The sequence below is a fragment of the Hypanus sabinus genome, chromosome 16, assembly GCF_030144855.1.
Source record: "Hypanus sabinus isolate sHypSab1 chromosome 16, sHypSab1.hap1, whole genome shotgun sequence".
Lineage (NCBI taxonomy): Eukaryota > Metazoa > Chordata > Chondrichthyes > Myliobatiformes > Dasyatidae > Hypanus > Hypanus sabinus.
The window spans coordinates 38,890,413-39,178,770 of NC_082721.1; the positions used below are offsets into that span (position 1 = coordinate 38,890,413).

At 40.6% G+C, this 288,358-nt stretch overlaps 1 long non-coding RNA gene across 5 annotated transcripts; it reads right to left on the reverse strand.

The window, feature by feature from the left end:
- Window positions 1-46,571: 46,571 nt before the first annotated feature.
- LOC132406242 (uncharacterized) lies at window positions 46,572-177,968 on the reverse strand. Of its 5 annotated transcripts, none has more exons than XR_009516101.1 (5): window positions 177,751-177,968; window positions 177,318-177,514; window positions 177,107-177,225; window positions 133,527-133,713; window positions 46,572-47,242 (listed from the first exon to the last, which is right to left on the reverse strand). It is a non-coding gene; the product is annotated as an uncharacterized LOC132406242 (long non-coding RNA). The 5 variants fall into 5 exon arrangements; XR_009516103.1 differs by lacking the exon at window positions 46,572-47,242 and adding exons at window positions 85,434-87,588; window positions 128,056-128,162 and having other exon boundaries at window positions 177,107-177,514; XR_009516104.1 differs by lacking the exon at window positions 177,107-177,225.
- Window positions 177,969-288,358: the final 110,390 nt, after the last annotated feature.

The following is a 288,358-nucleotide window of genomic DNA, read 5'->3' on the forward strand; positions in this document are numbered from 1 at the left end:
CCATCCCAGTAGGAAGGATGGAAAAAAGGGGAAATTATTATATCTGAATCCACAGATGAATACGTTAAACCCTTGCTTGTTGCAATGTGAAAACTGACTTCTATTTTGCTGTACTTCTTATGTCTACTGGTCTTTACAATGTACTTTCCCACTGATGAATCACGCTTGAAAGAAAAGGATCACTGTGGTGTTGTAGTGAAACACATTTGCTAGATTTCAGAATTATATACATTTTAATTCATCTTCTTGGAAATTAATGAGATTATTCTGCCGAGAAATGATTAACCCTTTGCCTGTGTAGAGCTTGAATGACAACCAGCTGGACAACGTAGTGCTCAGCTGAAGGGTCCCTCCACAGTATTATGGCTTGAAGTTGCAAACTTTTGATGGAGAAACAATGGCATCATAGAGTCATGTTGTAAACACAGTTAGGATTTTTTTTTACCTAGCTATACATTGAATGGAAGATGTGTCAATAAAAGTTCTTAATATCAGTATGCTTGGTAATTGTGATTGAACCACTTTAAGCCATGGAAGCATATTGAATTCATATAATGGTTGTCTCTTGGGCAAGTGACCTCAGTTCATTGATATTTTGGTGCATTTTAAATTATTTCTCATAACTTAGGCTCTGATGCACCATCAATAACTCTCGGAGACGTGAGTTAAGGTAGGCTTTTATTGGCTGGAAGAAAGCACAAGCGACCACCACACAACATCCTGGAGACTGAGGAAGGAGCTGTGCCTCCAATCGCCTTTATACCGGGGTCTGTGGGAGGAGCCATGGTCTGTGGGAGGAGACCAAAGTACACTGCCAGAGCAACTATTTTGGCTTTAAATGAAGAAAATGGCCCAGTCAGAGTCCTGACCTTAACCCAATCAAACATCTCTGCTAAGACCTCAAGATTCCTCTCTACTGCCACTTCTCAATTTGCCTGACACAGCTTGACCAATTTTGCAAGGAGGAATGGAACGAATAGAGCTGTCATAGCTGTGAGAGGTGTTTCAACTAAGTACTGAGCAAAGGGGCATGAATACCTCTGAACTGCTTTTCATGCTTTTTCCTTGCTTTTGGGCTGTACTGTGAAAAATGGGGCATGTGTTTCATAAATAAAAATTCTCATTTAAATTGATCAAAATCCCTGGTTGTAATAGTCATTTATGTAAACAAAGGGTTGGGGGCTGAATACTTTTACAAGGTACCATATTCTGAATTCAAGATTATAAATATCTCTTTAGTGGGTCACATCCACTCTCCAGGACTGAACTGGCTCACAGCCAGGCCCATCTATTTATAATTTCACCTAATATTAACATATCAGAAACTAATTTACATTTAATTTATGTTTCATGCACGATTAATCACACATACACAATGTAAAATTCAGATGGAAAGACTCAAAAATGATTAAAATATACTAGGTTGTAAACGTGCATTTGCATTGAGAATTATTGTGATGGGGGAATTGGGGTGGAGATGACATTTTAAAGGAGGTGTAGTTCCATTGAGACTGAGGCTAGGACAGACAATGGAGAACTATGCTTTGTTATCCATGTTATCTCTGACCAGAGAATGGATACTGAGAATGCGTTGACTGAGATAAAAAAATGTCCAAATCCCCAGCAATAATATCCCTCATTTTGATGGTTTCAAATTATCACTCCTTAAAATGATTGGGACAACACTATTACAGTGAATTTATTATCTGGTTGGACTGAAAATTAAATGACAAATGTTCCATTGAATACTGCAGTCTGTCTGCTGGATCATCCAAGATTTAATGAACCATTTCAATTACTCTACAAAGCTCAATAATTAGCAGTGCCAGTTTTCAAAGAAGAGATAGCTTCTTAGAATCAGAATACCGCAGCATTGAAACAGCCTTCATTGCCCTTCAGGTCTGTCCATTTGTCCACAAGAACTATATTCCTTCCAACTTAATGTTTTTCTATCAGAAGAAAAAGGAAAACAGGGACTTAATTTTTGTAACATTGTACTGTTAAAATTGGTGTACTGATCCTGGAGATGCTTCCCCCAATAAACCAAGCCAAAGGTTTGAAAACGATATGTCCTCGTGTTTTTTTTGGTCTGGCGCGCACACAGGAACTCATCTGTGTTGAATTAGTTTTTCAAAGTTAGTAGCAGATCCAAGTTGCTAAAATGTAGTAAATGTACCTCTGGGAATCTCTAAGTTGCCACTTGGTTTTAGACACAAGAATTTGACTACTGGTGGGGGACACACGAAGGGCTATGGAGGCTGTTTCAATGCTGCAGCGTTTTGTTGGAGGAACTCAGCAGGCCAGGCAGCATCTGTGGAAAATACTACAGTCGATGTTTCAGGCCGAAACCCTTCGGCAGGATCAAAGTATCGACCGTACTCTTTTCCCTAGAGTTTCTCCAGCATTTTGCGTGCGTTGCTCAGATTTTCAGCACCTGCAGATTTTCTCTTGTTTGTGACTACTGGTGGGTTACATTGGCTTACAAGTCTTACATTTTGTGTAGATCTATAAATCCAAATTTTGAAAAAAGATTTTCAGGGATATATTGTAAAGTTACTGAAGAAACAACTTTGTGAACATAATTGGTCAGCTTACTTTGGGATAAGATAATTGACTTACAGATCAGTCAGCGGGCTCGCTCAACAATGTTCAAGTTGGAGGTTAAATCTGACCAAAGTTTAAATGAGAATCTAGTTCCTCGTAGATTTGTGAAATTCCATGAGGGTCCCCAACTCTGTGTTGTTCACAAATTTAAAGAAAACATAAGGGAAAGTATAATTGATCTCACACCAGCTTGATTAGGAAATGAAGAATAATATGTCAGCCGTTGGGGGGAAAGAAAACAATACACTTTTCCCAGAGAGCTGGGATATTTTCAGCAGCGTTAAATAAAAAAAAAGGGGTTAAAGTGTGAAATGTATTGTTGAGGAGGTACATCTGATGTATTTGGAACTGGGTCTAGTAATAAAGGCAAACAGGGTATCTGTTTGCGAGATATTTCCAGAGACTAGTGGGCCTAGGAAAACAAAACCATGAATGAGGTCTGTGACTACTCTGTACACCTATAAATTTGAAATAAATTTTGGTCAGAAAAAAGTGCTTTAAAAAGATCAAAAGAGAATAACTATGCAATCTGTATGATTGCCAAATCTAGTACTAAACCATTTGAGAGTGGTAGATATATTTGCTGGTATGAAGCAACTTTTATGGGGTTGAATGAGGTGCCAATCAATCTGACTGCTTTGTACTGAGCGAGACTGGCTTTCTGAGCTGAACTTATCCAAGCAAACATTGCCACCTTCTTCAGAAAACTTGCAGATACTGGATGCGCTTTTAGTTCTTTGGAGTTGAGACAATCAGTACCGTAATTCCAAAAGCTGATCCACTCTTCTAAACATGGAGTTTACGTGAAAACTGCAATTAAATTTCTTGACATTGTTGACTAGCTCAAGTACTAAACTGCAGCTGTGATTTCAAGGACAGTCACTCACACCTCACCTGAGATTCACAATCCGTATCATCATCATCCTCCTCCCCCTGTCCTTGTTTGAGCTGTTTGCCTGGCTTGCCTGTTTCAACCCTGGCTTGGAGTCCCCACTGTTAATCATCTAGTTCTGTAAGTCTGTTCTTGTAGTCACCCTGGACTGAGCTCCCTTCTGATCCCTTGCCTCCATCAGGTAAGCAGACTAGACTGCTGTCACTTGGTGGGAGACTCTGACCCTTTCTTACCCCTCTCTTCTGATGGGTTGGGCCCTGCAACCTGCCCACGTGCTCCGTGTCTTGCCCAGGCCCCCGTGTTCCTGCCTGTGAGGTGGCCCTGCCCAGGAGCTATGCGGACTGCACTGAGGATGCCGACCCTTTACTATCCCTCGCCTCTGATGGGTTGTGCCGCGCGACCTGCCCAGGCCCCTGTGTTCCTGCCTGGGAGGCTGGACCCTGCCCAGAAGTAATGCGGCCTGCTCAGGGGGCTGTCCTCCCAGCATTCCTTGTCCCATAGATCCCGCCTTCGCCATGAACTCCAGGGTCCTGCCCTCGCCATGAATTCTCTGAACCCCGGATCACCGTTGCATGCCACAGTCTCCCCATCTCGTTCTATCCTTTAGTTGTTCCTGTCCTGCCCCTAGTACTTCAGTGCCTGCGTCCTGCATTTGGGTCCAGTCTCCATGTCCCCATGTGACAGAACGACACCCCCCAGTCATGGACCCAGCACGCAGGCACTGGGGTCCCCTCTTGTCTGAACATTCCCCCCCCCCCCCACCCACCCACATCTTCAGCTCTAGAGACCCTCCTTGGTCACCTGGAGGCTCCCTTTGATGGGGGGGGCGGGGGCGGTACTGTTATGGTCCGGTCCGGAGCCCGCTTTCTGGGTCTTGATCCGGTCCGCGGACTCCGGACTCCAGGTCTTGTAGCCGTCCCTCCTTTCACCCTTAAGCCCAAATAGGATCATCTTGGCTTAAGGAGGTGCACCTGAGACCTATTGGCTGGCAGGTGTTTATAAGGGGTTCTGGGACTTGTGGTGGTGGTCTGTCTGTTTCAACCCTGGCTTGGAGGTACCACTGTTAATCATCTAGTTCTGTAAGTCTGTTCTTGTAGTCACCCTGGACTGAGCTTCCTTCCAATCCCTTGCCTCTGTTGGGTAAGCAGGCTGGACTGCTGTTGCCTGGTGGGGGACTCTGACCCTCTCCTACTCCTCTCTTCTGATGGGTTGGGTCCTGCTCTCCATACAGGGTTTCAATTCAAAATGTCCTATCCTCCCATAAATCATGCTTTGCGCATTGAGCTCATCCAACAGACTGTGGTCTAGTGAAGCATCTATCCTTGTCATCACTATGCCTTGATATTGTCTGTAGAGTGGTCACTCTGGCCAATACAATTAGGGGTAGTTGAGTCTGCAACACATACTATATATTAGTGAGGTAGTTTATCACCTATATTGTTTCTCTAACTACTTGCTGCACACCCAGCTGAGCAGTCCTCTTTTGAGATAATGGTAGTAAGTCATTTCCTTGATTTACAGTTGGTAAAGGATTGTGAAATGCTTGGAGTACACTCTGTACCTTTCTGTTTTCAGTAGAAGTGCCATTTAACATGGGGAGGCACTGATTCATATCTGCTAAACAATGGTGGCAGGACATTTAAAGCTTAATTGCACTGCTGTGCTCCTAAAATTACAAAGGCAAAACAAGGCACTGACATCATTCCCTTCTGCAAAGGATAACAGTTAAGTTTTTCAGCAACCTTGAAGCCTCATTGCTGGTATTGGCATGTTATTTTAAATTTCCCAGGGAGCTGGAGTCGGGAATGGGGATGGATGTGCAGATAGGGTCAGGAGTTGGGCTAGGAATGTGAGCTAGAAACCAGAGCATAGCCAGAAGGGTAAGTCAAGGACTGAAAACTCAGAGCGGGATATTCTCTCTGCATGTTGCCTTGCTCTATGCCAGCTCCACATGTAATTAGCTCAAAATCTGGATCTATGATGCAGTTTCTGGAAGAGTGTGTTAAGGAATTGGAGCTGCACCTTGATGACTTATGACTCATACGAGTGAATAAGAGAGTGATAGGAGCTACAGGGAGGTAGTCACTCCTAAGTTGTGGGAAACATATAACTGGATGACTGTCAGGAGAAGGGATATTCCCAGCCAGTGCAGAGTACGATTGTGGTCATTCCCCTCAGTAATAACCTCACAACCTTCGATACTGGTGGGGAGCCACAGTGACTGGTCTGTGGCACTGAGTCTGGTGCGGAGGCTCAGAAGTGCAGAGAGGTGAAGAGGCCTACAGTGTTGATAGGAGATTCCATAGTCAGAAGAACAGAGGTGAGATTCTGTGGGTACGATAGACCCCCAGATGGTATGTTGCCTCTTAGGTGCCAGGGTCAGGGATGTCTCATATCGGGTCCATGGAATTCTAAAGAGCGTGGGTGAGCAGCCAGAAGTCTTCATGCATATTGGCACCAATGATATAGGTAGACAAGGTGAGGAGGTCCTGAAGAGAGTTTTGAGGAGATAGGTAGAAAGCTGAAAAGCAGGATCTCTGGATTGCTACCTGTGCCACGTGCCAGTCAGGGTAAGAATAGGATGATTTGGCAGGATGAATGCATGGCTGAGAAACTGGTGCAGGGGCCAGGGGTTCAGATTTATTGACCTTTGGGATTTCTTCTGGGGAAGGTATAACCTGTTTTTTTTTAAAAAAAAAGGGATGTGTTACACCTAAAGCTGAAGGGGTCCAATACTCCTGTGGGCAGGTTTGCTGAAGTTGTTTGGGATGGTTTAAACTAATTCAGCAGCGGTATGGGAACCAGAGTGATAGTGCTGAGGTTGTTGGCTTACAAACAAAGGTAGCAAAGGTATTGAGATTCCTAGTAAGCAGAGGCTGATGACAGGGCAAAATTGCAGTCAAAAGGATGTGTTGCAATGTAAGAGGAGGACAAAATCAAAAAGGGTGAATATAGGACTGAAGGTGTTATATTTGAGTGCATGTAGTATATGGAATAAGATAGATTAACTTGTAGCACAGTTACAAATTGGCATGTATGATGTTGTAGACAACACTGCATCATGGCTGAAAGAAGATTATACCTGGGAGTTTTGTGTCCAAGGATACATATTGTATCGAAAAGACAGACAGATAAGCAGAGGAGATGGCTTGATTCTTGATTAAAAAAATGAAATCAAATCATTAGAAAGAGGTGACATAGGGTTGGAAGGAGTTAAATCTTTGTGAGTAGAGCCAAATAGAGTTATATACAGACCCCCAAACAGTCGTAAGGATATTGTCTACAAATTACAATGGGAGATAGAAAATGCATGCCAAACGGACAACGTTATAATAGTCATGGGGGATTTCAATATGCAGTTAGATGGGGAAAATGAGTTTGATTCCAGATTCCAGGAGGGGAATTTCTAGAATGCCTACAAGATAGCTTTTCAGAGCTGCTTGTGGTTGAGCCTACTAGGGGATTGGCTATTATGGATAAGGTGTTGTGCAATAAACCAGAATTGATTGGAGAGCTTAAGGTAAAGAAACAGTTTGGGGATCAGTACTCATAATATAAGACCATAAGATATAAGAGTAGAAGTAGGCCATTCAACCCACCGAGTCTGCTTCACCATTCAATCATGGGCTGATCCAATTCTTCCACTCATCCCTACTCCCCTGCCTTCACCCCATACCCTTTGATGCCCTGGCTAATCAGGAACCTGTCAATCTCTGCTGTAAATGCACCCAATGACTTGGCCTCTCATGGCAACAAATTCCAAAGATTTACCACCCTTTCACTATAGTAATTTATCTGCATCTCTGTACTATGATTAAATTCATCCTGAAATTGGAGGAGAAGCTAAAGTCAGATATATCATTATTACAGTGGAGTAAAGGGTATTACAGAGGAATGAGAGGAGTTGGACAAAATTGTTTGGAAAAGAACACTAGCAGAGATGATAGCAGAGAAACAATGGCTGGTATTTCTGGAAGCAATGCAGAGGGCATAGTATATATACATCCCACAAAGACAGAAGTATTCTAAAGGCAAGATGAGACAATCACAGCTAACAAGAGGTCAAAGCCAAAGATGGGGCATATACTAGAGCAAAAATCAGTGAAGTGAGAGGATTGGGAAGCTTTTAAAAACTGACAGAAGGCAATTTTACAAATGTTAAAGAAAAGATGAAATATGAAGGTAAGTTAGCCAATTATATCAAAGAGGATACCAGAAACTACTTAGGATACATAAAATGTAAATGAGAGTTGAGAGTGAAGTGGATATTGGACCACTGGAAAATGATGCTGGAGAGGTAGTAATGGAATTAGCAGGTGATCTGAATAAGTATTCTGCATCAGTCTTTACTGTACTGGTAATTACTGGTGGAAATTCCAGGAGTCAGGGGTCAGAAGTATGTGAAATTGCTATTACTAGGGAGAAAGTTCTTGGGAAGCTGAAAGGGCTGAAGGTAGATAAATCACCTCAAACAGATGGTGTACACCCCAGAGTTCTGAAGAGCTGTCTAAAGAGATTGTGGGGCATTGTGAATCACTAGATTCTGGAATGGTTCTGGAAGATTAGAATATTGTAAAAGTCACTCCAATCTTCAAGAAGGGAAGGAGACAGAAGAAAGAAAATTATAAGCCAGTGGTTGAGAAGATATCAGAATTAATTGTTAAAAGTGTGGTTTTGGGGTACCTGGAGGCACATGATAAAATGAGCCATAGTCAGCATGGTTTCCTCAAGGAAAAATTTTGCCTCACAAATATGTTGGAATTTTTTGAAGAAATAACAAGCAGGATAGACAAAGGAAAATCGGTTGATGTTGTATACTTGGATTTTCAGAAGGCATTTGACAAGCCTGCCACTCATGAAGTGGCTTAACAAATTAAAAGCCCAAGATATCACAGGAAGGTACTAGCATAGATAAAGCAGTACTAATTGGCAGGAGGCAAAGAGTAGGATTAAATGTTTTTTTTTCTGGTTGGCTGCCTGTGACCTGGTATTCTACAGGGGTCTGTGCTGGTACCACTTCTTTTTATGTTATATGTGGATGACTTGGGTGATGGCATTGATGGCTTTGTTGTAAAGTTTGCAGATGATATGAAGATAGGTAGAGGAGCAGGTAGTATTGAGGAAGTAGAGAGGCCACAGAAGTACTTAGACAGAATGAGCAAAGAATTGGCAGATGGAATACGGTGTCGGGAAGTGTATAGCCATTCACGTTGGTTTAAGAAACAGAAGGGTAGACTATTTTCTAAATAGAGAGAAAATTCAAAAACCTGAGCTGTAAATGTACTTGGAAGTCCTTATGCAGGATTCCATAAAGGTTAGTTAATTTGCAGGTTGAGTCTGTGGTGATGAAGGTAAATGTGATGTTAGCATTCATTTCAAGAGGACTAGAATATAGGATGTAACGTTGAGGCTTTATAAAGCATTGATGAGACCTTACTTGGAGGATTGAGAGCAGTTTTGGTCCCTTAACTTAGAAAGGATGTGCTGACACTGGAGAGGGTTCAAAGGAAGTTCATGAAATGATTCCAGGATTGAACAGCTTGTCATATGAAGAGCATTTGATGGCTCTGAACCTGTATTCACTAAAATTCAGAAGAATGAGGGGTGACCAAATTGAAACCTGTTGAATGGTGAAAGGCCTTGATAGAGTGGATGTTTCCTGTGGTGGAAGATTCTAAGACCAGAGGACACAGCCTCGGAATAGAGGGGCATCCTTTTAGAACAGAGGTGAGAAGGAAATTCTTTAGCCAGGGAGTGGTGAATCTGTGAAATTCATTGCCACTGGCAGCTGTGGAGGCCAATATTTAAGGCAGAGATTGATAGGTCCTTCATTGGTCAAGGCATTGAGGGTAATGGGGGAAGGTAGAAGATTATAGCTGAGAGAAGTAAAAGGATCAGCCATGATGAAATTGTGGAGCAGACTTGACGGGCCAAATGCTTAATTCTACTCCTATATTTTATGGTCTTACGATGTCCATATGTTAATCGGCAGACAATAGTAATCCCATATTAAAAGAAACCATGTGCAGGTACCATTCACCTCTATGTAAGTCATTGGTGATCTGCAATGTTGGGACGCTCATGGACAATATTAAGAGTGACAGGTCTGAAAGCTGCTCTGCTATCACAGCTTGGGAACTTAAAAGCTTTAACACTGAGATCACTGCACTGAGTGAGATGTAACAGGCAGATAATAGACAGTTTAAGTAACAAGGCAAGCCAGATCAAGTTGAAATCAGTAGGCATCTCAGCAACCCACTACCTCTGAGGATTCACTCTACTACAGAACTGACACCCTGGAATGAACAGTGCACAAACTTGGAAGATGATGCCAAGGAGGAACTCTACTTCAAGCATGGAAGTATCTGACCAGCATCCCAAAGGGAGACAAGCTGATCCTTCTGAATGACTTTGATGCCAATGGCAAAATGTGATCAGCATAGAAGGAATAGGAAAATTTATCTCCAGTCAATTCCTTCACCTGAAAAAAAATGCCTGGAAAACAGTCATATCATAACAAATAACACACACAAAATAAGACTACTTTCAAATCTCTTACTATCTTTTCTTTCAGTTAGTCCTGACGAAGGGTCTCGGCCCGAAACATTGAATGTACTTCCTTCTATAGATGCTGCCTGGCCTGTTGCGTTCCATCAGCATTTTGTGTGTGCTGCTTGAATTCCCAGCATCTGCAGATTTTGTCATGTTTGCGTTTTTAAATATTATAACAAATGCCTTGCTTCATCCAAGGGGCAACAAAAGACCTCGTGACATTACCCTGAGCACAAGCACACTGGTACCCATTAGACTATATTATCATCAAGAGAGGAACTTCAAAGATGTCTGCATCATCCATCTTATGAAAGGCATCAACGACTGCTGAAGATGCAAGAGAATACAGATGCTGGAATTAGGGAAACAGCCCCCCATATTCTGCCTGGGCAATCTCCAATCTGGCAGTACGAACACTGAATTTTCCTATTTCCAGTAACTGCTCTCCACTGTGTCCTCTCTCTTTTCGCTCTCCACCTGATCCATCTGGCCTTCATCACACATCTCTCTCACTTCCCCTGCCCTCTCCATCCGCCTATCATTCCTTCTACTGGTCCCCTCCCCACCTTCCTTCCTTTTTTCCAATCTCCACCTTCTTCCCTATCAGTTTCCATCATCTTGAGCTATTTGTCACTTCTATCTATCACCTCACACACTTTGAAGCCATTCCCACTCTTCCTCCTCCTCGATCTGCCTACCAACCCTCTTAGCTGGATCCTCCTATTGCCTGCCAATTCTTACTCCTCTACTTCTGTCCACTTTTCCAAACTAGCTACCTCCCCTCTTCCTTCAGTCCCTCCACCATTCTACACTGGTGACTTCCCCACTTCTTTTCACACCAGATGAAGGGTCTCAACCCAAATTGTCAACTGCCGATTTCTCTCCATGGATGCTGCCTGACCTGTTGAGTTCCACCAGTGTTTCGTGTTTTGCTCCAATGGCTTCTGGCCTGATCAGCCTATGATTCACAATATTACATTTTTCAACAGAATCAGAATCAGGTTTATTATCACCGGCATGTGACGTGAAATTTGTTAACTTAGCAGCAGCAATTCAATGAAATACATAATCTAGCAGAGAGAGAGGGAAAAAAAATAAATTATAATAATAAACAAGTAAATCAATTACATATATTGAATTGGTTATTAAAAAATGTGCAAAAACAGCAATACTGTATATTAAAAAAAAAAGTGAGGTAGTGTCCAAAGCTTCAAAGTCCATTTAGGAATCAGATGTCAGAGGAGAAGAAGCTGTTCCTGCAAAATGGCAGTGTTAATATAAATAGTGCTGAAAGGCGATCAGTGTTGACTCCCTTTATAAGATCATGAAGGAAAAGGCTCAGAGACAACTATCAACTTCCTACAAACAAGATATGCAGTCTATCCATGGGCTATGAACTGCTCTGAATTTGACCATAATTCACAAATGGCTTCTCTATCAAGAAGAACCAGGATTGAAACCCACTGGAAGAATAAGCAAACTAATGTCAGTATCCTCCGCCTGACCAATCTCCTGTTGTCAGACCCCTCATTAGACCGTAAGACGATATGCTCAACATTAGACTCCTGAAATGGGTACTTTTTCTCAAGTTCTGTCACAGGAAGGCATTATTGGGTGGACAGAGATTCAAGGATTTGGCAAAGTCTCCTTGAAAAATTACAGCGTCCCAAACTGAGAATGCCTACTTCATGACTGCTCCAAGCAGAGAAGAAGCATCCAGGATGCTAATGAGAATCTTAAGTTCATGCACTGGGAGAAGTGGAAAGAAAGCACGCTCCACCTCATAAACTACCTACTAGTCATTCTATCAGCCTCCTACTGCAGCAGTAGATGAATCCATGGTTCCCACAGCCTCATCAGCCACTTCACCTAGAGAAACAGAGAGGACATGCATCCTCCTTGTTCCGGAGGGTCAGCCTAATTTATTGAACGCAAATTCCCAAGCTACTGCAGATGAATTTGAAACTGTATCTTTTGATTTTGGTCCAAAATTGCTGGTCAAGGATCATAACTATTAATCTACCTTACACTCTGAGAGACCAGATTATGAAATAAACAAGACAGAGAACAGCTCAGCTGAATACCCTGGGACATGTTAAAACCACTAGGTAACTAATTTTAGTTATAATTACGTAGTTTTGGGTGCTTATTGACATTGTAATGTTAGAAAAGTTAGGCTGAATCAGGCACTTTCAAGGACAAGCTATTAATATGAACTGAAGGGAAAAATATGACAACAAAATACATCAGAATTCATAAGCGCTTAATTGCACCTTGCTGCTTTGCATTTCCAATCTAATATGCTGATGTTCATTAGATATACAGTAAGAGGATGCTGGCAACTTTGACCTTGCAACTGGACGCTGTACAAGGAAAAACTAAAATGGCAATATTCTGGTCTTCTGTGCAGATTAATTGAGGTTAATAGGTCTTCAGCCCTTATTCACTGTGAGCTGAATCTCTTCTGAAAATGTTAATCCAGTGTTTTCACCAATTCTCACACAACCACCAATGCCCTTTTGATCCTCATTTATAATCATTACAGCCTTACCATCTTTCCAACCCTACAGTTCTTGTAATGTTTCACCCGACTCACATGAAAATCTTCAGCTAGACCTTCAATGTCAGAAACCAGGCCTACAATGCTTTTAACCTTCCTCCAGCCCTATAATACCAGCAATCTTACTCCATTCCTACAGTTCTCTACAAACCTTCTACTCTGTTTAGCCTCTACTATTTCAGCTCTCCTGAGTTTGATACCTAGGTCTCAGCAAGTTCGATCTACCATCTGATACTTCTTCCTCTGGCTTTCCATTCTTTCCCTCCTCCTGCTGACCCATTGGGATCATGTCTGGTAATGGGCAGGGTGTGGGGAAGCAGGTATACAAAACCTCCGATAATTATTCACATTAAATTCACACATAAGTGTGCATTTATTTCTAATACATACCTTTTTAAATTACTGCATCAAACAAATGATCAAACTAAATTCTAGACAATACACTTGTCCCCATCCTAACTTCTCCTTCTTTCATCTGAGGCCTTTTTATTTTCTTTAAAAAATTTAAGATATTTGACCGCAACAATTGCTTTGTGTTGTCAATGGTTCAAACCTTGACAACTGACTCTTGGTATGTAAGAATGACAGTTGTGGTGTTCAGTGAGCTTAGCTATTCCCTTGCAGATGTTTTATCACCAGTAAAGGTGACATCTTCAGTGCACAGTTGTTGCCGTTTGCCTCTGGGAGTGTTTATGCTTGTCGGCCCCTGTTCATTTGCCTTGGTCCTGATTGGCTACTCCTTCAGTTGACCTTTGAATTCTATTGGCTCGTATTTCTTTGGCTCTTAGGGGTTGATAGTAAGCCCTAGTTGGATCTACTATCTGATAGTTGAAATAGTGTCTATTTCGAGTAACAGCTTCTTTAATGATACTATACAGAACATTTCAAATGCTAGGTTTTTTTTGGTTCTATAACATTGATTCTCATGACATAGTAAAATGGTAAATTGTTTTATTATATTCACATGTACTGACGTATAATAAAAAACTTCATTTTGAAAGCCATCCACACAACTCATTTCATCACATCAGTATATTGAGTAATATAAGGGAAAAGTAATAACAGAATACAGAATAAGATTTTACAGTTATGGGTAGACAATAAGGTGCAAGGACATGATGGATTAGATTGTGACGTCAAGAATCCATCTTATTGTTCAAGGGAACCATTCAATAGTCTTGTAATAACAGGATAGAAGCTATCCTTGAGCTTCATGTAATTTCAGGCTGTTGTGTCTTGAGTTCAATAGAAAGAGAAAAAGGAGGGAAAGACCAGAATGGATGTGTTCTTAAATGATGTTGGCTGCTTTACCAAGGCAGTAAGAAATATAGACAAAGTCTAAGGAAGGGAGGCTGGTTTCTGTGATATGCTGTTTTGTATCCACAGCACTACAATTTCTTATGGTCTTTTGCAAAGCAGTTGCCATATCAAGCCGTGCTGCATCTTGATAGGATGCTCTCTATGGTACATCAATAAAAAATAGTGAGAGTCAACAGGGACATACCAAAGTTTTTTTTTAGCCTCCTTGGACATAGACATAGAAAGTCATTTGTACCATGTGATATGCTAAGTATGGCCATCTTGTGATAAACGGATAACTGTTCCATGGCTAATCCAGCTTCTGGTGCTACAACATTTTGCAGCCTTATAAACTCAAGAGGAATAAGAGATTGTGATCAGATGGGTGGTAATTGTGGGACAAGGATGGGGGAAAGTGTCAAGGATTGTCATTTAGTGAGGTGAGTAGAGGTCGGTGAAGGGACCCAATAAACCCTATCCTTCCCCCAAGCCATTGATACATAACAGTGATAAAATTATGAGAAGCGTAGATAAAGTGAATAGCGATCTATTTTTTTCCCAGTTAGAGAAGTCCAAAACTAGAGAACCTACATTAAGCTGAGAAAAGAAAGACTACAAGGGACCTGTGGGACAACTTCTTCCACATGAAGTGCGCTGGATATATGGAGCAACTTGCCAGAGGTAATGGTAGAGGTGAGTACATTCACATTTGGACAGTTACACATAGAAGAAGGGTTTAGAGCAAAGGTTCCCAACCTGTTTTTCTGCCATGAACCTCCTACCATTAACTAAGAGGTCTATGGACACCACAGTAAGTGCTCAAGTGTTTCCCTACTGATATCCATGCTCTTGGGGTGTTAAGGGAGCTCTCCCTACCTACATAGGTTCTGGAGATGCTGAATATGAGTGTCCTGCTGTCTGAAATGGTTCTGACAAGGGATCTGGAGGGTCATTGCATAAGACACATCCATTTGGAGGGCCAGAGTGATGAGACTCTTGAGGTTGGTGGCTCATCTTTCAGGTACTCCAAGAGACCATAATGGTAATGGGCCAAAGGCGCTTCTGCATTCCAGCTGTACTCCATGTAGCTCCTGAATTCCATGGTTAAATCCAGCACCAAGTCTGAGCTTTGACATAGAGAAGTTTCTGGATTGCTATCACCCTTCCACTTCCCAGATTGCAGAAAACCCAGCATGATTCAGCAGTGAATTCTTCATATTAATCGCAAATAGTGGCTTTATTGTCCAATTAGTGGCATCATGAGTCAGAGCTCAGCCAGTCAGGGGAGAGGTCACGAGACAATCTTAGCTTTGTCTGAATACAAAGCTGGCTGGAGCTCCAAGTGTAAGACTCACTGGGACAGGAATTTGTAGCATGGGGTTGGGGATCTGTCAACGCATTTGGGGACTAGAATTCAGGGCTCCAAGGGAGGAGGTTGACTGGCGTGGATTGCTGTATCAATACAGTGAGTTGATCGAGAATGGCAAGCAGATGGTCAATGTTTTCCTGCTGTTTTCAGGATTGTGTGGCCCTGCTGGGTCAAGCAGTGGTTCACCATCCTGTCAAGAAATGTAGAGGAGGCCTGACTCAAAAACAGAGCAGCAGAGACAATTTAGCAGTAAATGATATTTTACTAAAAACTTCAAAATAACAAACCTTGAGGAGCCATAAAACAAGAGAGAACAGATACTAATCATGACAAGAAACGAAGGTTGGTTCAATGGGTGATAAAGGATTGTAGTTGAGAGCTGGGTTTAAATAGGCTGCAGGTGACGAGTTGGAAATGAGTGGCAGGTGACTCCTGTTGGCTGGGTGGAGACTGGGAGGTGACAGTTTATGCAGCTCTTAATAGAACCAGATTTTGGACTGTTGTTCGACTAAGGCTTCCTTCTACTGGGGGAGCCCTGATGCTCTCACCAAGTGTCCACCTCTGCCACCACAAACTTCAATCCAGCATTAAGGAACCATCAATCCAGCATTTCTCACGATGTGTTAATCCACATCTCACTTCTGCTTGCAGCAGCAGTTCCATTCTTAGTGTCTTCTGCCTAAGCAGTCAGCTATGATGTGACATTGTATAGGTTCCAGGAGGACTTCCAGATTTTGCACTGTTAATGGATGAAAGATTACAGTCTATGTTACAGTATACATGAAAATTATTCCCTAGGAGCCTTGTGCTTAATGGATTTGTGTACCTCAGGTAATACCACTTCAGCTAGTGTTGCCAATTGATGTTAGAGAAAGAGACAGTGACCTAGAAATTCAGACAAGTAGTGCTATTTATATCAGGGTTATGTGAATGAAAATTGGTTACTTATGTAGAGGAATACAGTTGTGATTATTTGTGGTTGGATTACTTAAACCTCGATAGTCACTGCTCACCACAAATCATCTTTGCACAGATGAAAAGATCTCTGTTCCAGATGCGTATAAAAAAAATTGTCATTCACAACATAGAGCACTTCTAATTTAACTAAATCTGATTCATTATTGTATAGGATCTGGATCATTAATTTCTTATACAATGTACACTTCAACAAAAGGGCAGGTGAAGTGTGCCTATTTAAGTAGTTCCCATACATTCATAGCCCATGTTGCTTGTAGTTACAATTTGGCAACATCACAGTTTATTCATCACAATTATAATCCTTTTTTCAATTTTATTTTCCTTTCTAACTGTGCAGTTTATCTTAATTAATTGCAATAAACTTCTGCAATTTGTGACATGTTTGATTAGTTATATTATTACAATGTGCTAACGCAATTGTTGAATACAGAATACAAGCCGTAACTGATGATTTGAAGAACAGCTCATTCTGTGTCCACATGAATGGTTATTAGCTTGTCATTCAAGTTTAATATTAATCAGAGATTTATTTCTTTTGCCCCAGATAGAAAATGGGGAAAGTGTAGTCTTACCTGTCTGATACATCAAATGAAAGGTGATTTAAACTCTGAGTTGATGCAAATACGGTCCGTTAGCTTCTGAGATTCCAAACATCATTCAAACTGCAGCACTGAAATGATTTTTGGTCCTTTGACCTTATTGTGCACAATTAGTTTGAAAGTTCAAAGTAAATTTATTATCAAAGTACATATACGTCACCATATGTATCACTGAGATTCATTTTCCTGTGGGCATACTCAATAAATCTATAGAATAATAACCGTAACAGAATTATTTAAAGACCACCCAACTTGGGCTTTCAACCAATGTGTAAAAGACAACAAACTGCGCAAATACTAAAATAAATGAATAATGATAATCAATAAAATAAACAATACATTTTGAGAACATGAGATGAAGAGTCCTTCAAAGTGAGTCCACTGGTTGTGGGAACATTTCAGTGATAGGACAAGTGAACTTATACTTTTGTTTCAAGAGTCTGATGTTTGAGGAGTAGTAATTTTTCCTGGTGGTGTTAGTCCTGAGATTCCTGTACCTTCTTCCTGATGGCGGCAGCAAGAAGAGAGCAGATCCTGGGTGATTGGGAATCCCTGATGATGAATGCTGCTTTCCTGAAAAAGGGTTTCATGAAGATGTGCTCAATTGTGGGTACTGAAGACTTGTGCTGATCTGCTGGCTGGAGGGTCCTCCTTCTTCAAGCAAGCTTCAATTATACAGCTGCCCAAGAAGAGTGTGGTGACCTGTCTCAATGACTATCACCCAGTAGCACTTGCATCCACAGTAATGAAGTGCTTTGAGAGGTCGGTGATGAAGCATATCAACATGTACTAAAGAAGGAACTTAGATCCACTCCAATTTGCCTACTGGCTCAACAGGTCAGCAGATGCTATCTCATTGGCTTTTCACTCAACCCTGGAACATCTGGACAGCAAATATTAATGTATCAGAATACTCTTTATCAACTACAGTTTGGCATTCAATATTATTATCTCCTCAATTTCCTCACTTGCAGATCTCAGTCAGTTAAGATTGGAAACCAATATCTTCTCTACAAAGTCCATCAGTACTGCTGACCACAAGGCTGTGTGCTCAGCTCTCTGCTCCACAGAGATCGAATATCTGGCTTTGTAGTGCCATAACAACAACCTCTTACTCAATGTTAGCAAGAGCAAGGAGGTGATTATTGACTTTAGGAGAAAGTGACCAAAGGTTTATGAGCCAGTCCTCATTGGAGGATCAGAGGTGAAGAGGGTCAGCAACCATAAATTCTTTGTTGTTTTTTTTTGAATTTCTGAGGACCTGTCCTGGGCACAGCATGCAAGCAATAATACAAAGAAGGAATGGAAGTGCCTCTACTTCCTTGGAAGTTTCTGGAGATTTGGAATGACATCTAAAAATCTGACAAACTTCCACAGCTGTGCAGTGGAGAGTATATTGACTGGGTACATCACAGCCTGGTATGGAAACACCAATGTCCTTGAATGTAAAATCCTACAAAGAATTCTGTCACATGAATCAGGGACTCTGCTTCTTTGCAGAACAGAGCTGCAATCAGTTCTCTTCCACCAACACTTCCATTCATTTGGCTAGATCAGGGGTGGCCAACCATTACATTCCATGCGTCAATTTTTCATGCATGAGTTCAGATGCACCATACAACTCTTGTACCCCCATTCAATTCTTGTAAAACTATGTTAATATAGACATATTTGCATTTACATGATACTGTATATTGATTTAATGTAAAAACAAGATAAACATTACTTACCTTATTGAGACTTTTAACAAATATATTTTGTCTTCTTTTGCTGTCTTCCTTTTTCTTAATCACGTATTCTTTCTGTAACTCTGACCCAAGCACCAGCTTCAGCTTTCCTTCTATTTCAGTCTGATGTTGTGTCTATTAAAATCATGTCTTCTATTATGTGAGAAAGTGTTTTCACAAACAATGCACAATGGTTTTCCTGACGGATCCGCTATAAATAAGGACTCATTTTCCCACTGTTCATTGAATTCATGTTTACTATCACTTTCTGTTTTTCTTTTGCTCATTTTCTTTTGCACTGTGATGGGTAACTGAATGTAAAAACAAGGCTTAATTGCTGAAAAAGTACAAAACTGCAAATGTTTATGAAGGATGAAGAAAGCACAACCCTGCAGCGCATGAGTGTCAATTGTAAACTGACTGGCAAAAATCTGCGACACACCGCTGGTGCAAATGCCTGGCACCTCGGGATCAAACAAGTATCAAACGGGTATTGAACAGTTATGGAAATACTGCAGAACAAAAGTGCTTTTTTCTTAGTTTGACTCATTAAACATCTTTTAAAATTGAAAACAGATTAATGTGAAAAAAGATAACATTTGCCAAAAGATGTGCGTAAAATAATAAAATTGCTAAAAATAATTACTAAGTTTTAGATTTATTCTCAGTAAAACCCATTTCCAGCTCTAAGCTACTTGAGTTCCTGTTATAGTTTTTTTTTCCACAAGTCGGTTTTTGGTTAATACTTTTTGCATGAGTAGACTTACTTTTTTAATATTATCACTGGGGTGCAATGTGCCACTTCTAATCATCCAATGTGCCACTTTTGGCACATGCGCCATAGGTTGGCCATCCCTGGGTGAGATGTATTCTCACAGACAGTAGAGCTTCTGCCTCACAATCCAGTGACTTGCGTTCATTCTGTTTTCCACATATAGGTATTGGTTTGCTATTGTCACCTGTGCTGAGATACAATGAAAAGCTTTTATTTATGTGCTATGCAGACACAAATACACAGGTGTAGTAAAAAAGATAACATCTTGCAGAATTTAATGTCACAGTTGCGGAGGAAGTGCTGCGCAGGTGGACACATAAAAGTACAAAGGCAACAGCAAGGTTGATTGAGAGATCAAGAGTTCATCTGAAGTGAAAAAGAGGTCTGTTCAGGAATATTCAAAGATTCAAAGAACATTTATTATCAAAGAATGTATAAATTATACAACCTTCAGATTTGTTTGCTTACAGGCAGCCACAAAGTTAGAAACCCAAAGAATCCAATTTTAAAAAAAAGGAAGACCATAACCACTGTGCAGGGAAAGAGAAAAAATAACAGATAACAAATAACAAATAAATAACGAATAACGAATAACAGCATTCCGGACTGGATGGAATTCTTAGATCCGCTCCCCAGACTAGCCGGAATAGGTCCAAGCCTCGCCCTCAGGTCATCATACTGTGCAAAAACGCCATGAAACTCTGCAGAGACAATGGCTGCCAGAAAGAGGAATGAACACAGTGGGAGAGTGAGAGAAATCATCCCCGGTCCTGACATTCAGGCTTTCCAGTCTATTTAGCTGGCATTTAAATTATCCAAGCCTCGCTCCGGGACCCGGACCCTGCACAGTGACACACCTGAGATATTTTCCCCCCTCCTTTGTTATGCCATAGTCCAGCTGAGTGGAAAGGTAGTCCCTGAACCATACAAACTGTTCAGGTTGGAGATTTGATTGTTGGCCTGTGCTGAAGTAGGAGAGATCAGCAACACTGAGATTGTGGCTGCTGCACTTAGCTGTAAAAGTACTGAGATGAGTCCCACTGCTAATGATTTGCCAAAAAAAACACCACTGGAAGAGCATGGCCATCAGATGAAGATTATATCAAACTGTGTTCTGCTCCATAAAGAGCTTTCACTTCTATGGCATCCTGTTGTGTCCCAGAGACAATCCTAAAACACTTTTGCAAATAACCACTTACTTTTTAAGTGAAGTATTATATTATGTTGGCAGAAAATTTGACTGCACCGTCTATCAATTCTCCTTGCATTAAGACAATGCTCACTGCCTGTGATTCCACTTGAAGAGTTTGCATTTGTATTTTAAGGCTTATTGATGCTGGGAAAAGCACAAGATCCATGGTTTCCGAAAATTAGAGAACACTGAACAAATACAAATGAAATAAGTGCAGATCTAATCAATGTTTGCCAAAGTCCACTAAAAATATGAAATCAGTACATCAAATGCAACATACACAATGTGTCCTATGTAATCATTTTAATACATATTTATAACACAATGCAGATTTTTGCCAGGCTGGAAATATATATAAAGAAAATAGCTGATAAAAGTAATACTACTGTTATCTTAAGAATTGAATTTGAACTTGGGCATAAATTTTCATCTGTAACTGAGTTGCGACAAGATGGGTACAATTCCGAACCGCAATAAAAAGAGCTGGTTTACGTTTGAAAAAGTCTTTGAAAGCTTACGGCAAACTAAGAAGAATTAATCTAATCAGATTCTTAGTTTCTTAAACATAGGCATTGAGTATAAAAGTGAGGAAGTTGTTATAAAGTTTTGTAAACCTAATTTAAATACAATTGGAGCATCATGTCCATTTTTTTTGTCCCTGCGTTTTAAGGAGGATATAGAAGGATTTAACAGAATACAGGAAATTAGGAAATTTTTAGAAGTGAACAGAAAGCTTGGAAAGGATGACTTTTTTTCTTCTTAAGAGTAGAGAGGGTTCATAAAATATGTGACAGAAATATAGCAAGGGTTTCAGACCGAGCAAAAACAGAAAAAGAGAACTGTTCTTGCAGTATATCTCCATTTCTGGTCCATGACTGTCTCCCTCCAACAACACCTCCACCTGCCCCTTTCCCTCTCACTCAGAGGTCCTTGTCCCCTACATGGTGGCGTAAAACCTAAACCTACATTCACAGCTCCATACTGGGCTATTATAGGAAGAAACAGCCTTCCCCTGTGTAAGACTAAGTTGGTAATTTTTCAGCACCATATCTCAGGTACATTCAGTATATAAAAACAACTAATCATGTCCTTCTATTTTGAGCACCTGCTGCACAACCAATATCTTAAGAATGCCATTATTGTTCTCAAGTTCTGTAGGGCTCGCTGCCAGATCACAGGCTGTTATGAGGAACTTCATCAAATACCTTTTGAAAGGTTCTGTATTGTAACAATCCAGAGACATTTCTGTGTCTAGAATTGTGTTGAGTAATTCAAAAATACTACTCTGGTTCATTCATGGGGCACACACATTCTTGCTTGATCAGCTAAAAGGTTTTAAGAGGTTCAGTCACTCTAATTAATTACCTTAGCCATGGCAATTTTCCAAGAGAAAAGTTTAACTAATTTATTGGACTCATTCTCTTATCTTTTTACATTGGTAAGGTTAAGTACAATTTTCCAATGAAAAGTTTTAGGTTTTGATTTGAATACTCTGGATTGTTATTAGAACTTTTACAAAGTTCTCACTGATTTCCATTAACTCCTTGGTGTGGAAACTATCTGACCCTGGGGACTTGTCACTCTTTGGTTTTAATTTATTGCTGTTATTTATGATAATTGTGGTGAGTCCTGTGTCATTCAAAGTTAATTTCCTTTGGAAATACAGAATCCTCTTTTGCCTTAAATACTGATACCAAGCAGGAAACTAGTCAAATGACTGGCTTAAGGCCAGCTCTTCTGTTATATTTTGGGAAGCCCAATTTTCTGCAACTAGGCATCAGTCCTTCATTCTGTGGAAACCTTTCATTTTTCAAGCGGAAAAACACGTGCAGTGTAATTAATTATTATTTGCCATTTCTTCAATTTGCTACCTCACCACTATTAATTTCTATGAGTTCACATTTATTTGTTTTAAAATACAAAAGAAAATGACACAGTTGACATGGTGATTAAGAGAAAGATCTCCGCATCACTGACCTGCTTATTCAGCTCCCTTACAGCTTTCTGGAGGGTAGATAGTATTGTTGTTGGAATACAGAGCATTCTACATAAGCACATGCTGATGCATAATTGGGAGGTATTTTGTTACACGCAGTGTGTTATTCCAATTGTTGTTTACTAAACATATGGTTAAAAGCAGAATTGTGGATGACACCAAGATTAGAGGCGTAGTGGACAGTGAGGAAGGCTAGCAAAGCTTGCTGCTGCAGAATCTGGACCAGCTGGGAAAATGGGCTGAAAATGGCATTTGATTTTTAACGCAGACAAGTGTGAGGTGTTGCATGTTGGGAGGGTAAACCAGGGTAAGGTTTACACAGTGAATGGCAGGCTGCAGAGGAGCACGGTAGAGTAGAGGGATCTGGGAGTACAGATTCATAATTCCTTGAAAGTGGTGTCACAGGTAGATAACGTCTTAAAGAAAGCTTTTGGCACTTTGGCCTTTATAAATCAGAGTACTGAGTATAGGAGATGGAATGTAATGTTGAATTTGTATAAGACTTTAGTGACACCAAATATGCTTGCAGTTTTGGTCACCTACCTACAGGAAAGGTATCAGTAAGTTTGAAAGAGTACTGAGAAAATTTACAAGGATGTTGCTGGGACTAGAAGACTTGAGTTTTTGGGAAAGGTTGAATAGGTTATGATTTTTTCTGTCCCTGATGTGTAGGAGAACAAGGGAGATTTGATAGGGGTATACAAAATTACAAGAGGCATAGACAGTGTTAATGAAAGCAGACTTTTCCCAATGACATTGTGTGAAACTCGAACTAGAGGTCTTAGGTTAAGGATGAAAGGTGAAGTATTTAAGGGGAATCTGAAGGGGAAGTCTTCTTTACTCAAGAGGATGGTGCAAGTGTGGATCGACCTGCCAGCTGAAGTGATGGATTTGGGTTTGATTGTAACATTTAAGAGAAGTTTGGGCGTACATGGATGACAGGAATATGGAAAGCTATGGAGCAGTTTTGGGTGGATGGGACTAGGCAGGATTAGACTGGATTGGCCAAAGGACCTGTTTCTCTGCTGTAGTGCTCCATAACTCTAGAATTGAGCCATTTAGTCCCATATACTTGTACCAGTGTTTGATAGGATCAAGATTAATCTTTTACCACTGAGCAGCTTCCCTGGCTTAACCCCCTGTCCATTAATTCCCTTAATATTAAAAAAGAATCTGTTAGTCTTAATTATATTCAGAGTCTGAATCTCAACAGTCCTCTTAGGGAGTGAATTCAGAAGATTCCCTAATGTTTGGTGAAGATATCTCTGTCGTAAATGACCAACCCCCCCCCCCCTTCTTTTGGCATCGCAATCTATGATTCTAGTCAGGAGAAATATTAGTTTTACATCTGGCCTGTTAAGCCCTGAAGAACTTTGTGCATTTCAAAAATCAAATTTCATTCATCCAAACTCAAGAGAGTATAGATGCGACTAAGCTTCATCTTTTCCTTATGCTCACTATTGTCCGAACTGAACCACTTTTAAAGATTTTCACAGAACCACCCACACATGCTATCAGTAATTGTCCTTTCTCAGTTTATATTGTTCATGTGACAGATAAGGACATGATTCTGCTGGTTAACAATAATCACCCTCATAATTATAACAATGACATTTACAATGCAGTCTATCGCAATCCAATTACCTCACTCAACTGTGCTGGGCATACTAATTAAAATGATTCACGCTTGGTTGCAAAAGAGACTAATACTTTTTAAATACTTAGGGACATTTTTACAGGCCCAGAGTATAATTAGGGTGAAGTTGTTGATTAATGGCAGAATGCCCAAATTGCTTTGATTCTTGAATGTACAGAGAGCAAATACAAGTACCAATAAATTCTAAATGAAATACTATGAAAAATGTGTGGTTTATTTTCCTATTAGTCAAGTCGTTATAACTATAAATTTATCATTTGAAGCAACAGCATGTGAGTGTTCATTCTCATGCAAATTAATTATAGCCAAGATGGAGCATAGCACATTTTTGACCACTGAACTTGTAGCTTCAGTATAATAGCACATATTTAGTCTCTTCTTAGCTAGTTTAATACATCAATTCATTCGCATTAGCTAGTGTTGCTTTCACTTTCTTAGCTTGCATCTTCTGAAGATTTGAACTTTGGGAATGGACACTTTTTCATTCTAGGGTTAACTTATCTTTCAAATGGTTCTTTCCAAAGAGAATCATTTGACTAGGGAATATTCTCTGAAGTCTCAGGGCAGCACATTGACCCAGCAATCAGTGCTGCAACCTCACAACTTCAGTGATCCAGGTTTGATCCTAACCATGAGTGCAGCCTATGTGGAGTTTGTACCTTTTTACTGTGAAAGGCCTCCAGTTTCCTCCTGTATCCCAATGGTTGTGGGTAGCTTAAATAGCCATGTGAGTTACCGCATAGTGTAGGTAACTGGCAAAATGAATCAATAAGGACACCTAATGGATATGACAGAATACAGTGCCTGAAAAACATATTCAGGCTGCTTAGAAGTTCTCATGTTTTATTGTTTTACAACATTGAATCACAGTGGATTTAATTTGACTTTTTTGACACTGATCAACAGAAAAAGACTGTCATGTCAAACTGAAAACAGATCTCTATAAAGTGATCTAAATTAATTATAAATATAAAACACAAAGTTATTGATTGGATAGGTATTCACTTCCTTTAATATGAATCACCAAATCATCACTGGTGCAGCCAATTGGTTTTAGAAGTCACATAATTAGTTAAATGGAGATCACTAGTGTACAGTCAATGTGTTTCAATTGATTGTAGTAAAAGTATTCCCGCTCACCAGTTGCTAGTGAGTCAATATCATAAGACCATAAGATATAGGAGCAGAAGTAGGCCATTCAGCCCATCAAGTCTGCTCTGCCATTCAATTATGTGCTGATTAATTCAATTCTTCCAGTCATCCCCACTCCCCTGCCTTCTCCTCATATCCTTTAATGCTCTGGCTAATCAAGAACCTATCTATCTCTGCCTTAAATACACCCAATGACTTGGCCTCCACAACCGGTTGTGGTAACAAATTTCACAGATTTACCACCCTCTGACTAAAGTAATTTCTCCACATCTCTGTTCTAAAAGGACGTCCTTCAATCCTGAAGTCATGCCCTCTTGTCCCATATCTAATCTGTTTGGAAGTTTCTATGAGATCTCCCCCCCATTCTCCTGAACTCCAGGGAATACAGCCCAAGAGCTGCCAGATATTTCTCATATGATAACCCTTTCATTCCTGGAATCATTCTTGTGAATCTTCTCTGAACCCTCTCCAATATCAGTATATCCTTTCTAAAATAAAGAGCCCAAAACTGCACACAGAATTCCAAGTGTGGTCTCACGAGTGCCTTATAGAGCCTCAACATCACAGCCCTGCTCTTATATTCTATACCTCTAGAAATGAATGCCAACATTGCATTCACCTTCTTCACAACTGACTCAACCTGGAGGTTAACCTTCAGGGTATCTTGCACAAGGACTCCCAAGTCCCTTTGCATCTCTGCATTTTGAATTCTCTCCTCATCAAAATAATAGTCTATCCGTTTATTTCTTCCACCAAAGTGCATGACTATACACTTTCCAACATTGTAATTTATTTGCCACTTCTTTGCCCATTCCCCTAAATTATCTAAGTCTCTCTGCAGGCTTTCTGTTTTCTTAACAGTATCCACTCCTCCACCTATCTTTGCATCATTGGCAAATTTCACCACAAATCCATAAATATCGTAGCCCAAATCATTGACATACATCGTAAAAAGCAGCGGTCCCAACATCAACCCCTATGGAATGCCACTGGTAACCAGCAGTCAGCCAGAATAAGATCCCTCCATTCCCACTCTCTGTTTTCTGCCAACCAGCCAATGCTCCACCCATGCTAATAACTTCCCTGTAATTCCATGGGCTTTTATCTTGCTAAGCAGCCTCATGAGCGGCACCTTGTCAAAGGACTTCTGAAAATCCAAGTACACCACGTCAACTACATCTCCTTTGTCTACCCTGCTTGTAATTTCCTCAAAAAAATGCAGTAGGTTTGTCAGGCAGGATTTTACTTTCAGGAAACCATGCTGGCTTTGGTCTATCTTGTCATGTGCCTCCAGGCATTCCATAATCTCATCCCTAACAATCGATTCCAACAACTTCCCAACCAGTGATGTCAGGCTAACAGGTCTGTAGTTTCCTTTCTGCTGCCTCCCACCCTTCTTAAATAGTGGAGTAACACTTGCAATTTTCCAGTCATCCGATACAATACCAGAGTTTATTGATTCTTGACAGATCATTGTCAATGCCTTTGCAATCTCTCCAGCTACTTCCTTCAGAACCCAAGGGTGCATTCCAACAGGTCCATGGATTTACCCACCCTCAGGCCATCAAGTTTCCTGAGCACCTTCTCAGTCATAATTTTCACTGCACAAACTTCACTTTCCTGACACGTCTGGTATACTGTAGACGTCTTCCACTGTGAAGACTGATGCAAAATACGCATTCAGTTCCTCTGCCATCTCTGCATCTCTCATTACAATATCTCCAGCATAATTTTGTATTGGTCAATCTGCAAGAGAACTACGACTTGGGAGAAAATTTGTTTTCCAGCAAGACAAAGACCCTAAACATGAAGGCAAAGCTACACAGGAATAACTGAAAACAACAAAGTTAATGTCCTGGAGTGGCCAAGTCAGCATCCAGACCTCAATCCAACTGAGAATTTGTAGCTGAACTTGAAAGGAATAATTCACTCACAATCCCCTTGCAATCTGACAGAACTTGAGTCATTTTGTAAAGAAGAATGGGGAAAATTGCAATGCAAAGCTGATAGAAACCTATCCACACAGACACAAGGATGAAATTGCTGCCAAATATGCATCTACTAAATGCTGACTTGAAGAGGGTGAGTAATTAAGCAATCAATTATTTTTGTTTAATAATTGTAATAAATTTAGACCAATTTGTCAAAATTGGTTTTCACTTTGACAGGTAAGAGTCTTTTCCGTTGATCAGTGTCAAAAAGGCCAAATTAAAGCCACTGTAATTCAATGTTGTAAAACAATAAAACGTGAAAACTTACAAGGGAACTGAACAGTTTTTATAGGCACTGTAACTTGAAGGATACAGAGAAAAAGGGTCAGGCAGTCAGTCATAGAAAAGTACAGCTCCAAAACAGGCCCTTCAGCCCATTTAGTCTGTGCTGAACCATTTAAACTGCCTACTCCCATTGACTTGCATCAGGACCATAGCCCTCCATACGCATCCCCTCCATATACGTATCCAAATTTCACTTAAATGTTGAAATGGAACTCACTATTGGTAGGGTCTGAAAGAGATATAACAGTCTGGGCAGTATATTCATTTTAGTAGACTCAATCCTTGAACTGAGACTGAAAAAAGGAATCAGGCTCCATCTTGCCACATCTTTCTTAATTTTTTATATAAAGGCTGATAATTACATTCTGATAATGTTGTCAAATCTTTTGGCATAATGATGCCCAAATATTTGAAAGACTCTGTGTGCCATGCCCAGGGGTATCGACTTTCAATTTCTCTTGGTGGGCTATTGTAATATGAAAGTAATTGCGTTTTATCCATGTTGATCTTGTATCCTGATAATTGACCATATTGTTCAAAGGATTGCATCAATTTAGGTAAAGAGTATGTTGGTTGCCCTAGATAGATCAAGATGTCATCCGCATAACAAGCCAATTTATGCTCTGTCCCTTTAATAGTAATTCCCCTGATATCTTCATTTTGTCTGATGTATTGAGCTAACGGTTTCAGATATAACGCGAAGAGTAGTGGTGACCATGCACAACCCTGTCTCATGCCCCTTTCTAGGGTAAGACTATTTGATAAATATCCATTGATTTTAATCCTAGCAGTAAGATTGTCATATGGTGTCTGTATAGTTTTAATAATTGTGTCTTGGAAACCAAATCTATGTAAAACTCTTGTAAAGAAAATTCCAATTAACCAAATAAAATGCTTTTTCAGCATCCATGCTTATCACTATTGCTTCGATTTTATTTTTTTGTATATGATCCATAATGTGAAGTGTCCTTCGTATATTGTCTTGTGTCTGGCGTTGTCGTATAAAACCTGTCTGATTGTTACGTATCAGTATGAGTAGAAACTCCTCTAATTGTTTGGCCATGATGGAGGTAAATAACCTATAATCTGCATTAAGAACGGATATTGGGCTAAATGACCCGCATTCCATTTTATCCTTGCCTTCTTTTGGTATAGCTGAGATTATCGCTTCCTTCCAACTGGGTGGCATTTGTGCCTTTTTTAGAGCCCAGGTCAGCGTGGGGAGTAAAACAGGAATTAACTCATTTTTAAATTCTTTGTACCACTCTGCCGTATACCCATCCGATCCTGGTGACTTGCTTAATTTAGGCCTACTAATTGCAGCTTTTAATTCAACTTCAGCTATGTCAGCAGTCATCGTTCTATTTTGTTCTTCACTTAAAGTGGGTAACTCTAGAGAATTCAAGAAGGTATCAATTTGGGTTATGCTTCCCCCTGGATCTTTGGAATATAGAGTTTTGTAAAACACTTCAAAAGCTTCTTGAGTTTCACTTAGCTTTTTTTTTATCATTTTTGTTCTTGGGTCCCTAATTCTATGAATTGTATTTTCTGCTATCTTTTTTTTCAGTTTCCACGCCAGTATTTGCATAGATTTTGATCTACTTTCATAATGTCTCTGTTTCAGAAACATGAAGTTTTTCCTGATTTCTTGCGTAGCCAGATAATTTATTTCATTCCTAATTCTTTTAATTTCCCCTAATGTATCCTGTGCCAAATTCAATTTGTGTTTTCCTTCAACCTATTTTGTAATTCCTCTAATGTTTTATTCCTTATTTTTTTCTTATATGAAGATATCACTATAATTTTCCCTCTTAAGACCGCCTTCAGAGTATCCCATAAAACAGGTGGTGAAACCTCTCCGTTATCATTAAATTCTAAGTAGAGACGAATTTTCTTTTAAATTTATTCCTTAAAGTACGGATCATTGAGTAGACTTGAATTTAGTTTCCAAATAGTATTCTTTGGTTGTAGGTCAAAATCAACAGATAAATATATAGATGCATGGTCACTTACATCTATTGTCCCAATTCCACAGGTGTTTATTTTGTCTTTGTCTTTTCCAAATGTTATGGAGATTAATCAAAATCAATTCAATGAATGGAACAAGATGCTATCAAGGTATATTTGGCAAGGTAAAAGGCCTAGAGTTTGTCTCAAAACTTTGCAATTAGCAAAGGAAAAGGGGGCCTACCTTCTCTTAGAGATTATTATTTTACAGCACAGTTGAGAGCTAAGATATGTTGGTGTAACCCATCATATGACGCTCAATGGAAAAACATTGAGGAGCGGGTACTTCCCATCCCCATACAAGCAATATTGGCTGATAACAACCTGCAAAGGTACATAAATACTATTGATAACCCATGGGTGAAATTGACTCTTAAAATATGGAAAACTACCATAAAAGAATATACTCTAGAGGGAGACATTGCAATTCTTAAATGGTGTTCATATGACTCGGATTTTGCACCAAATAAATTGAATGCTAGATTTAAGGACTGGACAGCTAAAGGAATAACAGTTCTTTGCAACATAATGAACGAAGGAACACTGTTCAATTTTGAAATGCTTAAAGAGAAACACTTATTAGAAAAACAGGATTTTTATTGGTACTTACAGATGCAACAATATGTTAATAAGATGCTTAAAAATGTAACCAAGGCAAATACATGTTTGATAGAGCTCTTTAGAAAAGCATATAATTCAGATAATGGTAGTAGAATCATTTCAAGCATGTACATGGGGTTGTCAAATCTTAAAACACATTCGACTTCATACATTAAAACAAAATAGGAGAAGGAAGGAGGGATAATTATATCTGAGGAAGAATGGACAACAATATGGAGATATCAATGAAAGTGCACCAGTTCCAGAAATGGAGGGAGTTTGGATGGAAAAACATGATAAGATATTTTATTACACCCTCTCAGAAATCCCATTATGTTAGTAACCTCCCTGTTTGCTAGAGAAATTGTGGAAATCAAAATGCAAATCATTATCATATTTTTTGGGACTGCCCTGTTATCAAAGACAAAGGGGATACACATTGCCCTACAAGACATCTTTAAATGTGAAATACCCTTGGAGAGAAAAACCATATATTTTGGATATATACCTCAAGGGTGGTTGAAAAGAGATAAATATTTAATGAATATACTGTTGGTGGCTGGTAAAAAGACTCTTACTAGGAAATGGTTATCACAGGAGAGCCCAACTTTAAATACACGGATGGAAATTACAATAGACATTTACAAAATGGAGAAGATAACAGCATCTGTTAACCATAAGCTGGAACAATTTGATTCATACTGGGAAAAATGATTTAACTACATAATGCCTCGTAGGCCTGATTTTATTCTCATAAATCAATGAATCTGTTGTAAAAAAAAAAGATCTCTCCCTACTTGTACATAGTTCTTTCCTTTTGCTTGTTTTTTCTTTCCACTCTTTTCTATAAGTGTATACCTCAGATAAATACTTTGTGGAGGTTTGTGATATATATGATTGTATGATATATATGTACAATGTCTGAAATACATCTTATGAAAATGCTTGTTTGATGATGAACTTCAATAAAAAATAAATTACAAAAGAAATGGAACTCATATGCACCATTTGTGCTGGTAGTTCATTCCATACTCTCATGACCTGCTGAGTGGAGAAGTTTCCCCTCATGTTCTCCTTTAACTTTTCACCTTTCACCCTTAACCGGTGACCACTAGTTGTAGTTCCACTCAACCTCAGTGAAAAAAGCTTGCTTTCATTTATCCTTTCTATACCCCTCAAAATTCTGTATACCTCTATCAAATCTGCCTGCAATCTTTTACATTTCAAGAAATAAAGTCCAAAGCTTATTCAATCTTTCCATAAATTTTCTCTGCTTTCAACCTTGTTTACTTCTTTCCCATAGATAGGTGACCAAAACTGCACACAATACTTCAAACTAGGTCTCACCAATGTCTTATAGAAATTCAATGTAACATCCCCACTCCTGTACGGGTTTCGGCTCAAAATGTCGAGTGTACTTTTTTCCATAGATGCTGGCTAGCCTCCTGAGTTTCTCCAGTATTTTGTGTGTGTGGCTCATGTAAGCAATTCTTATATTCATGAATGCCAATGTGCAAAAAGTTTTTTATATGACTCCATCTACCTGAGATACCACTATCAATGAATTATGGACTTGCATTCCCAGATCTCTTTGTTCTAAAGGACTCCTCAGTGTCCTACCATTGACTGTGTAAAACCTACCGTAGTTGGTCCTACCAAAGTGCAACACCTTGCAGTTGTCTACATTAACTTCCATCCGCCATTTTTTTGCCCTTTTTCCCACCTAGTCCTGATCCTGCTGCATCATGATACCCTTCCTTGCTGTCCACTACACCTGCAATCTTGGCATCATCCGCAAGTTTGCTGATCCAGTTAACCACATTATAATCCAGATCATTGGTACAGATGACAAATAGCAATGGACCCAGCACTGATCCCTGTGGCGCTCCACTAGTCACAGGCCTCCAGTTAGAGAGGCAACCATCTACTACCACCTTCTGGCTTCTCCCATAAAGCCAATGTCTAATCCAATTTGCTACCTCCTCTCGAATGCCAAGCGACTAAACCTTCTGGACCTACCTCCCATGCAGAATCTTGTCAAATGCCTTGTTAAAGTACATGTAGATGGCATCCATTGCCTTGCCTTCATCATCTTTCTTGGTAACCTGCTTAAAAAGCTCTCTAAGATTAGTTAGCCATGACCAACCACACACAAAGCCACCCTGCCTATCCTTAATCAGTGATGTCTATACAAATATACTCATATATCCAGTTCCTTTGAATAATTTTCCCACTACTAATGTCAGGCTCATCTGCCTATAAATTCCTGTTTTTTTTAGAGCCTTTCTTAAATAGTGGAACAACTTTGGTTATCCTCCAATCCACTGGTACTTCACTTTGCTGAGACAAATTGTGTTGCTGCACTGGGAGATATCATGGACCCATTTGGTTAAATGACCTCCTTCTATGACCTTTTTAAAATAAACCAGTCTATGTAATGGTGTTGGGTCGCTTGTCCATGAAGTTCTGAATTGAAACGGAGATCTTAAACCCTATCTGATGTAGATAGCTATGAGTATCCTCACTAAAGGGAGATTATACTGTAACCACTTACTCTTCAAAGACTAGATAACTTTACTGTTCATCCTCCACAGTGAGTTTAGCAGCCAATGTTCACTATTTAAGTTGTGGATCCTTCTCCTGACCAAGGAGGAGATACCTGCAGCTATCAAAGTAGTTCAAACACAGTTCATATATTTTTAGTGATACAAGTTTAAATTTGCATTAAGTTCTTAAAACATATTTAAAGCTCACAGAAGATTTTGATCTTATAAAAGATTTCCAAATTACAAACAATTTCAAAAACACAAAGCATTTCTAAAGCACAAGTACAATTCCTATAAATTAAAAAAGACATGCTAATGAGTTGTAGACAAAAGAGTGGTCCTTTACAGAAAGCGAAGGCAAAGGAATGAGTTCTAGTCACCCTGTCTTTCTGTCATTCTTCTTGCTGTTCCTTGACCATTCCTGACAAACCTGACTGTTCTCTTAACATCTGTGCTGTTTTTTTTTTCTGCCACTTGTGCTTGTTGAGAGTATCACTCTGGTCTGCAAACTTCCTTAAACTAAATAACTTAGTCAATATTCTTTGATTTTATGCAGGCCAAATTAAAAGATTGAATAGGTTGAGTCTTTTTTATTCCCTGGAGTGTAGGAGAATGAAAGAGGTAAGCAAAATTATGAGGGGTATTGATAAGGTTCATGCAAACAGGCTTTTTCCATTGACTTTGGGTGAGACTACAAGAGGTCATAGGTTAAATGTGAAAGGTGAAATATTTAAGGGGAATCTGAGATGGGACTTCTTTAATCAGGAGGTGGTGCGAATGTAGATTGACCTGTGAGTGGAACTGGTGGATGTGGGTTTGATTGCAACATTTAACAGAAGTTTGGATAAGTACTTGGAGGGGAGGGGTTTGTAAGGCTACTGAGCAGATCCGGATTGATGGAACTATGATTAATTAGACTAGACTGGTCAAAGGACCTGTTCCTCTGTAGTAGTGCTCCATGATTCTAGAGTTGGACCATTCAGCCCCATGTACCTGTACCACCATTTAGAACACAGAACATAGAACAAAGAAATTTACAGCACATTACAGGCCCTTCAGCCCACAATGTTGTGCTGACCATGTAACCTACTCTAGAAATTGCCTGGAATTTCCCTAGCACATAGCCCTCTTTTTTTTTAAACTCCATGTACCTATCTAAGAGGCTCTTAAATGGCCCTATTGTTTCCACTTCCACCACTGCCACTGGCAGTGCATTCCACACACCCACCACTCTCTGTGTGACAAACGTACCACTGACATCCCCTCGGTACCTATTTCCAAGCACCTTAAAACTGTGCCCCCTTGTGTTAGCCATTTCAGCTTTGGGAAACAGACTCTGATGATCCATATGATCTCATCATCTTATACTTCTCTATCAGATTACTTCTCATCCTCCATCACTCCAAGGAAAAAAGGCCAAATACACTCATCCTATTTTCAGAAGGTACTCCCTTCAATCCAGGCAACATCCTTGTAAATCTCTTCTGTACTGTCTGTAGAGAATCCACGCCCTTCCTGTAGTGAGGAGACCAGAAGTGAACAGAGTACTCCGTGGAGTCTGACCAAGGTCTTATTGTAGCGGTGTGCTACACGCAGCGCTAAAATTACAACACGGAGTCGGTAACTGCAGTCGAAGGACAAAACTTTATTCGAAATCTTCAGCCTCACTTTTAAGCCTCCCTCAACCTGCCCCCCATGGCGCAGAGGCTCCAAAGCTCTGTGCTCGCAAACCCCCGTAGGCTATCTAATTGTGAGTTGGTTCGGATGCGCCAGGAAATGGGTCTCCACATTATAACATTATCACACGGCTCTTGAACTCAGTCCCGTGGTTGATGAATGCCAACACACCTTCTTAACAACACTGTCAACCTGCGCAGCAGCTTTGTGTGTCCTATTGACACAGACCCCAAGCTCTCTCAGATCCTCCACACTGCCAAGAATCTTAATATTTATATTATATTCTGTCTTCAAATTTGACCTAGCAAAATGAACCGCTTTACATTTATCTGGGTGGAAGTCCATCTGCCACTTCTCAGCCCAGTTCTGCATCCTATCGATGTCCCTGGAACCTCTGACAACCCTTCAGACTATCCACAACACCCTCAACCTTTGTGTCATTAACAAACTTACTAACTTCCCCTTCTACTTCTTCATCCAGGTCACAAAGAGGAAAGATCTCAGAACAGAACCCATTGGAACAGCACTTTTCACCGACCTCCATCCAGAATACAAACCATCTACCACCCTCAATTCTGTTACAGTTATGATTCTACTATCAATATATTGAGTATTCCCACAAAGGAACAAAGTTATAAAGGGTGATACTCTCAGGATGGGTCACGAAGCAACTCGTTTCACTTGTTTCACATCTTTTTTTAAATTTCAGATTTGGTTCCGCTACTGTTGGAGGCTGTTATTTACTTCTGAGTCTTGGCCTGAAACATGCACTGTTTATTCCCCTCCATAGATATTGGCTGACCTGCTGAATTCCTCCAGCATTTTGGTGTTTTACTCTAGAGTTAGGACTTTGATTGGGTTCCTTTTATTTTGATCCACGTCCATCCATACCTTATTGAATTTACAGCACAAAAGAAGCTACTTCCACCATTGCTCATTTTGAAAGAACTATTCAATTTTTTGAAAGAACAATTCAACTTCCCAAGTTCCTAAAAATGTTTCCACAAATACTTCAGTTCAATTTTGAAAGTTGTTTTTGCTTATATTTTTATGTGCATTCCAGTTTACAACTTCTTGGAAAGAAATGACTTGCATTAATATAACATCTTTCACAGCCTTGGGACATCACAAAGCACTTTTTATCCAAGAGTAAAGTTTATAACTGTATTCACGATGATTTTAAATAGGATCATGGTCAATATTCCATTTCTCATCTACTTCCCTGGCTTAAACCACTATCCATTAATTCCCTTAATAGTGAAAAAATCTGTCAGTCTTGATTATGCTCAGAGACTGAATCTCCACAGTTTGCTTGGGGAGTGAATTTGAAGATTCCCTAAGATTTGGGTGAAGACATCTCTGTCTTAAATGGTCAACCCTTTTCTTTTGGGATCACAATCTCTGATTCTAGTCAGGAGACATACTAGTTTTACATCTGTCCTATCAAGCCCTGAAGAATTTAGCCCTCAAAATTACCTTTCATTCATCCAAACTCAAGAGAGTATAGATTGATTCTGTTTAATCTTCAGTTTGTGCTCATTATTGTCTCAACTGAACCAGTTTTAAAGATTTTCACAGAATCATCTGCACATGCTATCAATAAGTGGAATTTCCTGGTGGCCAATCATTTCAATCACTATTCCATTTGCAACATGTTGGTCCATGGCCTCCTCATCTGCTATGATGAGGCCACCTCAGGTTGGAGGAGCAACATTTCTGTTAACTCTTAATCGGAACTGTGGGAACACACAATTCCATAATGCCTTTTCCAACTGATCACTCATTCTTTGTGGTTGTGCTCCGAAAGTGAGAGTTAATAACATCAACTATAAGTAAGTTCTTGCAAGGATATTTAAAATATCCGGAAATTACAGCTCCCTAGTGGTCAGAAACAGGCATCCTGGAGTTCTTTGATACTGGAATAAAGTATCAACACCAAATAATCTTCTATAATCAACTATATCTTTCCCCCTGCTAAATGAGAAGTTCAATTTAACATAATTCAATTGTTTTATATGTATCACTTGAGGAGGCAACCCTGTGCCATGGACACAGCCTATGCTCATTAGACAATGCTGTTTGTTTGAAAAACTGTCCTTTTAACTCCAGAAACACAAGAGATCCTGCAGATGCTGGAAATCCAAAGTAACACACACAAGGTGTTGGAGGAACTCAGCAGGTCAGGCTGCAACTATGGAAATGAATCAACAGTAGACATTTCCATAAATGCTGCCTGACCTGCTGAGTTTCTCTAGCATTTTTTGTGTGTTGCCCCACATTCATCTCTGCATTCCTCTGTCCTTCCTATCAGAGCTTTCCCAACTCTCCTTTCCTCACAGTAGTTTGTTCATTCCATTCTAAATCACATCTCCTTTTCCTCTCTATGCATTGTATAGAACATGTGACTTACTATTTTCTTCAGAATTGCTTTTGACTCTTTTCCCCTTTACCTCCACAACTCATGACACAGCTCTTTGGCATTGTGCTCTGATTTTCACCTTTTGCTGGAATGAAGTTACACAAAATTCCTTCAGCACAATATCCATACCTCCCTGTGGATTATCACAAAGTCTGAAGGCTCTAATATAATCTTACTAATCCAACAATATTTCTTAAATTAATCAATAGCTGGTCTGAAGGAAATTGATCATCATTAAAATATTATACTTGGGGAATTCTACTGTTAAACCTTGGTTTTAATATCAAAGTTTCACAGTCTTACTGTGATTGCATTTATTTTTTCTCTCTCTGAGTGCTATAGTATTTTCCCATATACCAAAGACATGTAGTTTTGAAGGCTGGCCACGGTGAATTGTCCATAGGGTAAAGGTGGGAAACTATGACAAGACTGTAGGAAGAATAAAGAATCAGATTAATGTGGAATTGAACACCTCATATTCTGTTTAGGCAGTTTCCAACCTGATGGCATGAATGTCAATTTCTCCAGATTCTGGTAATATTTTCCCCTTCCCTTACCTCTTCTTCAATTCCCCACTCTGGCTGCTTTCCTCTTCTCCTCACCTGTCTGTCAACCATTCCCACCCTCTAGTGTCCCTTCTGCTTTCCTTTCTTTCATAATCCACTTTCCTCTTCTATCAGATTCCTTGTCCAGTCCTTTGCATTTTCCACTTATCCCCTCCCAGCTTCTTATTTCATCCCCTCTGCTCCACTCACCTGGCTTTACCTATCACCTTCTAGCTTGTCTTCTTCCCTCTCCACCGCCCCCCAACCTTCTTATTCTGGCATTTTCCTACTTCCTTTCCAATCCTGATGAAGAGTCTTGGTCTGAAATGTAGACTATTCACTTCCATAGATGCTGCCTGACCTGCTGAGTTCTCCAGCATTTTGTGTGTTTTTCTTTTAACTTCAGACTGATTATTGCTTACAATTTAATTCTTAATTGAAGACTGATCCTTGCTTATGACAGGAAGCTGAGCAAGGAATATTGGGTGGGAAGTTAAATTAACTCAAAAACAACTCTTTGCTCCCTGGAAGTATCATCTGCTGTGTTAGAAAGCTTGGCTAGAAAGACCCCTGGCCCTGGACAGTGAATGTCAATCACAACTAAAGGGATTGCATGGTTTATAGTGACTGCAAAGAAGTTCAATTCAACTAACTAGTTCACATGGAGGTAAGAAAATTATTGAGCTGAATGGTCTACTCTTACGCTGGAACATTTTGAGACTCTGTCACCTTGGCAGGTAACCTTACCCTTAGTTGCTATTGTATATCAATATTAGCCTTTAGGCTAATTGTTGACATGGACTCACAACTAAATCTTATCAAAATATCACCCGATTTCACCAAAATAGAGTTGAAGAGGGAGACATTAGCAGCAATAAGGAACTCCCTAATAAGAAGATGGTTTTCAAAGGGAGGCTTAGACCATAAAATAATAAGCTGCAGGAACTGAATTACGCCCTTTGGTCCATTGATTTGTTGTTACATTTCCCAATCCAGACAAGTTATACCATCAGCATTTCCATAATTCATCAGCCTGGAGAACCTAGGTAATTCATAGGCACTTCTATCCTCCATGAATGAAATCCTGATCCAGTTACTGGAATGGATGACGACACTCAAGCTCTCCCTGACTTCTCTTGCAACCACATGAGATTAATTTCTGCTTTGAATGGGAATTCTCACATGCAGAAGAAACAGCTGGTGTCACTTCCTGCCAGGGCCTGCCGTAGGAGGCGTTAATACTGTTATGTACCCCTAGAATTCATGTTTTCTGTGGCCAATCACTTTAAAATGTTTGGATAATGAGAGTGGCTTTTGGACACTGTTTGAACTGTTACAAAGAGAGAAGGGTGAGAGAGAGAGAGAGAGAGAGAGAGAGAGAGAGAGAGAGAGAGAGATGTTATGATTTCTCTACAAGTTGTTTACCTTTCCACAAGGACACCTGCCTGCTTGCAAAGGTCTTGCAGAGAGAGGAGGACGGAACAGGTTGATGGACAGCTGGTGTCCAACATGTGGAGATAAAAACCGGGTCTACTGAGACACAGACAGACACACAGTTTTGGACACTAGACGAGCTTTGCTGTACCCACAGGAAGGTGGGATTTTTGGAGGATCGATTCAGGGAAATTGATCAGTGGCTCTCGCAGTGTGAAAAGGTGTGACCGGTGGGGAATTATTTGTGTGTCCACCCTCACCTGGGTGATAATTTCATCACTGAAGAACGATCGCATGTGTTATGGTCATGGTCAGTGACTACAACAGGATTTCGGAAGATAATGGGAGGATTGATGACATCAGCTCACCTCTCACCTCTCTCTCTCTCTCTCTCTCTCTCTCTCTCTCTCTCTCTCCAATGTTACTCAATTAAATACCTCGAAATGAACTGAACTCTCTTCATCATCGTAAGACTATATCCATCCACCCTTAGGTTTGAAAGAGCCTAGTTTTGTTCCTATTTCCACAGTTATGTACATATATATCATTGCTAGCTTGTTTGATATATCTGCATTTATAGTACTGTATTGCTTAGTTACTAATAAACACTATTAGTTATTAGCAATACCAGACTCCAATGTGTTTTCCATTTTTGCTGGTTCTTTAACCCGTCCCTGGTCCCTGACAAAATGTTCCTTGGACCCATGGTGCCAGAGCCACCTTTCTGGCACTTACCTTGCTGTTCGGAGTGTCAGGTCTTTTACTGCACATCTTTCTTCCATAAGTCTCTCTCTTCTCCATGGTAGCCAAGGCGTGTGTTAATGCTTAGTGGAGTTCACATTTAAGGAATGATTGATGCACAGCAGATTGTCAAGAATCAGTTCTGCTGCACCTAAACCATACGTCACCAATAGTTCTCCAGCTAAGGAAGCAATAAGATGCATAATCTACTACCCTCCTATGCAGGACCACCTAGAGTGATCAAATAAGCCCAATTTATACTCTAAACTCTGTGAGTGCACATTGTATGTAGAAAGCTCTACTACATTAGGCCCTTACTGATGTGAGAAATCAATAATGATCATGGAGAGTGGTGGCTGTATACATAAGTTATGTAAATGTGCTTCAAATGTACTGCACTTTTGATTGATGCATGACTACTCTAAATTGTGACCACTCCCTCCCAAGCATAAGGTCTTATCCAAGATCCCTCAACACCTCAGTAATATCTGGTTTACCACCTAGCTGTAGTTAGTTGGATTTATTCAAGGGCTTGAAGATTTGGGTCTGTTCCATTATTCCCCATGGCTATCCACCTCAATGCCCATTCCCAAGTTCTCCCATATCCCTTGATCCTTGACCTCTCAGTAAAATTTCTACCTCCTTGATCTCATTACTTCAGAGATATAAATCCAAATGTCAGTATTGTCACCCCAGGAATAAACCAAGTAAACCTTTATTTTATTCCTTCCAAGGCAAGAACATTCTTCCTCTGATAAGGCATCCTAAATTGCTGGTGGGTTGGGAACTCACCAAAGTGCTGTACAGTTGCAGCAAGACATTGCTGCAATAAAAATCTTGCCATAAATCTTCAAACCATTTGCCTTCCTAACTGCTTGCTACACTTAAATACATTTTTTCAGTAACTCGTGTACAATTACATCCGGGTCAGTTTCATCTTCTCTTTCTCCAATCATCATTCAGGTAATAATCTGTTATTCTAATTTCAGAATCAATTTGGATAACTTCACATTTGTCTACATTAATATGCCTCTACCCAGCAGTTTTCCACTCAATCAGTTTGTTTAAATCACATTGGAACCTTTGCATCCTTCTCACAAATGAAAGTCCAATCATCTTCTTCCTCTCTCAGAGTTTTATGACATCTGTAAACATAGAAGTGTTATATTTAGATCCTCATCCAAATTATTGATATGAATATGTGGGAATCAAACATTGATCTCTGCAACATCCCATGAATCTTTGTCATGAAAAAAATTATTATCTGCTGTTTGTTAGAAGGTTCTCAATAAATGCCATTATATTAAACCCAATTCCATCTATTTTAATTTGGCACTGTAGCCTCTTAAATGGGACTTTATCAAAACCTCCTGAAAGCCCGAACACGTCGTTTTGTTCCTGCCTACTTGTTATCTGTTCTACTAGTTACTTTCTCAAAAATAGACTCCAGCAGACTGGTTAAGGTGACTTGATTCCTTAATGGATTCCAGCATGTTATACACTATTCATGTTAGGCACACTGGTCTGTTTTATCTTTTTCTCTTTATTAAATCATGGAGTGATATTGCCCAGTCTCTAGTAATTGCTCTCAGGCTCAAGTAGTTAGGAAGGTGACCAGCAATGCATTCATTATTTATAAACCACATTTCTTGCAATGTCAGCCATCACCTGCATCAATTTCCCTTATATTGTTTCCTTCCTAACACTGATATTTTCAGCTTCTCTCTCTTGATTTCATGACTGATCTTGGAGGTTATTTGTATCCTCCTGGTGAAGACCAAATCAAGTATATACTTCTTTGTTCCCAATTATAATTCCTTCTGTTTCTCACTGTGGACAACCCACATCTGCCTTCAAAAACCTTTTTCTCTTCACCTATTTATAGAAGCTTTTACAAACAATTTTGTGTTCCATGCAAGCCTACTCTCATGCCCTAATGTTTTAGTGCTGCTTTTCAAGTTCCTGACTCCAGTTTAAACATTCCCAAACAGTGCTAGCAAACCGCCCTGAGGATGTTGGCTCTCGTCCTGGTCAGATGTATCAAATCATCTTGTACCCACCTCCCCAAGACTACACCTTCTCTACTAGCAAGTGTTCACCCACTACATCATCTTCCTTTTCTCACTAGCACAAGCATTGGAAGTAATCTTTGATGTCCTACTTTTTAATTGACCCCTTAACTCACCGTATTTAGCATATAGGATTTAATCTTTTTTTTTAACCTACGCAATTGGTATTGATACCAGGACAACTGGCTCTTCACTCTCCTCCGCAGCCCTCTGTTGGTCGAAGTTGACCATCGATGTTGTTTTCTAGCTGTCTATGTGATACATCTCCCCCTCCGAAAACCACAACAAGATATCCTGACTCAGTTGATCCTTGATCATATGGATTTTTTTTTATAAAATAAAGGGTATTAACTCAATAATCCTTTGATAAAATCATTCAAAATATGTCTTTGTTGGTTCCTCTCACAGTCATTCATTTCTGATTCTGAGCTCCTAATCTTAACATCTGATAATGGAAATGAATCCTGAAATTGGATCTCTCAGCAACTGCTTATCTTGTTCACTACATAAATAAAACTAGCTTTATTCAGGACGGATTATGTGAACAATCATTGTAGGTGAACTCACACCGATTGTGAATTTGTCCTGGATATGTCCATGCATTAAACCAGCTAGCAGAGGAAAGGGGGATGAATGGGATGGTATGAAAAAATAAAGGGAAGAGTGTTTTGGTTGATTGAAGGGGAGAAAGAAACAATATATACAAAGGAATTGCCGTTTCCAGAGGCAGTAAAGACAGAGTAAGATTTAATTGTGATTGAGTTGAAGCAAGTGTGGAACATTACAGTGACAGAAATAGGCAGTTTTGATGAGTGCTGTTATATATCAGTTAGATATGTAGTCAAATCTAATAATCAACTATCCAATAATCATTCAGCTTCAGAGACAATAGACAATAGACAATAGGTGCAGAAGTAGACCATTCGGCCCCTAGAGTCTGCACCGCCATTCTGAGATCATGGCTGATCATTCACTATCAATACCCAGTCCCTGCCTTGTGCCCATATCCCTTGATTCCCCTATCCATCAGATATCTAGCTCCTTCTTGAAAGCATCCAGAGAATTGGCCTCCACCGTCTTCCGAGGCAGTGCATTCCACACCTCCACAACTCTCTGGGAGAAGAAGCTCTTCCTCAACTCTGTTTTAAATAACTGACCTCTTATTCTCAATCCATGCCCTCTGGTACTGGACTCTCCCAACATCTGGAACATATTTCCTGCCTCAATCCTATCAAATCCTTTAATTATCTTAAACGTTTCAATCAGATCCCCTCTCAATCTCCTCAACTCCAGCATGTACAAGCCCAATCTCTCTGTGTAAGACAGCCCTGCCATCCCAGGAATCAACCTAGTGAATCTACGCTGCACTTCCTCAATTGCCAGAATGTCCTTCCTTAAACCTGGAGACCAAAACTGTACACAATATTCCAGGTGTGGTCTCACCAGGGCCCTGTACAAATGCAAAAGGACATCCTTGCTCTTGTACTTAATTCCCCTTGTAATAAAGGCCAACATTCCATTTGCCCTCTTCACTGCCTGTTGCACTTGCTCACCCACCTTCATTGACTGATGAACTAGGACTCCTAGGTCTCTTTGCATTTCTCCCTTACCTAACTCTACACCATTCAGACAATACTCTGCCCTCTTGTTCCTGCTTCCAAAGTGGATAACTTCACATTTATTCACATTGAATGACATCTGCCAAGTATCTGCCCACTCACCCAGCCTATCCAAGTCTCCCTGTATTCTCCTAACGTCCTCTTCGCATGTCACACTGCCACCCAGTTTAGTATCGTCAGCAAGCTTGCTGATATAGTTTTCAATGCCCTCATCTAAATCGTTGACATAAATCGTAAAGAGCTGTGGTCCCAATACAGAGCCCTGTGGTACCCCACTAGTCACCTCCAGCCAGTCCGAGAAACACCCATTCACTGCTACCCTTTGCTTTCTATCTGCCAACCAGTTTTCTATCCATGTTGAAACCCTGCCCCCAATGCCATGAGCTCTGATTTTACTCACCAATCTCCTATGTGGCACCTTATCGAATGCCTTCTGAAAATCTAGGTACACAACATCCACTGGCTTACCCTCGTCTAACATCCTTATTACACCCTTAAAAAACTCCAACAGATTAGTCAAGCATGATTTGCCCTTGGTAAATCCATGCTGGCTCGGCCTAATCCTATTACTGCCATCAAGATGTGCCATTATTTCATCCTTAATAATGGACTCTAGCATCTTCCCCACGACTGACGTTAGGCTAACAGGGCAATAGTTCTCCGTTTTCTCCTTCCCTCCCTTCTTGAAAAGTGGGATAACATTAGCCACTCTCCAATCTTCAGGAACTGATCCTGAATCTAAGGAACATTGGAAAATGATTACCATTGCATCCACAATTTCCTGAGCCACCTCTTTTAGAACCCTCGGATGCAGACCATCTGGACCCGGGGATTTATTAGCCTTCAGTCCTACCAGTCTACTCATCACAGTTTCTTTCCTAATGTCAATCTGTCTCAATTCCTCTGATATCTTATGACCCTGGCCCATCCATACATCTGGGAGATTGCTTGTGTCCTCCCTGGTGAAGACAGATGTAAAGTACGCATTAAATTCTGTTGCCATTTCCCTGTTTCCCATAACAATTTCTCCCAAATCATTCTTCAAGGGGCCAACATTGTTCTTAACTATCTTCTTTCTCTTCACATAGCTAAAAAAGCTTTTGCTATCCTCTTTTATATTCCTGGCTAGATTGAGCTCATACCTGATTTTTTCTCTCTGTATTGCTTTTTAAGTTAAGATCTGCTGTTTCTTAAAACTTTCCCAATCATCTGTATTCCCACTCATCTTAGCCCTGTCATACTTCTTTTTCTTTAATGCTATACAATCTCTGACTTCCTTTGTCAACCACTGTGGCCCCTTCCCCCTCTTTGAATCCTTCCTTCTCATTGGAATGAACTGCTTTTGCATCTTTTGTATTATCCCCAAGAATATCTGCCACTGCTGATCCACCGTCTTTCCTGCCAGGGCATCCGCCCATTTAACTTTGGCCAGCTCTTCCCTCATGGCTCCGTAGTCTCCTTTATTTAATCGCAACACTGACACCTCTGATCTGCCCTTATCCCTCTCAAATTGTAGATAAAAACTTATCATGTTATGATCACTACTTCCTAATGGCTCCTTTACTTCAAGATCAATAATCAATTCCTTTTCATTACACATCACCAAGTCCAAAATAGCCTCGTTCCTGGTTGGCTCAAGCACAAGCTGTTCCAAAAATACATCCCTTAGACACTCCACAAACTCCCTATCCTAACCCCCTCACTCACCTTACCTACATCATTGGTCCCTACATGGACTACTACACCTGGGTTCATGCCCTCATTCTCAAGAATAGCCTGCACCCGATCTGAGATGTCCCGGACCCTGGCACCAGGGAGGCAACATAACATCTGAGACTCCCGATCTGCCCCACAAAATCTCCTATCTGCCCCCCTGACTATAGAATCCCCTAAAACTATCGCTCTCTTCTCTTCCCTCCTCCCCTTTCTAGTTGAGGGTTCAACCTCTGTGCCAGAGGCAGGACCACTACAACTTATTCCTGGTAGGTCATCCCCATCAACAGTATCCAGTACGGTATACTTATTGTTAATGGGAATGGCCGCAGGGGTGCTCTGCTCTCTCTGCCTGCTCCCCCTGCCTCTCTGGACCGTCACCCATCTGCCAACTTCTTGGTTTTTTGGTGTGACTACCTCCTGATAACTCCTATCTATCTCTGCCTCTGCCTCCCGAATGATCCGTAGTTCATCCAGCTCCCGCTCCAACTCCCTAACTCGGGCTGATAGGAGCTGCAGGTGTGGTCATCAGGGACAACTGTGTTGACCCTGACTTCCCACATACTGCATACGGAGCACACCACTGCTCTGACTGTTTCTCCCATACCTGAACTGGATTAATAGAATAAGTCTAAAAAGCACCTAGCGACCTTACCTTCTTCCCCTCAGCGAGCAATCACACAGGCTTACCGAAGTCCCCTTACGCCAAAGCCCACTTAGCCAAAGCCCAGGACTCCGCTGCCCGCTCGACGCTGCCCGCTCTGAAAAGAAGTCCTGCCTTTTAAAGTGCGCGCTCGAAGCTGACGTCACTCGTGCCTGCGCAGTTCCCCCTCCTCCACAGGTATTGACCAGGTAGGCTTAAATCCTACCTACAACGGTTGAATTCTCTGAGCTCCCAGCTGAATCACAAGCTATAACTTGCTCCCGATTCAAATGACACTCAGTATTCTTCAAGTTGGTGTTTACTGAACAGTTTGCTCTGGCCACCAGGGAAATGGAATTTATAAGCAAAGAGTCTTATGGTTTGTATGTAGCTGCGGAGCTGGAATTTTATGGCAAACTCTCAGTCGGGGGTGTTGAAAGTACGGTGTTTCTTGCAGTTTGATGCCAGGTGCAGGGAGCTCACTGCTAACTGCGGATTTGAGAATGCTACATGCCCAACATTTATTGGGGAGCCCCCTTCTTGCCATCCTTTCTATTCAGAAATCCTACGGAATTATGGGTGAGCTGAACTTTGTAATGAAAAATTAGGTAATATAGTTTTTGAGCAGTATGTACAATGGAAGATGAGGAGACAGTGGGGTCTTTTCACAGAGGACAGAAATAATCAGGGTAGCTTCACTCATCGGTAAACATTCTGGGATTTTGTAGTGAAAAAGGTCAGCAAAGAAATGATGTGTGTGTTTCTGTGACTTATTGACCCTAAAACAGATTGTTGTAATCTCCCTGATCAACAGATTGAGATTTTTCACATGTAATTAAAAAAGGCAGCAGTGGATTCTTTTTCTTATCTGAAAGTTTATAATCAGCACTTAAATACAACAGCAAAGGACTCTTTGTGACTGTAGCTGATTGCAAGTCACGAACCATAAGGCAACACCTCCAGTGAAGTAATATAATTATAGAGTTGTTCCACTAGAGGAGGTGGAAATAATGATAACTATCTTAATATATGAATTTTTAATTTGAAGGAAGTTGCACTTCATTTCAATGGGCATCGATTTTCTTCATCGTTTCCCTCAACAGCCTCATTAACAATCAGGACTGCTGTGACCCTTTACACAACTCTTCTGTGCTTAGCAAAGGTCTTGATGATCAACCTGCACAGAAACAGTGATCAGAAAGCTGTAGAGTTGTCATTACAAGGAATAGTAAGGTAGAACTTATGGGTTCATGCTTTGTTCAGAAAACTGATAGCAGATGCGAAGAAGCTATTCCTAAAATGTTGAATGTGCATCTTCAGACCCCTGAATGTACCTCCTCTTTGATGAGAAGGCATATTTCAGATGTTGAAGGTCCTTAATGATGGATGCTAACTTCTTGAAGCGCTGTCTTTTGAAAAAAGTCCTTAAAAGCAGTGAGATTGTACCTGTCACGCAGCTAGCTCAATCTACAAGCCTCTACAGCCATCTTCAAAACTATGGATTGGTGCCTTTATAGCAGCCGGTGGTGCAACCAGTCAGAATGTTCTCCATGGTATGTCTATCGAAATTTGCTAGAAACACTCTACAGGTCAGGCAGGATCTGTGGGGAGAGAAAAGCAGTTAATGTTTTTATCTGGTGACTTGTCTTTATTCCCATATGGCTGAATCTTAACATCTTCTGGACTGGCCCAGCAGATTACTCCCTCAGTTTTACAAAGATGGCTACCACCACCCTGTCAAGGATGGCTGGTCAGGAAGTTAATGCCAACAACAGCTACAACATTAGAAGATTGATTACAACGTCACAACATTGATGTGAGTAGACTCAGTGGCTTGGATGCCCTAGAGATTAGATGTAGACATAATCTCAAATGTATTAGAATAGGAACATCTCCCAGGAAAATTATACCTCTTTCAAAATTCATCTGTTCACACTTATGAATATTAGTGGTATTCACGGATTGATTTTTTTTTCAGTTAAAATTTTTTTTAGGAAAATCTTCAGCAATCTATGATTATTACAACAATGAAGAGTGAGAATAATCCTGTGGTTGTGAAATGAACACTTGGACAGTTTACTATTTGATGGATTACCCATTCAGGCAGAAGTCAGGGTTTATGAGTTGTCATATACTTGCAATTGGAAACAATGTGGAACTCTGATCCTATAAAGGCTTCTCATCAAAAACCTTTCTTTCAATTTTTCAAATAAGATTCAGTAATTCCTCATATTTCGCAGAGTACAAACCATGCACGATTGTCCAAGGTGGATTATTGGTCTGATTTGTGAAATTCAATCCGTTCTGATCTTGACACCATAACCTATCGGTTGCTTTCCTCAAATTACACAATTGCTTTATGACTGAGAAGCTTTATGGAACATAGAAATGAAACAGAATGGTGCTGGGACTCATTTTTTCCAATATATGTTTGACAGGGTTGGAAATGGCTCCCAAAGTAACAAGCAAACGAGAAGCAGCCAGTCTTCAGGAGGCATTGTTACCAGTGAGTGAAATCATATACATGCCAACTGATTGCAATGAATACTTCCTGACAGCTAATTGCATACAGTTTAATCACAGCAAGTAAGACTTAATCACCTGTGTAATATGATTGTGGATGTCAGAACCATTTGGTTATACTTCTGCTTTATCTGATAAACCTATTAAACCCGGTTAATTTATATGAGGAAGGTTTCTTTTACCTCTGCTAACAGTAGATCAGGACACTTAAGCTGACTGTGGGATGAACTACAAAAGGTAGGTTTATTCCATACAAAACATTCTTCCGCCTCTCAACACTATATATCAAACTTGACTCAGTTCCCAGTTGCAAGTTTATATCAATCTTTCCCATAATTTCAGAACTTTACCAAATTCTTTTTCCCATTTTCCCCTCCCACCTGCAATCTCAAACCTTGAACTACCTTTATGTAATAATCAGGTGATAGTGTGGCATTTCCAATTACTGTGTTAGAGGCATCATGGAGCAAAGCTTACTGTGTTAACTTTTCCACCTTTTATATATTTCAAAGCAAACAAAGTATATTTCATATCCCAAAAATGTTTATTACAATATCTTTGAAGCATTACCAACTGGTGCAAATGGAACTTTATGGATGGAGAGTATATTACTATCTTTATATAGTTTAAGATGACTTTGTTGGTGATTCTAACCCTGTTTAGGAAAGCCATAGGGTAAGAAGTTTTATTGTGAGATCACAGAATCATTGGATTTCCCTGTGTGATATTGCACTGAAGATATTGTTTACATCACTATGACATTTGCTATTTAAGTGTTGTAAATTCTTGCATATGTCATAACTTAGCCCATCTGGAGCAGACTTTACAGCTGTCTTGTAAAGGGAGAAAGCAAAGTACTAGAAACACTCTTCTAGGTACAGGGAAGAATTGCTACTGAAATTTTGGATGCTGTATTTCAATTTATTCTTTTACTTAAAGACACAGTGCAGAACAAGCCCTGCCAGCCCTTCAAGTTGCACTGCCAGCAACCCCTGATTTAATCCTAGCCTAATCAAAGTTAAAAATTCAAAGTCAATTTATTGTCAAAATACATATTGGTCACTATACAGTACACATCCCTGAGAGTCATTTTCTTGCAGACATACATTCTATGGGGAGGTTCTACATACTCCTCACATAGGACGCCATCTAAAACATCATAACACCTATAATATTAGCGAGAAGAAAGATGTCTTGACCAATGAGCTTGGGAAAAAAAAGACATTCAGGGGAGTACTGAACAAATGGAAATGAGAGAGACAAGCAAAATTGCAATGCTGGCAGAAGCAGAGATTGGAGTGGAATGTTGAGACAGAATAATATTGGAAAACATTTGTTACCAGATAGGAGTTAGTTCACAGAAAGAGTGTAGAGTGATATTGTGTATTTCCTGCACTCAATATGTTCCAAAACACATTCACACTCAATGAATTATTGCTGAAATGAAACCACTGTTATTATTGCAACCAAATGGTCCAATTAATTCTCACCTATCATGGGTCCATTAACTGTATTGAGGTAATTGACAGGTTTAGTTGTCATGGTTAAATTAAAAAAAACACTTGGCAGAAAATGTTTCTGTTGGTAAAATTCTATCTTCCATAGAATGTACTGGTGTATTATAAAGGGAATTACAGAGGCATGAGAGAGGAGCTTGTGCTGGTGGATTGACAGCAGAGCAGAGATAGATCAAGTTATGTCCCACAGAGAAAGAAGTTCTCAAATGGCAGGGGTAGGCAACTGTGGCTACAAAGGAAGTTAAGGATGGCATAAAAACCAAGGGGAGGGCAAAAAAGGTAGTAAAAGTGAGTTGAAAGTTAAATGATTGGGAAGCTTTTAAAATCCAACAAAAGGCAACTAAAAAAGCTATCAGAATGGAAAAGATGCAATATGGGGGCAAACTAGCCAATAATATAAAGCAGCATACCAGAAGTTTTTTTTCAGTTATATAAGAGTGAAAGGGAGGTGAGAGTTGATATTGGACAACTGGAAAATGATGCTGGTGAGGTAGTAATGGGGGACAAAGAAATGGCAGATGAACCTAATGGGTACTTTACATTTGTCTTCATTGTGGAAGACACTAGCAGTGTGCCAGAGGTCCGTGAGTGTCAGGGAGCAGGAGTGAGTGCCATTGCTATTACAAAGGAAAAAGCGTTAGGTAAACTCAAAGGTCTTAAGGTGAATAAGTTACCTGGCCCAGGTCGACTACATTCTAGAGTCCTGAGAGAGGTTGCTGAAGAGATAATGGATGCATTGGCCATGATCTTACAAGAATCATTTGATTCTGGCATGGTCTCAGAGGACTGGAAGATTGCAAATGCCACTCCACTCTTGAAGAAGGGAATAAGGCAAAAAAAGGGAAATTGTAGGCCAGTTAGCCTAACCTCAGATGCTGGGAAAGTGTTGGGGTCTATTATTAAGGATGAGGTTTTGAGTTACTTGGAGACTAATGGTAAAATAAGTCAATTCAGCTTGGTTTCTGAAAAAGGGAAACATTGCCTGACAAATCTGTGAGAGTTCTGCAAGGAAATAACAAGCAGGTTGGACAAGTGGGAGGCAGTGGATGTCATTTACTTGGATATTCAGAAGACTTTTGATAAGGCACCACATATGAGGTTGCTTAACAAGATAAGATAAGTTCCTATAGCTCTAGGATGTTACATGCCCAGGAAAGATGCCAGGAAAGAATATGGATAGAGGAATGGCTGACGGACAGGAGGCAGCAAGTGGGTGTAAAAGGGGCCTTTTTGGACTGGCTGCCAGTGACTAGTGGTATTCCTCAGGGGTCAGTATTGGGACCACTACTTTTCACATTGTTTGTCAATGATTTAGATAATGGGATTGATAGCTTTGTCACATTTGTGGACAGTATGAAGATAAGTGCAGGGGTAGGTAGTGCTGAGGAAGCAATGTGATTGCAGCAGGATTTGGACAAATTGGAAGAATGGTCAAAAAAAGTGGCCAACAGCACAATACAGGCCCTTCTGCCCACAAAGTTGTGCCGAACATGTCCCTACCTTAGAAATTACTAGGCTTACCCATAGCCCTCTATTTTCCTAAGCTCCATGTACCAATCCAAAAGTCTCTTAAAAGACCCTATCATATCTGCCTCCACCACTGTTGCCAGCAGCCCATTCCATGCATTCAACACTCTCTGAGTAAAAAAAACTTACCCCTGACAACTCCTCTGAACCTACTCCCCAGCACCATAAACGTGTATCCTCTTGTGGCAACCATTTCAGCCCTGGGAAAAAGCCTCTGACTATCACATGATCAATGCCTCTCATCATCTTATACACCTCTGTCAGGTCACCCTTCATCCTCCGTTGCTCCAAGGAGAAAAGGCTGAGTTCACTCAACCTATTCTCATTAGACATGCTCCCCAATCCAGGCAAAATCCTTGTAAATCTCCTCTGCACCCTTTCTATGTCTTCCACATTCTTCCTGTAGTCAGGCGACCAGATCTGAGCACAGTACTCCAAGTGGTGTCTCACCAGGGTCCTATGCAGCTGCAACATTACCTCTCAGCTCCTAAATTCAGTTTCATAATTGACAAAGGCCAATACACTATATGCCTTCTTAACCACAGAGTAAACCTGTGCAGCTGCTTTGAGCATCCTATGGACTCAGACCCCAAGATCCCTCTGATCCTCCACACTGCCCAGAGTCTTATCATTAATACTATGTTCTGCCATTATATTTGACCTACCAAAATGAACCACTTCACACTTATCTGGGTTGAACTCCATCTGCCACTTCTCAGCCCAGTTTTGCATTCTATCAATGTCCCTCTGTAACCTCTGACATCCCTCCACACTATTGCAACACCTCCAACCTTTGTGTCATCAGCAAACTTACTAACCCATCCCTCAACTTCCTTATCCAGGTCATTTATAAAAATCACAAAGAGTAAGCGTCCGAGAACAGATCCCTGAAGCACTCCACTGGTGACCGACCTCCATGCAGAATATGACCCATCTACACCTTCTGTGGGCAAGCCAGTTCTGGATTCACAAAGCAATGTCCCCTTGGATCCCATGCCTCCTTACTTTCTCAATAAGCCTTGCATGGTTTACCTTATCAAATACCTTGCTGAAATCCATATAAACTACATCTACTGCTCTTCCTTCATCAAGGTGTTTAGTCACATCCTCAAAAAATTCAATCAGGCTCATAAGGCACGACTTGCCCTTGACAAAGCCATGCTGATTACTCCTAATCATATTATACCTCTCCAAATGTCCATGAATGCTGCCTCTCAGTATCTTCTCCATCAACTCTACAAATCTCTGGTAAGACCGCACTTAGAGTATTGTGTTCAATTCTGGTCACCTCATTATAGGAAGAATGTGGAACCTATGGACAGGGTACAGAGGAGATTTACCATGATGTTGCCTGGTTTGGAGAACAAGTCATATGAAGCAAGTTTAATAGAGCTGGAACTTTTCTCTTCGGAGTATAGAAGATTGAGAGGGGACTTGATAGAGGTCTACAAGATTATGAGAGGCATAGATAGGGTGGATAGTCAGTACCTGTTTCCCAGGGCACCAATAGCAAACACTGGAGGGCATATATACAAAATTAAGGGAGGGAAGTTCAGGGGAGACATCAGGGGTAAGTTTTTTATACAGAGGGTTGTGAGTGCCTGGAATGACTTGCCAGGGATGGTGGTGGAGGCTAAAACATTAGGGGTATTTAAGAGCCTCTTGGACAGGTACATGGTTGAAAGAAAAATGGAGGGTTATGGGGTAGTGTGGGTTTAGTACATTTTTTAAGGATTATATGGTCGGCACAACATGGAGGGCTGAAGGGCCTGTACTGTGCTGTAGTGTTCTATGGTTCTATGGTTCTATTAATTTACCGACCACTGAGGAAAGACTCACTGATCTATAATTTCCTGGGCTATCTCTACTTCCTTTCCTGAATAAAGGAACAACATTTACAATGCTCCAATCCTCTGGAACCTCCCCCGTCCCCATTGTTGATGCAAAGGTTATCGCCAGAGGCTCAGCAATCTCCTCCCTCATCTCCCACAGTAGCCTGGGGTACATCTCATCTGGTCCCGGCGACTTATCCAATATTTGTAGAATGTCTTGGGGTTTCCCTTGGGGTAATCCTGCCCACCAAGGCCTTCTCATGGCCCCTTCTGGCTCTCCTAATTTCCTTCTTAAGATCCTTCCTGTTAGCCTTATAATCTTCTATATCTCTAATATTACCTAGCTCTCTGAACCTTTTGTAATCTTTTCTTCTTGACTAGATTTATTACAGCCTTTGTACACCACAGTTCCTGTACCCTACCATAACTTTGCTGTCTCATTGGAACATACCTATGCAGAACTCCACACAAATAGCCCCTGAACATTTGCCACATTTCTTCCGTATTTTCCCTGAGAACATCTGTTTCCAATTTAAGCTTCCAGTTACCTGCCTGATAGCCTCATAATTCCGCTTACTCCAATTAAACACTTTTCTAACTTTTCTGTTCCTAACTCTCTCCAATGCTATTGTAAAGGAGATAGAATTATGATCACAATCTCCAAAATGCTCTCCCACTGAGAGATCTGACACCTGACCAGGTTCATTTCCCAATACCAGATCAAGTACAGCCTCTCCTCTTGTAGGCTTATCTACATATTGTGTCAAGGAACCTTCCTGAACACACCTAACAAACTCCACCCCATCTGAACCCCTTGCTCTAGGGAGATGCCAATCGATACTTAGGAAATTAAAATCTCCCATCACAACAACTCTGTTATTATTACACCTTTCCAAGATCTGTTTCCCTATCTGCTCCTTGATATCCCTGTTACTATTGGGCAGCCTATAAAAACACCTAGTAAAGTTATTGACCCCTTCCTGTTCCTAACCTCCACCAACCAAGACTCCGTAGACAATCCCTCCATGGTGTCCACCTTTTCTGCAGCTATCTCTGATCAACAGTGCCATGCCCCCACCTCTCTTGCCTCCCTCCCTGTCCTTTCTGAAACATCTAAAACCCGGCACTTGAAGTAGCCATTCCTGTCCCTGAGCCATCCAAGTCCCGTAATGGCCACCACATCATATCTCCAAGTACTGATCCATGCTCTAAGCTCATCCGCTTTGTTCACAACATTACTTGCATTAAAATAGACACATCTCAAACCTTCAGTTGAGCGCGTCCCTTCTCTATTACCTGCCTATCCTCCCTCACACACTGTCTCCTACCTTTCTCTGTTTGTGAGCCAGCCACCTCTTCCCCAGTCTCTTCAGTTGAGTTCCCACCTCCCAACAATTGTAGTTTAAACTTTCCCCCTGGGATTCAAGTGCAACCTGTCCATTTCACCAAAAGAGGTCTCAATTATCCAGAGATCTGAATTCCTGCCTCCTGCTCCAATCCCTCAGGCACGCATTTATCCTCCACCTCACTCTATTCCTTTAGTCACTGTCACTTGGCACAGGAAGTAATCTGGAGATTACTACCTTTGATGTCCTGCTTCTCAACTTCCTTCCTAACTCCCTGTAGTCTTTTTTTCAGGACCTGTTCCCTTTTCCTACCTATGTCATTGATACCAATATGTACCATGACCTCTGGCTGTTCTCCCTGCCACTCTGAAATATCTTGGACATGATCTGAAACATCCTGGACCCTGGCACCTGGGAGGTAAACTACCATCCAAGTTTCTTTCTTGTGTCCACAGAATCACCTGTCTGACCTCCAAGCTATAGAGTCCCCATCACTACTGCCTTCCTCTTCCTTTCTCTGCCCTTTTGAGCCATAGGGCCAGACTCTGTGCCAGAGGCATAGTCACTGTCGCTTCCCCCACGTAGGCTGTCCCCACCCAACAGTACTCAAACAGGAGTACTTATTGTCAAGGGGTACAGCCACAGGGGTACTCTCTAGTAACTGATTCTTCCCATTTCCTCTCCTGACTGTGACCCACTTGTTTGTCTCCTGTGGCCCCGGTGTGACCACCTGCCTACAACTCCTCTCTATTACCTTCTTGCTCTCTGTGACCAGGCAAAGGTCATCCAGCTGCAGCTCTAGTTCTCTAACTTGGTTCCTTAGGAGCTGCAGCTTGACACACTGGGTGCATATATGGCCATCTGGGAGGCTGGGAAACTCCAGGACCTCCCACATTTTATACTGAGCACAGAAAACTGGCCTTGCACACATACTTCCTCCTTTCCGTATTTAACACCAGTAAACCTACTTTGTATTGTCCTGTTACCTCCTAGGCCCATTGTGCCACCTCTCACTCTGCTGCCCACTCTGCCTCTGCCGCTGGATATGGCAGTCTTCTTTTTAAACCTTTCGCGCTCTACTGGCTGACGTCACATGCCTGCACAGTCTTGCCTCTCTTTTACCCCATGTAGTAAAAAACTGGCTTCGTTCTCGAAATCAGCCATTCACTTACAGCCTTCTTGCTCTTAGTAAAAGGAACAATAGTGCAGACTATTAGCTAAATGCGGAGAAGGTTCAAACAGCACAGGTACATAGGGACTTAGAAGTCCTTGTGCAAGACTTCCAGAAGGTTAACTTACACATTGCGTCTGTGGTAAAGAAGACAAATGCAATGTTGGCATTTATTTCAAGGGGAATAGAATATAAAAGCAAGGAGATAATGCTGAGGCTTTATTAGACACTAGTCAGGCTGCACTTGGAGTATTGTCAACAGAAAGGATGTATTGTCATAGGAGCATGTCCAGAGGAATTTCACGAGGATGCTTCTGGGAGTGAAGAGATTAACGTATGAGGAGCCTTTGGCAACTTTGGGCCTGTACTCACTGGAATTTAGAAGAATGCAGTGGATCTCATTGAAACATACTGAATTTTGAAAGGACTAGATAGGGTGGATGTGAAGAGGATGTTTCCTATGATGGGCTGTATCCGGAATTGGAAGGCACAGCCTTGAAATTGAGGGGAAACCCTTTAGAACAGAGGTAAGGAGGATCTTTTTTAAGCCAGAGAGTAGTAAATCTGTGGAATGCTCTGCCACAGACTGCTGTGGAGACCAAGTCCATGCGTATATTAAGGCGGAAGTTGATAGCTTCCTGATTGGTCAGTGCCTTAAAGGATTTGGTGTGAAGGCAGGTGTGTAGTGCTGAATGGGATCTGGGATCAGCCATGATTGAATGGCGGAGTAGACTCGATGGGCTGAATGGCCTAATTCTGCTCCTATGTCTTATGGTCTTATACTGTTATTCTGCATTGCCATCCCCTGCCATTACTGCAGCACTCTCTACGTGCCCAGGATAAAGAAACAGGCAGGAAAAATTATTGTGGACAGTACCCACCCTGCAAGCTGCCTTTTCCGAAAACTCCCTTCTAGAAAAGTGTTATAGGGTTATTAAAACAAAATGTCAGCACTATCTTGAAATTTTCTTCCCTCAGGCAGTTAAACTGATCAAATATTCTAGGTATCCCTCACCTATTTATTACTCCCTCATTGCACTCTAGACATTTTAAACCACTTTTTGTAATGCTGTTTATATTGTAATTACCTGTTGGCATTTATGTGTTTATCTACATTTTATTCCATATCCATCCATTAACCACTAACTTTAGTTTCTATCTATATATTTATTTATTCTTTATATTTGTTGAATGGTGTTGTTTTCTGTTGTGTGTTGTACCCTATTGCAGCAAATTCCTAATATAAGTAACTGTATATGGTGAATAAAGTTGATCCTTGAAACAGTGAGCAGAACCAAACATAAAACAGAGATAACACAACACTTGTTAACGCCTGAATGGAATCTTTCCTGTCTTTTAGAACTAGCCAAAGGACTTTGTTTAAAGACACACCTATAATTTCCATTATGTGGTAGTCCTTCAAAAGAATATATTTATTCAACTTACCCATAAGATCAGAACACCATAATACATAGGGGCAGAATTAGGCCATTCAGCCCATCGTCTGCTCCACTGTCCTATCATGGCTAATTTATATTCTCCCTCAATGTCATTCACCTGCTTTCTTCCTGTAACCTTTGACACTCTTACTAACAAAGAACTTATCAAACTCAGTTTTAAAGATACCCAATGACTTGGCCTCCATAGCAATCTGTGGCAATAAATGCCACAGGTTCACCATCTCTGGCTAAATAAATTCCTCCTAATCTCTGTCCTAGCAATCTGTAAACTAGGTGCAGGATAGGATTTTCCCCTGAGACTGGCAAAAGTTCTAACAATACTACCTTAACTAGAAAATGGAGTCTGTCTAAGGAAGAATAACGTATGAAGTTGGAAAGAAGGTGTGGCATCTTCTCTCAATTCAAGCAGAATGTTTCTAGCAAAAATACAAAGAATAGAAGATAGTTATGCACAGATTTTTGCCTCAATTTAGCCTTATCATTGCAATGCAAATCATCAGTTTCAATGACAAAGGAGTTGTGGAAATTCTTGCATCTCTTTGCTTCCCTTTTTAAGTATTTCAGGGTGTGTAATGCACAACTAGTTGCCTATATCCCCTTTTGCACATCATCATCAATATTGAACTTCTCTCCCAATAATTATGGAATGTAAATTTATGAAAAACAGTTATGGCAATTTCATAAGTTATGTGTAAGGAATAAAAGGAAGTATTGAGCAGTCCTAAACTACTTGGGTAGAATAGTCAATCTTTCATGATGAGGAACAGAAAAGTACCAGGATGACTTGATCCGACAATTACCTGATTCAGGAGGGAAAATGCAACCATTTAACCAAGCTGTACATGTAAGAATGAGGAGCCCTGTGGAAGTGGAGTCAACAAAGTGTTAAATATGATTGCAGTCTAATATGGCCACAGTGAAGGCATATATGCATTAAAGAGTAAACTAGTGTTTGCTTTATTCAGTTGTGCATGGGGAATTTAATTCTCTTCATCTTTCAAATTACATGGAATGTCAGGATAACACTGTGCAAATATATTAAAATGATCTTTGATTGCATGCACTTTTTATCTTCCATTTGCCAGTGAAATTTCATTTAAGATGTATCAAAATTAATGAAAGTAATTGAAATATGAATATTGGATTGAACTGTAGCATTTCTTCTAAAGATTAAAGATTAATTTGTTTCCCATTAGTGGGCTCTGCTGTAAACTAGACTATTTTTCAGTATGAGGCAGGCGAATAATTTTTTTCTCCTTTCTCTTGCCATTCCTTTTAAATCTTGCTGAATATTTTGAGGCATGGTTCCAGGAATGCTGCTGACTTTCAAGGACTTACTTCAAGGTTGCAATTCACTGTATGGAGATAGTCTGATTCGAGGAGGGATGGACTGGGCTTAATTTAAGCAAATGTAGCTGGGCAAGTGGATGGAGTGTCAGAAGGAAAAAGTGACCATAACTTTCTATGATTTAAGGCAGCAATGGTAAAGGATAAGAATGGATCAGAGTTGGAGATAGGCTGATTTCAATATCAAAAAATAGTATCTAGCAAAAGGGGATTAGAACCACTTCTTGCTGGTAAACTTGAATCCAACAAGTGAGAGACATTCAAAAGTGAAATAGCAAGGTTTCAGTGTTAATGTATTTCTTTAGCATGAGGGCAGCAAGTCCGAGGAGCAATGGATGACAAAAGATATCCAGGACTGGGTAAAGAAGAGAAAGAAGTGCATGACAGGTATAAAGAATTGAAGGTGGGAAAGAAATAAATGAGGTGTGGGAGGTTGGGGACTTTAAAAGTACTAGGACACAGTAGAAGCATCAACTATCACTGTTAGATACTATTGAGGAAAGCCCTGAAGAATTTTACAAGTATACTGAGTGCAAGAGAGAAACCAGGTAAAGATAATATGGGGCTGAGTGATAGGTTGTGGCCTAAGGTAGAAGGAGTCAATTTTAGAAAACCTAGCACATTTATTTTTCAACATAGTCTCCTCCTACATTTACACACTTAGTCCAGCGGTCGTGGAGCATACAGACCTTGGACCTCTAGAAAGAGTCCACAGATGGGTGGTTGTTAAGTTTGTAGCCTAAGGTAGAAGGAGATGAGATATATAGCTCTGGTTAGATGCACATTCAGGTCAACACTTTGAGTGATTATGCAGAAAGTTTGAAGTTAATAACTCATCTCCTTCTACCTTAGACCACAAACTTATTAATCACCCCTGATGAGTTATTATCTGATGAGTTACAAACTTCAAACTTTCTGCATAATCACTCAAAGAGTTGAACTGCATGCACATGTAAAGAGAGCTGTATAACTTATCTCCTTCTACTTTACACCTGTGGACACTTTGGTGGTCCAAGGTCCGTTGCTCCACGACTGCTGGACTAAGTGTGTAAATGTAGGAGGGGACTATGTTGAAAAATAAATGTGCTAGGTTTTCTAAAATTGGCTCTTTCTACCTGAGGCCACAAACTTATGAGTCACCCCTCGTAATTTAATAGAAACCAATATAGCAATTGCATTTGAATTTGGAGGATACAGGAGAGGTCTTAAATGAATATTTCCCAATAGTATTCACTGAGGAGATGGGAACTTTAGTTGGAGAATTAAAGGGGATGATGAAATGCTAGAACAAGTTACTGTTAAAAAGGAATAGTGGTTAGACTTCTTAACAGCAGATAAATCAGCAGGACCACATGAGATGGATCTTAAACTGATAAGGGAGGTAAGAGAGGAATTCTTGACAAAATATTTTATATCTTCACTGGCCATAGGTAAAATGTCCCTATGATTGGATGTCTGGAGGACAGCAAATGTGGTATCTTTGTTCATGAAGAGAAGCAGGAATAAACCAGGTAATTTCAGGATTGTCAGTGGGAAGTTAATAGAAAAGAAAACAAAAGGACAGGATTAATCTGCACTTGGAAAGGTTGGGATTAATCAAAGATATGAATGTTTTATTAGAAGCCTAAGGATGCTAAAGGTGGAACACAGGTAAATGAGGTGGTGAAGGAGGTGTTATGTTTTGTAACTCCAAAATTAATCTACAGAAGAACAAAGGGAGCCCAGGTATAAATGTGAGTCTACACTCATGCCAAACTTCCACAGTCACCTGAGGTGGAAGAGATGCTGTTCTGCTTTTTTTTGCCATACTGCCAGTGTGTGCAGACCAGGTGAGACCTTCAGTGATGTGCATACTGAGGAACTGAAACACACAAATATGTATATATCTGTAACACTCACGAAATGCTGGTGGAACACAGCAGGCCAGGCAGCATCTATAGGGAGAAATACAGACGACGTTTCGGGCCGAGACCCTTCACCCTGATTTCCTCATGTTTGCATATATATATCTGTAGTCCCTCACAAGGACTAATGCTCGAGGAATTGAACCTCCTTGTTTGAGGAGCCCTCAGTTTATCTCAAACGTTTGTCCTGCATGCTCCTTCTGAGATTGGGTTTGAGGAGATCCAAGTGTGAGAGCAGGTTACCATCCAGGAAAAGCATAGCTGGTGAGTTTTTGGTTGTGGAGTGCACTGCATTGCAATATGCCAGGAGGAAATTAGTACGCTCAGTCTCTGTGAAATGTGTTTTGCTGACATCACTTGCAGTGTTTTTTTTCTATTCTGGGCAAACCTTTCTGCCAAGCCATTTGTGGTTGGGTGGTACTGTGCAGGTGTGATCTGTCTTATTCCATTCATTTTCAGCAATGACTGAAACTGTTCTGCAACAAACTGTGGTCCATTGTCACTGACTTAATGTTCTGGATCACCAGTTGTTAAGAAATTTCTCAACATATCAACTGCGTATGAAGCTGCAATGGAGGTCAATTGGGAAGAATTCTGGCCCCTTTGTTGCTACATTCACTACTACTAAGAAATTTGTGCTTAAGAATAATCTGTGAAAATCCATATGAATTTTCTGTCAGGGCAATATACACCATTGTCAGGGATGGAGAGGCACTGACCTGGGCATGTTCGCATCCTGAACAGTGTGGAAAGTTGCTTGGTCTGCTGATCTATCCCAGGCCACCCGACAAAGCTTCGAGCTAACGCTTTTAACCATGCCTAGATGATTGGCATGTAGCTCCTCCAACATTTTAGCTCTCAGCTTGGATAGTACTACAACCCTCAATCCTCTCTGTCAAGGGCAAGTTCATCCTGGCAAAGGTAAAAATGAGGAACTAGAGTTTCTGCTACACATTCCAGCCACTTTGGGTTACCATTTCAACATGAGACAGTGTGGGGTCTTGTTTCCCTTTGAATCACCCCTGCTGTAAAAGCAAGACCTCCAGTTGCATTGGAGCGAATAAGTTAAGTGGAGTGTCCTGTTTTGTAAATTCTTTGGTATTTCCTTTTCCAAGGATAAACCACCTATAGCATTAGACAAGGCATCGCGGGTAAGCTTCTCTGGACAATGTGGATCATAATGTGTGAGGGCAGTAACTGATGTCACCATCTCCTTTGCCTTTTGGAAAGCCACCTCACACTGCTTTGTCTATTGTCATTTCTTTCTGATCTTCAGTAATGAGTTCAAGGGGTGGAGCACAGTAACCAGGTTTGGCAGGTACCTGTTATAGTAATTGACAAATCCTAAGAAGGACTGCAACTGTGACACATTCTTTAGCTTTGAGGCATCCACTACTGCTTGAACTTTCTCAGTACACTTGTGTAATCATTGTGCATCAGTGGTGTGACCACAGTAAGTAATGTTGGTTTGAAGAATTCACACTTGTTGCATTATGATCTGAGCCCATAGTTTTCTAACTTCTTTAGCACAGTCTTGAAATTGGAGATATTCCTTGTCATCTTCACCAGTAACAATGACTTCATCAAGATAACACTGCATTCCTGGTCAGCTTTACAGCACCTATCCATAGATCACTGCCAGAGCGCAGGTGCAAATGCTACTCCAAAAATAATCCTATTATGGCGATAAAGTCTATGTGAGTGTTTATGGTGAGAAATGCTTTGGACTCTGCTTCCATCTCCATCTGTAGTTGGCTTCAGCTAAATCTACTTTGCTGAAGTGTTTCACTTTAAAAAGGTTTGCAAAGATATCCTCTATCCTGTGCAGAGGATGTTGATTTACTTTCAGTACGGCATTGATAGCCACCTTAAAATCAGCACAGTTCCTGACAGATTCATTCTTCTTGGCTACTTGACTATTCTTCTGACCATTGGCATGGCTCATGGGCTTCACTCAACTTAGAAACTCCACTCATCCTGCAAGACAGTATGGGTGAACCACAGTGCTTAAATACTTCTAAATATACCTCTTTTGACTTACTTTCACTGCAATCTGCAGCATGTAGTTTCCCTTTAAGCAATATTCCGTTAAAGAGACATGATGAATTATAGATTTCACTATCTTTTAAAGGACTTGGCAGAACTAAATCTCTAGCAAGCAGATACGGCACCTTTATGCGAACAAAGGTTCATCAGCATGGCCAAAAGCATGGTAGCCGGGGGGCAGAGATCTCCAATGAAGTTGAGACACAGAGGAATGAGACCCCCTCTACCCAGTGTCTTGCTTGCAAATGTGCAATCACTGGAGACCAAAGGGCAAGATTGTTCTATCAAAGGGAAATGAGAAATTTTTGTGTTCTGTGTTTTATCAAGATGTGGCTTACTCAGAGTATGCCAAATATGGCGATCAGACCCAAAGGCTTCTCAATACATAGGATGGACTGAATCATGGATTCAGAAAAGGCTGAAAGTGGAGGTATGTGTTTCCTGACGAGCTCTACGTGGTGCTCCGATGTGGTGGTTTTGTCGAACACGTGTTCCCTTGACCTTGAGCAGCTCACAATCAAATGTCATCCAAGGGAGTTTCTCATCTGTGATCCTGACCACAGTCTATGTACAGCCAACGGCCGACTATAATCAAACTCTTGAGATACTGCATGATGTCATCATCAAACAAGAAACAGTACATCCCAAATCATTTCATATCATAGTTGGGGATTCCAGCCAGGCTTGTTTAAAGAAAACCCTGACAATTTACCATCAGCGTATAACCTGTAGCACTTGATGTCCTAGCACAGTAGAGCACACTTATCCTAAGATAAGGAATGCCCACTGTTCTATGCCCAGACCACATTTTGGGAAATCTGATCACTTAGCTGTTCTTTCCCTATCTGCATACAGGCAGAGGCTAAAGAGCAAAGCTCCAGAGATGATGACAACAAAGGAGTGGTCGCGAGAGGCAGAGGAGTGAATATAGGATTGCAACAAGGCAGTGGACTGGCCTGTGATCAAAGATTCATCTGTGGATCTGAATAAATACACCATAGTTGTCATGGACATAATAAAGACAGTATAGATGAGTGTGTTCCAACGAAATCATTCAGAGTCTTCCCCACCTATTAATCCTGGATGAACTATGAGATCCACAATCTGCTGAGAGCCAGATCAAATCTAGCACCCAAGAAGATTACAAGAGGCCCAGGTACGATCTCTGGAAAGACATCTCATGAGCAAAAACACAATTTCAGACTAAATTTGAATCAATGAAGGATGCTCGAAGGCTGTGGCAGGGTTTGAATACTATCACCTCCTTATAAAGTAGAATCGACCACCATAAGCAACAACAGGACTTCATTTCCAGATGAGCTAGATCACATGGAGGCTAAAGGAATTCTTTTAAAGTTCAAAGGAAATTTGTTATCAACGTACATATGTATCACCATATACAAACCTGAAAATCATTTTCTTGCGGGCATACTCAATAAATACAATAACTATAATAGGATCAATGAAAGACCGCTCCATTAGGCGTACAAAAGAAAACAAGCTGTACAAATACAAAAATAAAGGAGAAGTAATAATAATTCACCTCTCCACGCAAGCATATGCAATTCTGATAGGTGTACACAGTAAACTCAAATGAAAGCCCAACCCAGAAAAATGAATATATTATCAAAATTGAAGTAAAAGTGAACCAACTGAAGAATCTGACCTTCCATGGAAGACTCCCTATGGTCTGAGCAAACTCAATGTTGACAAGGAATTGTTGAATGCCTTGCTCAGAGTTGGAGTCCTCTTCCTGGAAACAGGATGGTTCCTTGTGGCTCACTGGTTGCTTTATCAGAGATCATATAATGATATCAGATGGGCTTTGTAAAACTTTAGTATGGTATTCTCATCATTCAACACTATTTTACCCTTGATGTGTTTGAGTTTTCTAATGCCGTCCTTGAGAACTACTGTGACATCATCCTGTACCTTTCTTAATTCACTTTCAGTTGAGTCTGTTGCAGCAGCTGTGGTATGCGAATGATGGATGGATTTCCAATCAAGTTGTAGTTGTCTCAGCCAAGCATAACAACAATGGCCCTCCTGTTTTTACCAGATTCAAGCCTAATGTAGCTTGTTGGTTGTTATATTTCACTGTTATGAATGCCATTCACAGATCATAATCTTCTTCTCCAGTATAAATTCTTAGTTGGATATCTGCAGGCTTCATTGCACTACCTTTGAAATTATGTTCTAATTTATTTTGTGGAATGACTGAAACAGTCGTGTCAGTCTCCAATTCCATTTTAATTAATTTGTTGTTGACTTCTGTTGTAAGTCATAATGCTTGTCTCTGGTTAGTTTTCACATTATACATCTCAAGGCTATGCAGCCATGTGTCACTCTCATTATTATCAGGGTTTTCCTCAACAGTATGCAGATTAGTGCTCTTTTTGTAACTGCAACTTTTCTTTTTATCTTTTTTCTTCCCTGTGCAGTCCATTTATTTTTGTCCAACTGATATTCTCTTTGTATATGTCCTACATAGTCATATTTTCCGCAAGTTTCCCATTTAAACCTGCATTGATTTGGGGTATGTGAGCCCTTGCCACAAAGATAACACAATTATTTCAGTCAGGCAGGTTTCTGTTTAGATGTTGCAACTTTGTTCATGCTCATGGGTTCCAGCATGCAACCCATTTGCATCTCTGGCTGCTGTTTCCATTGATACAGCTATTTCAACTGCTCTTTTAAATGAGAGATTTGCATCAATTAGGAGCTATTTTTCAATGCTTTCTTGTAAGAATCCACAAACTGATCTCTCAGTGTATCATTAAGCCCATCACTGAGCTGACAATGCTCAGACAGTCTCTTCAATTCAGCCAAATAAGCTGAAATGGATTCCCTTTCCTTGTGATTCTGTTTATGAAACCTGGAGCATTCTGCAATCAACAATGGTTTTAGTTCTAAATGTTCCTGCATTACTTTCATGATATCAGCAAAGCTCATTTTGACTGGTTTGTTTGGAGCAGTCAAACTTTTAAGTTAACGGTATGCCTTTCCATCCAATGCACTCAGCAAAACTTGAACTTGCTATTCACTGACTATTTCATTTGCTTCAAAATACTGTTTAATTTGCTAAGTATACATAATCTAGTTATCTCTCATGCAATCAAACAAGTTTATCTTTCTGATTTAGCTAGCTGTTTCTGATTCACTTATTAGTTATCAGTCTTATCATTTGGTACTACTAGTTTATGAACGCATGAATTTCTACCATTCTTTTACTTGTTTCAACAGGTAGGTAATCGTCTCGGGTTCATTCTAAAACCATCACTGTCATATTTTGTAACTTCAAAACTAATCAAAAGAAAAACACGGAAAGGCCGGGCATAAATAGTTGTCTACTTAATTTTTCCTTTCGTGAGATGTGTACTTATGATGTAGTGATGTAGTGACATAAGGCATTCACAATCTTCGTACATATAAACCATAATGAGATTTGTAAACAGCAAAGAATGCTTAATCAAACAATATATTTAAAATATTACTGAAAATTTGAATGCACAACAGAAGGCACATGCAATTCTTGCTTTAATTAGTCAGGGAATAGAATATAAGAGCAAGGAGCTAAGGTACAACTGGTATGGCGTTTGCTCTAATGAGGAGGAACTGGATAGTTTGGACTTCTATTCCTTGGAGAGGAGGAGATTGAGGAGGAATCTTGAAGAAGTACACACAGTTATGAAAGTCATACACAAGATAGTGAGAAATGTTTTTCTAAAGCAGACTAGCCCATTGCAGAAGGCATGGATTTTAAAATAGAATTAGTAAGTTTAGACTAGATCTGAGGAAGAATTTCTTTTCTCTCAAAAAGTTTGTAAGCTGAAATACAATGCCTGAGAAGATAGAGGAGATAGAGAAGATAGAGACTCCTGCAACATTTAAGAAATATCTAGGTGTGCACTTGATCACCAAGGGACCAAGACATTTGAAGACCCTTGATCAAATGCTGGTAATGGAATTGGTATAGATGAGCACTTGATGGCTAGCATGGACCTTATGGGCTGAAGGCCCTATTTTTTTTAATTTCTGTGACAGTAGTTCTATAATGGAGAAAAATAAGTTTTGTATAGATTCTTGGACAACATATTGTTGATTTCTCAGAGATTTTCTTTTTTCATGTATTCTCCTTATGAAGCCAGTAATGAGCCATTTTAGACCATAAGGTCATAAGATATAGGAGCAGAATTAGGCCATTAGGCCCATTGAACCTGCTCCACCAATTCGACATGGCTGATTCAGTTATCCTCTCAGTCCTAATCTCCTGCCTTATGCCCATATCCCTTCATGCCCTGACTAATCTATCAAACTCTGCCTTAAGTATAAATAGAGGCTTGGCTTCCACAGCTGCCTGTGGCAAAGAATTCCACAGATTTACACTCTCTGGCTAAAGAAATTCCTCCTCGTCTCCATTCTAAAAGGATGTCCCTCTCTTCTGAGATTCAGCTCTCTGCTCTTAGACTCTCCCATCACAGAGACATCCAATCTATCAAGGCCTTTCACCATTTCATAGGTTTCAGTGATAGGTTTCAATGAGGTCACCCTTCATTCTTCTGAATTCCAGTGAATACAAGCTCAGAACCGTAAAACACTCTTTTAAAACTCAAACATAAAACTCAAGCTTTTCAATCCTTGAATCATTTTTGTGAACCTCCTTTGAACCCTCTCCAGTTTCAGCATATCTTTTCTAAGGTAAGGGGTCCAAAATACTCACAATACTCCAAGTGAGTCCTTGCCAGTACTTTATAAAGTCTCAACATTACATCCTTGTTTTTATATTCTAGTCCTCTTGACGTGAATGCTAACATTGCATTTGCCTTCCTCGACAAAGACTTAGGCTGCAAATTAACCTTTAGGGAATCATGTACAAGGACTCACAAGTCCCTTTGGACCTCAGTTTTTACGTATTTTCTGTCCATTTAAAAAGTGGTCAAACCTTTTACTTCTTCTACTAATGGGCATAATCATACACTTCCCAAGACTGTATTCCATCTGCCATTTCTTTGTCCATTCTCCAAATCTGTCTAAGTCTTTCTGTAGTCTTTCTGCTTCCTCAAAACTACCTGTCCCACCACTTACCTTCATATTGTCTCCAAACATTGCAATAAAGCCATCAATTCCATCATCCAAATCAAGAATCAGTCCCTAACACGGACCCCTATGGAAGTCCACTAGTCACCAGCAGCCAACTAGGAAAAGCTCCCTTTATTTCCACTCTTTGCCTCCTGCCAATCAGCCATTGTTTTATCCATGCTAGAATCTTTAATACCTAGTCTTGGAGATTGTTAAGTAGCCTCATGTCTGGTACCTTGTCAAAGGCCTTCTGAAAATCCAAGCACAGAACATCAAGTAGTTTTCCTTTGTTTTTCCTGATTGTTATTTCTTCACAGAATTCCTACAGATTTATGAGGCAAGATTTTCCCTTGAGGAAACCATGTTGACTATGGTCTATTTTCTCACATGCCTCCAACTTCCCTGAGACCTCATCCTTAATAATTGACTCCAACAACTTCCCAACCACTGAGATTGGACTAACTGTCCTATAATTTCCTTTCTTTTGCCTCTCTATCTTCTTGAAAAGTGGTGTGATGTTGCAATAGTCCATCCCTCCACAACCACGCCAGAATAAAATGATTCTTAAAAGACTCTTACTAGTTCCTCGGCAATCTCTTCAGCCACCTCTTTCATAAATCTGGTGTGTATGCCATCTGGTTAAAGTGAGTTAACTACATCCAGACTTTTTAGTTTCCCAAGAACAATCACTTCTAACCCCTGACACTCTGGAACTTCCACCTAGTGTCATCCACAGTGAAGACTGGTGCAAAATACTTATTCGTTCATCCGCTATTTCCTTTTCCCCCATTACTACCACTCCGGCATTATTTTCCAGCAGTCCGATATTTACTCTTGCTTCTCTTATACTTCATAACCTGAAGAAATTTTTGGTATCTCTTTAATAGTGCTGGCTAGCTTACTTTCATATTCCATCTTTACTTTCTTAATGACTTCTTTTAGTTACCTCTGTTGGTTTTTGCAAGCTTCCCAAACCTCTAACTTCCCATTAATTTTTGCTCAATTATATGCCCTCTCTTTGGTTTTTATGGTGGCTTTGACTTCTCTTGTTAGTCACGGTTGTGTCATTGTGTCATTTTGCTTTTAGAATACTTCTTCCTCTTTGGGATGTATATATCCTGTGCCTTCTGAATTGCTTCCTTCCCAGAGTTCTTTTCCAATCATTCTGGCTAACTCCTCTCTCATGTCTCTGTAATTCCCTTTACTGTAATACTGCAACACTGCTATATCAGACTTTAGCTTCTCCTTCTCAAATTTCAGTGTGAATTCGATCAGGTTCTATTGCCCCAAAGGTTCTTTTACCATAAGATCTAATCAATTCCAGTTCATTGCACAACACCCATTTCAAAATAGCTGATCCCCTAGTGGGCTCAACCATGAGCTGTTCTAAAAAGCCATCTCATAGACACTTTAGAAACTCCCCCTCCTGGAATCCAACACCAACTTGATCTTCCCAATTTACCTGTATATTGAAATCCCACATGACTAATGTAACATTGCCCTTTAGGCATTTTCATGATGTCGAGCTATTGTTATGCTGAAGGTTCACCCACAGGATATGGAATTTGAGGAAACAACACTGTCACAATGGAGGTTTCCAACTGTGATTGAATGAGTTGCTTGGAGGTACTGTATTATAACAAAATAATACTTCTACTCTCCCATTGTTCATCTCTCTGATGCACTGACATCTTCTTCTCCTGCTAATTGGAAAATAACTTACCTTCTTGATTGATTATTTTTTGATTGTCAGTCAGGTTGTTTTTTTATAATCACTATTTCCAATATTTTTATGACTAAATATATAAAATCTATAACTCTTGGAGCCTCTGGAATGACTCTGAAGAGCTCGCCAATCATAAATCACCAGTAGTATTTCTGCCAAAGGCTCTCTGACCATTGCAATTTCACAAAAAGATTGTCTGCTTTTTGGCAATCCTACCACAAAGTTGTGAGAGAATGTTGGGGATGTTTCCTCTGTAAATTGCTGGTGAACCTTCTCATAAATCTAGATCTCAGGCAGTGGCCATTAAGATATTGCAGCAACTGATTGCACCAGTCATGTGACTAATTCCAGATACATGAAATTCAAACAAGAAGCTAAAAGGCTTTGAGTCGATTAGTGTGCATAATAATTTCCACTGATCAGCAAATCAGTATCATGAGGCTATTAAGAAAAGACTACCATTTTCCAACAGAGGGGAAAGGTAGAATAGATTTTTATTACTCATTATCATTAAAGCATGAAATGCTTTACCATAAATGGCTACTCAACATGAGATATAGAATTGTTTCTCCTTGAGATAGATGCTTGAAAAGAAGAATATAAGGAAAGGTCGCAGTCTTGAGACTAGGTAATTAATTTCAATTATTTGCCTAATTTTATTCTTTTAAGCAATTTTACATGTTCCTATTCAAATTTCTCACCTGCACTGACACATGACAAATATCATGAATAACCTTCTTCAACTGTTGTAATTTTAAAGATGCTCAAGATTAAGAAATATTAACACAAGTACAGTGGAGTTGGTTGGGCTTTATAGATAATAGTTACTTGATCTATATAATGAACAAAGCCCAACTTCAGGGGATCACAGCTGGCGCTGATCTTTATCCAATCTCGGGTAATCCACTGGAGATTTGAGCCCCAAACAGAGGCTTATATAAAATAATTATGTGTTTAAGGTTTTACTATGGAAAATATTAAATATTTAACAAACTCTCTCAGAAGGGAATAAGTTATCCCAAGTTGATATTCAAAATTGGAAAGAGGTGGGGGAGGGGGTTTACCCTTTTTAAAAACAGAAAATGCTAGAAATACTCAATGGGTTAACAACCACTTGTGGAAAGAGAAACAGTGAATTTTTAGGTTAGCAATTCATTTTTTTCTGTTTATAAATTGGACTTCCAGTGTCTTCAGCTGTTTTAATTGTCAGGGGAATTCTTGTTATTACCCAGGCCATATTTTCCCTTGGTTGTTAACACATAGATAGATTTTCTAAGCATTATCTGTTTGCTGGCACAGGGACTTAAATGCTATGCCTGTTGTCTTTAAATATCATATGTAAAATTTTGTCTATGGGCAAAAATTATCCTTTTAATGCTGTTTTTTCTCTTTAAGTATTCATTCATCTGGTCAACTACAAGAATTTGGTGAATAAAGTTCAAGGAAAAGGCTGTTGTATTGAAAGCAACTGTAACCATGCTAAGATTCAGTTGTTCAGGTATGAAGTAACTGTGATTAATTATAACTTTCCAATACCTTAAATAGTAAATAAGGTGAATACTGAGACATTTCCTACATTGCAACAATAATCACATGTTCAAAGAACGTAGTTGACTCTAAGTGACTTAGGGATGTTCCATGGTCATTAACTACTGTGCTGGATAAACATTATTCCATTCAATCTTCTATTGATTGCATGTTTAGCTATTTCATATAAAACACCAATTAACAGTATGTATGCAATGCTGGAAGAACTCAGCAGGTCAGGCAGCATCCGTGAGAAGAGAGTAGCCAATGTTTCGGGCCGAGACCCTTCGTCAGGGTCTCACGGATGCTGCCTGACCTGCTGAGTTCTTCCAGCGTTGTAAACGTATTCTTTGATCCACAGCATTTGCAGTTGTATTTTTGTGTTTTGACCAATTAACAGTAGTTGGGAACCTTTACTGTCCTCTTGTTTTCTCGCTCCAAGTCAGTAGCCCTGATCTCACAGAGATAATATTAACTGAAATAAAAACAAAAAGATACTGGTGTTTGTTTATTATTGTCAGAAGTAAAATCTTTTCCCCTTTCAGTCAGAATGTGCCAAACAGATCAGACAGCTTCTGGAAATAGCAACAATTAATATTTCAGATCTGCTATCTATTGTCAGAACTGTGAAAGTAAGTTGGTTTTTAGTAGGAGGAAGGTGGGGGAGAAGGATGGTAAAAAGGAATATCAATGATAGTATACAGTAAGTCAAAATGCATTCATGAGTATGAAGATGTGATATTCCACACATGTGCCTCTGAAATCTCCAAATCTCATGTACATCCCAAATCTTTGCTCTCACTCATTCTCCTTCTGACAGGGCAATGTCAGAAAGATTCATGAAGTACCTTAGATTATGTCTGACGGAATATTTGAAACTTTCACATCATATCAAGAATTACTTATGCTACTTTATAATGTTATTATGATCTAAATCCCCAGCAGATCAAGTGATACCTATGAGTAAAAATCCACCGATTTATCATTGCAGAGAGCTAATCTCCCAATTAAACATTTCAACCTGAATCAATAATAATTCCATATATATTTCTTTTCCTGCAACTGGTCCATAACATTCATTATTTCAGTTTCACGTTTCTAGAATCTAAGGTATATTGTTCTTCATTTCATTTTAGTTAAAATGACCTTCTACTCTAGGTTTGTTGTTGAGTTGGCTGATTTCATTTGAGATATTAAAAAAAAAGTCAAAAAACTGCATACTGGAAACCTGAAAAAAGAATAGAAAATATTGGATGCAAAAAATATCAGAAAGGCAATTCAGAATCTATGGAAATAAAAAGACTTAATGTTTCAGGTTGAAGACTTTTCACCAAAACTCAAGATGATTGGAATCTGTAAATGAGAATATATGACTCTGTGCAATATCATCATTTAAAGAGCTGAGAACCACCACCCACTCACCCCCATTAAGCTTGAAAAGTTCAACAATCACTTCCACCTCAGATGTTACAGTGGCACAGCTGGTAGAGTTGGTGCCTCATAACAATAGAGAATCATGGTCAATTCTGTCCTCCTGTGCTGTCTGTGTCAAGTTCGCACGTTCTCTTGTTGACTTTGTAGTCTTCCCCAGGGTGATATGGTTCCCTCCCAAAACTCAGCTGGCTGTTGGTCACTACTGTGGAGTTGAGTGGTAGAACCTGAGAAGAATTGACAAGGATGTGGGAACATACTCAGTGGGCTGAAGGGGCTCTTTCTGTGCTGTAGCTTTCTATGACTCTTTTATCCCCAACAAAAGAGCCAGAAGGCAAAGGGAAGTAGATAACCCATGTGAAGATTCAGACAGATTTGAGTTTGTCTGTGAGATTTGAGTTATCATGCAAAATAGGTAAGGCAAAAGAATGACTTTATTCTAAATTAAGTAAAAAAAATCACAAGAGAGTAAAATATTTATGTTCTCATGTAAAATTAATGAATTAAACAACATTTCCTGCCAGATTTTCTCCCAATGTAGGTTACTGCTGAAGAATGTTTTTCCTTGCTGCCAGAGATATTCAGTATCTCATTGTTCAGGTCAGCATTGGTAGGGATTGTTTGACTCAGACTGTGCAGAAGGTACACCAGCCAGATCTGGAACTGAAAAGAAGTATCTATCCATGTTTCATGGAATTCAGGCTAAAATGCCATATCTTGTCTTTACACGGAAGGGAAACCTTATTAGAGGTCATACTGAGAAGACCTTAAATTGCGTCACTCCTTGTGCTGTGAGGATTACGGACTGTACCCCTCAGAAGACTGTGCAGATCTACAGACTGTAATAATCGTGAGAGTCCTTTGACTACAACAGTGCCTGCGGTGTGAGGAATCACTGAATGGAAGGACATGTATCTGTTTGGAGGATCCTACAATAGTAAGGGACCTCAGACTGTTAGAATACACACAACAATAATCACCTAGAGACTGTGAAGGTCTGAATGCTGAACATTGTCATGTTATGGGCTTTGCTAGACCAAACAGAGACAGTGAAGATCACCAGATTTTGAGGATCCACAGACTGTGTGCATTACTAGATGATGAGGAATCTGCAGGCATTAACAATCCACAGAGAATGAAAGTAAGCAGATGCCAGAAGCCTAGAATTAAAGCAGAAAATCACTAACATATTCAGGATCTGAGGAAACAGGGATGGAGTTCACCTGTCAGTTCAGACAACTTTCCTCAGATATCATGTGCAGATCAGAAGCTGTTGAGGATACACAGAATGTGCCCACATACTTGTAAGTTTGTTAGGCAGGTAAGGAAGGCTGGTGGCTGGAGGTTATGGCTGTGAGTGGTTAGCACACAGAGATGTTGTGTTAAGTTTGCCAAATAGGCTTGCCTCAGTTGTTCTTGATCCCACAATCTAAGAGCAGGTTATCAGGTTCCTTTGGATAAGCTGCAATAACATCATGAAGTCAAGGATAAAAATTCCTGCATGAATGACTCGCAGCGATGTGTTGCTTCTTATTGGCTGTAACTACATCTGGCCAGGTTCTTTCTGCTGTACCGCTTTGGGCACAGAGTGAAAGTTATAGAATCTGTGCGATTTGCGTAGAACTCCTGATTTTTTTTATTAGCAATAGTTTGTCACTGAAATTGAATCATATCATTTTGGGGACGTGTCAGAAAAATTATTCAAGAGAATCTGTCTGACATTTTGCTCGTCATTACAATGTGGGGCCATCCACATGTAACAAACCTTCAGAACTGTATCTTTTTGTTAGCATCTTTACGCTAAACTCTTGTTCTGGTTCCTGGTTACATTTGTCTTATTGTGCTATGCCTGAATTTATAGTCAGTACTAGAGTGAGCATCACTTTCTTAATGAAAGCTACACGCCCATTTATGCTGAAACCTAAGTGAGTTGATCCACTAATCATTCCTCTCTTCTCTTATATCTGCATTTACAAGCTGAATTTTCATTATTTCAAGAAAGCATTGCCTTTCTCACCTGCTCTTGCCTCAGGCTTAGGAATTCATATCTACAGCTGAAGTGATTCAATCTCTGCATGGGGTGTATTCTGAATTTTTCAAAGATCTCATCAGGACTTTCGCTTTCATCTCACTTATTTCCCAGCTGTTCAAATGGTCCAAATCCTTTCCCTCTTGTCCACAAAGGTAGATATGGCTAGTCTTCTCTACATTACTTGCGACTTCCAGGAAACTGTTGAATAAATTTTTTCATTTTTATTTAAAAATTCATGACTTCTCTTATTTTGTAGGCTTCAGACAGCTATGGGCTAAGACTGCAGTGATCCTAGTCAACTAACAGAAGCAGAAGTAGTTGCCACAGACTGGTTAATTTATATTTTCGTTTCAGCACTTACAACTTCAAACAATATACAGGTAGCCTTTATTCCTTCATGCACTGAACCACAGCTATGATATTACACCTTGTGTTTCCAGAGTTTGATGATTACTCAAAATTCCAGATTAAAGTTAATGATTGTCAGTGTGTTTATTTTTCTAGCTTCATGACACGTGCTCATTGGGTGAGCATTTATTCTTTCTTACAAAGAATGATGCATTATTCAAGAGCATCCCAGTACACAGAGAGCCTGGATTCATTTCTTGTACTGTGGAAGCAGGCTTGCAGGTCTGGTGAGTGAGACAGAAAACACTGATCACAAATAAGTATATTAATCATTTATTTACAAACAGTAAAAAACCGACCAAATATTTCAGTTACCCAAGATACACAAACTACAAAACCAATATTCAATCTATAGACACTTAGTTAAAAGTGTGATTCTGGAACTGTTGGATTCTGTGATTTCTGTTTGGAGATCATTTGGGTGTTCCAGTGCCCAGCAGTCTCCAAGAGGATTCTGGGAGGTAGAGGCAATTTGCGTGATCTTCACGGTGGGCAGGCTGAGAGCTGGTTTGACTCCATTTTGCTGATTAAAGCTTCTATTGTTCGCTGATTAAAGTGATGAGAGAGATTGAAACATCCAGGTGAACGCGGAAACTTGGAGATTATTTGGGTGCTTCAGTGCTCTGTGGTCTCCAAGAGGATTCTGGGAGACAGAGGCTGTGTGCACGACCTTTGTAACGAGTATGCTGCAGGACAGGGTTCAAGCTGTTGTTTGACTCCATTTTGCCAATTAAAGCGACGAGGGAGATTGAAGCATCAAGGTGAGTGTGGAGGGTGAGCACCGGCTGCTTGTCTTTTGGTTGATCTGCTATGAAGAGGGGAGAGCCAGTCACTGGGCCCAAAAAGTTTTCACCAGGTTTTCTGTGTTTGGTGAACTATAGACATTTTTCAGTCTTTTTTTTATATTCTACATTTTTTACCCAATCTTTTTTTGTTTCCTTTGTGGAGAGGGGAAATTGGAGGTCAATGTGCCTGTTTCATTTTGTTCGTTATTTTGTGTGGGAAGAGAGATTTGAGGGTTAAGGTGCCTGTTCCATATTGTTCATTTTTTGTGTGGGGAGGAGGGATTTGGGGTTTGATTACCGTGTTGCCTTTCATTTTCTTTCTTGGTTTCATGGCTACCTGGAGAAGAAGAACTTTAGATAATAATGAACCTTTGAACCTTTTGAATCCTTGAACTAATGCTTCCCCACCTCTCCCTCTGTTACAATGGTGACCGCATTGGTATGGAACTCATCAAATTTATCTCCTTTGCTTCTAATTTCCATTTGAACCATTTCCAACACTTCTCTCTCTTTTCTGGATCTCTTTGTCTCCATCTCAGAAGACAGACTATCCACAGACCCACTGACCCCACTGCTATTTTGACTACAGCTCCTTTCACCCTATCTCCTGTAAGGACAATATCCCTCTCTCTCCCACTTTCCCTGTTTCTGTTGCATTGTTCTCAAGCTATGGCTTTTTGTTCAACAATATCTGAAATGTCTTGCTTTTACAGCAATTGGGACTTCCCCTCCACCATACATTCCCTTTTACCTCACTACTATTTCCTCCATTTCCAGGATGTCTGCTCTCACAGCTTCCACTACTCCCAACCCACCTGGACAGAACAGAGTGAGAGTTCTCTTTATCCACCTCCACCAGCCTCCGCACCCAGCATATCACCCTTCAGCATTTCTACAAGCTGCAACTAGACACCCTCCCCCGCCAGCAGCCATACCTCATCCTTTCAGCCCTCTGTTTTGTTTTCCATAGGAACAGCTCTCAACGTTCATCCTTCTCCACCCCACCATATTGATCCCGGCATGTGTAGAAGGTTCCACACTTGTCCCTAAACCTCCTCCCTCACCACCATCCAGGGAATAAAACAGATCTTTCAGTTGAGGCAGAGATTCACATGCATTCAGTCTTACCTTGTCTACTGCCACCAATGCAGGCAATTTGCCCCCTTCTGTCTCAAGAGGAGGAGTATCAAAATGATTTTGTGAGCACTTGCACTCTGTCCACAATGGTCAGCTTCACCTTCTAACTGCATATAATTTAAATCCCCTCCCCATTCAAGCCTTCACCACTGCAAAATGCAAATTAGAAGAACAGTGCCACATAATTGACATGGGTAACCTACACTAAGTAGCAACTTTAGTAGATACCTCCTGTACCTAATCAAGTGGCCATGGAGTGTATGTCCATGATCTTCTGGTACTGTAGCCCATCATTTCAGGGTTTGGTGTGTTGTGCATTCAGCACTGTTGTAACATGTAGTTACTTGAACTATTGTCGCCTTCCTGTCAGTTTGAACTCATCTGGAAATTCCTTCTGCCCTCTAATAAGGCATTTTCACCCATAGAACCTCTGCTCACTGGACGTTTTTTTTTAATTTTCACACCATTCTCTGTAAACTCTAAAGATTGTACTTGAAAGTCCCAGGAAATCAGCAGATACGTAAGCCAACCCATCTAGCAGCAACTATCATTCCATAGTCAAAGTCTCTTAGATCAGGTATGTTTCCCATTCTGATGTTTGATCTGCACAATAAATGAATCTTTTGACCATGTCTACTTGCTTTTATGCATTGAGGTCCTGCCACATGATTGGCTGATTAGAAAGTTGCATTAATGAGAAGGTGTACTTAACAAAGTGGACAGTGAGTGCATATCCCAATGGTATGAACATTGCATTTTTCAGTTTCTGGTAATCTACATTTCCTGTGTTCTTTTGCCTCTTGTACCAGCCCAACTTGGTTCTCACTCTCTTTTTTGTTCTATTTCTCCCCTCATTACCTAAATTTGTTCTGTCCTTCCCCCCCCCCACCAGATTTCTTCTGCCCATCTTACACACATCTATCGACATAGCATTCTTCTCCCTTGTCTTATTCTTCTCCCTCCCTTCACCCCACCAGCCTCTCACTGCCCATCATCTCCTACCCAGTTCCACTACTACCAACTAGCCCCTCATACGCCTTTCTCTCACTTGTTTACAGGGGCTATCTTCCACCTACACTCAGTCCTGAAGCAGGGTCTTGACCCACAATATCACCCATTTGCCTTAACAGATACTGTTTGACCTATTGAGGTCCTCTAGCATTTTTTGTTTTTGCTCCATATTCCATCATCGTAGACTTGTGCCTACAAAGACTGACCCTTGTTGATTCTAAACATTGTCTCAGACAGCCATCAAAAGTTACTAAAGAAATTCACTGAATTGTCAGCTTTCAGTCTTTATGAATATTAAAATCTCCCCTTTTGTAACCATGTATTATATTGTGATGCTCTGGGGGGGCATGGTCGACAGCCGGACCCTGCATTTCTAATGACCAGTGCGTTTATTGTTCTTGATTTAAAATGCTTTTGTGGGATTACAGAGGGAAGTTCTGGTTCATTTATTGTTACATTTTAGCTTGAGTTATATGGTTATTCATATATGTATATTTCTGGATCACCCAAACTGTAACTGGGTTGTGTGGAGGTCACCTCCCCTGTCTGTATGAGACAGGGGTGAGGGAGAGTTCACTCTGTGGGTCATAGCACCTGTTCTGTTTTATGCTTATCACAATAAAACAGTTGTCGAGTTATGAGTTCCCTCGTCTGTCATTATGGACCAAATGCTCGCCACATTAGTGTCAGGCGTGGGATGCCAGATCAACGATGGGATTGAAGAGCTATGACGGCGCACAGAGTGCCTGAAGACCCAGGGGATAAGATGAGGGACAGAGCAATATGCCTCTTCCACACCCACGGGCAGGGCTTATGAAGCCGAGACCCATAAGGAGGACCCAGCAACCGAGCATTGTGCCTTCCCAGGGAGCACCAACAGAGCAAGCATACCCAGGCTCTCCAACCTGGGGAACAGAGCGGAGCACATCACCTGCCTCTGCCGGGACCCACACTGGAAAACCCGAGGGAGGATGGGCATCATGGCAGACGCTGCTGGAGCAAGAGGAAGATCAAAGGGCCTCGACGATTTGCGCCTCAAGGTCTACCCTGAAACTCTCCAGATACGATGGTACCGGCTACCTGGAGTCTTACCTGGTGTGAGTCAAACTTACTGCCTAGCACAATGGGTGGAGCTCCACCGAGACGACGGTGCACCGTGCCCCAGCACTGGAGAGAGAGGCCCTGCGGGCCCTCCTTGACATAACGCTGGTGGAGCTGTATGACTACAGGGCCCTCGTACTGGCGCTGGAGCGGCGTTCCAAGAGGCCGTTGGTGGAAGCAACGAGGAAAGAACTGTGCAGCAGACAGCGCCGTATGGGAGAAAACTCGGAGGCATTAGCAGCTGATCTTCACCACTATGCTTGGCATGGCTACGCCCATTTCCCTCCTGCAGCCTAGGAAAAGCTTTCCCTCCACGCATTTGCAAAGGCTCTGTCACTGGAATGCCTTTGGCAGCATGATTGCCTGACGTCACCATCATCTGCTGGACGAGGCACTGGCCAAGGCAGAGAGGGCAGAAGCAATTTTAGCTCCTCAAGGTGTTCCAGCATTGCCCTGCACGCAGCAAGCCCAGGCTTGTGTCACAGAGGAAGACGAGGAGGAGCCCGTGCGGTGGGGTTGGCACGGCTCTGGTCACCTGTGCTCACCTGTTTGCTGCACAGCTGCTGGTCCATGGCGGGGATGTCGTCACTGGCTGTCACTGTCGCTTGCTCCTGGTTCGGCTGTGTTGCGCTGGGCTGCTATGGGGTGTGTTGCACTGCCACAGGCCACTGTGAAACCGGTGGTGGTTTCTGCCCCCACTGTTTCCTGGAGAGCCACGGCTCCAGCACTGAGGTAGAGTGCTGCCCCCGACACATCTACATGGGCCGCCCTGCGGGACAGCAGCTCCAGGCCAGTGATGCAGGACTCTCAGATGTCAGTGAGCCACACCTCGTGCTCCACTGCGTTTTCTCCCCACTGCGATGCGTAACCTCCTCTTCCCTCGCATCACCGCACAGTTGCTGGTGACCGTAGCCACCTCGACCGCTGTCGTTGTCCACCCAGCTGGGGATGGCTGGTCCGTGTTGGGAAGAACACCGGGATAGATTATAGTGTTGGTTGACCCCATGTCCACCAACGTTCAGCATCTTCTGCCCTCCACCATGCAGTCTACGTATAAGCCTTGCTCTTCACCCAAACGGCCCACCCAGGAATTGGGGAATTTGGGTGGCTGCCTGCTCAGCATTTCCCAATGGCTGCACTAGACTGTGGCGTGGTGCAGTGCAAGGCAGTCCTGGGCCAAATGGCCCTCCTCACCGCACGGGTAGCAGAGATCATTTCGTCGCCTGTGGCGGGGTCGGCTGACCCCTTGGGTGGGGGCAGTGTGATGCTTTTGGGGGGCTGTCGACAGCCTGCCCTGCATTTCTAATGACCAGTACTGTTTATTGTTCTTGTGTTAAAGTGCTTTTGTGGAATTATGGTGGGAATTCCAGTTCAATTATTATTACATTTCAGCTTGAGTTATACAGTTATTCACTTGTATATTTCTGGGTCACCCTAACTGTAACCAGGGTGTGTGATGGTCACCTCCCTCATCTGTATGAGACTGGTTGGGTTCACTCTCCGGGTCATGGTGCCTGTTTTGTTTTGTGTTTATCACAATAAAACATTTGTGAATTAATGAACTTCCTCGACTGTCATTATGGTCCAAACGCTCACCACAATATGTTTTGCTGATCCATAGCTCTACACATATGTTTTTATTGTTTGCTTATCTTTGATGGAACTTCTTCTCTCTGCCTTTTTCTAACACTGCTACTTTTGTCTTGTCCTCCCAAGAATGCAGAAACCCAGAATATTTTCTTTGCAATCATGTACTCCTGCTGCTTGATCATCGTAATGGTAATAGAGAAAACATTTAGGAAGATTAAAGTAAGAAAGAGCCAAGAATTTATGCTGCTTAAATTTTGAAGACAAGTAAGTTATGTACATTAGATTAAAAATATTAAATAATAAAATTTACACGGAAGAACAAAAAATCTATTAAGATAGAGTCTGAATCAAAATTATTATCATTGACTTAAATGTTTTGTTTTGTGGCAGCAGTTTTGTATTAAGACATAAGATTACTATAAATTACAGAAACAAATGAATAGTGCAAACCAAACGGAAAATGAGATAATGGCCATGGATTCTTGGACTATTCAGAAATCTGATAAAAGAGGGGAAGAAGCTGTTTCAGAATCATTGAATGTGAGTCCTGAGGCTCCTATACCTGATAATATGGTAGTAAAGAGAAGAGGGCATATTCTAGATGGTGAGGGGCCTGAATGATGGATGCAGACCTACTGAAACATCACTTCTTGAAGATGTCCTCATTGAAGATGTGATGGAGATGGCTGAGTGTACAACACTGCAGTTTCTTATGATCCTATGTTTTGGAGCCTCTATCCCAGGCTGTGATGCAACCAGGAGAATACACTCTATTGTACTTCTACAGGTACTTGTAAAAATGTTTTGGTAACAAACCAAACCGCCTCTCACTGTTAATGAGGTAGAGTTGGTGTCACGTTTTCTTCCTGATGGTACTTCAGTTTTTGAAGTTCAAACCTATTGTCATTCAACGATACACATTTATGGAGCTAAATGAAACATTGTTCCTATGGGGCCAAGGTGCAAACCATAATATATATATAGTCACACACAACACATATAGTTGCAATCTAGCATACACAGTCACAAAACAAAATTAGCACAAGTCCCGGAATGGCATGGCCTGAAAATTGACAGGTTGATATAATGTGCAAGGGGTATGTTTATGTAAGGCGGTATAATGTTACTGGCACTACTCCAATAAAACAAGCAGTCATATAAATATGTAAAACAGCAGCAATAAAAGATGAAAAGTGATTAATGGAGGACAGGAGTGTGTCTGTGAGTTGGGGAATGGGGTGGGGGGGGGCAGTGGCCGGGCATTCAGACAGGGTGTACATGGGTGCTGGGTGACACCAGGATGTTAAGAAGCCCAGGAACCTGGGGGAAGAAGCTGTAACCGAGCCTGACAGTTTTGTTTCTTATACTGTGGTACCTTCTGCCTGATGGCATGAGGTCAAAGAGTTTGTGGAAAGGGTGGGAGGGGTCTTTGATAATGCTGGAAGTTAAGGTCTGTTTTGTAGGCAGAAGGTGTCTTCTGAAGTTGAAGGCATTCATTTTCACTTATTGGAAGACTGTTTAAAACAGAAATATAACAAATTACAAACCTCATGGATTTGGGCTAGCATCAGCCTATCATAATTATGTGTGTGCATTTCAGAAAGGAGAATAATTGTTCGTAGTGTGCAGCATGCCAACATTAATCTTTTAGTCACATTAGTGATTTTAAAGAAAGATTAGAAATGAAAATATGGGCAGAAGGAGCAGCTGAGACGAGTCTGAGTTTGTTTCAAATTTTTTATGATATTTCTGGACTTAAATCAACAACCTAAGCTGGCATTTAATGCCTCAAATCAAGCAAGTTCAGCCTTAGAGATCTGGATCTCTGTGCTTCTCAGTGAGGTAGGGGAAGTTTATTACTCCTTCCCTCTTTGCAAACCCTCTGCTGGAGATTAGACGAGTGAACTCCAGGGAGGGCAGGATTTCTCCTAGCTGTGATATTACCTGCAGAAAGGGTATAGGAAAGTATTTAGCTTCAGAGCAACCATATCTACCCAAAACCATAAAAGTAAGAGTATTAAATTATATATATGTATTTTGATCCTACTGGTTGAGATGTACAGAGAAAAGAAAGTAATGAAAGTCTGATGTGTAGTGATCTAATATTTTATCAAAACTACAATGCTCCCATTAAAACTTAAAATTTGATATCTCCTTCTAATGATTGACAGCTTGTATTCACTGTACACAAATAGGAGATAAATCTGGGAGACCAGCCTTTTAAGATTCAATCTAATTCATGTGATAATGGAATTCAGTAAAGCAGAACACGCATCCTGCAGAAGAAGCAAAAAAAAGGTTCATCTGTCATCCCTCCAATGTACTTGAATCTGCTGCTGTCTGACCCAGTGAGCATCCTTTATATTTAAGTGAGGCTGCACCCATCATTTCTGCATTAGTCACTGCACAAATGTGAATGATTAGTTGTTCTGTAGATAGATGAGAAAGGCAGGTTGCAGATTTAATGATATTAGCATTCACAATCGTTCATCATATTGTTATGATATTTCATATTACACTTAACATTTGTGGATGTCCTGATAGGTGTTTGTAATTTAAAATGTTGTTTTGTTTAAAGGGAAAATTCCCCAAGGCTATTGTATTGCAGGATTTTACAATCTATCACCCATTTTTCGCTGAGATGATAGAAGTGAATAAAAGACCTTCTGAAACAGGCAGAAGCCTGATTGCAACCTCAGTCATGGAGATTTGACCAGTTAACTGGATGGTGGAGCTGGAATTGTTTTTCGCATTGTCTATGCAGCCTGTAATTTCCTGAAACAGAGAGGGTGAGCTTGAACAATGTCAGTAGTGAAGTGTCCAATCTAAACACTCGCTTGGAGGAGTGGGATGTGGGAACATATGTAATTGGGCCTCCACATCAGTAATGAGGTCTTGCACAATCATCTTAAATGTTTATGGCAAGATTATTAGCCCTATCTCTGATGGGGTGCCAGACTGGTTCCAAAATGGCATCCAATGTCATGAGATGACATGAGATGCAATGGTATCACGCTGATGAGGACTTTAATGGACAGCTAAAACCAAATCATGAAATCAATGTGCAAACTGATTTGAACTCAATGTTGCTATTGTGGAACTCAAACATGGCTATTTTCTGTGCCTGTGAGTAAGACTTGCTGGAAATAGTACCAGCAACAGATAAAAATGATGAGGTTCCAGCCTAATTTTGCTGTTTACATTCTAAAAGGCAAAAACAGCATTCAATAGTGGAGCTAAATAACCTCACAAATAACAGATTAAATCAAAGTTCTGCTGTCCTACTACATTCAGTTATGAAAAGTGGTGGAGAATTATTCTTCACATATGTTTCCATCTTTGTTCCTGCCAAGGCCCAGCACATGAGTGCAGATGACAAGGCTAAATCAGCAGTCTTGGTCAGCTCAGAAATGCTAAATGGATGATCTAACTTTGCTTCCTCTTCAGATTTCCAATCTCACAATTCAACCAAAATGATTTACTCCACTGTAATGTCAAGAAATGGCTGACAGCACAGGACCCAGCAATGGCTATAAGATCAAGCAACATCCCAGTTGTTGTACTGAAGATCTGCACTCTAGCTATATTGATCCAGTATAACTTATGGTGCTGGCATCCTCCCTCATCTTCTCGTGTGTCCTATTTACAAATGCAGGATAAATCTAATCCAAGAAATTACTTCTGTGTCAGGCTTCTTTCAGCAAAATGGTGAAAGATGTTGTCCATGTTGCTATCCACTGGCATTTACTCAACAATAATCTGCTTACCTGATGCCCACCCTGATATTGTCAAGACCCTACTACTGATACAGACCTCATCACCGATGGGCCAGAGAAATGAAATCCAGAAATGATTATCCTCAACATCAGTTCAGGCTGTGACTGAACATGACATCAAGGTGTCCTGGTAAAACTGAATAGGAATTAATGAGGAAAAAAGTCCAGCAGTTAAAGTAATTTCTCACAAAAAGAAAATGGTTAAATTGTCAGGGATCAATCATCCCTGTGCCAGGGCATCTCTCTCAGGTCATCTGGGGCAGATTTGCTTACTGACCCCAGGGTCAAAACCAAACATGGTGAAGCAGTTGTTAGTCACTATGCTCCACATATCTGGAATAACCTTCCAGAGGTTCTGAAGTCTGCCCCAGCTTTAAGCTCTTTTAAATCAAGCCTTAAAACTTTTCTTGTCACTGTAGTTTTTAGTCAGAATCTCCTGCGCTGTAGCTATTATTTATCATATCTATTTTTGTGTGATTTTATTCTCTTATGTATTGACTGAAATTTGATGTTTGATTTTTATATCTTGTTATATGTAAAGCACTTTGAAACCGCCTTATGTTTGAAGAGTGCTATACAAATAAACTTGCTTACTTGCAAGAGTTCCTTAAGGCAGTGTCCTAGGCTCAAACATTTTCAGCTTCTTTTATAACTCCTTGGAAAATGAAGATACCCATGTCTGCATGCAGCCACTCTGAATATTTAAGCTTGGTCTATTAAGTGACAGGCACCATCCTTATTCTAGAGTTCTAAATAAACAAATTGTCCCCAGATATAATGAGGAATTATTCACATTAGAACAAAACATGTCTACGAGAAAAAGCAGAGTAATGCACAATTTTAACAGTGTGGGGATGATGATAATAAGGGAGAGAATGAGGAGGGAGTGGAGCATAACTCTCAATAAAGGTATTCAGGGTGCAACTCCAAAATGAATTTCAATTTTAATCTAGTAATAAACTCCTGGACATTGAGTTCTATCAGGACAAATCTGAGATGTTTACAGTGGTTTGTAGTCCGCTGTTTGGTCTTTCATTACACACAGATATTGCTTCAAATCTACTCTCTCCAATATGTAAAGTGTCACAATTTGACTACTGTGAGTGTACATGTCAGATGGATGATGGCATGTCTTCATCCTTGCTCTCCATAACTTTATGGAAAAAAGGATTCTGAACCAAGAATTGGATTGTGGAAACTGAAAGCTGGTTTGTGGGGAAGGTAGAATAATTTAAAGTAGTGATTCTTTACACTATCTGCAGATTATTAATGAGAACCAAACAGGATGTGAAAGAACAGATTAGATATGAGGGTATCATCATGTTTTATTGCTTCTTATCTGTTGATAGAGCCTCAGCAGCAGGCATTCTAAGGATGGTGTACACTGCTGGATTACACAGTCAAATATTCATCCCACTACCTCTGTTACTAGGGGGCGTTGGGATTGGATCCAAGTGCAGGACACAGACACAGAGGTAGTATAAACAGAACAATGTTTATTGATAGTTACCAGGAAGGCCAGGGAGCAAGGACAAAATGTCAACATGAACATAAATATTGCACAACAAACTGGTAAAACCTGGACTTAGACTTGGACTTGGACTCAGACCCTGGACCTCAGCTTGGGACTCAACTTGGACTCTGAACTTGGATCTTGACTCAGACTCGGAACCTGGACCTTGACATGGACTCAGAACTTGACTGAGGCTAAGTCCACACTACACCAGATAAATCCATAACTGAAACTTTTTCTCTTCGTTTTTACCCTCCATCCACATTAAAACGGCATTTTCATCCCCCGAAAATGGAGATTTTCAGAAATGCTTTCCAGAGTGTGTAATTTTGAAAACGCCGGATTGGTTGGAGCAGTGTGGACGGGGAAACTGGAGAAATCTAGAAATTGCTGTCATGACATGCCGCAACAGATGGTGATGGAAGCACGCTATTTATTGTTTTCTTGAACGCAACCTAACAATTTCAGAACATATGACAACGAGACTGAAGCCAGAAGTTAGAAATATACTCACCAAATACTTTGACCCATAACTTACTGAATAAACAAGTGTACTCACTTTGCCATTTTCTGTCCTTGCTGGTATGAAGGTGGTTTACCTATTTATGCAAGTACTTCTCTGACAATAGATGTGTAACAGCCTAATGTAACATTATATAGAAATACAAGATAATACTGATGCAGACATGTTTTATACATTTAACAGGGGGCTTTATTAATGCAACAAGAGTTTGTCAGTTTTTGAATGTTCATTGTCAGCAGGGTCATACTGTCCATGAACTCCCTGTCGGTTGCCTCCATGCGCTCCAGTATTTTTTACTTTTAAGTCCTCCTGCGCGAGAGCCAACAGCTGTCAGTCATTTAAGTTTTTCTAGTCTGTAACTGAACAAATGCACACCAAGCCTTTCACGGCAAGATTCGACACCAAACATGTCGCTTGTTTTCGGTAGATGTGTCCTGCGCATGCGCAGTAGGAGGAGATTCGCCGAAATATCCGTTTTACTGTGGACAGAGATATTTTTAAAAATGCTCAGTGTGGATGCCTATCGTTTTTACGTGAAACCAGCATTTTCAAATTTATCCAGTCTAGTGTGGACGTAGCCCGAGACTCAGCCTAGAATTGGAACATGAAGCCTGGAACTGGAACACGGCTTGGAGCCTGGACTTGGACACAGCCCACGACCCTGGACTTGAAGGACTTGGACAATGAGGAGACAGACTACCCAACTTGGAGTAGCAGCAAACGGCTGGACCTACTCAGCTGGAAGGACTAGGACAACGAAGAGACAGAATATCCAACTTGGAGTAGAGGCCAACGGTCGGACCAACTCAGCTAAAAGGACTAGGACAGCAAGCTCTCGACTCGACCTAGGAACAGCGGATGACAGGCTCTCAACTTGACCCAGGAACTGCACATGGCAGGCTCCAGACTCGACCCAGAAACTCTGAATGGCAGGTTCTCGACTTGACCCAGGAACTGCGCATGACAGGCTCCCAACTCAACGTAGTCTCAGCTGGCCATGAAAATGACAGAATTTGTATCTTACTTGGAGTAGCGGCAAAATGGCTGGCAACTCAACTGGCCACAAAAACGACTAAATTCACTAAGCAACCATGGCACTGAAGCAACTAGAGTCCACGATTCTTGGCTGCCCTGAGACAAGGATAGCTGCAGTGGCTACAGTGAGGTGACTGGTTTCTGGTGACTGGTTACTGGTGACGAACTTCTGATGATGATCCAGCAATAACCGCTGTAACCCAGAGCCTTTTCTGTTGCTGGTACAAAATGAAGTTCAGGTGCCTTAATCAAAGTGCCCAATGGAACACAGGGAGAAGGAAATAACTGGAATGAGGAATCCACAGACCAGACCATGACAACCTCTGATTATGCATCAACTTAACTTGCAACAGCGAAGGAATCATTTGGAAATGGAATTGTCTTGGAGAGTCAGGCTGAATGGTTCCTTGTCGAGGTGAAGAAAAGTATGCCAGGCTGTTCTCTGATGAGTAACAATGTATTTCAAGAGATATCTTGACCCCATAGTAATATCTTGGGCACCAACTCCAACTTTGTAGATGAAGCAAAACTTGAAAATGGGGTAAACAATGAGAAGTAGAGTGATGAAAATATGTATGTATAGAGGAAAAACATTGTCTGCTGGAGAGGGAAGAGAATTGAAATTTAATACATATAACCAAAACACATCATAGTTTGGTCAGAAGAATGAGCAAATCTAATATAATTCAATAAGGATATAATTCTGTAGCAGGATAGAGAGACCGTAGGTACATACACATATCCTCAAAGTGGCAGGATATTTGAGAAGGTGATTTTAATTATTAGCATGCATCATCCCGGGGATTAAATATACAAGAATAGTTATGTTGAATGTCTTAAAACACAGGATTACAGTTAGAAATGGCCAGGCAATTCTCGTTGAAAATGTACTGTTTGAAATTCACCCTTTTGCTGGGTCCACGGTGGCTGGTGGCTACAGTGCCAATAAAGTTTGAGCAGTGGTAGGGGTGGGACAAAAACGCTGACAATGGGTTAGTTTGGTCATGGATATAGAGCGGGGTTTGGCAAATGGACACTTTGAGCGGTGATAGTAAGGTGGGATCGGGACAGTGAAAGGGGACTTGAAATCTGATTGGTCAGCAGCATGAAGAGTGGGGGAGGGTGATTCAGACACTTAGAGTTTGATGCAAAGTTGGGAAAAATAAGAAACCAGTAAATTGAATGGCGTTGACTGAGGTGTGGAAGGGAAGAGAGGCAATGCTTGGGCAGTGGGTATGAAAAATCAGTCCTAGGTCTCGGCAAGTCAAAAGTTTCAGGGGGATCAAAAAGATTGGGGATCATCATACACTCTAGAGCTGTACAGCACCTAAATGGGCCCTTGACCCATCATATCCACACTGACCTTTTTACCTATCTACACTGATTCTATTTGCCTGCATTAGGACCATGTATTTCTATGTCTTGCCAATATAAGAGTTTAAGTGCCCCTTAAATGTACTAATTTTTGTAACTAGCTCTATCATATCCTCTTGCAAAAGGTTCCAGATATCAACCACTCTCTTTGTTAAGCTTTCAGGTGATTGTAGGAATGGTGGTGACTTAAGGATAAAAGGTAAGTATTTGACTTACTCAACAGATTCCATGGTCCAGCAGACCAGTGGAACACCAGACCTGTTCAACAATGGTTGCTCTTGAGGCAGCTCCCCCCGCCCCCCAATACTTCAAACACAATATTACACAGGGAATCAGTAGTGCAATGGTAACTTATCCAAGAGTGTCAGACTGAATTTCTAGAATGATACAATGACTTGGATATTTGTTAATGTCTTTTATTCCATCTGAAAACTGACTTTCAATTGCTTAACACCAAAAATAAGTATCGCATGCATCTCTTCTATCCTGCACCAATGGCCAGCAGTGCAAAATTAGCCATGTCTCTGAACATTTCATATTATTTTGACAACCATCATGGTGTCTCTAGACTTCCAAAAAATCATACTGCTGTTTTCATCCACAATATTGAACCCTTTCGGAGGCTTTCTCTAAGTAACATGGGCTGCATGCAATATTTATCTGAGCAAGCACTCAACATAAAAATTGAAGATACTATTTGGTTTGGACACAAAAGTAGTAGATAAATCACATATAATGATCTTTGGTCCATTTTCAGAATCTCTCAAAGTTACTCTGTTGTCTCTTTCAAATCAGTTCATGGATTTCCTGGTTAAAGTGGAGAAGGCTGTTTATCAGGTTCTCTAAAATGCTTTTCCTTAAAAATCTCAGATCTGAAGAGGGTCTCAGCCTGAAACATTGACTATATATTCATGTCCGTAGAGGCTGCCTCACCTTCCTGAGTTCCTCCAACGTTTTTTGTATGTTGCGTTGGATTTCCAGCATCTGCTGACTTTTTCATGTCTTGGCATGGAGAGGGGAGTTTGCCTTTTTATCACTGGTGAGATCACTCTGCTATGGAAAGGAAGAATGTTGCCCAGGCTTTCTGCTTTTTGGACATGGACTTTTTTTCAGTCTTACTTTTTTTGTATTCTGTGTTTTTCGCTTGATCTCTCTTGTTTTTTTGTGTTTGGAGGAGGGGGAATTGGGGGTCGACATAGGCCTGTTCCATTTCTGTTAGGGTTTTTTGTGCAGGGAGGAGGGATTTTGGGGCTGATGATCATGTTGCCTTTTTTTATTTCTTAGTTTCATGGCTATCTGAAGAAGACAAATTTCAGAGTTATATACTTGGATAATAAATGAACCTTAGAATCTTTTAAAATGTTCCCTGGTTCTCATATTGGTACTAAATTCCTCTCAGTGAATAGGTTAATGTCCTTTTGCAGGAGCATCATGAGGAATTTGAATGAACATGTAAAGTGCCCAGAAGCTATTACTCACAGTATAAACTCAGAATGAGAAGTTCATTATTCTTTTATGTTTTGTGTCAGGGTTATGATGTAGGTATATTTATCATTTGTGGTTGCATTCACCTCCTGGGTACACTAGGCTTCCTTTGCATGAGTGAGGGGTTGCATTTGTAAATAAGCTTACATTATGTTAATAAGGAAAGAAATAGCTATCAAGTATGTTAGTTGAACTGTTGCTTTTCATTAGCAGAAGCGTCAACCTCTAAACTTGTACCATGAAGAGATCTCCTTCCGATTTAGGACTGACTCAGAATTCATAATGTTAAATGCATGATGAGCAGTGTTTCTACTGTTTGTAATTGTAACGGGTGTTTGCCAAGCTGGGGTTGAACTGGGGTTGTTGTGGTGGAATTCCATATCTTTAACCAGTTGATTCCCAGGAGAGACTTTGACTAGGTGGACCCAGCTGCAGAGGAGACCAGAGAAGAAGATGGAATTGAACAAAGACTCTTTACTTGTGGGATTGTTTAGTCGAGAACACAGGCTAGGACTCAAGAATCACTGCACTTAGAGTATGTAAACTCAAGACTGAGCAAAGAGGAATAAAACAGTGAACAAAAAGGCACAGGTGCATTGCCAACTAGAACAAGACACAGATGAAAATAAGTAACTAATAGTAGGGGACATTGAGCATCAGAGCCTAGAGGACTCTAACACCCCCAGCTGATCACACTGTGGCATGACAGGACCAACACCGTCCCATCTCCTCTCCTACAGCCGGCACCTGATGGCCTAGTACGATATGACTGGCAACCGTGGAAGTCTCTGTCCAGGGACAGAGAACCCATAGCCTTTCTTCTGGGCTGTCACCCTCCCAATCCACCAAGTATGAGAGCCAGCTATGAAGCAGACAGGAGTCCAGAAGCCAATGGACAGTGTATACCGATAGGGTGTCGGTGATGTGAGGAGATGGAGGCAATCTTGGGACTGGCACCAGCGGACTGTACAGTCTTTACCGAAGGTGAATTTAATACGTATGGCATGTGTCAACTGAATCAGAATCAGGTTTATTATCACTGGCATGTGAAGTGAAATTTTTTAACTTAGCAGCAGCAGTTCAATGCAATACATAATTCAGCAGAAAACAATTAATAATAAATAAAGTAAAAATAATAATAAATAAACAAGTAAATCAATTACAGTATACATATGTTGAATAGATTTTTAAAAATGTGCAAAAACAGAATTACTGTATATATTTTTTTAAAAAGTGAGTTAGTGTCCAAAGGTTCAATGTCCATTTAGGAATTGGATGACAGAGGGGACGAAGCTGTTCCTAAATTGCTGAGTGTGTGTCTTCAGGCTTCTGTACCCCGTACCTGATGGTAACAGTGAGAAAAGGGCATGCCCTGGGTGCTGGAGTTCCTTAATAATGGACGCTGTCTTTCTGAGACACCGCTCCCTAAAGATACCCTGGGTACTTTGAAGGCTAGTGCCCAAGATGGAGCTGACTAGATTTATAACCTTCTGCAGCTTCTTTCGGTCCTGTGCAGTAGCCTATCCATATCAGACAGTGATGCAGCCTGTCAGAATGCTCTTCATGGTACAACTACAGAAGTTTTTGAGTGTATTTGCTGACATGCCAAAACTCTTCAAACTCCTAATAAACTATAGCCGCTGTCTTGCCTTCTTTATAATTACATCAATATGTTGGGACTAGGTTAGATCCTCAGAGATCTTGACACCCAAGAACTTGAAACTGCTCACTCTCTCCACTTCTGATCCCTCAGTGAGGATTGGTATGTGTTCCTTTGTCTTACCATTCCTGAAATCCACAATCAGCTCTTTCATCTTACCAACATTGAGTACCAAGTTGCTGCTGTGGCACCACTCCACTAGATGGCATATCTCACTCCTGTACGTGCTCTCATCACCAGCTGAGATTCTACCAATAATGGTAATATCATCAGCAAATTTATAGATGGTATTTGAGCTGGCAATGTTAAGTAACTGAGCTGATGCAACAGAGAACATTGAATGGTTTGATGTAGGAAGTTCTGAGATTCAACCTGCAGAGAAAGGTCTTTGGTGAAGAGCCAAGCACTTTGACCAGGCTGGATTGAAGGCCCTAGATACTTGGTGTGATGAACCCCTAGGTTTATCTTGCCGTGGACTGTCATTTTTAAGAGAGAGTGCCTGAGTAACATCAGCCGCCAGCTTTCTCGGCTCCTGTTTGATTCTTACTAAGAGAGAGAGAGAGAGGATGGAACTATATGACTCTGCAGCTTGTTTTGATTTAAGGAAGGACACTCACTCACGCACAGTCAGTCGCAGTTGGAGTTGGACAATGACAGAGGCCAGGTGGAAAATATAGCAGTTAATTGGCACCTTCCATATCCTTTTCACGATGTCCAACTAATGAAGTTATTTTTGATGTATGCTCCTTGGCAAGGAATGTGGCAGTCAATCAGTGCTCATCAAATATTGTGATATTGACCGGATAAGCTGTCTAGTTGTGCTGGGTGTTCCAATAGAGCTGTTAAGTCATGCTTGGGAAAAGTATTGCTCAGGGCATCAAGGATGATTGAACTGCTCAACCCTAGGTTGGGATTTTTTTTCAAGATTCTGCTACTGCTTCAGTCCTCAGCAAATACAGACCAAAGTGCAGAAGTGATTGTCCACAACATTAAGGCAAGCTGTGACTGACTGTGACATTAAGGTATGCTGGTCAAATTGAATCATATAGAAAGTAATGAGGAAAAACTCCAGGGGGTTGGAGTCATTTCTCACAAAAGGAAAGTGATAGTTGCAGTTGTCAGAGAGCAATCATCCCAGTCCCAGGACATGATCTAATGATTACTCTTCAACTAGACTTTAAGTCTTGCTGCTGCAATTGCATTGCTTCCTCAGCACTACCTAACCCTCCACCCGTTTTCATATAATCTGCAAACTTCGCCACAAAACCATCAATTCCATTAGTCAAATTATTGAAAATTAGTGAAAATTAATGTTCCCAGTACTGATCCCCGAGGAGCACTACTAGCCGCTGGCAGCCAACCTGAAAAGGCCCCTTTTATTCACACTCGCTGCCTCCTGACAATCAGCCATTCCTCTATCCAAGCAAGTATCTTTCCTGCAACGCCATAGGAATTTATTTTGTTAAGCATCCTCTTGCATGGCATCTTATCAAATGTCTTCTGGATATCCAAATAAATGACATGCGCTGCCTCTCCTTTGTCCACCCTGCTTGTTATTTCCTTGAAGAACTATAACAGAACTATCAGGCAAGATTTTCCTTTCCAGAAACCCTGCTGACTTTGACTTAATTTATCAGTAGTCTCTAAGTACACCAAAACCTCATCCTTAATAATCAACTCTTTCCCAACCACTGAGATTAGGCTAACTGGCCTATAATTTCCTCTGACTTTCTCTGTTTTTAAAGACTGGAGGGACATTTGCAAACTTCCAGTCCTCCAGGACCATGCCAGAATCAAGTGATTCTTGAAAGATCATGACAGATGCATTTGTTATCTCTTCAGCAACCACTCTCTGGGCTCTGGAATGTAGCCCATCTGGTTCATGTGACTTATGCACTGTAAGACCTTTCAGTCTTCCTAGCAATTTTTCCTTTGCAACAGTAATGGCATTCACTCCAGCTCCCTGATGGACCTCTGGTATACAGCCAGTGTCTTCCAAAGTGAAGACAGATGCAAAGTACTCATTAAGTTCATCTGCCTTTTCTTTGTCCTCCATTACTGCTCACCAGCATTATTTTCCAGTGGCCTAATATCAACTCGCAACTCCCTTTTATTCTTTATGTAACTGAAAAAAACTTATAGTATCCCACTTTATATTATTGGCTAGTTTGCCCTCATATTTCATTTTTTCCCTTCTTACAGCTTTTTTAGTTGCCTTTTGTTGGATTTTAAAAGCTGCCCAATCATCCAACTTCCCACTAACTTTTGCTACCTTATATGCCCTTTCCTTGGCTTTTATACAGTTCCTAACTTCCCTTGTCAGCTACGTTTGCCTACTCCTGCCATTTGAGAACTTCTTCTGTGGAACTTTTCTATCCTGTACTTTGTGAACTATTCCCAGAGACTTCAGCCATCTCTACTCTTCCATCACCCCTGCCAGTATGCTCCTCCAATCCACCTGGGCAAGCTCCTCTCTCATGCCTCTATAATTCCCTTTATTCCGTTATGATACTGATACATCTGACCTATGCCTCTCCCTCTAAAATTGAAGTATGAATTCAATCATATCATGATCACTGTCTCCTAAGGGTTCCTTTATATTAAGCTCCCTAATAAGATCTGGATTATTATACAACACCCAATCTAAGATTGTCTTTTCCCAAGTAGGCTCAAGCACAAGTTTCTCTAAAAAGCCATCTCATCAGCATTCGACAAATTCCCTCTCTTGTGATCTGATATCAACCTGATTTTCCCAAGCCACTTGCATATTGAAGTCCCTGATTACAGTTATATCATTACCCTTATTACATGCTCTTTCCAGCTCCCTTTGCAATCTCAACACCACATCTTGTCTACTATTTGGAGACCTATATATGATTCCCATAAAGGTATGTCTACCCTTGCAGTTTTTTAAGTCCACCCACCAAGATGTAATTTCACCTCTTAACAACAGAGCCACGCCAATGCCTATGCCTACCTACCTGTCTTTTCAATACAAGGTACACCCTTTGATATTAAGTTCCCAACTATGGCCTTCTTTCAGCCATGACTCAGTGATGCCCACAACATCATACCAACCAATGCTTAATTGCGCCAACACGAGGAAATCTGCAGATGCTGGAAATTCAAACAACACACACAAAATGCTGGTGGAACACAGCAAGCCAGGCAGTATCTATAGGGAGAAGCGCTGTCGACATTTCGGGCTGAAACTCTTCGTCAGGGCTAACTGAAAGAACTGTGCATCTATGAAGGCTAATAAACAGAAAAGCATCTATGAAAGCTAATAAGCAGAAAAAAAACTTTCAGTTAGTCGTGACAAAGGGTCTCGGCCCAAAACGTCGACAGCGCTTCTCCTTATAGATGCTGTCTGACCTGCTGTGTTCCACCAGCATTTTGTGTGTGTTGTTTTAATTACGCCACAAGTTTGTCCACCTTATTCAAAAAATACAGCACCTTCCATCCTACATTCTTCGCCTTTCTGAAAGTTGCCTCTGTGGTACAATTTAACTCTTTGCTTTGTCTGCATTTGAACCCAATAATTGACTTCCTTCCTTACATTCATGTTACATCCATTATCTACTGGTAAACCTGCTGGCTCATCCTCGGCTCTGTCATACTGGATCCCATTCCCCTGCCTTATTAGTTTAAACCATTCCCAACAGGTGTAGAAAACTTTTCTTTTTCAGTATTTTTATTAAATTTTGAATTAATGTAGTAAACTTGCCCGCAAGAATAGTGGTCGCCCTTGGATTCAAATGCAATCCATCCTTTTTTTTCCACAGGTCACACCTGCCCCAGAAGAGGTCCCAATTATCCATAAATCTGTATCCTTGACCCCTGCTCCAATTCTTCAGCCACACATTTATCTGCTAACTCATTCTATTCCTATCCTCACTGTCTGCTGGGAACTTTAAAGCAATCCTGGGGGTCTGATAAATTCTCAACAACTTATCCAAAACTTTGCCTCCTCCTTTGTTACAGGTTGCTCTTAAGCTTTTCTGTAAGTGCCTGTAGTCCTATGCTGGACTATTAACTTAATTTTTGTGTCAGGTATCCAGGTGAGACTTGAAACCAAAACCTTTTTGCATAAAGGCTGGAAAGCAACCATTTGTGTGGCAAGGGATAATGATAAAATGCAAAGGAAATAGGGAATAAAGGGAGAGGAAGATTGGTGGGACAGGAAAGTAGATGCTAGAGAAGTAAAACATTTCAGTTACTTTAAAACTTAGAGAGGAGCTTATTACTTGTTTAAGATACTTCTTTGCCATTATATCTACTAGTTATAGAGACAAAGCAGCAGTTGAAAATATGCTGCAGACAACAAGTAATAATTTAAGTTGCCGCACTTCAGTGGCAATGAATGATGACTGAACATGGACCATGACATGAGAAGGATAACCCGCTCTGTTCCAAATACAGTATGGGATATCAAAGGATTGTCCAGGTTCACAACAAGGATGGAAGTTCAGTGGGCAGTGGTTTTAACATTTATTCCAAACTACTTCACCTACATCAATGCAGTAATCCTTTCACTCTGATTCACTCCAGTTGTCAGCCCTTCAGGATTGTTTAGAAGTGTCCAGGAACTGAAGATTAATTGTTAGAACCGCAGCAAGCAGCCAGTGAGCAAAATCAATGGGCTTTAAAATAACTGTTTTGTCTTTCAATGAACAGATTGATTTGTTAGTTAAACATATATTGGTGAAAAGTAAAAACTGCTGTTTGACTGGCAGTCAAAAATTATCCAAGCATATAAAGTCTGGTTATTTCCCAATTGGTGAGGTATTACATGTCTTTGTGAACAGAAGTGGAAAGCCACACTGGAGTTAGCGGCACTGCAGCACGGATAGTAGAGCCTAGTTTCAATCCGGACCATCAGTGCTGCTTGTATGGATTTTGCATGAGCTTCATTTTATTTATTTATTTAGAGATACAGTGCAGAACAGGCCCTTGTGGCCCAACGAAATGCACAGCCCAGCAACCCACCTTTCTAACCCTAGCCTAATCGCAAGGCAATTTACAATGACCAATTAACCCTCTAAGCGGCATGTCCTTGGACTGGGGGAGGAAACTGGAGCACCCAGAGGAAACCTACATGGTTCATGGTGAGTATGTGCATACTTCTTACAGACAGCACAGAAATTGATCTCTGAACTCTGGAGCGCCCTGAGCTGTAATAGATTCGCTTTTATTGCTATGTTACCATGGCAACCTATGTTCTCCCTGTGGGTTTCCTCTGGTTTTGTCCTACATCTCAAAGATGTTCAGGCGGTAATTTGCCCCTAACTTGTAGGTAGGTAGTAGATTCTGGAGGACCTGGAGAGAATGTGGGAAGAATAAATGATGGAATTCATGTTGGATTAGTGCCACTGGGTGGTTGATGGTCGGTATGGGCTGGATGGGCCAAAGGGCAAATTTCCCTGGTGTATATCTCTATCACACTTTGATTCAATGAAAGGAGGAAACTGCAAGTGGCACATTTTACGCTTTTAGACTTATGTTTGTTACTGAGGAAATACTAGAATCTATTGTCAATCAGTTTAATTGTAGGAAATTTAGAAAATTGTTAGCAAATCAAGCAGTTTAAATTTGTTTTGTGAAATAAAACCAAACTGCAGAAAATACTCTGCAGCTCAGACAGCCGTCTATGGGAAGAGAAATAAGGTTAGTCAATGTTTCAAGTCACAAATTCTTTTCCAGAAACTGAAACCATTAACCCTGTTTCTCTTTCCACAGGTGCTGTGCTTATTCCTCTCCATAGATGCTGTCTGACCTGTTGATTTCCTGTCGAATTTTGTGCCTGTTGCTTTATCAGACTAATGTATTGAAGAGCAAATGAAGGGACAGACTTTTAACATCTGGTAATGCAGTATGAGAAAGCTTTATTGATGATCTACTACTTTATGGAACCATAAGGTGATAGGCAAGTAAGGAGAAGAGGTAAGAGGCCACAGTGGGGAATAGAAGAAGAAGAAGAAGAAGAGAGGGAAAGAGGAAAAGCAAACAAAAAGAAAAAAATTACTGGAAGGAGAAATTGATGTTCATTCCATCAGTTTGGAGGCTACCGAGATGAAATATGAGGTGTTGCTCCTCCTCCCTGTGAGTGGTCACATCATGGCAGAAGAGGAGACCATGGACCAGCATGTCGGAATGGCAATGGGATAGGAATTAAAATAGATAGCCATGGGGAAATTCCACTTTTCACAGTGGAGCAGAAGTGCAAGGCAAAGCGATCCCCAGATTTAAGTTGGGGCTCACCAATGTAGAGCAGGCCGCATCAGTAGCACTGAATACAATAGACAACCACGGCAGATTTGCAGGTGAAGTATTGCCTCACTTTGAAGAACAGTTCAGGGCTCTGAATGGAGGTGACAGAGGAGGAGAATGGGAAGATATAGCATTTTCTCATTTATAGGGAAGTGGCAGGAGGGAGGTTACTGGAGAGGGATGAATGGATAAGGGAATCATGAAAGGAGTGATCCTTCTTGAAAATGCAGAGTGAGGAGCATGTAAAGATGTGTTTGGTGGTAGGATCCCCTTCAGGATGGTGGAGTTAGTGGAGAATAATGTGCTGGATGTGAAGGTTCATGGTTTGCTAGGTGAGGACAAGAGCAACTCTGCCTGTTAAGGCGGAATGAACAAGGGTTGAGTGTGCATGTCCGGGAAATGGAGGAGATGCGGGTAAAGGCAGCATCAATGGTGGAGGAAGGGAAACCCTTTTCTTTGAAGAAGGGGACATCTCTGATGTCTTGGAAGGAAAGGCTCCTCCTGAGAACAAGTGTGGTGGAGACAAAGGAACCAAAAAAAGAGAATAGCATTTTTACAGGAGACATGGTAGGAAGAGGTACAGTGTAGTCAAGATAGTGGTGGGAATTGGTCGGCTTATAAAAATATGTCAGATTATTTTTATTAATTTTTTCTCAGTTCAAGTTGATAAAACCTGAGTTATGGGCACAACAATCACACTGATTTCTGAAATGCTAAGAACTTTTGGACTATTCTAGTGATGTTTAGTATTGTGGTTTTCTGGAGATTTAGATAAATATTGCTATGCAGGCCTAATTGTAGATATTACTATACATTGTTTATGTCCCATAGTCTTTCAAGTTTCTCTTTTAATTCAGCATATTTTTGGTGTTTTTCATTTGTTGATTTCTTTATGTTATATGTGTTTGGAATGACTACATCTATTAAGTAAGTTGTTCTTACTTGTTTATCCTATAATGTTATATCCAGACTGTTATTATAGATTGTCCTGTCTGTAATAATGGATCGGTCAGAATATAGTTTGAAGGAGTCTGATGCTAAATCTGGATCAGGCTTGTATTTACAGTAAGGTATGGTGTTATTATTATTCTTATTGTTATTTATTTTAGACCACAAGACCATAAGATATAGGAACACAATTAGGTTTTTTGGCCCATTGAGTCTGCTCCACTGTTTCATTATAGCTGATTCACTTTTCCTCTCAGCCCCAATCTCCTACCTTCTCCCCGCATCTCTTCATCCCCTGACCAGTCAAGACTCTGTCAAAGGTCAGAATTAACATAAAATTTATTATCAGAATACCTACATGTCACCACATACAACCTTGAGATTTTTTTTTCTGTGGACTTACTTAGTAAATCTATAGGACAGTAACTGTAAACAGGATCAATGGATAACAAACTGTGCAAGTGCAGATATAAATAAATAGCAATAAATAATGAGCATGAAATAACAATACAACAAAGTCCTTAAATGAGTGTAGTTATCTCCTTTTGTTCAAGAACTTGATGACTAAGGGGCAGTAACTGTTCTTGAACCTAGTGGTATGAGTCCTGAGGCACCTGCACTTCTATTTGATGGCAGCAGTGAGAAAAGAGCATGGCTTGGGTGGTGAGGATCTTTGATGATGGATGATGCTTTTCTATGGCAATATTTCATGTTGATGTGCTCAAAGGTTGAGAAGCTTTTACCTGTGATGTATTGGGCCAAATCCACTACCTTTTGTAGGATTTTCTACTCAAAGGCATTGGTATTCCCATATCAGGCCATAATGCAGCCAGTCAGCACGACTATAGAAGTTTTCCAAGGTCTTAGGTGACATGCTGAATCTCTGCAGGCTCCTGAGGAAGTAGAAGTGCTGTTGTACTTTCTTCACCATTACAGTTACAGTATATGATATGCCCAGGACAGGTCTTACTCTGCCTTTAATATTTGTAGAGACTGTCCTCTACAGTCAAGTATGACAATGAATTCCACAGATTCACCACTCTCTGGCTAAAGATTTTCCTCTTCATCTCCATTCCAAAAGGATGGCCCTCTATTCTGAGGGTGTGTCCTTGGCTTCTGGACTTGCCTACCAGAGGAAGCATCCTCTCTACATCCACTCTATCAAGGTCTTTCAACATTTGATAGCTTTCAATTAGGTTACGCTCATTGTTCTGAATTCTGGTGAATACAGGGCCAGAGTCATCAAATACTCTTCATATGATAAGCTATTCAGTCCTGGAAGCATTTTCGTTAGCCCCCTTTGAAACACTCTTCAGTGTCATCACATCCTTTCTAAGATAAGGGGCTCAAAACTGCTCAAAGTACTCCAAGTGAGGCCCCACCAGTGCTTCATAAAGCCTCAACATTATATCCTTGCTTTCATATTCGAGTCCACTTGAAATGAATGCTAACATTGCATTTGCCTTCATCACCACAGACTCAAACTGCAAACTAACCTTTAGGGAATCCTGCAACAGAACTCCCAAGTTCCTTTGCACCTCAGATTTTGAATTTTCTCTCCACTTAAAAAATAGTCTACCCTTTTATTCTTACAATAGTGCATGACCATACACTTCCTGTAATGTATGGGTCTACTTCTTGTAGAAGAATGACCCCACTCCCCTCTTAGCACTACATATTGATCTGGTGTCTGTGCATACTCATTGTTCTCTCTGCAACATGAAAACGCCAGTTAAATCCAACTCTCACATGCATGATTTTATTTAATCAATATGTATTTGTGCTCAGACACAACAAATTGGCAATGACTGCGACCTGAACATCAAAGGATATTACCAACTTGCCCAACAGTTACGGAATGAAACAGCGAGAAAGCACAGACGCTAACAAACGCATGAGTACAGTTCATAGTAACAGTGAAAGACCTGCTGAATTTAAAGTGTCAATAATGTGGTGATAGCTTCAGTCGGGAAAGTTGATGAATTTGATAGCACTAATGAAGGCTGGGAGTGATATGTTGAGAGAACCATAGAACCATAGAAAGAGGGTGGAATTGTACTGCAATGCAAACAATGTGGAGGAGCAAAAGGAAGCTCCTATGCTTCTTAGCTTAATAGGCCCAAGAATGTACAGTCTCTTGCACAGCTCAGTAACCCCTGAAAAGCCAACAAGCAAGATATTCAACAAAATTGTTACAATTTTACAAACTCATTTGAGCCCTAAACTGCTGGCAATAGCTGAGAGATTTAGATTTTAGAAAAGGAACCAGTCAAAAGATGAAAGCATTTCTGAATACATAGCAGAAATGTGAACATCTGCAAAAACAGAGGGCAGAGCTGAGGATGATGGCACCTAACGGTGATTCCTTTGCTTGGATCTTTGGAAACAGATCTATTTCTATCTTTCATATCTCTTTCTTTCCTTTTCAGGGTTCTTTTGAAGACCCTGACCTGGAGTTACACACTGACTTTGGCTCTTTGAGGGAATGGGACCCACTCTCAAGGTCTCACGACCGGTCATTTTTTGATACGCCAAGGATGGGGGCTACAAGTCCAGTGTGCCTTTAGGGCGCCGGATTTTCATGACTCTGGAGATGGACAGATTCGAGGTCAGTGCCGCCGCAGGGAACTGGTGTGCTGTGTGAGTACACGGAAGATCGAAAATAATGAGCTGGCTGTGTGCCCAGAGACCAGAGATTTTTGGGCACAGAGCTTTGAAAAAGCGATGCAATGAACTTTTAACACCATAAATCTTAGAGTAGTTTTGTTATGTCTCCCCCTCACTATGAAATGGCGACACCTCTTTTACTCTTATTAGGGAGAGAGAGAGTCTGTGATATGTTGAATTACTCGGTAAATGAGTAGTTTTTGGGGTACTGCAAGTCTGTGTCTTTGTTGATACTTTGTTGCACGCTTGAGTGCTCGGTGGGGGATGCCGATGCTTTTTTGCTGTTGGGGGAGGGTGGTCATTGCTTTGCTGCTGGTTGAGTGTTGGGGGGAGCAGGGAAGGGTTGCTTTGGGGTTCTAACATTTAATTGTTGTTCTTTCTTTGGGGGCACTTCTCTATTCTTGTGGATGTTTGTGAAGAAGAAGAATTTCAGAATATATATTGTATACATTTCTCTGACATTAAATTGAACCTCTTGAACTTTCCCAGTACTATAACTTTAGAGATGGACTTTCTGATGCATTAAGGGATAGGCTTCTATCTGGCATGCAAAGTCAAAACACTCAAACAAGACTACTAACAGAAAGAAACCTAACCTTAGAATGAGCATTGATCATTGTAATATTGTCAGAAACTGCAGTAAAGGATGCAGCAAAACTACAAAATAGTCCATTAGAATGTGAAATGCACAGACTGTCCCTTAATGATACAAACAGCCAAAGATGTTATCGATGTGGCAAATACTCCCATGATGCAAATGACTGATGGTTCAAAGAAAAAATCAACAGGAAATGTCAGACAAGGTCACATAAGAACGTTCAAGGCAGACAAAAAGAAAAACCAAGTAAGATGTCTCAAACACAGAACTAAGAAAATGCACAAAGTTACCAAATGTAAAACAGAATCAGACAACATAGAGTCCAACAAAGGTGAACTGTCATGCCTGGAATTGCATAGTATAACTGAAGCAGATCACAAAATCATCTGGATCACAATAGATGTGTCTGGTGTAAAACTAAAAATGGAGCTGGGTACAGAGTCAGCTTTGTCAATAATTCCAGAGGTTGACTAAAACAGGTTGTCTTCTAAGATAACACTAGAGAAGACTTCAGTGATGCTGAAGACTTACACAGGGGTAAAAGTCTCTCCCAAAGGCAAACTGAAAGTAAATGTAATGTATGGAAGCCAAATACAACAGTTAGAGCTCTATGTAATGAAAAGTGGAGGGCCAGCACTTTTCGGATGTGAATGGTTGAAAAAAATCCAACTGGCTTGGCAGTCAATCAAAGCTCTCAGTGTGGTTTCAACAGATAACTGCAGCCCAAATGATGGCACTAACCAGGGGCTGTCGCTGCTGCTTAGTGTTAATCAGAAGGTGTTGGAGAAGGGAATAGATAAACAGATTGAAAACTTGGCTGAAAGTTGTTTGGGATGCCAAAGTTCAAAATGTGCCCCCACCGTTACCATGGCAAAGAGAACATATTGTCTTTGCTGGGCCATTCACGGACTCCATGAAGTGGCTGGAGGTTATACCAATGAAGTCAACCATGTCAGCAAAGACTGTTTCCGTTCTGAGGACTACCTTTGTCAGATCTGACTTGCTAGAACAAATTGTGAGTGACAACAGACCATGATACACATCAGAAGAATTCCAATAGTTCATGAAGAAAAATGGCATCAGATATTTCAAGTCATCGCCTCATTACCTAGCAACGAATGGTTTATCTAAACGTTCAAGAAGTCCATTCAAGTGATGGACAAGGAGGACATTGCTCTACAGCACAAGGTGGGCAATTTTCTTTTTGTGTATCAGAACTCCGTTCATGAGCAGCAAACAGATCTCGTATCGACTTCCTGAAACTAGTCCTCTGGAGAGAAGTGCAGAATAAACAGTTCAAGCAGTTGCCAAGTGAAGCAGCAAGGGACTTTGAGATTGGACAGGAAGTCCTAGCATGTGATTACTAAGAAGACAAGTGGATACCCAGTAGGATAGCTGTAAGAACAGAAACATTGATGTACACTGTGGATGTTGAAGATCTGACATGGAAGCATCATGTGGACTAGCTACTGAATGCTCAAAATTACACTCGAGTTGATTGCTTCCAGTATTGTCACCAGACTTACCTATCAGTGATGGTCATGTCACTGACAGTAACGTGACGCGAGAAACCGAAAACATTGTTTTAGACAAGACACCTACCAAACCTGCTGCTACTGCACAGGTCCAGAGGTGAGATGAGCACTATGTATTGTTCTCTCTCTTGCTCTCACTGTTATGTGACTACACCAGTTAAAGCCGTCTCCAGTATGCATGTTTTTTATTTAAGCGATATGTAGTTGTGCATGGACAAAATAGTTACTGACACTGTACTCCATCTCCCACTTCTTTGCCCATTCTCCTAATCTATTGAAGTCTTTCTGTAGCCTCCCAACTTCCTCAAAACTACCTGCCCCCCACCTATCTTTGTATCATCTGCAAACCTTGCGACAAAGCCATCAATTCTGTCATCCAAGTCATTGACGTATTAAGTAAAAAGAAGTGGTCCCAACACAAACCTCTGTGGAACACGACTATTCATTGCAGCCAATCAATTAAGGCCCCCTTAATTCCTGCTCTTAGCCTCCTGTCAATCAGCCACTTCTTTATCCATGCTAGTATCTTTCCTGTAATAACATGGGCTATTAACTTGGGAAACAGCTTCTTGTGTAGCTCCTTGTCAAAGGCCTTCTGAAAACTTTGATTGGTTTGTTTTCCCTCATCTTGTCTTACCCTTTCTGAAGACCACAGTCAGATCTTTGGTCTTCTAACACTGACTGCAAAGTTGTTGCTAGGACACCACTCAGCTAGCAGATATATCTCACTCCTGTATGTCCTTTCATCATCATTTGGGATTCTGCCAATGATGGTCATATCATCAGCAAATTTATAGATGGCATTTGAGCTATTCCTAGCCACAGTCATAGGTGAAGAGACAGTAGAGCAGTGAGCTAAGCACACATCCCTGAGGTGTGCCAGTATTCATTGTCAGTGAGTTGGAGATGTTATTTTCAATTTGTACAAATTGTGGCGTTCTGGTTAGGAAGTCAAGGATTAAGTTGCAGAGTGATGTACAGAAGTCCAGATTTCTGAGCTCTTCAATCAGAACAGTAGGAATGATTGTGTTAAATGTTGAGCTGTAGTCTAATAAACTGCATCCTGGCATAGCTGCTTGTATTGTCTAGGTGATCTTTGGCTGCTTGAAGAGCCAACGAGATTGCATCAGCCGTAGACCTATTGTGGTGATAGGTAAGTTGCAGTGGGTCCAGGACCTTGCTTAGGCAGGAGTTAATTCTGGCCATAACCAACCTCTCAAAGCACTTCATCACCATAGACGTGAGTGCTGCTGGATGATAGTCATTCAGCCCTGCTCTTGGGCTCAGGTATAAACGTTGCCCTTTTGAAACAGGTGGGAACTTTTGATTGTAGCAATGAGATTGAAAATATCTTGGAACACACCTGTCAGTTGGTTGGCACAGGTTTTCAAAGCTTTATCTGGTACTCCATCATAGCGTGTCAGCTTGTGAAGGCTCACTCTCATGAAAGACAGTCAGATGTCTATTTTCTCTTTAAAAGTGAGGATAAAAGGTATTAAGCTCATAATGTTTCTTTATTGAAGAAAGACAGCAAATATAAGTCAGGCATTTACAGGTTGGTGAACCTCGTTCAGCGGTAGGGAAATTACTGGAGAAAATGCTTAAGAATAACATTGCAGTACATTTGAAAATATAGCGGATAATTAGAAATAGTCATAATAGCTTTATGGGAAATCCTACCTCACTAATTTAATTGAGTCCTTTGAGAAGGTAATTAAGAAGACTGGTGACACTGGTGTACATATTACCATATCTGGTATTCTGACAAGGTCCCACATTGTAAACAGGTCCAGAGATTAAACCACTTGGGATACAAAGCAAACTGACTAATTGGATACAAAACTGGATTGATGATAGGAGGCAGAGGGCAAAGGTGGAAAGATGCATTACTGATTGGATGTCTGGTGCCAGAGGTGTATTGCAGGGATCAGTGCTAGTACCATTATTGTTTGTGATATATAATAATGACTTGAAAATGAATGCAGAACATGTGATTAACAAGGACAACGTGAAAATTAGTGGTGGTGTGAATGGTGAGTGCGTTTGTCTAAGGCTGCAGCAGGATATAGATTAGACGGACAATTGGGACAAGCATAAACAGATGGAATTTCATCTCAACAAATATAGGGTGATCTGCATTGGGAAGTCAATTAGAAGTAGGGTATACTTTGTATGACATAGTAAATCGCTAAGGATTGTTGATGAATAGAGACACCTTCGTGTTCGATTCTATAGTTCCTTGAAAGTGGCAAGGAAGGGACATGAGATGCATGCCTTCATCTATGGCATGGGTTAGTATTCTATAGCATTGTGTGCAGCCCTGGTTGCCACACTAGAGGAAAAAACATGCTTTACTAAATTACATGCAGAAAATGCTACTGCCCTGCCTTATTAAATTTATTATCTAAGTACACATATGTTGCCATAGAGATTCATTTTCTTGTAGGTATACACAGTAAATCCAAGAAACTGTGTGTGTGTGTGTGTGTGTGTGTGTGTGTGTGTGTGTGTGTGTGTGTACGCATGTGTGCCCATGCCCGTAACTCCTGGTGGAGTCGTCGGGGTGCCGTCATGACAAGCTTTTTGTACTGAACTTTTTGGTGATTGGGTGATTGCTCATCGTACGGCATGTTTTGGGCATCTGAAACCTGGCACAGCCCATCCCTCTCTATGAGGGATGACCTCTACGAGGTCAAGTTGCTAGCTCAACACTCAACCCAGGCAGGGATGGAGAGCGTGCAAGGGAGCCAGCCGGATTCGAACTTGGGAATTCTCGCCCCGAAGTCCAGCGCTGATGCCACTATGCCACCAGCCGGCATAAGAAACCTAATAGAATCAATGAAAGACCACACCCAACAGGACAGACAAACAACCAATGTGCAAAATGACACCAACCTGTGCATGTACAAAAGAAAAAAACCCAAATCATAATAGTAAATAAATAAGCAATGAATGTCAAGAACATGCGATAAAGAGTCCTTGAAAGTGAATCCATAGTTTGTGGAGCAGTTCAGTAATGGGGTAAGTGAAGTTGAGTGGAGCTATCCCTGCTAGTTCAAGGGGGCTGGTGGTTGCGGGTTAATAACTGTTCCTGAACCTGGTGGTGTGGGTCCTGAGGCTCCTGTACCTTCTTCCTGATGGTAGCAGTAAGAGGTGAGCATGGCCTGGATGGTGGGGGTACTTGATGATGAATGTTGCTTTCCTATGACAGTGCTCCATGTGCTCATTGGTGGGGAGGGTTGTATCCACCAGTTTTTGTAAGATTTTTCATTCTAGGGCATTGGGGTTTCTCTACCAGGCCATTATGCAACCAGTCAATATACACACCACCACACATCTATAGAAGTTTCTCTAAGTTTTAATTGTCATGTCAAATCTTTGCAATCTTCTAAGGAAGTTGAGGCCTTGTTGTACTTTTTTCATAGTTGCACTTACATGTAGGACTCAGGACAGATCCTCTGGAATGATAACACCAAGAAATTAAAAGTTGCTGACCCTCTCCACCTCTGATCCCCCGATGAAGAGTGGCTCATTGACCTCCTGTTTCCTCATCATGAAATCAATAATCTGCTCCTTGGTCTTGACATTGAGTAAGAGGTTGTTGCTGTGTCACCACTCAGCCAGATTTTCAATTTCCCTCCTATATGCTGATTGATCAACACCTTTGATTTGGCCAACAACAATGGAGTCATCAGCAAACTTTAAAATGGCATACAAGCTGTGCTTACCTTCACAGTCATAAGTATAATGCGAATAGAGCAGAGGGCTTAGCATGCAGCCTTGTGATGCACCAGTGCTGATGGAGATTGTGTACCGATCTGAACAAACTGGGGTCTGCAAGTGAGGAAATCAAGGATCCAATTGCGCAAGAAGGTATTGAGGCCAACGTCTTGAAACTTAATGATTAGTTTTGAGATAGTAATAGTATTCAATACCAAGCTGTAGTTAATAAAGAACATCCTGATGTATGCATTCAGTGTTGAGTGAAGTGTTATTGAGTTGGCATCTGCTGTGGACCTGTTGTGCGAGTAGGCAAATTGGAAGTGATCTAAGTCACTTCTCAGGCTGGAGTTGATATGTTTCATCACCAAACTCTCACTGTGCTTCATCACAGTGGATGTAGTGTAGGTGCTACCGCACATTAATCATTGAGGCAGATTGCCATTTTCTTTTTAGGCACCAGTATAACTGAAGCCTGCCTGAAGCAGATGGGTACCTCAGGCTGTCAAAACAAGAGGCAAAGATTTTGGTGAACACTCCAGCCAGTTGATCAGAACAGGCATTTTGTGCTCAGCCAGGATCTATTAATCTTCCCAGTTGCCTCAAACTTATGAATCTCTACCTCCACCTATATTCCCCTGTGTTACAATTGCAATTTAATGCTGATTTTTAATTCAATGTGGGATTAAACGGTGAGGTTTGAAATGGAATGTGCAGGCTGGAGGCCTTGAAGCCTGGAGATGGGGTGCGAGCCCATGATTGATTCAATTTTTCTCTCTGATTGAGGTGTTGAGGGCGCGAGCCTATGAATGACTCCATTGCTTTTCTCTGATTGAAGGGTTGAGCGAGGTTGAAGTTGTTGAGGATGAGAGTGGAAGACGGATGTGTGTTCGGAGCCTGTGTTTGACTGCTCTTCCTTTCCCTCTTGTTACTTGTCAGTGGTCTTGGGATCCATGTTGCAAGGATTGATTGGAGAGGCTGTAGACTTGTTTTGGAGGACCTTGGGGTTCGTGTTGCATGTGTTCCTGGATACTAGCTACTCTTTTTTTGTTATTTTTGAGCAATTTGATCAGGGCAATTGATGCAGTCTGTCTGGGGTGCTTCTTCGAAGAATGCTTTGTTCTGCAGCCAGCAATGGGCGAGTGGTGTGACGCTGAAATGAACTAAAATGAATACTGTTGGCTTTCTGGTTTGACGTTTGATAGTCTATATATTGTCTGCTTGCTTTTTACCCTTTGTGCAATTTGTTCTTTATTTGCACGTTGGGAGCTTGATGTTTTGTTGACTGGGTCTCATGGTGTTGCTTTGTTTCATGGCTGCCAGTGGGAGGAGAGATCTCAGAGCTGTATTCTGTACACATGCTTAGATAATAAATGTAGTTTATCTTGGAACCTTTGAAAAGAATCTACCTCCTGCAAATTTCCAGCAACCACTGAGAATGGTTGAAATTAATTAGATGAGTCTCAGTCACTGAACTCATTCAGCCAAGATCTTTTTAAATGGTCAAGAAGGGCTGAATAGCCTTTTCCTGCTTATATATATTTCTTAACTTCTTATGTTTTGTGGGTTTTTGCCTATATACTTAACGCTAAAATGTTTTCCCACCTATCAAGGCTAATGTATAATTTCTATTTGCTCAGTAATAAACAGAAGTTCTCCCATCAGGAACAGATCTATGCTGTGTTGTGGGTAATAATAAAGTGTTGGTAAGAACACATCAGAAGCCCTGTGGGAGCTGTGGATCAGCCAGGTCCCACCACTATATGTGATAAATTGTCTCATTCTCCTTGTGTGACAATGTGAAGTTGGGGTCAACCAGCTCAGTCTGCAATGGCAACATCAAAAAGCTTAACCTAACGTGGGAAGGTAAGAGCTATAGCCTTATCCGAAGTAGCAAAATGATAGTGTGCCTAAACAATGATCATTATTGAATTATCTTGATCCTGAATGTGGCAACTTTCTGGCTCATAACTCAGATGATGTGAGCTCCGTGTAGTCAACTGTACATTGACATAACAGCTGAAGAACCTGAAGAACAGCTGAAGATGGCTATCAGAGCAGCAGATCAGTACAATATCTGGAAACAATTAGCTTCTCAAACTTTAGCTCTGTCAAGAGATGGGATTGATCAGGGTCATGAGAAGCTGGGCAGAGTAGAAAGAGATATAAACGAGACTTGGCAGACCTCTATTTAATGAAGAGGAAGGGATTAGAGAGATTTGAGTAGTCTTCTCTCACACATATCCCTTGACTTTGACTTGAAAATTTTCAGCTGGGTAGCAGGACAGCAAGACAATTTTACAATTTAATTAAATCTCAATATAGGATACAGATAAGTATAGAAACAATAGATAACATTACAGTTGATATTATATGAGTCTCCTTAAGATAGTATTTGGTGAAGTATAGCAAACTATTTGTTGGGTCGCTGAAGCAGGGACCCAATCGCAGACCACATACTGTGCGCCCTGTGGTATTTACTGAGTAGCAAATCCAAGGAGGCAACAAAGTCGGCATCAAAGGTCAGGCAGAGATCAAAACATGCAGAAAAATCCAAAAACCATAATCAGGAAACAGGCAGAGTCAATACTCAGATGGCCAGAGTACAGATACACATGCTAGCCAGGCTCAGGAAAATTCACTGGCACAAACAGGTGAACACACAGGACTGAAATACACTGAGCAATAAACAGAGAGGCAGATGATAGGTGGAGCACAATGAGACACAGGTGGCAGCAATACAGATAATGATGAGAAACAGATGAGAGATGGAGGACTCAGTAATTCAGGAGCAGGGACAAGAGCACGTGGCAATACAAAACCACAGACTGACAGCTAGGGGGAAACACACAAAAAGACAGTTTAGCTGGAGGTACTAAGACTACTGTACATTAATATGACTTCAATTACCTAGAGAATATTATATGACATTCTGTGACACTTTACAGGCATGAACTATATTTGCAATTAGTTCCCTTATAAGCTGTTCCTAAGCATCTAACTCCATTCACAGCTATCTACAGGATGGGATGGTAGTTCAGCAATTAGCACAGCTCGCTAACAGCTTCAGGGGCCTAGGTTTGATTCTGATCTTGGATGATGTGTAAGTTTTACATGGTTCTCTTGTGTCCATTTCTATTTAGTGTTTAGTAGATTAATTGGTCATTATAGATTGTAATATTGGTAGGTGGCAAGTGAAAAAGAAAAGGTTACAGGCTAGAGGAAAATAAGGAGAGGGATAACACTATGGGATTTCTGTTGTGAGCCAGCATAAACCCAATGGGAAATCTCTTTGTTATTTCTTTATTGGTACCTTGGTGTTCAGCCTGCTTTGATGTCACAGAGATGTCCATTCACACAACATTGAATCAAACCCTTCAGCCCGACTGGTCCATGCTGATTGAGATTCCCGTCCATTCACCTGCTTTTGGCCCATGTCTTTCTAAGCCTTTCTGTAATCCACGTTAGATAAACCCAAAGTTGTAATGTTAGAAAGTTCTACCTGTGGAGGGATGAAAACGAGGTCTGTTGATTTTTTTTAAACAAGGAGAATTTTTTAAAAACACTATATGAGGGAGGGGTGGGGCTGGACACAGGACAGACAATGAGAGAAACGCAGCAACGATTAGAAGCTGAAGACATGAACTGTTAATAGTGGAATTACTGTAGTAGTGAGTATCTTCACTCTACTAATGTGAAACCCCTATTGGAGAGACAATAGTGATAAAAGATGTATTGAGGCTACGGCTATAACACACAGCAGCTTTAATGAGACCATATCAGCAAAGACAAGTGTCCAAAATCCCTACCGTATAGTAGGGAATTAGTTTTGCAAAATCATACCAAGGGATTGATATCCCTTTCTTAATCTTTCTGTCTCCATCTCTGGAGATAGCTTATCTACTGATATCTGCTATAAGCCTAGAGACTCTCACAGCTACCTGGACTATTCCTCTTCCCATCCTGTCTCTTGCAAAAATGCTATCCCTTTCTCACAATTCCTCCGTCACCACCATATCTGCTCTCAGGATGAGGCTTTTCATTCCAGGACAAAGGAGATGTCTTCCTTTTTTAAACAAAGGGGCTTCCCTTCTTCCACCGTCAACCTTGTCCACTCGTTCCCGCCCCCCCCCCCCCCATCCCTTCCCACTGATCTCCCTCCTGGCATTTATCCTTGTAAACATAATAAGTGCTACACCAGCCCTTACACTTCCTCCCTCACCACCATTCAGGACCCCAGACAGTCCTTCCAGGTGAGGCGAGACTTCACCTGTGAGTCAGCTGGTGTGGTATACTGTGTCTGGTGCTCCTAGTGTGGCCTTTTATATATTGGTGAGACCCGACGCAGACTGGGAGACCATTTCGCTGAACACCTACACTCTGTCTGCCAGAGAAAGCAGGATCTCCCAGTGGCCACACATTTTAATCCCACGTCCCATTCCCATTCTGATATGTCTATCCATGGCCTCCTCTACTGTCAAGATGAAGCCACACTCAGGTTGGAGGAACAACACTTTATATACCAGCTGGGTAGCCTCCAACCTGATGGCATGAACATTGACTTCTCTAACTTCCGTTAATGCCCCTCCTCCCCTTCTTACCCCATCCCTGACATATTTAGTTGTTTGTTTTTTTCTCTCTCTCTGCCCATCACTCTGCCTGTGCTCCATCTCCCTCTGGTGCTCCCCTCCCCCTTTCTTTCTCCCTAGGCCTCCTGTCCCATGATCCTTTCCCTTCTCCAGCTCTGTATCGCTTTTGCCAATCACCTTTCCAGCTCTTAGCTTCATCCAACCCCCTCCGGTCTCCTCCTATCATTTTGCATTTTCCCCTCCCCCTCCTACTTTCAAATCTCTTAGTATCTTTCCTTTCAGTTAGTCCTGAAAAAGGGTCTTGGCCCAAAATGTCGACAGTGCTTCTCCCTATAGATGCTGCCTGGCCTGCTGTGTTCCACCAGCATTTTGTGTGTGTTGTTTGAATTTCCCGCATCTGCAGATTTCCTCATGTTTGCCAAGGGATTTGGTCAAGTTTTGTACAAGTTTGTGAATATACTTTCTGTGGATGATAAAATATTTCATTCCAACGATCTAAGAAACAAGTTGGTGAGCCACCCAAGATGAAGAACTAGTGCGGGAGCGAAATGTGTAATGATGCAGAGGATTTAATACGGTAGGATGTATAAATTTATTTCCATTTGAAGAATCTAAATTTGATTTTCTGCAAGAACTGATTATCTTTGCAAAGACTTTGATAAGTTACTGAATGAGATTTACTTTGTTTAAGTGTTGTGATATTGGAGAATTGTCATGTAACCATATAACAATTACAGCACAGAAACAAGCCATCTCAGCCCTTCTAGTCTGTGCCAAATGCTTACTCTCACCTAGTCCCATTGACCTGCACTCAGCCCATAACCCTCCATTCCTTTCCTGTCCATATACCTATCCAAAGGCATGGGTCATGACAGGGGTGTAGAATTTGAATTTAAACTTGTAGATATACTACCTGGAGCTGAAACTGAAGTTAACTATAATACTTGAGAACAGGAATTATATGCGGTTTTCCAGCTAACTAGGGATAAGTAAAAAGGGAAGTTTAGTCTGTAATCTTTTAAATAGGTAATAACACTCGATTTAATTAGTTAGAGAAATTGGAGCAACAAAGGTTACTCTAATGAATATCACTGGTTCTAGTTAAAAAGGGATTTGCTGTGGTTTGATATTTAAGATATGGAACCTAAACAGAATGTTTGAATTTTGAATTGCTCTTGTTCATGTAAATATTTTGTACAAGTTTTTTTTCTTATAAACAAAAACTTATTTCCAGAAGTGTGTGGTTTCTATTCACTGCCTCCTTCTGAAACCTAGAACCATCTGATGGCCTATTAGCACCTAGTGTAATTTTATTTTCTCAAAAGAGTGCGACGACTAGTTACACGTGATAAGAACGGTGCTATATTTCCCATCCATGTACCTGTCTGTTTCTTTCAGATATAGTTCAAGTACCTGCCTCATCTACTTCCTCTGGCATCTCATTCCTTATTCTGACCATCCTCTGAGAGGAAAAGAGGTTCCCATTAAAGTTCTCTGCTTTCACCTTAAACTTATTTTCTTTAGTTTTTGATTTCTCAGCTCTTGGTAAAAGACTGTGTACATTTACCCTATCTATACCCATGTGACTTCATACAGTAGAGCACAAACGTGTCCTATATCTCCTGGCTAATTTGCTTGCTATGGTAGTTTTCTGGTTGTGTTTTCTGGTAGTTTTGCAAATAAAATGATAGTGAACTCAAACCCCAGCCACAGGTGTGAATTATTCAGCTGCCACACCTGCTGCTTTAGCTTCCAAACGACATCCAACACAGTGTGTGTTGCATCTCAAGTTACACTGGACATTGTGCTCCTGAGGACATTGTTGTTTCTTACCAAACACTGACAAACAAGAACTGGAGGACATAGGTTTAGGTTGAATGGAATGAGTTGTCAGAGGAGGTGACTGAGGCGGGTACATTAACAACATCTGAACGAAACAGACAGTACAAGGATAGGAAGGGTTAGAGCGAAATGGGGCCAATGGAGGCAGATGGCATTATCTGAGCTGGGGATCTTGGTTGGCATGGACCAGTTAAGCTGAAGGGTCCAATTCCATGCTCTGTGACTGTATATCACTGTGACTTAAAGCAGGTTGAATTCCTAGGGACCAATAAAGATACAATTAACATATTTCTTTATTTACTGTGTATCAACATATAAAAGAGGTCATTTGGCCCATTGGCTATTTGCTGGCTCACAATAGAAATCACACTAATACTATCATCTCCTTTCTGTATTTTGCTATAGCTTGTAATCTATTCTTTTTCACACTCCTCTCCCATATAGTAGGAAAATGTGAAGTCAATTAGTCTGTAAGGTTGACTTGATGCCAGGTTCAGCTAATGCCTTCTCTTAATCCTGCACAGATGAACATGTGTTCAGCAGCAGGAAGGAACACCCACCAGAGCTTCTGAGGGAGAGCCATCAATTACTTTCAGATGAAGTGACACCAGTGATGCTGCACTGAATGAGACTGAGCAGATCATTAGGGAACTGAGATCATGCTCCTGATGTGCTGGTGGAGCAGGTGGCTGGATTAAAGGAGGCCTGATTGACTTTTTCAGAATTTCACCAGAATGCAATGTGAAGCCCAGAGCCACAGGCAACAGGAAATGGATGAAAGACTATAGAGAAGTAGGAGAAGGGGAGGAGGTATTGCAGGCATACCTTTCCTTGTAAAGGAGCGACTCAACTGAATGCAATGCCAAATACTATTTCCCTCTCATGAAAAGACTGCAAATTACTTCCATTTGTTATGTTCCATCACATTTCCATTAGTCAGAATGCATAAGTAAAAGCTGATGCAAAATAATCTGCCCAACTCTACGATGCCTGCATAATTTGCTGATTTATTATCCACAAAATCCACAAACAGGTTGCCTTGAAGGGTAACTTCAATCTTATTTTTGGAACACCAGTAAAATGGAATGCATGCCTTTACAGAGGATGTCAGTCAGAGTTTGGGCTGGAGGCGGGATATAGCCGTGGGTAGAGACAGGGAGCCCAGACTGCTTGTACGGGTCAGCTTGTTTTGATAATTGAAGACTTAGGTAAAATGTGTAGGATGAAGCATATTGCCTAGAACGTCAATCTTAATTCCTGCCTGTCCATAAGATGCCAGTATAGCGTAGCGATTTGTACAGTGCATTATAGCTCAGGGTGTCAGAGTTTGGAGTTTAATCTCAATGCTGTCCGTAAAAAGTTTGTACGGCTTTCCTGTGAGTATGTGCATTTCCTCCAGGTGTCTGGTTTCCTCCCACATTTCAAAGACGTACCGGTTAGTAGGTCAATTAGCCTGTAATCAGGCTAGGATTAAATAGGTGAGTTGCTGGGCAGTGGAGCTCATTGAACCAGAGGTGCCCTGCTGTATCACTAAATAAATAAATAAAATTAGCCTATCCTGGTGATTCTAAATGGACCTGCTTGTTTTGGTTACTCATATTATCTCTACCCCTTGCCCCGGCTCTCAGCCACTCATCTCGTTGGACACCTGGTACCTCTGAGGCAACATCGTGTGTAGTGACAGTATCTGAGCAAAAGCAAGTGAGGATGTTTTTTTGTTTCTGGTGTTCTTTGCCACGCTATGGGCTGTTTGAGTTCTGGAGTATCGAAAAGGAAGAAGTTTATGTTTCATGCTTCCCTGTAACATAACGACTTGATAAGTCGTCTGCCCTGTCCAAGCCCGCAAGAAATTGCAGAAAGTTGTGAACACAGCCCAGTCCATCATGCAAACCCACCTCCTCTCCATTGACTCTGTCTACACTCTCTGCTGCTTCAAAGTGCAAAGTTCAAACTAAATTCATTATCAAGGTACATGTATGTCACCATATACAACCCTGAGATTCATTTACTTGTGGGCAGTCACAGTAAATCCAAGAAACACATTAGAATCAATGGAAGGCCACACCTAACAGGACAGGCAAACAATCCATGTGCAAAGGGCAGCAAACTGTGCAAATATGAAAGAGAAAAAGGTAATAATAATAAATAAATAAGCAATAAATATAGAGAACATGAGATGAAATTCCTTAAAAGTGAGTCCATAGGTTGTGGGGACAGTTCAGTAATGTGGTGAGTGAAGTTATCCCCTCTGGTTCCAGAGCCTGATAGTTAAGGAGGAATAATTGTTTCTGAACCTGGTGGTATGGTCCTGTGGCTCCTATCTCTTCTTCCTGGTGGCAGCAGTGAGAAGAGAGCATGGCCTGGGTGGTCCGGGTCTTTGATGATGGAGGCTACTTTCCTGCAACAGCACTTTCTGTAGATCTGTTCGATGGCGAGAAGGGTTTTACTCATAACAGACTGGGCCACATCTACTAATTTTTGTAGGATTTTCCATTCAAAGGCTTTTGTGTTTCCATACCAGGCTGTGACACACCCAGTCTCCACTACACATCTATAGAAGTTTGTCAAAGTTTTAGATGTCATGACAAATCTTCACAGTCTTCTAAGGAAGTAGAAACATTGCCACACTTTGAAGAGATACTCTGAAATGATAACATAGAGAAAGCTAAAATTGCTGACTCTCTGCACATCTGATCCCTGATGAGGACTGGCTCATGGACCTCTGGTTTTATCTTTCTGAAATTAATAATCAGCTTAACAATGGCTTGTTAAAATTTAGCAAAAAGCTGTTGTTGTGACACCACTCAGCAAAGTTTTCAGTCTCATTTCTATATGCCAGTTTGTTACCACCTATGATTTGCTTAGCTTCACAGTCATAAGTATAAAATGAGTAGAGCACACAGCCTTGTGGTGCACCTGTACTGATGGAGATTGTGGAGGAGATGTTATAGTCAATCTAAACTGACTGGGGTCTATAATTGAGGAAACTGAAGATCCAATTGCACAAGGAGGCATTGAGGCCAAGATCTCGAAGCTCATTGATTAATTTTGAGGAGATAATAGTATTGAATGCTGAGCTGTGGTCAATAAAGAGCATCCTGACGTATGCATCTTTGATATACAAATGTTATAAGGTTGAATGAAGAGTCAATGAAATGACATTTGGTTTGAACCTGTTATGCCGGTAGGGAGATTGGAGTGGATCTCATTTGCTTCTCAGGCAGGAGTTGATACATTTCATCACCAACCTCTCAAAGCACTTTGTCACTGTGAATGTAACTGCTATTGGGCGACAGTCATTGAAGCAGGTTACCATATCCTTCTAATGCACCAATATTATTGAGGCCTGCTTCAAGTACGTGGGTATCTTATACTGCTGAAGTGGGAGATTAAAGATATTGGTGAACACTCCAGCCAGTTGATCAGCACAGGTTTAGTACTTGGCCAGTACCCAATCTGGGCCAGATACTTTCTGTGGGTTCACACTCCTGAAGGATGCTCTCACATCAGCTTCAGAGACTTAAATCACAGGGTCTTTGTGGGCTGTGATGGTTCTTCCATGATTTGATGGTCAAAGCAAGCAAAGAAAGGAATGAAGCATTGTTTCCTGTTTTCCTTGGTTTCACTTTGTAAGAGGTATTAACAGTCAAGATATGCCACAGTTGTCGAGCATCCCCCAATGACTTAAGTTTGGTCTGGAATTACCACTTTGTATGTGAGATACCTCCTGTATCTAGCTTGGTCCTCAGAGCTGAATGCCACTGATCTGGCCTTCAGAAGATTTTGGATCTCATGGTTCATCCAGGGCTTCTGGTTGGGGAAGACCTTGAAAGATTTTATGAGGACACACTCATCTACATTTGTTTTAAGAAAGTCCATGATATTATATTCATTCAGATCCTCTGATGAGTCTTTGAACACAGCCCAGTCCACCATCTTGAGGAAATCCCGTGGCTACTCCCCTGCCTCCCACGACCACTTCTTTGTTGTCATTACCTCCAGAGCCTTGCTCTTTAGCCTCTGCCTATATGCAGGTAGGATAAGGACAGCCAAGTGATCAGATTTTCTGAAATGTCTTCTGGACATGGAATGGTAGGCATTCCTAACTGTAATATAGCAGTAGTTTTGTGTGTTGGGACTCCTGTGCTGCAAGTTATATGCTAATGATAAGTGGGCAGACAAACAAGCCTGATTGAAGAGTCTCTGATTTGAGAGCCTGGTTGACGCCTTAGGAAAGGAGCCAACATATTCAAAAACTTGTCCCAGCCTGGCCATTCGTTTTTTTCTCTCCCCTTATTGGGCAAAAGATATAAAAGCTTGAGGACACACGCTACCAGGCTTAAAGATGGTTTCTATCGCATTGATAACAGACTCTTGAATAGGACTCTATTATGATACACTTGAGCTCTTAATGTCTTTGTCTATGTACTCATGGCCCTTGCACTTTATTTGTCTACCTTCACTACACTGTAGCTGGAACACTGTATATTCAGTTCTGCGTTTTACTGTTCCTTTTGTGCTAGCTTGATGTACTTATGTAGTGAATGATCTGTCTGGATGGCATGCGACCAAAAGTTTTTCATTGTATCTTCATATATGTGGCCATAATAAACTAATTACCAATTAAAATATTTTCCCTTTTGAAATCAGACTAGATTGTAAGATCTGAGAAATAAACTTTGAGGACGTCATGATTCTTTAGAGTTTTAATCCCTTTAATATCCCCCACATGAGCAATCGGGATGCCAGTAATGTCCAGCAGGTTCCTTTGAAAGAATGTAAAGCTGAACCTGTCACTTTCCGTTAACTATGGATTACATCAGTTCTATGCCACCCTATCCTGTAAGAGAAAGGGAAGTGTCTCAGTGAGCATTGCATAAGAATATGAGTGACATCTGTCAGATAGTTGGTCATGTAAAAAAAATTCTGAGATTCGGTGTAAGGTTTGTGTCGGCAAGCTGCAAGGATGAAGCAAACCTACAGGTATTCTGTCCGAGGACTGATTTTGGAGCTTGCTGATGGGTGAGTAATGACGATAATGACCTCACGGTTTTGTAAATCTGGCATGGTCTTTGAAGATGCTTTTAATGACTGACCACATACCAGGGCCTGTAAGATATGTGACACTTCATCCAGTTCCTTGGAACTTGGCTCAAAGCTGTGATTAATGTGGTACTACTGCCTTCTGCGACATTGTCTTGAGGATCTTGTCTGGGCTCTTGTGGATAGAATGCACTTCTCCTAAAATCTGCTTCAACTATCTAGGCATCCAGAGTGTTCTGGAAAAATGTTGTGGCCTTCTTGCTTCCATATTCCACAATTTTTACAACAATTTCAAAAAGCAGAATGAACTCTGAAAGGATTTTCACAACTGCCTGCAATCACAGTGCAGGAGATGGAGGCTTCGAATAGAAAGTGGAAGCTGGAAATGAAGGAGCAGTAAAAGGGGCATCCCCTGAGCAGTTCTACTTTACAAACAAGTAATCCTGTCTCCACTGACACACCTCTTTTTAAGAGAACTAATATTGGGAGATCTAAGAGTATTTAAAGATCCTTTATCATGATTTTAGGAAGAACAAAAGCCCTTCCTGTGTCACAGACAACGTGGTTCCCTCAAAGAATACCTCAGATCCTGGAATGTGACAAATGTATGCTGTCTGTGCCCTGCATAATAAGTGTGTGAGAGAGTAATTTCTATTATACAAAATGCTTCTAGTTTTGGTTTGATTTATTTAAGAGCCTATTTTTTTTCCCATGCTGGTTTACATTATGGTCTCTGACAGATGGGTTTGTGAAGAGCAATTGGAGCTCAATCATAAAGGTCACATGGACCATTGTAACATGCCTCTCCTGAGAAACAAAAAAAATGCATCATTGTTTCTCCGCTCTCGTTGTTGGTAACAAAAGCTGGTATTTATTGAATAAAATAAAATAGTCTGCTGTTATTCTGGTTGCCCTTTATGGCAGGTTAATGAAGGTTGTCTAATTCCTGGTGTCACTCAATATGCTTCAGAATCTGTTTAGATATTGATTGTCAGTCTTAGTGAAGGACTAATGCCTATAGTGTGAAGCACCAGTAAGGTTGGAGAAAAGATGAGGCAAATTAAGATATATTGATTAGTAATTAACTTGGAGTCTAGGAGTCCAGTAGGAAGATGTGTTCTTTCCTGTAAGTTTTTAGTGAGGAACCTTGGTAAAAGGTCAAGACCCAACATGCTGGATGTAACATGTCTGTACAGGCCACAAAATGAAAGCAAAATGTTGCAGAGGTTAGACAACTGAAAGAAACCCCAGACTTTTAGAAGTAGTCAGTCAACTTTGAAACAATTATGAAGTATGAAACAATTTACCACTTTTGCCGATAATGCTTTTCAAGGTGGTATAATAAGTGCTAACAAGATGTCTGTTTAGGAGTGAAAGGGCTGCAAACCAAGTTAATGGGGGAGGTGTGGAGTAAGGAAATTTACTTTGAGGTCCCCAATAAGAAACGATTTAGAGTAGGAAGCAATAAAAGAGGCCTACATTTCAAAACAATGGAGCTGAGAGCAGGGTGTGAGAATGGAAGAATGGATTTGCATGTTCTCTCCCTCTGAATTCCTGGTGGCTAGATATATACACCTGCTTTGATAGTTTCGGGGTGACATTGATTTTCTCCCTCTGATAGTCCAGTGCAGCAACACCCAAACTATAATCTTTGCTTGTTGTAGCTCATGCTAATGAAAGGGTGAATCCAAGGTGTTGTGTGTAGTAAAACGAATTATGGAGGGAACAACTGAGGAGAGTGTTAAATGAGTGAGAGGGAGAGGGCCAAGCAATTGTTGAGGCTGAGCAAGTGAATCAAAGGCCAAGCAGATAATAGGAAGAACTAGGAAGTTGTTAGGGTTTTGGACTGTGAATGCAAGGAATCAGTGAGTTGTCAATGAGGTAGATATCTGGGACATTCAGAACAATTAGAAGTGGCACCTACTTGGAGGAAGGTGCATATTTCAGAATCTCTAATTTCTTATTTAATGAATCAATGGTAGGTAAATAGAGTTGAAGTACAGATTTAAGAAAAAGGAGGAATAAACACTTCTGCTCCTGCATTTCTCAAAAAGGTGGCATCCATCATTAAGGACACCCATCACCCAAGACATGTCCTGTTCTCTTTGCCACCATTAGGAAGGAGGTACAGGAGCCCAAAGACACACAGTCAATGATTCAGGAACATTTTATTTCCCCCGTTATCTGATTTCTGAATGGACATTGAATCCATGAACACTACTTCACTACTTTTTTTAAATTCATATTTTTGCACTACTTATTTAATTTAACTATTTAATATACATTATATACTTACTGTAATTCATGATTTTTCTAATATTATGTATTACATTATACTGCTGCTGCAAAGACAAAAATAATCATGACATATGTCGGTGATATTAAACCTGATTCAGATGGTACAGTATTAACTTGAACCAAGATTTCAGTTCATCCTACACTATTGCTGAAGTTATACTGAACTAAATCCGGTGGCCTATTGGGATTAACCTATGCTCCCAAAGCAAGCAGGATACCAACATCACTCTGTCTCATTGGAATGACTGCAGTTCACAGCCAGCACTGACTGCCTGATGAATGAATGCATGAGTTGTCTGCCTGGGACATGTCATTTAACCTGCAGAGGAATTTGGAGTTGGAGAGGAAAGATCATAGTCCATATATGTACCGACAACATAGGAAGAAAATGAAAGAAGATCTACTGATGGAATTAGAGCAGCTGGGCACTAAATTAAAATGCAAAACCAAAAAGGTGATAATCTCTGGATTGGTAGCTGAGCCACATACAATTCAGCACTGGGTTACTAGGATCAGATAGTTAAATACATGTTGCAAGGATTAGTGTGGGAGAAATGGATTTGAATTCATTGGACATAGAAACTAGTATTTGGGAAGGGGGGAGCTGTTCTGAAGAGGCAAGCTCCACTAACAGTATGCTGGGACTAGTACTGCAAAATGCATATCTAGGATTGTGGATAAGGCTTTAAAGTAAACAGTATGGGGTGGGTTTAACAGCTTGGAAAAATCATGGATTAAGTAAAAAGGGAAGGAGAGTGCAGGAGAGATTACTGAGTCTTTAGAATATAGAAGACATAAACGTCAGAAAGAGAAAAGAGTTTAACATCAGGAACCATAGAAACAAAATTGAAAAGAATGTTGGTGAATACAGGACTGAAAGTGTTACACTTAAATACACACACGATATGAAATAGTTAGAAACTGGCAGCTATGATGTTGTGGGCATCACAATGTCATAGTTGATAGAAAATGGAAGCTTAACATCTAAGAATACACACTGTATTGAAAGGACAGGCAGGTGGGCAGAGGGAGTTGGGTAGTTTTGTTGGTAAAATCTGAAATCATATCCTTAGAAAGAAGTGACATAGGATCAAATGATGTAGAATCCTTGTGGGCAGAGTTAAGAAATTGCAAGAGTAAAAAGACCCTGATGGGAGTTATATAAAGGACTCCCAACAATCAAAAAGATGTAGGCTACAAATTATAACAGGACTTAGAAAATGCCTGTAAAAAGGGTAAAGGTCATGGGGGATTTCAACATGTAGGTAGATTGGGAAAATTAGGCTGGTGCTGAATCCCAAGAGAAGGAATTTGTAAAATGTCTGAGCTAATTTGATTAGTGAGTTAAAGGTAAAGGAACACTTAGGAGTCATCTTCTTCTTCTTCTAGTTTTACAACGGTTGGCACCCAGCTTAATGGTGCATTACCGCCACCTTCAGGGTGTGGATCAGACGATAGACTTACTTTCTAAATCCCTACACCCATTCACATGCACACACTAATCTAATCTACACTTTATCCTTCCTTCCTTGGCTATCCTAGTACTCTATTCCTGCTTATCCTTCATATCCTATAAAAAAAAACCCTGTATCCATTAAGAAAGCTAAAAGTACCCTGACCTGCTCTCTCACCCATGCCCGGTAACCCTGTTAATATGAATTCCTTAGGAGTCAGTGATCATAATAAGATAGAATGCACCCTTCTGTTTGAGAGTGAGAAGCAAAAAGCAGATATATCTATATTATCACTAAATAAAAATAACTACAGAGACATGAGAGAGGAATTGGCCGAAGCTGATGAGAGGGATCTGTAGAAGGGATGAAGGCAAAGCAGCAATAGCTGTAGTATCTGGGAGTAACTCAGAAATTACAGGATCAGTTCATCCCAAAGAAGTATTGTAAAGGCAGGATGATGCAATCATGGTTGACAAGGGAGGTTAAGGACAGCACAAAGTAAAAGAGAGGGCATACAGTAAACCAAAAAAAACTAGTGTTAAGCTCCGTCTATCTTTGTATCATTCACAAACTAGGCTGCAAAGCCAATCCATCATCCAGATCATTAACTTATAACAAGTAGCAGACCCAACACAGTCCCTGTGGAACATCACCAGCAGCCAACCAGAAGAGGCCTTCATTATTCCCACTTTCTGCCTCCTGCCAGTAAGCCATTCTCCTGCCCATATGAGTATACTTCCTGTAATAGCAATAGCTCTTATCTTGTTTAGCAGTCTCTGATGTGGCACCTTGCCAAATGTTTCAAAGGTTCAAAGGTCAAATTTAATGACGGAGAAATGTATACAATATATATCCTGAAATGCTTTGTCTTCGCAAAAATAGCGAAGTGCCCCAAAGAATGAATAATAGTTAACCGTGAGAACCTTAAAGCTCCCCCCCCGTGCGTAAACGGCAGCAAGCAACAATCCCCCCTCCCCCCACCAGCAAAACAAAAAGCACACCCACTACCAAGCACAAGCGTGAGCTAAGTGATGGCAAAGACACAGACCAAAGTTATGCCAGAGGCTTCGTATTTTATCCAACCTTTGACAAACCACAGGTTCTCTTTCTCCCTGGCAAGGGAGAGGGAGCTATCCCTCATTTTCACAGCGAGAGGGAGACATAACAACAACCCACTGGTTTGTGATGTTAGAAGCCCATTTTGTCACTTTTTCCGAGCTCAGTGTCCTAAGATTAACAAAGACCTCAGGTCTTCGGGCCCACAGTGAAAGATTTTCTGGCCTCCCCGATGACACACAGATCTCCTGCCGTGACACTGACCCTTGATCCACCCATTTCCAGAGCCCTGAGATCTTAGGCTTCTGAACACAATCAAGACTCTTAGGCCAAACCCTTGGCATGTCGAATAATGGCCAGGCTTGGAACCCTGAGAATGGGTCCCATTCCTGCAAAGAACAGAAGCCTGCATTTAACTCCAAGTCAGGGTCTTCAAAAGAACCCTGAAAGGGAAAAATAAAGATATTAAAGTGAAATTAGAGTTGTTTCCGAAGATGCAAGCAAAGGAGTCGTCGTTAGACACTATTATCCTGAAAGCATCCTGAAGATTCAGGTACAACATCTACACAACATCCTCTGCAATTTCTGCCATCTCCAAAGGGCTCCTGAATCCTACTATCAAACATATGTTTCCCCTCCACTATTTTCAGCAGGGTTTGCTCCCTCCATGATTCCCTTGTTCATTTGTCCCTCCCCACTAATCTCCGTCCTGGAACTTATCCCTGCAAACAGCCCAAGGGATACATTTGTCTATTCACCTCTTCCCTCACCATCATTCAGGGCTCTAAACAGTCCTTTCAGGTGAGGCAATGCTTGACCTGTGAATCTGCTGGGGTTGTCTATTGTGTCTGGTGTTCCTGATGTGGCCTCTTCTATATTGGTGAGACCCGTCGTAAAATAGGGGACCACTTTGTTGAGCACCTCCCCCTTCCTTTCCAGTCCTGAGAAAGGGTCTCAGCCCAAAACATCGGCTGGTTATTTATTTCCATAGATGATGTTGATTCCCTCCAGCATTTTGTGTGTTTTGCTTTGGATTTCCAGCATCTGTAGAATTTCTTGTGTTTTTAACATCTACTAACTCTCCTATGTCAATCCTGCCTATTATTTCTTCAAATAATTCCTCTTAAGGAAACCATGCTGACTTTGGCTTATGTTATTGTGTTCTTCCAAGTACACTAAAACCTCATCCTTAATAATCTAACATCTTGGCAACCACTGAATTCAAGCTAACTGACCTCTGTTATCCTGTCTTTTGCATCCCTCCCTTCTTTTAGAGTGGAGAAACATTTATGATTTTGCTGTCTTCCAGAACTATTCCAGAATCTAGTAATTCCTGAAAAATCATTACTAAAGCCTCCACAATCTCTTTAGCTACCTCTTTCAGAACCCTGGAGTGAAGTCCATCTGGTCCAGGTGACTTATCCACCTTCAGACCTTTCATCTTCTCAAGCACCTTTTCATTTGTAAAAGTAACTAAGCTCATTTCTGGCTCCTTTCCCCAATACTCTTGAATTTCTGACATGCTAGTGTCTTCCACAGGGGAGACTGATGAAAAATATTTATTCCATTTATACACCAATTCTTCATCCTTCATTATTACCTCTCCAGCATCATTTTTCAGCAGTTTGATTTCCACAAAGCCTTTCTGGTTGGCTTCTGGTGACTAGTGGCATTCCATAGGGGTTGGTGTTGGGACTGTTTCTTTTTATGTTTATGTCAATGATTGGGATCTAAGAATCAATGGCTTTGTGGCCAAGTTTGTGGATCATACAAAGATAAGTGGCAGGGCAGGTAGTGCTGAGAAAGCAGGTAGTCTGCTCAAGGGTGAATTTACAAGCAAATTAAAGAGTTAATATATGAGGAACATTTGATGTCTCTAGGCCTGCACTAGCTGGAATTTTGAAAACTGGAGGGAGCAATCTTATTGAAATGGCATACCAGATTCAATGGGATGGATTGGCCTAATTATGCTCCTTCTGTATGTCACCTGGTCTTATTCTCAGGCCACAGAAGTAGAGTAACATTAGGAATGACAGACTACTTCTAAAATCAACTTCAGCTGAAGCCCCACCCACACTGCATTTAAGACTCACATCAGGATCCTTGTGATGTCTTATCACCAAGAGAGTGGAGTTCCCTGTTTGTTGCTGCACATGCTTTTTTCTCAATAGTCCAATGGGTCAATACTTCTTTCGAAAGTCATCTGGGTAGGTATGTGAACTGACTTTGTTAACCTAATGGGGTGATTTGTGTGCTCCTCTTTTGGTTAAAAGGTAGATGTCTGTGTTCATTCAGATGGCCTGATGAGGTATTTGTCTAAGTTTGTCCCTTCAGAGAATGATATAAGATAGGGTCTAATCTTCACTCTCTTTGATTGCCCATTCTTAATTAAGGAATGCTTGTGACAATTCAGAGAAAATGTTCTCTTGATCATAATACACTGTACTATAAAACATTTGTTATTGAATCCGACTTCATTGCTGTTTCACTGCTAACATTGCCATCCTAACTTTAATGAGCATAAAGCTACCTGTCTTTCACTGTGATAATAATTTTCACTTGTTTGTGTGTTTTTGTCAATTATGAATGAGGAAACAGGATTCTTATCATTACGTAAACTCTTCTTGATCTTATAATGTGGTTGAAAGCTATATAATTGCATTGTCTTCTCATTACCTCGCACAGTTGCAAGCTCCCACTCTCTGGTATGACAGTTCTCACTAAAGGATGATAGATTTTCTTTTTGTTGGTTCTTTCACCCATTTTGTGCTTATTCACTTAACATAAGAAAGCATTTGTTCTGTGTTAACAAATTCTGCTCTCTTTGCTTCATCCAGCTGGCAAGACTCATTAGGGATCTGAATATTGTCAATCACACACCATTAATCTACCAGTTGTGTTGTTTAATTGCTTGTAGGATGTATTCTGTTTCATTGCAGGTTTTGCTAAGTTTAGACATTAAGAGAAATACCACAGATCTGGATTTATGAAGCAGAACAGAAAGCTTTCCTGTGGAGAATATGAGCATGGATGTGCCTTTGAAACTGAGTGCACCACGTGATATGGCCTCACCATATTGTTGTACTGGACATAGTTAATTATATTGAGAAAGATTGCTTTCAATATTGTATGTTCTCTTGTTAGCTCTGTCTAATCTGTGTGATTGAGTGATCATAGCTTTTAGCAACACCAAGACAACAGACTGATAATCTTTCTGGACATGATAGGTAACGTAGCTCTTTACAATAGTATCATAGAAACATAGAAACATAGAAAATAGGTGCAGGAGTAGGCCATTCGGCCCTTCGAGCCTGCACCACCATTCAGTATGATCATGGCTGATCATCCAACTCAGAAGCCTGTACCTGCTTTCTCTCCATACCCCTTGATCCCTTTAGCCACAAGGGCCATATCTAATTTCCTCTTAAATATAGCCAATGAACCGGCCTCAACTGTTTCCTGTGGCAGAGAATTCCACAGATTCACCACTCTCTGTATGAAGATGTTTTTCCTCATCTCGGTCCTAAAAGGCTTCCCCTTTATCCTTAAACTGTGACCCCTCGTTCTGGACTTCCCCAACATCAGAAACAATCTTCCTGCATCTAGTCTGTCCAATCCCTTTAGAATTTTATACGTTTCAATAAGATCCCCCCTCAATCTAAATTCCAGAGAGTATAAGCCTAGTCGATCCAGTCTTTCTTCATATGAAAGTCCTGCCGTCCCAGGAATGAATCTGATGAACCTTCTCTGTACTCCCTTATCAAGAATAAGATTCCCACCGCTGTCTCTAAGGAGTTTGTATGTTCTCCCTGGGACCACATGGGATTCCTCCAGGTGCTCTGGTTTCCTTCCACAGTCCAAAGATGCGCCAATTGGTAGGTTAATTGTAAGCTGTCCTATTATTAGGCTAGAGTTAAATCAGAGATTGCTGGACCACATGGCTCGAGGGGCCAGAAAGCCTATTCCATGCTGTGTCCCAATAAATAAGTAAGTATTGTTGTTGGGGAGAAATAGGTCATTTATAGCCAGAGAGTGGTGAATCTGTGGAATTTATTGCCACAGGTGGCTATGGATGCCAACATATTAGGTTTAGTTAAGGCAAAAGTTGATAGATTCTTGATTAATCAGGGCATGAAAGGATACAGGGAGAAGGCAGGTGATTGGGGCTGAGAGGGATAATGGATCAGCCATGTTGAAAGTGCAGAGCAGCCTCAGTAGGCCAAATGGCCTAATTCTTATGGTCTTGTATTGCCTGACTAGTCCATGGTAGCTCTATTTGAATCTCCTACCTTCTTTCCTCACCTTATTAAGAATCCTCATATAAAAATTTTTACTCCTCATGTATGTGAAGGATGTAAAAAATAAGGTCAATTCAAATTCAATGCAATTCAATTCAAGTATTAATTCAGCCCTCCATTCACTCGCCATCATATGCATGTTCCACCTCCATTAGGTACATCTAAATCATTCACTTCTGTCACCAGCACAGATTCTGGATCAGGAATTACGACAAGGAGTTGTACTGTACCTCGAGCACAAAACAGACAGCTTGGCTTTCAGTAAAAATGCTTAAGACCAGGCTCTGGAATGCTTCTAGGTGTGGCTGAGTGTTATAATGAGCAGTTCTTTTTTGATCTGTAGGATACAGCATCAATTATTTCAGAAAGGAGAACCATCACCAATTTATAAGACCATAAGACATAGGAGCAGAATTAGGCCATTTGGCCCATTGAGTCTAATCCGTCATTCAACCGTAGCTGATCCCTTTTTCCCCTCCTCAACCCATCCTCAACCCTCTGGCCTTCTCCCCGTAACCTTTGATATCATGTCTAAGCAAGAACCTATCAATCTCTGCCTTAAATACACCCAATGACCTGGCCTTCACAGCTGCATGTGGTAACAAATTCCACAAACCCACCACGTTCTGGCTAAAGAAATTTCTCTGAATCTGTTTTAAATGGATGTCCCTTTATCCTGACACTGAGCCTTCTTGTACCAGACTCCCCCAGCATGGGAAACATCCTTTCCACACCTACTTAAACCAGGCTTTTCAAAATTCGAAAGGTTTCAATGAGAATCCCCCTCATCCTTCTATATTCCAGCGAGTACAGACCCAGTGCCAGCAAATGTTCCTCGTATGATATCCCTTTCATTCCTGGAATCATCCTTGTGAACTGCCTCTGGACCCTCTCCAATGCCAGAACATCTTTTATGAGATGAGAAGCCCAAAACTGTTCACAATACTCAAGGTAAGGCCTCATAAAGCTTCAGCATCACATATCTGCTTTTGTATTCAAGAACTCTTGAAATGAATGACAATATTACATTTGCCCCTCCTTACCACTGACTCAACCTGCAAGTTAACCTTTAGGGTGTTCTGCACAAGAACTCCCAAGTCCCTTTGCATCTCAGATTTTTGGATTTCTCCCTATTTAGAATATAGTCTGCACATTTATTTCTACTACCAAAATGCATGAACATGCATTTCCCAACATTGTATTTCATTTATCACTTTCTTGCCCATTCTCCTAATCTGTCTATGTCCTTCTGCAGCATATCTGTTTCCTCAACACTACCTGCCCCTTTACCAATCTTTGTATCATCTGCAAATGTGGCAACAGTCAGCTATTCCATTATCTAAATCATTTATATAAAGCATAAAAAGAAGTGGACCCGACACCGACCCCTGCGGAACACCACTAGACACTGGGAGCCAACCAGAAAAGGATCCGTTTATACCCACTTGCAGCCTCGTACCAATCAGCCAATGCTCTAATCATGTTAGTAACTTTCCTGTAATACCAAGAACTCTTAACTTGGTAATCAGCCTCATGCTTGGCACCTTGTCAAAGGCCTTTTAAAAGTCCAAATGTACAACATTCACTGCATCCCCTTTATCTATCCTACTTGTTTTCTCCTCAAAGAATTCCAACAGGTCCATCAGGCAAAACTTTCCCTTAAGGAAACCATGCTGACTTTGTCCTAACTCGCCCTGTGTCACCATGACCTCATCCTTTACAATTGACTCCAACATCTTCCCAACCACTGAGGTCAGGCTAACTGGTCTATAATATTTTTTCTGCTGCCTTCCTCCTTTCTTAAAGAGTGGAGTGATATTTGAAATTTTGCAGTCCCTGGTATCATGCCAGAGTTCAATGATTTTTTAAAGATCATTGCTAATGTCTGCATAATCTCTGATGCTACCTCTTTCAGAAACTTAGGGTGCAGTTCACCTGGTCCAGATGACTTATGTATCATTAGGTCTTTCAGCTTTATGAGCACTATGTCCCTTGTAATAGTAACTACACTCACTTCTCTTCTTTCACACATTACAATACCTGACACACTGTTAGTGTCTTCCACAGTGAAAACTGATGCAAAATACTCATTTAATTTATCTGCCATATCCTTGTCCACTGTTATTATTGCTTTGGCCTCATCCTCTTGTAGTCCTATATCCACTCTCATCTCTCTTTTATTTTTTGTATACTTGAAAAAACTTTTACCATCCACTTTGATATTGTTTGCTGGTTTGTTTTCATATTTCATCTTTTCCTTTCTAATTATTCTTTTAGTTGCTCTCTGTAGGTTTTTAATAGCATCCTAATCTTCTATTTTCCCACTAACTTTTGTGTTGTTGTATGCTCTCTCTTTTGTTTTGTTATTAGCTTTGACCTCCCTTGTCAGCCACAGTTGTATTATCTTGCCAGGTGAGTATTTCTTTGTGTTTGGAATATATCTGTCCTGCACTTTCTTCATTTTTCCTAGAAACTCATGCCATTGCTGCTCTGCTGTCATCCCTGCCAGAGGCTTCTTCCAGTTTACTTTGGCCAGCTCTTCTCTCATGCCACTGTCATTTCCTTTCCTCCACTGAAATACTGTTATGTCAGACTTTACTTCCCCCTTTCAAATTTCAAGTTGATCTCAATCATATTGTGATCATATTATGATCGTATTTCACTCAGATATCTGGATTGATGATGTATTAAACTAGTTAATGACATCACTTCTAATAGTGCACAGTGCGCAGTGTACAATTCAACACTAGCTTTTGCCTAAAGCAATTAGTAATGCCAACTTGGGCAGTAATACCCACACCTCATGTTTTAAAAACAGAAAGAAAGCAAATACTTCTCATTTCCTCATGCTTTTCTATCTTATCAGCATCAGCTTGGTAAATGGTAAATATAAGCCCAAATCAAATCAACATTTCAAGCTGCAAGCAAGAGAAAATCTGCAGATGCTGGAAATCGGAGCAATACACACAAAATGCTGGAGGAACTGAGCATGCCAGGCAGCATCTATCGAAAAGAGTCAACAGCTGAAACCCTTCATCAAGACCCATTCCAGGTTCAATGTCCCAAGCCATATGGGTAACTCCGCAGCACAGCACCAGATAATGCTTTACAGTGCCAACCATAGGGGTTTGATTTCCACTGCTTTCTGTATAGAGCCTGTAACTTCTCCCAGTGACCACAGGGGTTTCCTCTGGGTTCTCAGGTGTCTATCCACATTCCCAGGATGTATAGGTTAGTAAAGGGTTATATGTTTATCCAACAAATATGGGAAACCATGGCCAAATAAGGGAGAGCCATTGCTTTGTATGGGGTAAGTTGAAACTTCCTAATTTGTTTGAGTTTTTTGATGAGGTGATATAGGTAATTGATGACGGTAGAGCTGTGGATGTTGTCAACATGAATTTTAGTATGTCATCTGCAAGATTAAGATGCACAGGATAGAGTATCTCTTGTCCTCACCTACCGCCCCACCAGCCTCAGCACATAATTCTCCATAACTTCCGTCATCTCCAACAGGATCCTACGACCAAGCACATCTTTCCCTACCCCCCATTTTCTGCCTTCTGCATGGAATGCTCCCTATGTGAATCCCTTGTCTATTTGTCTGTCCCCAATGATCTCCCTCCTGGCACTTACCCTTGCAAGCGGAAAAAGTGCTACACCTGCCCCTTCACCTCCTCCCTCACTATCATTCATGGCCCTAAAAAGACCTTCCAGGTGAGGTGACACTTCACCTGTGAGTCTGTTGGAGTCACATACTGTGTCTGGTGCTCCCAGTGTTTTCTCCTGTATATCGGTGAGACCCGACCTAGATTGGGAGACAGCTTTGCCATGCATCTACGCTCCATCCACCAGAAGAAGCACGTTCTTCCAGTAGCCACCCATTTTAATTCCACTTCCCATTCCCATTCTGCTATGTCAATCCAAGGTCTCCTCTACTGTCGCATGAGGCCACACTCAGGTTGGAGGAACAACACCTTATATTCTGTTTGAGTAACCTCCAATCTGATGGCATGAACATCACTTTCTTGAGTTTCCAGTAATGTCCCTCCTTCAACATTCCCCATCCTCTTTTCCCTCTCTCATCCTACCTCCTTGCTTGCCCATTGCCTCCCTCTGGTGCTTCTCCAAACTTCTTTTTCTGCCCTTCTCCTTCAGTCCTCTCCTATTAGATCCCCCCTTCTCCAGCCTTGTATCTCTTTCACCAATCAACTTCCCAGCTCTTTACTTTACCCCGCTCCCCCTCCCAGTTTCACCCATCACCTTGTGTTTCTGCTTCTCCTCCCCCACCACCCCCACTTTTTAAAACATTTTCTTTCTCTAGTTCTGATGAAGGGTGTTGGCCTGAAACATGAACTATACTCTTTTCCATAGATGCTGCCTGGCCTGCTGAGTTCCTCCAGCAGTTTGTGGCTCAGATTTCCAGCATTTCTCTGAATGGTAAATTAGCTGTTTGGATTCAGAACTGGTTTGCCCATAGAGTGTACTGGTTGAAGGGTCTTATTCTAACTGGAAGTTGGTGATTAGTAGCGTTCTGCAGGGATTTGTGCTGGGACCTCTGCAGTTTGTGATGTATATAAATGACCTGCATGAAAGTATAGATGGTTGGATTAGTATGTTTTCAGATAGGTTGATGGTGCTGTGGATAATGTAGATGACTAGCAAAGAATTTAGTGAGATTGTCTGTAGATCAGTTACAGACATTGACAGAGGAATGGCAGATGGAGTAGAACCTAGCCAAATGTGATTTTTTTGTACCTTGGTTGGTCCAATGTCCACTGACAGTACACTGTAAAGGGCAAGATCATTAACTGTGTTGATGAGTGGTGGGACCTTGGAGTTCAGGTTCAAAGCTCCCTGTTAGTTGATGGGGTGATGAAGAAGCCATATGGCATACTTGCCATTATTAGTCAAGACACTGGGTTCAAAAATCAGGAAGTTATGTTTCGGCTTGTTAAAATTCTATTCAAGTTGCATTTAGAGTAATGGATACAGATCTGGTTGCCCCATTACAGGTTTTGGGGAGGGCACAGAAGAGATTTCCCTGAATTCAAGGGCATGTGCTATTCCGAGCAGTTGGACTGGAGTGGTTGTTTTGTCTGGAGCAGTGGAGGCTGAGGGGAGAACTGATAGAGGATTCTGAGAGGCATAGACAGAGTGGACAGGCGATATCTTTTTTCCCAGGGTCAAAATGTTTAATTCCAGAGGAAATACATTTAAGGCGAGAAGGAGTCACTTCAAAGGAGATGTGAGGGGTAAGTTCTTTATACAGAGAATCATGGGGTCCTGGGGTGGTGGTAGAGGCAGATACATTAGGGACATTTAAGAGATGTTTAGACAGCCACATGAATGTGAGGAAAATTAAGGGATCTGGATGAACATTGTATAGGCATAAGGGATTAATTTAGTTGGCCATTTGATTATTAATTTATTTGATTTGGCACAACTACCTGTTCCTGTGCTGCACTATTCTATGTTTTATAACTTTTGCTTGTTGGGATTGTGCATTGTTCAGCAATTTATGTTATAAGCTGAGATGTTGGAGAGTGTTGATGTTCAAAGAGACCGAGATCTCTCACCATTTCACAAACACTTGATTTTTTTTTCTCTCACTCTCTGTTAAAGAAGACAAACTAGATAATCTTGCTTTTTTTTCCCCCACACTACATTCGATCTGCCATGTTCTCACCAATTCACTCACCTGGTCTCTTTGAAGCTTGGTGATCTGTTGAGGATGGATTGTTGGAGTGCAGTGACACATTTGACATCATGAGGCGAGCAGTGTGGCATTGCTTGAAGTAAAGCTAGAACTCTCTCTACAGCACTCAGACACCGAGTGGCTTTTTCTACATTGTCCGTTTATTCAGCCCACTTTCAGCAGGGAACTCCTGATTTATGGAAAGAAGAAAGGCATTAGGGTGATGAGAGGTGACGAACGGGAGAACATAAAAGGTGTACACTTTCTTCATTTGCAGCAGCATATTAGAAGAGATTCAGGTAGAACAGAAATTGGAGGAGCAATAGGTTTTGGCTTGCTGTCATCTTCAATAATTTGCCTGTCCCAGATAGACAGGGACATGAAGGCAACCATTCTGATTATTTCTAGCAGTGATTCATTCAGAAAAAGATCGAATGAACATGGGCTTATCTGTAACCAGACTGCTGGGGTGGTCAATGCCATGTGCAGATACATATCTGGATGATTTGATTCCTGTGGTTTGGAGGCCAGTAGTGTGTTGTAGACTTGGATATGAGGTTTAGAGTGATCGGAAATGTGAAAGTGTTTGAAGAAGCATATGAATATTAGGTATGAACATGAATGGCAGTGAATGATTACATTTAGGTGTTGGATGAAAGTTTAATAGCATGGAGTAATATCCTAGACAGGTGGTGTCGCTGCTGAGAGTTCAAAGTGTGAAGTAAAGTTATTGTCAAAATTTGTATATGTATCACATACTACACTGAGATTCATTTTCTTACAGGCATTAACAGTAAGAAAGAAATCCAATTTTTAAATAACTTTGCATAAATTGACAAAGACTGACAAACAATGTGTACAAGATGACAAATCATGCAAATAAAAATACTGAGAATATGAGTTATGAAGAGCCTTTGATTGTCAATACGTAGGTCATAGAATCAGTTCAGACTGGTGATGAATGTAGTTATCCACACCAGTTGAAGAGCCTGGTGGTTCCTGTTCCTGATCCTGCTGATGTGGGGCCAAAGGCTTCTGTACCTCCTGCCCAATAGTAATATAGCGAGACGAGGACATGGTCTGGCTGGTGAGTACTTTGATGATGGATACTGCTTTCTGACTGCAGTAGTCAAAATAAATACACTTCATGGTGGGGAGGTCTTTATCTATGATGGACTGAGCTGTATCTACCAATTTCTATAGCCTTTTCATTTCTAGGCATTGGTGTTTCCATATCAGACAATGATGCAACCAGTCTACTGAGCAGTTATAGAAATTTGTGAAAGTTTTTGGTAACACGCCAAATCCATGCAAACTTCTAAGGACGGTAATTAGAGGTATGGTTTGCCCTTTATGATGACTCATAAGTGCGGATACCAGGATAGATCCCATGATATATTACACCAAGGAATTTAAAAATATTGGCCCTCTCCACACAAAGTGCTGGAGGAGCTCGGCAGATCATCCAGCTTGTATAGGAAGGAACATAGAGTTCATGTTTAGTGTTGAAACCCTTTATCAGGACTCATGATTCATTTAAGTTCTCTTTATTCCTTTCCATAGGTGCCTCCTGACCTGCTAAGTTCTTCCAGCACTTTGTGTTTGTTACTCTAGATTTCCAGTATCTGCAGAATCTCTTGTGTTTATGACTCTCTTCACTGCCTTCATTCCCCTATGTCAATAATCAGCTCTTGATGATGAGTTCAATGACCTTGAATGCACTGATGCCCTTAGAATTCCACTCTTGGCATTGACACTCAGTAGGAACTCTTGCCATTGTCTCTTGATTTCAGACCTGAATGCTTGTTGGGAGGATAGAATACCATGCCTGAGTGGATGATGATCCAAGCTGGATTTGCTACTGTTGCAAGTTGGAAAGGGATATTAATTGGTACTTGATGGTCAGCATAGATATGAGTGATGAAGGGCCTGTTACTGTTTGACTCACTGACTCATGCAGATAGAAGATCTCTCTCATTTCTTTCGTCTTATCCACCAAATATCTGAGCTACATATTAGGGTGCCTGCTTTATTTTGTCATTTGTTCCATACTTCAGAAGATTATGAAATGATTTTGATTCACGCTTGTCGTACAACCACACCCCCCCCAATAAACAATTTCATGCTTCACACGAATGCCATAAATATACTTTATTGTAATAAAATAACACAGCGAATATTTTCCGAATCAAGAAATCATGGGGAGTTTTGTGTGCATCCAGCATTATGGTTAGTTAATTGTGCGCCAGTATGGTTTCCATAATGTCTAATCCAGCTCCCACTAATAAACAGAGGCACATTTGAATTGAACTATTTAAAGAAATTTGACTTTCATGAAAAATGTGAGTTGGCTCTATTGTACTATGAAGTGAAAGAGTGAATCAGGTTTTGAAAGCCAAAAATTGAACTGTGGGGTAAACTGCTTACAGTGGATAATTTTTTCCATTATGTAAAAAATAAGTTGCTGACAGAATTCTTGTGTTATTGTGTTCTGTTGTGCTCACAGACTGAACAACTCTCAGAGCATCATCTGTTGCACTGTACAGAGTGGATTTTTCCCCCTAGAATACCACTTGTTAATTAATTTGAGAATCTGACGAATTGTTCTTTCAAATTAGGATGCTGTGTGAAAAGAGCCTGTGAAAATCTTGCAGGAAATCACCAACTCTTGGAGCTAGCAGCCGATGTGTTCTGCAAATTCATCTAAAAGCTCCAATTAAATCCCTGTTTTGACATTTTGGAATTAGTTCATGACCTACTATTCCAAACCAGGCTATTTGCTTCAAGTAAAGAACACTCTTCGCAGTATTAAGAAGCAAGTCCCTCAGCAGCACATTTCAGTGATGTGGAATAGGAGACGTAAAATGGAGCATTTGCTTCTGCAGCATGCTAATTGGAAATGTTCTTCTTTATTAAGATTTTTAAGCATTCCAAGATCCAAGCTCTGAACAGTTTCTTCATGAAGAGTGGATTTCCTGTGGATACCTTTTGGTGAAGTTTACTTACGCAGAAAATATTATTTTTAATTGTGTGCAGAAATTGTTTGCTGTCTGGTCTTTCCTTGAAGATTCTCCCTGGCAAAATATATGAAGTAAAATTGAGAAACAGGGATCAATTAACTATGTCAGTCCTTTTCAATGTAAAAGGTTTTTGTGATATAAACTGGGCTTGAATCTACGTAACCTCCAAGAGCACCATAATCTTGTCAAGGTTAGGGGCCTTGCATGCCTCAATAACCCAGAGAGCTATGTTGGCTGGAGTCAGGGCCTTATGCTTTGGCCCTATGTAGAGTCACCCATGCCAAACAGGTCAAAGGGCAGAAGACAGACTAAAAGTGGTTCATCGGTCTTCCAGGTTTAGGGGTTCACCTCAGGGCTAACAACTGTGACTGGTCAAACAAAAGTGTTAGGATACAGCAGTGATATATCTGTATCTTCTATATCTGTGTGGCCAAAGACAGACAGAAATGGAGGATGTTTGTTGCTGCCCTAGATGCCAGTGATGTAATGGGCAGCAAGTAAGTAAGAATCCAAATAAATACAAAAGAGCGCAAGTCTGCCATTGGGTGTTTGAATAACCAGACCAGTGTTCAGTACGGACACTATTTGACAAGTGGTGCTAAATGATACATTTTTAAGCTTACTCCTAAAGAGACTTCCAATAGCTTTGTGTTTTGCTAATGATACCCTCTAAAATTTGCGAGCATAAGGTACAGAATGCAACAAACCAGTATTTGTGATCTGTACTCCAAAACTTAAGGTATCATACTGTCGGGAGAAACTCAAGCTGAATTTCACATCCTTTGTGTTACATCTTGCTCTACTGCCTTGCCACTTCTGACCTCTAGACTATCTCTAATCCCATGCTGCTTGTTCCTCAGACTCTGGCCTCTTTTCTTTTACTTTACCATTGCTGGAAATGACTTTAATCATGATCCCCTGAATCCTTAAACCCTCTACTTTGTGCACACCTTTGACTAAGTGTTGCATCACCTCTCCCTTTGCCTGCAGGTGATATCCAAATCTATTTCTCCGTGAGGTGTCATGGATCACTTAATTAACCAAAGGTGTTTAGTAACATCAAAAGGTACTAGCTAAAGACATCTTTTCTTTAATGAAAGAATTATCATTTTGCATTTCGGAGGTTTCTTCAAATGCAATGTCTTCAGAATAAAATAGCTCATACTAAAAGATGTCCACTGGGAATCTACAGCTTCATGTAGAAACTTAACCCGCTTGGATCTCAGAATGAACAAAAAACAACTAATGAGGGAGAATTATAGTGAGCTAGCAGAGGGTTGAGTTTTTTACCAGAAAATTTAGCCGCAGGAGCATACAACTCTATAAAAATTGCAGATACGTACAAACGTTGTACAATTGCAAAAGTTGCTGTTTTCATTTATCATTGACACTTCAAAAAATAGTACAAGATCAGGTGTAATTGTGAGTATTCCTCACCATAGTGTTAAATTAAAATGGCTACTGTATTGAAAGGTCTAACAATAGAGAATTGTTAGAGGCGTTCACTGGAATAACAGTTAGTGGAAGTATCAACAAACACCTTGGTTGGAATTAAAGGCCTTGTGAAACAATGTTTGTAAAAGAGAACTTGAAACAAGTTTCTGAAGAACATCAACAGTTTTCTTATATTTCTCCCTGAATGTTTAGGCAGGTGTGTATGGTTAATATGCCATGGCATAGTCGTAGATGGCTACGCAGCCATGATCCAGACAGGAAGTGTATAGTTTGAGGAAATTTTGCTTTTCTGCCCTTCCATAGCATATGTAGATAAACTTCTGAAACCAATTTGCTGAGCCTGTTGCAACAGAAGTGTAACTTAGAAAGGGAAGGATTTCCACTGAGATCCACATTCATGGCCTTCCAGCAGGGAGCTCTTGGGTACTTAAGCACACAGAAACAAACACAAATAAAAACTATTAAATTATGTGGTCATGCATCTGGAGGCACTTATTCAGCACAGAAGAGAAATAGTTCTTCGGATTCTTCTGATTTGTAGGCACAGGATCATACTAGGTGATTGATTCCCATCTATAGTTCACCCAACCTCTTCCCGTCCCTGCCACCATGCTCCTCAATATCTAAAACAAGGGAGCCATTGAAATATATTTCCATCCCTGCCACCATTCTCATCGATATCTGAAACAAGGGAGCCACTGGAGTATATTTTCTACCTTGCTTTTGCAATTGAAAATCAGAAGCAAAATACAATCAGAAATATTATAGGGGTCTCTTCCCCAGCAAGGAGCATTGCAAGACCTGTTGGATAAAAGTCACACAGCAACACTGATTCCATGACTCAATATCAAACCATACAAAGGTTTGTGTTGAGGGAAGTAATCTGAAAGAAGGCAGATGAAAAACATAAGATCAGAAGTCACATTTTTGAGAATATAGTTTTAAATTTGGAATTACAACTTTCCTGACCAATACAGAATTTCCTCAGATTCAGGGTCTAATTCAGCCTTCTTCCATTTCGCTTTATTTACATCTCCTTCAGACAGGTCGGGTGTGACTAATAAACTTTCACCACTGGCACAACAATCTCTCATCATTTATTCTGTTTTGGTCTCCAATTGTCAATAGACATTTTCTTTCATCTCTCCACCCCTTGCTCTTCTCTGCAAATTAAAGTACATTTGATCTCTAACTTTGCTGGATTCTAACGATGAACAGCCTGAACTATAAACTATTTCTCTCCACAGATGCGGCAAATTGATTATTTTCATTGTTTGCTCGTTTACTTTTCTTATTTTACACATATTTCTTAAGTGTAGGACAGGAAATATGTCTCCAATAAATTTACAGATATTGTTTTACTTAGATTAAGATCATCAGTGGAAAGTGAGTTGAAAGTGGGACCAGATCATGCCACATTAGGTTAGGTTATCTTGGCACTTCATTAATCATTTGAAGCCTTCAGCTCATCTTAAAATTTTAAAAGTAATTTTTAATAGAATGAAAATCTGTTCATTTTCCATAGAGATGACTAGAAAGAGGAAATTGATCTGAAGCTTCGGAAATACCTTAGTATTATGCATTCAGAATTGACTCTCTTGGTATTGTTTGTCAGAGAAAGGATTAGCTGATGCATTGGCCACTGGATGTTTGCATTACTCTGGGAATTCCATGCTTGCTGTTTAGAAACCTCATGCCTGCAATCTTCTTAGATACGTGCGCCAACATTTCTGACTCTTACATAACTCTTGTTTACCGCTGTCTCGACTCTAAGCTCTGAAAATCCCTTTGCATATCCCTACACTTCTTTCAAATGCTTCTGAAAACCAGCCCTATTGACCAATATTTGGTTATTCTATCTTATCTCCATCTTTGCAGACTATATTCTCATGATATACGTTTAATTTCCTTCCAACTTCCTTTCTGTGCTGGTTCGCTTAAGGCTAAATTCAACAGACTATTCACGGCCCAGCCATTGTCTTGCACCAGTACTGCCTGATTTTGTAGGGACATAGGACACTGCAGATGATGGAATCTGATAATAGAGGAAGGAGAAGGGTAGAAGCATATAAGAGATGGATGGATGGTGCACAGGAAGGGATAGTGGGGTAGGGGATAGGTATAGTGAGAGGAGTGTATGGGTGATAGGTAGATAGAGTCGGTAGGGAAAAATGAAGGACATTAAGTGTAAGACTGTGCAGTTTTGGAAATAAAAGTGCATGTGAGAGCACCTGGGTAGATCTGAAGGAGGAAGGAAGGGTCAGGAGAGGGGTAGGTTAACTGAAAGTGAAGAATACACTGTTCATGCCATTGAGTTATAGATTGGCGGATATATCTCCCTACTGTGACAGAATGGAGAAGCTTCATTAGTTCATATGTTTTGGACTTGTCTGTATCTTGAAAAATATTGGAAGGAAGTTTTTCAAACTTTTTCATTACTTTTTAAAGTCAATTTTAAGCCGAACCTTCTGATGGCCCTATTTGGTATTGTTGCAAGACAAGATATTAAGCTGAAGGCATCTGATTTACATATTTTGGCCTCTACTCTCTTATAGCTAGGAGGATGCTTCTGTTTAAATGGAAAGATGCTTTTCCTCCTACTCCTGCTCAATGGTTATGTAACATTATGTCATGTTTAGATTTAGAGAAGATTCATTGTTCAATTTCTGAATCTCATCAAGACTTTCAAACATTGTGGGGACCTTTTCTGAATTATTTTCAAAACCCTCAATTCATTGTTTAAACTCAGATGTTGGCTATTTTTAATTTTTATTATATGAGAAGGTACTTTACCTTTTCTCCTTAATAAACAGCTCAGTCTTGGTAGCGATTAGATTTTTTTTTGCAATGAATTAGTATATTTCAATATAACTATTGATTAACTTACATGAATATGGGGTAATGAGATTGTTATTATGAACAGATATAATGTAATTGGTAGTTGTTTAAAATCTTTTTTGACCTTTTATATACACTTTCTTGCCTGTATTCTACTATGTAGAAACTAATTAAAATATTGGAAAAGAGTTATAGATTGTCATGTTTAATTTTGTATTTAATGGTCTTTTGCCAGTCACTGTAATTTTCTCCACTGTGGATGTAGCTGCTTTTTGAACTACAACGGTGCAATGGGCTACATGCTGCACTAATGGATATGTTTTATATCAGATTAATAGTTAAACCGAAGCATTAACTGACTTCTCAGTGTAAACGTTTCCGTGCCATAATATCTATAGTGACATTAGGTGCTGCAGAATGCAGAGAAGGCTTACGTATTGTGCATATTCAAAGGCCAAGTTTTAATAAAGGTTCATTCAGCTTTTCCCACATCTCAGCTCTTGGCAAAGGTAGACAATGATGAATGAAATTCACCTCCACTTTTAATGTGCTAGCACAGTCTTTTATTGATTGAGGAAAAGGGTATTGGAAAGTCAAGAACTTAGAGCTTGCACAAAGTTTATGATCTGTCTGGAAGAAGTGATTCCTACTCTTGTCTATTATGCACCTCAAAACTCTGGAAAAAGACATTGCTGATGCTGTCTCCACAAAATCAACTGAATTCCCTGGAAATGTATATGAACTAGCATCATCGTTGTCTTTCAAACCAACATGCACAGTATCAAGAACCTAGTCATTCTCAATTGGTTGTGTTGAGCAGGCTAAATCATTTGTTTGACACCAGACTCTGAAACAAGCACTCTATTCCAAGCTCTGTCATAGGAAAAGAATAGCAGATGCAGACAGTGATATGTTCAAGAATATGTCCAAAGCCTCCTTGAAGAGGTGAAACATTCTCACTGACTCTTGCAAGACCCTGGCCTATAATGGATCAAATTGGAGAAAGAGTATTGGGAATGATATTGCGATATTCAAGTCAATGCGGTGGAATAAGAGTGAACCCCTGTGCAAACAGTATACCAACTCACAAACTACCCACCCATCTGTCCTGTCAGGTCCCATCTGCCATATTTGTGGAGGAGTCTAAGTTTCCCACTTTGGCTTCATTAGCAACCTCAGGACCCTCAAAACCAGAGTGAAGATATGTCATTCTTGAACCTGAGGGACTGTCTCAGAAGAGGAGTATGTGATGTTGATTGAATATACCAAACAAAACATCATCCTGGCATTCTTGTATTCAGGGTGAAAATTGATAGCTATCTTTCTTAGGTCATAGCAGTGACTGCACGTCAATCATATTCATTGGCTGTGAAACAGTCTGGGCATTGTGAAATCTGTTATAGAAATGCGAGTCCTTTTTTTTAAACTAAATAATTCTCTGGCATAACCTTTGTGTTAGCCCTCCATCTCGAGAGAAACGGGCTTTCAGAGGAAGACCTGCTTCACTGTTGCCAAGCAATTTAACTTCTCAAGTGCTTTAACTGGCATTCACTTACCTCTGTTATTAACAAACTCTCCCCTGAAGGATTGAATTAAACATTAGTATTCTGCCTCTGGACCCTGCCTTTAAGTCTAAACCAGATTCTTGGATGGAAATCACTTCACTCTGCTGACTGTGAAAGTCTTTTATAAAATGAATTTTGACAATGTCAATCTAGCTCTTTCATAATGATGTAAAACTGCCCTCAATTTGACATTAAATTAATAAGTTCATATTGAGAGGTTATAGATTGGGCGCACTTGGTAAAGAGCAATGGAAATAAATCATACTAATGCAATAGGGGTGTTCTACTGCATTTGGGACTGACATACATTCTCAAATAGCTGGAAATATTTGGTACAGTCACAAAGCTCCTGAAATGTGAAATACTTCTGCTACTTCCATTACTCACCACTCAGTGGGTGAACTATACTTACCTACTAAAAAAAACCTGACACAGGGCTCAGAGTACTCCATAGTATTCCATTGTGCTTACAGCACAGACATAGGACATTCACCTCAACTGACCCACATCAAAGTTTATCCACTATACAAGCTTGCTTCACCCTGCTATGTCAGCATATTTCTGTGGAATTCAACAAATAATCAGGACTGAAGAGGCAAGATGGCCAGTGATCAGTGGAGGGGTGAGATGGCCAGTATAAAGGAGAGATACGAAGCAGTGAAAAAAGAAACTAAGTTGATTAGTGAACTAAGGACATATGTAAGAAAACAGACAAGTCTTGCCAAGTGAGGGTGGGAAGTGGGTGAAGTTTGAAGATAGTGGTAGGTAAATGGTACGGACAAACGAAGAAAGAGAAGGGAGAATAAAAACAGATTGAGAAAAGTGGGTGGAAGTGGGGGAGAGGGGAGTATAAAGATGGAAGACAGCTTCTGGAGGGAGATGAGCAGGAAAAGCAGGGGCTACCAGTGCTAGATTTTGATAAATAAAGAGGTGAGAGTGAGAATCATTAGGGAAGAGGTGTACAGCACGTTGGAATTAGAACCAAATAGGGGAGGGGTGGAAATGGGTGAACTGTTTGTGTATAGTGGGTGGTTGGAACCTATAAGGACAGGTGGATAAAAATGGGTGAGGGGAGCTGGATAGCCTATTATGTAAAGGGGCAAAAACAAGAGGACTGTAGCAAGTTTGGAAGGAGGGCTAACATTGTCATAGGTTTATCTGTATTCCTCTTGAATAGATAGAAAACATAGAAAACCTACAGCACAATACAAGCCCTTTGGCCCATAATGCTGTGCCGAACATGTACTTACTTTAGAAATTACCTGAGGCTACCCATAACCTATTTTTCTAAGCTCCATGTACCTATCCAAGAATCTCTTAAAAAAACCCATTGTATCTGCCTCCACCACTGTCACCGGCAGCCCATTCCAGGCACTCACCACTCTCTGCATAAAAAAACGTACTCCTGACATCTCCTTTGTAGCTACCTCCAAGCATTTTAAAACTGTGCCCTCTCATTAGTCATTTCAGCCCTGGGAAAAAGCCTCTGTCTATCCACATGATCAATGCCTCACATCATCTTATACACCTCTATCAGGTCACCTTTCATCCTCCAAGGAGAAAAGGCCAAGTTCACTCAACCTATTCTTAAAAGGCATGCTCCCCAATCCAGGCACCATCCTTGTAAATCTCCTCTGCATCCTTTCTATAGTTTCCACATCCTTCCTGTAGATCCTCCCATTTGTATCAACTACTCCTTATAGTTCAAGGCTCTTACTCTCTTGGGATAAAAAAGGTTCCTCTCAAACTGTTTAGGGCTGTCTTGTACTTACAGTCGGTAGTTTTTGCCTTGGATAACATTGACTATGGGTGATATGAAGATAAAGAGGAGGCATTAGGGACCTATATTAGGGTAAATGTAGAACAGCAGACAATTGCAGGGGTTAAAATGACTCATTGGTCACCATTTATTCTTAGGTTGAGCATTCAGCATATTGTTGCACTGCAGCCCCTACAGAAGGCATCAGAAGCACCTTGTGCCATGGGACACAGAACTTACATAGAAAGGCACATCGCAGCGTAGACCCTCTGGCCCACGATGTTATGCCGACATTTTAACCAACTCCAAGATTAATCAACTGCTTCCCTCCTACATTATCCTCTATTTATATTTCATTTGTGTTCCTACCTAAGGGTCACCTAAATGTCCCTAATATATCTGCCTCTACTTCCATCCCTGACAGTCTGTTCCACACACCCTTAACTCTGTGTAAAATAAAACCTACCTCTGAAATCCTCCCTATCATTTCCCCTAATTAATTTTAAACTGTGCCCATCTCTCCCTTAAAGAATTTATCAGGTTCATGAGGCATGACCTGCAACTCACTGAACCATGCTGACGATCCCTGATCTGACAATGCTTCTCCAAATGCTTGTAAATCCCATCTCAAAGAACCCTCTATAATAGTTTGCCTATCACATAATTTCCAGGATTATCCTAATTACCTTTCTTGAATAAAGGAATAACATTTGTCATGCTCCAATCTTCTGGTACTACTCCTGTGGCAAGTGAGGATGCAAAGATCATTGTCACAGGTGCAGCAATCCCTTCTCTCACTTCCCATAGTAATCTGGGTATATCCTGTCCAGCAATAGGAACTTATCTATCTTAAAGTTTTACAAAATTTACAACACATCCTCTTTCTTAACATTGACATGTTACAGCATATTAGTTTCATACTGATCTCACAGTCGCCAAGGTTCCTCTTGCTACTGATCAATACTGAAGCAAAGTATTCACTGATGTCCTCCACTACCTCCTCTGATTCCAGGCACATGTTTTCTCTTTTATCCCTTATCTATTATATAGATATCCTCACTCCAGTCATCCTCTCGTTTTTTTTTGTGTATGTGCAGAACACCTTAAGGTTTTTGATAATCCTCTCCAAGGCCATCTCATGTGCCCTTCCAGCTCTCCTGTCCCTTCTTAAACTCCTTCCTGGCTACTTATGTTCTCAAGAGCTGCATCTAATCCCAAGTATACTTCTTTCTTAGACCATGAGACAGAGGAGTAGAATTAGGCCATTCTGCCCATCAAGTGTGCTCAGCCATCTGTCATTGCTGATCCCACTCAACTCCATACACCTGCCTTCTCACCATATGCTTTGATGCCTTGACCTATCAAGAAACGATCAATTTCTGCCTTAAGTATACCCATGGACTTGGGCTCCACCGCAATATGTGGCAGAGCATTTCATAGATTCACTGCTCTGGCTAATAAAAAATTCTCTTTGCCTCTGTTCTAAAAGGTTGCCCCTTAATTTTGAGGCTGTGCCCTCCAGTTCTAGATACCCCCACCAGAGGAAATAACCTCTCTACATTCACCCTGTCTAGTCCTTTCAACATTTGGTAGGTTTCAATGAGATCTCCCTGCATTCTTCTAAATTCCAGGGAACACAGCCCCAAAGCTGCCAGGCTCCACATATGTTAACCCCTTCATTTCTGGAATCATTCTTGTGAATGTCCTCAAGACAATACATCCTCTCTGAAATGCTAACAATACTCCAAGTGTGGCCTGACTAGTGTCTTATAAAGACACTTTATCTCCTTGCTTTAAATACTATTCCCCTTAAAATAAATGCCAACATTGCATTTGCCTTCTTTACCACAGTCTCAACCTGTAAATTCACTAAATTAACCTTCTGGGAGTCTTGCATGAGGACTCCTAAGTCCCTCTGCACCTCTGATGTTTGAACCTTCTCCCCATTTAGATAACAGTCCAGTCCGCATTAATGTTCCATTCACCAAAATGTGTTATCATTCATTTCCCAACACTATATTCTAACTGCCACTTTTTTGCCAATTCTTCCAATTTGTCTAAGAAAAGATTCCAATCATCCACAAATCTGAAACCCTGCCCCTGCAGCATTTCTCAGCCACACATTCATCTGCCACATCATCCTATTCTTACTGTAGCTTACTATGTTTACTCTTCAGGATCTCATCCTTTTGTCCTACCTGTGTCTTTGGTACCAATGCGTACTACAGCTTCTGGCTGCTGATCTTCCCTCTTAAGGATCCTGTGGACCCAATCTGAGATATCTCTTAACCCTGGTACCTGGGAGGCAGCATAGCATCTGTGTGTCTTTTTCATGTCCACAGAATCGCCTGTCTTTTCTCTGACCTATTGATACCCCTATCATTTACTCCCCTCCTCTTCTTCCTCCTTCCCTTCAGCACCACAGAGCCAGATTGAATGCCAGAGACTTGGTTGCTCTGGCTTTCCCCTAGTAGGTCATCCTCCCCACTAACGGTATCCAAAATGTACATTTGTTATTGAGGGGATCAGCCGCATGGTTTCTTTGTACTGGCTGTCTATTCCCACCCCTCTCCTGACAGTCATCCAGCTACCTGCCTCCTGCATCTTAGGCATGACTCCTCCCTGTGGCTTCTATCTATCAACTCTTCACTCATCATTTTTCTGAATGACACGTAGGTCATCTAACTCCAGCTATAGTTCCCTAATATGATCTGTCAGGAGCTGCACCTAGATGCATTTCAAACAGATGTAGCAATCAGGGACGCTGGCGCTCTCCTTGATCTCCCACATCTTGCAAGAAGCATACACTATTGCCATGGGATCTATTCTTGATGATTAAGCTAGGCACTAATACAGAAAGAAATAGAAACATGGCAGAAGCTTAATCTTACCACACTTTGGATCAGTTTTCCATCAGTGCATAATCTGATCTTAACTGGGACTCCGACTGTTACATTCAGTCAGATGGCCTCACTGGGCAAAGATATTCCCTTTGTTTGTACCCTAACTAATTTAATTTCTCTCCTTCCCAGTCCCGATCAAGGGTCAAATTCCTGAAGCATAAGATATTTTTTCTTTCCACAGCTGTTGCTTGACCTGCTGGCAATTCAAAATGCTTTCTGTTTTTATTCTAACAGTTCTGCTGGTTTGAAGTCCAAGGAGAGCTTTGAACAAAGGGAACCAACAGCTCTGGGTACACAGCGACAATGAGAATGACCTTTTGATCTGACCTTTCCAGAATATTCAGCTTTATCTTTACCACTTTGCAATTTTCATCAGTTTGTTTGAACAAATGCTGTGTCTTTTTCTGGACCACTAGCTGCGCCAAAATATCACAGCTCTCCGTTAACCAAAGATGATCCTTGTCAGTGTTCATCTTTTGTATTCTGGTCCAGCTCAATATTCTGCATCACGGTATTTACCTTACACTGGTGATTAAATCTATCCATTCAATATTGATCATGATGATGCTGCCTTCCCTATTGTCATTCCTAAATAATCTTTAAGATAGTGCTACCGAAGATGTGCAATAGGTTACTGATAGTTTGGAAGGCAAGAGATTCAACTAAAAACATTACTTACAACACCTTTTCTGAAGCAAGTTGTAGTGAACTGTTGCCACAGAGAGTGATTCAGGGAATGAGCCATGCTGGGTCATTGCAACGTGCAACAAGTTCGAGCTGGTGTCGCAGATGGAGTTGGTATCACTGCTGGAGATGGAGTGAGCAATTTGGAGAGGAGTCGATGCAGAAGGGTTTCGATGCCCATCCACCAATTTGGTGTGATCGAGACAGGCTTTGGGCTGGGTGGCCACGCGTATTATGGTGCCATGGTCTGGATCCTAGAGCAAGGCACTACCTGGTGTTTGGACAGTTTATACGTGACACAGATAGACTGGAAGCCCAAGTGTTGGGAATGGAGAATGAGCATCATGCTGATATCACTCGCTCTCTCATGAATACTCATGAGGCTGTGAACTGATTCAGCTACTGTGCATTTTTGCCCCGCTGGTGTTTTGCATTGGGACCAAGGCTTGGACGTACTCTGGCTGCTCCAGTAGCAGATCTCTTTGAAAGCTTGTTTCTATTGTTTGCATGATTTCTGTTTTTAAATTGGGTTATTTGGCTTTCTTGCTTTGTAAGCAGACAAATCTCAGGGTGTATAATTTATTCATTTTTTGATAATAAACGTACTTTGAATCTTAAAAAGGACACAGACTGCAGATGCTGGAACCTGGAGCAACAGACAAAATGCAGGATGAACTCGACTGTTCAGGCGGCATCTGAGGATAAAACTGGACAGCAAATGTTTCAGATTGAGAATCTCAGCCTGGACTGTTAATTTCCCTGTATAGATGCTGACTGACTCCTTTGGTTCCTCCAGCATTTTATTAATTGAATCTTAAATAAAAGAAACACACATGAAGATGTTTAAAGGTCAAGATAACAAAATAATATGGTGGCAAGGTAGCAACATTTCATTATTTATTTGTCATGGCTCAATAAAGGGACAGGCTATTGACACTCAACATCAATGAAGAGACTCAATAGGATTATTGCACTGAAGTTCAGAGAATGAACTGATTCAGTCCGTCTTTCTCTCTTTCAAAATACAGGAGAATACCAATTCAAATCAACAATAAGAGCATTTTATTAAACAAGAAGAAAGTTTAAAATGTCAAGGCAACATTTCTTATGGTAGATTTCTCCATGGAAACAAACTCTGGGCTTTGCACAAAAAGAAACATAATGCAGAAACACAGTGCGTAGTTAGTCATATAAGAATATTAGAAGTAGGAGCAAGAGAAGTCATTTGAGTCTGCTGCATCCTTCGTCAAGTCTATCTTCCATCTCAGTGCCACTTTTCTGCACAACCCTTGATTCCTTTAAATACCAGAAATCTATCGATCTTTGTTCAAAAAGAATTGAATCTCCACAGTTTAATGCGATAAAAAAGATTCAGTACTTCTTGACTGAAAAAATCTCTACTCATGTCAGTCCTAAACGGCCTAACCCTTAATCTTAGATTGTATCATCTGGTTGTAGCTCTTTAGCCAGGAGCTCATCCTCCTTGAAACCAACCAGTCAAGCCATGTAAGAAGTTTTTAAGTTTCAATGAAATCTCCTTCCATTATTTAGTAGGTCAGTCTGTCAATACACTCTTGAAAACTCTTTATATCTTCCTTCTAACATATAGTATAATCCTGCATGGTTCAGTATCATCTGCAAATTTAGAAATGTAATATTGTATCCCCTCGTTCAAATGTAAGTTGTACAGCTTACAAACCTGTGCAAGATCCACTTATTCCCATTCTTTGCTGATTGAGTGGTAACCATGATACAACTCTTATGTGGTGTCTTAAAATGGGATTTATTTTTCACAACCACAAAAAATTATGCATATGTTACATGGATCTTCAGAGAGCAATTACTAAAATTCTTCTTAATTGACGGTTAGCAAATTTGCAAATTTTTGCAATCAAAAGAGCAAAATCTGCAAGAATGCATAACCGGATAAGGGAGAGAAAGTAATGTTGGGTGGTTATTTTTGTACTGAATGGAAATATGCAGTGGCATCCCCAGGACTGGTGAAGGGACTAGTGTGCTGTGCATTGATGAGTTGGACAGGGTGTAAAGTTGAAAAATGAAACAATATTCAAAAATAAGGTAAAAAGAGAAAGCAGAATAATAAAATGCAGGAGATCAACTGGTGAAATGTAAGGTGATGGATTTTTCTGTGAAAAATAGAGAGCACATTGACTCAGAACACTCAGACTGAGTTCTGGGTCAGTTTTAGCTCTGGAACCCATCTTACTCTGCTGCACAGGGATCACTCAGGTAAAAGGAAGCTCGAGAATCTTACTGACATTCAGAATCAGGTTTATTATCACAAACATATGTGTGTTGTGAAATTTGATGTTTTGTGGCACTGGTACAATGCAGTACATAAAATATTAATTATAATAACAAATATAAAAAGATGAATAAATAGCACAAAAAGAGAACAAAAATAGGTAGTATTCATGGCCTCATCGTTCATTTAGAAATCTGATGCCAGAAGGGAAGAAGCTGTTCCAAAAACACAATGTGTGTGTGCATTGCATTTTGAAGATGTCCTTGATGGTGGGGAGGCTGGCTGACTTTATAGCTTTTTATAATTCTGTGCAGTGGCCCCTAAATACCAGAATGCTTTCCACGGTACATCTGCAGAAATTCGATAGAGTCTTTGATGACATACCAAATCCCTTCAAACTCCGAATGAAATTTAGCAACCCCTCCCCACCCCGCCGTGCATTCTTTGTAACTGCATCAATATTTTGTGCCGACGATAGGTCTTCAGAAACATTGACATGCAGGAACTCGAAATTGCTCATCATTTCCACTGCTAACCTCTTGATAAGCAGTGGTGTGTTTTCCCTCAGCTTCTCCTTCCTGAAGTCCACAATCAATTGCTTGGCCTTATTGTCATTGAGTGCAAGGTTATTGCTGCAATGACATCCAATTAGCTGATCTATCTCCCCATCACCATTTGAGATCCTGCTGACAACTTGTGTGTCATTGGTCAATTTATAGTTGGTGTTGGTGCTGTGCCTTATCTATTATTACTGAGGGGACTGATGGCATTGAATGGACTGTAATCAAGAAACAACTGCCTTATGTATGATTGCATCCACTGTAGAACTGATTGCGTCAAGTCGTGTATTGTCAACTCATGTCAACTCGATGGATAGTGTATTTGTCCATAGGGTTTTTTTGGCAAGATATGGAATTAGATTGCCAGACCTTTCTTCTGTGCAGATGCTACTGCTGCCCAGGTGTGAACCTGGCCAGATTTGAACTTGGGACCTTCTGCCTCGAAGTCCTGATGCCACTATATCACCTGCTGACCCAAAAGCCTATTGTAGCAGCAGACAAATTGCAGTAGATTCAAGTCCTTACTTATGCCAGAGTTATAGCCATGATCAACTGCTCAAAGAATTTTATCACAGTAGATGTGGGTACAGCTGGACTATAGCTGTTGAAACAGCTGACCCTGCTACTCTTGGGTGGCAGTATATTTGATGTACTTTTAAAGCAGGTGGGAACCACCAGTTATAGCAAGGAGAGATTGAAGATGTCCTTGAACACTCCAAACTGGTTTGCAAATGTTTCAGTGACCTACCAGGTATTCCATCATGATGCCTTGTAACAGTTCACCATCTTGAAAGATGTTCTGACGTTAGCCTCCCTGATGTATATCATGGGATTGTCAGATGATGCAGAGATTTGAAAAGCATGCATAAAAGGCATTGAGCTCATTTGGGAGAGGAGCATCACTGCCATTTCTGATATTAGGTTTTGCCTTGTTGGAAGTGATGGCCTGCAAATCCAGCCAGAGTCAACATGCATCTGATTCTGTCTATAAATTCATCTTGAATTGTGTTTTTTTACCCTTAAGATAGCCTTCTGTAAGTTATAACTGAAATTTTTGTAGAGTTCTAGATCACCAGTTTGAATGCTACCAGATCTAGCTCTCAGAAGACTGCAAACTTTACAGTTCTCCCATGGCTTTGGTGAAATATTCATCCAGAATATTTTCAAAGGCACACACTCATCCATGCAGGTCTTGATGAAGTTGGTAACAGCTGTTTCATATTCATTCAGATATGAAGATGAGTACCTGAATGTTGTCCCATCAACCAATTCAAAGTAATCCTGTAGGTGCACATGTACTTCCCTTGACCATATCTTCTTGGTCCTCACCATGTTGCTGCAGTCCTCAATCTCTACCTGTAGTAAGGGAATAGAAGCATAACCAGGTGATTGGATTTGCCAACATGTGGGCATAGGCTGGCACCAGAAGCACTCTTGATGATAGTGGAACAGTAATCAAGTGTATTGGCTCCTCTGTTTTCACAGGTGAAGTGTCAGCGATATTTGGTCAGATAATTCCACAAGTTAGCCTGTTTGAAGTCCTCTGCAATAAGCAGTAAGGCATCTGGTGCATTGTCTCATGACTGCTGATCACAGTGCTCAGCTCCTCAAGTGCCTGCCTGATGTTGGCTAGGGGTGCAATGTACACTGAAACCAGGATGATGATGGAAAACCCTCTCAGCAGATAAATTGGATGATGCTTGAGACTGCAGGACTGTGACAGAAACACCATGTCTGTACACTACAGTGTATTAATCATGAAGTAACTGCTGAAGCCTCTGCCTTTATCTAGTGCTACTGTCTGGCCCATGCAATGGAAGATTAATCCCTCAAACTGCATCTGGAGAACTGAGGGTGAGCCATATCTCTGAGAAGCAAAGTACACAGAAATCCCTGATGTCCACTCAGAGACTACACATTAGCAGCAAGATGGTAGGGAGCGAGGGCCCGAGGGCCCTGCATTTTAGTTTTACTTGTAGCCCAGCTCAGCATCCATATTTCCTTTTCTTGAAAGGGAAACTGCACTCATCACCTGGGCTGCAGTCTGGAATCCACCAATTTTGAGAATCGATTCATTTTTTTAAACATCTTTAAAATGTTGCTAATTGAAGTACCCCTGGCCACGGATATAGTTTTCAGCTGTAGTACTGTAGTCTTAAATAGGATTATGTGATGACTCCCTTCAAAGCTGCACACAAAGGATCACTACTTTCTGGCACCATCAAGATCATGAATTGTGGAACAATCATTTCAGTTCCCAACTTTGACCAAGATGGAGGGTGGTGTGATTCAATAGGCAGAAATAATTCTGCTGCCAACATCTTACAATCCCTCTGCTCCCATCATTTGCTTCTTCCATTACAATGTACTTTTGTCTTTGTTCATCATTTCATTTGTCATTTATTCTTCCATTCAATCACAAGATTTTACTTTCGTTTTCTTGTCCTTTTATTTAAACTCTACCCTGGCACTTCCTTCTAAACTGTTAACACTTTGCATTCTTCCAGTTCTGATGAAAAGTCTTTGATCTGAATCCATATAAAATGGGATTGGGAATTGCACAAGAACTTGAATTTGAACTTAAACTTGATACCTCAAGCCCCGTATAGGTTTGGAGTTAATTTTTAAGTAATATCTGCGGAGTTAATTTTTACATAATCTCTGCAACCTGCTAGAGCTACCTGCTCAGTTCCTTGGCTGCACGCATCAGCAAAGCCCAAATTCCATAGGTGTCTGGTGCTAATAAAAGGCAGCCTGTATTCTCAAAGGAGAAGTGCAGTGTGCCAACCATGAATAGTGGGAACCTTCAAAACTAAATCAATGCTCTGACACTTGAACAAGATTGAACTTTGAAGACTGAATTTTCTACAAATTATGGCCATTACTCTAAAATTCCCAGTTGACGAGACGGAAAAGAACAGAAGGACAGCAACATGTAACACATCTCAAGAAGCTGTGGGAATAAGTCGTGGTGAAGATCAATGCCCCTGAAATATAAATACAATCCAGGAAGATGTTTGACAAAGTCACTGAGGCAATCGAGGTGAAGGATTTCACCTTCAGGGTTCTTATATCCAACCAAATGCAGCACTTACTTTGTTCACTGCTTCATTCTCTGCTCTCTCATCAGTTAACCTGCCAACAGGCACTATCAAGCAAAGATTCAAAGCACATTTAATATCAAAGGACATATAAATTATAGGCCTTGAAATTTCTCTGCTCACAGGCAGCCACAAAGCAAGAAATCCGAATAACCCTATATTTTTAAAAAAAGCAAAAACTACTGTGCAGAGAAAGAGAAAGAAAGAAAAACATCCAACTGCAGAGGGAGGTACCGAGGCCCAGGTTCAGCAACTTCTCAATCACGATTGTGGGAATGATGGTATTAAGTGCTGAGCTAAAGTTGATGAACAGCATCCTGACGTAAGTGCTTGTGTTGTCCAGGTGACCTAAAGCCACGTGAAGAGCTATTGAGATTGCATCTGCTGTTGACCTATTGTAGCAATGGGCATATTGCATGAGGCAGGAGTTCATTCTAGTCATGTCCAACCTCTCAAAGCATTTCATCACTGTAGATATGAGTGGTCCCAGGTGATAGTTGCTAAGGCAGCCTACATTATTCTTCTTTGGCACTGGTATAATTGTTGCCTTTTTGAAGCAAGTGGGAACTTCTGCCATTAGCAGTGAAAGGTTGAAAATGTCTTTGAATACACCCGCTAGTTGGTTGGCACAGTTTTTCAGAGCCTTACCAGGTACTCCATTGGGACCTTCCACCTTGCGAGGGTTCACTCTCTTTAAAGACAACCTAACATCTGCCTCTGAGACAGAGATCACAGGGTCATCAGGTGCAGCAGGGATCTTCACAGCTGTAGTTGTGTTCTCCCTTTCAAAGTGTGCATAGAAAGTATTGAGTTCATCTGGTTGTGAAGCATAACTGCCATTCATACTTCTGGGTTTTGCTTTGTAGGAAATAATGTCTTGCAGACCCTGCCAGAGTTGTCGTGCATCCGATATCACCTCCAACCTCCTTTGAAATGCTCTCCTCCCTTGAAAAATCCTTCCGCAAATCATACCTGGTTTTCTGGTACAGGCCTGTGTAGCCAGACTTGAATGCCACAAATCTAGCCTTCAGCGAGGACGAGGTACCTCCTGGTTCATCCATAGTTTTTTGTTTGCGAATGTACAGTAAGTCTTTGTAGGCACACACTCATCCACACAGGTTTTAATGAAGTCGGTAACAACTGCAGCATACTCATCCAGGTTCGAAGATGAATCCCTGAATACAGTCCAGTCCATCAATTCAAAGCAGTTCTGTAGGTGCTCCTGTGCTTCCCTTGTCCATACCACCTTGGTCCTCACTGCTGGTGCTGCAGTCTTCAGTTTCTGCCTATACTCAGGGAGTAGAAGTACAGCCAGGTGATCAGACTTCCCAAAGTGAGGGCATGGAATAGCACAATAGGCATTCCTGATGGTGGTATAGCGATGGTCCAGTGTGTTGTTTCCTCTGATATTGCACGTGTGTTCTGGTGATGGTCTTGCCTAGTGATTTTTTTCAGACTGGCCTGTTAAAATCTCCCTAAATGATGGTGAAGGCGTTAGTGTGTGCTGTTTCATGCATGTTGATCTCATTACTCAGATCATCTAAAGCCTGTTTGACATTGGTCTGAGGTGGAATGTAAACTGTTACCAAAATGACTCCAGAGAGCTCCCGTGGTAGGTAAAAAGGATGGCACTTTACTACTAGAGGTCTGGTGAGCAGAATTGGGACTGGAATTGTTATCCCAGGAGTGATCAATAATGATCACTCCCAGAACACCTATTTTTCACACTGGATCTTTGCAAACTTTTATCCTCAGAGGGCAGCTGACATTGAATAAGCTCAGATGTATAGACAGTCACTGGTTGAAATACTAAAGAGATGTGTAATGACCTGGATGTTGTGTTGCAGTTCCTTCTGCCCAAAGTTCAAATGCAATTAAGTACTATGTGATTGAACTCCTAGACTGCATTCTTTTGATTGTCAAGCTTGTTTAGCTTGAAGGTTTTCTACTGCAACAAGATGGTGTGCTGTCTCAGTGGTTCTAGTACATGTGACCTAGCAAGCTCCCACTCTGTCTACAGGGCGATTATTAGACATTATTCAAATTCCAGTGGTGCATGAACCACTCCTGCCTCACAATTCCAAGTGGGGAGAATAATATCGCTCTTTAAGCAGAACTGGAAAGCCAGAGATACAGCTGTTATTCTGGAATAGGAGGCACTGTGATACAGCTAGCACAGCCACTGACTCACGGTGTCAGGTAACTACGTTCAGCCTTGAGCTTGAGTGCTGTCTGTCTGGAATTTCCGTGTTTTCCCTGTGAGTGGAAGGGTTTTCTCCAGATGGCCTGATTTACTTCCATGTGCCAAAGATGGTTATTAGGTTATTTGACCATGGTAAATTTCCCTGGTATGAGTGGGTAGCAGAAGATTAGGGGTGGAATGAAGAGGTTGATTATGTCAAACAACTGGATGGATGTTTGATAGTTGATACAGATTTGGTGGGCTGAAGGGCTATTATCAATGCTCTGTGACACTAAGCCTTCTACTAAAACGTTGAGTCTGTGGCAGTAATAATCTTTTAAAGTTATCCCCTCAGCCTTGCTTGCTAAAAACTGGAGTGACAAAGAAAGTCTGTACTGTCTTTGTTTCTTTGCTGGATACTTCTCTGCAGTGTTGTTGACAGGTCCTGTAGATGGCACTGTGGTGTCAGTCATCAGCTGCCAAGTGGGAGACATGTCCTGCACTGTAATTGCATTTTGTAAGTCAAGGGAAAACATGTCTCAGCTGTCTCTCCGGCAGCCTTAGACAAAGTCTCATAAACTGGAGAGAAAAACAAATAGACAGAGCATCCAATAATTCAACACATTTTAACTTTTTTATTTATGATTCAAATCTCTGAATGCGACATTGGTGAGGAAGTTAAATCTCCCTTTGGTGTACTGAGGTCAAAGGTTAGAAAAGGAAAGGCAGAATTGTTTGCTTCAAATGGACTGATTTCTTTATTGTATAATGTCTGTTTTTTAAAATGGCTTAATTACTGTTCCAGCTATTTTATTGTAACAGATTTTAAAAACATTTCAGTGTCTTAATCTTGGGATATCATGCCACTGGCAAGTATCATTATATTTTTTGCACACTCCTAATTGCCTTTGGCATGCCTTTTCAAAGTGTTTAAAAATAATAGGTGGAAAATTGCATTATATCGAAGTAGGAGGGACTTAACACAAAGTTCCCGTCATTCAATAAAAAATAATTCACAGTGTGAGTTAAACAGCTGATTGAGTGGAGAGGAAAACTAGCATTAAAAGGTTCCAGTTTGTAAAGGTTAAAACAATATATCAACATGTTATTTTAATGTATTATATTCTAGCTTTAAAATGGCTAGCATTGAGTTAGTTTGTCTGCTTCCATTGTTTGGTATTCGCCATGCACAGATTGTGCACAGTTGTACTGTGCCTGATGCTATGCAGAGACTGCGATTCACATTAAACCCACTGAACAAAAGAAAGACTTGTATTTATTTTACACCTTTCATTGTTTCAGAGAATACCAAAACGCTTCGAGGTGTATTCAGCTTCATACTGCTGAAAGCTCAGCAGGCAAGCAGCACATAGTGAAACCTCACACAACAATAAAATAATCTCTCAGTTAAAAGACACGGATGGAATGGGACCGCAGTGAGAATTTCTCTCCCTTTATTGAAATACTGCGATTATTAAAATTTACATAAGTATACAAGAAATTCTGCTGATGCTGGAAATTCAAAGCAATGGACACAAAGTGCTGGAGGAACTCAGCGGGCCAGGCAGCATCTATGGAAATGAATAAGTGGTCGATGTTTTGGGATGAGACCCATCTTCAAGTTTACATAAGTACATAACCAGGACCTTCTTTTAAAGTCCTACGGTCAGAAATGTAGAGATTTAGGAATCGGTATGATTTGTACAAGACTATGGATTGGGAGAGACATTCTTTTTATCTAAATCACTGTTGGCAAACAAAAGGGCCTGAGACATGAGCTACCACTGTCCTCCAACAACTCCACAGCTTGGGAATGAGGACCAATTGAGAGGCAGAGCAACTGTGGACATTACTTCTACATTTGAACTAATTTGACAGAATACATTTGTCAGGAATTCTATTAAATTTACACTGCTCTCACTCCTTCATTCTCTGCTTCTGCTTCTATTTTAGCCTTACCCTGCTACAGTTTTAAATAATTTCTTTCCTTCTACGGCAAACTTCAATACTATGATTCTAAACTTTTGCATTATGGTTTGTAACAGAACAATCAATGTTGAGAAAAGAAGGTGATAGAATAAAATGCATTATTTGCATTGCAACTTCATAGGTGTTATTTTAACTCCTGAGAATTAAGAGGCATTGTCACACTTGTCTCTGCCTCAGCCAACTGGTTTTGGTGACATAACCTGCTGTAGATGCTATTTTAACCCTGGCTTATGTGGATGGAAGTCAGTCACGGGAGAAGAAATACCAAGATGGATTCTGGGGATAGACAGCATTGATAGATATTTTAAGCCTCAACCATGCCTGAAAGCAGGTTTCTTCCAAAGCTCCCTACCAATTAATCTTTGTTCAACAACCCATGAAAACCTGCCTTAATGACATATCTAGGCATACTGTCCATTGCCTGATTTACTTTGCACTACATTGACAGTGATCACAATAGCTCAGCTGAGCAAAGGAAGTGGCTCCGATGTGCAGGTGGGTCACTGGTTTTGCTGTTCTCAAAACTCGCAACTCAAGCCCCAGTTAGGGTTTCAGTGTTCCCCCGGAGGAGAAACTCAATGATTCGGGAATGCTGAATACTCCAATCTTCGAAATGCATGTATTGGATGTTTAGAGAAGGTGACTGGCAAAGGATTGCACAACACAGAAGGTGGAAGCTCTGATTGGACGACTGCAGGAAATTAGTGAGTATTTCTTCATGCAGCATTGTTAACATCCAAACTGATTGACAGACTGTAACATCATCTGGAAGGAAAATGGATTTTGAAAATGAATGAAGAGCTACTCGCAACAAGAGCAGATAAACAGGATTAGAGAAAATTATTTTTTTTTAGCAATGCAATGCAGAGTAGGCCTTTCCGTCCCTTTGAGCCAAGCCACCCAGCAACCCCAATGCCCCCATTAACCCTAAACCAATCATGGGACAAACTACAATGACCAATTACCCTACCCTGTTCATCTTTGGACTGTGAGTGGAAACCAGAGCACCCAGGGAAAGCCCACTCATTTTACCTGGAGGACATACAGAGGCTTCTTACAGATCAACGCCAAAACTGAACTTCAAATTGCGGAATAACCTGAGCTGTAATCGTGTTGCACGAACTGCTATGCTACCATGCTGTAAATGATGAAATAAAGGACTGCCTTTAATGGCGTTATATCCTTTAAAATGCAGTATCCTTCAAAATACCTGGGTTACAGTTTACACAGTTTCTATTTTGTCATCATAGTGAAAACAGGGCTTAGCTGCTGAGTTTCTAATATGGGGCTTTCTACTTCTTTCCTTCCTCCTATGTATGCAGGCTTTTAAAACCTGCCACTCATCTGTGATTTCATTTACTCTGCTTTGCCTGCTACAATTTTTAACCTTGACACTGTCCTACAATTAGGGCCCAGGGACTTCTTTTAGTTCCTGAATTAAATAAAGATGATGTTAATATTGAATCCATTGCAGATTGCTTAAGGGTCACAGCAGGTCACATTAAAATAATATCAACCTAACAGTTACAGCAGATATTGAGATAGTGAGACAACCAAATAATGTCTCTGTTTTATTTATTTCTGGGTAGAAATCTATGCCTGTCTTTCCAAGTCTTTTTTTGCTGTAGATATTAATTACTGTAACATGGTGGCTTATTAATCCATGTCGCCAGCCTTTTGGATTAAACTAAAGTCAAAGAGTATTTCCAGAATTATCTGGGACCAAACATTTCTTTGTGCTTTTTTGTACCTAACCAACATAATGCAGTAATTCTGAGAAAAACCTCTAAGATTTTCATCGATATTTCAGGAATTAAAGATGTATCTTCAAGACACTGTTGCTAGCAACCCAGAACTTGCTGGGCTGAAGGGTCTTCTTCCAAGTTGTTTGATTATGTATGCTTCCATGACACTTTGATCGGCTGAAGGCAACTTCAGGCCAAGTATGGTCATAAAAGAGAAGAAGGCTGATGAGCTTAGTGATCTGAATAGAATCAGAATGAAGGCAGTTGGGTGGGACAGGTATAATCAAGTGAGGGGAAGAAAATGCTCAAGGGACCAAAAAAGAGAATCAGTTGATAAGATAACTGAGTGAAATCTAATCAGCATTCTGGTTATTTAGGGGCAAAAACTTAGCTGCTATCTACAGAAGGGAATAATATTCAGCCCCATAAATAAAATATATATGCAGCAGGAGAATTTTTTTTTAATTGAGATTCAATGCAGAACAGGCCCTTCCGGCCTTCTGAGCTGCACCACCCTGCATCTTCTAATTTAATCCTAGCCTAATCATGAGACAATTTACAATGAACAATTAACCTCCAACTGGAACATTTTTGATCTGTGGGAGGAAACCAGAGCACCCAGAGGAAACCCAAGCAGTCACAGGGAAAATGTTCAAACTCCTTACAGGCAGCGGCGGGAATTGAACCCCGTTCGCTGGTACTGTAAAGCAGTGTGCAAACCATTACATTACCACGCCGTCTTTTCAGGAATGTGGGATGATAATGTTTACTTGCACTGACGATTGCCTAACATCCAGCAACAATGTGTCTGTAGTTGCAAAGCATGCTTCAAAAAGTTCTGGGGCTTCTTAGCCACAGAAATGATCCTTTCCCTTGATAGGGACTGCTGGACATAGGACGTCCTTCAGCAATTACAGTGTGTAGAAATCAGGTATTAATAATAATGAGAACTGGTCTTTAAAAAAAACATGTTCAAATGTAAACTCGAACCAGTAGTCAGTTTTAAAGTACTAGTCTACTAGGTCATCAAGAGTTATAGTTTGTAAACTGACGTAGCTTTGAGACATTCTTGTATGTATCAGCCAAACATGAATAAATGGGGTTATGTTCATTGGCCTACATCAAACCAGACATCAGACTCCTTTATCTAAATCATTTTGCATAATTTTTATCTTTTAAAAATGTATTTATTGAGATACGGTACAGAATAGGCCCTTTGAGCCACAGTGTCCAGCAATCCCCAATTTAATCCTAGCCTATTTATGGGACAATTTACAATGACCAATTGATGTCTTCGAACCTTGTGAGGGAACCTAAGCTCCCAGAGGAAGTCCAGGTGGTCACGGGGAGAATAAATAAACTCCTTACAGGTAGCAGCGAGAAATAAACCCTGGTCGCTGGTACTGTAAAGCGTTGTGCTGACCACTACTCTGCTGTGCCAGCCCAATTTTAATTGAAATCAACGAAGACGACAGAACTGGCTGATTATTTTGTTGTATGTTCACAGGCAAATTTGTTCTATTTGTCAATAAATCAACCCTCTCAGCACTAATTTTGAGCACCTGGCTTCTCTGTCTCAGAATCTTTTAGACCATCCATGTTAGGCTCACTGGCCTATAATTACCCGGCTTAGCCCAATTTTCCTTCTTGAGAAAATGCATAATATTTGATGCTTTCCAGTCCTCTGGAACCTCACCTGTTGCTGCTAAGGACACAAAGACTTTTGTCAAAGCTTCAGCTCACCTCCTTCTCTAAATAACCTGAGTTATGTATATGCCATTAAGCCATGGGCAATTATCCACCTTAATGCTTTTCAGAAGACCCAGCTGATACCTCCTTAACCACAAAATCATGTACATTAACATTCTCCACTCTGTCTCCACTCTCCTCCAAATTCTTCTCCTTAGTAAATACCTCCACAAAATACCCACTTAATACCTTAGATCAGGGGTGGGCAAACTTTTTGACTTGAGGGCCACAAAGGGTTCTAAAATTTGACAGGGGGGCCGGACCAGGAGCAGATGGACGGAATGTTTTGGTAATACACTTCATAAGAGAAAATAAAATATCATGGGATATGTAGAAAACATGTGCTTTAATTTCAATTGAAAATGAACAAATGCATTACAACAAAATATCTGTCTTTGAAGTCCCATGGTATTTAGCTACTTATTGAAATGACTTTTAAAACACTGAAAATTAAATGAATAAAATACAGCTTTTTTTAATAGTAACAGTTATTATTTTAAAGCACTGAAAATTATGTTATCCTTCAAGATATTATCATCATCACTCTCCTCCTGACTGTCTTTATTTCAAAAACAGTAGGAGATGCAGGTCTACTTGTCCTGCTCCTTCTTATTCAATTGTCCCCTGTGCCAAAACTCAACAATGACCCGCAGAATGACAAAGCAGGGAGAGCGCGCCGGTATGCGGAGCTCTGTGCTCGCAAATCCCCGCAGGCTATCTCTCTTAGCCGGAACGCTGGCTAATTGTGAGCCGGTTTGGATGTGCCAGGAAATGGGTCGCCACAAGGTCACAAAGTAAAGCGCAAATGTGGAGTAATACGCTGCACCTCAACAAAGGTCAATGTATATAGAGTGCGTCATCTATTGGGAAAACGCCAGAATTGCGGGGAAAAAATGTTAACAAGGTTTATTAACATAATTTCATCAAGTACTGCGGGCCGGATTAAAAAGCTTAACGGGCCGCATATGGCCCGCGGGCCGTAGTTTGCCCATGCCTGCCTTAGATGCTTACTTGACTCCATAACACTGATTCCCTCCTTTATCCATGATTGGCTTGCCCTCTCCTTAGTTATCCTCTTTTCTTACTAAATGTATAAAATGCCTTGTGATTCTCTTTGATCCTGCTCACTAAAATCACTTGATTGCCACCATTGTCCTTCCTAATAACTTGCTTCAGCATTTTCTTCCAACCTTTATATTCCACAAGGGCCCAGACTGATCTTAGCTTTCTAAATATATGTATGCTTTTCTCTTCACGCTAAATTTAGGACCCCCTTGGTTCATTCAAGCTTCCCTTACCTGACCATCCTTGTCCTTACTCATTATGAGAATATGCCAATTTTGATCTCTGATCTGTAAGCAACTCCCACATGTCAGATGTGGAATTGTCCAACAGCAACTTTCTCCAATCAGCTCCCCTTGGCTCCTGTCTTATCCTGTCATAATTAGGCTTCCCCCAATTTACAGCCTTCTCACAAGAGCTGATTTTAATCTTACTCATAACTAACTTGTTCAATTGGCTGACATTCTGGAGGAGATGAGAAACCTTCACACACCGCTCAGAAGCAATTTCACATCCAGATTAAATACAACATTTTTCTAGTTGAGGGAAATATGGGGAACATGGGTGCCTAGTGTTATAAAGAGAATGTAGGGGTTTACATTGGTACATACAGTATATACATTGAGGGGCTATGGAAATTCACATTAGTATGGAGGAGGAAACAAAGATGAACAGGGAAACCCAGGATTACACGGGGGAAATAGGTCTGAAAAGCAATAGAAAGGGACTCCAGGAATGCAGATACTGTATACTCCGCAGGGATATACAGAAATAAAGTATAGCTGAAAAATGGACTTTATTTACATGCTACCCCATAAGTTTAGATTTAAATTGTTCAGATATAAGTTGGTATTTATTCATCCAATGATATGAAGACAGATGGATCTGGCCCATGAAGAGAGAAGCCGAAGTGGTGTCTCTTGTCTCCCTGGGTTGTTACTCCAGGAGTGGAGTTCCAGTAAATTAACTTGTTCGTCAACTCTTGAATTTCAGAATGGACAGCTCAGACATGGAGTGCTGGAGAAGATCAGAGGGTAAGAGGTTTGGCCTAATGTTTAGTCAAGGAATGAATAATCCTGAAAAGCCTGCTTAATCTGAGAAAGAAGTAAGATTTAACATGAGAAATCTAATTACAGGGCCACCAACGTCCAGGGGAAGTGCAGATCTGATCAGCTGATTCACTATGCTAATGGTTTTAATGCTGTATGGTGCTTTACTTTCTGTGTAGCAAGAGGACTACCAAGGTAGTAGTTGTAACTATTTGTAATAATTATTAATAATAAAAATGAAAAGTACTAGAATCAGTCCATGACTCAGGCAGCATTTATGGAAAGAGAAACAGAGTTTCAGATTGTTCTTCAACCTAAAACACTAGTTCTGTTCTCTTTTCTCAAACACCTTCTGAACTGCTGAGTATTTCCGACATTTTTTCTTTCTAATTTCGGAGTTACAGTGCCAGTAGTTTTCTTTACGATTTTCATTAACCACAATCATTGCTGTGCTGTGCTTTTCACATATTATATTGAAAATCAGATAGTTTCTTGATCTATTTTTGTTATCACTCATTGAAATTGTGAATCCGTGCAGCACAGAAACAGGACATTCAGCCCATCGTACCCATGCTAACCAATGCAGCCATTTCCCTCTATAGACTTCTATGCCTTGGCAATTCATGAGCTTGACTAAATATTGTGAGTTTATCTGCCTTCATTACTTCTTCAGACAGTACATTCCAGATTCCAATCAGAGTCCATGTGAAAAAAATTCCCCTTCAGATCCCCTCTAAATCTCCTACCTCCCATATTAAACCTTTGCCTTTTTCAAATGTACCACCATAATAGAAAAGATTACCACCATCTGCCCTGTCATAAGTTTGCATATTTCAGTCAAGCTACCCCTAAGCTTCCTGCACTCTAAGGAAATAAACTCTAACCATCCGATCTCTCCTTCTAACTGAAATGCTTCAGTACAGTAACCATCTGCTCATACTGGGGGAAAACACCTGGTGGAAGATGTGAAGTTAATGCATTTGGACACTCAGGTAATGCTGCAATATGGTTGATGTTTGCCATCATGATATAATCCTGATCCTAGGGAACTTTGGGCTCAGTAATGGAAGAAAATGATGACATTTAGTTCATGACCATTTAGTTCAGACCTCCAGCTTAAAAAAACTTTCATACTACATTACAAAGCAGTATAGATAAGATTATCTTTCATCTAAACTTGGTATACTTGGCATGGAGATGTCTGATGGCATCACCAAAGGGTGCAAAACATTTTATCATCTTGAAAATTTATATGTACTCAAATTACAGTCAATAAAATTACCCAATAATTCTCAGCAATTATTCCCCAAGAGCTGTAGTACTATCAGGTTTGTTCTACATTATCAGTGCAGTGAACATCTGCAATGCCTTTAAACCAGACTCAAAACTCTAAACCATATATTTTTAACATTACTGCATGCTTTGTATTATGGAAAAATTAACAGAAACCCTGGAGTGATTTAATGGCTGCACAATCACATCATGGGTCAGGGGACACTTATAAACCACTTGAACTCTCTGATCTCAATCACAAGGTTACCTGAACTATTTTATGAGTTGACTGCTTTGTAATCACCCCCTAGGTATTCCATTATTCTCTTCATAATTTATTTACGAATATCATAACCTCTTCAGAATGAGAATTCAATTTTCCCTGGGATTCAATGGCAGATAAAAATGAGAGCACTTGCAGGATCTGTTGTGAGGACGACAACCCAGCTATCTATAACTATGGATCCTAAATGATAATCCCAGCCAAGAGAATTGGTTCTCATGGTCAGTGGTTTCCTGGATCTGATGTAGGTTTCAGATCAAGTAAAATATTGGAAAAAAGGAAAATATCTCATTAGTAATTTTGAAAAACCTTATGGTGTACCAAAATGTAATGCAACCAATTACATATTTTTAAAATGAAGCCTTATTGTGCAGTTGAAAATGAAGTAGTAAAATTCATAATCAAATGTTAATGCAGATAATTAACAGGGGTAATTTTGCTGATAGTAAACATGGCCAATTACAATTTGGCAACCCTAATTGGTATCCTCTTCTGCTGTATTGAGTGGGAATGAAGAATTGGATATACTATATAACGGATGGCTAATTAGATATCACCCATTTAACTGCATCACCTAAAAGTTAAGATTGCACCCATTACGTTTGATTGATTTTTTTCTTCTTTTGGTATGTTAACAAAGTCATTATCTGATTCATTTGAAAACTCTACTAAAATCCTAGAAGAAGCCACCATCAGAATTGGAAGGTTCTCTTTACTAATAATACAGAGTCATTTCAACGTCAAAGAATAGTCAGATTATATCTCTCTGGAGAAAAAATAACTTGCATTTTATAGCTTTCATAACCTTGGGATGTCACAGAGCAGTTCGTTATCAATGAAATACACTTTAACTCACTGGACACCGCTCCAGGCAGTTCCTCGGGGCGCTATCCTATGCCTCATCCATTACTTTCATCAGAAGGCCACAAATGGGAATATGACTGTTAAGAATTCAGTTCCAATTGCTGCTCTTCAGTTAATGATGCCCTCGATGTCCACTTGCAGTGAAATCTGGATGGCTTTAATGTTTGGGATGATAAGTGACATCAAGTCACACAGGCGGTAGCTGACATCCATCTCAAATGAGCTGAATTCAGACTAACATCCTTCAGCTTTCGAAATTATTATTATCATCAGATGCCTGACCATCAAAAAATCTAGAGTTAACATGAAGGCAAAGCAAATCTGCACCACCCAGTTCAATACTGAAGCTATTAGAGAAAGTCAAAAGGTTATCCAGCAGCAAAAATCTTAACTTTCAACTTTGAAGACTTCCTTTCCATCATCTAAAGGCACCGGTAAGGAATGCGATGGAATGCTACCAGCTAAGATCAATGCAGATTTAATGGCATGCAAGTTCTTTTTTTCTATGTCATGAAGGACAAAGCAGACTGTTTTTACTGGCATCTCAGCCTAAATAATCAATGACTTCCCCACTAATGCTACTTGGCTGCAATCTGTGCTATCTGCAAAATGCACTTCAGAAACTCGCCAGGGTTTATTTGATTGCACCTTCCAAACCCATAATTTCAATTAATCAGTCCAAGATTAATAGACACATAGAATACAGACTCTTGCAATTCCCTTCCAAGTCACACTATCCCGACTTGGAAGTATGATACTGTGTCTCTATTGCTGGGACTAATTACTGGAAGTTTCTTGACTCAACAACATTGTGAAAATACTATCAGCATGTGAACTGATGCAATTCAAGACGTTGGCTTACTTTCAATTCAGTAATTGTACTTTGTATATGGACATCAGGAAATTATAAATTTGTTTTGATGGTGATTCTCTTCACGCCATCTTCTTGGGATTAAGGATAATGTGCATCCGCACCAATACTGTGGGACCATAGGTGGCTGATAAGGCCAATATAGACCTGTAGATATTACCATAGGAAGTAATATTTGATAGGGTAGGAAGCTGGGTAACTTGGCTGCTGGTCTTCTTCTCTTGCCACTTAAGCCAAATCCCTGATTACTCCTGATATATGACTCAATGGCATACCAAATGATTTTTCTTCCTTTTTATGTGGTCATGGGCCAAGGGATATCAGAAGCCTATACATTAGTTAAGGGGGCTTTGAGAACACCATTGAATCCTTTCCTTGAGTGATCTGGTAATCTGTTGCCATAATGGAACATGGAACAAAGAGTTTGCTCTGAGAATCTGTTGTTGGGTATATGAACAATGTGGCCAGTCTGACATGGCCAGCTAAGAGTAACTGGAGCCAGGGGGAGACTCTGGCATTGGCTTGTGTATTCTTGCAGTGAATTTGAAGGGATTATATAGAGGTCACTTAAGTAAAATGTCTACAGTGCCTGGAGATTCCCATGGTAGACAGTCCATGTCTCAGAATGAATTAACACTACTGAGTAAAGACTGGAATTAGTGATGGGTTACAGGCCTTGTTTTTCAGATGGCCAAAAGCTGTGAAGGTCAAAGTCAAGTAACTCAAAGTAAATTTATTATCGAAGTACATAGATGTCACCACATACAACTCTGAGATTCTTTTTCTGTGGGCATACTTAGCAACTCTATTGAAAAGTAACTGTAAACAGGATCAATAGACAATAACCTGTGCAAATACAGATATAAATAAACAGCAATTAATAACAAGCATGAAATAATAAGATAAAAGAGTCCTTAAATGAGTATAGTTATCCCGTATTGTTCAAGAGCCTGACTAAGGGGTAGTAACTGTTCTTGAACCTGGTAATGTGAGTCCTGAGGCACTTGTATCTCATAGCTGATGACAGCAGTGAAAAAAGAGCATGGCTTGGGTGATGAGGATGTTTGATAATGGATGCTACTTTTCTACGGCAACATCATGTAGATGTGCTCAATGGTTGGAAGGGTTTTACTCATGATGTACTGGGCCAAATCCACTACCTTTTGTAGAATTTTCTTTTCAAAGGCACTGGTGTTCCATACCAGGCCATAATCCAGCCAGTCAGTACACTTTGCACCGCACATCTATAGAAGTTTGCAAAGGTTTTTGATGACATACCAAACCTCCGCAGACTCCTGAGGATGTGGAGGCAATATTGTCTACAATCAATTCCTTGGTCTTATTGACATTGAGTGAGAGGTTGGTGTTATTGCACCTCTCAGCCAAATTCTCAATCTCCCTCCTTAATGCTGATTCATCACCACCTTTGATACAGCCCATAACAGTGGTGTCATCAGCAAACTTGTATATGGTGTTGGAACTGGAATTAGCCACCCAAGCATAGGTGTAAAGTGAGTGGAGCAGGGGCTAAGTGAACATTCATCTGGTGCTCCTGTGTTGATGGAGATTGTGGAGGAGATGCTTTTGGCAGACTGAACTGACTGGGATCAACAAGTGAGGAAATCCAGGATCCAATTGCACAAGGGAGTATTGAGATCCAGTTCTTAGAGTTTGCTGATCAATTTTGAGGGCATGATGATGTTAAGTGCTGACCTATAATTGATAAAGAGAATCCTAATGTCTACATCGTTGCAGTCCAGATGTTCCAGGATTGTGTGAAGAGCCAACCAGATAGCATCTACTGCAGACCTGGAGCAGATCCAAGTTGCCACTCAGACAGGAGTTGATATGCTTCAACACCAATCTCTCAAAACAATTCATCGCCGAAGATGTAAATGCTACTGGGCGATAGACATTCAGACGTTACAGGTGAATTGAAGCTGATGGTTAATTTCTTCTTTGATGTCCAGACATTCCGTCACTGCCAATCCGGACATTGGAAATTTTGTGAGGAGGGGACTGCCCGAGAACAAAAGGCAGTAGTGGGTCGCTACAGCAAAAAAGAACTTTGACCAATGGCAATCAGCATTTGGGATTAATTAGCAAGAGCAAAATTAACAGAAGGCAAAGACAAGTGTGGTGGCCATTGTCGCAGTAGCATTCTTCTGGGTGGACAGAGTCAGAGCGGGGATCAATAGGCTTTAGTTCGTCGAGGATTCACTCAGAGAAAGCAAAAAAAGAAAAGCTCTAGGTTAAGTTTTTTTTCTCCTTCCATTCTTCATATCTACTTTTGACAGCTAGGACAGTAGAGATGCCATGCAGATTAATTGAAGCTCCTCTTGTGGGATGTGGGAAGGTAGGGAGACCTTCCGTGTCCCTGACGACTAAAACTGCAAGAAATGCATACAGCTGCAGCTTCTAACAAACCATATTAAGGAATTGGAACTGGAACTGGCTGAACTCCAGATCATTTGGGAGAGCTGAAGGGGTGATAGATAGGACATGTTGAAAGAAGTTACACACAAAGTGCAGGACATAGGAAACTGGTGACAGGAAAGAAGGAGAAAGGGGATAAGGAGCCAGTGCAGAATATTCATGTGACCATCCCCCTCAACAACTTTGGATTTGATACTGTCGGGGGTGGGGGGCATGACATAACAAAGGAAATTCACGGTAGTTGGGTGTCTGGCACTGAGTCTGCCTCTATGACTCCAAAGGGAAGCGGGGAGAAGAAGCACACTGTGGTGTTAGAGGATTTGTTAGAGGATTTGTTAGGGGAATGGACAGGGGGTTTCTGTGGGCAAGAACGAGATTCCCAGATAGTATGTTGCCACACAGCTGCCAGGGAGTGGGATATCTCAGAGTGAGTCATCAGTATTCTTAAGTGGGAGAGCGAACAACCAGAAGTCATGGTCCATGAAGGTACCTATGACATGGGTAGGATGAGTGATGAGGTTCTGCAAAGGGAGTTCAGGGAGTTAGATGCAAAGTTAAAGGGCAGGAACTCCAGGGTGGTGATCTCAAGATTGCTAGTGAGTCCAGAAGTAAGAAGATTATACAGTTGAATATGTGGCTAAAGAGTTGGTGTAGGATGTAGGGTATAAGATTTTTAGATTATTGCGCTCTCTTCCAGGGAAGGTGGGACCTGTACGAAAAGGACAATTTGCATCTGAACTGGAGGGGTACTAATATCCTAGCAGAAAGGTTTGTTAATGCTGCATGGTGGGATTTAAACTAGAGTTGCAGTGGGATGGGAGTCAGAGTGCCAGAACAGTTAGTGGAAAGGTTATGGAGGCAGATGATCGTAAGACCTCAGACAAAGTTAGGAATCAGAAGGTTGAGCATGGTGCAGCTAGCATCCTGAGCTGTATATATTTCAATGCAAGATGTATCGCAGGAAAAGGCAGATATTACTGCTGCAGATGAGGTAGCCGGTTTACAAACAGAGGCAATGTGTAGTGAGGAGTGGCTGTTGATAGGGCAAAATTGCAGTGAACAGGTTGAATTGCAATGTAAAAGGCGGACAAAGTCATAAAGGGTGAATACAGGACTGAAGTGTTATATTTGAATGGGCACAGTGTATGGAATAAGGTGGATGAACTTGCAGCACAGTTACAGATTGGCAGGTGTGATGATATAGGCATCACTGAATAATGGCTGAAAGAAGATTATAAGTGGGAGCTTAATATCCAAAGATGCACATTGTATTGAAAGGACAGGCAGGAAGGCAGAAGGGGTGGCATTGCTCTGTTGGTAAAAAATGAAATCAAATCATTAGAAAGGGGTAACATAGGGTCAGAAGGTGTTGAATCATTGCAAGCATTAAAAGACCTTAATGGCAGACCCCCAAACAGTGATAAGAATATGGTCTACAAAAAAACAATGGGAGCTAGAAAATGCATGCCAAAAGGGCAAAGTTACAATAGTTAAGGGTGGATTCCATATGCTGGTAGATTGGGAAAATCAGGTTGGTGCTGGATTCCGGGAGGATGTATTTCTAGACTGCCTATGAGATGGCTTTTTAGAACAGCTCATGGTTCAGCTCTCTACGGGATCACTCTTCTGGACTGGGTGTTGTGCAAATGAACTAGAATGGACTAGAGAGCTGAAGGTAAAAGAATGCTTAGGAAAAGGTGATCATAATATGATCAAATTCAGCCTGAAATTTGAGAAGGAGTTAAATGCAGAAGTATCAGTATTATAGTGGGGTAAAGGGAATTACAGAGGCATGAAAGAGGAATTGGGCAGAATTGATTGGAAAAGAACACAAGCGGGGATGAAGGCAGAGCAGCAATGCTCTGATCAACAGAGCAGAATTTCTGGAAGCAATTCGAAAGGCACAAGATATATATATATACATCCACATAAAATATAAACGAGAGGTGAGAGTGGATATCGGACTGCTGGAAAATGAAGCTGTAGATGCAGTAAAAGGGAACAATAAAATGGCAGATGATCTGAATAAGTCTTCTCTGTGGAAGACACTAACAGTGTGGTGGAAGTTCCAGGTGTCAGTGGTCATAAAGTGTCTGAAGTCACCATAACTAGAGAAACTGAAAGGTCTGAGGTAGCTAAAATGCCTGGACCAGATGGTGTACACCCCAGGGCACTGAGATTGTGGGGGCATTAGTAATGATCTTTCAAGAATCACGAGATTCTGGAATGGCTCTGGAAAAATGGAAAATTGAAAATGTCACTCCATTATTCAAGAAGGGAAAGAGTCAGAAGAAAGGAAGCTATAGACCAATTAGTCTGATCTCAGTGGTTGGGAAGATGTTGGAGTCGATTATTAAGGATGCGGTCTCAGGATACTTGAAGGCACATGATAAAATAGACCATAGCCAGTATGATTTCCTCAAGGGAAAATCTTGCATGATAAATCTATTGGAATTGGTTAAACAAATAACAAGCAGGATAGACAGAGGAGAATCGAATGATGTGTACTTAGGTTTTCATTGTCCAGCATGGTCTTGTGATTGTATAAAAGACAAAATCACCTTTGACTGGCCTCCAAGAGGCCATCTGAACGTGCCATCAGCTTACCAACAACACAGCAATAATAAAGGCTATTCTTTCTGTGCCAGTATTGTTTCTTTGCTTAGGCGAAGTCATTGGATAACCTGAAATTGGGTGTTTTGGAGCAGAAGAACAGTGCAAGACATAAGATGACTATAAAATTTGGTAATAAATATACTTTGAACTTCAAACTTTAAACTATGAAAATAAATAAATAGTAATAAAAAGAATAATGAGGTCATGGACCAATCAGAAGTCTGAGGGAGACCTGAGGAGAAGAAGGCATATCTGAATCATTGAGTGTGGGTTTTCTCCTCGATGGTAGTAACGAGAAGAAGGAATGTCCTAGTTGGCAAGGGTTCTTAGTGATAGATGTTACTCTCTTGAGACATCACCTCTTGAAGGTATCCTCGATGTGCCGTGATAGAACGGGCGAGTCTACAACTTCCTGCAGCCTCTTGTGATCCCATGCTTTGGACCCTCCATAGCAGGCTGTGATGCAACCAATCAGATTGCTCTCCATTATGCATCTATAACAATTTTTAAGAATCATTTCTGTAAGTGAAGATTTATAAGAAAAAGAGTTAAGATGGGCTTCAGTTAATATATCATTGTGAAGATTGCCCTACACCCTTAGTGCTGGACAGATGTATGTGCTTATCCAAAGATATTCTGCCCCACTATTGACTCCTCTGATCATCTCTCATTCCTTACAAAACCCTTTTATAACATTGCTCTTCAATTATAGTTCCTCCTTTAATCTGTCAGTTTTTCAATCGAAGTATGCTTGACTTCTGATTGTGTAGCAAAGGAATATTCTGAGAGACATTAAATGCAGTAATTTTATCTATTACATTATTGGTTAACATTATTAATTGTTACTAGTTTAGTGAAAGAGAAACAAAACCAGCTTGTAAGTGTAGTTAAGTACTTTAACCCTGAAGATTTCTATTATGTGCCACTCCATTGTTGAAAGCACAAAAAAAAATCACAAATGCAGACCAGACAAATACAACAGCGGCAGAGTGCATCTCTTGATGACAAGTTAATTTAAATCCTTTTTCCCTCTCCAGTGAATTTAGAAGATCCTTTGGCTTTATGTTGATGAAGGCTCTCCTGGTATTTTATCCAAAATGTATCCCTGAAAATAATTAGACTGTTTATTTTTGCCACTGCTTGTTTGAGCACGTTGTGTACAATTGACTGTAGTACTTCCTATTTGCAATGGAGACTATAGTTCAAGTGACTAGGTAAGCTTAAAGTTAATTTTGGATTAAAGGAGGTTGAGGGGAGACATGATCAAAATCTAAGGAATTATAAGAGGTGGAGATTGAGTAAGAATGAAGTATCTCCTTCCCTTAGTAGAGAGGTAATAAAGGAATTTGAAGGTTCTATATAATACAGTTCCTTCCTTCTTTTCCTGTCTTTCTTTCATTAACGGTAAAGATTTTCTCTTGTCAATGTAAGAAGCTTTCAATGCAAATATCTAGAGCTGTGTAGTACTGTTTGCTGTCTGTGTTGCAGCTTAATAGAAAATCTTATTAAGCTGCTATTGCTATGAATCTATCTTCTGTTGGTTTATCAAAATTATAATGGTTGATTAACTAAACAGAGAACTTGTAAGAAGATAAAACAATGTGAAATTTCATCCTTGCTTATTATGGTAATCATGCAAAGCTATACTGTTTGAAAAATTACAATCCATGTTATTCATTTTTGCCTAGATTAAAGAGACCATGATTGCACAAGATTGAAAAAGATATTCTGTAAAGTGTCTATCAACACTTGAATTATCTTCAGCCCCTTTCTGAGTTGACAAATCCATTACCAATTCATCTTTAGAATGGTCATTCAATAGATGAGGTGCAGATTGTCCATAGGATACAGTCTGTGCTTGCTGCAAGCATCAGTAGGCTATTTGATTGGAGTGGAAGGGATTTTTCATTTGAAGTTACAGTACTTGGTCTCTTGAGACACTGATAGTGTATGTACATTTCGTTGTGGGCATGAAGAGAGGTAAAAAAGCAAGATTAATTTATTTAGCATTGTTTACAATCTCATGATTTCTTTGAATCACTTCTCAATGAAGTACTTCTGAAGTGTAATGACTATTTTAATGCATACAAGCCTCTGCAAAGTATAATGTGATGATGACCAGATAATCTGTTCTCAATTATGTCAGTGGAGGAATAAAGATTATGCAGGATTTTGTTCTTGGAAGAATGGTGAAGAGGAGAACCCCTGATAACTTACTTCCTAGCCCATAACTCTCAGAACCTCATAGCCCAGGTAAAGTGTTTCTTTACACTTATAGTGTATTTACATAATAAGCCATTTGGGGGAGTCAAGTGTTATTTTGTTTTCATGAGAGTTTTGCAAATGGATTTTAAAGTTAACTTTATTACATTATCAATATGACATGACTTTTCCAGAATCACATTAGATGGTCATCTGTGATACCTTCCACAACAGTGAATGATTTATCAATATTCAGACAAGTCAATCCTTCCTAGTTTTCCAAATTTTTCTTATTCTTTTCAATGTTGTTTACACTGGACAATATATGATTTCATTTTTGGTTGAGATTCCTCAATTGTAATGAGTTTGTATCGCTATGAGGTCAAAAATTTTCATCAGTGCTTAAATTACATTCTCATGGGATCTCAGTATATTATCTAATTATCATCTTCCTGATTATCTCTGAGGAACACTTGTATATAAGCCTTGCCCAAATCTACAGTCTCCTGTCTCTGTCTCTGTCTTATATTGTACACACAGCTCTCATGCCTCTAGTATTACATAATCTGTAAATATGGAAGTTGTCGCCTGTTCATGATCACTCTGGACATCAAAACAAAGTGTATTAAGAATAACAATGGTGCTAGGACCAGTCCCAGGAGAGCTCCAGCTTACACTTTCCACCTGTTCAAAAGAAAACATTGCACTCCCATTCTCAATTTTCTGTTGCTTTCTATCCATGATTTTATAACCGCTTTTCTTCTATGTGCTCCAATCCTGATGACAAGACAGTTTGTTGCACCTTATCATACACCTCCTGGTGATTCATACACAGTTCATCAACAGGATTTCCCTTATCACCCATTCAGTTATTGTTATAATTCTTTGAGAAGTTCACTTAATTCTCCTGAATTGCTGACAGTCCCCTCTTTCTAGGAATCCACGTTGTGAACCTTTGAAAATCAAGGAAGGTATATCCATTCTGAAATAAGGTGATCAAAACTGTAGACAATTGTAACAAGGCTTTCTTAGTCTTTTATCCAATACCTCTGCAATGAATGTGTGGTTTGTCTTGCAAACAACATGATGTACCTACATTCTAACTTCTAGACTCATGCATAAAGCAAATTACTACATTTCGTTGAACACCAAAAGATAGTAATTATTTGCAATTTTAAAACTTCACATTTATCAACATGATACTCCATTTGCCATTTACTTACCCACTTATTTAAGCTTTCTCTATCCTTCTCAACTCCTTTGCACTGTCTTTGCAGTATTTTTCTCACCCAGATTTCTAACATTAGTAAACCTGGACAGATTAGAGTGTAACCATTAGACTAAGTCACTAAGTCATTAGTCACTTATTTTTGAGGCATTCCATTCATTAATGCCTGCTCGCTCAAGGTTTCATTTATTTCTACTCTGTCTTCTGTACTTTATAGAATGCTCTATCCTTGTTAATATATTATGGTCTATTCTGTGAATCATTATCTTGCATAACCATCTACCCTGACCAATGTCCTTTGAAAATCTAAATCAATCCCTGAAAGGCCCAGTTCCAAAAATTGCTAACAAGTAGATCAAACACGGTTTCCTTTCCTATAGGAATGTTGATTCTCCTATTTTGTCCTGACTTGTGGTGCTTAAAGGGATCACTGTACACCACACTCAAATACCTAACATTTCCTGGGACAGGCATGGAACATATTCCTGTACTTACTTAAAGTTCTCTTTTAACTTAAAGTTTGAAGCACATAGAAGGGAGATGGGAACTCTGATTGACTGGTGCCACTGCAACCTCATACCCAATGGCAGCCAAGCAAGGAGCTGATTATTGACTTCAGAAAGAGGAAACTGAAGGTCCATGAGCCGGTCCTCATCCAGGGATTAAAGTTGGAGAGGGTCAGCAACTTTAAATTCCTCGGTGTATTCATTTCAGAGGACCTGTCCTGTGCCCAGCACAAATGCAATTGTGAAGAAAGCACAGCAACACCTCTACTTCCTTAGAAGTTTGCAAAAATTTGGCATGATATCTATAACTTTGACAAACTTCTATAGATGTGTCGTGGAGAGTATATATTGATTGGCTGCATCACCGCCTGGCATGGAAACACCAAGGCGCTTGAACAGAAAGTCCTGCATAATGTAGTGGATACAGCCCAGTCCTTTGGGGTAAAGCCCTTCTAACTATTGAGCACATCTACATGAAACGTTGTCGAAAGAAAAAAGCATCCATCATCAGGTACCCCCACTACGCAGGTCATGCTTTCTTCTCGCTGCTGCCTTCAGGAAGAAAACACAGGAGCCTCAGGTCTCATGCCACGAGGTTCTGGAACAGTTATTACCCCTCAAACATTAGACTCCGAAATCAGAGGAGATAACTTCACTCAGCTTCACCTGCCTTATCAGAGAAATGTTCCTACAACCTATGGACTCACTGTCAAGGGCTCTTTATCTCATGTTCTCAATTTTTATTGATTATTTATTTATTATTATTAATATTATTTCTTTTTTGTTCTTGCTTTTTGTATTTGCATGGTTCTTTGTCTTTTGAGCAGTAGTTGCTTGCCTTGTTAGTACTGTCTTTCTATAATTCTATTACGGTTTTTGGATTTATTGAGTATACTTGCAAGACAATGAATCCCAGGGTGTATATGGTGATATATGCCCTTTGATAATAAATTTACTTCAAGCTTTGAACCAGCACAACATTCACCCTACTCTCTCCAGCATTGTGAAATTTATTTTAAGACCCCATTCTCACATTTTGGTGTTTATTAGAAGTCATAAACATCTTGAGTAACACTGATATGCTACAGATGCAGTAGACAGCTTTTGCAGAGGTTTTGCCCTTTATGGTTGCTAACAATATTTAAAAAAAAACACACACACACCTAGGGAAATGTTACTCTTTTTATTAAATTTCAGCAGTACAGAAGCCCTAACACAGTTCTAATTAAAAGAGAACTTCACAGTTGCCAAAGTGGGGATGGTCAATAATGACCAATGTTTAGTCCTGAAGTGTCAGTTCTTTAGCTAATTACAGACCAGCTGAACTACCAATATATTGGGTAGGAAGCTCATTCTCATTAAAATTGGAATGGGTTACCTGTCATGTTGGTAAAGGATCAGTATTTGATGCACATTCCCATGTCTAAAGCACGCGTTGGTCCATTTATCTATACAAAAACACTGTCCTTTTGTCACCACTCTGAGGCCCTTTAGCACCTGCATAGGAAGATAAACATTCAATCTTCTATCCAAGCCAATCCAGAAGCAATAATCTCCCAACAGCTAATCATACCCAGTGATTTACTCACCACACCCCAACCAGATTCTAATCTCCTCTGGCTGCCACTCCAGCTGTCCTTTGCAGGTTTCAGTGAATTCCGCCCAGATCTTCAGTAACCTGTGACGTAGACTCTGCAATGCATTCACTCTTCCAACCAAAGACACTTGGACATCCGATCTTTGATGAAATCTTTGTGTCCTGCTACTTGCTGGTCATTTCGACATGCTGAAGAGAAACCAGCTGGATTATGCCTCATGGAAATCAATGACACTGATGTAAGCATCATGCCCAAATTTTATAGCCGACACAAAACACCTCAGCCTCTTGTGCAAAATAGAGTCATAGTGTAAAACATAATTGAAATGGGCCCTTCAGCTCAACTCAACTATGCTACACAAGATGCCCATATCCCTCTACTATTCATGCATCTGTCAAAATGTCTTTTAAAATTTGTTACTTACTGGTCTCAATCACTTCCTCTGGCAGTTTGTTCCATACATACATCAGTCTCTGCATGAAAGAATGGCTCCTCAGTTTCCTTTTCACACAATTACAGTCAGGAAGAGTAGATGTGGAATGAGTTTATCAGTGCAAGAGAAGAAGAAGGGACTGTTGGAGTTGACAATTTGGTTGCAATGTGAAAATTGTTTAAAGTGGGAGGAAGTATTATGAATTTAATGTTGTGGATAGGCCTGGAGGAGTTAAAATATGCAGTAAGTGATAGTCAGAACAACAACAGTGGAGAGGTCAAAAGAGCAATGACCTTAGTAGCAATGATTTAAAAAGTTGTGAAAAAGTTGACTCAGAAACAGTCCATCATTTTATTTATGGTTCACTTTCACAATCCTGTTCCTCTCTGCCAAAGTGTCTGTGGGAGCTAAATTAGATGGCCTCAAAGCAGGGGGTAAAGATCATAATGCACATTCTGTTCCATGTATTGTAAGTAGCATGACATTTTTAAGCTGCCTATTTACATAAACTCTTTACTTGGGTAACATTAAATGTGCATTTGATTCGTTGCGTGTATTAGCAATGCCCCAGTGTCAAAACCTGCTGGAAAAATTCAAATCCAGCTACAGATATTTAAATATTACAGGGCTGCTGTAACATGAAGCTTATGCTGGTCAGTGAATGTACTTTCAGATGTCATATCCTATGATGCTGTTCAGTTCACCACATCTTCATCACTCACCTTTCAGCAATCTCACCCAATCAGATTTTGAAGTATGTCCCTTTAGAAGAGAGACGAGGAGGACTTTCATTAGCAAGATGGTGATGAATCGATGGAATTCAGTGCCACAGACAGCCATGGAGGCCAGGTAATTGGGTGTATTTAAATCAAAACTTAGAAGGTACAGTCGGACTTCCTTATCCACAGGGATTGGTTCTGGGACCTGTCACGGATACCAAAATTTGTGGATGCTCAAGTCCCTTATTCAACCTGTCTCAATGCAGTGAACCTTAAGACCTAGCAGAACCCCAGATCTTATTTAACCCGTCTCAGTGCGGTGGAATTAGGACCCGGCGTCAGAGCTCTGAATCCGCAGTGTTTTTGTTCACGAAAATAATCACGATCACGATTGAAAATAAAGTGGAAATAATAAAGCGATCAGAAAGAGGTGGAAAAGTCATTGGAAAAGTGTTAGGTTACGGCGGTCAACGATTGGAACAATTTTAAAGGATACAGGGAGAAAGGCTCTGCCCCGATGAAAGCTGTAATTATTACTAAGGAAGGCAATGGTTTAATTATTGGATTTTGGAGTTTTGGGTTTTTGATCTTCCACATTAACCCGACATGGTGGAGAACGCACTTGGGAATGGTCTGTCACTGGATCGAACTCGGAAACTTCTGTTCCTGAGCCCGGTGCTGAAACATACATTCTTAAGTGTTTTATATGCATAGAAAGGTACATTATATTCTTTATACTAAGACAAACTTTTGACTAACTGACACTAAATAATACCGGATGTACCTGTTTAGACTTACTTAGTAAGGGAACTTCCAATTTTTTTCGATCTTGATCCACGATAACCTATGCACATCCTCCCGTATGCATTATATCATCTCTAGATTACTTATAATACCTAATACAATGTAAATGCTATGTAAAATAGTTGTTATACTGCATTGTTTAGGGAATAATGACAAGAAAAAAAGTCTGTACATGCTTGAACAACAAGTGCTGGAAGAGCACTTCCAGGTTTTTGCGATTCACGGTTGGTTGAATTCGTGCATGCAAAATTCGTGGATAAGGAGGGCCGACTGTACTTAGTAAGGGCGTCAAAGGTTATGGGGAGAAGGCAGGAGAAAATAGGGTTGAGAGGGAAATCAGCAAATCAAATGGTAGAAAAGGCTCGATGGGCTGAATATGGTTCATATGTCTTTTAGGGTCTTATTTTCTGTGTATAATTCAGTTCAGATGTTTCTCATGTTGAATGTACTTAGTAATGCCTTTTCTCAAAGGCACTTGAGAGAGTAGTTAAGAATTGAGAACTGAAACTGTGAAGAGGAGCATAAGTGTTTCTCTCCAGGTCCCTTCACAGCTAATAGCCCCCAAGCTGTCTCTTCCTTTATGATCAGCAGACCTCCCCGTTAACTCCTCTTACTCTGGAGTCAATTTCTGAATTTCCACACTGTGCCTCTCCCACTCTGTAATCCAATGATCCCTACCTTCCCTTCCTATCTTCCACAAATATTATCCCCTCTCTTGCAACAAGCAAACTGCTGGAGGAACTCAGTGGACTGAGCAGCACCTGTAGGATAAAAGAAATTGTTGATGTTTTGGGTTGAAACTTGGCAGTAGGACTGATGCATGGAAATTGGTAATTTGGTAAATTGTTAAATTCAGTATTGTCAGATATACTGATTCAAAGAAAAACTGATTCTTGTCACATCCGTGTGTTGAGAAAGTACGAGGAAAAATGGTAACAGAATGCAAGATAAATTGTTACAGTGACAGCAAAAATAAGTGCAGGCAGACAATAAAATGCAAGACCCTAACAAGGCAAATTGTGAGGTCAAGAGTCCTTTTTAATCCCACTAGGAAACTATTCAATAACCTTATAAAATTGCAATAAAAGCTGTCCTGGAGACAAAATGTGCTTTCAAGCTTTTGTATCAAATGATGACAATTCCTTCCAGCATAGATGCTGCTCGATGCACTGTTCTTCCAACAGATTGTCCTCCATCATCCAATATCTGCAGTCTCTTGTGTGTCCATTATCACCTCTCTCTTTTGTTATAATGCTGTAGCCTTCCAAACTGGGGCATTTCTGCCTGATAGCCAGCCAGTCTCTCAATCTGAGTGTACACTGTCTGTGAAATGGGACTTAACTGCAGTAGAACCAGAGATTCATCCATTTTCTCATGTTTACCAATGGCTACAGCCTCTCCTGAGTTTTTCTCCACCACATAAATATCAGGGGTATTATCCTGTGTATTCACAAAATGCAATTCTGTTTTGGTAATTACAGATTTACTTGCAAATGTACAGAACTGTTATGTACTATTTCAGTTTACATTGGATATTTTTGTCAAAATTATAGAGGTGCCTGAGGACTTCAATGCATTTCCATAAACAATTTTGACAGATAAGTATATCCAAAACATTACAAACACATTTGGAGTGCATTCAATTTGCTTTAAATGTTAGCTTGCTTCATCTGGGAGAACTTTTGCCTCTGGGACATAAGGTTGTAGAATTGGAGCAGAGATTCCTCACTGACAAATCAAAATGATCTTGAAGCTGTGCTGTGTTACTGTTTACAATTGAATCTACCTGTTCAGATGCAGTGCAAGTCCTGGATACATTCCTCCTTCAGTCAATGCTGTCCAATAATGAGAATGGTGAACTATTGCCATACTTGTTCAGAGTTTCTTGCTGTGTGCAGATTGCTCCCACATAGTCTCTGAGGTAAGAATGATTGCAGTTAAACAATAATTCATTGGGTGTGAAGCATGTTGATGCATCCTGAGACTTGTGAAAGGTGTTACATAAATACAAGTTGTTCTTTTCCTTTCGTTCTTAATTATTTACTTGTGTTATACTGTTAGTGTCACACCTGCTGTATGATACAACTCCTAATTTATGTTGACGGCTTTATGGCAATGCTACAGAATGATAAAGTGGTGGAGACGTGATGGAGGAGGGTTGGCAGTCTTTAACTGGTGGTAATATATTCCATGTCTTTATGCTGACCAGGACACACTCAGCAGAGAAGCAATATCCTCCTTTGTAAGTCAGGTTCAGTGCAGATGTGAGAATGCAATTTTAAGCAGTTGAGGGAGGGGGGTGACTGTCTGGTATCGACTCTTCCTTCTTGTTAGACCTTCCACCCTCTGCTTGATCGCACTCAACTTCTCCTCCTGCTTCATTCTCCATTCAAACTCCATCTTCCCTCACTCTGCTTGTGGGCAGGCCTGACCCAATCAGTTCTCAGCACGCTCTCTCCCTCCCTCCAGCAAAATTACATAAATGTTGGGAATTTAATGCAAAACATAACATCCTGAAAACACTCAGCTGGTCAGGAGGCATCGATGGAGAGGGAAACAGCATTAATGTTTCTGATCAATGATCTTTCATGAGAGCTGGGGTGCCACACTGATCAGCTATTAGAATTATATCCATAACATGGCTAATTTTACACCTCAACTGCACTTTCGTATCTAATAGCTTTATGCTCCAACAGTTAGTGATAAACTGGCTGTCAATCTGTCTTAATAGCTCTGCATCTGGGCATCCACAACTTCTAGTTTTTATTTTATAAGATTGAACATTGGAACAGGCCTGATAGGTGGATGTTTCTGACCCTGCAAAGGAGAATGCTAAAGATATCTAATGAATTCCTGAGTTGGCCCCACTGTGGTGGGCGTCTAAGATTGGAGGTCAATCCCTGCGTCTTCTATAAGGTGTCTCTGTACGTTGTCCCTGTGGAATATGGAAGTTTTCTCTGAGTCCTCCAGTTTTCAAAGGCATACCGGGTATGTTAATTGGCCAATGCAAGTTGTCTCGTGATTAGATTAAGGTTAAGCTATGTTTGTCAGGGGTTGCTGGGCATTACGGCTCAAAAAGCCGTGAGGACCTATTCTGCACTGTATCACTAAATAAATAAAGAAATTTATCCTGTTTTCTTAATAAATGGCAAATACCTTATCCTAATACTAATCCCTTAATTCTAGATTTGTAATCCCTAAAATGCTATACTTCTGTCAAAGACTCTAAAGTTTCAATGAGATCACCTCCCATTCTAAGCTCCAGCGAGTTTGAATCCATCTTACCTAATCTCCTCTCACTGAACAACATAGCCCAGGAATCTGCCAATAAATTCACACTGAACTGTCTCCGGGCTGAACAAACCATAACTTTGGTGTATGGCCAGAACTTGAGATATATTTAAAGGTTCAGCCAAAGCACCCTACTCTAGTACCCCAACAGCTGTGCAAAGATCAAGAGCTATTTTCAATTTCTTACAGCTTCAGGAAGTGAACACTGCATTGCATGCCCCAGGATTCCCAGGTCCCTCCATAGATCAGTGTTCACTGGTATCAAACCATATTTTGTTCGCCAGTCTTCCTGTCACAGAGAATGGCATTGTATTATTTTTCACACGAGCTTATTCCAACTCTACTTTCTGCCCATGAACCAATCCTCTGTTCGACCTAATACAATGTCCTGATCCTATTAAAACATTACTTTTTTGTAAGGCCTATTATTAAATCTTTCTTAACATGTGAGTGTATTGGGTTTGCTGACCACAAAATTCAAAACTCAATGGAAAATCATAAGCCCTATCTGATAGAATAGCTGTGGGTACCCTCACCAATGGGAGGTTGTACTGTAGCCACCCAGACTTCAAAGACTAGTTCTTTTCTCTGTTTATCTTCCACCATGAGTTTAGCTACCAGTACCCACTATTTGAACGGTGGGTCCAGCTAATGGTTTAAACGCAGTTCATTTATTTTCCACGATATACTGTTACGTACTCGTGACACATGACAGTGGTGCCCTTGTCATGTGACTGGGGTTGAAGCTATACTGGACTTGAGGTATGGTCTTGTGATGGTGGAGTGACGTCATTTTCCCGCCAGTAGAGATCATGTGACAGGTTTTTTTTACAGGTTATAAAAGGTAGACCCCACCTTGTGAGGAGGGGCAGTTCGTGGCTGGATTTGCCAAGTTGACTTCATGCCACTGCGTGTTTTAAGTGATGACGCAGTTTAGTTGAAGGATGAAGTTTTTATCTAATGCCTAAAGTTTAAAAGGTCATTGCCAGTAGGTTCTTTACGATTCTGCTAGTTCGAGACAGTGGAGACTTAAGATCGAAGTTCAGGTGTTAAAGATCGAGGAGAATCGCTTTCTACGGTGAAACGGGTTTCAACCTTTGTTTGATCCATATTTGGAAGGATTTCATTGACTATCTTCATGTTAATCCCTGGGTACCAGAAAGGATTGAAGATAGTGAGGAAGGAAAGGTCAGTGCCTTTAAGCCGTTTCGTTTCGTAAATTCTTAGTGGGAAGTTCGACGTCGGGGATCGAAGCCAAGCGATGTGAAAGAGAATTTAAATCATCTTATAAAGTCTCTCCTTTTAAATGGACTGTGAGCATATCGAACTTTTGGTAATGCCACTTTAAAGAACTGTGTTTGCAATATCGCTTTAAGAACTGTTTGAGCTGCCGCGCCGCAGTTGGTTTCCGGTTACGTTAGTGCTTGTTTACTTTTGGGGGGGGGTTTGTTTTCTGTGTTTAATAAACGTGTTGTTTGTTATAAAAAACCCTTGCCGAACTCATATATTTATTGTTGTATGAATATGTAACAATACTTTTAAATTTAGTTAAAATTCATAAAACAAATTTAAAACTCACAGAGGTTTTCTATCATATAAAAGATTTCCAAATTACAAATGATTACTAAAACACGAAGGAGAGGTAGAATTCCAATAAGCTAAAATCACATATCAACTAGTTGCAAGTGAACTAATTCTCCATTGCAGGTATCAAAGACCGAGGAATGGATTCTATTTCGCCCCATGTTTCTGTCATTCTTTACGATGTTCTGTGACCTTTCCTAACAAGCCTGACAGCATGCTTACACTCATACAGTTTTTCTGCAGCTTGGGTGACTTCACAAGTTGTGGTATTTTACAAATATCTTTTCACATAGGGGGTCTAAAAGCTTCTGGGGACAGAGCTCCCTGACACTCTCAACTAATGCTGTGAAGCTGACTCTGACTACTCAAATCTTCAAATATCAGCTATCTGAAGTGCTGAGTGATAGCATCAATCTGGTGTGCAAGTTTTCTTGAACTAAATAACTTAGCCAGCATTATTTGGTTTGATTCAAGCCCAATTAACATAACCCATCATTGTCTTATTTAGTTAGCCCAGGAGCAGTGGGCCAGCAGTCTGCTCTATAGACGATTTGCTTGCATAGTTGTCCTTTTAAGTTCAGACTGATTATTGCTTTCCATTTACATTAAGAACTGAAGGCTAGCTTCCATTTATGATAAGATGCTGAATAAAGAATATTGGTTAGACATTTAACTTACTCAGAAACAACTCTTTAATCTTTAGAGGTGTCAACTGCTGTGTTTAGAAAGCTGAGCTTGGCAAAAAAACGCCCCATGGCCCTGTACAGTAAATATCCATCACATTTATATTAATTACCTAATCAATAAAATCAATAAAATGCTATTAAAATTGTCAAAGACAACTTCACTTTCATAGAGCAAAAGCAATCTCTTGGAGGAATTCCAAGGCAGAATCTGCTTGGGAATTGGAATGATTTTTTGTTTTTCCAAATTCCAGCATCTGCAGTCTCCAATGTTTTCACTGTCATAGAACCACACTGATTCTGTCCAATCATTTTTAAAAATCAATAATATTGTATTCCAATGTTTTCCGGATAATTCTCTATTTTGTCTCTTCCAACTTTTATGCTGTTGTTTTATTTGTTATGTTCAAAACTTCTAGAATTTAAATCATTTAGAAAGATCACCAACAAAGCTCACTTTATCTCCACAACCTCCTCTTTCACAATACTAGGATGCAGCTATTAGGATTGAAAGGATTTTAGAATTCAAGAAATACTGCAGATGCTGGAAATCTGAAATGTGAACAGAAAATACTGGGAATATTCAGCAGGTCAGACCACAACTGTGGAGGAGAAAGGGTAAAAATGACTCAAGATGCTGCAAATGCTAAATAAAAACAGGAAATGCTGGAACTCCTACATTACTTTGTCTAGGTTCTTTTATCTGCATATGTTCACTTTCTGACTGCTCCCATTCACGCATGAGCAGATAATCTATTTACAGTTTATCCCCACAGTCAGCCTGGTTTTATACTAATGAAGATATCCAACTTCACCCACCCTCCCTACAGTTTAATAAGCTTCTTCGCTCTCCTGATTTCTGACAAAGGTCTTCTGTGGTGCTTGATGGTTCTGAGCTTGTACTTGACGAATTTTATAAGAATGAAGGGATGATCTCATTGAAACCTACTGAATATTGAATTACCTCGAAGGGCTGGCCATTGAGAGGATTTTTCCAACAACATGATAGTCGAAGACGAGAGGGCACATAGTCAGAATACAAAGACGTCCCTTTAGAACAGAGATGAGGAGGAATTTCTTTTGCCTGAGGGTGGTGAACCTGTGGAATTTGTTGCCACAGCTGGCTGTGGAGCCCAAGACATTGAGTACATTTAAAGTGGATGCTGATAGGTTTCTGATTAGATAGCATGTCAAAGGTTATGGGGAGAAGGCAGGAGAACAGAATTGAAAAAAATAAATCAGCGGTGATTAAATGGTGGAGCAGAATTGATGGGCTGAATATCCTACATCTGCTCCTGCATTTTACGATCTTTTGATCTTCAATATGAAATTTTAACTCTATTTGTTTACATAGAGAGGTTGTCTGACCTGCTAAGTGTTACCATCAGCCTCCTTTTGTTTTTTTTATTTTAGAGGTTCAAATAACTTACTGTTCTTCTAGTATTCTTAATTTCTTCAGTAGATTTGTTTTAATAAGATCAATTCTTTTATATTCCTCACACTCATTAGACCTTTTGCTCCCTGTAATTTCTGGTGTGTTTATTGGATTTTTTAAGGAAGAAGACAGATACAAAATACTTGCTTAACCTCTTTGCCAGTTTTTAAAGTCACCAGTATGGTTGCCTATAATTGCCTTTACTTCTTCCAGTTCACTTCCATTTTGCATATTTATGAATGCTCAATTTGTGTTCTTCATAGTTTACTTCCACATTCACTATTCTCTTTACAAACTGTGAATGCCATCATATCATTTCCCAGTCTTTTGGGTCACACTTAAGTATGTACAGATTGACCAGACTATCATCACATGCATTGGCATCAACTGGAATGCCGATGCATTAAAGTCATACCCCTGATTTCTGATTTCTGACTTGTACTAAAGCACGGATTCAGATAACACTTGGAGAAATGTCAGGAGCTCAGTAAAAGTTGACCACATACTAAGTAACACCATATCAACTCAGGGCCACAATATAGGCAGAAGCATGCACGTATACTTCCATACTTCGCTATACGTGCCATTTGTTGTATGGCCAAATCCATACAAGATCAGTAATGTGGCACCTCACCTGGCTGAACATCCCCCCTGTGGGAGCAAACATCCAGTTTGGAGTGACTGAGTCAGAAGAACTGCCATTGCAACTGCTACTCGAACCACCAGACATCTAACCACCCATTGACTATTCTCAACTTGCTATTGCCTGGGCCTTATCTCCAGAATGCAGGATGCAGTGCATAGATAGGGCAAATGCACTCAGTTTTTATCCCAAGATTGGGGAATCAAGAACTGAAGCACATAGATTTAAAATGATGGGGAAAGGTTTAATAGGAACTTGAGGGGCAACCTTTTTATACAATAGGTGGTATGTATGTGGACTTAGCTGCCAGAGGAAGTGGTTGAGGTAGAGACAACAACAAATTTTAAAGTTTAAAGTTAACAATAAATTTTAAAGTTAGACAGGTACATGGCAAATGGGATTGGTTTAGATGGACACCATGGACCAATTTGAACTGTTTCTGTTCCGTATGACTGACTCAACAAAAAGAGACAAACTCTCCTTGTAGATGGTGTCCCACATTTTTCATTCTCTAAGGGTCACTTCATTTATATTGCAATACTGAAGAGTAAAAAGAATATTGACCATCCCTCGCTGTCCTGTTTGAAGTAAAATCTGGGACCGGTATTGGCATCTGACACAGCTGCTTGACATGATATTTTAAAAGGTCCAGGACCTTCTTACAAAGTTCAACAATTGTGCCACCTTGAATGGCAGCACTGTGTGAAACATGGAAGGTTTTGATGAACTTTGATAGGGATGTGTTATGGTGCACTGTAACCGATCAATATATTTAAAGAGAGTTCAGGATTCCAGAGAAGCTTTCAGTAATGTAAAGTATTGATTGATTGTGTGTGTCTTTCCTCTGAAGGACTGAAAGGATTCATTACTAAAGTTATCAGTCATATCCTGAGGCCATGTTCACTACCATCCTAAAAACATCTCTGAGGATTTGTAACCACCCTAAACTTTTAACAAAGTGTGGGAGAAAATTATTTTACCTTCAAGCCAGCTCCTGGCATTTTAGGTGGATATTTTGACACAAAGTCTCAGCAGACCAATGTGTTTGTACTTTTGGCAAATATCCTCAACGGGCAATAAACATCCAAGGAGTGGAGTTAGAATTACCAAATCATTTGCACATCTTTTAGAGTTCATGATCAAGTAAATTAATATGAAATTTCAAAATGCGAATTTTAGTTCCAGATCTCTTGCTACTCCTTCAAGTTCCCACTCTTGGAAAGCATGAGAAACACTCTGCATAAGGACTTCAAGGGAATGATTCTACCTTCAATAGGGGGCAACACTGGAACACAAGGAGGAGTGTTGCACATGTATGCAGTATATCAGTGTATATATATACACACACACGTACTCACACACAATCCTGCAAGCACACAAATGCACCTATTTGAGCCTGCACTTGCATGCATATCTGCACTCTATGTGTGTGTGTGTGTGCCCCCCAGAAAATGGATATATGCACATTATAATTTCACACACACTTACAAATGTATGTATGACATCATGCAGTCTATACAGGCCAAAGGTCAGGAAGGGTCCTCAGCTGATTAACCCTTCCTAGCTGAGGAACTGTGCGTCATATAGTAATGACCAACACTTCCTGCCCTGGCTGACCTGAGCACATATTGGGAACTGAAAGTTGTCCATTCTGTTCTGCACTGAATGAACCCATGTCACACCAAGAGAAGGTAGAGCACTGCTGTAGAAACAGAAAGGTTTAGAACCTTGTGTGTACCTGCGTCCTTCTGTAGAGTATGCATCTATCATTCCTAGCAATTACATCATGCTCTCAGACTCTAGGTATTATCAAGCAGTTCTCTTCACCTTCAGTGGCATGGTCCTTATCCTGTTGCTACAGCAACCAGCAGAATCTCTACAGTCATTTGCTGAAGTTGGTAACCTCCACTTTATTAAAATGTATAAATTCCAACATGCTGTGCAGAATCAATGGCATGTCCCTGGGAGCTCTGGACAGACTTATTATACTCATAATAGGAAAATCAATGTACTCAGAAAATTGGGTGTTCGCTGGAAGCTTTTCCTAAGAAAAGTACTCGGTTAAAGTCTGTGTTTGCCTCTCCCAGGAGAGAGAATTCTTGTCAAGAGACTGAAAGGAGTTAACATCAATGATAACACTGGCATTTCTCTACTTACTTCTAAAGTAGGAAGCTGTTTTTCCCTCATCACTGAGAATTTGCATTTAACTATTTTATTCACGGTCCTTCAAAACACTATGATTGCTGTGATGGAGGGACACATTTTCTGCAAAGACACAGTCTCACAAATCGTTGTGGGATGGTCGCCAAGGGCAAAGTCTAAGAGGAGGGATTGGTTAATGCACCTCACACCTGTCAGATATTTAACAAACTTGTGCTTAACTTTTAGAGCAGTTCTAATTTCTTGCCCTCACAAAATGATTCCCTTCATTTGCAAAAATCTGCTAAATTTAGGCTTGAATAAGTTTATCAACTATCCAGAGCCATCTGTAGTATTGCACAGCAACAAACAATCTGCTGAGGGAACTCAGAAGGCTGAACTGCATTTGTTGGGATGGGGGAATAAATTGTCAGTATTTGGTATTGCAGTCCTGCCTCAGGACCCAAAATGTCGGCAAGTCCTTCTCTCCCTGGCGGATGCTGCTCAACACATTGAGTCCCGCCAGCAGGATGTTTATAGTTCTAGAAATTAAAGATCTCTTGTGATCTTTCTGTAATAATTAAGAATTACAAACATTCACAGCTCACTGTGTACAGAAGTTTCTTCTCATAAAGGTCTTAAATTGTAAAGGTTTCATCCTGGGACAGCAGCCCTTAGTTTTCAGAATCAGGTTTAATATCAGTGGAATTTTTCATGCATTGAATTGAAAGGCAACACGAGTGAATCTGCAGATGCTGGAAATAAATAAAAAACACAAAATGTTGGCAGAACTCAGCAGGCCAGACAGCATTTTGTGTTTTGTATGAATTGAATTGACTTTATTTCTTACATCCTTCGTATACATGAGGAGTAAAAATCTTTATGTTATGTCTCTGTCTAAATGTGCAAAGTATAGTGATTTATAATAAATAGTATGTATAACAGGACAGTCAATATAACATAGAAATACAATTGTATCAGTAATCTGTTGTTTAGCAGCATTACATAATAAAAATAATAAATTACGATAAGAAGTATATATAAAAACAAAAGTAAATTAAATGTGCAACAGAAAGAGAAAACATATTGAGGTAGGGTTCATGGGTTCATTGTCCATTCAGAAATCTGATGGTGGAGGGGAAGAAGCTTTTCTTGAAACACTGAGTGTGTACTTTCAGGCTCCTGTACCTCCTCCTTGAGAAAAGGGCATACACTTCTTCATAAGAAATAGTCTCTCTACATCAACTTTCTGGTCTCACTCTATCAGAAGTATTTCTTTTGTTCTATCTATCCTCATTTTTGCTATTCTAAAACTAAGTTGTTTTGTCTCTTTCCCCATTCTGTTGAAGGTTCCTGGACCTGAAACTTCACCCGTTTATCTTTCCGTGATGCTGCCTGATCTGTTGAATCTTTCCAGTATATTTTGATTTAATTTCCAGCATCTGCAGATTTTCTTTTTGTTTTTTGAAAGGAAGAATTTCATTTTTAATGATGCACATTTAAATTTAGACAAATTGTTCTTAACACACACATACAACTTGCAGAGGATCTCTGATTTGCATCAGTATTCACAGTGGAAGACATCTGCAGTATACCAGACATTCAAGAGTGTCAGGGAAATGAAGTTTGTGCAGTGAAAATTACGACTGTGAAGGTGTTCAGGAAGCTTAATGGTCTAAGGTTGGAAAAATCTCCTGGACCTGATGGAATGCACCCTTGGGTTCTGAAGGAAGCAGCTGGTGAGATTGCAGAGGCACTAACAATGGTCTTTCAAGAATCAATAGATTAGGGCATTGTACTGGATGACTGGAAAATCACAAATGTTACTCTGCTATTTAAGAAGGGCGGGAGGCAGTAGAAAGGAAACTATAGACCAGTTAGCCTGACATCAGTGGTTGGGAAGTTGTTGGAATCAATTGTTAGGGATGAGATTACGGAAGACCTGGAGGCACATGACAAATAGGCGAAAGTCAGCATGGTTTTCTGAAAGGAAAATCCTGCCTGACTAACCTACTGCAATTTTTTGAGGAAATTACAAGCAGGATAGACAAAAGAGTTACAGTAGATGTGGTGTACTTGAATTTTCAGAAGGCCTTTGACAAGGGGCTGCATGTGAGGCTGCTTAGCAAGATAAGCACCCATGGAATTACAGGGGAGTTACCAGCATGGGTAGAGCATTGGCTGATTGGCAAAAACAGAGAGTGGGAATAATGGGATCCTATTCTGGCTGGCTGCCAGTTACCAGTGGAATTCCATAGGGGTCGGTGTTGGGACCATTGCTTTTTATGATGTATGTCAATGATTTGGACTGTGGGATTAATGGACTTGTAGCTAAATTTGCTAAAAAAGGTGGAGAAGCGAGTAGTGTTGAGGAAACAGAGAGCCTGAGATAGTTTAGGGGAATGGGCAAAGAAGTGGCAAATGAAATACAATGTTGGAAAGTGTATGGTCATGCACATTGGTGGAAGAAATAAATGGGCAGACTATTATTTAGATGGGGAGAGAATTCAAAATACGGAGGTGCAAAGGGACTTGGGAGTACTTGTACAGGATACTCTAAAGGTTAACCTCCAGGTTGAGTCAGTGGTGAAGAAGGCAAATGCATTGTTGGCATTCATTTCTAGATGTATAGAATATAAGAGCAGGGTTGTGATGGTGAGGCTCTATAAGGCACTCATGCGACCAAGCTTGGAATATTGTGTGTAGTTTTGGACTCCTTATTTTAGAAAGGATATGCTGACATTGAGAGGGTTCAGAGGAGATTCATGAGAATGATTCCAGAAATGGAAAGATTACTGTATGAGAAATGTCTGGCAGCTCTTGGGCTGTATTCCCTGGAGTTCAGGAGAATGAGGGGGGATCTCATAGAAACATTCCAAATGTTAGATGTGGCAAAGTTATTTCCCACGGTAGGAGAGTCTAGGAGTCTAGGACAAGAGGGCACAACTTTAGGATGTCCATTTAGAACAGAGATGTGGAGAAATTACTTTAGTCGGAGAGTGGTAAGGCTGTGAAATTTGCTGCCACGAGCAGCCGTGGAGACCAAGTCATTGGGTGAATTTAAGGCAAAGAAAGATAGATTCTTGATTAGTCAGGGCATCAACGGGTATGGGGAGTAGGCAGAGGAGTGGAGGTGACTGGAAGATTTGGATCAGCCATGATTGAATGGTGAAGCAGACCTGATGGGCTGAATGGCCTACTTCTGTTCCTATATCTTATGGTCTTATGATTTACAAAAGATTTCCAGATTACAAATATATATAAATTACGAACTATTTCCAAACACAGGTACAATTCTTATGAATTAACGAGTTGCAGGTGAATGAGTCGTTCATCGCAGAAAATGAAGTTTGAGGAATGAACTTTTATTCTTCTTTCTGTCTTTCCGAACAACCCCCAATGCTTTCTATCAATTTATACTGTTTTGTCACCAGATGACATTACATGCATGTGATGTTTCGCTGATACCTTTCAGAACAAAGTAATTCATACAGATGATCCACCAGCTTCTGGGGACAGATATTCCAGACACTCATAATCAAAGCTCTAAGGGCTGACTCTCAGAGTACACAAATATCCCAGCAAACTACACCAGTGACCATGTTTGGTTTTCTAAGTGACCTAATCAGTCTGGTCTGCAAGCTTCCTTGAACTCAGTCAGAATGATGCAAATAACTTGGCCAGTGTTGCCTGGTTTGATGCAGGCCAATTAATATAGTCCCATTGTGTTTCATTTATTAAACATGGACCTATGAGACCTTACTGTTTACTTGTTTACAACAAGAAGCTGAACAAGGAATATTACTTGGAAGTTTAACTTTATTACAAACAACTATGGCCCTTTGAAAAGGTCATGTTGCTGTGCTAGAAAGCTGAGGGTAGCAATGAGCCTCTTAGGCCTTAGAAACTGAATATCCATCACACTGCAGATTTACAGTCAAAACCCACACTCAGGCTGTAGAGGCCTGAATGTTCATGGGTTAACCACCCAGTCCAGGGTTGGCGTTCCATTAGGACACTGCACTTTCCCATTCCTGCACACCTCCTTCTGAGTGTGAATGTCTGGCTTAGCCTGAGCCACAACAGCTTCATATACTCTGAATGTGAGAATCATCTCAAAGTGTTCTGAACTCCACAATGACTCATCTGAATTTTCACATCATAATATTACTGTTTATAAGGCTTAAATAATTGTAACAAAAATGCTTCAACCTGGAGTTCAGTAAGGTCACAGAGTCGTAGGTCATACAGCATGGAAACTGATTTCTTTTTTAGCTAAGCAACACACCCAAAATGCTGGTGGAATGCGGCAGGCCAGGCAGCATCTATAGGAAGAAGTACAGTCGACATTTCTGGCTGAGACCCTTTGTCAGGACTAACTGAAAGAAAAGATAGTAAGAGATTTGAAAGTGGGAGGGGGAGATCCGAAATGATAGGAGAAGACGGCAGGGGGTGGGGGGGAGGGATGAAGCCAAGAGCTGGAAAGGTGATTGGCAAACGGGAACCAGAGCTGGAGAAGGGAGAAGATCATGGGACGGGAGGCCTAGGGAGAAATAAAAGGGGAGGGGAGCACCAGAAGAAGATGGAGAGCAGGCAATATGTGATTGTGAGAGAGGCAGAGAGAGAGAAAAAAGAGAAAAAAAAAGGGGGGAGCGATAATTAATAAATAGATAGATAAATAAGGGATGGGGTAAGAAGGGGAGGAGGGTCATTAATGGAAGTTAGAGAAATCAATGTTCATGCCATCAGGTTGGAGGCTACCCAGACGGTATATAATGTGTTGTTCCTCCAACCTGTGTGTGCTTCATCTTGACAGTAAAGGAGGCCATGGATAGACATATCAGAATGGGAATGGGACGTGGAACTAAAATGTGTGGCCACTGGGCGGGTTTCGACCCGAAACGTTGACTGTACTTCTCCCTGTAGATGCTGCCTGGCCTGCTGCGTTCTACCAGCATTTTGTGTGTGTCGCTTAAATTTCCAGCATCTGCAGATTTCCTCGTGTTTGCGTTTTTTGACCTAATTCATCCATGCCAATCAAGATGTCTATCTGAGCTAGTTCTGACTTTATTCTCTTTAAAACTTTTCTATCCATATACAGTACCCGTCTAAGTGTCTTTTGAACATTATAATTGTACCTGCCTCTGCAGCTTCCTCTGAGACCAGTTCTATGTGAATTAATGTTTCCTTTCAGGTCCCTTTTAAATCTTTCCCCTCTTACCCAAAATTTTTGACATCTACTTTGAGATTTTCATGCCCTAAGAAACAGACAGTAAATTCCACCTTGTCTATACCCCTCATATATTTATAAACCTCTGTATGTTCACCCCTCAGCCACCAACTCCTCCTTATAACTCAAGCTCTCTGGTCTCAATAACATCCATGTGAATCCCTCCTGCAGACTTTTCAGCTTAATGACATCCCCAGACCCAAAGTATCCACTTCAAATAAGCAATAGAAACCTTCTATTGCCCTTATACAATGATAAGCAGCAGCAAAGCAAGACTAACTTCAAGGAAATTCTTCTGCCTCTTTAGCTAACCCAAAACCTGAAGAAGGCCATGGTGGAAATGCATGTCTTCAGTGACCAGAGCCTGACTCTATCAATCTGCTGAGGCCTATTATTACTGGCATTACATTTATATTTTATGTGTGTCTGCTGTCTGACATTATAATACTTCTCCATTAACGGAAGCAGCCTACAGATTCACTTAGCTGACTCTTCCAGGCAGATTCCGTTATGCAGGCTATTTCTAGACTATGACAGGATTTGTCAAAATCACTGGAGAGGGTTCAGGAATTCCAGTGGGAGCCAATGAAATGTTGAAATATCAGGTGAAAGAGGGGAAGTAATGTAGAAGCTCTTCACCAAAACTATGTCAGCGTTGGGGATTATGTTAACATCAAAGACCAAGGAAATGGACAATAATAATAGGCTTGAGAGGCAATTAGCTGTGGTTCAGAAGAGAGGAGAAGAGATTGAGGAATAAAGTCAAAAACTGGCATGTGTACTTGATATAAAGTGATGACCTTGTCATTTTTTACAGCAATTACATGTTTTGAGAAAAAAATCTTGCATCAGTATCATGCATTTGTATGTCATTGGAATGCAGTTACACACATTAAAACCATAGCAAACATGATGCATAATTCAGTAGCTCTATGCATGACCTTCCATTTAATTACTTCCTAGGATATATTTCTGTATTTCACCCCTGCATGCGTCAAGCTATTTGCCAGCCTTAAAGCAGAAGGTGCTGTACGAAAATAAGAACAGCTCGTATACATATGGTCTCTGCTGAATTAACTAATATGAACAGACAAAAGCAGCACGGAGACTGTGATGGTTCCTGTGATTGTGGTGGGGGAATTTAGTGTGATTTCTGATTCCTGATCACCATCCAGTAATTGCTATGAAAAACACTTAAACCTCAAATAGCCAAGGTGGAAGACTCTTGTGGTTGTGTAAAAGATATTTATATTTTTGGGACCTTCTTAATTCCCCCCTCAATTTCCTTTCTTCTGTCATCTGACTGAGGAGACTAGTGCTAATACAGAACCCTGTCAGCTAAAATTGCGTTGTAGCCTTCCCAGAAGTCTAGAGTCTCAATCAGCAGTCTGGTCCCCAACTACATACTGCCTAGAGTCTCTGATCATATGATGGAAGCTGCTGATCCCCCGCTGCATGGCTGTCATTGGCCTAGAGGCTTCTCTTTGGGAGCAAGCTCAATAAAGGTTGAAAACCAGAGCGCACCCTTCAGCACCACTGCTCAGCGTGGTGTAGTCAGGTAAAACAGCAGCCTTCACAGTCAGTCTCACCACTCACAGGCTGAGCCATTGTTAGGTGAGCACCAGTGGTCAGTAAGGATGCATAGTGCTCTCAACACAGTAGGACACAGCCTGACAGGATGTGCTTTATGGTTTTGGGGGATATGTACCTGTGGAGTCTTTGACTGGAGATGAAGAGCACTATAATGAATCAGTGCTCAGTGATATAACACTAACCAGAGTCCCATTTTGTCCACTCTAGTGTATTTCACTTAGATTTATCCATTCTCTTTAAGTTGGAATTTTGGGACAAATCATAGCTTCTTCCTGAGATCTCCAACAACCACAGTAGTTAGTCACAAAAATCAAGAAACAGCTGAGAACAATTAATGGATGAGCGCATAGAACATTCCAGTTGTATTGCTGAAGATTTTCACTCTGGAATTTACCAAGCCCTCCCAGTCCAGTTCTAACATTGGCTCTACTCAACAATATGGGAAATTGCCCATGTCCTGCCAATCCTCACCCCATCTACCTTTTCTCAATCATTAGCATTATGCTAGATGCTGTCATCATCATTGCTATCAAGCAGCACTGACAGTAATCACTTAAGGTTGACCTGTTTGAGTTTCAACAGGTTGACTGGGCTCCAGACCTCATCACTGTCTTAATCAAAATATGGCCCACAGAGATAAAGTGGAAGTAATGCCTTTCAACAAGGAGGGAGCAGTTGACCAAAAGTGGTCTCAAATACCCAGTTAAAAACTAAAATGAATGGGCATCAAAGAAAATAAAGTCATTCCAGTAGTCAGCATCATACCTAGTACAAAGGAAGAAGGTTTGACCGCAGATCAACCATCCCAAACCCAGGACATCATTTCAGAAGGTCCTAGGCCCAAGCATATTGGCTGTATAGAAGTGACTTTATTCACTGCTGCCACCAACTTGGTCTGTGCCTATACTGCAAGAAAGATTGGAGCCATGCATGGGATGACAGAAAGCAACAGTGCTCCTTGTGTGAAGCTTAAAGAAAAGAATCTTATTGAGAATTCCATTTTGCAAGCATTAGTGCATTAATGGGACAGATTTCTGATAATTATTTACATGAACCCTTCTATAAATTTTTGGGATAGGGTCTGAGTACACAGCCCTTCTCTCTGACAGTCTACCATCTGTCTCAGAAGCAGGATGCCTGCCTCCCTGCATTTGTCTCTCCTCCCCAGGCAATCAAATGACTCCCAGCTGTGGTTACTCTTGACTGCTGCTGCTTTGAGAAACAGGGTCTTTGTGTGCCATAGAGTGGAAAGCTCAGCTCCCTAAATTACAAGCAGTTACTAAATGGAGCTCCAAAATAAAATGTGAAATGCACCACATATTTCCACAAAGAGCTCAAAGACAAAATTTAAAAATTATAAGTATGTAGCAGTAGATAGCAGTGAGTGTTGGGAGGGGAGGAAGTGAGTTTCATAGGTGATCAGATGCAGAAGGAGATCATGGGCAGATAGAGCTAGGGATAGGAAGGATTAACAAAAGGAGATAGAAACTAGATGGATGGATGGATGGAAACTAGTGGTATGGGGTACTTGAAACTGGAAAATTAAATGTTCATACCACTGGGTTAAAGTTAGCCTTGTTCCCCAATAAGATATTGTTCTTCTAATTTGTGTTTGACCCCTCTATAGCAATGGAGAAGTCTGAGAACAGACAAGTCAATTGGAGTAGGAGGAAAGTTGAGTTAAAATGATATGGAGACAGAAACTTGAGATGATCTCTGGAGGCAGTGTATAATGCCCTGCAAAACAGTTACCTAACAGTCCCTAGCTCAGCCCTTACAAACTGTCAAATACTGACATTCTTTCCTGTTCCCTCTCAGACCTGATGCAGGGCCTCAATTTGAAACATCAGTTTATTCCTTTTTACCTCCACAGATTCTACTTGACCCAGAGTTCCTCTAGCTTTCTGTTTTTGTTCTAGATTCTAACTTCTGCAGTCTCTTTTGTCACCATTGTATTACTGCCAGAACCAATGTAAAGTGGTTCAGAATTTAAACAGAGCATCTCCATGGAGCTACAACAAAAAAAAGGTTTCCATGGAGATGAGGGTGGGCATATATATACTTAGAAGGCCTCTCTTGCCACCACTAAACTCATGGTCATCTATTCTCCCCTGTACTGCCAGTGGGGAAAATGTGTTCATAAACCTATAATGATAACAGTATGATACAAATCTGAACAAGAACCAGTGAGAGATTTCATAATGCTTTGATGGCCTTGTGGCTAAGCTTGCAGTGATACAAAGATAGCTTGAAAGGTAGGTTGTGTTGAGGAAGTATTGGAGTATAAAAGTTGCAACTTGCTATTTGCTAGAGAATGAAATCTTAGGAATGTAGAAGACAACGGTGTGTTAAGAGGAAGCTAAGAGATGTAAATTATGTAATCTGAGTTTGCTATTTGCTATGCATGTACCCAATTTAGTAGGAGAATGAAATCCTAAGAATGTAGAAGACAATGTTGTGTTAATGAGAGGTAGCTAAAAGATGTAGATTGGAAAATCTCAGTTTGCTATTTGCTATGCATGTACCCAATTTAGCAGGAAAATGAAATATTAAGAATGTAGAAGACAATGTTGTGTTAATGAAAGGTAGCTAAGAGATGTAGATTAGAACATGATTAAGTCAATGAGTAGAAACAATAGTGGCGGATGTACGTGTAGTACACAGCTATAGACCGATTGCATATGCTAATGCAACTAAACCAGGAGATTGCTATAAAACATGCTATGTCCAAGAATCGGTGGGCAATCAGCGACTAGTTCAATGACTGTCTCAGCTTTGATTTGCAAATTAAAGTTTAACCCTTCTTGAAGAATCTTCTGCATCTTCTAATCATTTGTGGGGCACAAGAAACCACGACAAAAGCAGGGAGTCTGCAGAAGGACTTGGACAGATTAGAAAAATGTGCAAAGAAGAGACCGATTGAATATAGTGTAGAGACGTGTATGGTCATGCACTTAAAGACAATGGAATTTTTGCTGCACAGTCCAGCCATTTTGGGTTGCCATATAGATGGGTTCCCTGTGGATCATTTCTGCTGAAACAGGGAGAATTTCAAATTGCATTAAGGAGAACATGTTAAGAGGAGAGTGCTATTTTGTGGATTTTTCATTTATTTCCTTTTCTAGGGACAAATGAGACAATTCAATGACATTTCCATGATTAGGTGCCTTGTTGAATTTGATCATGTAATTGTGTCCTCCAAGAAAAAAACCGATATCTGTTTTAATGCTGCTGCTGTTAGTGGAGCAGACTTCTGTGGATTAAGAAGGACACTAGAGCTTGATGATCAGTAATGTGGGTAAACTCTGTCCCATACAAGTACTGGTTGAAATGTTTTACACCCAAAACCAGGCTCAAGGCCTCTCTCTCTGTCAATCTGCATATTTTTTTCTCGGCAGCAGTATGGGAATGTAATGCAAAGGCTATGGGGCGTTCACATCCATCACTCATGTGGCACGACTGCACCAATTCCATAAGGTGAGGTATCACAGTCAAGTTTCACTGGATGATGTGGATCATAATGTGTCAGTACTGTGTCTGTTGTCACCATTTCCTTTGCTGTTTGTAAAGTCACCTCGCACTGCTTTATTCATTGTCATTTCTTCCTGATTTGTAATAATGAGTTCAAGAGGTGGGGCACAGTCGCCAGGGTTGCAAGAAACTGTGAAGTAATTAACAAATCCTAAAAAGGATCACAACTGTGACACTTCCTTTAGCTTTGTGGCATCTGCCACTGCTTGAATTTTCTCAACATACTTGTGTAATCATTGTGCGTCAATGGTGTGGCAACAGTAAAGAGTTCTTGGTTTAAATAATTCACACTTGTTACGTCACGCTCTGAGCCTATGACCTTTATAACACTGTCTTGAGAAGTTCCATGTCAGCCTCATCAGTAACAATGATGACATGCAGGTAACACTGAGTGTCTGGGCAGCCTGGTCTATAGTTTTCTGCCAGAGTGCAATACAGATGCTACTCCAAGAATAGGCCTATAATATTGATAAAGCCCATTGAGGGTGGTTAAGGTGAAAAACGCTTTGGACTGTTCTATCTCCATCTGTAGGTAAGCCTTAGCTAAGTCCACTTCGCTGAAATGATTCCCCCCCCCAGAAAGATTTGCAAAGATATCCTCTATCCTGGACAGAGGGCATTGATCTACTTGCAGTACTGAATTGATCCTCACAGACCTATTCTTCTTGGCCTCTTGGACCACTGGCATAGCCCATAGGCTCCACTGAAGCGTGGAAAGAATTCTTGCAGTCTTCATGAAATTGATTTCTCTGGCTATTTTATCTTGGATGGTACAGTATAAAGGCTTTGTAAAACTTGGGTGTGGCATTTAATACTATTTTACCCTTGATATGTTTGAGTTTACCGAAGCTATCCTTGAACACTGCTGTGTCATAGAGTCATAGGGTTACTGAAAAGCACAGCAGAGAAACAGGTCCTTCAGCCCATCTAGTCCATGCCAAAACCATTTAAACTGCCTAGGCCCATTGACCTGCACTGGGACGATATCCTTCCATACCCCTTCCATCCATGTACCTATTCATCCTTCTCTTAAGCAATGAAATCAAACTTGCATGCACCACTTGTGCTGGTAGCTAGGTCCACACTCTCATGAACCTCTTAATGAAGAAGCTTTCCCTCATGATCTCCTTGAACATTTCACCTTTCACCCTTTACCTATGACCATTGTCATCTCACCCCACCTCAGCGTCAAAAGCCTGCTTTTGTTTACCCTATCAGTACTCTAGACCTGTATTCCTAGATCCCTTTATTCTACCACACTCCTCAGTACCCTACTGTTCACTGTGTAAGATCTACCCTAGTTTGCCCTATCGAACTAAATTCGGTATTAATTTATTAAATTTAAATTGCATTAAATTCTATCTGCCATTTTCCAGCCCAATTTTCCTCCTGATCCAGATAATGCTGCAAGCTCTGATAGTTGTCCTTACTGTCCACTACACATCTAATCTTGGTGTCACCTGCAAATTTGCTGATCCAGTTAACCACATTATCATCCAGATTACTGATATAGATGACAGACTCCACTAGTCACAAGCCAGAGTAAATCAGAGAGATCTACCAGCACTCTCTGGCTTCTCTCACAAAGCCAATGTTTAATTTACTACTTCATCTTGAATGCCAACCGACTGATCCTTACTGACCAACCTCCCATGTGAGTCTTTGTCAAATATCTTGCTAACGTCCATGCGGATAACATCCACTGCCTTGCCTTCATCAAATTTCCTGGCCTCTTCCTTGAAAAACTCTATAAGACTGATTAGACAGGACCTACCATGCACAAAACTATGCTGCCTATCTCTAATCAGACCCTCTTTATACAAACAAAATGCTGGTGGAACACAGCAGGCCAGGCAGCATCTATGGGGAGAAGCGCTGTCAACGTTTCGGGCGAGACCCTTCGTCAGGACTAACTGGAAGGAAAGGTAGTAAGAGGTTTGAAAGTAGTGGGGGGAGGGGGAAATGCAAAATGACAGGAGAAGACCGGAAGGGGTGGGATGAAGCTAAGAGCTGGAAAGGTGATTGGCGAAAGTGATACAGAGCTGGAGAAGGGAAAGGATCATGGGACGGGAGGCCTCAGGAGAAAGAAAGTGGGGGGAGCACCAGAGGGAGATGGAGAACAGGCAAACAACTAAATATGTCAGGGATGGGGTAAGAAGGGGAGGAGGGACATTAATGGAAGTTAGAGAAGTCAACGTTCATGCCATCAGGTTGGAGGCTACCCAGCCGTTATATAAGGTGTTGAATAGAGGAGGCCGTGGATAGACATATCAGAATGGGAATGGGACGTGGAATTAAAATGTGTGGCCACTGAATCCAAACTCAGGTTGGAGGAACAACACCTTTCTTTCTCCTGAGGCCTCCCGTCCCATGATCCTTTCCCTTCTCCAGCTCTGTATCACTTTCGCCAATCACCTTTCCAGCTCTTAGCTTCATCCCACCCCCTCCAGTCTTCTCCTATCATTTCGCACTTCTCCCTCCCCCCCACTACTTTCAAATCTCTTACTATCTTTCCTTTCGGTTAGTCCTGCTGAAGGGTCTCGGCCCGAAACGTCGACATCGCTTCTCCCTATAGATGCTGTCTGGCCTGCTGTGTTCCATCAGCATTTTGTGTGTGTTGTTGTTTGAATTTCCAGCATCTGCAGATTCCCTCGTGTCTGTCTATACAAATACTTATTTATCAGTACCTTACAAAGCCTTTGAATAACTTTCGCACTACTGATATCAGGCTCCCTGGCCTATAATTACCTGGTTTATTTTTAGTGCCTTTCTTGAACAGCGGAACAGCATTAGCTGTCCTCCAATCCTCTGCTATCTCACTTGTCCCTAAAAATAATTTAACTATCTCTGCTAGGGCCCTGCAATTTCTATACTTTCTTCTCACATAGGCTGAAGGAACACCCTTTCGGGCTCTGGGAATTTATCCAACCTAATTTGCTTCAAGACAATAAAAACACCTCCTCCTCTGTAATGTGTATAGGGTCCATGACTTTGCTGCTGCTTTGCCTCACTTTTATAGACTCTGGGCCTATCTCCAAAGTAAATACAGATACAAAAATTCATTATAGATCCATGCATAGATGATCTTCTAGCGGGCCATTTTTGTCCCTTGCAATACTTTTGCTCTTAATATTTCTGTAGAATCCCTTAAGATTCTCCTTCACCTTGTCTATTAGGTAAACTCATGCCTTCTTTTTGCCCTCATGAATTTTTTAAGTCCTGTACATTATTCAGCATCTTTCTTAATTTGCTTTCAGTTGACTCTTTTGCAAGGGAAGTGGCATGTAAACAATAGGTGGATCTCCTGTCTCCTTTCAAGTTCTAGTTTTCTCAGCCAGTCATGGCCCACAATGCTGGCCATTTTGTTTTACCACATGCAGGCCCAAAGTAGCTTGTTGTTTGTTGTATTTCACTGTTACCAATCTCATTCCCATAGGAGTTATCTGTTTTTCCAGTATGTTCTTAGTTGGATATCTGCAGGCTTCTGGCTGTATTTTTGAAATACCATTCAAATTGATTTTGTGGAATGACTGAAACTGCCACAGCCCCGACCATTATTTCCCCATTTTCCCCTAATTCTCTTTGGTAGTGCCACGGTTCCAACCATTTCTCCTAATTCCCTTTGATGACGACACACCTGGTTTTCCTCAAGACCTGCAGTATAAGAACCCCGGCTTTGCACCCACTAGTTGCCAGATCATTGGTTTCGCCAGTGTGGTAATTAATGTTTTCTGGCTGCTTAGAATTGTGTTTCCTAAGTTTTGCTACAGTACCAAAATTTATCTGTGAAACTCAGTCTCTCCATGTCAAGATCCGTTTTCTAAGTTTTATTCCAGTTCTGAAGTTTACCTGTGAAACCCAGTCACTCCATGTCAAGATAAATTCTGCCTGTCTACTGCCTTCCTGCTCTCCCTCTTGTTTGCCGTTCAACACTTATGCACCTGTCTGCATCCTAACTAAATCTCCGTGCCTGCGTCCTATGCTTAGATTCACCTCATTCATTGCAACAGAATGATCTGGCCACTATGGAGCCAGTGGACATGAATACCCTTCAACAAGCTCTCGCCAGCCAGGGTTCCCTACTGGGTCTGCATGACCACCTCCTCCAGGAGGTCATGGAGAACCTCCGTTCCTTATCTGCTGACGTAACGACGATCGGTGATCAAGTGGACCTTGTATCCACTTATTTACCCCATCCATTCCTGGAACTCTGTCAGCCAACACAAACAGCCTGTAGTGGCAAACCCCTACATGTCAGCAACACCCCCACCAAGAGAGCCTCACATACCTGAACCAGAGCGCAACACTGGGGATTTGGGGAAGTATCGGGCCTTCCTTCTTCAGTGCTCCTTGGTGTCTGAACAGCAGTCGTCCTTGTACTCCATGTAATGGGGTTGTTGCAGAGAAGAGCCTTAGCGTGGGCCACAGCTGTTTGGGATAACCAACTGGATATCTGCTCTTTGCTGAAATGAGAAAGATTTTTGACCACCCCGTCTGTGGTAAAGACGCCGCCAAGCATCTAGTCATGCTCAGTCAGGCAGTTCACGCAGTGTTACCGAATATTCCATGGAGTTCCGGATGTTAGTGGCTGACTCAGGGTGGAACAATGAGGCACTTCAAGGGGTATTTCGAAATGGTCTCAGCGACATGGTGAAAGATGAGTTGGCAGCAAGAGAAAACACCAACAGCTGGGATTCCTTGATCTCCCTAGCCACCAGGTCGGACAATCATCTTTGAGAACGCCTTAGAGAAAGAACTGGTCATCCACCACCTTTGGCTACTCTACGACACTCATCTCCACCTCCTGCAAGAACAAGCCTCTCTCCTCCTCCTGCTCCTAGAGTAGCTCCCAACCTATCTGTTTCCACCACTCCAAGAGAGGAACCCATGCAGCTGGGACAGAGCTGCCTTTCTCCCACAGAAGGACTATGGAGATTGAGAGTGGGTGAGTGTCTATACAGCAGCCAGTCTGGCCACTTCCATGCTACCTGTTCCTTTAGGCCTGTTACGTGACCACAGTTTCAATCCCTGTGGTCGTCACGTGACATTAGTTTCGTTTACTAAGTGTGACGTATCTATGGTGTTGTTTTGCTGGAAGTTTGAAGTTTTGAGTCCTGTGGGTATCATGTGACCATAGCTTCCCTTTGCTGGGAATCCGTAGTTTCATTTCTGTAAGCGTCACTTGATAACAGTATAAGAAGAGAAACGTAGGTTGCTGCAGGCAGTCGTTCATTAAGGAGTCGAAGGAAAAAGAGAGAGAGAGAGAGTGAATGAATGTCGCAGGCTTCAAGCTATCCAGGAACAGGTCACAATCGAGAAGGGTAAAGTCTAATGCTTACCAAAACCCAAAGGATCGGGTTAATCAGTGGCACACTGTGCATTGTGGAGATGTGTCTGTACTTCGTATGATCCATGGGTGTGGATTTCTTGACAGTCACTTTGTGAAATTGCTCATCGTGGACTTCAGAACAGTATTCCTCGGCTGGGATCTTTGGTAATCATTTCTTCGTCTGCTAGCCATAGAAACTTTGGAATTCGTCATGGTTGCCTCGTCACTGAATCTGCAAGTCTCTCATCTCACCTATTTTATGAATTACTGGGACTCTCTGAACTGTCACCGTAAGACTGTGCTTGAGTAAGATTTATTAAGAACAGGTTCTATGTTTGACTGTTTGGGAGCTATAGACGCATAACATTACTAACTTCTGTTTAAGAAAGTAGTTTATTTAATTTTTGATATTTTTGAATAGATGTAAATAAATATAGTGGCTTTAATATTAAAACATGACAATTTGTCGTCTCTTGCCTCTGGTATGTTACGAAATTGTAACAAAATTGGGGGCTCATCCGGGCTTTCCCTATTGACTCAGGGTCTGGCAATTGCCCCAATATTCAATATCCATTGCTGCTGGTTTCCACACAAGTAAATCAAAAGAGAAGTAGCCAATGAGATCGATAATCAATCAATAAGCTCCAATTTATTCCTATCCCAGACGAGCCCACAATTTTGTAATGTACCAGCAGCAAGAGATGACAAATTGAGTCAGGTTTCAATATTAAGACCACTAAATTTATTTACATCTACTCAAAAATATAGAAAATTAAATACACTATTTTCTTAAACAGAAGTTAACAGTGTTATGTGTCTATAGCTTCCAAACATTCAAACATAGAATCCATCTTAACAAATCTTACTCAAGCACAGTCTTACAGTGGCAGTTCAGAGAGTCCCAGTAATTCAAGTAATAGGTGAGATGAGAGACTTGTGGATTCACAATGCAGCAACAAAGCGATCACGACGAATTCTAAAGATTTCACGGCTAACGAATGAAGAAACGGTTATTGATGATCCCAGCCAAGGAATACTGTTCCGAAGTCCATGTTGAGCGATATCACAAAGTGACTGTTCAGAAAACAACACCCATGGATCATACAAAGGACAGACATGTCTTCACATTGCACAGTGTGCCGCTGACTAACCCAATCCTTTGGGTTTGGGTAAGACTTAGACTTTACCCTTCTCGATTATGAGTTGTTCTCGGATAGCTTGAAGCCTGTTATCTTCACTCTCTCTCTCTTTCCTTTGACTCCTTAATGAATAACTACCTGTAGCAAACTACGTTTCTCTTTTTATACTGTCAGTATACATCATCAAGTGACAATTACAGAAACGAAACTACAGATTCCCAGCAAAGCAAAACTATGGTCACGTGACACCCACAGGAATCGAAACTAGAAACTTCCCCCAAAACAAGACCATAGATATGTCACACTTTGTAAACAAAAAAACAAATGTCACGTGATGCCCACAGGAATCAAAAGTGTTATCACGTAACAGGCCAAAAAGGGAAGGCACAACAGTAGACCAGCAGAGTATCATGATCTGGGAGAAGTGTTTAGCAAGCATCAGGCTCTGTCCCTGCCTCCACACTGTCCTTATGATTGAGCAATTGACCTTTACCCTGGAGCCGCACTACCCACCAGTTGGCTGTATAGCCTGTCCCGAGCAGAAAGGCAAGCAATGCAGGCTTACCTAAATGACTTTCTTGCGGTTGACATTGTCTGACCCTCATCTTCCCCTGTAGGCGTAGGTTTCTTCTTTGTGGGGAAGAAAGACGGCTCACTGCGCCCCTGCCTTGATTACCATGGCCTGGATGACATCACCATAAAGAGTAAGTATCTCCTGCCCCTTATCAACTCTGCTTTTGGCCCCCTTTACAGAGCCACTATTTTCTCTAAGTTAGACCTGTGGAGTGCCTATCACCTGGTCAGGATAAAGAAGGGAGATGAGTGTAAAACAGCTTTTAACACGTCCCCCCCCCCCAGTCATTTTGAATATCTGATCATGCCACTTGGATGCACCAATACCCCCTCCACATGGGAGCACTGCTGTAACTCTCCATGGTGGATCGCTTCTCCAAAGCAGTGTAATTCGTAGCTCTTCATAAACTCCCTACAGCCCATGAAATAGCCAACCTCCTTGTTCATCATGTCTTCTGCCTTCATGGAATACCCTCTGACATCATTTCTAACCAGGGCCCCCAATTCATCTCTCAAGTCTGGAGATCCTTTTGTCAAGCCCTTGGAACCTCATTAAGCCTGTCTTATGGTTTCTATCCGCAGACTAATGGTCAAACAGAACAAGCGAACTAGGATTTTGAAGAAGCACTGCGCTGCATAACTGTCAACAACCCATTATTCTTGAGCAACCATCTCACTTAGGTAGAGTATGCCCACAACTCCCTGGTCAGCACAACCACCGGAATGTCTCCCTTTGAATGCTCCCTCAGTTACCAACCCCTCAGTTTCCTACACACGAAGGTGACATTGCTGTGCCTTCAGTTCAGGCCCATCTCCATCAGTGCCGCAAGACCTGGAAGGGTGCATGCGTGGCCCTGCTCCAGTCAGCTGACCGCAACTGGAGTATTGCTAATCACCATCGAATTCCTGTACCTAATTATTGGCCTGGTCAGAAGGTTTGTCTTTCTTTAAGGACGTCCCCATCAAGAATGAATCCAAGAAACTCACCCCTTGCTACCTGAGACCATTTGAGAATGAGAACATTATCAGCCCCTCAGTGGTCAGACATAAACTGCCCAGATCCATGCACGTTCATCCCACATTCCACATCTCCCAATTGAAACCTGTGTCTGTCAGCCCTTTGTGCCCCCCTGCTGAACCTCTTCCGTTTGCCTGGATCATTGATGACTACCCAGCATACACCGTCCAATGAATTCTGGATGTGCGCTGCTGAGGCAGGGGTCTCCAGGACCTGGTCGATTTGGAGGGATACGGCCCTAGGGAACGCTCCTGGATTCCCTGCTCCTTCATCTAGGACCCTTCCCTCATCCATGATTTCCATTGAGACAATCCAGACAAGCCTGGTGGTTCACCTGGAGGCTCACGTTGTGTGTGTGTGGGGGGGGGGGGGAATTGTCACTGTCCTGACTGTTAATTCCCCATCTTCTCCTAGTTCCCTTTGATTGCACCTCGGTTCCGACCATTAATTCCTCATTTTCTCCTAATTCCCTTTGATGACAGCACACCTGGTTTTCATCAAGACCTGCAGCATAAGAACCCCAGTTTTGCACACACTAGTTGCCAGATCATTGGTTTTGCCAGTGTGATAGTTAATGCCTCCCGGCTGCTTAGGATTGTGTGTCCTAAGTTTTGCTTCAGTGCTGAGATCTATATGTGAAACCCAGTCTCTCTGTGTCAAGATAAATTTTGCCTGTCTTCTGCATTCCTGCTCTCACTCCTGTTTGCCGTTCAATGTTCAAGCCTGCGTCTGCATCCTAACTAATTCTCCGTGCCTGTGTCCTGTGCTTGGGCTCGCCTCATTGTTTGCAACAGAAATAGCTGAGCTAGTGTCCAATCCCATTTTAATTGATTTGCCATTCACTTCTGGTGTAAGCCACATTGCTTGTCTCTTTTTCATTTTCACATTGAAAATCTTAAGGCTACCCAATCCTGTGTTACTCTCAGCATTATCAGATTTTTTATCAACAGCATGGAGGTTAGTGCTTGTTTTGAAACTGCAACTTGACATTTTTGCTTTTTCTCTTCCCTGTGCTGTCCATTTATTTTTGTCTGCCTGACATGCTCTTTATATGTATCCTACTTTACTGGATTTTCTGCAAGTTTTGCGTTTAAATCTGCATTGGTTGGTGTACAATGGTTGGAACCTCTGCTACAGCAGTAATGCTATTGGTTCAGCTAGGCATGTTTATGTTTATGATTGGACATTCCAACTTTGTTCACATTCACTTTCATTCCTGACTGCAGTCAATTGGGTCTCTGGCTGCTGTTTCCATTAGTGCTCTGATTTGAGCTGCTCTGTCAAATGTAAGTTGTATTTCAGTTAGAAGTCACGTTTGGAAGTTTTCTTGTAAGATTTCACAGGCCGAACAATCACTCAGTGTATCATTAAACCCATTGCTGAACTGACAGTGTTTGGACAACTGCTTCAGTTCAGCCGCATAAGCTGAAATGGACTCTCCTTCCTTTTGATTCTGCTTATGAAACCAAAAGTGTCTGCAATCAGTAATGGTTTTTGTTCCAAATGTTCTTGCATTATGTTCATCTTATCAGCAAAGCTCATTTCAGATGGTTTGGTTGGAGCAGTTAAACTTCTAAGCAAACTATATGTTTCTCCACCCGATATTCCACTCAGCAGCACTGGCAATCATTTCTCACTGGCTGTTTCATTTGTTTTGAAATACTGCTCAAATTGTTTAGTATACATCATCCAGTTATCTCTTGTGTGATTGAATGTGTTTATCTTTCCAATGTAGCCTGCCACTTCTGCTTATTTTAAAATTTATTTTTTATTATTATCTGGTACCGATGGTTTTTGCACCTGTAACCATGCATGTTACTTGTTAATTTTGTCTGTTTTCTGTCTTTTTTTAACTTGCATGTCTGTCTCCCGTACTGAAGATAAACATGCCATGCTTCAACATGTAGGTAGTCATCTGGGGTTTATTTTCAAACTTCCTCATTGCCAATGCTGTGTTTTGGAACTCCAAAAATTAATAGAAAGTAAAACACAGGAGCTGGTATATTTGCTTTTAGTTTTTCTTCCTTTTCATTTAGTGAAATGTTTATGCATGATCTGGCAGGGTAGTGACGTATACCATTCACTTCTTACATATAACCAAAATGAATAATGTAAACAAAGAATGCATAAGCAACCAATATATTTATAATATTGCTTAAGTATTACTGAAATATTAATACACTGCAGGTACAGCTTCAGAATTGAAGGATGTCCATTTGGAACAGAGATGAGGATTTTCTTTAGTCAGAGGGTGACGAATATGTGAAGTTCATTGCCACTTTTGTCTGTGGAGGTCAAGTTGTTTCTAATACTTAAAGCAGGAGAGTGGGGTTGAGAGAGAAAATAAATCCCATGTTTGAATGGCGAAAAGGCTCAATGGGCCGAATACCCTAACTTTTCTCCTGTGCCCTATGGTTTTGTGGTGTTGACATGCAGAGGAGTCAGAACTCAGTCAGGAAAAAAAGTAAAAATAAAAATCCAGGTGACCCAGTTGGATGCTTTGAAAAAATGATTGAAAAATGATGTAGAAACTTTCCCTAACTTAAGCCAATCATACTTGGAAGCACGCAAACTAATTTCCCAATGGGCAGGACTTCCATTGGGATGGGGCACAAATGTGGTGTAAGATACAAAAATAACTGCTTTTTTTTACACATTGTATGTGTGACAAACAGACCCAAATGGTTCTGCATAGCTTTAGAACTGGCATAGTGTTTTTTAGGCAACATCTATGGAAATGAATATACAGTTGATGTTTTTGGCCGGGACCCTTCCACGCAACTGGAAAGGAAGGGGGAAGATGTTGGAATAAAAAGATGGGGGAGGGGATAGCTAAGTTGATATGAATGCATTTGATTTTATCAGAATCTTAGCTGGATTTTAAGAAAAACACTGGCAAAACAAAATCTGCAGATGCTGGAAATCCAAGGCAACACCCACAAAATGCTGGAGGAGCTCAGCAGTTCAGGCAGCATCTATGGAAAAGAGCTATCAGCCAACATTCCTGGTTGAGACCTGAAGTTTCCGGTCATGAAAAAGGGTCTCAGCTCGAAACATTGACTGCTTACTCTTTTCCACAGACGCTGTCTGACTTGCTGAATTCATCCAGCATTTTGTGTGTGCTGCTTCAGATTTTAAGAAATATCTTTTGAAAACATTCTGTTGAGTTAATGTTATATTTTCCATGTGTCTGATTTATGGAGTTATGCTTTAAAAATAAAATCTTCTATTCATATTCATCTAAAGTTTATTTAAAATGAATCCCACAATTTGCATCTTTTTAGCACGAGGTGATACGTTTCACCACATTGGACAACAAGGTGATGGACTACAAGCATCTGTCAGTTTTTGTTCAATTACATAACAAAGAAGCAGGTTTTGTTGAAAGCCCCATGGCCTTTGTCAGCAACACCTATGAAAAAACACAACAATGTGCAAATTATTCTGGGCTGGGTTATTTTTAGCTCCTTCACATACTCCAACATTCATTTGTCTGAGTCTACTTTCCTTCTGTCTTTTCTTTTCTGGAACTATCAAATTTTCTTCTTTTATTATCTTCCCTTTAAGCTAAACTCCATCTGAATGTCTACTGTAGAGGAATTTGCCCTTTATCCTTCCATGTATATTTTTTTCAGTCAAAACTTCATTCCACATATATATTTATATATAAAATTTTGAATATGTTAAATTCATCAAAGTTGTTAATTTTGTCTTTGAATCTTCAGTCATTCTACATTACTATCCTTGCCTTTCATTTTATAAATATTTTATCATAATTCTTTTCACTTTTATCTTCAATCATTTTTCTTCATGTGAATGGAGCTTGGCTTGCATGGTAATTAAAGTGGAGTTGCAAAGGGTTGGTTATTATACTTTGATTTTAATTGTTGAAGATTATATGGTGATCTTATTATTGAGCAGTTGGTAGATCTGTGTCAAAATCCTCTCTCTTCTGCATAAGGGCTAATCAAGTGTTAGAAAGCCACTCAAGAGGTAGAATGGAGTTTTGCATGACTTCATTAGGAAATAATTGTAAGTTAGAGTGGCACAATAGTACAGTAGTTAGCAGTAACACCTCACAGCACAAGAATCCCAAGTTAAATTCTTACTTTGGCTTCTGTCTACATGGAGTTTGCATGTACTCTCTGTGAGCACGTGATGCTCTGGTTTCCTTCCTCATACCTAAGGTCTACTGGTAGTTGGTTAATTAGCTACTGTAAATTAGCCCTAGTACAGTTGGGAATGCAAAAGGGGGATAAAAGTGAAATTGGTGTGGATGGATGTCTGAAGACTGAGTGCATGCACTGGGCTGAAGGTCCTATTTCTGTGCTGCATGATTTATTGAATAAAACACTGCAGATTATAAAGAGGAGTAATGCGGGAAACTTTACTGAAAAATTATACAGTGTAATAGAATAATTATCATAAGAACCAACCATGACAAGTGTAACAGATTTGTGATTTCACATTAGAATTTGAAGATGCCCAGGGCATAAAACCTGCTGGGTGGAATGGTCAACCACAATATACTCCATTTTTCTGACCTCCTTGGGTGATTTTAAAGGCAACAATCTTCATTTGAGTACACATTCCCAATTTGTACTCACAAATTGGCTCTCCTAGCTCAGATATCCACCTCAAGACCTATCATCTAATAAACATCTGAGGCATTGTGGATTTTCATTGTAGAGTTACACAGCTCTGAAACATGCCCTTCAGCCCACCCTTCCCTTGCTGACCATTAAGTGCGTATCTACACTAATCCATTTAACTGGTAATTGGTACTCAGTCTTCTATGCCTTGGCGACTCAGGTGTTCATTCGGATATCTTTTGAAAGTTGTGAGAGTACCTCCTTTACCACGCACTCATTGCAATTGAGATTGTAACCAATGGCGCTCATTTGGTCAGGGTCAACCACGGATGTTGCATCCCAGATGTTGAACTCGATATGCAAGCCAGGGCAGTATGATATGGAGAGCAAACTGTTAACCATGCAGCACGCTCCCTCTCTCCATGCAGCGGATGAATCCAAAGGAACAGCTGACATCAATACAGTTTGGTAGCAGAGGCATTTAAGAAGTTATCACTCAGCGTTGAACTCAATATAGGGCTGCCTTAGGGACTCCAACTCTGGATTTTTCCTCAGGCTTTACTCCTGAAAGTTTCTCCATGAATGGATATAACTACAAGGCAGCGAACGTCTGAAATCAGAGATTTCCTTCTCCTAGATGAGACGGCAACCATGGCTAAAGAAATCCATCTTCCCCCAAACAACTGGTTTTAAGGCACCAGTAACCTGCCTTTTGCCCTCCTCCTGGAAATAGAAATAGTTCCTTAGTAGCTAAACCACATGTGAAGGCCAAGTGTTGGACTTGGTTGTTGGAGGCTATTTGAGATGCACACTTTGAGAGAATTTAATAGGTAGTAGGAGCTCATCCCCAGCTGTGACATTTTTAAGGAACCAGATTCTAACCAGCCTTTGGAAAGAATTCTTTCTTAAGTGCTTTCTAGAGTTTCCTTAAGTCCCCTCTAAACCATTAGCCTTCCTCAGTTCATAATCCTTTTCACCCTCCATAATGCATCACATCACATTTATCAGGATTAAAATTCATCTGCCAATTACCTGCCCAATGTATCATTCTGTTGTCCAACACTACCCTCCTCATCAGCAAAGCCACCACCAATTTATAGTATCCTCAAGCATGCAGATCATACCCTCCCAGTAATCTGTAAATTGTTCATGTAGATGACAAGCAACAAGGGACACAGCACTGATTCCTGTGGTGCATCACTGGCCAAAAACAACCCTCTGTCATCATACTCGATCTCTTGTGATACTATCCTGCAAGAGTATTGTGTTGCCTTGTTATAAGAAAGATATCATTAAGATGGAAAGAGTGCAAAGAAGATTTATTTGTATGTTGCTGGGACTCAAGGGCCTGAGTTGTAAAGAGGGACTGGACAGACATGGACTATATTGGAGCATAGAAAACTGAGAAGGGTGACCATATCAATGTGGATAAGATCATGAGGGGTACTAAGAGAGTGAATGCACAGTTTTATTTGAAGGGTAAGGGAATAAAAAACCGAATGCATAGCTTTAAGGTGAAAGAGGAAAGAATTGTATGGGACCAAAGGGGCAACATATTGACACAGAGGGTAGTGAGTGCATGGAGCAAGTCACCAGAGGAAATGGTTGAGGAAAATACAAAAACACTATTTAAAGGATATTTGGAAAATTACATAAGAAATGTTTAGACAGATATTTGGGACTACTCCAGAATTGAAGGCCAGCGATGATGTCAGGTTGGCAGGTACTGTGGTAAATGACTGAGGTTGGTGGGTCCTGAGGATGGGGGCAATGGCACTCGAGGTCAACGTGTTTTGGGATTGGAGGTCTATACAAGTCTGGAAGTTGAGACCCAGAAGTCAAAGTCCCATGATTGGCAAGTCCTAGGATTGATACCCAGAGGTCAGCAAGCCCAAAAGCTGAAGACAAAATTAGCAAATCTGGAGGGCAAGGCCCAAAGGTTGAAGCCTCTGGGTTAGCCTGTCCAAATGTCAGAGGCCCAACAACTGTGAATCCAGACCAGGGACTGGACGACGGAGGTCTGATGACTGCTGACATTTCTGAAGTTGAGAGAGAGATTGTTCTGCCACCATTCCGCCAGATTCTCAATCTCCTTCCTATATGCTGATTTGTTACATGTGGGAAAAGTGTCTTGCTTTGCTGTTACTGTTATATTGTTGTTGCTTGTGTTGTTCTCCTGAAGATGGTGCAGACACATAACACATGTATGGATGTATGGTTACACATAAAGGCTCCCTAAACCACTTCTCAGGAAATTTGACCATCTGGCTTTCCTCCTCCTACCTACATACAGGCTGTCCTGTGGGGGGGGGGGGGGGGCGCATGCCTTATTCTGACTGCCGAAAGTCGCTTTGTTATGATTAGTTAGTTTAGGAACAGAAACTGCTTTTTCCATTGGTTAACTGGGTGTGTGGTGCCATTATTAACAATTTCTCACTCAGTGTCATCAAAACCAAACAGCTGGTTTTTGGGTACAGGAGGAGGAAACCAGGCGTCCATGAGCCAGTCGTCATCAGAGGATCATGTTAGTGAGGGTTGGTAACGATGAATTCCTTGGCGTTATCATTTCAGATGATCTGTCCTGGTTCCAGCAAGCAAGTGCCATTACAAAGAAGGCATGGCAGAGCCTCTGCTTTCTTAGAAGTTTGCAGTGATCTGGCATATTACCTAAAACTTTGACAAACCTCTATAGATGCATGGTGGAGTGTACATTGTCTGGTTGCATCACAGCCTGGTATGGAAAGACCAATGCCTTTGAACAGCAAAGCTGACAAAATAATCGATACAGACTAATCCATCACAGGAAAAGTCCCCTCACCATTGAGCTAGGATCACTGTCACTGGAGAGCAGCATTGATCATCAACAATCCCCACCATCCAGGCCCTGCTCACTTTGACAAGAAATGTAGAGGAGGGTTAACCCAAAAGTAGAACAGCAGAGACAATTTAGCAGTAAATGATACTTTACTTATTTACTACAAAATAACAAGCTACAAGGACTATCAAAGCAAGTGAGAACAGAAACTAAACACAATAGGCAACAAGATAAATTTCAGACAGGAAGACGGAAGGCTAGGTGCAGTTGATTGAGACTGACAAGTTCAAGATTGAACAAGGATTGTAGATGAGAATTGGGGCTAAGTAGGCTACAGGTGATGAGCCTGGAATGAGTGGTAGGTGAATCCATTAGCTAGGTGAAAACTGGGAGGTGCCTGCGTGTATAGGCCTGTCATGACTCTCTCCCCCACAACCCTCCCCATGGCTGGCCACCAGCAGCACAGGACAACCTGAGTGTGCAGGCCTGACACACTTCTTGCAGCTGCCATCAGGAAGAATTACAGGAACCTTAGGTTCCATACCACTACGTTTAGGAACCATAATTGCTCCTCAACTCTCAGGCTCCTGAACCAGGGTGGAGAACTTCATTTGCCATAATGCTGAGCTGATTCCACAGCCTATGAATTCACTTTCAAGTACTCTTTCTTGTGTTATCCATATTTATTATTATTTTGTTATTTTTACTTGTATTTGCACAATTTGTTGTCTTTTGGACATTGGTTGTATGTCTTTGTGTACACTTTTTCATTGATTCCATTGTGTTTCTTCATGTTTACTATGAATACCTGCAAAGAAAAAATCTCAGGTTAATATATAGTGACATATATGTACTTCAGTAATAAACTAACTTTGAACATTTTGCCTCCTTTGTTAAACACACGTTCCCTTGATTGTGAACAATTTTGAGATCTCCGTTATTGGTAATATTTGACTTAACTCTCAATGTATCCAATGGAAAAGATATTGGCTTGGTGAAGTAGAGGTGGATGTATCCATCTTGACGTTGCAGACAGGGTTAGACAACTAACCCATTAAGCAGGTAATCAATGGGATGTAGAGGTTGTTAAATTTGAGAGAATGGGAGAGAATGGCTGGGATCCTTGTTGGGCTTAAAAGTAATCTTTTTGTTACCCTTTTCTGTGTTTTCTTCTCCTTCACACACACAGTTACTGTTCAGGCAAGGGTCTTGGAACAGCATCGTCAGACCTAGAATGCACTCGCTAAACTTGCCAATGAGAATTGTGTATTTGAAAGTCCATGTCCACTTAACACCCTGCATCTTTTATTTTGTAAGGCTCCAGCAAGTGATATCACAAATTCTGACCCATCAGGAGAAGTATTTAAGACTCTTGTCACATGCAAGTAGGCATTCATATGGCAGCCCTATCACCTCCTTGAGCAAATAGATCCTGGATTTCCTCACTTGTAGACCCCAGTCCGTTTGGATTGGCAACAACATCTGTTTTACAATCTCCATCAGGGCAGGTGCACCATTGGGCTGTGTGCTTAGCTCCCTGCTCCACTCATTTTAAAATTATGACTGTGCGGCTAAGCATAGTTTCAAAGTCATACTTAAGTTTGATGCTGACTCCACTGTTGTGGGCCGTATTAAAAGTGGTGATGAATCAGCATGCAGGAGGGAGATTGAATATTTGGCTGAGTAGTGTCTTAACAACAACTTCTCATGCATTGTCAACAAGACTTCAGGACAGGTAAACCGGAGTTCCATGAGCCAATCCACAACGGAGGATCAGAGGTGGAGAGGGTAAGCAAATTTAAATTCCTGCATGTTACTATCTCAGAGGATCTGTCCTGTTCCCAGCATGTAAGTGCAATTGTGAAGAAAGTACTACTTCCTAAAGAGTCTGTGGAGATTTGACATGACATCTAAAACGTTAATAAACTTCTATAGACGTGTAGTGGAGAGTATATTGACTGGCTGCATCACAGCCTGATATGGAAACACCAACGCCCTTGAACAAAAAAATCCAATGAAAAGTAATGGCTATGGCCCAGTTGATCACTGGTAAATCCCTTCCCATCACTGAACAGATCTACACAGAACATTGTCACAGCACAGGGATCCCTGCCACCCAAGGCATGCTCTCTTCTCATTGCTGCCATCTAGAAAAGGGGTCAGAAGCCTCAGGACTCACACCAGCAGGTTCAGGAACAGTTACTATCCCACAACCATCAGGCTCTTGAACAAAAGGAGATAACTACACTCACTTGCCCATCCATTGAGATGTTCCCACAACCAGTGATCTCACTTTGAGGAATCTGTATCATGTTATCTTCTGTTCTGATTATTTTTTGCTATTTATTTATATTTTCATCTGCATAGTTAGTTGTCTTCTGCACTCTGATCTTTCATTGAGCCTGTATTAGCTGCTATTCTATTGATTTGCTGAATATTCCCATAGGAAAATAAATCCCAGGATTGTATATAGTGACGTATTTTACTTTGAACTTTGACTGTTGGCAAGGGCTTGAAGTGATAATGAACATCAGAAGAAAAATTCCTGAATGTAAATCCTATCTTTTTGTGGGACAACCAAATATGGTTATCAAAGTAGATTTGTTTTCCAGTTGTTGAAACATTAGAAATGCACATACTGATATATATTTGAGCAAGCTTCATTGTGATTGCAAAGCACTTTCTGATCCATGCTGTTATTATTTTTTACTTGAAGTGACTGCACACCCATTGGGTAGAGTGCTATGGTTGAAATGATATTATTGAATGTTGATCCTTGAGGTCTTGGTGATCCAACAGAAAAAGCTGCCATCTCTTCCGAGTTTGAACAAGAGTGGTATTTACCTCAAAAACAGAAAAAAAAGGCGTTGCCCTCACTGGGTGAACGACTGACTCCATTTCTCCCTTACGTTCTTACCTGCTGTGACTTGCAGAGCATTCCAGCCATTTCCAGTTTCATTTTTAACTTCCAGTGTCTGCAGTGTTTTGTTTCTGTGATCAATTGTAATTTGAAGTGAGGCTGACCCAGAGGATAACCCAGTGTGACAGCATCGAGGAGACTGGGAACATTGGAACAATTGCATCAAAAAAAAGCTACAGGCTATAACCCACTGTGTCAAATTTTATCTATATCCCTATATATTTAATTACTGGTAGGTTTTGTGCTTTTCAAGGCTCTGCTGCCAGTGTGAGATCTCGCTGACATGCCCTAAAAAAATAATACATTGCTTTGTTTTTTTCCCCTCTCAAGGTGTCAGCTTGAAGGGACTCTAATCATGTTCAGGAATATATTTTCCTTCAAAAAATTTCAAGACCAGGGGGTGCTCAGCTTTCTCTGCAGTTGGAAGAGTTATAATATATAATATATATTGAGACCAATTCAAGTCAAATAATGTAAAGCTCATTTTGAGTTGGCATCTCAAACTTCTTTCAAGTGTTTGACTTCTTTTTCCGGACCTAAATATTCAAAAGCTTAAGCCTCAAACTAGATCATGAGGTCATCCTTAGTGATTAAAGTTCAGGGAAGCATCAAAGACATCTTCATCCTTGAAATCGTCATCCTTTATACAAGTTCTTATAATTCAATTTAAGTTACTTAATATGATAAGTGGCACTCGTTACACAGGTGGATGAAAATTTCCTGGTGTGCCAACATTCCCCATAAAATGTCAGCCAAAATTCTACCACAATGGCTCAAGAACGTGTGGTAGTCCAAATTCATTAAAACATTTTACAAATCCAAGGAATTTTCTGAAGTGGTTTTGGAAATAGATATGAACGCATCCACTTTAAAGTCATTTTAATTGACTTCTTAACACAGGAGTGTATGTTATGTACTTTTATCCAGTTGCTCCTCAACATTGGAAACAATCCAAGTTCTTTTCTCAGCTCTTCTTGTTGCTAATACATTCCAAACCAGGAACACTTTGATGGACTTCTTCTGCACCTTCTCTCAAACCTCCACATCCTTCCTGTGGTGTAGTGACCAGACTTCACAGAATACTTAAAAGGAGGTCTGATGAAAGCTTTATATAACTGCAACAGTGAGAGTGGTGACAATGATTACACAATGCAATCCACATATAAATATTTTGTATATCATCCATCTAGTAGAAATAATTAAAAAATAAAACATCCAGAATAACTATCTAGTCTTTGTATACTTTAATTTGGCACAAAATTATTTAAATACTTAGGTCAATTGACTTTCTTCCAGATCTGGTTCTATCCATGTTTTTCCAATGCAAGACACCTTTCTTGATCAGTTCCTCATACAAGTTGGGACATGATGTTTGTCAATTTACTGGTATCTTCTGCCATTAGTAGTACTGGTCTGAGGGGGGCTTCATCCTCCCTGTATCTCCTGCCATGAGAGTTGGCAGGACTTTGGCACCTCTTTGACAGCTGTGTGCATGTCAGCAGGATCCACTGTGGTGTAAATCTCTCTGTGCCATTTATTGTACTACACAGCTTCCCAGTCTAATATTTTCCTGGTCTGCCACACTGAAATCCACATCATTACTCTCTTGTTCCTTTGGGTTCAGCACATCCATGCTGACCTCAGTGTTGTATACAAATAAACATTTGATTTGTCTGTAACTCTGGCTTCTTGAGACAAATAGCTTCAGGAGAATAATATGTTGCTCCTGATACCTTGCAATGCCAGTGGCTCTTCTTGATGTAAGTACAGTACATATAGCTGCTGTTGCTTACTTAGAACAGACCAAGCGTAGCACCAGGTATGTTGTGTATACTGAATCTGACCCTTTCTCTGTGTCTGCACAGCTTACTCCATTGATTTTTTGATCACTGCTTTGCTGTGCATGTTTTGTAGAGATGCTTTTGCAATCTGAATTGTACACTCTTCTTCCCATTCAAGATTCAGATTTATTTATCACATGTACTTCAAAGCATACAATGAAATGCATCACCCCTTCACCCCCACCTCAGTGAGTTCCATGTACGCCATGATGCTGAACTCTTCTTCCGCCGGCTCCGTCTCCAAGCTTACTTCTTTGACAAGGACTCTCCTACCCCCACCGATGACCCCTTCTCCCGTCTTCAACCCTCCTCCTTTTCATGGACACCCCGCTGTGGTCTTCTGCCTGCTCTGGATCTCTTTATTGCTAATTGCCGATGGGACATCGTAAAGAGTCCCGACAAAGGGTCTCGGCCCGAAACGTCGACAGCGCTACTCCCTATAGATGCTGCCTGGGCTGCTGTATTCCACCAGCATTTTGTTTGTGTTGCAGGAAATGTGTCATTTGAGTTAACAACCAACACACCAAGGATGTGCTGGGAACAGTCTGCAAGTGACACCACACATTCCAGTGCCAACATATTTAAGACAAAAGTCATAGGGGTAGAATTAGGCCATTTGGCCCATTGAGTCTGCTCTGCCATTCAAGCATGACTGATCCTTTTACCCCTTCTCAGCCCCACTCCCTGGCCTTCTCTTCATAACCTTTGATGCTGTGTCCAATCAAGAATCTATCAAGCTCTGCCTTAAATACACCCAAAGATCTGGCCTCCACAGCTGCCTGTGGTAATATACTCCACAAATTCACCACCCACTGGCTAAAGAAATTTCTCCGCATCTCTGTTTTAAATGGACATCCATCTATCCAGAGGCTGTACCCTCTTGTGCTAGGTTCCCCCACCATAAGATTCATCCTTTCCACATCTACTCTATCTAGGCCTTTCAACATTCGAAAGGTTTCAATGAGATCATTCCTCATCCTTCCAAATTCCTGCAAGTACAGACACAGAGCTATCAAGCGTTCCTTGTATGATAACCCTTTCATTCATGAATCATCCTTGTAAACCTCTTTTGAACCCTCTCCAATGCCAGCACATCTCTTCTGAGATGAGGAGCCCAAAACTGTTCACAATACTCAATGTGAGACCTCACCAGTGCCTTGTAAAGCCTCAGCATCACATTCCTGCCCTTGTATTCTAGACCTCTTGAAATGAATGCTAACATTACATTTGCCTTCCTCACCACCAACTCTACCTGTAAGTTAACCTTTAGGGTGTTCTGCACAAGGACTCCCAAGTCCCTTTGCATTTTTGGATTTTTGGATTTTCTCTCTAACTAAAAAATTAGTTTGCACGTTTATTTCTACTACCAAAGTGCATGACCATGTATTTTCCAATATTGTATTTCATTTGCCACTCTCTTACTCATTCTCCTAATCTGTCTATGTCTTTCTGCAGCCTGCCTGTTTCCTCAACATTAGCTGCCCCCCACCCATCTTCATATCATCTGAAAACTTGGCGACAAAGCCATCTATTCCATCATCTAAATCATTGACATACAGCACACAAAGAAGCGGTCCTAATAACTACCCCTGTGGAACACCACTGGTCACAGGCAGCCAAAAAGAAAAGTTCCTTTTATTCCTATCAATCAGTCAATGCTCTAACCCTGCTAGTAACTTTCCTGCAATATCATGGGCTCTTAACTCTGTAAGCAGTCTCATATGTGACACCTTGTCAAAGGCCTTCTGAAAGTCCAAATATACAAAACCAACTGCATCTCCTTTATCTTACCTACTTGTAATCTCCTCAAAGAATTCCCGCAGGTTCATTCAGGTAAGATTTCCTCTTTAAGGAAACCTTTCTGACTTCGCCCTTTCTTGTCCTGTGTCACCAAGTATTCGATAACCATAACCTCATCCTTAAAAATTGACACCAAAATCTTCCCAATCACTGAGGTAAGGCTAACTGGTCTGTAGTTTCCTTTCTGCTGCCTTCCTCCTTTTTTAAAGAGTGGAGTGACATTTGTAATTTTCCAGTCTTCTAGCACCGTCAGAGTCCAATGATTTTTGAAAGATCATTGCTAATGCCTCCACAATCTCTACCGCTACCACTTTCAGAACCCTAGGGTGCAGTCCAGGTGACTTACGTATCCTCAGGTCTTTCAGCTTTTTGAGCATCTTCTCCCTTGTAATAATAACTGCATTCACTTCTCTTCCCTCACACCTTTCAACATCTGGCAGACTGCGAGTGTATTTCACAGTGAAAACTGATGTAAAGTACTTACTTAATTTATCTGCAATCTGCTTGGACCCCATTATTATTTCTCTGGGCTCATTTTCTCATGGTCCTGTATCCACTCTCATCTCTCTTTTAATTTTTTTACATACCAGTAAGAGCTTTTACTATCCACTTTGATATTGCTTGCTAGCTTGCTTTCATATTTCATCTTTTTCCTACTAATGATTATTGTAGCTGCTCTCTGTAGGGTGTTAAAGCCTCCCAATCCTCCTTCTTCCTGCTAATTTTTGCTTTGTTGTATGCCCTCTCTTTTGCTTGACATTAGCTTTGACTTACCTTGTCAGCCACGGTTGTACTATTTTGCCATTTGAGTGTTTCTTCATTTTTGGAATATATCTGTCCTGCACCTTCCTCATTTCCCCCGGAAACTCACGCCATTGCCGCTCTGCTGTCATCCCTGCCAGCATCTCCTTCCAATTTACTTTAACCAACTCCTCTCTCATACCATTGTAATTTCCTTAACTCCACTGAAATACTGCTATGTCAGACCTTACTTTCTTCCAATCAAATTTCAAGTTGAACTCAATGATATTGTGATCACTGTCTCCTAAGGGTTCTTTTAACTTAATCTCCCTAATCACCTCCTAATTACATAACACCCAATCCAGTATAGTTCAACCCCTAGTAGGCTCAATGACAAACTGCTCTGAAAAGCCATCTCATAGGCATTCAATACACTCTTTAGGATCCATTTCCAACCTGATTTTCCCAATCAACCTGCAAGTTGAAATCTCCTATGACTATCATAACATTGCCCTTCTGATATGCCTTTTCTTCTTCCTGCTGTAATCTCTAGTCCACATTTCAGATATTGTTGGGAGGCCAGTACATAACTGCCATCAGGGTCTTTTTACCTTTATTATTCCTACAGTGTTTAGCAGTACAACACAGAGGGCAACTAGAGACAAAACAACAATAACAAAACAAGCCCTGTTCCTCCCCCCAGCCCAAAGAGCCAAATGTATGCACAGTCCTCCAATTGCAGGACAGGGCATTTTCAGCCTCCATCCTCCGGCAGACTCAGAGGTAGACACTGGGCTTTCAACTTCTCCAGGGGACTCACAGAAGTTAGCAAACTAGAAGGTCCAACTATTGGTTTCCAGATTTCTGACTGACCTTTGAGCTTCAATCTCTGGTATCAAAGGACAGCTCTTCCTCAGCTGCTCAAGCTGTTGTCTAAAGTCCTCGCAATATCTAGAAACTTTGACTCTGCTTTCCCTCGCATTTTCCATATACTTCCCACTATTCAACATGTCTAGCCAGGCTCGTCAGGCTCAAAGCTTTTTGTTTGCACGTTACATATGCACATGGGCCCAATCCCTAAGGAAAGATGTGCTAGCCCTTAATAAAGCCCATATGAGGTTAACAACAATGATCCCAGGAATGAAAGGCTTAATATATGAGGAGTCCTGATGTCTCTAGGCCTGTAATTGATGGTGTTCAGAAGAATGAGAGGGGATCATATTCAAACCTACTGAAAACTTCCTGCTTAAGATAGTGCTACCCAAAATGTACTACAGCTTACTGGTAGTTCAAAAGCAAAGGAATTTGGTAAAAAACATTATTAGTAATACTTTTTTGTAGTAAATTGTGATAAACTATCACCGCAAACAATGAAGAGGCAAGTGAGGGCAAAGCGAATTTAAGAGATGTGCCTTGTTGGTGTGCCATGCTGATAGGAGTGGCCAACTTGGAAGGGAGAAAATGGGATAGACGAGCTGCGATTCCCATCCAACTAACCCGGATGCGAGGGTGGATCACTCTAAGCACTGAGCCGATTTGGAGAGGTCGAGAAATGCTTCCTTGATAGAGAAATCCAGCTCTGAAATGATTTTCTAGACCCAGAGTGATTTGCTGCAACGAGGCCCAAGTCCTAATGAGAGTTACAATAGACTGTTTGGACAATATAAATGCTGGGCCTAGATAGTTTGTTGAGAGTCGGATGAGGTTGGATTGCTCTAAGCATCAAGCCGAATTGGAGAGATCAAGACTGGTTTCTCCGTCAACGAAATCTAGACCCAGAATGATTCTTTGTGGCGGGTTTGGACAATTTAAACACCAGCTCAGATAGTCTGGGGACTTCTCTCTCTGCGACACTAAGGTTGTGAAACTCCCCCGGCTGCTGTGCTTCGTGTCTGCGAGCTTTGCACCAACTTTCTCCGCTAATATGATGAACTGAATACTGGGGCTTAGAGCCTGTTCTGAACTGCTCTGAGGATTTGATTAAGGACTTGATTTAGTTCAAAATGCTATTGTTGTTGCTGCTCACTTCTATTGTCTGCATGATTCGTTTTGCCTTTTTTTTCTCTTTCTCTATGGGCACTGTAAGTTGGTCAAATTTCTTTCGGTTTCCTTGCTTTGCAAACAAATCTCAAGGTTGTATAATTTATACATTCTTTGATAATAAATGTACTTTGAAACTTGAACCTTTGAATCTTTGAAAACTGAAAGGCCTGGTTAAAATGGACATTGAGAGGATATTTCCATTAGTCCGAGAGTCAAGAGTCGGAGGGCACAGTATCAGGATAATGAAACATACCGTCAAAACTGAGATGAGGAGGAGTTTCTTCAGCCAGAGAGCAGTGAATCTGTAGACTATGTTGCCATAGAGAGCTGTAAGGAAGTCACTGGTTATATTTAAATCAGAGGCTGATAGGTTCCTGATTGGTAAAGGGGTTAAGAGTTATGGAAGTAGCAGGAGAATGCAGTTGAAAGATATAATCAGCCATGATTGAATGGGGAACAGATTCAACAGGCCAAATAGCCTTCTTTTGTTCCTATATCTTTGGGTGGTCAGAGGAGAATGGCCAGACTGACTCAGGCTGACAGAAGGATGACAGAAACTCAAAATGAAACATGTGTTCCAGGAGTATTTACAGAAGAAAATACCTGAATGCTTATTATGTCAAACCTTGAAATTGATGGGCTACAGCAGCAGAAAACCATGCACCTAGACTCAGTGGCCCCTTTATTAGGTAGAAGAGGAGAAGTGTTCTATCCATTGCTCCATCTATAATCAGGGCATCAACCTTAAAAATCTGTTACCCCATAATGTAATATTTCACCTAAATCACATAGTTCACCATCTCTGAATGTACATTTGAATTTATTATAATTGACAGAGAATCTCCCATAACATTGGATATTTGAATCCAAGCCCATTGTCTAAATGACATAGCTTCATGATTTCCAGCTCCATGCGCCTGTACCACGCTTTAAGATAGTGGAAGACAATAAATGAAAGAAGCATTGTTTTATTAAACAGATGAACTTGTAAAGAAATATGTGACTTTTCCCTTTTGCTATACAGACAAGTAGGCATAGTTTCTACAAAGAGATGAACTTCCTGCAAAAATTCTAATTAGACTATTGTATTCAGTTCTGGTTGCCTCATTATAGGAAGGATGTGGAAGTTCAGAGAGGGTGCAAAGGAGACTTACCAGAATACAAATTGATAGAGGTGCATAAGATTATGAGAGACATAGGTAAGAGTTCATAGCCAGCATCTTTATTCCAGGGCAGCAATGGACAATACTAGCAGGCATCCATTTAAGGTGAGTGAAGGAAAATTGGAAGGGAGATATCAGATGTCAGTTTTGTACATGGAGAGTGGTGGGTGTCTGTAATATACACTGCTGCAAATGGTAGTAGAGGCTGATACAATAGGGATATTTTAAAGGCGGAGAGGCACATGGGTGTTAGAGAAATGGGGGGGGGGGTGGTCTGTGGGCTGTGTAGGAGGGATGTTCTCTTACACAGCCATAACCCTGTGTGCTCTAAACATCTCCCTAAACACTATTGAGATGCTGGTAAGAAAATGATGCCATCTGCCAAATTCCAGTCTGCAGAATACAAGATCAGGGATCTCCATCAGCGCAGGAGCACTGCAGACTTGCGTACTTATAATTGCAAAGAAAGCACAGCAGCGTCTCTACCTCCTCAGGGGTCTGCGGAGGTTCAGCATGCCATTGAAAACCTTGATGAACTTATAGATGTGTGGTGAAAAATGTGCTGACTGGCTGCATTACGGCATGGTATTGGAACACCAGTGCCTTTGAGTGGAGAATCCTACTAAAGGAAGTGGACTTGGCCCAGTACATCACAGGTAAAACCCTCCCAACCATTGAGCATATATAAATGAAATCTTGCTGCAGAAAAGCTGCATCCATTATCAAAGATCCTCACCACCCAGGTCATGCTCTTTTCTCACTGTTGGCATCAGGTAGAAGGTACAAGACTTGCACCACCAGGGTTAAGATCTGTTACAACCCCTCAAACATCAGGCTCTTGAACAGAAGGGGATAGCTACACTCATTTAAGGACTCTTTTATCTGGTTATTTCATGCTCCTTATTTATTGCTATTTATTTATATCTGCATTTGCACAGTTTGTTTACAGTTCATAGGTCCTAATGTGTAGAGTTTACAGATCCTGTTTACAGTTATTGTTCCATTAGTTAAAATGCTAAGTATACCTGCAGAAAAATAATCTCAGGGTTGTATGTGGTGACAAGTATGTACTCTGACAACAAATTTACTTTGAACTTTGAATAAGGGATGCATTGAAGCTGGGTGTAGCCAGGTCTAATGTTGTGCAATTTAAGGTCCTGTGACCCTGTGCACTGAGGGGCTCAGGCCTGTGGCCTCACAAACACTTATTGACCAAAGAGGCCATATTACTGGTTTGGGTGCTTTGTACATTAAATGAATCAAGTTGATAACACTACAATTATATGGTTCTGATGAACCTATGTACAGTATGTAGTGTACAGTTCTTTTATGGATAAGGTTTATGCTTGAAATGAATTATAAAAACACTCTTAAAGGGTTGGAAAACCAATTACATAATAACACCATCCCACATTCCCTACAATCTGTTTAATCGACCTTTCTTCATATTTTCAGCAGTATTTGTTAGGAGAGGAGCCAACCAAGGTGATTTTTAATGAGTCACTAATGACTTCTACACTGCAATCTGATAATCACTAGAGAGTTACAAATCCTGCAGGAACAGTTGTAACTTGCAAGACACAGAGAGTACGGTAACCCTTGATTGATGTTTCTCAAACAATTCTCCAAGCACATCACTGATGTCTTATTCTTTGTATCCTGAACATGCTTTGCATAGGATTAGGCTGCTGGCAGTGAGATAATGGTAGGTTTGATGTGAGTGGGGGTGCTGTTTGATTATGGTTGGGAGATGAGAATGTTATCTCAGAATAAATGAGCAAAAATCAGGAATAGCATATGGTTCAGATCAATCAGGCTCACATGCTGTGATTGTAAGGATACAGTTCTGTTCAATGGTTTGTATAAGATTTAACACTGCAATTTGCAACCTGTTCATCTGTGCTCTAATCCATGTTCCTCAGATTCTATCTATATGTCTATTTCTTCATTTGCCTATTTAATTCTTTACCTGCAGGTTAAAGGTAAATGCCAGAGCATAGTAAATTATTAACATATCAGTGTGCACAATCTTATTAAATTTATACTTTTCTGGTAGTTATCCAAGACAAAAGCACTCTCATGCCTACTGTCTTCTTGATGTCTGCATTTTATTCTTACCAGCCTGATGAACTATCCCTGTGAGTACAACCTGTGACCTCAGGGCACCTAGAAATTAGCCTGGTCATTGCAATATCATGAATAAAATAGCCAGTATAATTAGAACCCTTCATAAACATTCTACCAATTATTATGTTTCACAGTTCCCTGAAGAGTTATTCCCACTTTCCAGTTTTTCACTCAATCATCCGTTCAATTTGTGTGGAGATGTTTCAATTTCACATGCTCAGCCGTACCGTTCAACATCACCAGCTGAACGTGGGCTCTGTGTCATTAGTGAGAAGCAACATACTGAAGAAGCTGGAGAAATGAAATAATAAAAAAAATTGAAATACCTAGCCGATTAGGCTGAAGGTGCAAAGAAATGCTAGATCTTAATGTTTTAGATCAAAATCTCCATGAATTTCAACCCTTCTCTGGTTCTGATGAAGGGAACTTAAACTGAAATTTTACTTCTGTTTCTCTCTCCACTGATGCTGGCTGACTTGCTAAGCATTTCCATAAGACCATAAGATATAGGAGCAGGATTAGGCCATTTGGTCTATCATCTGCTCCACCCAGTTAATCCATTTAATCTCTCAGCCCCAACCTCCTACCTTCTCCCTGTATCCCTTCATGTCCTGATCAAATTCTTTCTGTTATTATTTCTTTGCCAACATGTCTAATATCAAATCAATGCTGCACGGTCATTTTGTGTTAACTTATATTCATCTGTAGTCCATACTTACGGAGTCACATGGTACAGAAATGTCCTTCAGCCCACCAAGTCTGTTAAGCCTTCATTTACATTAAGCCTTCATTTACACTTACCCATTTTTGTTCTCCTCACATTCCTATCACCTCCCTCCTGATTCTTCCACTCGTCTAACCACGAGGAACAATTTACCGTGGACATTTAAACATTTGGGTTTCGGCTGTGAGAGGAGCATTTGGGGGAAAATGGAGTGCTCTGAGTGGGCGCTGGAGGTGGTAATCTCACAACACTTAAAAAGTCTCTCAACGGACACTTGATTTAGCAAGGTATAGATTGTGTGGTAAATGGGATTAGTACAGACAGCTAATAAATTGACATGGTTGGCTGAAAGATCTGTTTCTGTGCTTTATGTCTCTAGGTCTCCGTGTCTGTGGCTATGCCTCAGAAAGTATTCAGATGTCCACTGGTTTATGTGTCTTGAGGTGGATGTTTGAATTAGGAGAGTCTAACTTGGTCCTTGTCTTCCTGTGGACTGTGTACTAAAATGATTGATCAATGGGTCTTTACAAAACTTTAAATAACCAAAAAAGGCAGGCCTTGTTGGGATGAGGTTAGTGATGGAAATTGAAAACTGGATATACTGTGGTTGACCATTCCTGCCGACAATGTTAATGCCCTGATCAGCTCTAAATTCTGATGTGGGGCCAGTATAACTGTTACACTTGCCATAGATTGAAGCTCATGCTAATTAAGCATTTTGTACAGCTTCTCCATAAAGCTGCCTGTATTTCCCCTAGGTTCTTCCTTTTAATCACAGAGTTATTCAACATGGAAATAGGTCCACGGCCTATTGAGTCTACATAAACAAGCACTTATCTACACTACTCTCTTCTGCCCCTTCTTGTATTCCCATTAATTTTCCCCTGCCCAATTCTCCTGCCACTGACCAACATTAGGGTTTAGTTAAAGTAGCCACTTAACTTACCAACATGTCTTTTGGAGGTGAGGGGAAGCAGTAGCACGAATGGGAAACCTGCGTTGAAACTGCATGCAGACAGCACTGGAGGTCAGGATTGAACCCAGGTTGCTGGAGACGTCAGGCATTATCTCTTTTAGGTGCACCACTCTGCTGCATTCAATAGGAGAATTAAATTATTTAGTACCTTATATGACACAACATAGACAGATAGTGCTTCCCTGTTCAGATGATTAAAGGTGAAAAAGACTCTCCAGGCACAAACATTATGTAAAAAAGTAGCAACACTGAGGCTTTGAAATGAGGATATGAGATGTCTGAAATGAAAAAAATGTGTCAACCACAAATACCATTGCCATGTAAGATGGAATGGCTGAAAGAGATCCATGATTCAGAGCATCAGGATGAAGAGAACAATAACAATTTGAATTTATATAGTACTTGTATCCTGGTATTTATGAAGCTGGAAGATATATTAAAGCGATTATGGGATTTGGTTGGTACACTGGTAATGTAGCTGATGGGCATTTTTATGGGTACGTTTAAATATTTTCTCTTGCGTACATCATAATACTTTGCCTCAACACATCCCAAACCACTTCACTGAAGTATTTGATGACACTGAATTTTATTAAGAATATTAGGAGAGTAGCAGGTTTTTCAAGGTGGATGTAACTCTAGCTTTCGCTCCACATTTTAGGCCCTGGGAAGTTGAAGGCTATGCTACTGATGATGCTGCAGATTTACTTACATATGTACGAGAGGACAGTTTCCTTACGACCAACAAGAGGTGTTGAAAGTAAGTTGATTACTGGTGCTGTCATTCCAGTAAATATAATCTATTTTACCAATGTATGTGAAAATCAAACAGAAACTGCATATGCTAGTAATCTAAAATAAAAATAGAAAGTGCTGGAAATACTCAGCAAGTTGGTCCATATCTGTGGGAAGAGACTCAAGAGTTTGAAGCTGAAGACTCAAAAGTTTGAAGCTGAAGACCTCAAACCTTAACTTTTACCTAGCTACACTGAATACTTCAGCCCCTTGAAATGCAGACCTGGACCTGCTTATCGGGTTACAAGAGGTTGCATTGATAGAGAAGGAAGAGCCTGTGGATGTACTTTGAAACTTTTAATGTGAGCAGCAATCACAATGTGTTTAGAGAACAGTACTTGGTATAAAGTAGGCCACGAGCTGCAAAGTTTTGGGTGATCTTAGACTTGCACATAAATGACAGCCTAGTGAATGTGTAAAGGTTTGGATTGCCTTTGTAGCCATGGCTATTTTTTACCACATCTCTCCTCCTGCACGTCTGAAGGATTTTGATGCTTCCATTAAATATTGATGAGCAACAGTGAGGTACAACATGTGAAATTGTCAGTTTGGAATAGTTTTTCTTAGTTTTTAATATATTCTGTGTAATTGAGATGGTTAAAACTCTTTGATTTATGCTTATCTATCTGTATTAGAGAAAAAGTACATGTGTAAAAGCAGTAAAGAAAGGCTAATTTAAATGTAGGAGAGCTCTTGGTACAAACCCTATGATTCAGTTTTAAATGGCCATTTCTGCAATAATGAGTTCAATTAGATATGGTGTCAGAAAAGAAACAGTTGATCACAATATGTTCTACTGCAAAGAAATTTGATGAAGAGCAAGTGATGAATAAGAGTTCAAGTTTTGTTTTGGCTATTTGATTAGAAATCCATAATTGAAGACAATGAGTTTTTAAATTATTTTAAAACAGGGATTATTTCATGAATATTAGACATTAGTTCATTGAAGAAACAGTTTACCCAAATGATGAGGACCCTGGTTTATTCATTGGATTTTGATAGATTTTTCATATGTCAATGGGAGGCAGTAGCCAGTCACATATCTCAGGGGCAATTTATTTAAGTTGACTCATAGAAGGATTCAAAAGGAGGCAAGGAGTATGTTTTTCACCAGTGAGGACTGAATATCTGGAGCTTACTTACGCCAAGAGCTAGGAAATGGGATGAACTTAAAAAAAACACGTTTTGTGGATAGTATTGATATGGTGGGTACAATAGCATGTATTTTTCCATGGTTCTTCTTCTGTGAAATTGCTCTAATTCAATCTGATCTTTTCCAAATTGGACCAACATGTTTGATGTTGAACTCTGACAGACTGGATTTAGGCCATGAGGTGGTATTTAGTGTGTAACAGGCGATGTTGTCTGAGATACGTAGCTCACTATTGTTCATAAACAGTGTTGGGGAGATTCACAATTCCTAAGTTGTTGGTTTCCATCTATTTTATTGCAGTCAATGACAGGACAGGATCATCTGTGATGCTCTCTCAGGCAAGTCACATTTCAATATCTCTGATTTTACGGGAGTGAGATGGCTCACAACACAGTATCTCCCAGATAAATGCCATTGCGGTACTGAATTGTGTATTGAAGATCTTTGCCAAATGATTGGCTGTACAAAGAAGAAAATAATCCATTGCTGTAGGACATTTGAGGAACAGTGCCATTATGCACAGATCTGTTATACCAGTTCCCCAGGCATTGCTGGTGAATTCAAGGCTTTCTATTTGGTTCCAGTGGTCTACATGATAGGCAAGCCAGGGTGTATGATATGGAGAGATAGCTGTTGCCCATGTAGCAGGCTCCCGCTCTCTATGCAACTGATTGATCCAAAGGAATGGCAGACACTGATACAGCGAGGCACCAGCTGCGTTACAGGACTTGCCAGTCAGTCAGTGTTGAACTCAACATGACTACCTTAGGGATTCCAGCTCCAAAATTTTCCTAGGGGTTTACTCTCAAAAGCCTTTCCCATGAGTGAGTAGAGCCACAAGCCAGCAGAGGTTTGAGATCAGAGATTTCCTTCTCCTAGATGTGCTGCCAACCACGACTGACGGGCCCCATCTACTGGAAGCAATTGGTTTTAAGGCACCAGTAACCCACCTTGGCACCTTTTCCTGTCAGTAGAAATGGATCCAATGGGCTTAGTAGCTAAGCCACATGTAAAGGCCAATAACTGGACTTGGTTGTGAAAGGCTGTTTGAGACACACACCATTGGGAGCATTTAGTAGGAAGTGGGAACTTATTCCTACTACCTACCCCGGCTGTAACCACTAGTAAAATCATTCACCAAAGAAACATGGGGTTTCTTGATTTTGCTACTGAATCGTTTAAAGATAAAGATAAAATTTTATTTAAAACATACAGTGAAAAGTGTCATTTGCGTCAAAAACGAACATAGTCCAAGGAGGTGCTGAGGGCAGACAATGTGTCCCATATATCCACAGCAACAACATAGCATGCCCATTATTTACTAAGCAAATATCTTTGGAATGTATATGGGGGAAAACTAGTACACCCCGAGGAAAGCCACAAGGTCACAGGGAGAACTTCACAGATATCTGCAGGAGTTGGACCCCAGTCGCTGGCACTATAAACTGTTATGCTAACCGTAAAGCCCCTGTGCCACGCCAATGTAGACAGGTGTTCGGCAGTAAGCTAGAAATATGTGAGATTAAAATTATGCTTTCCACAGAGGGTGAACTACAAGTTGTATTCTATTCAACTTGTGACCATCGTCTTTGTTCAATACAGTTTTTATTTTGGTCCTCAAAACTGACAAAACCTTCTGGCCTAATGGAGCAGTTTGTTTACTTAATGTCTGTAGGCAAGCTTTCTATATTTCACCTAACTCCTTGCTGATTTCTGAAAGGTATTATAATTTGGATGAAATTTGTTCCGAACATTCTGTTCCTATCGTCATGCAGGTGGGATGCACAGAATTATAAGGCACATATTTAATATTTATAAATGTTCCAGTGCTGAGAAAATGTCCATTTCTTTAAGATCTTTTTATTTGTCATCTGAGGCATCAGTTGGCCTTGATGAGACCAATTCTATGATGAATTAAAGCTGCTTCTCACTGTGTTCAGATAGCTCTGACATACAGCTAGGGTTAGGGGCCACAGGGTGGATATTAAGTACTCTAAACATGGGGATGATGGGGTAGGGGTGCAAGACGTGGTGGAGTTTGGTATTTCCCAAATTGTCCTTCTTCTGAACCTGACAGGAAAAGCAGTATTTGCTCTTTTCCCACACACACACACACACACACACACACACACACACACACACACACACACACACACACACACACACACACACACACACACACACCCCTTCTGTCAGGAAAATCAAAACAAAATAGTAGATACTGGAAATCTGTCAAGAAGGAAATCTTAGAAATACCTAATTGGTCAGGCAGCATCTGTGGAGGGAGGAACAGAGCTTATGTTTCATATTGTACATGTTGAGAAAGAGAAAAAAAATATATGTTTCAGTTGCAAAGAAGGTGAGGCGGTTGGGGGTGAGATCAAATATGTTAAGATGGTAGCAAGTTAAATTATGTTTCTTTGTCTATGTTACAAGTTGTTTATAGCACAATCTAGGATATGCCCAACAGGTCAGCTACACTAGAATCATAGTCATAGTATAGAGCATGAAACAAGCACTTTTGTCCAACTTATCCATATTGACTAAGATGTCCATTTGGTAGAAAGAGTGAAACACTGGGTCAGAGTCATAACTAGATGACAGGAAAAAATAGCCAGTTCTGATGTGGACAGAAAGAAAGAATGACATACCAAGATGCTGCCTGGTTTAGAGAGTATGGATTATGATCAGAGATTAAGGGAGCTAGGGCTTTACTCTTTGGAGAGAAGGAGGATGAGAGGAGACATGATAGAGTTGTACAAGATATTAAGAGGAATAGACGGAGTCGACAGCCAGCGCCTGTTCCCCAGGGCACCACTGCTCAGTACAAGAGGACATGGCTTTAAGTTAAGGGGAGGGAAGTTCAAGGGGGATATAAGAGGAAGATTTTTCACTCAGAGAGTGGTTGGTGTGAGGAATGCACTGCCTGAGTCAGTGGTGGAGGCTGACACACTAGTGAAGTTTAAGAGACTACTAGACAAGCATATGGAGGAACTTAAGGTGGGGGGTTATATGGGAGGCAGGGTTTGAGGGTCGGCACAACATTGTGGGTGGAAGGGCCTGTAACGTGCTGTACTATTCTATTCTATGTTCTAAAGTTGGAAAATTCAATATTGAGACTGGAAGGCTGAAATATGCCAAGAAAGAAGGTTTTATACCACAAGCTTGCTACAAATTTCCTTCCAGCAGTGCAGGAGGCCACAGATAGGTTCAAGTTGGATGGAGCAAGGAATTAAAGTGGTTGATTAGAAATAGCTCAGATTCACTTATGCTGACTGAAAACAGGTGCTCTGTGAAGTTATCACCCAATCTGTAGTCATAATCGAGTTTAGGCATCAGTACATTAATGCACAAGTGCAATGAAATGCTTGCTTGCAGCAACATTGTCAGCACATAGCATCATATAATCACCATTCACAAAAGACATAAATTAAACATAAGTTATACACAGTTGCTACAAAAAAAATGACTGGAACAAAATAAATAAAGCCCATTTCAGTGCAATATGATCAAAGTAGTAATAGTACTGTTAAACTGTAGTGATTTAGATTTGCAGTTGGTTAAAGAACTGAATACTTGAAGGGAAATAGCTATTCTTGAGATTGGTGGTCTAGAACCTCAGGCTTAGGTAGCAGTGAGTAGATGGCATGGCCGCAGCTGGTGGGGATCTTTGAGGACAGATTTGGTGTGTCTAGGCAGTGCCTTTTGTCAATACCACCAACATTAGACAAGCACGTGCCAGTGATTTATTGGGCAGAGTCCACTTCTCTTTGCAAATCTGTATGTTCCTCTGCATCTGAATTACTGAACCAGACCATGATACAACCATTTATAATATCTTCAACTGTATGCATGACAAGCTGATTCTCCTTAAAGTCTTACAAAAGCAGAGACATTGGCACGCCATCCTTGTTACTGTATCTACAGTATGTGCTGTCTTTTTGTTCTATAATGTAGAGAAAGTCACAATTTGAACGTTGTATCCAATTTATTAAACTGGAAAGTGTGCAAGTGAATCTTTGTCATTCATTTGCTTGAATATTTCCTCTATTTTATATCCTTTCCCTACCTCTGTACTTGTTTAAAACAAGTTATATTTCTAAATATTTCTAGTTCTAATGAAAGATCACCAGCATTTTGTGTATTTAATATTTTCAATAATATTTGAGTAATCTTGTATATATAATTACACAGATTGATTAAATATTCTTGTTCATTTAAATAATTATTTTACGGGTTATATGTAAAAATATGTTAATTGCATACATCATCACGCTACCACATGATACATGCACACCTCGCTTAAAGTATACCCATAGTGAGACACAGATTTTGAACTTCCATACATTCCTTTGAATTAGTTTAATGGTTTGATATTACAAAACATAACATTGGGGAGGAGGATGGAATTTTTAAAATGAACCCAAGATGCCTATCACCCTGTTAAAGTGGAACAAGACATCCAAACTAAAAAAGTTGTGAGGAATGGAAAATTTTAAAGAAACCACCCAGAGACATTGAGTTAAAAAAAGGTCATAAACTGAAGAATTCAGTATTCATAAAGAGTGAGTACTGGGTGATAATAATCATTAAAAAAATCAGAAATGTGTCAAAAAAATTGATGAGTTTGATTATACTGCAGATAATTGGCTTATGTATACCGAGTTATTTGATCAGTATTTTGAAGCTAATGAAATAGCAATGAGAAGCGAGTGCAATTTTGCAAGTGAATTGGTTTTAAAAGCATAGAGTTTAAGTGCTCCAACCAAACCATCAAGTTTGCACTTTGCTGCTATTGTAAACGTAATGCCAGAACATTTAGAGCCAAAGCCTGTCATGGTCCTGTCTGGCAATCCCCCATCTTGCTATTATCTCCGTGATTAGGCCTTAATCCCTTCGTCTGGTTTCCAATTGTTCCCAATTCCATTAATTACAGCACACCTGGTTTCCATCAGCGAATGCAGGATAAGAACCCTGGCATCACAGCAATGAGCTGCCAGTTCGTTGGTCAACTCTAGTGTGTGTAAACCTTGTTTCCTGATCCCTTAGGACTGTTAGTTCCTACCTCCGCACCATTCCCTGGATATTCTACGTGAAACTTGTCTCCAAGTAAAGACACTCCTGGGTATCTGCTCCATGTTCGTGACTGTGCTAGCGCCTCTCGACCCAGTCTGACCAAACCGCAGAGCCTGGGATGGCAACACCCTTTGGGTCGGCAACACAACGACCACAAGAGCAGTAAGTACCCGAAGCAGAACACAATGCTGGGAACCTTGGGAAATGCCGGGCCTTCTCATTACAATGCTCTTTGGTTTTTGAGCAACAGCCTTGTACATACACCTTGGACAGATTGAAAATTACGTATATCATGGGGCTGTTATGAGGGGACACCTTAGCATGGGCTACCATGAACTGGGACAACTGGCCAGAGATCTGTTCCTCCCTCTCCTCCTTTGTCCCCAAAATGAGGGTTTTTGAACAGCGGTGTAAGGACACCGCTGAGCGCCTGCTAACTCTCTGTCAGGGTTCACGAAGCGTAGCTGAATACTCCATAGAGTTCCGAACATTAGCAGCCGACTCTGGGTGGAATGACGAGGTACTACGGGAAGTGTTTCAACAGGGTCTCTCAAACAAGATAAAAGATGAATTGGCAGTGAGGGATGATGTGGACAGCCTGGACTCTTTGGTCTCTCTTGCTACTAGGCTAGATAATCAACTTCGAGAGCGTCTGACAGTGAAGACTGGTCGCCCCGCTCCTCGTGTCATCCCACAGCCAACCTCACCATCTTCGACCAGCCTCTCCTGCCCACCCACTCCTAATCTAGCTCCTGCTCCGACTGTTCTGGTGAGCTAGATGACACTTCCTTCAGTTCCCCAAACCTGGATGCAGGTCCCGGCTACAGTGAATGATCATCAACAGTCCCTGTCCCTATTTGCCTTGGTGGACTCCGCTGCCGAGGGAAATCTGTTGGACAAGGACATAGGCTCCCAGGCCGGAATTCTCCAGGAACTGTTACGTACCCCTCTGGAGGCCCAGGCACTGGATGGAAAACCTCTGGCTCAGGTCACCCACTGTACGCCGCCCCTGACTTTGATCCTGTCTGGAAATCATTGAGAGAAGGTATGATTTAATCTCATCCATTCTCCTCAAGCCCCCATAGTTCTGAGATATCCCTGGTTGAACCACCACAACCGCCCCCATTGACTGGTCTACTGGGAGGATTGCCATTTTACCATGCCACCTGTCTGCAGTCAACTCTATCCCCTATGGAAGCTACCGCGACCTCACCTGTCTTAGAAACCCTTGACTTGTTCAGAGTTCCTACAGAATACCACAACCTGGGTCAGGTATTCAGCAAGCAATGAGCTCTTTCCCTGCCTCAACACTGCCTATATGATTGCGCTATCGACCTTCTCCCCATGGCCTCGTTACCCACTAATTGCCTGTATAACTTGTGCTAGCCTGAGAGAGAAGCCATGGAGAAATACATCAGTGAGTCCCTCACGGTGGGCATTATTTGACCCTCATCCTCCCTGGTGGGAGCAGATTTCTTCTTTGTAGAGAAAAGGAATGGGTCACTTCATCCCTGGCCTTAACAACATCACTGTTAAAAACAAGTACCCATTGCCCCTCATTAACTCGGTGTTTGAACCACTCCACGAAGCCACCATCTTCTCGAAGTTGGATCTTCGTAGCCTACCATCTAGTCAGGATAAGGGAGAGAGACGTGGAAGACGGCATTTAATACACCATTAGGCCACTTAGAATATTTGGTCATGCCGTTCGGCCTCACCAATGCCCCCACTGTTTTTTAAGTCCTAATCATTGATGTGCTGAGGGACTTTATAAACTGCTTTGTGTTTATCTACCTAGATGACATCTTAATACTTTCTAGCAGCCTTCAGAGACACATTCACCATGTCTGTTTTAGTCCTACAGAGTCTGTGGGCGAACAACTTACTTGTGAAGGCAGAGAAGTGTGAATTCCTCATTCCCGTGGTCAGCTTCCTGGGCTACATCATCGAGAGCAGGCAAGTGAGGGCTGATCCTGAGAAGATCCGGGCAGTGGAAGAATGGCCCAGGCCCATGACTCATAGGCAACTTCAGCAGCTTTTGGGGTTTGCAAACTTCTTTTGCCAGTTTATCATGGATTATAGTTGGGTGGCGGTGCCCCTTACCTGACATACCTCACGAACAACACCTTTCCTTTGGGACTCCGAGGCCTATTCAGCATTCACTGAACTGAAGAGGCATTTCACAACTGCTCCCATCCTGGTCCAACCGGACCCCTCCCGCCAATTCATTGTTGAAGTTGACACTTCCGACTTCAGGGTGGGAGCAGTTCTGTCCCAATGATCAAGTCCAGATGAGAAGTTTCATCCCTGTTCCTTCTTTTCTTGCTGGCTGTCCTCCGCTGAACGGAATTAGGACGTGGGGAACGGGGAGGTACTGGTGAACAACCTAGCGTTGGCTGGAGAGGGTGGAACAAACATTTATTGTTTGGACTGATCCTAAGAACCTTAGATATATTCAGACCGCCAAACGTTTGAACTCCCGCCAGGCCCGTTGGGCATTATTTTTCGGCTAATTCAAATTTTCTTTCACCTACCGTCTGGGGTCCAAGAATGGGAAACCTGACGCGCTCTCCCGCCAATACAACTCTAAGGAGGACACATCCAGCTCAGAGACCATCCTCCCACCATCCGGTGTGGCGGCAGCCCTCACTTGGGAGATTGAGTCCATAGTAAAAGAGGCCCAATGGGATGACACTGACCCTGGCAATGGACCCACCAATCACCTTTTTGCACCTGATTCCATTAGCTCTCAGGTTCTCCAGTGGGGGCACACATCTCAGTTCGCCTGCCACCCCGGGAGTGATCAGACACTGTCTCTCCTGAGAAGACACTTTTGGTGGCTGTCCATGGAGGCAGATACCCATTCCTATTTCTCTGCATGTTCTGTCTGTGCCCATGGACAAGTCTTCCACCGGCCACCTGCTGGATTACTTCCTCCCCTACCTGTCCCTGGTTGTCTTTGGTCGCACATAGCCCTAGGTTTCTACTACGTTGCATAACAACCAACAGCCTGTCTACCTGGAGTGACCACCTCACGTGGGTAGAGTATGCCCACAAGTCTCTGGTCCTGCCACTGGAAGATCTCCTTTTGAATGCTCCCTTGGGTACCAACTGCCGCTGTTTCCCGCTCAAGAAGAGGAGATTGCGATGCCGTCTGTTCAGGCCCACATCGATCGGTGCCGCAAGGTTTGTGAGGGCAGACGCAAGGCCCTGCTCCGATCAGCTGATCACAACCAGAGGGTTGTCGATCGTCATCGGACTCCAGCACCTGAGTATCGACCTGGGCAGAAGGTGTGGCTCTCGTCCAAAGATATTCCTCTCAAAAACGAGCCTAAGAAACTCGCCGCTCGCTTCCTGGGTCACTTTGAACTCAAAAGTATCATCAACCCCACAGCAGTACAACTTAAGCTACCTAAGTCTATGCATATCCACCGTACTTTTCACATTTCCCACTTAAAACCAGTTTTCATCAGTCCCTTGTGTCTTCCGACCAAAACCCCTCCACCTACCCGGATCATAGACAACCACCCGGCATACACCGTCCAGTGGCTACTGGATGTGTGCCGTGTGCCGTCTGGGTAGGGGCCTCCAATACCTCGTCGACTGGGAAAGATACAGCCCAGAGGAGCATTCCTGGGTTCCCCGCTCCTTCATCCTGGACCCTTCCCTCATTCAGGACCTCCATCGGAACCATCTGGACAAGCCTGGAGGCTCCCTTTGGTGGTGGGGGGGGTGTACTGTCATGGTCCCGTCTGGCAATTCTCCATCTTGCTATTATCTCCTTGACTGGGCATTAATCCCCTGTCTCGTTTCCAATTGTTCCCAGTTCCATCAATTACAGCACACATGGTTTCCATCAGGGAATGCAGGATAAGAACCCTGGCATCACAGCAATGAGCTGCCAGTTCCTTGGTCAATTCTAGTGTGTGTAAACCTCAATTCCTGATCCCTTAGGACTGTTAGTTCCTAGCTCTGCACCATTCCCTGGATATTCTATGTGAAACTTGTCTCCGAGTAAAGACTCTCCTGGGTATCTGCTCCATGTTCGTGACTGTGCTAGCACCTCTCGACTCTGTTGCCGTACCTTGTCCTGCACTTGAGTTCATCCTCAGTCACGTCCTTGCAACAAAGTCATTGTTGATTGTAGAATGCTTTAGGTTACATAGGTGGAAACAAAGAGAAGGGAAGTCCTTTTCAACAAACATGGCTGAATTGAAGTGATTGTCTGAGCATTGTCAGTTTGGTAATGGACTTAATGATACACTAAGAGATTGTTTTAGCTTGTGGAATCTTATGAGAAAGCATTCAAAAATGGTTCCTAACTGAAACACAACTTACATTCAAAACAGCAGTTGAAATCGCTGTATCCATGTAAACCACAGACAGAGGCACAATTGAGTTGCAGTCAGGAATGAAAATGAGCATGAATAACATTGCAGCATTGGACAGAAACCAGCCAGGCCAAACAATTTGCGTTACTGTTGTGGCAGAAGCTCACATACACCAAACAAATGCATAATTAAAGGTGAAACTTGCAGAAAATGCAACAAAGCAGGGCATGTACAAAGAGCATGGCAGGCAGACAAAAATAAATGGTTTGCATAGGGAAGAGAAAATGCTAAAAAGTCAAAACTACAACTTGATTGGAGATTCATCCATAATTTACATGCCACATCCCCTTCAATAAAGGCATATGAAAGGGAATTAAGAAAGCTATTGGATGATGCCACAACTGTCTCCATGCTGAACACCACGAACCATGGTTCAACAGAGAACAAACAGGTGATGGTGACAACCTCTGCGCCTCTGGTTGGAAAACATACTGGACCATACTGCTCAAAGGAAGCGTGAAAGTGATCCAAGTAGCGGTCCAACTACAACAATTTTTGTAGGCAACATATATGAGAAAGCTTCCGATACGTTAATCAGGAACTTACTTGTGAGAGGGGGCTTGGATTTAGGCCAGAAGAGAGGTCAAGGAGATTCGGGAAAGTTGTAAGCATTTGGCTTTTGTGAGTATAAAGAACCAGAATCTACTCTGTGTGCACTAAGATAATTGCATGAACTTCAAATGGGAGACAAAGAGTTGCTTGTAAAAGTAGATGCAAAGACCAGGGGATGAATGGGAGGTAATTTAAAAAAAAAGGTATCAATGGAGATATGGCAACAGAGGATTTGTCAGATGATGTTGTGGATGAGGAAACCAAGAGGAGAGATCAGATCGTAAAGGGAACACTGGATGAATTATTAAAAGAATATTCCTGTGAACTAAATGCATCTTCCTAAGATCAAGATGCACAAAGTAGAAGAAGAGAAAGGAAGAAGAAAAGTGTCCAGAGCTGTCAGACCAACTTTCTGTAGACTCAAAGTCAACTCTTGCAACTACAATGGAGGAGGCGCCAGAACCTGTGATTGTTTTCTCAGCCACAACTCTCACCTGCCAAGCAGGATGACTCCCCCTTGTCAAGAAAGTCATTATACTACAAGGGGAAAAAGCCTCCACAATGATGAAATCTTCTGGCTTGAATGGGACAATTTAAAATTTACTATGCTGAGATAGATGTCTATGTATAGTAGCTGTGTTATATAGTATACTGTGTATATAGTAGATGAATTCTCTATTGAGTTGGAGTTTATAGCTAAGCAGGAAAGAACATTGTATATTCAATATCACTGGACAACAATTTTTTTTAAAGTGTTGCTTCCTCAGAATTTATTTTTTGTTTATGATAGACCACTTGAAGCTAGACTCAAATATAATTTCAGACTACTTACATCACATAGGAATTTGGAGAAATAAGAAATTACTTTTTATTGAATATAATGTGGTTAATTGCTGACGCTTTGCAATAGTTCAGCTAAGCTAAAAATGTTTTGTTGATGATTTTCATTTGTACTCAGTGTCTGTATCTATTTGCTTAGGTGTTCAAAAATAGTCAGACAGCGTTAATGGATTTCAATTGCCCTGATACTGTTTCTCACTGCAATGTCCTGGTGAAATCTTTCACCATGCTTGTCACTGACAGCGCCAAGATTGACAGGGAACAAGTGTAAATGGAAATAAAGAAAATGAATCTTTAGTGACCTGTTACATTTTGTGGTTTTGTATGTTTGGAGCATGTTGCCAGCCAGCTACATGAAGTTTGGTGCTCTGTAATGCCAAGAGAACTTACAACAGCATCCCTGTATGCCTTCCATGCAATGTTCTCCAGTCCCCAATAAAAGCTCTGTGAATTGCCTGTTATTGATAAACTGTTTGATTTGTGGACCAACAAAGATGCCTTCCTTAATTCTGCCGTCAGTTATTCTGCCTTGAATAATGAATTGAAATAACAAATAATAGTGATTTCAAAAAATGTTGCGAGATAGGAAAATTTAAAGGTAATTTCCATGATCAGCAGCCCAAAATCCATAAACTACACCCAAAAGCTTTCAGAAAGCAAAATATTTGTTGTCCAATGTATTTCAATAATATTTGAGTACTCATGTATATTGTTTGATTAAGCATTCTTGTTCACTTAAATAATTAATTATGGGTTATGTATAAAAATATGTTATTTGCATATGTCATCACTCTACCATGTGATAGATGTGCACCTCGCATAAAGTAAACCCACAGTTAGACTCATTTCAGACTTCTGTATCTTGATTTGAATTAGTTTAAAGTTTTGAAGTTACAGAACATAACACAACCTGTAAAATTAATTCTAGTTCCCTCTCCTTTGATGCTGCCTTATGTGTTGAGTATCTGCAGCATTTTCTACTTATCAATAGCGGAATGATTGTCGTGGCCCTTGTCAGTACTCTGTTCTCTGCTCTACCCCGTACTACATGTTGTTCATTTAGATTTTGTTTAGACTATTTAGTGTTTTTAGTTTACTTTTTCTATTTGTATTGATGACTTCTTTCTGTTGAAAAAGTTCCTTAATTTGAACAGCTATTCAGTGGCATCTGGTGAATGGGAAATACGACGGATTTGTGAAACTAATGAATCTTGCAGAATATCACTTCATCACTTGTGTTAACGCAGCCATCTCTTCTCGCTTAATGGTCTGCAATCTTCTGGTGTTACAGTGCCCGCCTGCCTCCCTTTCACTTGCTCGCTCGTCCTCCACGTTATTGCCTCTCCACCTGACACTTTAATGAATTGTGACAAAGAATGGTCCTGTTCTCAAAATGAATCCCTTTCAGTTCAAATCTGCTTAGTTATATGTCAGAGCAAATCAAACGCACCATTTTCAGAGATTGTATGACACCACACTTGCTCTAGGTTAATTGCATTTCTAGTCCTTGCAAACTATGATATAAGTTAAAATAAATTTGAATACTCACATGCATTGGAGATGAGAAAAAAAATGGATTTTAAGGAGAAAGCTGGTGATTTTTCTCAAGATCGTGTGATCTTAGACCTGCACATCATTTGATTGCAGAACATCACTATTTGTTGAAGATGCTGTCTTTCAGAAGAAGTGTTAAGCCAAAATTCAGTTTGCCAGCTGTAGGGGGTTGTGCTGTCTTTACGACAGTTATTTAGTTTATAATATTTTCGCTTAGTAATTCATTCAATAGTATTTTCTAGTTAGAATTAGAAGTGTTTAAAGTATATTCATTGCATGTAAAATATATTGGCATGCGATGACGTCACATCCGGTTTCGCCGTGTCTTGTGGGAAAATACCGGTTTGAAATTAGCGCGAGGGTGGGGGCTTACCACGAGGCTCACCTGAGCAGAAGTTGTTTTGCAGGCATGAGAAATCACTGTGAGAGCAACGCTGTAAGTTAATAGATAATCGATATATTGAACTAAGATGTTAATGCCGATCCTGTTAGAAGTAACGACGGTAGATAATGTTTATGCTTTCGTTAGTTAAAGAGTCGCGGATAGTTTGCATGGAAGTGTATTTAAAGTAGTCAATGGAGCAGGTAAACTTTCCCTGTATACTGCACCTTAGTGTAATGTAGTTATAGTCACCTTTGCAAGTATTTACACTTGAAATGTGATATTAAGGAAGGAACAAATACTGTATCAATCTTGTATTGTTTTATCAACAGTTTTCACCATATGTTAATGTGAAGAGTGAACAGTAAATGGTTAATCTTGCTGTGATCTGGTTCTTATTAACTGTGGTTTATCTCGACGTTAAATTCGGCGTTCGTGACATGTGAAGGAGAACGTTATAGGGGTATTAACAATTGTCAAGTGTCAGTCTAGGTAAGATGTTAGAGAAAGAAATGTGGTCAAGAGCCAACAATCTTCCACTTCAGAGATGAAATCTCACCACTAGGCCAAGTTATCATTTAATTACCACAAATATTAGTACAGGGTATCATGGTGCTCTCAAACATAAATATCAAAAGACTGCATCATAAAAATTACTGTCACTGATCCCAGCCTCTCTCCTCTGAGCAACAATGTCATGGGTTTAAGCCTTATGTCAAAGCACTGAGTGGAGAAATGAGTCTGCCTCTTCTGTACAGTGGCACCGGTGTCAGAGGTGCCATTTTTTGTGTCCTGTATTTTCTTTTAGGTGGCTCAATGGCACCACTCTGAAGAGAAGTGGTATTCGTTCTGAAAACATGTCCATTATTTATCTTTCAAGCACATCACTGAAACAATTTTTCTCACAGTTAGTTAAAGGAACTTGCTCTGCACACCTATGTTTCAAACACCAATACTTCATTGATTTATGTTAAGGGTATGAGAAAATTAAGTGGTGAGAACTCTCCAATACCCAAACATCTTGGTAATATTTTTCTGGGAGAACAAGTGTATGCTATTTCAGTAAGAGGTATACACAAATAAATATAGGTTTTGATTATCTTCCTTTATAGGACCAAGGTAATGTATTCTGGTCTATGTAGTGAGGGGACTACTGCTCTTTTAATGTTAATCAATGCTGGGACAGCAGTAGCTCTGGATTTATAAAATTGCTTCTCCTTTTATGCAACAATTGTTGAGGCCATTTGCGAATTCGGCAAAATTTCCAGGAGATTCTGAGAGAATATTTGTACTTGCCCAGATCTTCAGATGTCTACAGGAATCTATATGGTGTGTGAATATTTATATTATTATCTGCAAGTGCACTGATGTGTGCCATCACACACCGGCATCTCTACTTTTTTATGAGCTTGAGGAGATTTGGTATATCATCAAAGATCCTTACAAATTCTGTAGAGGTCTGGTAGAGAGCATTTGGGCTGGTTGCTTCACAGCATGGAATGGAGTCTCCAATGCATAGGATCACACAAGGCTGCAGAAGGCTGAGAACTCAGCCAGCTCCATCATGAGTACAACCCTCCCCGCCATCAGGCACACCTTCAAAAGGGTGCACAAGGAAGGCAGAACTAAGAACCCTCACCATTCAGGAAATGCCTTCTTTTCATTATCACCATCAAGGAGATACATGAGCCTGAAAACCCACACTCAATAACTCAGAGACAGCGTCTTCCCCTCCACCATCAGATTCCTGAATAGACCACATAATCATGAACACTACCTCATTATTCTTTTTTTTACACTATTTATTTGTTTTTTGTAACTTGTAGTAGTTTTATGTCTTTACAGTCTATTGCTGCAAAGCAACAAAGTTCACATCATCTAAGTCAGTGGTCATAACTCCGACTGCGATTTTGATTCTGATTCTGCTATGTGGTGTTTGCACTGTTCAACCCTGTGTTATTAGAGACATTTCAGACAATGGATCCTTTTAATCCTATTGGCAATGCCAGCTTAGCTGTGAAATAGACTCTCATTTCCTTATCTTGTTCATGAAGATTGCTAAGGTGGGCAGATTTGTAAGATTGTATTTTCTGTTGGGTTCTTAGAAAGGGTAACAATAGTCAACTGAAATCTTGCAAACACTTTGAAACTTATTAAAAGCCATTTTTGTGGCTATTCCTGGAGGGTAAGGATGATGGTCTTCGTTCCGTTTCCACAGAACGAAGACGCCTGTGGGTGTATTTGTTTAACGTGTACTTGATGTTGCACTCCAAGAAGCACACGATACTTCCCAAATCAACCAACTGATTCCAATGGCATGGAAACCATGATGATTGGAGCTGATGGATTTGTTGCAGCCTTCATCCGCCTTCACAGCTGTTGAGTTCGAAGTAACTTCGTCCACCTGTTCCACCGTTGAGGTCTTGGTTGGAAAAGCCATTGTACAACTTCCTCGAAAGGACTCCTGAAAATGTAGCACTCAAACTTTTATAAACCATTGTTCCACTTGCCCTTGCAAGGAATAAATGATCCAAGACAGACATCAGAACAGTGCACCAATGATTCTCACTTTCACTATACCTGATGCCAAACAGATGTGCTGACTGTTGTCCAGCTGTTTCAATGTACAGGAAGGTGGACATATATTTACCTATTTTTTTTAATAAGTTGCCTTCCTCTAAGGTAGGTGGACTGAGCTGTCTTTTTCTTGCTCTCACTAATTGGTGCCTCTGGCTAGGTAACGGGGCAAACTGAACCCTATGTCCAAATGCTTTCTCTGCTCCTATGTTTTTTCTAGTCTGCAGCAGACAGGGAGAGCAGCCTTTGGGGTAGACTCACCACAGTAATTCTCATTACCCTGGTGAATAACTCAGTGAAATTTGCATATGGACTATTCAAAACTCATTATATTTCACAGGATATCTATGCACTGAACATTAATTTTTCAAAGATTGCTGTCAGTGTGACTAAGGCGACTTTAATATTAAATTAACTTAGCCTTTCTTCATTACGGCTTCTTCAGAAAAGGGTCTCGAACGCAGAGGCTATATCATAGTTTGCAGCAATTTTAATGAGCAACAAGGTTATTCATCATCTGTTTAAAGACATCACCAGTCAGCATAGGCACCCTACTGATTACAAAAAAATAATACTTTCTCTTCTTGCAAATGTAACATAATGATTGTTCTACGCTCTGACAACGAATTGATGGCTTAACTTCACCTTAAGAAAACCAAGTGTAGGTCCAGAATGAAATCTATTTGCTTGGGCTCTGGCTCAGCACTACAGTTCAAGTCTTCATTCATTAGACATTCATGTAACATAATGCTTTTGCCAGTGATAGGGATCAGAGCAAACTGCTCACTTTGTGACAGGATTGCTACAATAATCTGATATCACTAATGTAAATTGAAGGGGAGGACTTGAACCATATGCATCATTTTGATTATGAATCCTCAAGGCTCTGGTTGGTAGTCATAATAACATAATTCTCTTGAAATTATTAAACCACTCGATGTGTGGATTGCCAACTTATCTATGCAGCTATTTAGTAACAAGTACATTCATCTTGTGCTTAGTCCTAACTGCTCTTGTATCCCAACTAATCAGCCAGTAGTTCCTGCATGTAACTGTTCAGCCAGTAGATACTCAAAGCTACAACCTGAGTAATAATTATAAGTAAAAGATGGGGCCAATTCAAACCCTTGTGGCAAATAATCCAAACCGTCATCAAAAAGCACAAGGTTCAAATGCTGGAAACCTGAAATAAAGTGAGAAGGTGCTGTGGGTAATCAATATGTCAGGCAGCATCTGTAGAGAAAGGAACAGAAGTAAAATTTCAGCTTGATAATTTTTCATTGCTCTGAAATAGTAACTCTGTTACACACTTTTCAGATGCAGCCAAGCATGAATATTAACAGCATTTTTTTGTTTTCACTCTATAACCAGTGCTAACTGAATATGTAATTACTATAACAATTTATCTCAACATGCAGCTCTTTGTTAAAAGGAGACCATTGAATGATTGATATTGTCTTAATAATAAATTGTTTTCTAAATCAACACTCGACCTGAATTGATAGCCCTGTTTTCCTTCCCATTGATATGATCCAACCTGCTGAGGTATTTCCAGCATCTTCTGTTTTTATTTCAGCATAAATTCTGATTTATTTGTTTTTAGCTATGGAGTGCAGTCAGAATTTACTCTTACTGGCAACTGAAAATCAACTGCAACAAATTAAATGGAGTCACAAGTTCAATGATTCAGTGACAGGGGCATCCACTACTACTTTCTCTCCTCTTGAAATGCCACTGTTCGCTCTGTGGATAGACCAGTTGTATTATTGAACAAAGTAATTTCCATTTGGGTTCAGAGTCCCACCCAAAAAAAATCAGACAGGTGTGCTCTATAGTCTTTAAGCAGATAGGAAAGCAAAGAATTCAGTTTTACAATCTGATGCAATATATTTTCAATTTACATTTAATAAACCCTATTTCTAGTTAGACCCCAACACACACAAAATGCTGGTGGAACACAGCAAGCCAGGCAGCATCTATAGGGAGAAGCACTCAGTTTCGTCTCAGCCCAAAACGTCGACAGCGCTTCTCTCTATAGATGCTGCCTGGACTGCTGTGTTCCACCGGCATTTTGTGTGTGTTGTTGTTTGAATTTCCAGCATCTGCAGATTTCCTCGTGTTTGTTCTAGTTAGACCCTTAGCTTTTAATCCCCTATCTCTGTATCAAGAAGAGCGCCCATTTCCACCTCTGTAACATAGCTAGTCCGTTCTTTGCTAACATCCTCGTAACACACACAAAATGCTGGTGGAACGCAGCAGACCAGGCAGCATCTATAGGAAGAAGTACAGTCGATGTTTTGGGTCGAGACCCCTCAGAAAAAAGAGATAGTAAGAGATTTGAAAGTGGGAGGGGGAAGGGGAGACCCAAATGATAGGAGAAGACAGGAGGGGGAGGGATGAAGCTAAGAGCTGGGAAGTTGATTGGCAAAAGGGATACAAAGCTGGAGAAATGGGAGGATCTTAGGATAGAAGGCCTTGGAAGAAAAAAAGGGGGAGGGGAGCACCAGAGGAAGATGGAGAACAGGCAAGGAGCTATTGTGAGACAGAAAGAGAGAGAAAAAAATTAAATTAAAAATTAGGGATGGGGTAAGAAGGGGAGGAAGGACATTAACAGAAGTTAGAGAAATCAGTGTTCATGCCATCAGGTTGGAGGCTACCTAGACGGAATATAAGGTGTTGTTCCTCCAACCTGAGTGTTGCTTCATCTCGACAGTAGAGGAGGCCATGGATTGACATATTGGAATGGGAATGGGACTTGATGGCCAACACCTTATATTCTATCTGGGTAGCCTCCAACCTGATTGCATGAATATTGATTTCTTTAAATTCCATTAATGCCCTTCCTCCCCTTCTTACCCCATCCCTATCTTTGAATTAGTTTTTTTTTCTCCCTTTCCTTCTCACAATAACTCCTTGCTTATTCTCTATCTTCCTCTGGTGCTCCCCCCTCCCCCTTTCCTTCTTCCAAGACCTTCTGTCCTATGATACTCCCTTTTCTACCTTCCACCCTTTTTGCCAATCAACTTCCCAGCTCTTAGCTTCATCCCTCCCCCTCCCACTTTTAACTCTCTTACTATCTCTTTTTTACGAAGGGTCTCAACCTGAAACGTCTATTGTACTTCTCACTATAGATGCTGCCTGGCCTGCTGCATTCCACCAGCATTTTGAGTGTGTTGCTTGAATTTCCAGCATCTGCAGATTTTCTCATGTTGACATCCTTGTTCCTGCTTTTAACAACTCTCAAAAACCTTTGGGAGCTATCATAGTAGAAATATGTTGTATTTGCGATATTTTGCTTAGCCCTTATGAACCCCATACATTCCTGGATGTTGCTTTGAGTATTTTTTAAATTTATTTTCCAATTACTAAGATTATGCCCACTTTGCTGAACATCTCTTTACACATTTTTAGATGTTGTTTTTTTAAAATATTGTTTTCTCATAGAAACTTTATAATCAGTGAGTCATATTATCATCGTTCTTTTTAAGAATTCCCATGATAGAGCTGGTGAGACATGGTTCCATAAAAAACATCCTTTGATGCATGGTCCCTTTAAGAATTTTTGTGTGAGTTCTTTTGATGTTTAAATTGAGTTCTTAGCAGGTCAGACCTGAGTGGGGATTTGTCCCCGCTGGCTAGCAAATTCAGATTGTTCCATTTTTAATTAAGTCTCTGCTCTTGCTGTATTCAATGGAAGCTGTTCACTGCTGTGGATCAGTGTCATTATATATTTGTTATCTTCAAACTCCACACACCAAATCATTTCCTATTCATATCTATATATTCCAGGCTGCATTATGTTCAGGCTAGAACATTTACAACCGACCTGAAATTTAGCAGAATTTTTTTTACATCATCAAGAAGACTTATTTATTTCAGTCTCCCTTGAGTTTTCTGATTGGCTAATTTGAAAATATTAGAGACCTTTGTGCAAAGAGTTTTAACTTCTAGAACACGATTGATTGGCTGAAGATGGTCACGAAGTGGTCATGATAATGGATTAGAGAACCAAAATCCTAGTCAGATAATCCTGAGCGTGAAAATTCAAATACCACTACGGTTGTTTGTGAATATGAATTCAGTTAAAAAGATCTAGTTATGTTCAAAAGTGTAGCTGTTGAGTTGCTGAAAATCCCATAGGGTCATTAATATGAAAGAAACATCATCTGAAATAACAAACAAGAGAAAGTCTGCAGATGCTGGAAGTCCAATCAACACAACGCAAAGTGCTGCAGGAACTCAGCAGGCCAGGCAGCGTCTGTGGAAAAGAGTAAACGGTTAAAGTTTTGCTCCGAGACCCTCCATCAGGACTTGAAAAAAAGAGGAGTGAGAATTAGAAGGTGGAGGAAGGAAGAACCACAAGATGATAGGTGAAGTTGGGAGGGGTTGAGGGTGAAGTAAAGAGCTGGGAAGTTGATTTGGTGAAAGAAATTCAGGGCTAGAGATGGGGAAATCTGGTAGGAGAGGACAGAAGGCCATGGAAGAAAGAAAAGGGGTGAGGAGCACCAGAGGGAGGTGATGGGCAGGTAAGGAGATAAGGTCATAGAGGGAAATTGGAATGAGGAATTGTGAAAGAGAGAGGGAGGGGCCATTACCAGAAGTTTGAGAAATTGATGTTCATGCCATCAGGTTGGAGGCTACCCAGACGGAATATAAAGTGTTGCACCTCCACCCTGAGTGTGGCCTCATTGCAACAATAAAGGAGGCCATGGACTGACATGTCAGAATGGGAATAGGAAGAGGAATTAAAATAGGTGGCCACTAGGACATCCTGCTTTTCCTGACAGACAGAGCGTAGGTACTCAGCGACACGGTCTCTCAACCTGCGTTGGGTCTCACTGATATACAGGAGGTACCATATTGGGAGCATTGTTTACAGTCGACGACACTAACAGAATCAGGGGTGAATGACTGTTTGCGGCCCAGAATGGTAGTGAAGGATGAGGTGTAGGGGCAGGTGTAGCATTTGTTCCGCTTGCAAGAATCATCTAAAATAATTTGGCAACCATTTCTACTACATTTTTACAATTTTTACAAAAAAATCAGTTGGATGGCATCTGTACAGGTCATTTCATGATAATGGTGTATAGAAGTAGTAGAAGGGAAAAGCAAAAACAGATGAAAGATTATAGTGTTACAGATATAGAGAAAGTGAATGCAGATAGAAAATAATATGCAAGGCCATAACAAGCTAGGTTGTGAGGTAAAGAGTCCATCTTATCATTTAACAGTTCTGTTCAATAGTCTTATAACAGCAGGCTGTCTTTGATCTGATAGTGTGTATTTTCAGGCTTTTGTATCTTCTGTCCAACGGGAGGTGGATAAAAGAAAATGTCCGGTGTGGGTGAGAGGGTCTTTGATTATACTGACGGTGTTACCAAGGCAGCAAGAAGCGAAGACAGAGCACATGGAGAGGAGGCTGATTTCCGTGATGTGTTGAGCTGTGTCCATGACCCTCAGTAGTTTCTTGCAGTCTTGGGCAGTATGGCTGTCATACCAAGCTATGATGCACCCGGATAAAATGCTTTGTGTGGTGCATCAATACAAATTAGTAAGGATCAAAGGGGATGTGCAAATTTCTTTATTCTCCTGAGGCAGTAGAGGCACATGTGCAATTTCTTGGGTATGGTGTCTATGTGGGTATGGACCACATGGTTGCTTAAGATGATAAAAGCATTATGTTATTTCCTTGTTAACCGTGTGCTCCATCCTGTAAAGTAGACACACTGTATGATAGAATATGACAGGTGGGTTTGCTTGACATTCATTATGTTTCAATGCTACATAATAAATTAAATAGTAAGCCTGTTCAGAGGACCTAATTGTCCAACTATTACAGCAGCACGATATGTATTGTAATCTAAATGGGTGGTTGTTAGCCTTGCTGTTTACCTGTCCGTATTCCTTGATTTGAACTTGGTATGATTTAGTCCCTTGGAGATGCCTTGCACTACGAATCTCAGAGTTGATTAATGATGGTATAGGCACAGCTAGCATGGAAAGAGGCTCTTCAATTCAGAGTCTGCACTGACCATCAGTCACCCACTTACACCAATCCGACATTCTCATCAACAAATGATTTGGTTTGTCTCCAAAGATTCTTGTAAGTTTCTACACATGTACTGTGGAGAGCATTCTGACTGGTTACATCACAGCCTCCAATGCAGAGGATGCTAGACTCAAGTAGTTCCATCAGGGGCACAGCTGTCCCTTCCATTTAGGACACCTTCAAGAGGCAGTGCTTCTAGAAGGCAGAGTTCATCGTTCAAGACCCTCACCATCAGTCAATCGTAATGAACCTGATTCTGATTCTGAAGTCATATTACTCTTCGATGATAATCCAGCAGAGAACAGCGTCTGCCCAATGTAGCAGTTGCTCATTCCTCATTCAGTTGAATTCATTAGAATGGAAATCTCATTTAACAAATCCGTGTTCACATTGTGTTTCATTCATACAATTCCTGGCAAAAGGATACAGATTCAGAGGGATAGTTGGATGGATAGAGCAGTAGGGACAGAATTTGCAGCTAAACAGATAATTTTCTTTCAGAATTTGATTGTCACTAAAATATAGGGAATGATTTCCTTCCCTACTTACCGTTTTTTGCAGGGATTGACATGGTTAACTTTGCTTATAATACTTGCTATATTTGCCTGGAAAATATTCAGCCTGTTTTTTTTTTGGATTGATCAAGATTAAAGGCATCAGCATGAAATGTTTGCTGTCCATTTCTGTTTCTAGATGCTGCCTGGCCTCACTAAAATGATGTGGACTTTGTTGTTGGTTTGTGGCAGAATTACGGAGCTCCTACTGAGTTCTTCCAGCAGTTTGTTTCTTTATTGCTACTGACTGCAGTATCTGCAGCTCTGGTGTATCTTTTTTATTGCTTGATACAGTTATTGGGATATTTCTGAATGTAAGGTTCCTTTTCGGCTTTTGGACTTCTGTACATGAACAGCTGGAAAGGGCAATACTCTCTTCTCAACATCACTGACAAGTTTGGAGATGCTGGCAGGCTTCTCCACCCTTTTGAAATCGCTCTTGGAGGAGCTAATAGGATGCCAACCCTCCCACCCTGAAAATTATGTTAACTCTAACCAGCTGATAATTAACAAGACAGAGACATTTGGTTATCAGGCAATCTTATTAGAATTTAACCAGGGTGTAAAACTAAAACCCAACCAAACATGAATTCAGCCCAAGTCTGATGACTTAACATTTTTCATATGCATTCTGATGTGAGCCTAACAGAGTTGGGTCCAGTCAGGTTTGGATCAGGTATATTGACTCTAATCCTAAAGCTGTAGGTGGCTAAACCATTCTTCGGTTTAGAATGTTCTTGGCTTATAAGGAACTGAAGTTCATACAGAAACGTCCTGTAAAGAACAATTACTAATGATCATTTCATCTACTTTAATAATGTTTATTGAGTATTGACTGGTGATGAGAATCTTATTATTCTTCCTTGACTAGTGCCCTGATATCTTTTATGTTCATCTGATGGGGTTGAATGATTCTTTCAATAACACCTCATCTGAAAGATGTCACCTCAGTAAGTATTCCCTAATATTTTTCTTCCACTCTAGAATAAGATGTTTATGCTTTTCCTCTAGAAGCAGAGATAAGCAAGTCATTTTAAAAGGGGACCAAACTGCCAGTCCGCAGCAATCTCAGTTTTAATGAAATCACTCTCCTCTCCTGTCATCGTTTTGGAATACCAAGGTACTGTCTTAATACAATGAATGAACTATGCACCTTATTCTGTTGCTAAAGCTGCTACATGGCTGTGAGTTATTGTCAGGATTCAGTTCTGGGGCAGAAGGATGGCTGTGTGTTCACACAGTGAGGAGTGGGAGTGGAGAGTGCAAGTGGAGGAGGAGATTTGGAACCCCCACATTCTTGGCCAAAGAAACATACCTTGAAAGTGTTATTGAGTAAGAATTAGACGATATCCAACCAGGTCCAGAAATGAAACAACCTATTCTTTTCATTTACAAGAGGCTCATTATAAACCATTGATTAAGCAATGACTTCCATTGAATTTCGAGTGGAGTGACATTACCTTTTGTATGTAAACTAGATTTGAAGCCCCAGTTTGTCAGGGCCCACCACATTCATTTCACTTAAGCGTCACTACATGAATCACATTGAAGAGGGAGTAACAATACTTCTGTGGTTCAGTTATGGTTATCCAAACCCATTTCAAATACTAAGGCCATGTAGATGATATGGTCACACAAAATTCAAAAGTACAAAAAGCTGGCTAGAGAAGCTCCAGCACAAGTAACAACCACAGCAAGGCAGTTAAAGAAAGCAGATCTGGAAGTTAAACTTCCAACCTGCTATATCACACTATGGGTAACCTGCTCCAGCTATGTGCAATTTCCTACACAGAAAACTGTTAAAGATTAAAGGTCTCACAGGATCTGAAATATCTAAAAAACACAGTGCTTCTTGGAATCTAGCTTATAATTTTGTTGCCTTGGAAATACTCTGAGATGTTACAGCCTGTACTTCTTCAACATAGGCAATCACCATCCCTTACTAAAATGCATAACTTGAGAGAATTCATTAAACCTGTTCACAGTGGCTACTGAAAAAACAAAGAGTATTAAATCCAAGCTTGAAAACTCATAACCTCTATATTATTTATTTTTCAACCTGTCTGTGCAGCAACATATGTCGTAAATTCCCTGCCCATATATCAACCAACAATGCTGGGAGAACTGAAAAATAATTAGATGACATATGTTGCAGTTCACTAGTGCAGAATGAAGATGCAAACTACAAATACCTGTATCACATCAAAAGCTACATATCAGTAGCCAACCTCAGATAAAATGGGAACACTGATACAAAATAAGATTAGTTAATTGACAGTGTGCACAATGAGAGGAGAAAGTTACCAGCCCACTTCTTGTCATCACACCCCCTTGTATGATGGGATGCAGTTGGTAGTAGTGGGTGGTCTGGGACCAAATGCATGATTCATTGACACCCTGTAGGTGGTGGCATTAAAGTAATTATATTTTTTTATATTTATGTTTGAGAATAACATTTCCATTTGAAGATTTTTTTTTGTTCTGCATGTGGCTCATTTATGCAGCTGTTCTAATGGAGGGGAGTTTACATTAATAACTTTAAGGTCCTTGTCAATAACTATGATCCAACAGTTACCTGCCGAAAAGGATTTGTGTAAGTTCAAAATTTCAAAATAAATTTATTATCAAATTATATATATACACACACACACACATACATATGTGTGTGTGTGTGTCATCATATACAACCCTGAAATTCATTTTACTTGTGGGCATTTGCAGTAAATCGAAGAGCCAAAATAGTATTAATGAAAAACCATACCCAACAGGGTGGACAAACAACCAATTTGCAAAAGACAACAAAAATGAGGAAAAAAGCAATAAGTGCAAAGAACATGAGATGAAGAGTCCTTGAAAGTGAGTCCATTGGTTGTGGCAACTGTTCAGTGATGGGGCAAGTGAAATTGAACGAAGTTATCCCCAATGGGCAAGAGCCTTCTGGTCGAGGGAATTTGAAGTTGTTCAAGTTCCTGAGTTTGTGGACTTACTCAGATTCATTGAATAGTGCTTTCCATTTCCCTAGATTCTAGGTGGTGGAAAATGCACATTATGTTAATTTTTTTCACTTATACAGGAAACACCATTTTCAAATGGCACAGGAAAGAGAACAGAGTATTACATTTTGAGCAGTAAAATCTGTGACATGGTCCTCTTATTACACACTGCTTCAGCTGCCATATTTCCACTGGTACCACCATATGGTCATTGTAATCTCATTACAGACCTTCATTATAGTTCTCTTTATCTTTCTTCCCTCCTCTACCAATTCTAACCCCCATAACTGTCTCTGATGCATAAAATAACTGGTTTTCCTACTCTTTCTGATGCTAGGTTATCAATCAACATAAAACGTTATCTCTGTTTCCTTTTTCATATATGCCAACTGACCAGTTATTTCCACCATTACCTCTTTATGTTCCATATATTCTTTGCCCCACATCCCTTAATATACTTGATTTATGTGAATTTAACAATTGGCCTCCAGCAACACTGGTTTTTTGCAGACAAATACAATCCTAGACACAAGAGTTTTGCAGATACTGGAAATCCTGAGAAACACACACAAAATGCTAGAGGATCTTAGCAAGCCAGGCAGAATTTATGTAATGGAAGAACAGTCAGTGTTTTGGAATGAGAACCTTCATCAGGACTGGAAAGGAATGTGGTTGAAACCAAAGTAAGAAGGTGGGACGATGGGGAGCTGGGGAGTAAAAGCTGGCAGGTGATATATGAAACCAGGTGAATTGAAAAGTAGGTAGATGGGGGAGGAGGTAGGATGTAAGAAGCTTTGATGTGAGAGGTGGAAGAGGTAAAGGGCTGAAGAAGATAGCAGAGGACTGTGGACCATAGAATAAAGGGAAAGAGGTGGAGAGCTAGAGAGTGGTGATGAGCATGCTATGAGGGCAGGGAGGAAGAAGTGAAAGTGTAAGAGTGCAACCGGCATGGGTTACAAAAAGTCCAGCTACAACCTACAGAAGGCTAACGTAAGAATGTGAAAGCAACTCTGAATGAAGTTAGAAATGGAATTGGATGCATGGCAGCTTTGGCAGGGTTAGCAAGCCAGTACTTCTTAAAAATGAAAACCTAGCATCATAAATGGCTGTGAGGCTTCACTCCCAGATGAGTAAGCCTTTTTTGAAAAAATTGAAATGGAGAATAAGACTATACTTCTGTGAATCCCAGCAGCATCTGGTGACCTTGTGATATCCGCCTTAGAGGCCGTTGTCTGAACATCTTTCAAGAGAGTGAACCCTCGCCAGATGACAGTCCATGATACCTCAGCACGTCACCTTCACCTACCGGGTGTTTTCAGTACCCTACCTGGTAGGACACTGTAAACCTGAGCCAACCAGCTTGCTGGGGTGTTCAAGGACATTTTCAATCATTCATTGCTGCAACTGGAGGTTCCTACCTGCAACATCAATTATACTGATGCCCAAGAAGAGCAGGGTGAGATGCCTCAAAGACTATCACCCAGTTACATTCACATTAAGGTGATAAAGTGCTTTGAGAGGATGATAATGGCTAGGATGAACTCCTGGGTCCACTACAATTTGCCCACAACCACAATAAGCCTACAGTGAATGCAATCTCACTGGCTGTCCACTTGTCCTTGGACCATCTGGACAACAGTAATATCTATGTCAACTACTGTTTATTGATTACAGCTCAGCTTTCAACACTATCATCCTTGCAGTACTAATCAATAGGCTTCAAAACCTGGGCCTCCATACCTCGTTCTGCAACTGGATCGTTGACTTCCTTACTGGGACACCACAGCTAGAGCAGACTGGAAATAACATCTCTCCTCACTGACAATCAATATGACTACATCTAAAGGATGAGTGTTTAGCCAGCTGCTCTACTCTCCCTCTACACCCAATGCTATCTGGTAGGCACAACACAAACTCTGTCTGTAAACTCACTGATGACAGAACTTTTGGCAGCATATCAGATGGTGATGAGGAGTGAGATAGATCAGCTGGTTGAGTGGTGTCACTATGAACACTCAGCATTCAGTGTCAGTAAGACCAGGGAGTGGTTTTCATGAAAGGGAAGTCAGGAAGTCAGAGGAACACATACAAGTCCTCATCAAACAATCAACAGTGGAAAGGATGTGCAGTTTCAATTTTCTGTGTGTCACCCTCTCTGAAGACTTTTTCTGGGTCCAATATATTGATTCAGTTATGAAGATGTACACCAACAGCCATACATCATTAGGAGATATGGTATGTCACCGAAGACTCTCGTAAATTTCTGCAAATATATTCTGGAGATCATTCCAACTGGTTGCTTTTACTGTCTAGAATGGAGGGGTCTCTGCATTGGAGTTGAAAAACCTGCAGAAGGTTGTAAACTCAGCCAGTTCCATCATGGGGACTAGCCTCCCCACCTTCAAGAACATTTTCAAAAGTGGATGCCTCAAGAAAATAGCATCCAATGTGATGGAACCTCACCATCCAGGCCATGTCCTCTTCTCATTACTACCATCAGAAAGGGGATACAAGAACACAAATACAAACACTCAACATTTCAGGAACAGCTTCTTCCCTCCACACATAAACACTACCTCACAAATTTTGCCAACAATACACACAAAATGCTGGTGGAACACAGCAGGCCAGGCAGCATCTATAGGGAGAAGAGCTGTCAACGTTTTGGGCTGAGACCCTTCGTCAGGACTAACTGAAAGGAACTGCAGGAAAAGGACTAACCTTTTCCTTTCAGTTAGTCCTGACGAAGGGTCTCGGCCTGAAACGTCGACAGCACTTCTCCCTATAGATGCTGCCTGGCCTGCTGTGTTCCACCAGCATTTTGTGTGTGTTATTGTTTGAATTTCCAGCATCTGCAGATATCCTCGTGTTTGCTCACTAATTTTGCTCTGTTTTTGTAGTATTAATTTAATTTATATATTTTTTCTAATGTATAGCTTGTTTTATATATTGCTCTTTGCTGCAAAACAGTACATTGCACGATATATGCCGGTAATAGTAAACTTGATCCTGATTCAGATTCTGAATGGATAAAGACAGGGGAAGGGGTGGAGAATTGATTGTCCCTCCTCCCCCTAGCCCCATCTTATTCTGACTTCTGTCCCCTTCCTCCCCAAACCTGAACAAGTATTTCTGCCCAAAATGTAGACTTTATTCCCCTTCATAGATTCTGTCTGACTTGTGGAGTACATTTTGTTTGTAAATGCAACTCTAGCTTGTGTGATCTGGCCATGTACCATGACACATAGTATCACACTGGAGTATCTATCCCTTCTATCACTACTGATGTATGGAGTCTAAAACAGACAATCGTTTTCCAGTTACAGTCTAACCAAGGTTTGTGCAGCTTTAATATAACTTTGCTTGGCTTGTGCCAATATTTTGTGCTCTAAAGGGCATTTTTCCTTCAGCATTTTTGATTATCTTCTATATCTATCTTAACTATTTTAGATAAATTAGCTAAGCCCCTAGGATCTTAGACTTTTAACTTCATTTGAAAAATATTCTATGCCATGTTTCCGCATGTCTCACATCTCCTTACACACAAAACCACACACCATTGTTTTAAGACATAGGAGCAGAATTGTGCCCTGTGTCTATTGAATGTATTCCACAGTTCAATCATGACTGATTAATTATTTCCACCCAACCCAACCCAACCTTCTGCATTCTCCCAATAATGTTTGAGACCCTTATTAATCAAGAACCTATCAATCTCCACTTTAAATACAGCCAAACATTTGGCGTCCACGGTAGTCGGTAACAAAGAATTCCACAGATTTACCATCCACTAGGACCAGAGGGCACAGTCTTAGAATAGAAGGATGTCCCTTTAGAACAGGGATGTGGAGTAATTTCTTTAACCAGAGGGTGGTGTACCTGAGAAATTCATTGCCACAGAAGGCGTGGAGGCCTAGTCATTGGGTATAATTAAAGTGGTGGTTGGCAGGTTCTTGATTAGTAAGGACTTCAAAGGTTGCAGGAAGAAAACAGGAGAATGGGGTTGAGAGGGATAATAAATCAGCCATGAAAGAATGGCAGAACAAATTCAATGGCCTGAATGACCTAATTCTTCTCCTATGTTTTATGATTGTATGGTCACTAGTTACTGCCTCTTCATCCCTGATCTAAAGTGATGTTCTTTCATTTTGAGCCTGTGTCCTCTGGTCCGGGACTCTCACTACTGGAAACAGCTTCTCCATTTCTACTGTACCCAGGCTTTTAATATTCAGTAGGATTCAATGAGGCCACCTTCATTCTCCACAAGTACAGGGCCAGGGCCATCAAATACTCCTCATATGTTCACCCAGAATAATTCTTGTAGAACTTCTCTGGATCATCTCTAACACCAGTACATCTTTCGTTAGAAACATATCCCAAAACTGCTCACAATACCCTAAATGAGGTCCAACCAATGTCTTACATAGCCTCTTGAAATGAATGCTTACATTGCATTTGCTTTCTCCAGCACAATTTGCACCTCCAGTTGGGTGCAACAATAGTGTAGCGGTTAGCAGGACTCTATTATTGTTGCAACAAACGAGGCGAACTCAGGCACAGGACACAGGCATGGAGGTTGCTTTATGATGTAGACGTGGGTGTGAGCATTGAACGGCAAACAGGAGAGAATGCAGGAAGGCAGGAGACAGGCAGAACTGATCTTGACATGGAGTGTAGACAAAACATTTCTTAGCATGGAGAGACGGAGCTACATAGGTAAACCTCAGTGCTGAAGTAAAAATGAAAAGACTTATCTTGACACAAAGAGACTGAGTTTCACAGGTAATTCTCAGTACTGAAGCAAAACTTAGAACATACAGTCCTAAGCGGTTGGGAAACGTTAATTACCAGACTGCCAAAACCAACAATCTGGCAACTAGTGGTTGCAAAGCTAGGGTTCTTATTCTGCAGGTCTTGATGAAAACTAGGTGTGCTGCCGTCAAAGGAAATTAGGGGAAAAGGGGGATTAGCGGTCGGAACAGTGGCACAATCAAAGGGAATTAGGAGAAAATGGGGAATTTACAGTCGGGACTGCCAATTATAGCTCAGGGTTATTTTGGAGTTCATTCCTGGAGCCATCTGTAAGGAGTTTGTATATTCTTCCTGTGACCACATAGGTTTCCTCTAACTGGTTAGTAGGTTAATTGGTCATTGTAAATTGCCCTGTGATTAGGCCAGTGTTTAATTGGTGGGATTCTGGGCAATGGGGCTTGTTGGGCCAAAAAGGCATGCTTCTCTAAATTTAAAAATTATAAAATTATATTTGTGTCATCCACGAACTTGGTCACAAAGCCATCAATTCCATCCTCCAGATCATTAACGCATAATGCAAAAGGTAGTGGATCCCTGGGGACAGTGGCAGGCATACAAAAAAGGCTTCCTTTATTCCCACACTTTGCCTTCTGCCAGTCAGCCAAACATCTACCCATGCTAGTCCTTTCTTGTAACATCTAACTCTGACATCTTTCTGATGCACCATCAATAACTCACACTGAGACGTAAGGCGAGATATCGGCTTTTATTGACTGGAAGAAGGAACCAGGAGTGAGTGTCCATCATACTATGACCTGGAGACTGAGGCCGAGCGTCAGGCCTCAGATCGCCTTTATACAGGGGCCTGTGGGAGGAGCCACAGGAGCAGTCAGCAGGGGGCGTGTCCAGACAGGCACATAGTTCACCACACTTTCCTAAACTTTGCTCCATTCAGCTTAAACAGAGATCCTTTGGTATTGGCTGTTGCTGCTCTGGTAAAAAGTCTCTGGCTATTCACCTTATCTATACATCTGTTAAGAAGCCTCTCATCCCCCTTTATCCAAATGAAAAAAGCCGTAGCTCACTCAGCCTATCTTCATATGACCTGGTCTCTAATCCAGGTAGCTTCCTGGTAAATTTGCTCTGCACCCTATCTAAAGCTTCCACATCCTTCCTATAACAAGGTGATCAGGACTGAACACAATCTCATACATGGTCTGACCATAGCTTTATAGAGCTGCAACATAAAATTTAGCTCTTGAACTCACTCCCCTGGCCAATAAAGACCAACACACTATATGCCTTCTTAACAACTTTATCAACTTGCACAGCAGCCTTGAAGGGTCTATCAACTTAGACCCCAAGATCCCTTTATTCTTCCACATTACTTTTTTTTAAAACTTTTTTTATTGCATTTTTAAATGGTTACAAAGTATGAAAAAACAATGTATATAACCCATATCCCCTCCCCTTAACCCCTCCCCCCTAACTGCCCTATAGAAAAAAAAGAAAGAAAGAAAGAAAGAAAGAATGCCTGGTTGTTGGAAGATCTCCACATGCTCCATGGAATTCGTAATAACTTTAATATGTATATTTATTTCTTTCCCCTAATAACCAACTGTTTCATCTTCAGAGCATCTATATATTTAATCCTGTCTTTTGTAAATAAGGGCTCCAAATTTTCAGAAATGTTTCATATTTATCTCTTAAATTATAAGTAATTTTTTCTAATGGAATACAACCATAGATTTCTTTCTTCCAAGAATCTATACTTAAATGTGTATCCGATTTCCAAGTAACTGCAATAGCTTTTTTGGCTACTGCCAGTGCAATTTTTATAAATTCTTTCTGATACTTATTTAGTTTGAGTTTCGGTTTTATCCCTTCAATATCACCTAGTAAAAATAATATTGGATTATGAGGAAATTGTGTTCCTGTAATTTGTTCCAGTAAAAGTCTTAAATTTGTCCAAAAAGGTTGAATTTTAGAGCAAGACCATGTCGAATGTAAAAAAGTACCAGTTTCCTGGTTACATCGGAAACACTGATCCGATAAATTTGGATTTAATTTTTTTATTTTTTGTGGTGTAATATATAATTGATGTAGAAAATTATACTGCACTAATCTTAACCGAACATTTATTGTATTTGTCATACTATCAAGACATAGTCTTGACCAATTTGTTTCTTCAATTTTAATATTCAAATCACTTTCCCATTTTTGTCTTGACTTATGGACTCCTTGCTTAATTACCTGTCTTTGAATCAAGTTATACATGCAAGATATAAATTTTTTGATATTTCCTTTTTGAATTAAAATTTCTATTTCATTAGATTTCGGCAATAACATTGTTTGACCTAATTTTTCTCTTAAATAAGACCTTAATTGAAAGTAACAAAATAAAGTGTTGTTTGATATTTTATATTTATTCTTTAATTGATCAAATGACATTAATATACCTCCTTCAAAACAATTCCCTATATATCTAATCCCATTTTGAATCCAATTATATAAAAGTTGATTGTCCATTGTGAAAGGAATAAGACTATTTTGAATTAAAGATCTCTTTGCTAATAAAGATTTTTTTGTCTCATCATCAACATTTATCTTATTCCATAAATCAATCAAATGTTTTAATATAGGAGATTCTTTCTTTTCCCGTATCCATTTAGATTCCCATTTGTATATAAAATCTTCTGGTACATTTTCTCCTATTTTATCTAATTCTATTCTAATCCATGCCGGTTTATCTTTCTCGAAAAAAGATGCAATAAATCTAAGTTGATTTGCTTTATAATAATTCTTAAAATTTGGAAGTTGTAATCCTCCTAGATCAAATTTCCATGTCAATTTTTCCAACGATATTCTTGACATCTTACCTTTCCAGAGGAATTTCCTCACATATTTGTTTAACTCTTGAAAAAACTTCTGGGGTAATTGTATTGGTAATGATTGAAATAAATATTGTAATCTAGGGAATATATTCATTTTTATAGTATTTACTCTACCTGCTAATGTTATTGGTAATGCCATCCATTTTTCAAGATCTTCCTGAATTTTTTTCAAAAGTGGTAAGTAATTTAATTTGTATAAGTTTTTTATATCATTATCAACTCTTATACCTAAATATTTTATACCATTTGCTGGCCATCTAAATTGAGTTATTAATCGACATTGATTATAATCTCCTTTAGTAAGAGGTAAAATTTCACTTTTATCCCAATTTATTTTATAACCCGATATTTTCCCATATTCTTCTAGTCTATAAGATAATTTGCATAGTGAATGTAATGGATCTGTTAAATAAAGTAGAACATCATCAGCAAATAAGTTAATCTTGTATTCTTCCTGATTAACTCTGAAACCCTTAATATCTGGGTCCATTCTGATTAATTCAGCTAGTGGTTCTATTGCCAACACAAATAAAGCAGGTGATAGTGGGCAACCTTGCCGAGTTGATCTTGTTAACTGAAATGATGTTGAAATTTGACCATTTGTCACTACTTTAGCTTTGGGATTAGTATTTAAGGTTTTAATCCATTTTATAAATGATGTTCCTAGTCCATATTTTTCCAATACCTTAAATAAAAAATCCCATTCCAATCTATCAAATGCTTTTTCTGCATCTAAAGCAACCGCCACACTCATTTCCTCCCTCTTTTGTGCTAAATGGATTATACTAAATAACCGAGTTACATTATCTGCCGATTGTCTATTTTTGATAAATCCTGTTTGATCCATATGCACTAATTTTGGTAAGCATTTAGATAATCTATTAGATAAGATTTTTGCTATTATTTTATAATCGGTGTTTAATAAAGAAATAGGTCTATATGATGCTGGTTTTAAAAGGTCTCTGTCTTTTTTTGGCAATACTATTAAAATAACTGTTGAAAAAAATTCTGGAAGTTTATGCGTTCTTTCCGCCTGATATATTAACTCCATAAAAGGAGGAATTAATAAATCTTTAAACTTTTTATAAAATTCAGGTGGAAAACCATCTTCTCCTGGAGATTTATTACTTTGAAGTGATCCCAAAGCTTCTTCAACTTCTTTCAATGTAAAAGACATACCTAATCCCTTCTGTTCTTCTGTATTTAATTTTGGAAGAGTTATTTGTGATAAAAATTCTTCTATCTTAACGTCATCATTCTTTGATTCTGATTTATACAACTCAGAATAAAAATTCTTAAAAGCCTCATTAATTTCTAGAGGTTTATAAGTAATTTCATTCACTTTTGTTCGAATTGCATTTATTGTTTTAGAAATCTGATCTGTTTTTAACTGCCATGCAAGAACTTTATGTGATCTTTCACCTAATTCATAATATCTCTGTTTAGTTCTCATAATTGCTTTTTCTGTTCGATATGTCTGGAGTGTATTATATTTTAACTTCTTATTAATAAGTTGTCTTCGTTTTTCTTCTGTCATATTTCTTTGAGATTCTTTTTCTAATTTTATAATCTCTTTTTCCAATTGATCTATTTCTATCATATATTCCTTCTTAATTTTAGAAGTATAACTTATTATCTGACCTCTCAAATATGCTTTCATTGCTTCCCACAATATAAATTTATCATCAACTGAATGTAAATTTGTATCTAAAAAGAACTGAATCTGCTTTTTCATAAAATCACAGAAATCTTGACGTTTTAGTAAAATTGAATTAATCATCTATAAATTGATTCCTCTTTATCTATCATTATCATTGTCATTATTAAAGGAGAGTGATCAGACAATATTCTTGCTTTATATTCCACGTTTTTCACTCTATCTTGAGTATTTGTTGATAATAGGAAAAAATCTATCCTTGAATATGTTTTATGTCTATTTGAATAGAATGAATAATCCCTTTCTTTTGGATTGATTCTTCTCCATATATCAATCAAATTTAAATCTTTCATCAATGATAGAGTTAATTTTGCTACTTTTGATTTTGTAATAGCCTTTGTTGATCTATCTAAAACTGGATCTAAACAAAAATTAAAATCTCCACCTATTAATATTTTATCATGTGCATTGGCCAAATTCAAAAAGACCTCCTGTATAAATTTTACATCATTTTCATTTGGTGCATAAATATTCATAAGAGTCCATAGTTCTGAAAAAATTTGACAATGTATAATTAAATATCTTCCTGCCGAATCAATTAATACATTTTGTATTTTAATTGGTAAATTTTTATTAACCAAAATTGCAACTCCTCTTGCCTTTGAGTTAAATGAAGCTGCAATAACATTTCCAACCCAGTCTCTTTTTAATTTCTGATGTTCTATATCCGTTAAATGAGTTTCTTGTAAGAAAGCTATACCTATTTTCATTTTTTTAATGTATGTTAAAATTCTTTTTCTTTTTATTGGTCCATTAAGCCCATTAGCATTAAAACTTAAAAAATTCAATAAATTAGTCATTATTTTTATTTATGTTACTCCAATCTATAATAATACCTAATCTTTCAACTTTCATTGTATCCTGGGAAATCTTTTTAGAAGTCTCCATGTTGCTATGTGTGTCCCCACCAATCATCCAGGCAAAAGAATAGAAGAAAAATAGAAAATAAAGAAAAAAACAAAATACCCCCCTACTAATGTTGTGAAAGAAAGGAAACACAACATTACCCCCCTCTATTGTACGGGTCATGGCAATCGCCATGATTACACACGTGAATCCCGTAGTAACCGATTCAAAGCTCCCCAGCACCCCCCGCAACATAAAAAATATATATATATTAAAAAAAACATACTATTCTCAATTAATATTTCTAAAATATTACTTTTCTCCCTTATATCGTCCTTAAATGTCCATCAGTTCCATTTGCTTTCTCTGTCTTCGTCTTTAACCATTACATTTAGAAATCTCTGCTTTTAATTAACGAAGAGATGGAAGTTTTTGTGCGAACACCTCCACATCTTGATAATCAGAAAAAAATCTTTTTCCTTCCTCCAAAAAAATTATCAGTGTTGCTGGGTGACGCATTAAAAACTTATAACCTTTTTCCCACAAAACCTTTTTAACTGGATTAAATTCTTTCTTTCTCTTCAAAAGGTTATAACTTATATCAGGATAAAAAAGAACTGGTTTCTCAGCTATCATCAACGGACCTTTTCTTCTTTTAGCACCCTGGGCAGCCGCCCTCAAAATCTTTTCTTTATCCTGGTATCTTAAACATCTTATCAAAATTGATCGCGGATTTTGATCATCTTGAGATCTTGGTCTTAAGGCTCTGTGCACCCTTTCAATCTCAATTAAAGTTTCTTCTCCCATTTCCAATTTTTCAGGAATCCATTTTTGAAAAAAATTTATTGGGTCTTCTCCTTCGGTACCTTCTTTAAGTCCAACAATTTTAATATTGTTGCGTCTACTAAAATTTTCAAGTTTATCAATTTTTCCCACGAGTTGTTTTCTTTCTGATGTCCAGGCATCATTATCATCTTCCATCCTCTTCATTCTTCCCTCCATTTCTTCCATTTTGACATCCAAATCTATAATTTTCTTTTCCATTTTTTCCTGTTTCTTTGTCATTTTATCAAACATAGCCTCCATATTTGTTATTTTTTCTGTAATTACTTTTTGGTTACTTTTAATTACTTTTTCTAATTTTAGTAATCTATGCATTATTTGCCTCAAAGTCTTTTTTGTATTTTCAGAGGAACTTTCATCTTCTCCATCTTCGTCTGATTTTTCCAGAGAGTCCGGCTCTCTCTCAGACTCACTTTCACTGTCGGTTTCAGTCGTTGCTGGGTTTTGTAGTTCTGGTTGCTCTCTTTTGCGCATGCTCGTTCCTTTACGCTTGCGCAGTTCTCGTTGATCTTTCCCTTTAGAAATGGCCGATGCTGCCGCAGTCTCCTTTTCTGTTTCACCGGTGGTGTGTTGTACCTGAGTCCGCGGTTCTTCGGTAGAAGTAGGCCTTGATTCTGTTCCAACTTGAGCGGTCTTCGCGGTAGCAGTTTTCTTCGTCCTCTGTTTATGAGGAATAGCTTAAAACAATCCGGAGTAGTTTATAAGTAACCTTACAAAAGTATTAATTAACTTTTCTTCACTTAAACATTAATTTATTAACTTTTTTACGGGAGGGCTGGGTTCCAGCGTCTCGAACCTACGTCATCACGTGACGTCCCCCCTCTTCCACATTACTAAGAGTCCTGCCATTTACCTTCTTTTGGTATCCTCTTTTATATTATTGACTAGCTTAAAGTTTTTACCCATTTACTTAATTTGTTGTTAATATTGTGATTCCATACAGGTTGCCCCAGCTATTAAATAGGATAAATAGGAAAAAAAAACAAAAAAGAGAAGTCCTGCAGAGATGCCACTGAAAAAGATCAGGACTGAAAAAGATCTTTGTACATAATAACAAAGTTTGTGTAGTGTAGGAGAATAAATATTTTTTATCATCTGTACATACATTCAATAAATGCAAAACAAATTAACAGATAATTACTGTCATATTGGTCTAATGAGTCACTATCAGAGAAAGTAAATATTGCAATAACACTTTTCAGACTTATTTACATGGAAAGCATTTGGTTAATGCAGAAAGTTGTGTCAGTTGTGTTTTCCTATTCCTTCTGCACAGTTCTGTTCTATATCCTCACATGGACATCCCACTCTTCCTTTAAAATCATAGTGTCATAGAAAAGTATAGTATGGAAACAAGCCTTTTGGCCCATCTAGTACATACTGAACCTATTTAAACTGCCTACTCCTGTTGACCTGCATCACAGGAGACCATAGACCTCCAAATCCCTACTATCCAAACTTCTCTTAAAAATTGAAAGTGAGCGCACATGCACCACATGTGCTGACAGTTCATGACCACACTCTCATGACCCTCACAGTTTGTGTTCACATCTTTTGATTTTTTTCCCCTCTCTCCACCTTTCTCTTATCTCTCTGGTCCCTTGGTTCAATCTTGATCTCTCCCTTCCATTCTTCCTGTGTGAATTCTCTGACCCTCCCTCCATTTCAATTCCCTGTCCATTGTCAATCTCCTCCCCCCTCTTCTGGTCTCTCCTATAATGACTTCACAAATATATGAAGCTACAATCATAGAAACATAGAAATCTACAGCACGTTACAGGCCCTTCAGCCCACTATGTTATGCCAACCATGTAACCTACTCAAGAAACTGCCTAGAGTTTCCCTACCACATAGCTCTCTAGTTTTGCTAAGCTCCATATACCTATGTAAGAGTCACTTAAAAGACCTTATTGTTTCCACCTCTACCACCGTTGGCAGCAGTACATTCCACACATCCACCACTCTCTGCGTGAATTGAATTGACTTTATTGCTTCCATCCTTCACATACATGAGGAGTAAAAATCTTTACATTATGTCTCTGTCTAAATGTGCAATGTGCAATTTATAGTAATTTGTAATAAATAGTATTTACAACAGGAGAGTCAATATAACATAGAAATACAATTGTATCAGTGTGAATTTATCAGTCTGATGGCCTGGTGGAAGAAGCTGTCCCGGAACCTGTTGGTCCTGGCTTTTATGCTGCGGTACCGTTTCCCGGATAGTAGTAACTGGAACGTCTGTGGCTGGGATGACTCGGGTCTCCAATGATCATTCAGGCCTTTTTTACACACCTGTCTTTGTAAATGTCCTGAGTCATGGGAAGTTCACATCTGCAGATGCGCTGGGCTGTCCACACCACTCTCTGCAGAGTCCTGCGACTGAGGGAAATACAGTTCCCATACTAGGCAGTGATGCAGCCAGTCAGGATGCTCTCAGTTGTGCCCCTATAGAAAGGACTTGAGGGCCCATACCAAACTTCTTCAATCGTTACTGGTGAAAGAGGCACTGTTGTGCTTTCTCCACCACACAGCCGGAATGTGCAGACTACGTGGGATCCTCGGTGACGTGTATGCTGAGGAACTTAAAGCTGTTCACCCTCTCAACCACAGATCCATTGATGTCAATAGGGGTTATCCTGTTTCCATTCCTCCTGTAGTCCGCAACCAGCTTCTTTGTTTCTGCGACATTGAGGGAAAGGTTGTTTTGACACCACTGTGTCAGGGTGATGACTTCTTCTCTGTAGGCTGCCTTGTTATTATTTGAGATTAGGCCAATCAATGTAGTGTTGTTGGCAAACTTAATTAGCAGATTGGAGCTGTGGATGACGACACAGTTGTGGGTATACGAAGAGTAAAGGAGGGGGCTTAGGACACAGCCCTGAGGGCACCCGTGTTGAGGATCAGAAGGGCAGAGGTGAGGGAGCCCATTCTTACCATCAGCCAGCGATCTGACAGAAAGTCCAGGATCCAGCTACACAAGGCAGGGTGAAGACCGAGGTCTCTGAGCTTATTGTCGAGCCTGGAGGGAATTATAGTGTTGAATGCTGAACTGTAGTCCAAGAATATCACCCTCACATAAGCATCCTTCTTCTCCAGATCTGTAAGGATGGCCTGTAGGGCAGTGGCTATTACATCATCCATCAATCAGTTGTGCCGGTAGGTGAATTGTAGGGGGTCCAGTGTGGATTGCAGCATGCTGCAGATGTAGTCCTTCAACAGCCTGTCAAATCATTTGCTTATTATTGAGGTGAGTGCAACAGGACACCAGTCGTTCAGACATGTTACCTTGGTCTTTTTATTTACAGGGACAATGGTGGATATTTTGAAGAAGGAGGGCACTCTACACTGGGAGATGGAGATATTAAAAATGTCTGTGAACACACCAGCCAGCTGTGACACGCATATCCTGAGTACCCCTCCTGGGATACTGTCTGATCCCGTGGCCTTGTGACTGTCCACTCATTGGAAACACCTGCATATTTCAGCCTCAGAGATGACCAAGGTGCAAGTCACTTCGGCGGCTCTCCTTGGGGGATCAGTGTTGGCGACATCGAACATAGAATAAAAAAGATTTAGCTCATCTGGGAGAGTGGCAACGATGTTGGAAACACCACTATGTTTAGTTTTGAAGTCTACGATGGTGTGCAGACCTGTCATAAGCTGTGTGTGTTGTTGATGGAGAGTTGTGTCTGGATCGTCCCTGTATTGTCATTTTGTTGCCTTGATGACTGATGCACCATCAATAACTCTTGGAGACAGGAGGCAAACAATAGGCTTTTATTAGCTGCAAGAGACCGCGATTAGCAGCAAAAGACCACCACACAACATCCTGGAGACTGAGGGAGGAGCAGAGCCTCCAATCGCCTTTATACAGGGGTTTGTGGGAGGAGCCACAGGAGCAGTCAGCAGAGGGGCGTGTCCAGACTGGTATATGTAGTTCACCACAATGACTCTGTGCAAAACTTACCTCTGATATCCTCCTTGTACCTACTTTCAAGACCCTTAAAACTATTCCCCCTCATGTTAGCCATTTCATCCCTGGGAAAAATCCTCCGGCTATCCGCATGATCAATGCCCCTCACTAAAGCATACATCTTATACCTCTTTAGACATCAAAAAAGGAAGTACTATCTGTGGGTACTTTCTCTTAAACCTATCCTCTGGACTCCAGCTAAACCCCTCTGGATGACTTCAAGTTAGTCAAGGCTCAAGTGGCAGTTCAAAACAGAACTCTTTGAAAAGTTTATTATAATTGAGTGAGCATCACCAATGATGTCCATTATTGAAGATTTTATGGAAGTATCTGTGCTGACTTGTATGTAACCGTGTAAATAATTCCCTGTTCAGAGGTTTTCCTAATATAGTCACTTGTATATGCTGCAAGCACTGTGTGTGATGGGATCCTTGTTCCTGGAATTAGAATAGACACTCTGTTTACAATAGAACAGAGGTCTGTGCAAATGCAAAAAGAAGTCTTGAAAACTTTAGCGTTCAGGATTACTCTAGGTTCAGCATTGAATGATCAATTAGTTAACTTGTATAAATGACATAAAACTCCGAATTCCACAGCCAGATTTACTTCAGTAAAGCTGATAATGATGCGTTAAGTGATTGAGCTTGTGCAGTCTGACACAGAGAAGAGGCAAAACAAAAGCGCATATCTCAAGGAAAAACAATTTAAACAGAAAGCTATCACTATTCGTTGAGCAAGTTCAGGTCTTGGCAATTGCACCGAGGTGAAGTAATCCAAATTTGCAGTTCAAAAAGGCATTTGGTTCACATTGGAAATCATGTCAAAAATGTCCCCATAGATTAACTGAAGACACTGAAGCAATGCATGATGCTGTATTTATTCTTAAGCTTGAACTACTGTTCAAAAGTCTAAGAACAGCAATGAGACAAGTCAAATGTTTGCAAGTTCCTCAGTTCCAGGAACAACTACAATGTCAAAGAGAGGTGCACAGTACAGGAGGTCAAACTTGCTTCAAACTCTTGATCATGTATCCGTTACTGGAATTTAGTGTGTGTGTGTGTGTGTGTGTGTGTGTGTGTGTGTGTGTGTGTGTGTGTGTGTGTGTGTGTGTGTGTGTGTGTGTGTGTGTGTGTGTGTGTGTGTGTGTGTGTGTGTGTGTGTGTGGGCCTCCGTCGGTTGTGATTGACCATGAGTACTGCGCCACTGGTTTGTCAAGCAGCGTCTACTGTGGTTATTGAGGCCAATATTGCATTACTGTATTAATGCAGTATTACTGTGTCAATGCATTCGATGTGAATCAGCACGTTTACTGGAACGCTGTTGCAGTTATTGCATGCCAAGCCCCTGCAGCCACGTCATGATCATGTGCCGCATGCTGCAGTCATGCAGGTTGCAGCCAACAACTGAAGCCAGAGGGAGCCCGGGGTCTGAGAGGCATAAGATGGAGTCTGGACCACAACATCAAAAAGAGGGGTATTAGAAGAAGTAGGTTATGAGAAGGTTGTCCCTGTTTAGCATCTCCTACCTCAATTTCTGGAAGAGTAAAGGCATCAGACAGTCACCATCTAGAATATAAGGGGCTCCTGATAGATTAATTTCATAAGGGGTCTGCAAAGTTATGGCCAAGGGGCAAGAGGCACTGCAAGTGAAGGGGCCCTCATCAACTCCATCGGTAATCATTTATCTCCTAAAAATATACAGGCTGGGAACCCTGGCTGATGAATTAAAAACAAGAGAAAATCTGCAGATGCTGGAAATCTGAGCAACACACACACAATGCTGGAGGAACTTAGCAGTCCAGGCAGTATCTATGGAAAAAAGTACAGTGGACATTTTGGGCCAAAACTCTTCAACAGTCCTATCAAAAGGTTTTGGGCTGAAAAGTTGACTGTACTCTTTTCCATAAATGCTGCCTGGCCTGCTGAGTTCCTCCAGTATTTTGTGTGTGTTGATGCATCAAAAACCCTGCTGCACGAATCCACAGGCACCGATTTTACAGCACAACCAAATAATTCCCTCAACCATTTACTTCAAGATTCGAGATTGTTTTATGTCATTTCCAGTACACAAATGACAACAAAAAATTGTTTCTCAGGATCAAATGCAGCACAAAATAATTAAATAAAGAATGTAATAATAATTTAAAACCACAATAAACATAAATACATAAGATTGCTTATATACATAAATTAATTGGATGCCTGTAAAGTGACTCTAGGCAGAGGAATGTTTGTACGTAGGATGACTGACAGAAAATGATAAAGTAGTGGTGGTTTGGGATGGGTTGGTAGCTAGAGGCATTGATCAGCCTTTCTCTTAGGGGAAAGTATCTGTTTTTGATTCTGGTGGTCCCTTGCTGCAACAGCTGTCTATTCCCTGATGGGTGGTGCCTTGCTCAATGAACTCAGACTCCCACATTAAACACACTTTCCTCTGATGATTTCCAATCTGCACATCATCCTGATTTTTCCCCTGAAGATTTTAAGTTCCTTTATGCTTTGCTCCTGTCTGTGGTTCTTACCCCTGGAGGAAGCTACTAAGTCCATCCATGCCAGGTTGAACTTGCGGTGGGCCTGCTGGGGTTCTTGTCCAACCTCAACCTTTCTCTGTGATATCCCATATTCTTTAAACTCTTTATTATCCAAAAATCTATTTTCTAGAATGCAACTTAGAATCTAGAATATTGTAGTGGTAGTGCAATCACTTGAGTTGAATATGATATTCTAAGGGGTTGTCAATTTGTAGGCCCTCAAGTGGCTTGTAGAAATCGATCAGGGATCCTCACATTCTTCAGCCATGTGGGCATGTGTAGGTGGTGGCTTATTGATTTATTGAATATACTTAATTACTGGGTCACCACAGCTCTTTTGAATAGTAGATTCCAAAGATTCCTGGCAGTTTCAGAATATTTAAGAATGTGATCACAGGGAAACATGTACTTCACCTCTCCTTGTTAAACCTTGAGAAATTTTATACATTTCAGTGAGATTGCCTCTTCTGCTTTTTTAAAAAAAACCCACCCCAATGAAGTTAAGTCCAATTTGTATATTCTCTCCTCACATGAAAAAAACCTTTCTTCCAAGAAATCAGTCTGATAAACCTTTTATGGGAAGTGCATTTTCCTTATGTTGGCAGGTGACACCTTTACACGAACTGCCATATGCAGTTTCATTAGTGCTATATATCAAAGGAGCAAGATGCTTCTACTCTTCCTCTCAAGCTTCTTGCAATGAAACCAACATACCATTTGTCTTTGAATTGCTGACTGAACTGTAAATTAAATTTCAGCGATCCATATACGGGAATATCCAAGTCCTTCTGAGCACACATTTATTTGCACTACCTTTCTTTTAATTTTAACCAAAGTGAATAACATTGTATTTCCCATGTTTCAGAGACATTTTTCTGAAGCTTCTTCATGTCCACAATGTTATCTAGTATTGTAAAATCCACATCATTGATATAGCAATAGATATTTGCATCCTGGGCCAGAGAGCTTCTTCGGTTTTGCCAAGCTTGGCTCTCTGAACACAGCCGTTGACACCTCTAGGGATCAAAGGGTTATTTTTGAATAAGATAAACTTTCAACTAATATTATTTGTTTAGCTTTTCATTATAAGCAGGAGCCAATGTTCATTTTGAAGTTGAAATGACAGCTTTGCAAACAGACGCACTGTGTATAAATGCAGGATGTTGGGTAATGGCATCTGGACTGACTCCTCAACAGTTGCAGTGTAAGACAATGCTTAATTTTGCTTGTTTTTAATCAGACAAGCTGGCTAAGGTACTTAGTTCAAGGAAGCTTCCAGACCTGATGGATAGTATCACTTAGAATATCAAAGTGATCTGTTAATAGTTGGGAAGTTTGCATGATCAGAGTCAGCTTTACAGCTTTAATTGTGGGTTCCTGGAAACTATCACATAAGCGTGAAATCATTCAAGTGGCATAAAAAGAGTATAAATGTAGACAGCAGTTTAAGCTTAGTAGAAATGGTCTGGGACATCAGGAATGAAAAAGCATGGAGTGAATCTGCCTTTGATTTCTGCAACAGATGATTCATTCATCTGCATTGTTGGTATGTCTTTTTCATTGTTAGGAATTGTACCTGTGTTTTGGAAATCATCTATGCTTTAGAAGTTGTGATTTGGAAATGTGTTTTTTAAATGGGAAATGCTCTGAGTTTTTAAAGTATTTTAAGAATGCTGTTTGAATCTGAACATGTATCACTAAAAATAAACCAATTATGAAATATGTCTTCCTTCATAGGGGCATCCACTGATCAAATTATGGATATTGGCAGCTGAGCACACTGTGGAGGATTAACAGGGAAGTGAACTACTTTTTGAAGTGTGGGCAGTTAATGTATAACCTCCCTTTAGTGAGTGTACCTGTAGTTTATCGATATCCGATAAGGCTTAAATTTAAAACTTTACGGTCAGAAACCCAATATCATCACAAAATACATGTGAACAATTGGGGTCCCAACAGTGATTCCTCCACTACCCCAATGGTCACAGTCATGTTTATTCCTGCTTCTATTTTCTATCCTTTGAACTGTTCTCAATCCACACTGATATATTATCAAAATATTGTATGCTCCATGTTAATAATCTCTGGTGCACGCTTTATCACAAATTATCAATAACTATGAATAGAAAAGGTATGCTAATTCACTTCTCTATTCTCCTAGGTACAGCTTCAATGTGTTACACCATGTTTGTCAAATATGAATTTCCTTTATAAACCCAAGTAATATGGCAAAATCTTATTCTCATTTTCCAAATGCACAATTATCACTTCTTAATAGATTCTAGCATCTTCTCAACTGCAGATGGCAGGCTAACTAGATTAGAGATCCTTGTTTCACCCCGCTCTCGTTTTTGTACAGAGGGGGAAGCTCTATTGGCTTCTAAATATGTGCCAATCTTTCCAGAACCAATTAAATGTTGAAGGTAACAACTTTATCCACTATTTCTATATCCCCATCTAAACCTTCTTGCACTGGGGAGTTATTGGCTTTCAGTCCCATTGATTTCTCCAGGACTAATCTTTCCAAATGCTATTTATATCTCCATATTTTTAATGAAGATTTGCAGTCCAATGCTTAATTATAGAATTTTTTTCTCTCTCACCATCTTTCTGCTCTCCCTTCTGACAAAACTGGCAGATGGATTTTTGACACTTGCAATCGGACATTGGGCAAGACTTTCAACACAGTGATGGCATGTCTCTGGAGGTTCTTGTGATCTCTCTGGAGATTGTAGGTTGTGGGTTGGTATCCACAGGCAAATATTGACGATTTTGGAGTGAGTTCTTACTCTAGTGTTGCCTGAACCAGTGGTGATTGGGATTGCTGAATCTGAGAAAAGAGATCTTCTGACTGCCTCCCAGGGGTGAGCTGTGGAGCTTGCTTTGTCCATCAGGCTTTTCAGACTGGAGTTACTCCTGTGTCCTCCCATCTTGGTCTCCAGCAATGAATGCTTGGAAAAGCATAACTTCTTCGAATCTGCTTGGGGGAACATCTTTGTATTTGCATTCCTCATTTGCCAAAGTTAATGTTGTGATGAAATCATCTATGTTCTTGTCTGGATTCTGCAACTGCTGTGAGAAACTGAAGTGTGCCTAAAGACAGTGTCCCACGTCCTCCATCTATTGTCCAAAGCCTCAAATGCATCCGATAGTTCATTCATTCTGTAGGTGCAGAGCAAAGTACTTCTGCCCAAGTGCTCCTAAGAGCATGTGAAGCAGCTTGAGTTTCGTTGCTTCCTCTAACTTTGTTGCTGGTGTTAAAATTGGTTGGAGTTAGATGATAACTGGGATAGTTTACTTCCTTTGCAGCCAGGTCCTAGGAGTCAGTTTTGCCACACATAGCTGTGGCCCAAAATATTTTGAATGCTTGGAATAGTAAGGCCATTTTTGTTTCAGTCTCATTCTCATCACTAAATGTTATGCATGCACTGAGCAAGAACAACAGAGTAGTAAGATTAAATATTTTTACAGTCATGTTGGGAACGGTACACGCTGGGCAACTTACAGTGAGACAGCAATGAACTGAGCCCAAGATGAAAATATGTACACTCAAAAGCCCACACCAAAAAGAGAGAGAGCCCTGTGTGCGTACAAGGCCAAAGTGATTCACTGTGTGATTGGCTGCAAGCGGACTGGCCACATTCTCACTCTCAATTTGATGTGGTTTAGAGTTCAATGCATAGTTTGTTTAAGTGACTTCCTTTAGACAGGGTGGTGAAGGAGTGTGGCACATTGTCCTTCATTGGAGCTTTGAGTATAGAAGTTGGGATGTTATGTTGCCATTGTACAAGATGTTGGTGGGACTGCACTTGAGGTACTGTTTACAGTTTTTCTTTCTGAACTGTTTACAGTTCATTCCCAATGGCTTAACCTCCACAGCCATCTGAGATAATGAATTCCACAGATTCAACATTCTCTGGCTAAATAAATTGCTCCTCATGTCTGTTTTAAATGATTGATCCTTCCATTCTGAGGTCCTACACACTCACAATCCTCTCCATGTCTTTCAGTGTTCAATAGATTTCAATGAGATCCCCACCTCATTCTTCTAAACAACAAGTACAGTCCCAGAGCCATCAAATGCTCCTCTACATTAACCATTTCATTCCTGGGATCTTTCTTGTAAACCTCTTCTAGACCCTCTCCAAATTCAGCACATCCTTCCTTAGATATGGGGTCTAAAAGTACCCACAATATTCCAAACCTAGTCTTAGCAATGCCTTATAAAGTCTCAGCAATATATCCTTCTATTTATATTCTAGTCCTTTTGAAATAAACGTTAATATTGTATTTACCTTTCTTAGCACTGATTCAAACTTCAAGTTAAGTTTTAGCGAATCCTGCACTCGGATTCCCAAGATCTTTTGCAACTCCGATTCCTGAATTTGCCCTCTGTTTGAAATATAGCCTACACTTAGATTCTTTCTATGAAGGTGCAAGATCATACACTTCCCTACACTGTATTCCATCTGTCACTCCTTTGCACAATGTCCTAATCTGTCCAAGTCACAGAGTCATAGGGTCGAAGGAAATTATAATACAGAAACAGGCTATTTCAAAGGTTCAAAGGTTCAATTTAATGTCAGAGAAATGTATACTGTTACATGCTGACAGTTTGATTGCTGGAAAGCGGGATGATGTATTGGTCTTGTGAGTGGGATGATGTAATTGTTTCAGGACCATGAGGTGATGAGGCATGTTCCAAATGGTATTTAAACCAACCCGCGGTCTGTGACACAGTTCTCATTTTAATTTTTGTGCAACGTTGTTGCTGCCAGTCGGAGGTGTGGAGGCTCCACCAGTTTTGTTTGTTGCACGTTTATTTTTCACTTAAGTCCAGTATCAGAGAGAGAAGGCATTACCGGAGTAATCCAAGTTCAAAGGATCGGATAAAGTTAATGTCGTTCAGCGTTTTGGGAATGATAGACCTTTATGACTTCGTTCAGGAATTGTGGCATGCACATTTGAGTTAAACCCTTGCAAGGTTGGAAAGGTTAGTGCAGTGACCACTCTCCAGTCAAAAGGTCAGTTCCTTTCAGTTCCTCGTGATTTCTTCGAACAAGGCATCTCTCGGCTGTGGGATCGGCAGTTTCGTCATTACTTCGAAGGAATCATTTTGGGGAAGTCTCTCCTTATAAATCACATGGACTTTTGATTTTATCACTTTAAGTCTGTGCTTGGATGAGAACTCGTTAAGAACAGTTTCTAAGATTGATCTTTTGTTAGATATTTCAGCTTAACTGTTAACTTCTGGTTAAGTTAGTCGTTTGTTTACCTTTCTAAGTTTTGAGCAGAGGTTAATAAATCTCGGGATTTGTTTTAAACCCTGTCTCAGTTTCAAATCCATTACTGCCGCATTTGTAATAATACAATATACATCTTGAAATGTTTTTTCTTCACAAACATCCATGAAAACAGAGGAGTGTCCCAAAGGGTGAACGACAGTTAAACATGAGAACCCCAAAGACCCCTTTGAACTCCCCCCTCTCATGCGTAAGTGACAGTGAGCAACAATCCCTCCTCCCCCCACCAGCAATAAAAAAGCAGGCATCAGCACTGAGCACTCAAGCGCGAGGAAGGCAATAGCAAAGACACAGACTTGCAGTTAACCCAAAGACTTCACGTTTCATCTGGCATTCAACATACCACGGGCTCTCTCTCTCCCTAACAAGGGAGAGGGAGGTGGCTCCATTTTCCCAGCGAGCGGGCAGACATATCAACAGCTCACTGGTTTATGATGCTAAAAGTCTACTACATCACTTTCCTCGAGCTCTGTGCCTGAAGATCGCAAAGATTTTGGGTCTTTGGGCCCACAGCAGTCGATTTTCTGACTCTCCCGAAGACACACGGGTCTCCTCCCGTGACACCGACCCTCGATCCACCCGTCTGTAGAGCCCCAAGATCTTAGGCTTCCAAATACAAGTCGGAATCTCAGGCCAAACTCTTGGCGTGCTGAACAACAGCCAGTCCTGAAACCCGAGAGCGGGTCCCATTCCCACAAAGAACCAAAGTCTGCCCATCTAGTCCATGCTGAACCACTTAAACTGCCTAGTTCCATCAATCTGCATCCTGACCACAGCTAACCATACCCCTACTATCCACGTACCTATCCAAACTTCTCTTGAACATTGAAATCGAGTTTGCATGCACCACTTGTGCTGGTATCTTGTTCCACACTCTCAAAACCCTCTGGGTGAAGGTTTCACTCATGTTCCCCTCAAACTTTTCACCCTTAACCCATGACCTCTAGTTGTAGTCCTACCTAACCTCAGAGCTTTCTTACATTTCTTAACCTTCTTAAGAACCTCATTTGTTCCTACCTGCCTATATTTGGAGAGCACTTCCTGTCTCTTCTTAACCATGGCCTCAATATCTCTTGAAAACCACGGTTCCCTAAACTAGTTACCTTTACCTTTTATTCTGACAGGCACAAACAAGCTTTGTACTCTTAAAATTTACCCACTAACCAAATTCACTTTTGCCAGAAAACAAGCTGTCCTAATCCTCACTTGCCAGATCCCTTCTGATACCATAAAAAATTTCCTTTCTCCAATTTAGAATCTCAACAGATAGACCCAACCTATCCAGTACCATATTTACTTGGGAATTAATGGCATTAAGATCACTAGATGCAAAGTGTTCATCAGACTAAGGTTCAAAGTTCTCCATCCATTTTGGCCACCATATCCATGTTAGAGAAAAGATTTTCCTAGTACCCCCAAAGGATGCATGCTAAGCCGACTGCACTACTCTTTCTACGCTCATGAATGTGTGGCTAAGCATAGCTGAAATGTCACCTATACATTCAACAATGACACCACTGTTGTTGGTACTATCTCAGATGATGACAAGGAAGTGTACATGAATATGATAGATTGGTTAGCTGAGTTGTGTTGCAACAACCTCACATTCAACATCAGGAAGACCAAAGAATTGATAGCAGACTTCAGGAGGGGGAAGCTGTGAGAGCACACACCAGTCCTTTCTGAGGGGTTACCAATGGAAAGGATGAGCAGCTTAAAGTTCCTTGGTGTCAACATCACAGAGGATCTACCTTGGACCTACCACTTTAATGCATTCATGAACAGGCATCCAAGTGGCTCTATTTCATTGGGAGTTTGAATTATGTCACTAAAAACTCTTGAGTATTTCCACACATGTACAGTGGAGGATATTCTGAATGGTTGCATCACTGCCTGGTTTAGAGACTCCAAAGTGAAGGATCAATAAAGGATTTCACTATTGATATAATGCTCCGCACAACTGAGGACATCTTCAAGAGACAGTGCGTCAGGAAGGCAGCATCCATCATTAGGAGCCTTCACCATCAGTGACATAATCCCTTGTCATTAAGTCCAATGGGGAGGAGATACAAGAGCGTGTGTACCTACACTCAACAATTTAGGAACAGTTTCATCCCTTCCATCATCAGATTTCTGAACAGCCCATGAACCCACGAACACTGCCTTGCTATTCCTCTTTAGCACTAATTACTTACCTTTGTAACACAGTGATTTTGATGCCTTGCACCGTACTTCCGCTGCAAAGCAACAAATTTCATGACATACAGTATGTTAGTGGTAATAAACCTTATTCTGATTCTGAGTTTACAGGGACAGAGAAATCCAAACTGAAACTTAGATGAAGTATTTCAGAGTCAATTCCCTAGTCAAGTATTGGTATGGGTTCCCTAGCCTGCATTGTTGAGATTTGTGTTCAACTTCCTCTCTAGCTGAAAATTGAATCAGTGATACATATCCACAAAAGCTCAAGATTTATAAGGTTTGAACCAGAAACATTTTTATCACTCCATGTGCTGTACATAGATAGTCAAATGGCCTAATAATTACTCATTCTTTTCTATTATTTATGTACTAATAATAAGTATCAAGCGGTGTCATTGTTTCTAGAGTTTAATTCTTTTTACTGCCTCTTTAATTTGAAATAATGGTGCCAAATATAACAAATAAATCTAAAATGAGTCTTTAACTGTCCCTGATGCTACCCTGCAGGATTGTTGCAGCTCTCACCATTGTGTGCCGGCAGTCTTGGATTACAACAGTTGCTTCTTTTTTGTCAGTTAATGGGTTATAAAAGGTAATGGGGTGGAGTAAATGTACTAGTAGATCATACAAGCAGATACAACAGCATTATCTCTTTTTCATTGTTTTTCTATTTGCTTTTCTTTAATTCTGTGTATCTCTCCTTTTTATTTAATTGCTTTAGCAATAACCATGTCCTCTCAATCACTATTTCACTCATGATGCCTCTAAACTCACTGTCCACTTCACACTCACATATTCTCCATATTTCTGATACACCTCCTTATTACCTTCTCTCGTTTCCTCAATTTCCTCTCATGCTCACACTTAGCCCGTGATTCTGTCTCTCTTCTCTGTAATGGTATTGGGTTCGTTGTCCACAAAACCCTAAACTCAAAAGGAGCCCTACCATCAGGTATACTGGAGGTATCCACAGATACTCTCACCATAGGGTGATTATATTGCAATAACAGGCTCTTCAAAGAATAGCTTTCTTCCCTGTCTAGTCTGTGGTGAAGCTTTGCTGTCAACAACCACTATCGGAGTGGTGAAACCCACTTCCTACCAAGAAGGAGATACACTCTGTGAACAAAGTAGTTGAAACATAGTTTACTTTTAATAAACATTTAATTCTAAACAAATAGTTCTTTTCAAACACTTAACACTCACAGAGGATTTCTCATTTATAAAAGATTTCCAACCTAAACCAAGGTTTACAAATGTCAAAGAATTTCCAAACATGGGTACAATTTTTATAAACTAAAATAATATACCAATAAAGTGCAGACAAATGAGTTATCTGTTGCAGAAATCCAATCTTGTGGAATGAATTCTAGTTAATCTTTCTGTCACCTGATCTTTCGGTCATTCTTATAGTCAATCCTAACAATCTCCAATGCTTTCTAAAATTTACCGTTTTGCTACTGTTTTCTGCATGTGATGTTTTTCAGATACCTTTTCTGAGACAAAGTAATTCACACAGGTGGTCTAAAAGCTCCTGGCGACAGAGATCCCACTCACCCAAGAGTAATGTGATGAGGGCTGACTCTCTGAGTACACAAATATCACAACTATCAGTTGGTCAACTGTACCAGAAACCATGGTTGATGTGCTAAGTGACAAAATCAGTCTGGTCTACAACCTCCCTTTATCTCAATCACAATGATACAAATACTTAGCCAGTATTGTACATCAATTAACATAACCACATTGTCTTACATATTGGTTAGAAATTTTAAATTGTCACAGCAACTCTGAACCTTCATTCTGCTGTGTCAGAAAACACAGGTCAGCGATAAGCCTCAGGTCTTGGAAAGTGAATATCCATCACATCTCTCTCCCTCTCTGACACACAATCACACTTCTCTTCTGCACTCTTTCATCTTATTCCTCCTTTCTTTCCCTTTTCTCCCACATTATCTTCTTTTGCACATTAGTTGCTTGCTAGTCTTTGTTTCGGAGAGAATGGATCATCAAAGAAAAGGAAGGGGGTCACTAGGGAGGTAATGGTCAGGTGAGGCCAGAATGGAGAATAGAAGAGGGAAAGGACAGGAGGAAATTTATCAGAAGGAGAAATCAATATTCAGTGGAGGCAAAGGAACTGAGAAAAGGGAATAGCATTTTTATAGGAGATAAGGTGGGAAGAGGTATAGCTCCATCTGTAAAATGTGGAATTTCCCAGTGGCCAACCATTTTAATTCCTATTTCTTTTCTGATTTGTAGGTCCATGACCTACTCTTTTGCCATGGGAAGTGATCATTCTTAGGTTAGAGGAACAACACCTCAATCCGTATTGGTGGCCTCCAACCTGATGGCATGAACATCGATTTCTCCTTCCAGTAGTTTTTTTTCCCCTCCTTCTTCCTTCTTCTTCTATTCCCCACTCTAGCCTTTTAACTCTCCTCCTTACCTTCCTATCACCTACCCTTGGTGCCCTTCCTTCCTCCCTTTCTGCCCTGGTCTCCTCCTATTTGATTCCTTCTTCTCCAGCCTTTTGTCCTTTTCAATTATCATGTCCCAGCTTCTTACTTCATTCCCCCTCCCCAGCCACCTGGCTTCACCCATTTTCTTCTAGTTTGTCTTCCTTTCCTTCCCCCACCTTCTTATTCTGGAATCTTTCCCTTTTCTCTTCAATCTTGATGAAATGTCTCGTCTTGAAACAGCAACTGATTCATTTCCATGGATACAGTCTCACCTGCTTAGTTCACTTAGCATTTTGTGTGTATTGCTCTGGATTTCCAGCATCTGCAGAATCTCTTGTGAATGTGTCTGTTTATGTATAGTTTTTTTGCAAATTCAATTATATTTTTCTTTCCTTGCAAAAAAAATCTCAAGGTAGTATACAGAAACATTTATGTACTTTGATAATAAATTTATTTTCAACGTTGAATTTTGAATTCCTTTTTCACCAAAATATACGACACTGATCAAAGGAAAGCTGGTAGAAAAGATTATTCCTGAACTTCACTTGACCCCTGCTGCTCATGTCAAATTAGTGCTTTATTTTGACAAAAGAGCATTCCGAGGGGATGCTCACTCCCAGTGAAATATAAAACTGCAGCAAGAACCGACCTCTCATAAATCAAGGGTTATCAGATGGGTGTGTTTCGATTGCTCAGCTTGTCAAGTAACTGTCCTCCTAAGGATGACGGACCTTGAGAAAATTGCTCCAGAGCTGGGTCAGGGAATGCTGCCAGTTCCCATCAAGTTTCACTATAAATGAAGACTTCCTCCTTATGGACCACAAGCAAAACTGCAGCTATGAATGCATTTTACTTTTCCCCCTAGCCCCTGCCAATGTTTTTTGGCATTCTACTCAAATATTATCAACTCCAGATAGTTCTGTTGCTCATTCATTAAACTTACACCAACAACGAGGCAACTAATCACCAAGAACGCTCCCTACTGCCCAAAATTGATGCACTTTGTTTTCCTTTGATTAGAGATCATTTTTATAATCACTACTGATTCTTAAGTGGCTGATCTGCATAGAAGATGGAGTTGATATTTTTCACCTGGCTGTGGTTTGTAGAATCAGGATTCATAATCTCAATACAAGGGGTCAGCCATTCATCTGAACTCCTTCTGGAGAGTCGACAATAATCTAGGAAGGAGACTTTGTAAGAATGTAACTCACATTTTTCAAACTTCACAATGAGATGATTTACATAGAGTTTCTGGAGGACTTACTAAACATGCTGAATGTGCTTCTGGAGAGAGTCTTAACGTATTAGTATATCATCTGGATACTCAGAAACAAAATGGTTCAACATCTCTTGCAGAACATCATGTACAAAGGCCTGAAAAACTGCAGGGGTGTTTACCAATGCAAATGGCATGATGAGATATTTCCAGTGTTCACTAGGGGTGCTAAAGGCCATCTTCCAGTCATCACCTTCTCTGATGCGCATCAGAGTGCAGGCACTACCCAGACAGAGCTTTGTGAAAATGGTGGCCTTCTATAGAAACCTTAAAAGCAGGCAACATCAGTGGGAGAGTACAATGGTTCTTACCGGTAATTTTATTGAGCTCTTGATACAGGGACGAAGGCCATGTCTTTCTTGGAAATAAAGAAGCCAGCACAGGCCAGTGAGGTGGAACGATGAATAAAACCAGAGCATCCTGGATATGTTTTTCCATGGCTGTGTTTTCAGGGGTGGTAAGAGAATACAACTGCCCTCTTGGGTAAACAGAACTAGGAAGAACTTCAACGGCACAGTCATATGGTCCATGAGATGGCAACTCAGTAGTACACTAGGTACCTCTGTCAGATCATTATATTTAGGAGGCAAGTGCGTAATGGGTAGTCAAGGACTCGACATTTCAACTGTTGCAGCTATCTCTTTGTGCACCATAGCCACTGGGGACACAGGAGGGATGCAGGAATTCAGGCCTGCAGGGCTCCAATGATGAAGAAATCCAGTTGTCCAGGAGAAATGTGGGTCATGAAGCCACAGCCATGGATAGCCAAGAATTAAAAAGTTTCAAGAGGACATGAGGAGATTCAGAGAAATTGTTTCAAGGCGGGTTTTCGTTCCAGTCAAGCAAAAAGGCTTTGTTCTGTTCTTGATCACTCGAGAGCCAATGGGCTGCCATCTATAACTTGAATCTTCCATGGTGAGGGACAGGCCTCAAAGGGAATGCATATCTGTACCAATTCAATGTCGAACAGGTTATCCGCTGCACCCAAGTCCACAAATGCACTAAGCACGATGGTCTTCTCACTGGGGTTGTTCCAAGTGCAGAGGACTGGTAGTAGTAAACGGGAGCAGGGGTCTCAAGTTGGGCTGTCTCATGCGCTAAGGTGTTCCCACCATTTTTTGCTTTTACTGTTAGCTGAGGCTAGGAGACATGTAGGTGACTAGTAGCTCCACGGTAAAGACAACAGCCCTTCCCTCATGCATCTCTCCCTCTCCTCAGGTGTCAGGTAAGTTCGTCTTAACTGCATTGGTTCATTTTCTGGCTCTTGACTAGAATGGGCAAGCTCATCAGATAGGGATCTCAGTGACAACAGACTTAGAGTGATACAAGAAGGATGGCATTCTCTGTTCCTCTCATGAACAATCCCAATGGTCATGGTTACGAGCTCCTCCAGGCTGGACCCCGCTTTCAATTGGCAAGTTCATCCTTCACCCCTTTTGAGAGGCGGTGAGGTGTGCTTCCGAATCCCACTTACTTTCAGCTACCAGAGTCCAGAATTCAATTACAAAGTCTGCAACAGATCAGGCCCCCTGGTGCACATCTGTTAGCTGCCTCTCAGTCTCGCACTGGGTGGTCAAAAACCTTTTTAAGAGTGTCCCTGAACACCTCTAAATGACTGCAAATTGGTGATTGCTGGCACCATAGAGCTGTTGCCAACTCTAGTGCACAATCTGACAGCAAAGATATGCAAGTGGTTTCTTCTTTTATGTTACTGCTAAGGCTAATAAAATGCTTCTTTGTTATGTTAACTGGTGAGAGAGTGCTTTCTCTCGCTTGTTTGGGTTATAATTAGTGATAAGGAGAATTGTATTCATTTGTTAACCAATTGGGATAGATGTTATTCTTTCTTGTGGGGCTGTCAATATTGGAGTATAAAAGTTGCAACTTGCTATTTGCTAGAGAATGAAATCTTAGGAATGTAGAAGAAAATGGTGTGTTAATAAGAGGAAGCTAAGAGATGTAGATTATGTAGTTTGAACTTGCTATTTGCGATGCATGTACCATATTTAGTAGGAGAATGAAATATTAAGAATGTAGAAGACAATGTTTTGTTAATGAGAGGTAGTAAGAGATGTAGATTAGAACATGATTAAGTCAATGGGTAGAAACAATAGTGGCGGATGTACGTGTGGTACGCAACTATAGACCGATTGCATATGCTAATGCAACTAAACCAGGAGATTGCTATAAAACATGCTATGTCCACGGATTGGTGGGCAATCAGCGACTAGCTCAACGACTGTCTCAGCTTTGATTTGTAAATTAAAGTTTAAAACTTCTTGAAGAATCTTCTGCATCTCCTGGTCGTTTGTGGGGCACAAAAAACCACGATGTCAACTAGCGTTGCATGGCTTTTGAGGAGACGGCGCGATGTTGTAAACTGGGTGACAGAACGGACCCTGAGCGGGGGTCTGAGGCCCAGGGTTTCAGCGAGGAGAGGAGACGAGGACAGATTTGTGTGGAGTGTCTGGTCGACCACCGCGGTTGGTCCCAGGCGGTGGGTTGAGGAGTTCTGAGGGGATCGAACGGTAGCAAGAAGACTTCTTTAACTGAGCTCCAACGGTTGTGCATGAAGTGGTTGTACTTTGACAAGTTTGGTAACTTCTACTTTTCCTTTTATATTGTATCTCTATTAAGTACATAGCTCCAGTACGATCTACAAAGTGTAATCATTTAATTGCATATGGTGTACTGTCTGTTATTTGGCAGGGTGGGGACATCACACAGCATCCACACAAGCTGATTACCCAGTTTGGCGGGGCCAAAGGCTGCTCACCCTACGGAAGCGAGCTGAGCGAGCCTGAGGCTTACCGGGGGCTACAGATAGAACGTAGATGATCTTGGATATATCAGACTGAAAGACTAAGTTCAAAAACAAGGACAAACTGAGCTAGAAAGGCTTTGCAACCACCTGGATTGCCATCATAACACTGGAGAGCAGGGATGCTGGGTTCTTTGGCTGGCATATTTGCAGGTGGCACTGTCCCAGGAGGTGGAACTGGTGTGGGTATTGGCTTTGTATCAGGACAATGATCTTCAGAAAGGCATGCATATAACTGCTGAAGAGCATCAGCTAACTGCTTAACTGCGCCCATAAGCTACTGTAGTTTTCTTGGTGTGTACTAAACAAGGCTCTCTGCTTAGTAACAGCAGCAGAAAACTGTCCCTTCTCTGCTGGGTTCATCTTGATGGCTCAGTCTTGCTGTAACAGATGACCAAGTTACTTTTTCAGTTTTAACTTCCCTCACACAGAATTATAGTGAACCCTCTTGTGGAGAAAGTCACAAAGGCGTAGAGGAAAAACTCCAACAAGGCTTTACTGGATTCCCTAGCAGACAGGGTACAGGCAAATGGTACAAAACACATTAACTAGAGTTCAGAAATTAAAAATTCCTTGTAACAAAGGCAAGGCTTCATTTACAAAAGATG